The 288,358-nt window shown below is 41.4% G+C and overlaps 11 protein-coding genes across 14 annotated transcripts; 5 read left to right on the forward strand and 6 right to left on the reverse strand.

Annotated features, from left to right (window-relative positions):
• Window positions 1–346: 346 nt before the first annotated feature.
• Window positions 347–11,031, forward strand: klhl2 (kelch-like family member 2). Of its 2 annotated transcripts, XM_069665351.1 has the most exons (15): window positions 347–688; window positions 3,065–3,184; window positions 3,286–3,392; window positions 3,487–3,608; window positions 5,195–5,357; window positions 5,499–5,608; window positions 5,693–5,809; window positions 6,944–7,093; window positions 7,208–7,325; window positions 8,083–8,280; window positions 8,396–8,497; window positions 8,871–8,999; window positions 9,076–9,216; window positions 9,317–9,460; window positions 9,557–11,031. In XM_069665351.1, exons 1-15 carry the CDS (start codon window positions 621–623, stop codon window positions 9,583–9,585), a joined length of 1,818 nt encoding a protein of 605 aa, XP_069521452.1. In that variant the 5' UTR covers window positions 347–620; the 3' UTR covers window positions 9,586–11,031. The 2 variants fall into 2 exon arrangements, with proteins under 2 accessions (XP_069521452.1, XP_069521450.1); XM_069665349.1 differs by having other exon boundaries at window positions 5,195–5,608.
• An 842-nt stretch (window positions 11,032–11,873) lies between these two features.
• On the forward strand, window positions 11,874–17,558 carry msmo1 (methylsterol monooxygenase 1). The gene is made up of 6 exons (XM_069666295.1): window positions 11,874–11,886; window positions 13,073–13,367; window positions 13,476–13,624; window positions 15,110–15,236; window positions 15,382–15,536; window positions 16,777–17,558. Exons 2-6 carry the CDS (start codon window positions 13,113–13,115, stop codon window positions 16,964–16,966), a joined length of 876 nt encoding a protein of 291 aa, XP_069522396.1. The 5' UTR covers window positions 11,874–11,886; window positions 13,073–13,112; the 3' UTR covers window positions 16,967–17,558.
• A 1,279-nt stretch (window positions 17,559–18,837) lies between these two features.
• Window positions 18,838–38,260, forward strand: cpe (carboxypeptidase E). The gene is made up of 9 exons (XM_069666186.1): window positions 18,838–19,232; window positions 31,183–31,379; window positions 31,512–31,679; window positions 33,177–33,294; window positions 33,663–33,845; window positions 34,720–34,859; window positions 35,556–35,655; window positions 35,913–36,031; window positions 37,150–38,260. Exons 1-9 carry the CDS (start codon window positions 18,992–18,994, stop codon window positions 37,246–37,248), a joined length of 1,365 nt encoding a protein of 454 aa, XP_069522287.1. The 5' UTR covers window positions 18,838–18,991; the 3' UTR covers window positions 37,249–38,260.
• A 13,651-nt stretch (window positions 38,261–51,911) lies between these two features.
• Window positions 51,912–107,150, forward strand: tll1 (tolloid-like 1). 2 transcript variants are annotated; one of them, XM_069665516.1, is made up of 22 exons: window positions 51,912–52,092; window positions 73,168–73,290; window positions 73,479–73,559; window positions 74,892–75,065; window positions 75,152–75,269; window positions 77,593–77,771; window positions 78,130–78,235; window positions 79,672–79,796; window positions 82,173–82,288; window positions 82,499–82,601; window positions 84,079–84,195; window positions 84,289–84,434; window positions 85,732–85,927; window positions 86,023–86,148; window positions 87,218–87,378; window positions 87,492–87,672; window positions 88,979–89,095; window positions 93,622–93,747; window positions 98,283–98,410; window positions 103,395–103,608; window positions 103,852–104,102; window positions 105,283–107,150. In XM_069665516.1, the coding sequence occupies exons 1-22, from the start codon at window positions 51,912–51,914 to the stop codon at window positions 105,415–105,417; spliced, it is 3,204 nt and encodes a 1,067-aa protein (XP_069521617.1). In that variant the 3' UTR covers window positions 105,418–107,150. The 2 variants fall into 2 exon arrangements, with proteins under 2 accessions (XP_069521617.1, XP_069521618.1); XM_069665517.1 differs by lacking the exon at window positions 88,979–89,095.
• A 5,647-nt stretch (window positions 107,151–112,797) lies between these two features.
• stox2a (storkhead box 2a) lies at window positions 112,798–126,060 on the reverse strand. The gene is made up of 4 exons (XM_069666055.1): window positions 124,356–126,060; window positions 122,510–122,662; window positions 116,542–119,101; window positions 112,798–113,637 (listed from the first exon to the last, which is right to left on the reverse strand). The coding sequence occupies exons 1-4, from the start codon at window positions 124,531–124,533 to the stop codon at window positions 113,436–113,438; spliced, it is 3,093 nt and encodes a 1,030-aa protein (XP_069522156.1). The 5' UTR covers window positions 124,534–126,060; the 3' UTR covers window positions 112,798–113,435.
• Window positions 126,061–135,968: 9,908 nt separating this feature from the next.
• Window positions 135,969–143,509, reverse strand: casp3a (caspase 3, apoptosis-related cysteine peptidase a). The gene is made up of 6 exons (XM_069665502.1): window positions 143,387–143,509; window positions 142,878–143,017; window positions 139,132–139,260; window positions 138,813–138,988; window positions 138,598–138,706; window positions 135,969–137,464 (listed from the first exon to the last, which is right to left on the reverse strand). The coding sequence occupies exons 1-6, from the start codon at window positions 143,437–143,439 to the stop codon at window positions 137,235–137,237; spliced, it is 837 nt and encodes a 278-aa protein (XP_069521603.1). The 5' UTR covers window positions 143,440–143,509; the 3' UTR covers window positions 135,969–137,234.
• A 4,198-nt stretch (window positions 143,510–147,707) lies between these two features.
• osbp (oxysterol binding protein) lies at window positions 147,708–157,162 on the reverse strand. 2 transcript variants are annotated; one of them, XM_069665984.1, is made up of 16 exons: window positions 157,072–157,162; window positions 155,756–155,926; window positions 154,906–155,114; window positions 154,638–154,800; window positions 154,436–154,547; window positions 154,142–154,340; window positions 153,919–154,030; window positions 153,744–153,807; window positions 153,465–153,632; window positions 153,128–153,373; window positions 152,869–152,989; window positions 152,348–152,451; window positions 152,102–152,197; window positions 151,457–151,641; window positions 151,148–151,377; window positions 147,708–148,437 (listed from the first exon to the last, which is right to left on the reverse strand). In XM_069665984.1, exons 2-16 carry the CDS (start codon window positions 155,887–155,889, stop codon window positions 148,295–148,297), a joined length of 2,286 nt encoding a protein of 761 aa, XP_069522085.1. In that variant the 5' UTR covers window positions 155,890–155,926; window positions 157,072–157,162; the 3' UTR covers window positions 147,708–148,294. The 2 variants fall into 2 exon arrangements, with proteins under 2 accessions (XP_069522085.1, XP_069522084.1); XM_069665983.1 differs by having other exon boundaries at window positions 154,638–155,114.
• Window positions 157,163–158,213: 1,051 nt separating this feature from the next.
• On the reverse strand, window positions 158,214–161,049 carry sart1 (spliceosome associated factor 1, recruiter of U4/U6.U5 tri-snRNP). Its single transcript, XM_069666494.1, has one exon. The coding sequence runs from the start codon at window positions 160,738–160,740 to the stop codon at window positions 158,419–158,421; it is 2,322 nt and encodes a 773-aa protein (XP_069522595.1). The 5' UTR covers window positions 160,741–161,049; the 3' UTR covers window positions 158,214–158,418.
• Window positions 161,050–161,151: 102 nt separating this feature from the next.
• On the forward strand, window positions 161,152–180,301 carry pcm1 (pericentriolar material 1). Its single transcript, XM_069665368.1, has 40 exons — window positions 161,152–161,319; window positions 162,596–162,710; window positions 162,995–163,243; window positions 164,085–164,411; window positions 166,109–166,279; window positions 166,886–167,005; window positions 167,245–167,431; window positions 167,696–167,805; window positions 167,947–168,220; window positions 168,311–168,461; window positions 168,735–168,953; window positions 169,189–169,355; window positions 169,509–169,738; window positions 169,909–170,051; window positions 170,182–170,311; window positions 170,683–170,853; window positions 170,956–171,131; window positions 171,259–171,465; window positions 171,556–171,829; window positions 171,940–172,085; window positions 172,183–172,397; window positions 172,565–172,745; window positions 172,838–173,148; window positions 173,231–173,392; window positions 173,593–173,649; window positions 173,818–173,990; window positions 175,577–175,708; window positions 176,267–176,396; window positions 176,835–176,996; window positions 177,100–177,197; window positions 177,297–177,431; window positions 177,533–177,736; window positions 177,841–177,900; window positions 177,990–178,140; window positions 178,379–178,527; window positions 178,622–178,685; window positions 178,822–179,027; window positions 179,122–179,214; window positions 179,337–179,460; window positions 179,635–180,301. Exons 2-40 carry the CDS (start codon window positions 162,615–162,617, stop codon window positions 179,658–179,660), a joined length of 6,381 nt encoding a protein of 2,126 aa, XP_069521469.1. The 5' UTR covers window positions 161,152–161,319; window positions 162,596–162,614; the 3' UTR covers window positions 179,661–180,301.
• A 929-nt stretch (window positions 180,302–181,230) lies between these two features.
• On the reverse strand, window positions 181,231–186,492 carry asah1b (N-acylsphingosine amidohydrolase (acid ceramidase) 1b). The gene is made up of 14 exons (XM_069666622.1): window positions 186,393–186,492; window positions 186,221–186,267; window positions 185,104–185,194; window positions 184,940–185,026; window positions 184,758–184,836; window positions 184,589–184,663; window positions 184,459–184,504; window positions 184,235–184,379; window positions 184,047–184,101; window positions 183,868–183,949; window positions 182,702–182,833; window positions 182,222–182,345; window positions 181,989–182,045; window positions 181,231–181,914 (listed from the first exon to the last, which is right to left on the reverse strand). The coding sequence occupies exons 1-14, from the start codon at window positions 186,459–186,461 to the stop codon at window positions 181,825–181,827; spliced, it is 1,179 nt and encodes a 392-aa protein (XP_069522723.1). The 5' UTR covers window positions 186,462–186,492; the 3' UTR covers window positions 181,231–181,824.
• A 925-nt stretch (window positions 186,493–187,417) lies between these two features.
• Window positions 187,418–199,996, reverse strand: frg1 (FSHD region gene 1). Its single transcript, XM_069666623.1, has 9 exons — window positions 199,873–199,996; window positions 198,769–198,836; window positions 198,098–198,220; window positions 194,563–194,620; window positions 194,215–194,329; window positions 192,352–192,456; window positions 192,080–192,171; window positions 188,481–188,591; window positions 187,418–187,592 (listed from the first exon to the last, which is right to left on the reverse strand). Exons 1-9 carry the CDS (start codon window positions 199,929–199,931, stop codon window positions 187,556–187,558), a joined length of 768 nt encoding a protein of 255 aa, XP_069522724.1. The 5' UTR covers window positions 199,932–199,996; the 3' UTR covers window positions 187,418–187,555.
• Window positions 199,997–288,358: the final 88,362 nt, after the last annotated feature.

Here is a 288,358-nt window from a genome sequence, read left to right on the forward strand (position 1 = left end):
TATAGCCTAATATAGAAATATAGGCCACGTGGCACAATAAATGCCATGTGATTCAAAAAGGTTTGTCTATTCAAAAGAGGTTACACCATTTTATCCAGACATACTGTGGGTTTGTAAAGCTACACGTTAAATGGACAAAATATACCATGAGTATTTGTATTATGCCCATGTCTGACTGGCGGTCAGTCTTCCACAGCTAGAGGGAGTCAGTGCTTTCTTTCGGGCCTCCTTGGCTGCTCGGAGGACCGTCTTTGCCGACACGTCCTTGTTTGTGCGTTTTAATCAGCGATTGGAAAATAACAGGTAGCCTTATCCGTCCGCCTCTCGCACCCAGATACACCCTGGAGGGACGAGGAGAGAAAGAAAATCACAATAAACCCCATTTGACGCTGCGTTTTGCTCTTTTCCTGCACGTTGTTTTTGGGAGGAAGAAGCCGTGCGCAGGGTAAAAACAGCCGGGTTGAATCGCAACGTGTTTGTTAAGTGTCACCGCAGTCTGCCTGTGTTTTTATATGAAGCAGCCTGATTTAATGGGGCTGCCGTCAGCCCGTCTCCCCGCCTCTGGACAGACGATCCTCGCTTAAATTTAGACCCATTAAAGACACCTTTGTGGATATGGAATGGTGCATGCCGCTGGGCCAAGTTTTCAGCCTCTGAAAAACACCGGAATCATGGACAGTCATCCGCTGTAAGTGTGTGTTACTGTGTGTGTATGTGTGTTGACGTTTCCCTGTGGCTGCTTGACTGATGGTGCCGCATTGACAGAGACAGCGGCCAGCCGGCGTGGCTGCTCACTGACCGAGGATCGGGCACTGATACCCGGGGACTGTCACCGAGCCTGCCCGCTGCTGCAGGCGGCTGCTGGGGGTGGTGGGGGGATCTGTGGTTGTGTTATTATGTTGTGTTTGTTGGGATAACGGGGGTGTTGTGTTGACGGCAGAGGGGATATAGCTGCTGTATGTGTTAACTGCTATATTAGCCATGTGTGTGTGGGTGTGTTTGTGACAGAAAACAAGGGCCACGTGATGTTACCATGAGCAGCATTTATATGGAAGTGTTTAATTTTGGTAGGGAGAGGCCGTTTGTGTGTACCCTACAATTTTAAAGTTATCAATGTAATTATTGTAATTATTAATGTAAACATTCTTCTGTTTTAAACGTTTATATTCAATACATGTAATTTATATCTAGAGTTCTCAGTTTAGAATTGGGATTTTACATACACCCTAAATAGACATACACAATCAGTAGCATCTAACTCCTAAAACTATCCTGTTTCACACAATTCTGCTAATAATAAGTCCAAAAACTAAATACACAGTCCTTTTTTTATTTCCTCCAATATTCATCATTGCATGACCCCTCATATTTATATTGTGACCCTTTGTCAGGGTGTGACCCCTAGGTTAGGAATCACGAGACTAAAATACATTTTGTAATGATTTCCATTCAGTACCGCTGAGTATTAGTTAATGATAGTTGTGTATTTGTAGTGTCAAACACATGCAGCATCTGCAAATCCAAATAAGGTCAGAGGGATTTATGATTATGGCTTAAAACATAATCATGATTATCTTGGTCAATACTGAGTTCAAGATTATTACAAAATATCTTTCCTTCGTGAACATGCCACAGCCTGGCTGAGAGGCGAAAGCACACTAAAGGAAAGGGGTGTGCTGGATTTATAACATCTTTACAAAACAGAATGTGGCACAACAACATTGTTATCTCAATTATCGTCTTTTCTTAATGGTTGTTAAGTAAAAATAAATATAAGTAATTGCCAAGTCATCACTTTGTTAAGTAAAGCCTGGTTTATCATGGGGGGCCCCAGGTTCACTGTGATGTAAATTTGATCATTGGTAGTTTGGGAGCTTAAGCAAAACAACCATGACAAACCTCGAATTATAAGCTGGTGTTGTGGCTGTGTCATGTAGAGGGTCCCTCTGTCATTTCAGCACCTTAATTATTAGTTTATTTTGAGCTCACGTTAAAAATATTCTTAAATAAAGTGTTGTTTGAAATAGGGCTGAACAAGTCATAGAAAATGTATCGAAATCGCAATATGACCTACTGCAATTTAAAATAGCAGGAGGTGAAATATTTGGTAAATGTAAAATACGTGTCAAAATACCATCAGCTACAAATTATTAAATTGTTTATTATTATTATTTATTATTAAATTATTTGACCATTATAAAAAAAAACCCAATTGGTACAGATCCTGACAAACAACACACCATAATCACACCATTAATATGCTTTTCAATGAAAATGAGAATAAAGGTGTAAAAATGATCGTTCCCTTTAATATCGCGAATCATATCGAAAACGCAACATGAGTCAAAATAATCACAATTAGATATTTTTTCTAAATCGTTCAGCCCTAAAAAACAGGCATTAAAGCTACTACCAGGTTGTATTATTCCTGTATACCTTAGGAGTCCTGCTGCTCTGAGTCTTTAGATAATGGTAACTAGGACGCTGGTGGTGTTTGGGTGTCAGTTCATTAGGTACAATTAGCTAAAACTAATTCACCCTAAAACAACTGTCCTGCAATAAGTCCTACCATCACCAAGGTTATATCTTTCAGTTTTTGTTGAGCTTATTTGAGAGAGTTTTTTATTCAACTCTGGTTACTAAGTGCTTGTACTTTGTGTCGGTGTTAATATGTGTTATATTCTGCACCTCAACTCAAAGAAGGTGAATGGGATTTAATTCGTGGTGCTCTCACAGCTTTGAAAAGGGACATTTAAAAACATACAACAGCAACACCTCTCTCAACAATCAAATGGCTCAACTACTCTGAATGGTTCACATAACACTGTCGAGGGTTTTTACAGGGACTTTGTCTGTTGTAAAAGTATTGAATTATTGTTGAAGAGAGCTTCGTTTCAGAATAATAATAAGCCACAACCTCATGATTAGAGACTTGAAAAGGTTGATGAAAAAACATTTAGGCTTAAGTTATAATGTACAGCACCTTACTTATTTTGTGTTCATTAGTTTTAATAAATGTTTGTGTGTTGGCTTCATTCTTCTGTGTCCTCACTGTCGCTTCCAGGTGCACCAGGCTTTGTCCACACACTCTGGACAAAGAAGATGGAGTTGAGAGACAAGGTCCTGTCACTCTCAACCCTCGGCACATGAGGAAGGCCTTCAAAGTTATGAACGAGCTGCGCAGGTGACGCACACATCGGTTCTCATCATCACCACGTCTTCTGTACTGTACTAAACCATAACTTAAATTGTAATTTATTTTAAATCTCTTCAATGCCCGTACAGCCAGAGCTTGTTGTGTGATGTGACCATAGTGGCGGAGGACGTAGAGATCTCTGCTCACAGGGTGGTGCTGGCTGCTGGGAGCCCCTACTTCCACGCTATGTTCACAGGTAAGGACCCTCTCCTATGTTTCACTTCCTTACATGCTGTACAATCACGTCCTGTTCAGTCATAGACGTCTAATACATGTCTGTCTACCCACAGGTGAGATGGCAGAGAGCAGGGCGAAGCGAGTGAGGATAAAGGAGATGGACGGCTGGACTCTGGGCCTGTTGGTTGACTACATCTACACAGCAGAGATACAGGTCACAGAGGAAAACGTGCAGGTAAACACACACACACACACATGCCCACATATACATGCATGATGTGAATGCCTTCTCCAGTAATCCCACCCTGCATTTAACACTGTTTTACTTTAATACTGGAACATTTTAATGTCTCATTTCTGAATGCTAAATGGCTCTTGTGTGCAGCATGTGTTATATAGTTGGTTTCACTGGTGTTAATCTGGCTACATAAAGGCTTTTTTAAATCTATTATTATTATGCACACTCACAGAAAAACATATTATTTTGAGTTAGGGGGTTAAGGGATTAAAGTGGATAATAGATTAATCTGTGTTGCAGATTAATGCGTTTAAATCCAGCTTCATGTCAGCCCCCTTTTAAAGCAATTCTTTAGCAAATAACAAAGTGAGAGGTGTTTAATACCTCTAATGATGTTTCATTTTAAAGCCAATAAATATATATTACCACGTATTACTTGGTGGTTCTCTCACACTTGAAATACAACTGAAAAAGTGGAATCGTTTTATAATCAGGGTCGTCTTATATTCGGACCAATACAGTACATACATTTTGTTGATATATTCATATACATTCTCTTTACATTTTAACAGCAATCAATGACTCAAATGCGCCGACAAAATAAGAAAAAAATCAGCTGTTTTTCCTGCAGACAGCCTGTAATCAGCCTGTCTAATTATGTCACTCAGCTGAAATGAAATAATTGTAAGGTTTACCTGCCTGTCTACCCCCCTATCTGTGCTCAATATGCCCGTGCAATCACTGTGTCACTGAGTCACCTGCAGGCTTAAAGTAGCTACTTGCACGAGAATCACAGGAAAGGTAGTTAAATACGGTTTGAGGTATTCATACCATCTCTATCTTCATGCCATTGAGTGGAATAATGAAAACCCAAAGAAAGAGCAGCAAAGGAGGACTCTCTCTCCCAGCACAGACAGACGTGTAATATATACAGTTGGTACAGAATAGACCAACAAAGAATCACAGTGTGTATGCCAATTATAAAGCACTAATTACAGATGCATGCAGATTGTAAAATATAATTAAAATACATGGATATAATTGAACTGTAGATTATATGTATTTAAATCCCTTGATAAATGTTGGTCACACGTTCAGCAATTGTGCATGTCTGCGGGGAAGACTAAACTAAACTAAAAGGAACTATGACATTCTTACTACTGGTATTTATAGTGAAGTTGAAACACAGACCTTGTACTGTAATCCACACAAATGCCCTTTTTATCAGATAAGCCTTTCTAGCAGCCTTGAGTTGAGCAGTTTAGTCTCTCAGTTTTGGAAACTGTTGAAGTGAAAAACAGGTAATTTTTAATTGTATAGGTTTTTAAAAAAGATTATTGTTTTGGCATCTGAAGAGAGACAGGAGATGTTGGGAGGAGAGAGTGGTCATCACCGAATGATTGGCAGACCAGGAGTCGAGCCTGCGATCAGTGCGTCGAGGACTGTAGCCTCTGTACATGGGGCGCCTGCCTTACCAACTGAGCTAAACCAGCGCCCCACTTTATTTTAATTCATCTGCATTATGAAGAACCAAAACCACCACTTCATGCAGCGTATTCTCTGTGTGTGTGTGTGTTTGACAGGCATTGCTGCCCGCAGCAGGCCTGCTCCAGCTAAACGAGGTGAAAAAAGCTTGTTGTGAGTTCCTGAGCTCTCAGCTTCATCCGTCCAACTGTCTGGGAATCCGAGCCTTCGCTGACCTGCACGCCTGCTCTCAGCTGCTCACGCAGGCCAACAGCTACGCAGGTTTGTGTTTGTGTTCCTCTACTACAATGGGTTTGTGTGTGTGTGCGAGAGTCCTGGAGGGTATTGGCTGGTGTGTGGGACAGAATAAGCACAGGAAAAAAGCTGTTTATCTTCAGTCACATCATAGTTTTTACATGACAGAGCAACATTTCACGGAGGTGGTTGGGAGTGAAGAGTTCCTCAATCTGGGCATGGAGCAGGTGTCCAGTCTGATTGCCAGCGACAAGCTCACCATCCCCACTGAGGAGAAGGTAAACACACACACACTCAGGTAGGACAGCACGGCAACATGATTGTACCTGATCTGCTTAAAGTGTGAACTTTTGATTATGTAGGTTTTTGAGGCAGTGATAGCTTGGGTCAACCACGACAAAGACGTCCGACAGGAACACTTGGCTCACCTGATGGAACATGTCCGCCTGCCGCTTCTGTCAAGAGAATACCTGGTGCAGGTATGAGGGTCTGCGTGTCTGATTGTTTTTGTCCGAGCAAATTTGTGCTCTTAAACTGAGTCTGTAACAAAGCATCCAATTAGCTCAGCAGCGGATTACAATTGGTCCAGCTCAACTTTAGCTTTGAGGTATTTAAAATGCAGCTGCAGGCTAAACTGGAACTTGTTCATATTTGCAGAGCCTTGAATAAGCATTCACCCCACCCCCTGACTTTTCACATCTTACAGTGTTACAACCTGGAACACAAATAGACTTATTGAGGCTATTATTATTGCTATTTGATAAACAAACAGAAAAGCAGTCTGTTGAAGGGAATAGGGGGCACCTGTTCTGACGAAGTGGTCTTTCAGCAAAGCACTTACAGCTTAGCTTAGTTTCATTCATAAATCATTTTAAATAGTGTGTAATATCCCTCCATCCTACTTTAAATTTATGGACTATATTGTGTTGGTCGATTACAATAAAATCCATCTTAATATGCAGTTGTAACATGAGAACATACGTAGAAGTTCAAGGGGCTTTTATTTTTTGTGATTGAGAAAAAAACAAAAACTACAACTTCTAAAATTCAATCAGTGTCAAATTAAAATTCAATTGGATGAACAATGCCCATTGTTAAATGCAATTTGAATGCGGGAGCTCTTTTTAAGTTTATTACAAGTTTAATGAGCAGCTCATGTTACTGGTGTTTGATCATTTCTGAGTCAGAATCAGGGTTATTGCCCTGAAGTAATAACTTCATCTGATGGTGCAAACCATAAATAAAAAAACAGAAATTACACCACAGAACATTGAAAGATATAAAAAGAAAAATGATAGAAGATTATAGAATATATATGTTTTAGAAGTGAAGAAGCTGTCTAGTTAATATATAATAATATAATAATATATATATATATAATATATAAAAATATTGAAAAGAGAGTGAAAAGGATAAAGGTTCAACGTATAGAAACATGTTCACTGTACAGAGATCACATCAGTCTTAATAGTGGACAAATCAGGCATGGTAGTATTTAATCATATTAATGAAAAAGACTGAATACTAGTCAATAGATTTGTCAGAAGGATCAGTACATTTCGATACAGTTCAGGCTGCTGATTGGTTCCTCTCTCACTGTTGTGTTGTGTTAGCGGGTGGAGGAGGAGTCTCTGATTAAGAACAGCAGTGCGTGTAAAGACTACCTGATCGAGGCCATGAAGTACCACCTGCTGCCCGCCGACCAGAGAGCTCTGATGAAAACCGCACGCACACGCATGAGGACGCCAGCCTGCTGTCCTAAGGTATTTATGCCGCCTCTGCTGAATTATACGGACTTGCTCTTTATTTATAACATAAAAATGTTAATCAGTGTAGAATTATTCATGTAACGACTGTGCTGTTGGTGTTCTGCGTAGGTGATGGTTGTAGTCGGAGGCCAGGCTCCAAAGGCCATCCGCAGTGTCGAGTGTTACGACTTCGAGGAGCAGAGATGGTACCAGGTGGCTGAACTCCCGACCAGGAGGTGCAGAGCAGGTAGGAAACAATAAAGGGGGCAGGACTCTGGAGACCTCAAGGGCCAGACTGAACCTTCACCTTATCACCAAAGCTCATGATGCGCTCAGGTTGTCCTCATTAACTGTAAAGATTTGAGTTTATCACCAGGACCTCGCCCTCAGACAGCTGATAAAGTGTAAACACCACAGGAAAACGGGACAGGTTTTATGATACATTAGTGTTAAACAGAACACAAAGTTATTGTTTAATATGCTGTGTCCACATCACTTCTGGGATAGATCACAAATCTCATTTACTGGTGAGAATTACGCTGGTGTCCAGGCCTTCTAGTGGGATGTTTAGTTGGTCTGATCAAGTGATTTCCAGTGACTAATGATTAGAAATACACACAAACATCTGATATGAGGTGATATTTTCAGATTTAATGAGTTGATAAGGTTCACAAAAACACATTTTACAAAATTCAGCAGCACACATTTTAATTGAGGACACTGAGGTGACATCCTCCGCATTCGGTTAAAAGGAAGAGTCATTTCTCAGCAGTGGATGTAAACAGAATCAAACCTTGTCAGCCTATTTTAATGTGTTTAATTTAAAGGGACAGAGGCATCAGACTGTCTGTTAGATCGCAATTCAAATGTTGGCATTGAGATCACGTCCGTTTGTGATCAAAATCATCTTCTGAGCTATTCTTGTGTTGATTTCAGCTTTTTGTGTTTGGCTTTTGGTATGTATATTTGTTTACCCTTGTATTTCCTGTATTGTTGTCTTTTAGGTGTGGTGTACGTGGGTGGGTGTGTGTACGCGGTTGGCGGTTTCAACGGTTCTCTACGTGTGCGGACGGTCGATTGCTACGACCCAATGATGGACCGCTGGACGAGCGTGAGCAGCATGCAAGACCGCAGATCGACGCTCGGGGCCGCTGTTCTCAACGGGCTCCTGTACGCTGTGGGGGGCTTCGACGGCAGCACAGGTGCAGTTGTGTTCGTTAAAATGTTGTTTTTTTTTTGTTATTGTGACACTGAATCCCTTCAGGCTTTTATTTTGAAACCAGGAAATTATCTGACATGTGATTTGTGTGTTTGCAGGTCTGTCTACAGTCGAAGCATACAATGCAAAAACAGACGAGTGGTTCCATGTGTTACCCATGAGCACCAGACGGAGCAGTGTCGGCGTGGGTGTTGTCAATGGTGATTACAATTTCAAGTTTCTATTTTTACAGTCAGCATTTAGAAATGGATGAGAGGGTAGACAAAAGAATAGAACATACACTTATAAAACACACCAGTCCTGCGGGGAATACAATTTTACCGGCTTGAAACTGGAGCAATGTTGTGTTATTTATATTCTTTAGCGCTGTGATGACCATAAAATGCAGGAAAAAAAGCATGCGTAGTGTTTATATAGGAGCTCAATAGGAAGAATAAAAGGGTAATAGAGAGATGGAAGAAATACTATATAAAACACAAACACAAATTTGTTTATAGTCCAAAAACTATAGTTTTGGCCCACTGCTGTGTTTCCCTTTTTAAGAGCTTTGTGCATTTGTCCTGTGTATTTCAGGGATCCTGTACGCAGTAGGAGGTTATGATGGTGCGACCAGGCAATGTCTGAGCACAGTAGAAGCTTACAACCCTAAAAGCAACACATGGAGCTACATCGCAGAGATGGGCACGAGACGAAGCGGAGCAGGTAAGTGTGTTTCTCCTGTAAGACATAGTTATGCCAGTCCGTTGATAAAAACAGTAAAAGTCAATGTCCTCCTCAGGTGTTGGTGTGTTAAAGGGCTTACTGTATGCTGTTGGGGGTCACGACGGACCGTTGGTGAGGAAGAGTTGTGAAGTTTATGATCCGGCCTCGAACAGCTGGCGACAGGTAGCAGACATGAACATGTGTCGACGCAACGCAGGTAATGAAGACCGTCTGTCCGCCAGTCCTCCTCATGTGTGAGGTGTTAGACGTCCATTTATCTTCACTTTCCGTATATGTGTGTGTGTGTGTGTGTGCAGGTGTGTGTGCTGTAAATAACGTACTCTACGTAGTGGGAGGAGACGATGGCAGCTGTAATTTGGCCTCTGTGGAGTTCTACAATCCAAACTCGGACAAGTGGACGCTACTGCCGACCTGCATGAGCACAGGACGCAGTTATGCAGGTGTGTAGGCAAACTGGTGAAAGGTGAAAACTGGGTTTACTGCGTATCATGAAAACTGTGCGATAGCGATATCTTTGTCTTTTTTTCTTACCACAGGTGTGACAATGATCGACAAGCCCTTATGACTGCTCTTGACACCTGCCACTGATTCTGAGCAGAGCGTGTTCTCCTGCTGAATACTGATCTTGGATCTGTCTATGACGCCAATGCTTCGATGTTGGGCAGCATTAGCACAGGCACTGACGAAGATGAAGAAAAATGACAAGATTGTTGCTGTTGAGGACGTCGATGAAGATTTTTGCACTTAACCTGCACGAAAGGGGGGAGCTGTGACAAACAAAGGGGGGGACAGAACCCTTGTTTTACTGCCCTCCTGGCAGGACTGCCGCAGCGACTGTACCACTACGGTGTCATTGAACCGCTACTGATATGAAGCTACTATAACTGCAAAGTTAATTTAACATTAGTAATGTTAACATGAACCAGCTCAGAGAGGAAAGGGAGGCAGAGACGGACCACTGGGGACTGAAATCTTTGTTTCTCCTTCGTTTTTATCCTCCTGAAAAGTGTTTAAGTCTGAGTGTGTGTGTTTGTGTGTGTGTGTGTGTGTGTGTGTGCGCGCTTGCATTTAAAGGTGCTCCTTTGCTTGCACATGTGAGCATGTGTGTTTGTGTGCATCTGAGTCTCTGTGTGGTGGTCTGATGCCGCATGAATGCACTCCGTCTGACCTCTGACCTTTTACAGTGTTGCAGTGTGCCTGAATGTTAAATTACACCCCTGCCTTCCCTCTTCTTCTCCTGTGTAACTCGTCGAGTACTGTTACAGGACAAGTTACAGCTGGACTCGGCAGCTGTTCTAGGATAAAAAATAAACTATTTAAGGACTGACTTTAGATCGGTGAAGGTGGGTCGGAATTAGTTCAGAACATCTACGTGAGAAGCAGTTGCAGAAAATGTACATTTCTTCTAAAAAAAAAAACAACCTCTCACTGGAAAACATCTCTTCTGGTAAAGGAGAGGAATCATTCACGTTGCCAAAAACAGTGACGGAGGGAGAAGCTGTTTGGGATAAAAACAGTGGATGTATCAGTGCTTTACTGTCACCTGGCAGCCATCTTTGCTGGGGTTGTGACCACTAACGACAGCCTGAACTCTGCATGGTCCCCGATACCCTCCTCTCCTTTTGGTGTAGCAACCCTATTAACTACTGCACACCCTGACGTACTATGAATGTGCCAATTTTAATATGTCTCTTTATTTCTGTCTCTCTTCTTTACTACTTTACTAATCTGTTCTCTCTCTTTCTGGAAAGTGACCAAACCTGCTCTTGTATTTCTTTTTCTTCAGTCTCTTTCTCTTCCCTCTGCTCCTATATTGAAAAAAACAAACCCTGCTATAATAGTAACTGGTATCGCTGTTTCTTGTCAGTGTATTGAGGAATGTCATGTAGGCTAATGACTTTGCAAATGTTTCATTACTTGTTTTATATTATCATTAATAAATATGCTTCTTGTATTTAAAGCTGTGAAATGATATAATCTGTTTTTAAAACTTTGCCAAATCAGTAAAATATTGAAATGGAAAAACATTTTGTGTGAGAGTTTAATAATTGTTTAGTGAGTCATTTATTGCAATTCCATATGTCACCATTGGTGTTGGGTATTCATATTTATACTTTTTATGTCAGAGCTGCTGTTGTTGTTTTTCTTACTTTCAATTAATTTACACACTAATAGTTAGGTAAAGAATATCAAACTCTTAAAATTCAATAAAAACTATTAATAAAAGAACTAAAGATTTAAAACAATAATACAATAAATTATGTACACCAAGGCGTAAACCTGTGTAAACAATATGTTATAAACACAGCATATACACAGGAAAAAGTATAATTAATATCAAGTGTAAAGTGACATTTGTGAATGAATAAAATGCAAACAAAGATGTACGCCATAAGATTAAGTTTGATACAGAAAGTATGAACAGGAAATATTATTTTTATTTCTAAAACAGGTTGGTAAATAAACAAAGCAATTATTTTTCACCACTTTACATTAATTTATTTTTCTAAAACCATTTACAACATCTCCCCAATGTTGAAATTGGAGTTGCACTTTGTTGTTAAGAACATTAAAGACGGAAAAACACACCTATGACTCAAAGTTCTCCTGACCACCCCATCTCTTCCCTCATACGGCCCATTCAACACTGCGGACGTTATGAAAGCCAAGCTCGCCTCTGATTGGCCGTTGCTGTAGAAACCTCCAGTCTCACTATCATCACTCCATCACGCGGACCAATCAGCGAGTCCGCTCTGCCCCTCGACGTCAGTCTCCTTTCCTCTCGGCCAATCAGATTACTCGATATTACTGTACTTCACCCGGCCCGACCGCCTCTCGCTCAGGTAGACGGGACAAACCGCGAAAGGTGAGAGTCAACCAACCGTTGTTTGCTGCAATTGTTTTATTTAGCTGAATTCTTTGCAACGTTTGCTAAAATATAGCTGTTGTTCGTGTAATTTGAGCGAAGACGGGAGGCACAAATTGGGCTGCGATTTGTGAAATGTTAAAAGGTCTGTTTAGTAAACGAAAACACGCAGCTGTTGTTAAGTAATAATCATGTAATAGTGGAAGTGTTCAAGCGTTAGCTAGTGATACTCAAAACCGTTAAATAGGAGAGATGCTGGGGGAAACACAGAGAGGTAGTGGGGTGTATCAGCTGTTAAAGTTTATTCTTTTTAAATGTAGCGAATTGTTTGACAACTGCTGTTGCGCCAAAAGTCTGTATGCAGTGTGATGCTGCATGTTCTGTATATTATGATCATATTATATTAGCAACAATGTTATATTATTGTGTATCAACGTTATAGTGGGCAACTTTATAGAAAAATAAAAATAATCGATCGTAATGTGATGGTATTTCAAGTTGAAAGCAATTAATGCTTGATTAAGTGCGTGCCGGCTGGGTATAATGGCTTTAAGTTCAGCAGTGGTGAAATGTTACGTGTCAAACATAATGCTATGGTACTATGGTACTATTTCCATATCATGCCAGTTTTTATTCTTATTTACCATTACATTTTAGAGGTGATGATGTACACCTTACTACATTTCTTTTACGACTAAATTTACAAATTGAGATTTTACTCCAGAAACATAGAATCCATAAATTTGATGCATAATTATAGATTTAATCACGTGTTTAAAACCTTATTTATATATTGTAAACTAAATGATAAGTAGACATTAAGGTAAAAGGTGCTAAAAACTACAATAACTCAGTAAAGCTCAACTGATGAACTTTTGATGAATAAATATTAAGAACTAATTGTGAATTATGTGTAAAAGTGTGTGTAAACGTTCTTTGTTGTGCTTTTGAATTGTGTCATCTAATGGACATTTTGTTCCCCTGTAGACTTTGATTATTTGTTGTTTTCCTTTCTTGAACTCTGCTATATCAATTAGAATGGATTATTTCCCTCTAGTTTCTCTTCTATTTTTAAATTAAAAAGACAAACTTGTAGAGGGGTAACACACCTGAGAATATCATCAGCCCACCTGTAGCTGTAATCACTTCAGAGTTAAGCATGTAACACTGTTTATGTTTTTCCCAGTCTTCTCCAGACCTGCAGTCTCCTCACATCATTGTCCATCATGGCGGTGAACGGCACGGCAGACATCCTGAGCTCTGCCTACCTGGCGGTGGAGTATGTAGATGCAGCGCTGCCAGAAAACCCCTTCCAGCCCTCCCTTAAACATGCCTGGGGCTACATGCTGGACAACTACACCAAGTTCCAGATTGCCACCTGGGGGTCGCTCATCGTCCACGAGTTCATCTACTTCCTGTTCTGCCTGCCTGGTTTCCTCTTCCAGTTCATGCCCTTTATGCAGAAATACAAGATCCAACAGGTTTGTGAAGGTTTATGGTTGTGTTGATTTTCTCCTAATATATACAGTATGATGACGCTCTTGCTAATCGACTTGCTCTCTGTCTATGGCTGTGTGTGTAACGCTCAGGACAAACCAGAGACCTGGGAGAAACAGTGGAGATGTTTCAAGATGCTGCTGTTCAACCACTTCTGCATCCAGCTACCTCTGATCTGTGGGACTTACTACTTCACTGAGTTCTTCAACATCCCTTATGACTGGGACTCCATGCCTCGCTGGTCAGTGGAGGTTAAATAACAACTGAACACATCTTTTGCAAAGTACATGAGATTTACGACAGAGAAGTTATTCAACATCTACTCATATATTTTTTCTTTTCTTAGCATGCTAGCAAGTTAAATTTTATCCATGACTGTGCTAAATATGAGAACCGTAGAAACGTTTTCACGTTTCACATCACGTTTAAAATGATGTGTCTTTGCATAGTCATACAAATATTAACATGGAGCTCTTGTACAGCAATAAATTCTAAATAGATCCTAAAAAGGCTGTTACCTTGCACATGTTCCTTGTGATGCCTTTATCAATTTGCTTTGCACCAGACAAAAAACATGCATGTGATGCATGTAAATCTACTATACATGTACAAGAAACAAAAGACATGTTGTCCTCAGGATAAATCAGAAATGACATATCAAAAAGGTGCCAGTTTTTAAATTTTAACTTAAATTATATAGATGATAGATATAACTAAACTTGTTTCTTTAAATGATTATGCAGAGCTTGGAAATAAACTGGATATTAAATTTTGATAGGATATGTTTTGACAACTACACAGATTGCAGTAGAAAGAAAACCACATACAAAATGATCAAACTGAGTTCCATGTAATTTAAACTGGGGCTGAATCGAATCAGATTTCTTTGAGTCGAATTCAATACAAGGACTCGCAGCGCTGAGACATGGAGAGCACAGAGGGTGGGAGGGAGGAAGCGGGTGATCGCGGACTGAAGTGATGAAGCCTGATGCTCCTCTACAGCTCTGTGTGAAATATATGAAGTACAAAGCAGATTGGAGTCCCGTTAACAGTGACAGACACACAGAAAGATCCGTGTGATGAACACAGATCCACGTTATTAAACACCTGTGACCTCTCCGCGCTGCGTTATTGTAGACTATGATGAACTGATCGCAGGTTACAGCTCCTGCTCGTGTCATTCACAGCATGTGGAGACGTAGGTTATTCTTTATAGTAACTGTGAGTGGAAATACGGACAGATCGCAATCTGAAGTTAACCAACAGCGCATGTCACGGAGAAAAAAAAACGACAGCTCGACTTGAGAATTTCAAGTCGACTGAGGGTTCACAGACAAATAATTCGACTCATCGACTTTCAGGAGGCAGCCCTAATTTAAACTGATATGTGTTTAAAAGTTTAACAACTACTTTTGCTAGTTTTTGATTACAATTTTCTTGTTATTACTTAAAAAATAAAATACACAACATAACATAAAATAATTGCATACAAACACATTTATAAATGCAGCATCTTTCATTAATAAAATGCAGCTTAAAAAGCGATGGGTGGCAGGGGGTGGTGCAATTAACTTAACATTCACCTCGTCGATTGAATGTGTATGAATGATTGTGCATGTTTTTGTGTCGTCTCTTCTTGCTAACTCACCTTTGTGTTGGAGGAACTTCAGTGGAATCCAGTGTGCTTTTTTCCTAATGATCACTTTCCCCTCTCTGCCTTCTCCAGGCCTTATGTCCTGGCTCAGTGCTTTGGCTGTGCTGTCGTTGAAGATACCTGGCACTACTTCCTGCATCGCCTGCTGCATCATCGCAGAATCTACAAATACATCCACAAAGTCCACCACGAGTTCACAGTGAGTAAAACACACAAGTGAGGTGATAAGTAAACACAAACACTACATTCTCTTGCTCCTCTACAGTATATCATTCCCTCACTCCCACATCAAGTGACTACACACATGCATTTGTCTTCATATCAGCCTCTCTGCTGTCCCTCAGGCTCCTTTCGGCATGCAGGCAGAGTACGCTCATCCCGCTGAGACTCTCATCCTTGGAGCTGGTTTCTTCATCGGCATCATGCTCTTCTGTAACCACGTGTTCTTCCTGTGGGCCTGGGTGTCCTTCCGCCTGCTGGAGACCATCGACGTCCACAGGTGGGACTCAAAATCAAACACAGAGTTATGTTAGAGGGTGTATTTTTATTTAGACTTTAAAGAGAGCTAAAAATAGAGAAACAGAGCAGAAATGTCGCTTATTTAGCTGACAGACTGCTCATTGTTGTCATGTTAATTGTGACAGTAACTTGCGAGGTCAAACACTAGAGGGCCACAGAGAACACCAGATGTTATGTCATGTTAGGCGGTCAATTTATTAGGCAACAAAACTCAGCTCACTGAAGCACTGTCAGTTTATTATTTTGGTATATTTTTGGTGATATTTATGGTTTGCTCTTTCTTTTTTTTGGATTACATACATAGTTTATGCTTTATGCATCACAGACTGTGGTGGGAGAAAGAGTACCACAATTTCTATATAAATCATACAAGCCTGCAAATGTCTTTCAAAACAAATTATTTTGTACTTGTATTTTCTTTTATATTTATATATTTTTTATTTTATTTGCATACATTTTAAATGGATAGAAAGTTTGTACTTGAGTAGGTAATTTCTCTTGTGTTCTTAGTTATGGTAGCAAACTTTGTATGTTGCTTTTAAAAAAAATATTTCACTTATTTTTTCATGACAAACTACTTTACTCCAGCTCATATCAAAGGTGCCTGATGATATGTGCCACCTCTAAAATGTAATAATTTCAACATGTTTCCAGCCATAATTTGCACCATTTTCTGCTGTAATAATTTCGATATTTATTTTTTTCCATAAGGCCCTCTAACAACATACAGACAATGCTTCTTTTTTTACATCAAAAATGAATTTTGAAATAGTGAAACAATAGTTTAGTCACTGAGTTTTATTTACTACTGCAACACACTCTTGATACACAACAGCAGCAACATGAGGACAGAACCGAAACAACTGCAGCCTATATAGTACCACCATTACAGATATGATCACCTTTTTTATCAGTACTTATTCCATCGGTCTTTTCGGTTAAAAATATTGACTCTTGGGGAGCTGGCTTAGCTCACTTGGTAGAGCGGGCTCCCCATGCACAGCGGCTGCAGTCCTCGTAGCACTGATCGCAGGCTCGACTCCCGGTCTGCTGATCATTTGGTGCATGTCATCCCCCACTCTCTCCTCCCAACATTTCCTGTCTCTCTTCAGCTGTCCAATCTAAATGTAAAAACAGGAAGAAGAAAAACAAAATGTGTGATTGCCTTGTATGATTAGCTGACAGACTTTAATGCCTCCTATTTTCTCGCTCCCTCTCAGCGGTTACGACATCCCTCTGAACCCTCTCCACCTGATCCCGTTCTACGCCGGCACCCGCTTCCACGACTTCCACCACATGAACTTCGTCGGCAACTACGCCTCCACCTTCACCTGGTGGGACAAGCTGCTGAAGACGGACAACCAGTACAACAAGTACATGCTGAAACAGGGCGACAAGAAGGAGCAGTAAACCCCTCAATACTTGTGGGCATACACACACACACACACCTGGACTGTCAGGAGGAGGGAGGAGGCAGCTGTATAGACACACACAGAGCTGCTTTCCTTCTCTGTACACTCAATCAACCACACACACTATAGATGTACTTTAGTGAATGATGATTTTATTCTGAATCGGACTGCAGGTTGACTTCAGTCTGTGCCTTTCTGCAAAAGAAGTATTTTTGTCTTCCTTTGTCAACCGCTGCCTGCTGAATAAAAACCATCAACATCCTCATTTTGATTTGTTGTTTGCTTGGTCATTGAATGACAAAAAAGTTGTACCAATACGACTCTCTTGTGAATTGCTTCCGTTTACCTCTGAATGTCTGAGCACTTTAACACTTCCTCTAAGGTTTAACCGAGTCAGAATGACTTTGTGTTGTTATCTGCAGTTCTGTGGAAACTGCTGAAACTCAGCACTGACTTCTGAAACAAGTCAGGCATATTTGATGCAAATGCGTGTACATTTTTGATGAAAAAGGATCGGCTCATGTGTCACTATTTTGTCTAAGACTGTAAAAATACATAAATAAATGCTGTTTTGATTTTACAAAAAGAAACCTGGAAAATGTTTTGTTTTTCACATATTAGAATAAATATATATGAAAACTGCTTCCTGTTTTTATTACAGATGGTCTATTACTGACATATAGACACATGTCTACAGAGAACGAGATCTGTGAGCGTTCAGGCTTTCATATTTACATTACATACAAGAATCACAGATCTGAATCTTCTTCGTGAGCAGATTTGTTATTTTTCTGTAGACACATAAGTGTGTATTGGTGGGGAAGTGGGTGATTTAGTGAGTGTATTCTGTAGGTTCCCTCCATCTCCTTTCTGCTGCACTGTGGACACACCCCTACTGCCTCCTCCAGCACACAGAGCTGCGTCAAGTCAGCCAGCAGCAGCAGCGGGCACAAACAGGAAGTAAGGGAGTCTAAGATTAAGGGCAATAATTGAGACAGTAAACATGAATAAATAAATACATAATATAGTGAAAGACATTCAAAAATTAATTCTTAAATTAAAGTGGAAACATTTATCATTTAATTCTATGTTGTTGCCACTCTTTTTTTTTTTTTTTACTAGTCGAGCCATCTTAGGTTTGGTTTCCACCAGATGAGTCCAGTACGCTGAAGAGCAATTCATTTTTCTGAAGCTGTGTTTATTTGTTGCTCTGTAATATTTAAACACTTGAAGTACTATAAAATTCCCAGGGCTCAGGCTGATCATTTCATCACGCTAACTTGATGGAACAAAATCACTCAAAGGCATTCAATTTAAAGTAAAACAAAACAGGAAGAGAAGTCAACATGAAATGTTACTGGTCAAGCTGGAGCCATAAATGTTTGGTATTTATCTTGATAAATGCCCAATCAATGTATTTCTGCTGCTTGACCCATAACTTAATTGTTGCAGCCAATTGTACACAAGTGATGACAAAGAGAATAAAGATGCAACTTTCAAAATAAAAGGAAATTCTTTGCCGCTTTCTTTCTGAGGAAAAGCTTTCCGTATGTTCCTATAAGATATAAAATCTAAGCACATACTAACAATAAAACATTATGAAATTAATGGTCAAATGTGTATAACAACTATAACATTATGAAAACATAAGGTTGCATAACAAGAACAGTCTTATTTCTAAGGCCAGTAGCAGAGTCTATTGCAAGTCAGTTTTAGTTGTGTTTTATTGATGTTGGATTTAATTTAAACTGACTTAACTCTGTTATTGTAATAGGAAAACGAATTACAACTTTATTGTGAAAGTAGTAACCGGATATAATAGTCCTGCGCTGGACTTTACACCAGAGGGACTCTGCGCTCAGGTACAGCAGCGCATCACACTCGCATAGAGGGAGAGAGAGCTCGGCACGGAGAGAGATATTTATAGCCTGAAGCGAGGCTGCAGCACAGAGATAAGGCTTGAGACCAAGCCGCAGGCAGGAACACAGACAGACACGGCTTAGGGAAAGGAGGACACGACAAAATGAAACAGTTTCTCTCGGTAGTTTTATTCGGGGCCGTGGCGGTCGCCCTGGTCAGCGCAGCCGGTGCCGAGGGTGAGATCTCCTTCGAGTACCACCGCTATGAGGAGCTGCGGAAGGCGCTGGTGTCGGTGTGGCTTCAATGCCCGAGCATCACCCGCATCTACACCATCGGGGAGAGCTTCGAGGGCCGCGAGCTGCTGGTGCTGGAGATGTCCGACAACCCCGGGACGCACGAGCCTGGTCAGTTTTACGCACACGTAAAGTCTGCTTCATAATGCGGTGAATGTTGCACCCCATCCTGCTGCCTTTGTCCCCACTTTCCTCTCCATTGTAGGGACCCATCGCCGCACGCTGTAATAACACAAACACATCACGCACTATTGCGCATAGAAGCCTGCTGTTAATTATCTGTTGTGTGAGGGGTGTTATGGGCCAAAATAAATGACCCGTGTGGCTCATGTTGGTGAAATGAGCGGAGAACAGTAGAGGAGGAGCGCAGGTGCGTGAAACGGTGAGCGCAGGGCCCTGCTGCTGCATCACTTCAAAGGGAATCTAGATGATAGATTGTGCGATCAGCTACGCAAAGCCGCCATTTTGCTGGTTGATAAGGATCTCTGCGTGTTTATCCTGAGTCGTGATTATGTCTTAAACATCTCAAAACAGGTGGATCATGCCTCATTTCAATGTTAATTTCTCTAGAATTATCATAATTTCCAATGAAAAGCAGATATCTTAAAAAAGGGCTTAAAAGAGAAAGCCTTTGACTGAATATTAAATGAAGCTGTCATCCTGAACAGTTATAATGTTCATGACTCCTCATCATCCTCATCACACTCCTTCATGCTGTCAGAACTGGACTGCAGACAGACTTGATTGAAGAGTAGAAGAAGTGATGTGAGCATATGTGAGACTTCTAGGTTTGAGGGGCAGTTTAAACGCCAGACACAGGAACTGCAAACATGGACAACCGCCACTGCTGCCCTAAGATGCAATGCACCTTCCTCTTTCTTATAGAGGCACGCCTGAATAGAGGAAAACACATTACACAATATGATATTACATCAATTCATTGGAAAAGAATATGAAATGTAGTGTATCCCAAAGTCTGCCACCACATACTTTAAATCGATTAAATGCAGGGGCCTACGATATATGCAATATGAAACAATATCATTGGCCCATTTAATACAATCACTTATATTTGTGTACTCACTAAAAACAACTAACACGATTTCCTATTTTTCTATATAATATTCTTTAACTAGATGAATAAATCTTCTTACTTTACATTGGCGTTATTGTTTCCCTCATTGAATCAATATATTGATCCATATCAGTGTATCGATTCTCACTTTCTATGTGTCATCATTTAAAGCTCAGCGTAGAAGTGCAGCATCATGTTGAGATTCATCAGACTTTTTTACAGTATTAGCCATTAAACAGCAGGAAAAGAACAGACAATGTGTAACACTTCCTTTTTCACATTCTTTAAAGGATGATGTTTGGAATTAAAGCACTTTTTGGAGATGGAGGATGGGCCGTTATTATCTCAAGATAATTATGTGATGGAGACATACAAAGATATATTTTATTTTAGAACAGAGTTGGACCACAGTACATGTATGATCAAATTTTAGCTTTATGGCTATATCTGTTGCTTAAAGTTATAATCTGGAAGATTCAGTCACTATCTATCGCAGAATGAGGTAACACAATGGTGATTGAGCCTATGGCCCACTGATGAAAGCCTTTGCATTTGCAGTATTACAGACTGGCTGTCTGTGGCGACTTTTGCGGAAAAAATCACAAGCGGTGCCCAGTTAGAGGTGCGTTTTCCTTCACCTAGCAGTGGTTGGTCTGCCAGAGAGGGTAGGCGGAGCCAAGCGGCCGCTTTTCCGCTCTCTGCAAGTGTTGCGAGTAAACAGTAATCTACTATGGCTGAACAAACAAAGAAAAGATCGATGACTACAGATACAACTTCAGAAATAAGTGAAAATCCAAAGCAATAGAAACAAACTCGACGCTCAGATGAAGGCAAACAGTCTAAAAAGGAAAGCGACCGTCAGCGAGGAAAATCAAGAGTTACAACCGGAGCCAACAGTGGACGTCACACATGCAACACTGTCTGGATATCTGGGAAGTGTACTCCCGCAATCACCGTTTATCGCCATAAGTGCTGCCAAAGAGAACAAAACTAAGATCTTCGAGATTACAACTTTAATGTTAGAAATTGAACACCTGTCTCCATTTTGATAGAGGATGTTGGACTTAAAAAAACAGGGACAAATGCTGGAAATTAGATATGCTGCAATAACCCAAAACACATTTACTCCACTTGTAGGTGTTAAAAAATGTACTCCTAATAGTGACAGCAATTAGGCAGTTAAGAGATTAGCATTCAGTACAATGTCTTGAAACGGGTCAGTGAGGCCTGTCCACATGTCTGAGCTCCGACAGCAGGAAGTGATTAATTTCAAGGAAGATCCTGAGACGCAGCCCTCAAAATAATTTAAAAAACGTTGCCTGTAATTACTGTTAAACTGGTTTACAGCTCAGTTTATGGTGTTTCAACTATATATATATATACTATATGTCTTGTGTAGCATTTTTGTCGTAAAGGTGTATTTTCCTCTCTGGGTGTATTTGTGTGGTCTTAACGGTGCACCACAGGTTTCAGCTCTTATGGTCACGGAGTCTAATGACCGTGTGTACGCACTAAATAAGCCTGTAATAGTCTGGTGGGCGTGCGCAGGCATGAGTCACAGTAGCGTTGTGGAGTCCTTATTACTACCAGATGAGTTTCCAAGCCGCTGCTGCTTCACCAACAGGGGTAGCACCTCCCCCCTCCTCCTCCTCCTCTCCCCTCCTATGCTCTCCTCTTTTATCCCTCCATCTCTGCTGAGCAAAAACATCCAAAGCAAGAAGGAGGGGGATGAAACAGAGAAGCAAACAGGGAGGACAGCTCCAGAGAATAGCAGGGAAAATGAGAATAGAGGAAGGAAACGATGCTTGGTTTAAATAAATGTGTGCGTGAGTCAGGGAGAATGTAATCAGACAAGACAGGAAACATTTCTAAGGTACAGGACCAATATTTTATCTGACCCGGCGATGTGTTGAAACTCTAAGGTGGAGCCGAAATAGCAGTTGTCAGGGGAACAGATCGGCTTAGTGCACTGAGCTGGCTGACTGGCAGCTCGTGGTTGGCTGGCTGGCTCGGCAGGACGACGGTCCTGAGCTCCCGCATCTGTCAGTAAGACGCCATCTGTCATACACTGCAGCACAGGAAGTACCTACAGCCAAGAGTGTAAGCACAATGGGTACATATTACAGTGCATGCAGTGTAAGTAACTGAGAACATTTACAAAAAAAGCTGTTATATGAACGGCCCATATCATTATTTATTCAGTATCAATGGATTACATGAGTACTTGTACGTCATAAGGTTTTGCTAGTAGAGAAAAAACCCTGCAGTTGCCCTCAGCTCAATGGTGCTTTAGCATCAACTCATTACCTACTTTTTATGTACACTTTTACTGCTTTATCAATGTAATTTGTTGACAAAGCACGCAGCTGTTTGGAGTGAACAATTGTTATCTAAAAAGGTAGCGCTACCTGCCCAGGATATAAAAAAAAAAGCAGATGAAGTTAGCGGCTAGCTCATGAAGAAGCAACTAGCACCAAAAGTAGCATTTAGCATGCATCTAGTAGCATCTATTCTTGCTAGATGCTAGAGATTAAAACAGAGGTAAAAGAGACTCAATACTGAACTTACAGTCAGCACGTGGCCAGAGACATGACTCCAAATGAATGCTAATGTTGCTTAGTTTTTAACAAATTCACTATATAAACTTGTTTTCAAGTTCCACTAGAGAATTGAAAGACATACCACCATACTGCCACAGTTTTACACATAAACATACAGGAGATCCTCAGCCGAGGTTTTAGACATACGCATGCGTAAATTTAAGCGAAAGTCGCAAACAGGTGTTAGCTAGCTCCCCTCGATACATTATGTCAACCTCTCCTCTCTAACACCTTAAGAAAAAGCTATAGGCCTAACGAGGGATAGCTGGCTAGCTTTAACACAAGTTCATATCATATACCATTAGTTATGATGGCAGTGAAGATTTCATTCACTGTTGCTATTTACTGTTACTTCTGGATGAAATGCTGATAATGTTTCACCTACAACTGAATGTCACAATTTAGTATTTTGATATTTTTAATACTAAGTTTGTCTAACATTAAGGCTACGAAACCAACTCATCTCTCTAAGCATTAACCTACAACGTGCTAGCTTAGCTTAGCTTAGCACAGACATGACAGGAAATGGGTGGAAACACCTACTCTAGCTTTCTTCAACATTAACAAAATGTGTCCATCAGAGCTTACAATTCTCACTATTAACAAACCTGAAGTTAAAAAAAACACAATTTGGCACGTTACACTGCGTTATGTGGAGGATTTTCTTTGCCAGGAACAGTAAGGGTCTCAGCTGTGTAGTGAATAACCTAGCGAATAGTGAATTGCCCTTTTTACTCTTTTGTTTTTGTAAGGATAAAACAAACAGAAGACATGACGTGTCAATAAAGAGCTTGACACTGGTAGGCGTTTTTTTTGTCAACTTTGAACAGCTAGCTGTTTCCGGTTTCCTGTCTTTTTGAGCTAAGCTTAGCTAACAGTATGCTAGCTTCCAAGTTAGCATAAGGATCTTTTATGTAACTCTTCACCAGAAAGTTAACAGGCAAAATGGAAAAACGGATACTAAACGCATGTTCCTTTAAGAAGGGTATACTTTTGTCTTGCTTTTTTTTAGTTGGCTATTATCACTAAACTACATTGCTAAAGGTGATTACATTTACCTTATACTTTAAGTACATTTTTATGGTAGTAATTATACATATTTACTAAAGTGAACTTTTGAATGTAGGACTTTTTCTTAGAAAGCAGTTGTTTTTCAAGTGTTATTGCCACTTTTACTTAAGGATCTGAATACTTCTTCCACCACTAAACACATGGTGACATGTTTCATTCAAAGGAGGTGTTTACTTCTTGCAGCTGGCTCATGAGCTGAAAAGAGGGGCTCCTCTTCACTGAAGCGGGCTCTGGTTAAACTCTTTTGACTCATGTCTGGAACTATTTACAAGGCCTCTAGTGTGAGGAGAAACCCTATCTTGTAATGGGTTTGGCTTTGTCTGAAGGTGAAAAAAAAAGATCATGTCAGTTTGAGGCACTGCTTCGTCCAATATGCTGTAGACCATCTCAGGGGGGGATGGAGACGCTGGACTGTTTTATCAGACGACAGAGGAAGTATGTAATCCCCCGTGAGCACGCACACAGATGCCCAGTTAAAGCGAATAGCAGCCAGACTCACTGCTGGATATGGTCGTATCAAGTAACATATGGTATATTGCATATGAAGTGAAACACAGGAAGACGTGGATTTAATAGTACACATTACAATAGAGGGAAAACAGAGCAAAATGGAGTGTAAACCCAGTGATTCTCAAGTAGAGATAGGAAACAGCTTTGAGGAAAGAGGAGTTGATGGCAAACAAAAAAGAAAGGAATGATGATTGAGAAAACGGCAAATGTAACAGGAGAGAAAGGGTAACGAGGGAGTAAAGGAGGGCTTGGCCGGTGAACATAGAGGGAATAAGGGAGAGACAGAGACTGAAGGAGGATGAGCGAGAGGCCAAGGCATCAGCCAGAGGTCATTTATTATACATCAGACACCAGCATGCACCCTCCTCCTCCTCCTCTCTGCCTTCTCTCAGCTCTGACTACCTCCTCTTCTTATTGTTTTGCAAAACATTATGCTTTCACCTTTGTCAATTTTTTTCCCCTTTCCTCTGTTCCCTTTATTCTCTCATTATATATCCCTAAATGTTGTGTTACATGTCTTCTTGTATGGTTTGTATGCTTCGGACTCTGCACCTCAACATGGTACATGACGTCACCTCATGTAACACTGTGTATAGGTCACATATTCAGTATGAAGCCAAAGTCCCACCTCCTTTTATAGCCTGCGATCCAGTCACTTCAATGTGTTTTCATTCAGGGTTTCGGATTTTAGTCCCCCCTGAAATAACATTTAAGGACAGGGGTTTTCCATTTTCTAAGCTTTTTCTGACAATTTGTCATTTCACCAGACATACAAAAGCAATTATGTTGTAAGCAACCAGCTATTCCAATGTACAGGCTCAATGCGAACCTGCAAACTTACAAAATCAATTATTTGAAACCAAATATTGATTTGAAAATGATTTTAATTTAAAAATGATTATATTTCCACTTTCCGTTTAAAAAATAGTCACCATGAGAGCCGCATCCATAGCAACAGTTAACTCTGTAGCCTTCTTAAAATGAGCTAACCGAGCTGTTTTTACTCACATTACATGTAAAGATTTCCACTGATGGTGAAGTGAGACACAGTGAACGAATCACTGCAGCACCGTTGTCTCCCGTACTGTATTCAGTTTAATGCACTAATGCGCCGTCTTCAGTTTTGTAGATCTCTCTGTCGTGGCCTCCAGTTTTTGCGTCTTTTAACCTTTATTGCTTTCTCGCCGCTGTTTTCGTCTCTTTCCTTTTTTTCTCTCTGTAAACAGACCGACAACAAATAAACCGGACCTCTTTCGGCGGATTGATATGATTAGAGACGAATCCCAAGCAACGGCCCGTTCTTCATAGCAACAGTCTGTTATAGAGAAATAGCAGACCTCGGAATGTGGCCATTAACCAATCAGAATCAAGTACAAGCCGTGTAACACCTAATATAAGATCCAACATTGTAGCATCTTGATTTTCAATATAACCTGTTTTAATGTTCTCACTCTCTCTTCTGTGTCTCTGTGTAACATCAGATCACGTACCCGTCAGCATTCAGAGCTAACAAACTGCTACATGAGTGATAGAGTGTGTGTACACGAGACAGGCAGACAAACGGAGTGAGAGTGTGTTTACTCATCCTCAGACTTCATTTGTCCCCCTAAGCACCTGCCCGTGTCAGGGTTGCCACGACGACTAATGTGGTGCTTCCCTAATGACGTTGCAGCAGCAGTCATTATTCGGGATCGCCAAGGAGACCGTATTGATGACCTGCCAGACAGGTTTCATAATTCCTGACAAAGCATAGGATGATGCAGGGGTTTTTGTTAGCCTAAAAAGTGTTTTATTGACCTGTGGAGAGCAGAAGAGTCGAAGGGAGGAGCTGTGTCAGAGTTTTACATACATTAATTAGACCTCTGGGGATAAAGGATATGAAAGATCTCTTACCAAAGGGCACATACGATTTATGTCTTCACATGTGACATGAATAAAAATCAGTCTCTAGTTCAAGCTTCTGCAATGTCAAGATTAGCTTTTCTCTCATTTGTATCATTGTTTATGTGTATAAATAGCTATGTGTGTTTTCTATACATGTAGTGATATTAACCCAGAAACAGACACCAGAACGGAAGACTCCTCCTCCTCGCTCTACTTCAGACGCCTGACCTGAATGTCTGCCAGGAGTTCATGCGTAAAAGGGGAATATGTTAAATTAGTTGTTTAATTACAAACAAAAAAATGTTTATTTGTGTTTTGGACTATTGGTCAGACCAAACAAGACACCTCAAAACATCACCTTCGGCTCTATGAACCTCATGTGAGCTTTAATTTTGATGGACCAAACAATGAACTGATAATAGGGGTAGACGGTAGCTTTGGGGACGACAGTAGCTCAGTTTGTAGGGACTTGGGAACCAGAGGGTTGCCGGTTCAAGTTCCGCTACAGATCAACCATGGCATTGGGGCTGGTAGCTTGAGAGGTGCCAGTTCCTGCTCGGGACGCATGTCCATGTGCAGCCCCCTCACTCTGACATCTCTCCATTAATATATGTCCATAGGGTTCTGTTTGTGCATGTGTGTATTTTGGGCATATGTGCGTGTAGCACATGAGTGAAAAATAACGTATACCTTCTTCTTATAAATTATTCACAAAAAATGACAGATCCACATACAATTTGGAAATCAAACTTCACGTCTAACACTCTTTATATTTGTTCACACATTTCCAAAAGAGGACCTTGAAGGTCAAAACGTGTGGGGGCTTTTAATAATAAGTGTGCAGCCTACCCTTATCTTCTTTTGCATGCTGCAGTTGTCCTGCACCTGTAACCAGTCAAGTCGGACGTGCATCCTCTTTACCTTTATTAATTACAACACTTGCACCTTTGTGCATTTACCACATATGAATGTTGTTTAACATATAATGAACTGATCTGTAAACTTTGTCCCAGGGTCTGAGACACAAAATGAAACAAATTTATCAAGTGTCAAACGCCCACATGTGCCCATATGTGACGTGTGTGCACAAGAGAATAAATGCCCAGCAGTTTGACACTGAAGAGTAATAAAGTGAGAGTAAAGGAGAGATGACACTGCCGGCCTCTGGAGGGAAAAGGACATTTTGATTTGTTCCACCTACGCAGTGATGCATCACGCTCGCATCTGTAAAAATGCATCCTCTAGTCGATAATGTGTGTTTGTGTGTGTAAAATCAGTAATCAGAGCTGTTGCATGAGCATGAGTTGGCAATAATGATAATCATTGATATTAACACAAATTACAGTGAGTTATCATGCTTCTGCTGGTTACCCGAATCTTACTCAAATGCATCTTAAATTCCTCCATAGCTACATGTGTGGCAGAAAGCCAAGTCTCCAGATACTCAGCATCTGCGTAATAGCTTAAATCATACCAACTCATTTAGGCAGCGCGCCACTTCAAAGTGCGTGTTCTTGTGTGTAAGTGCATGTGTTTGACAGCTCTGCCGGGCCTCTGAAGCCTGTAAAAACCATTCACCAACGTCAGGACAGAAAGAGTTAATTGTAGTCCTGGAATCATTAGTAGCAACTCGGAGAGAAACCAGATTTGAGCGTTTAAAAATAACCTGACTACCAGATGTGCGCTGGGCAGTGTGTGTGTGTGTGTGTGTGTGTGTGTGTTTTACTCACTCATGTAGCCACTAGGATTACTTCACAGATACATCAAATTCTCAAAGAAATCCACAGAAATAGATTAAAAAGACAAATACAGACGCAGAAATGTTATTTGAGACAGAACATCAGCAAATTTTGACAATATAAAAAGGTGCAAAAGGGAGAAAAAGAGCCCCTGTAAATGGTGAGATTAATCAGTAGAAACAAAAACAAAAAGCCCCCCAATAAAAAAAGGACCCCTGCTGTAGTTTGGCTTCAAACCCACACACAAACAGGCGCACACAGCCCTCGCCATCTGCCGGGCTTGAGCTACAATTCACAACTAAAAACTGAACAAAAGACGCTTTTTTTTATTCCTCAGCGCTCTTTATTTCTCGTACAGCCGCAGAAAGCCACTGATCTCTGGTTTGCAGTTAATCAAAAGAGGATGCTGTAGCTCATAATTCTTCGTTCTTTGCTCCTATCTGTCATTCTCTCAAAGAGCTTCTTCTTAGCTCTCTTTATTGTGCGTGTTGGTTTATGCTGTATATCTGTGTACATGAAGAGATTTGAAGAAGAGAAGGAACGGCTAATTGGAGTATGAAACAGATGGGTAGGTCATTAACACACAGCGTTTACTGGGAGTACAGATATAAATAGCTCTCAGATATAAAAGTGATAAAGCAAGTAAACAAAGAGCAGTCGAGTCATGTTTTTGTGCTGGTAAAATGAGAGAGAAAAAAAGCATGTAAAAATGTAGTTTAAAGAGCAGCTCCAGTCATGTTTTAAGACTTAAAATGCTTGAAATAATAAATTGTGTCTGATATGTTTTTTCTGCAAAATACGTTTAATTATCTTGTAAAAATCCTCCCAAGGCGTCTCATCCTTCTTCCTCATTAAACATTCCCCAATCTGCATAGGCCCCGCCCACTATGCAAATTTACAACCGCCCCTCCGTCACAAAAACAAAACACGTCTCTGCCATCGTTGCAACTTGTTGAAACTTAGCGAGCTTGAAATTTAGTAATTAGTAGCAGTAACGTTAACGTTAGTAGCCAGAAGTTAGTTTGCAAACATCACGATGACGGTTACAGCTGGCTTGCACATCGCCTAAGTGGTTGCCATAGGTTGCACATAATGAGATACATAGCGTCGCCCCGTCCATTAATGGGATTGGCTCCTTAGGTTTGTGACGTCTCAAACCTGCCAATCTGAAAACGTGTTGTTCAGCCTGTCCTTGGTACACTGCAGTTTAAAAGCAGACAGGCCCAGCCGTGGAGATGACTGCTCATGTTGTCCCTGATATGTCTTGTAGCACATGAAGAACACCACATGGAGATGTTAAACAAGGTTAAACACTGGATTTTCACTGGAGGGGGTCTTTAATGTCGTTTTTCAGGGGTGAAACAGATGTTTACTGACGTGAAATTCACAGCATGAATGGTGACTCACAGATTACAGGATTAAAAACAGCATGAGGTTTACAAATGCTGCAAAAATACCTTATTTTGTAGCCTGAACTCCTGTAGTCAGACTCTGTATGTATCCTAATCTGATCCCAGACCTGCCACTCCAGCAGGGGGACTCGCGCAGAACAATCTGTGACAGTTACCCACTAATGCAGTCTCTCGGCTAGAATTGAGTTCTGGGCTGCGATGTTCAATTCAGTTTAACCTTTCAGCTGATGAGTCAGTGTGTTTGTCACTGCTGGAGTGTGTACATTGAGTGTCATTGTTTTAGTGTGTGTGTAAAGGGTAACCTCCCTAACGAATAGGAATGCTTCATCAGTGACCTTCTCTTGATCTGTGACTAAAATAGATTCTTATTACAAAGATTGTGACGTTATTAGAATATTTCTACTTATGATTAAGTGGCCAGTTGTATGTTTGAATACATAATATAGAGTTACAGCTCAGTCTGTGACGCAGTGACTCAGTGATTTCCAAACTGTGGCAGGTGTACTACGGCTGGTACTTTTCAGAAAGGCCGTTATTGTAATGAAGTTAAAGTGCTAATCTTTAAGATTTTCATGTAAATAAATGTGTGTTAAGTCACTATTCTAGTCACAAAGAAAAGATCGACGACTACAGAAATAAGTGAAAATCCAAAGAAAAAGAAACAAATTGGACGCTCAGATGAAGCAAACAGTCTAAAAAAGAAGGTGACCGTCAGTGAGGAAAATCAAGAGTTACAACCGGAGCCAACTGTGGACGTCACACATGCAACAATGTCTGGACATCTGGGAAGTGTGCTCCCGCAATTACCGTTTATCACCGCCAAAGAGAACAAAATCTTCGCGATTACAACTTTTAAAGTAGTTGTTAATTCTTTTTAACTTTTTCAGATAGAAAATTAGCTTGTGCTTGGCGCCGGTTAAGCTCAGCGGTTAAATCAGCAGCCCACATACACAGGCTATGGTCCTTGATCAACGGCCCCGGGTTCCACTCCCACCCTCGGCCCTTTGATGCGTGTCATTCCCTCTTCTCTATTCCCTGTTTCCAACACTATCCACTGTCCTCTCTCTGAATAAAGGCACAAAAAGGCAATAAAAAATGATCTAAGATTTTTTTAATTTGCCTGTGCTTAGCAACGTTTGGGAAAGCGATGTTGGCGCAAGTTTAACACAATTAGATTTGAACTCTTCAGTTAATGATTATAGCAGAATGAGTTGAAATTTTAAATGTCTAAAAGGTCTTCCTTGACTTCTTATTCATGTTCGATACCCATTCCAACACCTGGATTTTGGTTTTGCCCAATACAGAGTACCCCTCCATTACAACTCTGATGACATAATATTTGAGGAAAAACTCTGCTTGCTGATAATTAAATAGCTTTTACTAACACTACACTCTCTCCTAGCACTGCTTTGTTGTTATTTATTATCGTCACATGATAATTTACTTGAAATAGTTGAGAATAATTTGTGGGTTAATACATTTTGGTATTGGAACCGGTGCATTGACAGGCACACTCTCCAAAACCCGATACAGTATTTTAGGCAGTATTGGAGAATATAGTGATGCAGGTATTGGTACAGGAACAACTCCAATTGTTACTGTTGTTATTATTATCATTATTATTATAGGAGGGGTGGATCTTTGCTTGTTACATTCTTCATATATGCAGTGGGAAGTTGTATCGAGTTGTTTTGCTACATTTTGCTACATGGTCTGAAAAGTCGTGTAACCTCTGCAATAACTCATCAACCTTCTTCCTCATCCCTGCAGGTGAGCCTGAGTTTAAGTACATCGCCAACATGCACGGCAACGAGGCGGTGGGCAGAGAGCTGCTCATCTACCTGGCTCAGTACCTCTGCAACCAGTACCAGCAGGGCAACGAGACCATCATCGACCTCGTCCACAACACCCGCATCCACCTCATGCCTTCCATGAACCCAGACGGCTTCGAGAAGGCCGCCTCACAGGTGACACAGCACGACAAAAATACACACAAACCTGATCAAAGGATTTACCACGAGACAGATTAAGTTTACAAGACAACAAACACGGAGTTAGTTCCCACTACATGCAAACATCGCCTCCTGTTTTCTTCTCAGCCTGGAGAGATCAAGGACTGGTTTGTGGGCCGCAGTAACGCGCAGGAGGTGGATCTGAACCGCAACTTCCCCGATCTGGACCGCATCATCTACATCAATGAGAGGGAGGGCGGAGCCAACAACCACCTGCTGCAGAACATGAAGAAGGCTGTGGATGAAAACACTAAGGTATGTGCACAGACACGTATCATGTCCGGTTTTCAACAACCCCATAAAAATTTACCCTCTAATTTACCTTGTCTATGGCACCAAAATAATTTTATTTACTGAAGACGACAAATATAGAAAAAATTATTCTTTTTTTTACTAAGACATCTGGCCACTTCAGATTGAGCAAAATTTCCACTTAAACAGGAGATATTTGTGAATTTTTTTGTTACATGTTGTATGTCCCATTGACTTAAAGTTACTATAATCTAATGTTTAATTGACAGTTGTTTAATAATAATATATTATGTGACAATGTGAAAGGGGACTTATCACGGCGTTGAGGATGAGAAACCAGCAGATGTTTTCAGCCTTAGAAACCGCCAAAGCACCAAACAATAGTCGGACAAAGTTAGCGATTAGCTTGTCAACATAGTGGTGCAGTAAGCTGTTAAAGTGTCAGACCTATATTGGGTGTGCTGGTTTAGGTCAGCTGGCAAAGCAGGAGCCCCATGTACAGAGGCTAGAGTCCTCGACGCACTGATAGCAGGTTCGACTCTGACGATCATTTGGTGCATGTCATCTCCCACTCTGTCCTCCCCACACTTCCTGTCCCTCTTCATCTGTCCTGTATAATAAAGACAAAAGCCACCCGAAAAACAAACAAGTAAGATATTTTACTCAAAAATTGTCTGAGCCATCAGGTAGGCAAACATGATGTTGCTCCTTAACTCCTTGATCTGTAAATGAGCAACAGTTTGTGAACACTTCAGCCAATCAGCTTAAAAGCTGATGATTTTTAAGTGTTGTCTTGTTTTCTGCTACCCCCAAGAGGCCAAAAATGTTATGATTGAAATAAACTACAGAGCTTACGTCTGCCTTGTTTCCCTCCCATTCAGAAAGATTTCCAGGCAGCCTGATTAAGGTCAGGCCAATGGAAACTGTTTATATTAGATGGGGCGGGTTTAAGCACAGTTGAAGCATTTTTGTAGACAACCAAGATGGCTGCCACTCACGTAGAAAGTTCTGAATCAAATCAGTATTAAACTGGATGATGGTTGACGTAACTCGTAAATTGTTACTCTTGGCAACTTAACCAAGCCATACTACCACACATTATGTTGAGATAGAAACCTTATAATGGATGGAACTAGCTACCTTACCTAGCAGCCGACAGCTCACGTCACAGGTTTCAATGCCCTGATTGGTTGTACCGTTCAGAGGTACTTTGGTCTGCGCCAGGAAAACAAAAGTTCCGGCCATCTTTGTCTTGCAATGCCAGGCTACATCGTAATGAAGGAACATGTCACCCAGTGAAACAGTTTCATGTGTTTTTGGCAACAATAGAGCTCTACAGCTCAGAGAAATATATCACCAGGCTCAACCCTTTATAGCTTTATAAGACATAAGGTGTGTGTAGGTTAGAAGTTACAACATTTAAGTTACAGAAATGCCTCTTTGACTTGATTTTAGCTACAGTATGTATTTTTAAATATAAGTATTTTTTTGCCTTTGCAGCTGGCTCCAGAGACCAAGGCAGTGATCCACTGGATCATGGATATCCCCTTCGTCCTCTCAGCTAACCTGCATGGAGGAGACGTGGTGGCCAACTACCCATATGATGAAACCCGCACTGGTACTTAAACACATACGTGGACGCACTTAAACCCGCTCCGTTGTTCCTGTTTGTGTCGTTAAACTGTACATAAACTGCTTCCTTGCTCCATACGTGAGTGTTTGCACGGATTTAATGAGACGATTTTTGGACTGTAACTGAAACAACAAACATTTTATTAGTTCTACAGAATGTCGTAGCTTTAATTTAAATCAGATGGAAAATGTTTCCGTCTCTGGCTTCCTGTATATTATTACTCAGAATAAACAAAATGTGTTTCGCCCGCACACATATAATATGATGCAGATGCAGGTGTTCTTACTTTATCACAGACGCTGTCTAAACAATGTGCGCTTGTTTGTTCCCTTCCCCCTGATTCCTCCTCTTAGGCTCCACCCACGAGTACAGTGCCAGTCCAGATGATGTGATGTTCAAGTCTCTGGCTAAGGCCTACTCCATCTACAACCCAGTCATGTCCGACCCTCGACGACCCCCGTGCCGCAAGAACGACGATGACTCCAGCTTCAAAGATGGCATCACTAACGGAGGGGCCTGGTACAGCGTGCCAGGAGGTAAGAGACAGCAAGCTCCATATATATTTGTGGTTAGTAGTAGGGGCGGGACAAAACATCTATACAGCAATATATCGTCGTCCTGACTTGTGCAATACAATTATCGCTAGGCTGCCGCCAAATATCCATATTTTAAATTACAAATATCCGGCGCTCTAAACAGATTTCCCTGCGATTTTGACTCACCGTGTCACGTATTGCTTATTGTATCGTATCGTGAGTTACCCTGCAGTTCCCACCAATAGTAAGAACTGGACTAGATTAATAGAGGCTGATACTGGTGTTGATATTTTACAGGTAATTTGTATTATATAAAAATGTTGGACAGTAACAGATGCTTTGGAGGTTGAAGAGGTTAAAGACCCTGACCATGCAATCGCCACATCCTCTGCTTGAATCTTTGCAGGGTCCCGTGTTGCATGTTATGCAGGCACAAAAAATAATGCAATATTCCCCTTAGTTTTGAGGTAATTGATGAACTGTCATCAAGATGTGCACTGAAGGGAATATTTTACAGTGGAGAAATAAAGCTGTCAGGGCTTTCTGTCGTACAAGTTAAGCAATAGCAACACCTTACACATTTTTATTTTGCAGCATTTATCTGTGTGTAATCTAAAATCAGAGACTAACTTTGGCCATGCTGGAGTATTCGACAAGCCTGGGCCCTATTTAAAATGTTTTTGAAACAAAGGCTTTATTTAACAGTAACACGTCTTAAAAACCCTTTTGATCTAAATCTATGCCATCATAACCCTAGAAGCCAAACCAGTCTGAAAACCACCAAACCCAGACTAACTGGGCTCTCACTCCATCCAAAAGCTCTACTCCCTGCCTCTTTCTCTCATTAATGTCAGTATCTGTACCCCGATTGCAGGAATGCAGGACTTCAACTACCTCAGCAGCAACTGCTTTGAGATCACTCTGGAGCTCAGCTGTGACAAGTTCCCAGAGGAGGACACACTGAAGAACTACTGGGAGCAGAACCGCAACTCACTGGTCAACTACATTGAGCAGGTAAGCAGTACGCCAGGACTATAAACGTGCTCCAAGGTCGGATGTAGTTTAATTGGTTAATGGGATGTAGTTTTTGTTTTATAAATCTTCATGAGGAAACAAGGAAACTAGATTACTAGAAAAAAAGATGCATAACACATTAATGGTTTTTACAACATGGGGTCAATTCAAATCTATGATGATGTGTGAACAAGAAGTCCACATACCTGAATTATTACACAATTTATTTATCATAATATAACTTCCAAAAAGGATTAATGTTTTTCATTAAATGATTGGACACCTTTGCAGAGATGGTATATTAAAGTTCAGCTCTGTAAGACAGCTTGGTTAAGTTTGGGGAAAGATCGCCTTTATTTACAATTGCTTCACAAAATTAAAGTCAAAACAATCAGTCTAATGTTGGAGGTTTGGTCGTGATACGACATATAAAACTGCTTCCACCTTTAGAGTCGAGTGTTGATGTTGGGGCGATCACAAAAGCACCATTGACAACAAAACTTTTCAATGTCACTGTTAACTTTTCAGTGAGGACAGTTTGTGCATTCTTAATCCAACAGTCCCTGATCTTTAACTATCAAGTTATGGATCCGGAAATGTCTTGAGACTAATTTTAACGTTTTTCCCCTCCAAAGAACACATTATGTCCTCTTTTCTTCAACCAATCCTTGATTTAACCTCTCTGTGTGTGTGTAGGTTCACCGTGGCGTCAAGGGCTTCGTGCGCGACCTGCAGGGCAACCCCATCTCCAATGCCACCATCTCTGTGGAGGGAATTGACCATGATATGACCACAGGTAAATTCACACAGCCCTGACACTTCTGTACAACACTGGCATGATGTTGAGATTTGAAATGTTGAGAGATGGGAGAAATGCAATATTAAGATGTTGTAGTGCCATCTTGTGGACAAACTTGGTAGTGCACTGCTTTCTCAGCAGCTTATTTTTATGTGCACCTGCTCATCATATTGTAGTGACAGTAGAAGTATTCAAACACTTAATGGGATTGTTTCCAGCTTCCTGTATTAATGAGACAAATTGTATTTTTGTAGCCAAAGATGGAGACTATTGGCGCCTTCTGGCTCCAGGAAACTACAAAGTGGCAGCCTCTGCCCCAGGATACCTGACTGTCATCAAGAAGGTGGCTGTTCCCTACACCCCCGCAACCAGGGTAAGACTTACAGAGAAATCTGACTCATATTCACTGTGTGGTCCCTTTATATTGTAATTTTGCCTCAGGGGAAGCGTGCAGAGGTAGTTTTCTTAGAGACATTGTAGCACTATCCTTTGATTAACTCATCAATATAACCATGGTGCCAGTCAAACAATCATTCTAGGGCGACTGAAATTGTATTTGTACATATTCTGATATTAGATCACATGAACTATACATAAAATGTATTTAGGAAGATTTTGAAAAGATTTCAATCTTGATAGGAAACTGCAACTAAATCACTCTAAGCAGGCAGCTCTAGGAGCAAATCGAACCGTCTAAATGGTTACAACACATGCAGAAAAATAGCTTATGAAGGCTTCTGCTAGGTATCCGGTGTCTCATTTACACCTGATTCTTCATAGAGAATTTAAAACACTTTATATTCACATAAAAGGACAGCTGTTCATACACCAAGAACACCAGAGTAAAATCTGACCCTTTCAGGAAGTACTTTTTTGTGCTTGTTTTTACCATTTAAAACAAAGTAATGCATTTTTAAATAGGCTTTATTTTATAGTCAACAAAACCCATGAAAAGACCAAACCAACAATGCCTGTATTCTATTTATAATTACTGCATGAGTAGCCAAAGAGTTCTGTGGCGTATTCCTGGACCTGATTGTTGTCCAAAACCATTAAAAGCACATTAGTGAGTCACACGATGTCCTCGTTTCACCGAGAACTTCAAAAAGTTTGGGTTTTCCTTTCTTCCTGCTTCCAGAAATACTCACTAAAAGAACAAAATGTATTATTCTATGGCTGGAAATAGTTTCCAGGAAATGCACTGTTTACTCCTGTTTGAGTAGAAGTTACTGAGCCTGTAGAAGAAGCTATATTTGTGACCCGCTTTCAAGGATTTATTAGTTAGGAAGGATTGAGTTTGGGGTTAGAGTAAAAAAGCACTGAGACACAAATTGGTGGCGCTCGCCTTTCATAGAATTAGGTAATAGGGAAAATACAGTATATCCTTGGTAGGACGTCTCTTAACTGGAATCTGTAAAATAAGAGGAAATCTCTTGCATCTTTTACTTCTTTTGTCTAATATGTCTCCACGTGTTTCTCTCTGTGTCCCAGGTTGACTTTGAGCTGGAGTCTCTGATGGAGAGGAAGGAAGAGGAGCGGGAGGAGCTGATGGACTGGTGGAAGATGATGTCAGAGACACTGAACTTCTAAATAAGCGTTTGTCTGGCTAATGATCGGGTCCGTCCGCACATCTATGTAATATATTCAACATTCATTGTGCCCGTCCGCTCTAAAAAGAAGAATATATTGTCTACTTATTTGTTTTGTTCTCTTTCACTCATTATTTTAACTGATTATATTGTTTATTAATGTAATGGTTTGCCTCATACTCCTGTAGATCGTTCAAATATCCACAGACGTATGCTGACGGACACGGGAGGAATTTGCTGGTAGTTCTGTGGTATTGTGTTCTTTATTGTACACGTGATTGGTAAACATGGCACCCACCTATATAACCAACGAGTGACTGAGTAATAATGTATGTAAAGGAGCTTTTTCACATGGCTCTGTCCATAAAAAAACGTCTTTTTCCCTGTTTTAAATGTCTCTGTTTCTCCAGGCTTTAGTACAAATACAAACACACAACCAAATAGTTTACACAACAAACACTCACACTTTCAATTCCCAATAACTTGTACACACACACACTCTATAGTTTTGAGATAATCAGGGACATTAAAAACACTGTAAAAAATCACTGTAAACAATATATTGTAAACAATCTATACAGACAAGCTCATTTTCCTGTATGTTATCGATGTTGAGATTTTTTTTAAACTGACTGCAGCACAGCTTTGAGTTTAGCACACGATGAATGGTTATAATATATACTGTATTTATGAAATAAGTAAAGCAAGAAATGTGTGGTTTTTGTACCTTAAAAAAATCTAAGAAAAACAATGCCATGACATCTATAAATCTGTCCACCTCAGTCTACCCAAAGCCATTCCTTTGTATGTGCACTACACAGGGAATACTAAGGTATGTAAGGAACTGTGGAACATGTAGAAGCTGTTTTACAAAGATAAATTAACACTAATCTTCAGAGTGGACTGTGAGGATGATGACCACGGAAAGAATTTATTGAATGTATAGCTATAGAAACAGTTACAAATGTAAAGAATAAACTGATCAATAAAACTTCCCTCTTTATGTTGTCAAACTGCAGTCTTGTCCCCTTTGTTTTAGCTCAATTAATTGAAAGAAGCTGGGGGCATCTTACATGTGCTGGCTGGTGTATTGTATATATATATTAAGGCTGATTTGTGCACAATACTGAGGATTAAGTTTTGGTTAGTGCCTTTCAGTCCCTAACAACTCTAAAACACCCCTCTTTCCTCACTTGTATGTAAATTTAGGAAAACATTTGGTGCTTGCAAAGAAATGTACAGTGATTTGGCGCCCCCAATAGTTACTATTATTTTCTATTTACACGAAATATTCATAAACCTTCTTTCAGATAGGTTTATTGCAATCGCGGGTTGGAGTATAATAAAGTTGAGTCTTTTAAAAAAGGTATCTACCACAACCACCGATTGAAAAAATATTAACTTAAATGAGGAAAGCTTTATATGGTGTTGGGTCAAGTATTAAGGGTATAATCCAAAATTATTGGCGGAAATAGAATATAATTTTAAAAGCACAATGTAATTTGTGTATACACACTTGAAAATAAAAACCTCTATATTTTCCCTTACCTTTAAAGAGTTCTTTAAAATATATCTTTAGGGTTAAGGGGTCTCTTCCATAGATGAATCATGAAAAACTTTTGTCCACAGAGTCCGCCATGTTGCTCCGCCATGTTTCTACAGGAGCCCAGAACGGACAAATTAAGGGCTTGCAAGGCCTCAAGCCCCGTGAAAAACCCTCTCAACCCCATTTTCCTCCGAGTAATTTTTGTGATTAAAAATATTTATGGAGTAAAAACGGTCATATATAAGTATAGACACATCGATCTTGCTTAATATTTAAAAACAACCAACATTAATAATATATTTAATTTACTAATGACTTCCGGTAACACTGGTGACAGTTGAACTTTGCTGCTTGTGATTTGATTGGTCGGTTCGTATCAGTTTGATTCCATTTGTGGAGACAACAAATAAACATACGTTACTCTAGTAGTCTTAATGCTAGCACTTACTACTAAAGTCTCATCGATTAGGCAAAATACAAAAAGTCAGTAAGTTCTAGTCTTGTGAAGCAAATAAGATGACCATGGCCCGCTTTACTTTTATTATTGCTTTGAAACGAGGAAAAATGGACATGGGTGGCGACGGTCATAAACTGCTAATTCCAGCAATAAGGATGCTAACGTGTTGGAGAAAGTGTGTTAGACTAATGAGGATGAAGAAGAGGACTGTCTGGATGCGCTGCATTGATACTGTAAGTTAGACTTAAGCTGAAAGTAAGCTACTTGTGTCATGTGCTCTGAGCCTCGGGCTGAAGCTAGCTACAGCTAACAGGCAGCTGCTAGCGAGCCAAAGTAGTGTATAGCTGTTTCAATAATAGTATAAGATAATGTTGTTGTATACTTTTTGTATGCATTTATGATGTTCAATTGTGTTGCACAGAATTAACTATACCTGCGTTGTATATTTAGTAACGTGCCTTTTAATTATACATCAGGGAAAGTTTTATGTCAATGTTTATGTTTTACATGAAGTTCTACTTAAGGATATTTTGTATCCTGTATTGTTATGTTTGTTGATGATAATGGTTGAGTCTGTTTTGTACTGTCTCTTGTGCATTTGTCGTTGATTTTATGTATATTAAAGGCTTATCTAGGGATGGGCATTGCAAATTAGCCAAGGCTATAAATGCTGTAGTGCGTAGCATTGGTTCACTTGCTTCATACTTGTCCCTACAAATAAACATTAAAATATCTATATAGTCTCTCTCATGATGTCACAAAACCAGCGGCTGAACTGCTTTACGGCATTTTTTACATTTTGACAACAATTTCCTTTCTAATCCTTGCACGTGGGTGTTAAACCCGGAGCGAACCATAGAGGGAGGCGCTGTTTATAAACATGGACATTAAAGTGCAGAGAAGGACTCAGGCTCAGCCCAAGTGAAGACGGAAGCTATTTTTGTCAAGTATTGAATTCATATAGGATAATCCAGAAATAGGCTTTACCGCATGGTTATTTCATATGGACTAATTATTTGTTAAATTACCAGAAAACATGCCATATCGTGATATAGGATTTCGGCCATATCGCCCAGCCCTAGTCCTGAATATTTCAAGAAATGTATTTTATGCTGGTTATAATTAAGTTTATCCACACAGCTGCAGTTTTTAAATATTAAATTAAGTTTATATTAATCCAGGTTACAATTTATGAATACATGTGCGTGGTGTACTCCAGCAGTGGCTGATGATGGCTGATTTCTAAAACCTGAAACGCAGTGCTTTTTACAAATCAATCACAGTCCGCAGAAAGGTATTTTTTAAGGCTACAATTTTGTTTGTGAAGAGTGAATACAATTCTAGTCTTGTTGTGGGCTAATATTTGGCCTCTAGCTTAACAGACAGATCGATTTGAAGTCAAGAAATGCAATATTGCAACGTCAAGGAGTGCAAACACTGTCCCTTTGTCTCTGCATAATCTGTGTTTTTTTTGTATCCCTCAGCCTGAAGTAGAATGCATTGTTAAAGGAGTATAATTTTAAGTATTCACCTCTTGGCGCACACAAACACCCCCCCACACAGACACACACAAACACACACTCAGAGCAAGGGTGGCACTTTTAGTCTAACTATGCAGTTGAGTCAGCTGTTTTAGCATTAGATGCTAACTGTGCAGATCAATGGCCCCCTCGGTCTATTAGTCATACCGGCCTTATTAGCATCTGCTATTAGCATCTCCTCATCAATACCATTGATCAAGCTGCTTTGGCCTGAGGACAGAGTGGGACAGAGAGAGGGAGAGAGGGAGTAGGATATTAATCTGTTTAGACATTCAGATTTGACGTTAGACAACAATAGATGCTGTTTTCCAGCATGGCACAAAACCGGTTTGCATCGTGTAACTTTGTCCTACAAGATGAATTACGACTTTATTTAGATTGGAACCATAAGTAGATGAAATGATTAATTGTCAACATAATCAGTTCATCATTTGAGTAATTTTCCCAAATAAAATGTCAAACTTTCAACAGTTCAATTTTCAAATGACAGGATCTGCTGCTTTTTATGTTTTTTATTTTACTGGAAGCTGAATATTGGAATATCTGGAAGCTGACTGTTCTCAAAAGAAATTTTTACTATTTTATCGTTAACTTACTGTGTGTCTTGGTCATTAATGTTATTTTAGGTTAACTCTCTAGTCAGCTCTCTATTTTCTCTTGTCATTACTCCTTTAATCCTGCAGATGACAGTAGCGTGCTGATGACCTGTCAACTCCCTCGACTTAATAGCAGTATGGTCTCAGCAATAATCAAACTCTGCATCCCCTCTGTAAGTTCCATTGCCTGTTTACAGTTCATAATTAGTATGTGAATTTGAGCTCTTGCATCACAGGAAGCGGCTGTGGTTAGCTGTGGTGAATGTTCCTCATTAGCGAGTGGTTTCCCCCTTAAAGCCTGAATGACTCCCAGAAGTTCAAGTGGCTGCAGGCTGTCTTTTCAACAACCTAAATTCACTGGAAAACTGTTCTTATTTGTGCAAAAACATGCACGTAATCCTTTTCATCTGATGTGTATAAAAAGGTGGTATTAAGTGTCTTGAGAACATTAACAACCGTGAAGAACACCAAACAGGACCTTACATCCTCTCCTCTCATCTGTGCCGTGTTTGTGTGCCTCTGGATGTGTGTTTGGTTATTTTACTTTCACTTCAGTCAGGCCGAGGACCAGTGGAACAGCCCGCCAACGAAACAGCGAGACATTGCATCACTGAAAGCAAAAGCAAAAGGTAAAAAGTTTGAAGCAAGAGACATGTTTATAGCTGTGTTCTATTAGTATACAGTTGGTAGATCCATAATAGTTTTGGTTTTCCTTTGCCTACACTTGTTTTTTTTCAAAAAGGTTATATTATGTATTTTCTTTAGGTAATCAGGATGAAAATGTGTAACATCAGTATTTCTCTTTAACCTCAGTGAGAAACTGTGATTAGCATGGTAGCTAACTTTAGCATAAATTTTATTCAGATAAGATAAGATAATCCTTTATTCATTCCACAACAGGGATATTTACAGTGTTACAGCAGCAAAGTGGATAGTGCAACATTACAGTAAAGGGCATTTAAAAATAAGTAATAAGTGTACCCTAAAAAAATATGTGCAGAACTAATAAGATAAGTAAAGAAGTATTGAAGTGATATTGCACATTAATACATTAAAAAAAGTATTGCACATGTAGATTATGAAGAGTTGCAGCACTCAGTGTTGATCATAGAGTCTGACCACAACAGGAAGAAAAGACCTGCGGTATCTCTCTGTGCTGAACACTAAACGAGTGACAGTTAAAACTAACAACTGTTCTGTCATTCTTGTTGGACTACAGATATATGATGGAGATCTGTTTTTATTCATGCATTGTGGAGGAATCGCAGCCTGTATAACCCTGCACGCTCGATTGGATGGCTGCTACAGATCTCACTGTATGTCCATGCCTGTGATTTTCACAGATGAAACAAGTGGTTAACTGCCTGTATACCTCCCTGATTTTAATCACAGTAGCTTGAATATGTTCTTTCTACTTGAGGTATCATATTTTTTTTTATTGTACCCAAGGTGAATGTGTCAGACTATTGTGATACTGATTTTACATAACATCGCCCAACCCTACAATTTACTGTAACTTATAGGTTCAGGGGTGCGAACACAAAAACAATGCATGGAAATGAACTACTGTACTCTGCAACATATAGCCTCTTGAGAGCTTAAATCTCATTGAGGAAATTATGTAACGTAAAGCTCCTGGCTGTGTTTCCCGTTAAGACATAAATATATATCAGGTACTATCTGCAGTGTAAATGAGGTAGAATGTAGTAAGATTACAAGTCAAGTACTAGTATCGGTTTTAAGCCAGTAGATTTGAGCAGAGCCAGTAATGTCCTGTGAGCAAAGGCAGCTTTTGTGTCTGTATAAACGCACTGCACAAGGGTCCATACTTACTGATGACACCTTCTGTTCCTATAGGTGCTGCAGGAAACAGGTGTAGAGCAGCTCCCCGCCATGAAGAATCTGCTAAACATGAGTGAGTTTGTGAGAAAGACATCAATTTTGACAGGGTGCCAAAGTTGCTTGTTGGAGCTGATGTCTTTCCACACACACGCACGCACGCACGCACGCTCACGGAGTCTAAGGTCTTTGCTGCTTATTTCTTCAGCCTCTCTGAAAGGAAGCATATCTGCAGGGAGCAGAGGCCAAGGCACACACATACAATTACACACACACACTCACAATCCCAAGTTCCTGAAGGAGTGCTGTGTCAGCAAGGGACTACTGTTTACATTTACGCACACACACATTCAGCATCTTCAGCTTTCAGAGCAGCAAGAAGGTGTGAACAGGGGGGTTTATAGACTGTTTTGTACGCATTGTTCCCCCCGTGCACTCGTTCTCTCTCTGTCGCTTTAATTCACCAAGATCTAACTCAGCATTATTTGCCTTTTATCCAATTGTCAACCTTCTTTCACAGCTATGAAGGAAAATCAAACATCAACGACAGTAGTGTGTGAAAGCTTTCCTTTCCACTTTTTTCTGAGGGTGGTTATCCGAGCTTAACATAAAGAGTTAAAGCAACAAAACACCATCAACTTTAAAGTTCACTAATTAACAGTAAAGCAAAAACAAGTTGTAGTTCTAGGAGGAGTTACTTGGTGTAACTGTTTCTTGGCAAACATCAGCTAAACACAGTGACTGTGCAGCTTCCTTGAGTCTTGTTTTGACTGAAAGGTTGCCAGGTTTTGTGCCGTCTTCCCAATAACTGTGCTGTACTAAAACCAGTGCTCGCTGACCATATCTGGCAACCTGCCTTATAGTCAGCAAGGCACAAAAGTGAAGGGCCCTTTGAAATTCTTCTTCCAGATAGGGTTCCACATAATTGCCGCAAAAATGATGGAGTGTTATTTCTTCATTTCTTTCCATGTATGTATAATCTCGAAGGTTTCAGTTTTGTCCTCTTTGGCGGCACCTATAGCGATAAACGATAATTGCGGGAGCGCACTTCCCAGATATCCAAACAGTGTTGGCTCCGGTTGTAACTCTCGATTTTCCTGGCTGACGGTCGCTTACCTTTTTAGACTGTTTGCTTCATCTGAGCGTCAAATTTGTTTCTTTTTCTTTGGATTTTCACTTATTTTTGAATTTGTCAGTGAAGTCAACGATCTTTTCTTTGTTTGTTCAGCCATAGTAGATTACTGTTTACTCGCAACACTTGCAGAGACCAGAAGAGCAACCACTTAGCTCCGCCTACCCTCTCTGGCAGACCAACCACTGCTGGGTGATGGATAACGCGTCACTAACTGGGCGCTGCTTGTGATTTTTTTCTGCGAAAGTCGTCAATCAAAATCATGCTGATAAGTAATGTTAGGTTTAATGTTGGTAGATTTTATAGAGGCAGGTGAGCTGTTTCCCTTTGTGGTTATGCTAAAGACTTAGCTAGGCTCATTATCTCCCCTCACTAGCTAAGGCAGACATAAGAGTGGTATCAATCTTCTCATCTAACTCTAAAATAAAGAAACAAAAAAACCCAGCAAAAATGTAATTTTCCAAAAGACCTATTCTTTTAAACAAATTGTAAAATATGCTTTATCTAACGTTGAAAGTGGGGAAAATGTAAGGAAAATATGTGGAACATAAGGGGGCTACACGTCAAAGGTCTTGTACAACTGCTCCTCTAAGTTTATTAGGAAGATATTCTGCTATATAACTGAAACTGTTGTTCATTACATCTTCTCTGTCTTTTTTCCCTTCCTTTCATTTCTCCTGTTCCCCATCTTTTCCCCCTAACAGCTGCAGACAGTTCCTTTCTTACTCCAGCATGCATCCTTCTTCTTCTCCCCTGTTGGTAAGTTGTGATGGCACAGAGACAAAAGTGCTCCGTGTCATCTTTCCGAACGCACGACCAGGATCATGAATGTGTGCCACTAGCTGGCACGTGCACACCAACACAGTCACGCCCACATACACGCACACACAAGACGTGGTTGTGTAGGAGAGATGAAGGTGGGGAACGTGAGCCCTGAGAGGTGCAGAAAGAGGAAATAAGAGCAGGAGAGGGAGAATGGCACGCACAGCTTGGCATTTTAGCAGAGGATTTCCTCACTGTACCTCGTCTTCCCTCCGCTCCTTATCTGTTTACACAAGGAGAAACTACTACACATAACTCGTATGAGAGTCCAGGAGTGTGTATGTATGTGTGTTTGATCTCTCCACTAACACAGGACATCATTTATAGTAACAAAAATGTTTTACTCTCTATTCTTGTTTAAAAGAATCTTAATATGCCCCTTAAACTTTCACTTAAGTCACATAAGAGTTCATGTTTTTGGTTCCAAACTAATTTGAGGTATAAAGTGTTAAAGAAAGCTGAGAGGTATTTGTATCTACTAGACAATATCTAAGCATTATTGTCCTCTGGTGTACTCAGCAGACTGTCTTCCTGTGGCATCTTAGCCAAAAGGTGATGGATGTCTCTGGCCCCCCTCTTTGCTCCCTCTGGGGGAGTTTCATAAAACACTCAAGACCATCAGAGTCAGCAGGCCTGAGGGAAAGATAATATTTTCCTTTTTTTCTTTCCTATGGTATTCTTATCATTTCTGCCCGTCTTCTGTCTCCGCCTCTGCTGTCTCCTTATCAGCTGGGTGCTGTTTCAGACAGGACTCATTGTAGAAAAGGTTTGTTTGTGACTTTATTCCCCCTGGTGACTTGTCTTTGGCTTCGTAACATAGCATTAAAAACAACACAAGACAAGTAATGAGAATTGACATTAAGAAAATAGCACTAACACAAAACATGGTTGGAAGATATAGTTAAAAATATGGTTTTAAAGCTACTTTGTTTTGTGTTAGATTGTGTGCCCCCTGTGGACAAAGCCTTACCTCTTATCTCTTTGCTTTCTTTAACAGTCATATGTATCTCCCACTTTAAATTTTAGCCCTGGAAAGTGTAAACAAAGGCAGCACCAGCAGTTTCAGGCCTTAAAAATATCTACATAAAAAGAATCAATCTTGTCGCTGATGGTCTGGTTTGCTTTTGTAGGTCATATAGAGTCATCAGAATTAAATTCAGTCCATTTCATAAACCACAAAAACTCCTCACAGGAGCTTTAAGAAACTGTAGTTACCTGAAGAAATCTTTCCCTAACTAGTCCTTGAATTGTCCTGTATCTTTGTGTTTCAGTTCCGTTTGCCAGATGGAGTTACAATGTGTTTATGGATGGATTACTGAATGGACCTACCGGGCACAGGCCCAGGGGAGCAAGGGGTCAGGGTGCCCTGTTTGAAGTCGCTGTTTCTTAAGAGACATTTCTTAAGAGTGGGGAAGTCAGTCCAATGATCAAAGAGAGACATAAAAAACAACTAAAACAACCTTATAGACACAAAATGACCATTGACAGACACATAACAACCAAAGGGAGACCAAAAACAGCAAAAATAGAAAGTTAAACAATAATAGAGGGACTCAACACAACCAACAAAAAACACAAAATGACGGCAAAAAGACCAAACAAGATGAGTGACCTTCTATATGTCTGTGCCACGTTGCCTCACTATCGATCCATGGGGTGATTACGCTAGCCCTTTTTACACTGCATTTCCGCCTCAGCGCCGTAACGAAGCTCCGCCGTCATGCAGCCGTTGCCATTTTACATTTGACCAAGCAACGCCAGCGTTAAGCCGCTCCACTGTGTGTTTTCGCAAAGTGTTCCGGCACTGTGGAAGCAAAACGTGCGTGAGGTGTAACCTGCCCTGCCGGCTCTGCTGTTTACACAGATGCCATTTCAGACGCCTCTGTTACATCTCTGTTACTACCTCTGATGCTGGCTCAGAGGCGGAACGACTTCGCCCCACCATTACGCCTCCATGCGTAATAATGAGGCATAATAATCCCGCCTTGAACCGGCAGTGGAAGCGAACTATCTGTGGGTGTGTCACTCCTTGGAAGCCATCTGAATTGATATTTAACCCACCTGCGTAAATAATAGTGAGGTTTAAAGTTGAGGGCGTGGCCTCTTTGAGTGACAGGTGGGATGCTAGCTGTTGCTTTGCTAATTTGAGTCACTGAACTCTTGTTCTGGCTCCGTTTTGGTCTCCAACACCTCATGAGACAAATATCTGACTCCCTTGAACCTGTTCATCGCTAAGTTTGCCATTTAGTGCCGGGTTGGGAGTGTACGGTGGTTGTTTTTAGAGCTATTTGCCTGCCTGCAGCTGCGCACAAGTTTCATGAAAGCTTTGAAAGTGAAAATGAAAACAAAACAGTGAGCTGAAAGACACTGAAACTCTTTGTTGAGCTGAGGGGAAGTTTCTAGTGATACTTCTGTGAGTTTGACATATTTTGGGCAAATTATGTTGCTCTAAAGTTTACCAAGAACAGAGCAGTCCTTGTGGAGTTCAGCCACTGCATATAGAATTGATCGGAAAGTGTGTTTGAGGAAAACAAAGCTAATAATAGTGCTCCAATACCTGCAGACCACAGCACTTGGGGAGTCTCGAGAGGCTGCTGCTCAGTTTGAGGGTTCCTCCTGATTGTGTGTGTGTGTGTGTGTGTGTGTGTGTGTGTACTTTCAGGTGGCGGTGGTGGTCACTGTGCTGGGTAAGAATGCTGGCGAGGTACTTTCTCAGAGTTTCAGAGACGCACTGATCGATAAATGCTTTAAATAGGGACACAAATACCTGAACACAGCATTAATCTCAATAGCTGGATCCTATTTAAAAAGGAAGCGTTCTGCTGAATAGATCGGCTGGATGGACCCGCACAGAGGTGTACAGTAAGTGGTTGGAGAGGCCTGAACGCCACTCAATGCTTTCCCCAGTGTTAATTAGCATTGCTAAGGAGGGCAGTCCAGACCACTTACACACACAGCCACACAAAGAAGCACACACATGGTGTTGTATAGTGGGTTTCTTTCTCCTACATAATGCCCCAGGTGTTGATTTAATTTGTTTTAGGTAACTTTATTCATCTCTAGAGGGTAAACTAGTTTGGTTCACAGGTTTCTTTAGAAATGTAGCCACGACACTAACACTTATTCATAGAGGATGTTAGTGTTTTAAGGCATTTTTAATGTAGATCAGGTAATAAATAAAAGCCGACCATAAGTGATGCACATGAAAGCTGGACCAATAAAACCGTCAATAAATATGAAACCTTCATATGTAAAAAGCAAGATGTTACTCTTCATAAGACACGCATTGGAATTAACATCTTCGTGGTAACAATAACGCAATTTTTTGCAGTCATGCTAGTGGCACTGTATGTATGTCGGTCGGTTCACCTCTTTAGGACTGACTCATTTTTAATTTCCAAGGGGTGTTATCAAGAGACGCAGACTAAGATGCTTTCGGACACTAAAACCAATTACATCATTGAAACGTGTGACGTAGCAGCAGCTGTTAAAGTTGTAATCTTGAAGATCTCAGTTTCGTTCTTTGGCAGCAACTATGGCGATCAATGGTAATTACGGGAGCACACTTCCCAGATATCCAGACAGTGTTGCATGTGTGACATCCACGGTTGGCTCCGGTTGTAACTCTTGATTTTCCTCGCTGACGGTCACTTTCCTTTTTAGACTGTTTGCTTCATCTGAGCGTCGAATTTGTTTCTTTTTCTTTGGATTTTCACTTCTTTTTGAAGTTGTATCTGTAGTCATCCATCTTTTCTTTGTTTGTTCAGCCGTAAACATGATGATGAAGCTAATCTTACAGTCACAAAGTACTTTGTTAAAACCCAATCATTATCTTTCCATAAACCAAACCTCAACCTTATTAGTGTTAATGCGTAATCAAATAGATTTATTTTTTCATCTGGGATTTTAACTGTTTTACTCTTAAGTGCGACTATCAGGTCAAATTTTTTATCTTGTCCAATAAATACCTGCAAAACTAATGGCAGTCCAATTGTTATTTGGGCTAATTAGCAAATGTTAGCATGCTATATTTGAGCATGGTAAACATTATAGGCTACCTGCTATGGCTGAACAATTAATCAAAATTTTATTGAAATCGCAATATGGCAATATTTGTTAAAGGTTAAATGTGTCAAAAAAACCCATTTTAATTGAAATATTGTGCTCCAGAGATGTTGGCGCCTACATGTCATACACAGATATAAGTATCAAATGTCTCAAAAATTAGACCATAATCAGTTTACTGTTTTTCAGTGAAAATGAGAATAACAATGTAAAATATATCACTCCCTTTAATATCGCAAATCATATTGAAATTGCAATATAAGTAAAAATAATCGCAATTAGATATTTATTCCGAATCGCTCAGCCCTACTTCCTGCTGATCGTCAGCCTGTTGTTTTCATCATGAGCATGTTAGCATTTAGCACGAAGTCCTAATAAGCCGTTAGCTAAGTTGTAGACTATCCTGCAAATTTTCTGATCAAATCAATTTCATATCAGTAAAAAAAAACACATTTGTGTGAAGAAACAGTTCCGTTATGAGAACTGATGATTCTCAGTAACCAGCTCCTTCTTCTTGTAACATATGGGTTCAAGTGGTCACCTATTTTGGGACAACAATCAGGAGTCTGTTGACCTACACTAAATAAACTCCTGTGTGTGTGTGTGTGTGTGTGTGTGTGTGTGTTGTCTCCAGGGGATTTGTTTCCATGCCCCAGGCGTGTATAGTGGACAGCTTGCGGCTGGATTGATAGAGTGACGTCAGCGCGCCGCTACCTCTCCCAGAGGGCAGGATTAGTCGGGAGCAGCAGAGACAGCGCTCCGGTAATCTCCCGGTAATCAATGGGGGGAGACGGGCACGTTCGGAACCGGCGGTACCGAGTGATACCGGAGGCCTCCTGAGACTCCTGAAGTTAGCTGCCTGCATTTGGAGCATGATGGGTCGCTTCGTGACGCCGCAGCAAACCGACGCGCCCCGGGCAGGTACACGCAGCAGGTAAGCTGTGGAGGCGCAGGGTGAACTCGTCTCAGGAGGATTTACCTTGACAAGGTGTTCGCAGGCTGCACCGCTTGTCTGTCAACAACTGCTGCTGTTTTATTTTTACTGCTTGTGTCTGCCGTGTGTGCGCGAAGGTTGCACCTGAGAGATTATGGTTGTTGACAAGTTTGCAGTCCGTGAAAATGTAAGGAAAAGAAACCAATTTTAACCTGCGCTTAATGTTGTTTACTCGATTTTGAAAGCCTCTTTGATTTCACACACGTAAACAGGAAGAGTAAAGGTTAGTTCAGTTTACTTATGGGTACCAGTGATGCAGTGGAGGACTGGGAACCCACATGAACTCACTCATCTGCTGTTGACCGACCTACTGCAGGGCAAGGTTAGTGTTAATGACAGATTATAGAAGATATCATAGCTGAATGAAAGGCACTCCTACTCCATGATTTTACAACGTTAAACGAATTTAAAAACAGAACCAAACAAAAGAAACGATTAGAAATGATACTCTAAACTGTCAATAAGTGCTGGTTTAAAGTATCTGTTTAAATATTTATCCATGATTGCAGCACGTACCCAAAACACTCGGGCCAATGTAATCACTGTTTTGCCTCTCCTCTTTTTACGCACAAGGCCTAACTAAGCCTAATTGTACTCAGTTGCAAATAATCTTCCCTTGGATCTTTTGATTCCGCTTCTCTTTCTCCAGGAAAGAAAACTAGGACACGAGGGGAAGTATAAGAACAGACATGATCATAAAGGCGACCTACAGCCCACTAGCTCTGAGCATTTATGGTTTGGCTGTCACCTACTTGGCACCTGCTTCTAAATAGCCAGATAACACCCATTACGCTCCGGTTATAGTGGCTGATGGATACTAAAACCCACAGGCTAATTTGTATCCGCTGTGTTACTTTTACCACTGCCGGTTTTCACTCTTGAGTTGAAGTCCAATAACCTGTAAAGATCAGCGCGCGTTTCCTCCATTGAGCTGCGCTGAGATGAGGGTGTAAATGAAAAGAGTCTCTCATAATTGTGCGTGTTAGAAAGAGTTAGTGCACATAAAAACGGCAGCAAATGCTCAGTGAGTAGAGACAAAAGAGGCCAAAGAAAGTTTTGGTTCTGCACCACTTGGGTAGAACAGTGCAGGTATTTGGCTGTGTGTGTGTGAGAGTGTAGGCGGTGCACTGACTCGGGTTTAGAGAGACAGTAACACTACCGGACACGGGAGAGAGAGCGGGCGAGCGAGCGAGAGAGAGAGAGAGAAGGGGGGAGAGAGAGTGCACTACGAGAGAGAGACAACAGTGCTCGTTGGAGATACGCGAGGCGGATGTTTCTTGTGTGAGCAGCAGACAGACTCGCCGCTGTGCGTCTTTGCGCTCGGAGATCATCCACCCCTGATCCCCCCTCACGCATTCTCCTTCTCTGCTTCTTTCTTTTCCACACAGCAGCCTCACCTGCGAAGCCACAGAGGAGGACAGCGGAGCTCCACTTTGCTGACCGGCGAACTGAGAGACACCTCAGTGTACTTTTACCATGGAGGAGAGCCGGGCAGAGTAACTCACAGCAGCCTTTACAGTACCCACAACCTGACTGTCAGAGAGGGGAGCGAGCTTCACAATGAGCCGTTAGATTCCTGCCGTCGATGCTTTCTTTGGAGAGTGGACTGACCATCTCCTAACAGCAGAGGAGACGAGCAGAGAGGCCTTTATTCGTGTGTTTGAGTCCTCAGATGGACCGAGTGCCCTCGGCACTGGCCGCTAAGATGCGCTGGATCACGCTGGTGCTTGCCGGCTTGACTTTCTGGGGCAAAGTGACTATTTGTAACTGTTTCGACTACGAGGAGCCAGACTATGATTATTATGAAGAGGACAGAGCGGAGACCATTGACTACAAAGACCCGTGCAAAGCTGGTGAGTCTTGTTTTTATCAGTTTAAGTTTTTAAATCATAGAAAAAACGTTGAAAATAAGCATTTTTTCAGCGTGTGATTCAACCCTCGAGCGCACTGGCTCTGAGTTGGCACGTGTATGTGTGTATCAGAGATGACAGCGACTGTGTGTGTGTGCATGTGTGCACATTCGTCCAGATGCCCCTGTTTCCCCACCCATCACAACCGATAAGTCAGTGCCGGTTGTGATCCCGCGGGTGGATGCCACGTGCAGCCCGGTGACGGTCCCGCTAAGCCCGTGCCCTCCTGCGACGCACGCACGCACATTCCGCGCGTGCATCACCTGTGGGCAGAGTTTCGGTTCTTATTACGGCCGAAATGCATATACGGACTGTCTGTGCGTGTGCGCGTATAAGTATGTCTGTTTGCGCGTGCGTCCAGATGTTAAATCAACCATCAGCGTAGATGAGAAACAGCTGGACTCAAGTGCACCAAAACAAGCGCTAGTGCACGCTCCCTCTCTTTCCAACACACACACACCAACACACACAGTGATAAAAATTTAATTGGACATTTAATGACAGGCTGTGGGCTGCTGTGGAACAACTGTGTAACCCTGCACGGTCTCATAAGACAAACAGATGTGTAGAATGAAAGAAGGAACATTTACACAATTGATTCATAAAATAAGTGTCAGCTCTTACAGATTGAAACTGGGGTTTACATCTTAAAAAAATCTTACTCAGTATATTATAGGTCTTTTATAGGTGTGTGTGTCATGTGTGCTCCACCCAAATGAACTCATGTTTTAAGCCTGGAGATCCACTTAACATTTTAACAGTCCCTACTACACTTTCTACAAACTCCACCTTCTATCTTTCCCGCTTTATTTTATGTCCTATATGTAGAGTGTTTGTTTGTCCTGCCCATCTCCTTATTGTCCAAGTGGTCAAATTGGGTAGAATTTTATTACTGGTTCCAACAAGTTACTCGAGTAATCATACCGACACAATGTCAGTACGTTTTGTGCAAAAATCAGCGCTTAAGTTGGAAAAATATAGAAATTTAATCTTATAACTTTGCCTAAAAATAAAGTCTAATATAATAATTAAGCATCATGATTTCCAGATTATGGGAATAAATGATCAAAGAATAAGAAAATGAGGCTCAGAACCACAACAAACATACAATACCTTCAATGATTAAGGCTATTTATACAGCTTGTTCTTTAATCGCCTGTCTTGTGTCTGCTGATCAATGATTCGCAACGGTAACGGTAACGGTTTTAGAATGTTCCAGAGAAAATCGACGATGACGATAACAGAAATCCAGCTAGTTAATTCATGTGACCTACGCCTAACATTGTAGTATTAATGCAGATGTAAACGGCCCAGTTTTTGAACGTTTACGATCAGATGTCTCGGGATTATTTTAGCAGTTGCATCCAGTCTCGCCGCGAATCATTGATCTGAACTGGCCTTAAGTTGTTCGACCGTAATGCCTCAGAGGCTCCACAAGCTTTACGTTATGTTCGGCCGGCTACAAACGGTGACGTCTGCCTGCGTGACACTGTTTTGTTGTCATCAGTCGTGACTTGTAGTTAGATACAGTTGAGCTAAGATAGTGAGATGCAGGTTAACCAAAAATGGTTGGAAGAAGAGATGTTTCGCAGGTGGTTGGCACTAGCAAGAAACGACGACGCAAGGTGCAATTTATGCCCGACATTCTCGTTAGGGACCATGGGGGTGAAAGCTGCTGAATCCCATCTCAAAAGCACCAGCGGTACGCAGCAGCAGCTAGTGGTAGTCGGGCTATGCCTTAGATTGTATTTGTTGAGGTCTTAAAAAGCACTAAATTTGATTTGATGCTCTTTGTATAATCACCTCTCTCTGTGCAGACTGCAATGCTTATTGACCAGTAAGGGGTATTGCTGCTCCCACAGTACAGCATCATTCCTGCAGAGCAGGTGGAGCCTCTCCTCTTCTGTTTGTGCAAGAGAGATGTTGCGGTGCTGTGTGACCTTTAAGCATCTTCTCAGTGAAGGTTCTTGTTTTGATTTCGCCCCCTAACTGTGGCTGTAGCTGCACATGTATTTGTATATGTTTAAAAGGCACTTTGCAGCCATAATGTTGTGTGTGATGACATGTTGGACCGATAAGCGCTCCACCCAGAATGCCGAGCGTCCACACGCTGACCGACACACATTCCTCACATACCAAATACACAAACCTGACAACCCTGCCTGGACGCTGGCCAGAGTGTGTGTGTGAGTGTGTGTTTTCATGTGCATGTTACACTGATCTCTGTGTGGGTGATTTTGTGTTGATACAGCAATCCCATGACTCTGTGGTTTTTTAGTTATGCTGGGACCTGACCATGCATGTGTGTGTATGTGTGTTTGGAAGCCTGGCAGGTTATAGAGAGACACTCAGTCTACACATGTTTGAGTAACTGAGCGACTCTTGTAGGTTAAAATAACCGAGTGGGAAAACACAGGCAATGTTTTTATTTGCTTAATATCAGTGAACATAAAGGACGTATTCATGCTTGCACGCTTAGATCTCTCGCAGCGAATCCACACGTGAGAATCACGTTTTCAGAGCTTTTTCTGTTCCTTCCTCTTAAAGATAATCATATGCACATGTTTTATCTGATCGTTTAATTTTAATGTGATATTTTTGGTTTTATTAGACAGTTGACAGTAGAGAGCAACCAGGCGGAGGGGGCACACATGCGGCAAATGTCTCCGTCTCTGGACTTGAACCGGCACATTAACATATTGTGCATGTTGTGTTCAGATTAAATGCAAATCAAATGTCGGCCTCGCTTTATTCATGCCAGTTTGACTGCTGGAGTGCAAGTCCTTGTTTCCATAAACAACCAAGGGACGTTTTCTGTAGAAACCGAACAGCATGAACATGTGAGGGAGACAAATTTCAAAGCCTGTAGTGTAGCGCACTCCATTTTGCTTTTGTTGCTGTACATTAATGAAGTCATGCACCTCAGGATGACCTTAAATGTTTAGATGAAGTTCTTACATTTTTAAATCAAGCTGATAAATGTTCCTCACAGTCAAACCTACTGTCTCTTTGCATTGCTACGTTAAAGGGATTGTTGTTGGCCTGCGCGATATGAGAAAAATCTGCCACGTGTGATTTCATTGTTCGATATTACGATGACGATACTGTCATAAATTCACAAGAATTGAGAGTACATATTAACTATAACTCACAGTTTCTATGTCTATCTGCTCTACTGGTTGACTGTTGACACCACTTAGTCTGAGGGTAGCCGACAGCTTGCTTGGTCTTCATATGATTGCATCCAAATAATGTGAAAGCACGGCCGTTATACCCAGGGCTCCATCAATTCAGATTTTTGCCACGTGTTCGTTACAATAACCATGAAATAGCAATTTATTGTGCGCCTCATCTCTATCTGTTAGAGTTACATTGATAGTGTGAACCAGTAGAACTTCAGGCCATTCAGCTGGGATTTTTCTAGTATTCCCCGTTGCTTGTGTGGCAAACAGAGGCAAAAAAATCATCCTGAATATGAGGGCACGGGAAATGTATGGATGAGGATACATTTTACAGTGTTTTGGCTGATTAGGATGTTCAGCCGTATCCGTTTGTTGTACGGCTGAGAAAAAGCAGCCGAGCGAGGACGATTCTGCTGTAATGCATCCACAGCGCAGCAACACGGATCCAAGAGCAGGAGAACTCGACTTTCTTTGTCAGTATAGGATGCTCTATGGGAATTTATTGCTGCAGAAGACATTTACTTTTACATAAATTTAATATGACCCTTTAACTTATGCATTAATGCCATCTCTGATTTTCCTCTTTAGTTCAGTCTGAATGTACGGGCAGACACGGGCACTTTCAGGTTTATTCTGATATTACGGTCTTCTTTAATCACCTTATTTACTCTCATCTGGTATCATTCAGAAGTTGACAAAGTAGTCTCACCTTAAGGTCCAGTAAGTCAACATCAAAGTTAGAATTATAGTATGCAATGGTTAAATTATAATGCTTAAAATGGACCATAAATAATTTTAAGTTTTAGTGTATTTTATTTGTTAGCGTTGGTCTGCAGTGAAAACAAAGGAAACAAAATCATAGGTCAGAAAGTGAGGAAGGGATGCTAACTGTTGATGTTAGCTTAAGGTTACTCATGGTTATTTCATTGGAATAAAATGACATGACACAAGTATATGACTTAACATAATATGAATTAAACTTAAATCCAGTTACTCCTTCTTGACCATGATTTTCGCTCTTCAGATAGATAGTGGTTGTTTAACAGGATAGACAACAATTCCCATAATCCCCAGCTAAATGACAACATAATCAGACTATGGCTTTTAGTATTGTTTTCATTGAGACACCAATAGCAGCAAAAAATAAGGTACTAAGAGTTTAATTGTAACCTTGGAAACAGAAAATGAATCAACAGCAATTTTGAAAAAACATTCATTTCTGTGAGTGAGTATAACAAGCATAAACGTCAAAATTTGGAATTCTTTATAAAGACATAAAGAACAAGAGGAGGAAAAACGAAAAACACCTTGTGGGAGCACCTCAAATTGGGAAAAATCCTAATATATCATGTCAGAAGTCCATTATTGTCCAAAGAAAGTCACAAGAAGAAAGCGTCCTCCTCATGTGCAGCAAAAGCAGTCCACTTCTCCCACTTCTTAGAAAAGATGGCTACCTTAAGTCTCGGAGAGAAAGCCATCCTCTATTTTCATCCAGTCGCTGCAGTTTGGAGGTTCAGCTTTTTACCATTTCCTTGTTATCACTAAGCAGTAAACAGTATTTTACACAGATAACATTCCTGTTTTATAATGACATCCTCCCTCATTAAACCAAGGTACAGGGTCTCGTGTGTCCGCCTTGTCTGCAGCGTTGTTGTTGTGCATGTTAGGATTGTCGTGTTTTTGTGAGATATATAAACTGTTGTTGGGGCAAAACAAGTTATTTTACAAGTTACTTTCAAAACTTTTAATGGGCATTTAACTTCTTTGAATTCTCTTGATTAATATATAGATGATGACTCCTTTAGATATTGACTATTATATAATTTCAGTGTCCTTATCGATCACCTTTTCCCTTCGATTTAACTAAATGTATCTCCAAAAATGTCCTCACACAGAGCAAAAGCACCATAAACATTAACATAACCTCTCTAAATACATACACACATATACACGCACAAATGTATCATTGTCAGTCTTTACATTTACATGCATGTACATAGTTTCACAAGTTTACCGCGTCTAGAGACATAAAAATAAATGCATCATCTGCACAATAATCTATCAATTAACCAAACCAATCAATAGATACATGGATAAGGAGCACACCTAGTTTGGACTAGTTTTGTTGTGAGTGTGTGCAGAGCTGGTGGCTGTGTGTCTCTCAGTGTGTGCAGCTTGTAAGAAGTGGAAGCGCGGCTCATTCCAGGCCTGACCCTGTGGCATCGGTCTGAGTGGTTGGTATTCCGCCTCCTGTTTTTGCTGGGAAAACACAAGGGGAATATTTGGCTGTCTGCTTATCTCCTCCGAGTCCCGCGCTGGTAGACAGGAGAACACACACTTCCAGGCCTTTGTGAAGTGATTTCCCCACGCGAACACACACATGCACACAGGCTCACACACTCGATACACACACACACGCAGAGCTCCCTCCATTCACCCGCGCTTATCTCTTCCTGGTTGTCTGCATCCTGCTACTCAGCTGGAGATGACACACACGCGCGCACGCACGCACACACTCGCAGAGACGTGCACGAGCTCTTACGCTCACTCAAGAGTCATTCATGCTTCCTTCCAAATCACTGTTCTCATAAAATGCCCACACAAACGGAGTGAAAGCTAAACAAACCTCGACGTCCGAGTGAAGCTGAGGGTCGTTCCTTCAGGAGTGACCCTGGAGATCAACCGCCTGTTCCCTTCTGCAAATACAATAGTGGCGTATCACAGGAGTGTGTAGCAGTACAAATACAATAGTGGCGTATCACAGGAGTGTGTAGTATAGTACAATACAGAACGTACTTTTTGTCATAGGTGTACTATCTGATGCTACAGTACAAGATTTACCACAGTAGTAGAGTTGTACTGTAAATGCTGCAACAAGGGTGAAAATAATGACATAAAAAATTAGCATAAACAAAAATTGAATGTGGAGTTTTCAGGAATTTTATGACATATATATATAATGTTACAATGTTGGATGTCCAGACTAAACTTGGGTGAAGTTTCAGATCTGTAGGTAAAAGTATGTTGGAGTAATCCCCAGGCTTCTCAGCTCAGTCTGCAGGCTGCTGTGAACGCCAGGTTTCACACTGTTTTTTCTACACGCTGCACTTTGTGACGTTACAGCCTCAGCAGGCTTCGGAGAGCTGGCCAATCAGAAGGAAGCAGGCTTGTAGGGAGCAGGGTTCCTTAAAGGGACAGAGCTGACTGAGTCGTTTCAGGCAGAGGCTGTATGAGGGCGTGCACAGAGCACCAGTGTGAGAAAAATCATGAGTTTTTGTTAACTGTAAATTATGCTAAGCTACTCCACAGGTATCATAGAGTGAAATATGAAGCTTGAAATTAGCATAATACCCCCCTTTAACATTGTGTTGAACTCTGTTACTTGAGGAGACTCTTTTTGAGCTACCGTTAGCAAGGGTGACAGACTGTTCCCGCTGTAGGGGAGCTGAAGAGGACAAGACACTCAGGGACGCGCATAAACATCACATCCTTTGATAGAGAAACTAGTCCACAGGCTGTCTTGGGCCCCTTAGAAATAACATTACAGTCCAATCAGACATAGGCAACACAAAGCAATTACTACATGTAAATTGCTTTACATACTACCTTTTTAAAAAAGGAGAAGAGGGGATAGTTTCTCTTCATCATGCACTATCTTAGCAGGTCTATTTGGAAGCAACAGCAATGATACAGCTTGAGCAGCACGTTTTCCTCAGCGTAGTATTCTTCTTCTCCGTCTCCTCACAGAGTCAGGTAAAAGTGTTGACAGTGATTTAGTGTCGTAAAAGTTCAGAAGACACTTAAGTAACATGAATACTTGCATCACAGTTTCCATGTTGGGCTTGAACCAGGACTTTCTACTTGAGGGACAGTCTCCACCCTTCTGTCTACATGAAGATTTGCGTTGGCTGAAGCTCATTCTAATGTTCAGATAAACCTCTGTGGAGTGTGTAGAGCTCCAGGATCCAGTGCTGATGTTATGTATTATATCAGTGTCTATTTATTTTACAGGTTTAAGGAGGAAAAACGCATGTTTTCAGTTTAGTTGTTTCCATTAAATCACAAAGCTGGATTTAAATTGTTACCAAACATGAACAAACATTTTACTCCTTTGCTTTCATTGCAGTTGCTTAAACCCTTTCCTAAGGTTTTTGTGGCACTCCAATCCAAGCACTTACAAAGCCACTGACTTTACAGGCATTAGCTGTAGCCGTTAGCTCTCCAGCAGCATATGCAATGACTCTGAGTGTGGGACTTGTAAGAGGTCTTTCTAATACATAACAGGCCTGTAAAAAAACGTACCCAAAGTTTTGTGCAGGGGCAGATAGTACTTGCATTCGATGCAACATGGGACCAGAGAATTCCACTTAGACAGTTGTTAGACATACAGTACTGAAGCACAGACCCGGACCAGAGAGGAACTCATGGTCCTCAGATTCTTCTTGTAGCGACCCAGTAGACCCCATGAAATCCACCAGTTCATGTATGCGTCCCTGAACTTACCAGGAACACCAGATCTTTCTGTTTCTGTTCTCCAGAAAAAGTCTGACAGACTCCGGAAAAGACTAAGTGCAAATTGTACATTGTGTATAGGCTTGCAGTGCCTTGAACTAAGGCCTTATAAATTGTGTAATCACAGCTTAATGAGTCCAAGTAGGATATAAAAAGTGTATTTATACATGATGGTACATAGTGTGCAATAGCTGGCTTTTTTGTGCAATATCCTGGACAAAATCAATGAATATTTTTTGGGACTTTTTGCCTTTATTTAATAGGAAAGTATGAGGAAGAGTGAGTGGGGACGACATGCATGAAATGGCTGCGAGTCGGAGTCGAACCCACGGCCGATGGGACGAGGACTTTGCCTCTTTGCATGGGGCGTTTGCTTTACCAACTGAGCTAAACCAGCGCCCCATCAATGAGCATTTCAAGTTAAACATTTGCACTCTTGTATAAAGCTATATGATATGTCTCATGCATATTTATGCAACTAACGGAGACGCAATTTTAACTTGGATTTAGGAGGCAAACTGTTTCGAACAACTTTTTAATACCTACAACCTTGCATTCTATCAGTGCAATAAGTGTATCCTATTAATCTGAATTTGTCTGTGACCTTGCCCATGGACACTTTAATTGTGCTTTTGAGTTTTCCCGTCAAAAAGTGAAGCCCACCATGTCGTGACAGCGAGCTGCAGCTACTGTTCACCCCTTCCCCCATTCCTCAGTAGGAAGGAAACTAGAGCAATGTGTGTGTGTGTGTTTGACACTGTGGCTGCGTTTGGTGTGTGTGTGTGTGTGTGTGTGTGTGAGTAAGCGGACGAGCGGTCTCACTCATATTATATTAAACAGGATTTTCCCGAGCAGAGTGCTCCTGCCACCGAGCTTCCGAAGTCTTCTTCAGGATTCCCGCCTCAGCACAAACTGTGCGTCCGCGCTGAGAGCCGACTGTTTGGTTTGGAGCGTCATTGTTCCGGAGCTGCAGAAGCCATGAGTCAGCACGGCCGTCACTCCGCCCACCTGCCACGCATTGCTCAATTATTAAATGTTTGCCTGCTTTTATGTCACCTAGCTTTTCCTGCTGGTATTTATAGCAGCAGAAGTCATTCCCATACAAAGGCACCTTCTTACAGGCAAAGTCCTGTTCTTTTTTCCAGCTGTCCCAAGTATTGTTGGAACCCCGCTGGGGTTACAGATGCAGGCTCCAGCACCATATGATGCGGAGCTTCAAACTTTTGTCTAGGTCCACTCGTTTAGTATTTTAGTTGTACAGTGTTAGTGCGAAGTTGAGGGTAACTGGACTTGCTTTAGGCTGTTAAAGATGTTTTTCCTCCCAACCAAAATGTTTCTTTAATTCTCCCTGACTGGTAGGGAGTGTGAGGCATTAAACCTCTAGGACTGTGTACACCTTGCCAGTCACTTAGATAAGATCCAAAGTTGGTTGGAGTTAAACTTTTTATCGTCTTGAAGCTCAGATAAAATCCATCCATCCACCAATCATCTATACCGCTTATCCTGTTCAGGGTTGCGGGGGGCTGGAGCCTATCCCAGCTGTCATTGGGTGAGAGGCGGGGTACACCCTGGACTGATCGCCAGTCAATCACAGGGCTGACACACAGAGACAGACAACCTTTCACGCTCACACCTACGGGCAATTTTAGAGTCACCGATGAACCTAACGAGCATGTCTTTTGACTCTTGGAGGAAGCCGGGGTACCCGGAGATAACTCACGCATGCACGGGGAGAACATGCAAACTCCACACAGAAAGGGCCAGTTTGTCGGGAACCTTCTCGCTGTGAGGCCACTGTGCAGCCCTCAGATAAAATCATGCATTACAAATAATATTTTAGTCTTTTAGTCTTGGCTCCTATGAATTCTCTCCAACAAATGCATGAGGTCTCACCAGCACCAAACAGGAAGCAGAAAACCATAGATAGGAAACATTAAGGGGACTTTGGAAAGTCGTAAAAGGCTAAACACGCAAGGGCCGGTGTCACCGCCTCCTAACTGAAAGCGATGCGGAAATTGAAAGTTTTGGTGAACCGCTCAAAGTTTTTCGTAACAAGGAGGAAGAAAATGTCTCACTAGCAACCTGCTAGCTTGTAATGCTAACCCTGCTAACATTAGGCTTTAATCTGAGCAAACGACAGCATACACAAGAACAGCTGTGGACATAAGCAACTGCTGCTTCTACTCCATTGTTGGTTTTTCTTCTGCAGAATGGGAATAAATCTCAACAGTAGTTCTTGTTGTCGTCTTGTTAATAGTGACATTTTAAGATTACCCAGTCTTCTGTGAAAGAGTATTAGATTTTAGTGTTTTAAAACTCTTTTCAAAGTCAAAGTGTATCATGGGCATAACTCGATTTGATTTATCTGATTCAATCTGTCTAATAAGCTCTTTACTCCTGGTACAATGAAGCCAATGATGTCCTCCAATGAATGAAGTCTCACACAAACTGCAAACCTGGAAGACTTTCAAACCCCGACTGTACACTCCTTAATTTGATTATTGTTCATGTAAGAGCAGCACACACCCAACACCGTGATGGTTATATTGAGCCCCGATTGTTTCCTGTCACGGTGTCTGGCCAAACCCATGACCTGCTGGAGAGGGATCTCTCTGTCACAGTAATGTGATTAGCCAGCCCCGTGTGTCCGTGCGTGCATGTGTGCGTGTCATATGATGAAGTTATGAAGTTATTTTTGTGTCATACCGGATATTTCTTTGCCTGTTATCCTCTTCAGTTCATGTGCTGGAGCGCTCTTTAAATGTGTTCTCTTGGTATCAGATTGATGCTGATCATAGGGATTGTACAGCAGCACACACAGTTGGATTCTTGGTGGTTTATGTGGTGAAAATAAAAGATAAATACTCCTCCTTGGGAACTGAAGGCAGCCTGACAGTTTGTCTCTGGTAATTGGATAAGTTTATGATCAGTCTGGACTTTATTTCTGGGTCATTTCAGACGTCCAGTTGTCCGCCTCACTGCTCTGCCATCTGTTTTTAGTCATGTTCATGCATGAGGAAACTTTAAATATCCTTATCTGTAGACAAACATTCACACACACACACACACACACACACACACACACACACACTGTGCTGGAAGTAAACACAGTAATGTGTCAGTGTAGAGGTGTGTAGTTAGATTTTTGTCAGTGTCTTTCGACTGTGTTTAAGCCATCAGAAACATGATTAGTTACTGCGTGTTGAACTGTGACATCACAGATACATTATCCTTGACCCTGCAGATGCACATGAAACATCTGTGTAAGAAACATTGTCACAGCTCAACTCGTCTGTGTAACTGGCAGATTGAAAACTTTGAAATGATCACGCTTTCAATGTAATTTTCTTCTTCCGTCACACACACACACACACACGTAAACACTGAGCTCTTTTATTCATGATTATTTCATCTCATGTGGCAGAGGAAGAGATTATCCTCTCCTTTCTCTCTCTCTTGCGCACATACTAACAGGAGGGTGGGGGTGTGAACTTTCTGAACTTGGACTAAGCTTCTACATTTCTCTTAAAAGCACATATTTGACCGATGACATTACTGACTCCAGCATCTCTTCACATTGCAACACCTTACACAGCCATGTGGCACATGTTCTTCTATTCTAAATACTCACAGCCTCAGTTTAAAGTGCTGCCTAAAGTGATGCCCTGTATTTTTCTCCACAAAGGACCGTGGAGTCTGTGGTTAGCTCGGTTTCAAAGTTGTGATGGATTCCATCAAATGCATAGCATCAAAACCTCCAGAAAAACTTCTAAAAAAAAATCCAGCCCACATTCTGTATAGTAGGAATACCACATGTCCACATTGGATGTTAAGGTACCTTACAGCTTACACCCACAGCTATCATTTAATGCAGATGTAGGAGGAAGTGGGCCTTCTATTTAGCAAGTAGAACAGTCAGGGTAAGATGGCTAGCAGTTGTGGATCTTAATGAAGGAATCTGGAGTTTGTGCTCTGTCACAGACCTGTAACCAACATTTACCTTTTTATTAACCCTAACCAAAATCTCTTCCTAACCTTATCACGGTTTGTTTGCAGTAACCATGACGACTCTTACCATACCATACTGTGATGCTTCGTTCGCAAGGCCACATTGGCATTATAAGTAATAATCTCAAAGACTTTCGGTGAATTAATGTTTGTTAAATCACAATGTATTGCAGAATGAAGTAACACAGTGGTGAAAAACTAACTGGTTATCATGTCTTCTCTCTCGCACAAAATCTCAAGCAAGCACACAGTTGGGGCCCGTGTCCACTATAGTGCCAAGTTTTCTGCGCTCTGCGTCCTTAGCACAAAAACGCCCCCAGCGTCAGCTGTTTTTTGTCGCTGCACTCTCAGTTGAAAATAGTTGGACTTTTGAAACACCACCGTGCTTGTCAATGTCACTTCTCCCTTACAGACCAATCAAAATCAAGAAGGGGCGGGACTTCAGCTATCAACTTTGTCAATAACAATGGTGGAGGAGAAGCGTATCGTTTGGTTTTTTTCGAGGGTACAATTTCCAGGTCTAGAGCTGCTGCTAATGTCAGGACACGATGCCTTTCCATTGTTTCTATGTTTTGTTGTAAAAATGTACTTAATAAAGGTGATCATTTAGCATACAGAGCAATTTAAAACAGACTAAACAGTTACTACCAAGGGAAGTGCCGCCAGACAACTTTTCGTAACCTAGCAAAAGTAACCGCCCGTGAAAAGCGCTCTGAAATTGAGGTCATGGGCGCTGCCAGGGCAAAAAACGCTGTTAGTGGTCACAGGCCCTTAGAGGACACAGGCCCTTAGTGGACACAGGCCTTTAGTGGACACAGGCCCTTAGTGGTCACAGGCCCTTAGTGACGTTTTTTATCAACCAGCAGTGGTTGATCGTCTCAAGAGAGTAAAAACTCATGCAACAGACTCACTCTTAAAACACCTTGTGTATGAAGTAATGTATTCTTTTCCTGGTCTCTGCTAGCATTGCGAGTGTCCTTATACATAGAGAAAGAACACTAGTCTAATATTATTTAGGGTTTTGCAGAATTATGTCATAAATCAAGAAAACGTGTCAACATACAGAGCTTTCATTTTTTGTGTGTGATATACAGGTGAGCATTCACACAGTAGTGTTATTAATTTGTCACCATGGGAATCCATTCGACTACATCATTTTATCAGCCAGCTTTCCTTCTAACATTGGTGGACTGAATTTTTGGTGGAGTAACATCAGTTAAATGGCTCACTCAGCTGGATAGTATTGTATTTATTGTGCTGTAAAGATTTTGGGCTTGCATTTTTCTTACCTTGCCTCATCATTATAGCACTGTTGGAACTGTGAGCTTGAACTGCAGCACCTGTTGTCGCTCACAAAGGGTTAATTTGGACCGAGCAGCTCGCACAACGATTACTTTTGGGGAAAATCCTCAAACGGGGCCGAGATAATCTCTTTTTAATATTGCAGCACGTCCACAGTCACAGCTACGTACAGTATAATAATATCACAAAGGAGGAAGGGCTCATACGTGCACATGTTCACACACATGCACACACACGCGCATCTTAAACCACCTACAGTGTGACCTTATATTTGCTTAATGAGGAGCTTAGTGAGGTGTGTGTGTGTGAGTGTGTGTGTGTTTGTGTTAGATACACCCCAGTGAGTACAGCATGAGTGCATAACTCAGCAGTGTATAATTCTCTGCTGAATTGTTCTGTAGTATCTGTAAAATGTCAAAGGCACAGTTGAATCCTTTATTGCAAAGCATATTATTATTAATTATTATTAAGGGGTCGTAAAGGGATACTTATTTAGTATATCTGTATATAATATACTTTTAATGTGAATTAATATGGATGCATATAGTATAAATATGTACCTACAAAGTAATTTATCCTTCTCCGTCTCTCTTCTTTCTTCACATGGGCACAGTGATGCTTGAACAACAAAGGGCCTTTACCAAAATGTGGCCACTGAGTTTAAAGCCCCTGTCATATTGCAAAGACTCTTCATCTGAACGACCATCGTCATTCGTATGATAAGCTTGACAGAAGACAGTATGCATCCTTGTTAGTAGCTTTCTTCTGTCATACACTAAACCCAGATTTGGCATCAGACTGTGAGAACATGGTGAAGAGTCCAGTTTGCAGCGGTACAGCCAATGCTCATTATAGCGCACTGTGATTTGAGCGGGCATGTAGCATCTGGGCTCTGGAAACTCATGAAGCTCCTGATAAAAGGCTGTTAGTGTGGGATGCAGCTGATGATAGATGTTTTTTTTCTGCACACGATTCATTATGTGAGTCTGGGTTGTCTACCACTGGGTTGCTAAGCTGTTGTTGCCCCTATTTGATTCTACTTTAAAATTAAAGCATGTATAATTGACCAGGACAGATCTAGTCAGGCAGAAATGTCATAAACTGACCTGTGGTGAAGGTGCTACATATACATCCTCTGAGCTCTTTAAGGGGGCTTTCACCTAAAGTCCGTTTGTTTGATCCGAATCAAAGAACAAATTGTGCACAGTGTTGCATTTTGCCTCCAGTTTGGTTTGTGTTCACACTGCAGCTTTTACCAGCTGACCCAAAGATTTAATCCGATAGGTAAACTGCTCTCTGATTGGTCAGAATTTCCACGTGGGAAAACTCCCCGAAGTAAACAAAAGAGGGAGAACAAGAAGAGAGAGAATCGCAGAGTTTTTTTTATTTTTAACCGACATTGTTCCAGAGTTTGATCAATTCTATTCTTTAGTTTGAACAGTTTGAATACCTCTGTGTTCTTGTGCGTTTCGACAAGCATGTGTGAAACTGTTTGGTCAGCCCATATTTCTATTAGAGCCCTCACCTCGTCGCTCCCCCACGTTTGTCATCTACTCATCTTACTGCCTTGGCATCCGTTAACAGCCCACAGTGCAGTTTTTTGGTTTGCATCCTACATTAGGTCCTACTGTAAGTCCGACTTTGTTCTCACCTGAATCGAACCGGACTTTGGTTCATTTGGAAATGGACCGAGTCCCGTCTTTTCTGGCGAACCATGGTCCGGTCGTTTGGTACGCACAGTTCGAATGCGTGTTCTCACCTGTCCAAACAAACCGGACATCCAAAGTTAAGTCCCAAAGTCCGGAGCAAAGCTGTCAGGTGTGAATGCACAAACACATTTGAAATGTTTGCCTTGCTAGATTTCATGCCTATGTTTTAAGATTTTGTGCTAAAAATGGGTGTGGCCTAAATACCTAAACTCAATTATTAGTCGGGGTGTCCACTGACGTTTGGTCATACAGTAGTGTAGATGTTGTGAGTCTGACTCAATGTTGTCACAGACAGAGACAAACTTTTCCGATTAGTTTTTTAGCCATTTATTTCCTAACATGCAAGCAACAGCAATTATAGTAATTAAGAAACAAAACATTCACAGGGTTTCTCTTGCGTACATATCAACCAAACCTTCAAAATAAAAGTCTCCATCAATCCTTATAAAACTCTGCAAAAAAACATTACACTAAGCAATAAGTAAAGTGTGTATTTTACTTTGTTTAGGTGAAAATTTTCATATTTCACCTCTCACTGAAGAGCCACGTCGTTGTTTCTGTTTGACATTTGTTACCAGGCTGCAGAGTAAACTTTTCAGAAAGCCGACATTAGTCCCGAGAAGTTGATCAATACAACATAAAGCCGGTCTGCTCGCTCTCAGACAGCCAACACGGTGGGAGCTGCTGGATGCTTTTGAGGGAAATCTGTCTCTCCGTTTGTGTTTGGTGCATTATCCCTGTGTGTGTGTCCGTGTGTTGGTGTGTGTGTGTGTGTTTGCTGCAGTGCCCCTGCTGAAGGGCGAACAGTAAGGCCCTGGTCAGCATGATGTAGGTCTCCTGGGGCATCCTGGGGTTTTTGGATCAATACTTTTCCTCCTGCATCTCCCTGCCTCGCTGTCCTCACCCCTTCTCACCCAGTGGCTTGACTTTGGTCTATTTATGGGATCTCTATGGATTAACAAGACCCCAACAATCAATGGACCTAACTTACTATAACTGTCCTCTCGCTTTGAATCTCTGCTTGTGTCAGCTCCTTTTCTCTGGGAAACTTTTAGTCTTTGTAGCTTCTCTTGTTGTCCTGAAATATCTGAAATCACTAGCTGTGTAATGTCACCAACACACTGCGCCACAAATAGAAGCAAAAGCCAGGGGAATTTCATATCGAATGCAGGTGCAATATGATACGGCGTGCCTCTATATGAGGATTCACACAGATAAATTACCTTCTGCTGGGGAAGTTTAGGTTTATCTTAGATGAAAGGGGATATTTTTGCACTCATTTGGCAGAGTTTGCAGTAGACGGGAGTGTCAGTGGAAAGTGTGTCAGCCACAGTGCAATTTGGTGTTAAAAGAACATTTGTACCAGCGGTTGTTCAGACCACATCTAAGTGCAAGTGCGGGTGTAATGGTGTTATTTCTGTCACTTTATATGGCAAAGCCACACTGAAATAAACCTCTTCAGAAGCAGTTAAACCTCTTTTATAGATGTCCAATTTGACTTTGTTACTTTAAAACCAGTGACTCACTTTTTTATAAACTCTTTTAATACTTGAAATTGTTCTCCAGCTGTAATAATGTATTACATCAGTTGTCGGGACATTTTATAGATCCAGATATAAAAGCCAAGAAGTGATGACATTGGTCGTTTAAAATCAATAGACAAAATGAAATTTTTTTTAGACGTGAGTAATTGGTTTGAGAAGAAAAGGAAAAAAGAAAGGGAAAGGTTTTATTGGATGTCAAATAAGTCATTTGTGCTTTCATGTTTTTGTGTTTGTTAAACACAAGATACTTGTGCCCTAATGATACGGATAAGCGCTCAGTGAAGAAACCCCTCATTGTACCTATGGATGCACGGTATTATCGGCACGTTATCGGTATCTGCAGATAATGGCTTGAAAATGACATATCAGCCGTTATATTTTCTGCCGATAAAACAAAGCTTTCATTCTGCCTAAATGTGCGATGATTCCCTTAGAAGCTTGACGTAATGCTACGACATTAACTCGGCATTAGTGTGCGTGCGCACTGCCTGGGCAAAGTTATCAACAATATACAAATAAAGACTAAAAAGTCACAGAAACTTGAGCCAGTGAACAGAAGTTAAACAACTTTCACAACTTGTAACTAGCAGTTAACAGTTAGCTCACATTCTCCCGGCCAAAGCCAACGCTAATAGAGTGTAACATAAACATCAGTGCACACACAATAAAAAGAGTCAGTCGGCGATCACTGATGTGTCCGTAGTAGGTGCAGTAAACATGTCTCCCTGTTTCAGGGGATGCTGCATTCAGGTGCGCTCAGAAACGTGAGTAATCAGACACGTGACCTTTTGCGCAATGCCTCTTCCGTCAAGTGTGAAGAAGGGTGCAAGATGTCTGCAGTATGGCAGTTATTGGCCACTACAATAAGAGTAGACGTGATATCAATTCCACTACAGGGGAGACTTGATGTTCTCTGCAATTAGGTGGGAAAAAACATGTGCCTTATATATTACTGCGAAATCGGCAATTGGCAAAAAGGGTATTGGAAAATATCGGATACTGGCAAAAAATCCAATATCGTTCATCCCTAATTGTACCCTCATCACAATCCCAACCCAACCAGCACTGCCACCTTCAATAGACCCAGGCTCTCTTTATGTAAGCTCCAGGTATTGACAACGCAGATACTACCTGTTCTACCACATGGCTCCTTATGGCTCCAACAACTTAAACTTGTAGTTAGATGGGAAGCAAGAGGGTTCACCGGGTAGGCACCTCCCTTCACCAGTGGTTCGTCAAGTTAGGCCCACGACACCTCGGGGAGGCTCAACAGTTAGCTCCATCGTACCGGAAATCCATATCCCAATCACTCTTACCCCCCTTTTTTCCCCAATGTATCAGTGGGAATTCCCTACTCATAAAAATACTTAATCCCTGGAGTTAAACAAGAAGGTGCTGGAAGTTTAGATATCGTAAAGAAACTGCAAAAATGAATAAATAAATAGATAATAAGAGGGGTACAGAAAATAGTATTAATGACATATTGTTCTGTTGAGACATCAGCACAATAAACAAATAATGTATAATGTATTCATATAATACAGGTAATAAAAGATACATTAAAGTAGCTCTACGCTGTAAATCAAACATTATCACAGTGCTCTCTAACCACAGATCATACACGACCATACACCAGCGCACACTCCCCGTCTCTATCTGATATCATGATTTGTAAACCATCTGTGGTCATTGTGGTTTTCTCCTCGCTCTAACAATAGCTCAGAGTGGAGCACAATGGCACCCTGACCCCCCGTTTCCTTTAGTGGCAATCCTGATTAGCTAAGTGACAAGCTTCTCCCATGCCATTGTTAATGTATTAGTGTCTTAAAGCCCCTTGGAGGGCAGTAACTCCGCTCAGCTAATCATTTAGCGATGGTTATCATTCAGATGCTCATTGTTAGAGGCTGGGAGATATACTGTAGATATGGAAGGAGAGGGAGGGGAAAGGGGGCTGTAAGTGGGTGAGTAAGGGACGAGATGTGCTTTTTGTGATGATGAGGGGTCTGTGATAAAACCACAGCCACGTACATATCACAAGTTTTAGTCTTGTAGCTCATGATAGTTTAATAAAAGGGCGGGAAGAGGAAACTGGAGACATTGGGATGGAATTTTTTTGAGTAAGACAATAAAGAGAGACGAGGCCGGCTGTGGGAAGATTATAAGATTAAGAAGAAGTCTTTGTTATGCTATATGCACGTTAGCAAACTACCACAAACATATGGATTAGCGTCAATGCAGCTTGCCCACATATCTGCCATTTAACGCTTAATATATGAAACAGAATTTTGTAGAACCAAAACTTTTTTCAGGGAAATTAAATCACTTCTAAAAGAAACACTGAGTCTCTTAAGACTTCCTGTTATTCTGTGCTTTAAGGGAAGCCTTGAGGAGCCACAGTTGTAATCACTTTTCCTTTGAGCAGCGTGCATTGGCACAGATCGTGATGTTGCTTTATCTGCTTCACAAAAGTTGGAAATCAGAGTTCTAACTTAGGAAATATATAAAACCATCATCAATTTGTGTAATTGTGGTTAAACTACTGTAAAAGGGTCATTATTTTAAACATATACATTGCCTGCTTTCAAAATAAAGTGACTCTAGGCTGCTGATTCAAACAATGCTGAAAGATTACGGGGGGCTTAACAGGCTTTTGCTTGCTGTTTATTTGTCCACAGCACAAACTACAGCATGAAAACACATCAATAAGAACACAGTGAAGGAAAAGCAAGTGCTTCTTATACTTACCATTAAGTAAGTAGTTGCAAAACATAGTTCGGCTGTCCTAGTTTATTTTTCTCCTTTCCAAATCTTTTTTGGTCTTTGTCTGACAGTAAATATGGGGAAGAGAAAGTGGGGATGACATGCATTCAAAGGGGCACGGTCAGAGTCGAGCCAGAGGCCGATGCGAGGAGGACTCTGCCTTTCTGACGCCTGCTCTCTACACTGAGCTAAACCAGCGCCCCCAGCTAGTCTGAATTGGTTGAATTAAGGGGATATCTCCAAAAGCTACACATGTTTTCTGTACTAAATGTATGAAACTGTGCCTTGCTGAGCTGCCGTGGAAAGAAAAAAGTGCCCTCCTGATTTAACTAAGACTGCTGATGCTGCATGTTAGCTTTGCTTTATCTTAATAAATCAATGTCTTCACACATTACTGTGACCAGTAACAATGGACATTTGGACAATCCAATATCAGTTGGACTACAGTTCAACTGATATTGGATTTTTGAGACCAGTACTGATTTTTCTCACTGACTGACCAATATATTGGTTGAACTTTAATTTGAATACATTTTTTGCATTTTTATCTCAGACAAGAATGATGTTACGTGAACTTTAATGTTTGAGGACAGTGTGCGTGCTGAAATATTTAACCAGATGATGGGAGAATGTTGACGGAAAGGAGGATGTGAGGATGAGGGGGAGAGGGGATGGAGTGGTCCAAGTTGGCAAGAAGGAGGGGGGAACAAGTAGTGGAGGGGACAGCCGTGGGAGTCTCACTCGCTACACATGGCCTGATATCAGACCACTGTAAGGCCACTGGGGGCGGGTTACTTTGTGTGTGTGTGTGTGTGTGTGTGTGTGTGTGCGTGTGTGTGTGTGTGTGTGTGTGTGTGTGTTTGAGACAGAGACAGAGTAGGAAACAGAGGGAGGGAGACCCAGCCGCACTAAGCTCTCTTGGCTGTCACTCTGGCTGATATCAAATGAAAAGTTTCTGGTTATCTGAGTGTAGTATTTGGTGTGTAACTGGAGTGAATGAACTACAATGACCTTGTTCTGTGGTATGACAGTGCTGCGATAACTCACAGAATCAATAACCAGAGGATTCATTTAATGTGAAGATGAGTTCACCTCTATAGATAGACTTGTAAGGACAGTATCCCTTTCATTCTGTTACCACTTACACTGCTACACTCACATCCAGATAGCATAGTACAACCATGGTCTCATTTCTTGGAGCATAAGTGGCTCAAAGGTCCTGCTCAAGTGCAACATAGCCATGGTACTAAAGTTAGAATCTCTAAGATCTCAGTTTCTGTCTCTTTGGCGGCACCTATGGCGATAAACGGTAACTGCGGGAGCACACTTCCCAGATATTCAGTCAGTGCTGCATGTGTGACGTCCACGGTTGGCTCCGGTTGTAACTGTTGATTTTCCTGGCTGACGGTCGCTTTCCTTTGTAGACTGTTTAACTTTCTTACCACAACAAACAAGACTACCTCCAATTCCCGATGATATTAAATTATCAAGTGGAATATCAGATGAAGTAACAACCTCCTGGGCTGCAAATGGAAGCCTCTCTGAACCCAACATGATGGTGCAAAAAACTCCCCAGATGAATATCCCTATCTTTACTGCTGAAGCATAAGCATGATTCAGCCTGGTACAAATTGGTTTTGTTCTCTTAAAGTTAATTTACTCACATGCGACATAACTAGTGGCATCCCCCCTGACCTGATAGGCTGTCTGCTCGGTGTGACCTCGGCTAATTCCTGTCACTGAACTTGACCTCTTGGGAATCCACCCTCTCGTCCAAATATGGTCTCTTCTGATTGCAAACAAACAAGGTGACGGCAGCCAAATTGCCAAACTTGAAACTTTAAAACGTCTAAGAATAGTCTCCATCAGACTTTTCTTTCTTCCTCTTGGATCCTTTAGAAACACTGATTCGAGACAGGGATTTCCAGGTGTGTACATGATGATGTCACCGCTTCACCTGCTGAGTGTGATAATAACAGATGTTTCTCTCCTTACTTACAGCTGCATTCTGGGGCGACATCGCTTTAGACGAGGAGGACCTGCGCATGTTCCAGATCGACAGGACGATAGACCTCACGCAGCACACACACATGCGCACACACTCCCGGCAGGGGCACACATCTGGTGAGTGGACTCGACATCTCACTCTCACTCAGCAGTCATCATGTTACGCTCTCTCGCTCACGTTTCCCCTGAAAGTCTCTCATAAGCAGCTTGAAGAGGAAGGAAGTCGACAGAGGCCACATGAGGATATCAGCATTTATTGTGCATTGTTTGTGTTTTGATTCTTGGCTCTCGTGTGTGTGTGTCAGGTGGCCTGGAGGAACATGAAGTAGCTAAGAAGAGAGGGTCGTTATATCTGCTGCTGGAGAGAATACGGAGGTTTGGCACTGGTAGGTCGTCAAACTTCACCACACACTTAATGATGGGTTTTTTATGTTTTGGACAATAAACCACAGATACTAAATGCTTTAACTTTCTGTAACAGATGTATATTAAAGACATCCTTGGAGGGAAGGAAGCAACTGATTCCAATATTGTTCCATTTAATAATCAGCTTTTACCTGAAGCTTTGATTGGGCACTACCATGGTCGCTGTTTATCACTGTAACCATGCAAACCTCAACAAATAGGTCAGGAAATGTTCAACGTCACTGATGAGAAACTCAAGCGAGTCTCAGTCAAGTTGATTTTAATGTCATAGTGAAACTGTGCACGCACACTGATGTATGGAGTATCCTACATGGACCAGTGCTGCCCAAAAAGTGCTGCTTTTCAGCTCGTATTAATGATGGAATAGAGATTGATAGATACAGCTCAGGAAAAAATATAGAGACCACTGCAAAAATATGTTTTCTCTGGTTCTACTATTTCAAGTCGAGCTGAAACGGCATTTCAAGAGTATCTAGCTTCCGTATCGTGACGTATTTCCGAGTGAAACAGGACGTGCAGGCGGGACATATCATTAGAGGGATTTGATTTGATCGTTGAGAAGTGGGCGTAGACAGACGTTCTCCACAGCGCAGTAGCTAGCTAACTGACCGAGCGTTCTCGGTGCTCTGCGGCTAAATGTTGCAGATTGATTGGTTGAAATTGTTCGGTGCTAACTTACGTAAGCACGCGTGAAATTTAGTTTTACCGGAAGAAAAAATTATCGGATTTTGATATAAGAATACGAACGAATGGATTTTCTGTATTTTCTTTGGCCTATATTGTCAAATAGATGCACAATATTACCGAGGATGTGATCTAAAAGGATTAAAATGACATTTTTATTTCACATCGACTTCAAAGATTTGTGTTTGTGTTCAGTGAACTTTTGTTATTGTTTTACATCATTTCTCAAAACTTCCAAATCAAATATTCTTATTTAAGTCTTTTATTGGCAGAAAATGACGTTTTTCAGACCTCAAATAATGCAAAGAAAACAAGTTCATGTTCATTTTTAAACAGCAGAACATTAAAGTTTAACTTAGGAGGAGTTGGTGGAATAACCATTAACCTTTAGAATAAGTCAATTCACTCAGTTTGCATGACCTACTTCTTTAAATTAGATGTGTCATAAAACAGTACATATGAGTTTTATCACCCTCTGATCTGAGAATAATCTCAGAGCACGTTTATGAAGTGGTGTTTATAATAATAGACCAGTATTTATTCAGTTTCAGCACACATATCCTGAACAACAAAGCTGGATTTGAGTATTTCTCTCTCCTATCTCTTAGAATATCTCCCTAAGAACTCCAGCAAGGGATCTTCCAGTCCCAAGAGCCAAACTGGGAAAGGTGGCAAGACTGCTAATGTCGTGAAGAGCCGTATTCCCCGAGCGGCCACATCCCGAGCCGAGAGGATATGGCCTGGAGGAGTCATTCCCTACGTCATAGGAGGAAACTTCACTGGTAAGCCGCTCTACTTGACACTGCTGTAAAATAAAACCCAGTGACGTGTGAGTGTGTAAAAGTAGGATGTGAACTGTGTGTTTCAGGTAGTCAGAGGGCCATGTTTAAACAGGCCATGCGTCACTGGGAGAAACAGACGTGCGTTACTTTCATTGAGAAGACAGATGAGGAAAGCTACATCGTGTTCACCTACAGACCCTGCGGGTGAGTTTGGGGAGTCTCTTAGCGTATGTGTGTGAGTGTGTGTGTGTGTGTGTACCTAGAGTGCAGTAGTGACCTTGTCACAGCGAGAGACGATACGGTCACTCAACAATGGCTCCACTTTCCTTCCTGTCCTGCTCCTGTTTCCCCGTCCCACCAATCACAGGCAGAGTCTAACTTTTTGTATGTTTGTGCAGTTTTTTTGTTCGCACTCTGCAGAAGTGCATTGTTCTGCGGAGTGGCAGCACGGCAGGGTCATAGTGTGTTTGTACAGTGGTGGCACTTCACTGACTGGTTGTAAGTTGTAGGGCTGTAGAGTGGGCGTAATCAGGACGCTGAGGTTTAACTTTTGTCGTTAAGATAGTTGGAAGAGTAGGATATGTAGGATATTTGAGAAACTGCAGATGATAAATGAATTGGTGGATCTTTAGAAAAATAAACCAAACCTCATTTTTATTATTCGGGAGGTTACTTTAAAGGCAGAACACTGACTGACTGACTGACTGACTGACTGACTGACTGAGTGAGTGAGTGAGTGAGTGACAGTACTTTCAGAGCCGTAGAGAGAGAGAGTCGCAACATCGCAATGGCGGATCATGGAGCATATTGGAGCTCCACTGACGCAACTCTCTGTCTATACAGCTCTGGATACTTTGTTCGGTGTGTAGGCGGGGCTGCTCGTCAGCTGTCCTCACCTACGTCTGCAGCGTGCACCTGCTTTCAAACACGTTGTCATCGGCCTCATAAGGACAGTCCTTGTAACACATTGCCCACAATAGCACACACTGACCTGATGCGGTCAGCCGCATACTAGGTTTTGACCTTGTCTTGTTTAATTCAATTATAATAATATAATATGATAATACTTTATTTGTATAGCACTTTTCAAGACGGGAGCACAAAGTGTTTTCCAGAAACAAGTTAAAAGAGACAAACACAAATGCAGATAAAAAACCCTAAAAATGCAACATTTTTAGTTTTACAACTGATTAATGTTAAATAAAACAAGCAAAAGGTAGTAAAATACAATAACGTTAAAGTATGCACACCAGAGGTCTAAAATCAGAAACAATGTCCGTGGATCGAATGATGTGAGAGATACGCTCTGTCTTAGTGAGGAGTCTGGCTGCAGAGTTCTGCACAATCTGAAGTTGGGCTACAGCTCGGGCACTGAGGCACGTACACAGGGCGTTGCAATTGTCTGTGAAGAAACAAAATGCAATGTTCCCGAGTTGATGAAAACATGATTGTAGCAATTTCTTGGTGTTTTGATTGAAGCTTAGCTCACTGTCGAGTATACAGTGAAGGTAATGCAAAGAGTAGTCTGCAAAAATATGCAAGCTAATAGATTCCTTATGAAGAGCCATGATTAGTGAAATGTTACGGTGATTAATAATGTCTGTCTGGCCATAAAAAGCTGCAGATTTTACTATAAATTATTTTCCCTGTTTGGTCCCGCACTTACTGAATTCTTTCCTTGGATTTGCTTTACTCTTTATTTTAACTGAACAATGATAGTTCCCACAACTGTAGGAGTCTGAAGAAATCCATTCAGAACATATTTGTTTCCCAAATGTAGACGAGTGAGAGAGCTGCGTGTGAGCTGATGATAGCAGTTGTCTCGTGTCCTGTCATAGGCTGGCTGCATCAGAGATTAGACACTTTAATCTGATGTATAAATACCCTGCAGCTTGGATGTGCAGCCTGCAGGCCAGAGAGAGACAGAGACAGATAAATACAGAGAAATATATGTAATGCTGTAGAGTAGATCTACAGTTTATGTGTGGCATCCAGTGCGGGTAGAGTAGTGGTGACTAAACTGGAGCTGCAAATACTAGAAGGAAAAAATTCTATCTACTCCAGTGACTCCTGATCCTAACCCTGCAATGAGCTCGCTGGATAACTTTAATCAGATTTGTTAGCCTGGCACGGATGTCTCGGCTAAACAGAAAAGAGGCTGAGTGTGTGTTCTCTGTGTGTGTGTGTGTGTGTGTGTGTGTGTGTGTGTGAACGCCGATATGTGAATTCTCACAGCTTACCCACATTTGGTTATGAAACTGCAGCGTTATCGGAGAGTTGTATGTAAATAAATCCTGCTGCTTTTCCTCTGGTGGACGTAGTACGGGGCAGGAAATCCTGAAAAGACTGTGTGTTTTGTGTGTGTGTGTGTGTGTGTGTGTGTTTTGTGTGTGTGTGTGTGTGTGTGTGTGTGTGTGTGTGTGTGTGTTAATACAGCTCTACTGATGCTTTTTCCACTGCCAAATGTGTAGCAAAAAAAATCATCCGCCTATCTCCCTGCTATCAACTTCCTACTAATCCTTATTAGGTGTTGTTCCTATGTGGGTCGACGTGGCAACGGGCCCCAGGCTATCTCCATAGGCAAGAACTGTGACAAGTTTGGCATCGTGGTGCACGAACTGGGTCACGTCATTGGCTTCTGGCACGAGCACACGCGGCCTGACCGTGATGATCATGTGACCATCATCCGGGATAACATCCAGCCAGGTGAGACTTAGTACCCATAATGCATCAGGGTCTCTGTTGCAATTTTTTTATGGTTGTTTTCTGACTGGAGACAAGTAAGGACAATTTGTGTGTGCGCGTGTTTTCAAATTCACACTCGCTGCAGGGTCTGTGTGAGTGTGAATGAGGCTTTTAATGAGTGTGAAGTCACCTAGACCCCCAGACTGTCTCTTTTCCTCCCACACACTCATCTGACAGGTGTTAAATTAAGTTACAAAGCAGTTTAACTCAAATGACCCCAGTCTAAAATACACTGCTCTATCGCACTACAAGTATTTTGATAACTGCTGCTGTCCTTGCCTATGCGTGTATCTTTTATGTGCACATGTGTGGTTCCCAGGCCAGGAGTATAACTTTCTCAAGATGGAGCCGGGGGAGGTCAACTCTCTGGGGGAGCCGTATGATTTTGACAGCATCATGCACTACGCCAGGAACACCTTCTCACGGTAACCAGCGGCACAGTCTCCTCCCTCGACTTAAATTTACAAAACAGGATCGGTCACACGATCTGCCAAAACAGATTTTTCTCATTTCAAAAGTCTGCTCTGTGATGTTGAGAAACAGCGACCCTGATGGTTATATGAATGCATATTGTTATTTAGTGTTTGTGAGGTCGGGTGGAGCCGGTAGTTGGAGCCTTCCCCGACACGTCAACAGCCAGGCCAAGTGAAGGCTCGGTGCTGTAAAGACTGCAACTGTAACTTTTACTGAGCACATTACAAAAAACAGCTGGAGCCTGTCCCAGCTGTTTTTGGGCGAGAGGCGGGGTACACCCCGGACTGATCACCTGTCAGTCACAGGGCTGACACATAGAGACAGACCGACTTTTAACGCTCACACCCATACCTACGGGCAATTAAGTGTACCCGGAGGGAACCCAAGCATGCACGGGGAGAACATGCAAACTCCACACAGAAAGTCACACTCACATTTCATCTGAACCAGGATTTGATTTAGGAACCTTCTAGCTGTAAGGCGAAAACATCAATATTAATTGATGTTATAACAACATTTAATCATAATGCTACATGCCATGTGTGTTATGATTTAAAAAAAAAGGAAAATTGTGTACGTAGTGTGACTAGTTTTCTAATTATTTTGTTACTGGTTTATTTATATATATAATTTATTTTTCATCTTTTTATTGCCACGTGCACTTTTTCTATTACTTGAGTACTTTATTTAATTTGCTTGTTTTGTGAGCTGCTGTAACGAGTAAATGTCCCCTGTGGGGGATCAATAAAGCTTATCTTATCGTATCTTGAAATGCCAACCACTGTTAAAAGGTTAAATTTACCAATGAAGGAACTAACACAATGAGAAGTAAAAACATGCTGTTACTGCCTTCTGATCCTTCCTTTGATCTCATGAAAAACTGACTTCTGCAACCGCTTTTAGCGGGTCATGACCCTCAGGTTATAAAGCAGTGAGTTGATGTCTCTCATTTCTGTCAGACTTTTCTTTTGCTGACATTTACTTCCAAACGATTACAGTTGGAGGAACTGGAAACAATAACCCACATAGCAGTAAAACTAAACTTTTTCTAATGATAAAATTCCATTGCATGCTTAAGACTCTCTGACCTCACCTAGTTATTTGGCAGTGGGAGTGATCAGCTTTTATTTGACACGCTTTCCATGTGGGGATGATTTTGTATATCTCTGCCATACTTACATTCATAATCCCTCCTATTCCCCATTCAGCTGCAGCTCAAGCTTTAGAAGAAAAACAAAAAACACAAATATTGGTGGGGCAATCAGGTCAAACTGCTCTCGGGACATAACTTATTTTCAGGATAAACGTATGTATGTTGAAATCCTTTATTGAAATTCCTGGAGATCAGAGCGTGATGTGCGTTTAATCTCTCCTCTCCTCCCTGCAGGGGGATGTTCCTCGACACCATCCTCCCATCCAGAGATGAAAACGGGGTCCGGCCTGCTATCGGCCAGCGGACCAGGCTCAGTAAAGGAGACATTGCACAGGCAAGGAAGCTGTATAGATGTCCAGGTACTGATATATTTACTATGAAACCACAGTGTGTATTTGTGTGTGTGTGTGTGTGTGTGTGTGTGTGTTTATCAACTGTAAAAATTAGTCCACCCCTCCGTTCTCTCTAAGGCATTAAGTGAAGTTGAGTAATATGTTTTTCTATGTGACGCTTCCCTCTTTGTTTTGTCTCACACACTCTTTATATCAGCTCTTGCGCACACCCCTGCTGCTCTGGTTGTCCCTCGGGTCCCTGATGTACGGTTCTGACGTGATCTGGATCTTGCAGCGATGTTGCAAAGGTTTACGATCGCACATGCTGCCACCCCTTTTTGGTACACTTGCACGTAATAACAACCCCCGAGACGAGTTCACACTTCAGGTCATCGTGTAACCACAATGTTCTGTATCTGTGACAAACAGATTAGACAATGTTTGTCTGCTTAACATCACCAAAGTCTTTGTTTCATCATGTTGTGGGCGTGCATTTAAAGGCTCCTTCCAGAAGGGCGATTTAGAAAAAAGATCCAATTGCGATTATTTTGACACATATTGCGATTTCGATATGATTTGTGATTTTAAAGGGAATTATAATTTTTACAACATTATTCTAATTTTCATGAAAAACATATTTATGGTGTGATTATGGTGTGTTTTTGTGTGCATCTGTACCAAACAAAGATATTTGATTCCTTTGTCTGTGTACGATGTGTAGGCCAGAACATCTCTGCAGCATGATATTTAAATTAAAATTGTATTTTAACACATATTTTAACTAATAAATATATTTTAACTTTAACAAATATTGCGCCTCCTGTGATTTGAAAACTGCAGCAGGTCATATTGGGATTTCGATAAAATTTCGATTAATTGTTCAGCCCTACCCTCCAGTGTAAATCCACTGTTTAACCTTATAAACATCTCCATGTGGTGTTCTTCATGCGCTACAAGACATATCAGGGACAACATGAGCAGTCATCTCCACGGTTGGCCTGTCTGCTTTTAAACTGCAGTGTACCAAGGACAGGCTGAACAACACGTTTTCAGATTGGCAGGTTTGAGACGTCAAAAAAACCTAAGGAGCCAATCCCGTTAATGGACATCATTATGTGTAACCTAGGGCAACCACTTCCATGATGCGCGAGCCAGCTGTAACCGCCATCGTAATCTTTGCAAACTCGCTACTGACTACTAATGTTAACGTTACTACTACTAATTAATACATTTCAAGCTCGCTAAGTTTCAACAAGTTGCCATAAACGATGGCAGAGGCGTGTTTTGTTTTCGCGACGGAGGGGCTGGTTGGCAATTTGGATAGTGGGCGGGGCCTATGCAGATTCAGGAACATTTAATAAGGGAGAAGGAGGAGACGCCTCGGGAGGTAGTTAAACATATTTTGCAGAAAAAAACGTATCAGACACAATTTATTATTTCAAGCAGAGCATTTTATACGTCTTAAAACATGACTGGAGCTGCTCTTTAGTGGTTTTGACTAATCCTCTCCTGTTAAAAAGCATTAATCTGAGAATAAGGCATTCTCCATACAGTTTACAGTGTGTAACTGTTATTCTACTAAATTCAATTTAACACAGCAGAGAGAACAAGACTGTGTTTGCGTGTCCCAGCTGGAAACAGATACAACTTCAACCTTATAAGGTCACATTTGAGTGATACCATATTCACTGACAGATGAACCAAGCCCCAGGGCATTGTGGGGGGAAAACAGCATGCATGATGGGATAGGAGGGGCACATTTGGCTAACCTCCTTTTGCGAGGGAGCGGCGGCGTAAAATTCAGGAGAATAAAGCGATTATTGTCTGATCTTTTTTCCACAAACTCCCATCCAGCTGTAACCGTTTATTTGTCCGTTTCCTAATTGTGATAAATGGAAGTGTGTCACTCTAACAGTAAATGCTTCCACGGCAGGGGAAATCCTGCATTCTGCTAAATGGTGACGAGGCTTAACGACTGCGGTCGGACCTCACATGTGTATTGACAGACACAGGAAAACAAACATGCACGCTGCAGCCTCCAATATGCACAATTGAAAGAAGCCAAAGGCAACGTGAAATACGAGTGTGTTTGTAATTCTTTTACTGTTTCCCGAATCATAAATACACGTCTTACAGTTTCCACATGGACAGATCCGATATTATACACAAACTCTGGCAGGGTGTGTATGAAGCTGTTGTTTTGACAAAATATGAAGTGTGTTTATTTTGGTTAATTGGCAGTAAAGGATCGGGAATAACAATAGATATGAAAGCCATGTGTTCTTTGGTAATGTACCGATCAGAAGTGAGGGGATTAGGCACAATAGCAGGACTCCACATGAAAATGTAACTCCCTCTGTGTGTGTGTGTGTGCGTGTGTGTGCGTGTGTGTGTCTGTTGCAGCATGCGGAGAAACGCTCCAAGAGTCAACGGGCAACTTCTCGTCTCCTGGTTACCCCAACGGATACCCTTCATACACACACTGCGTCTGGAGGATATCTGTTACACCTGGAGAAAAGGTACACACACACATACACACACACACAGTATCACCCTGCAGTGCAGTGACTGTGCATGCAATAAAAATACGAGACTGCTGACAGAATGTGTGCATATTGATTATCTCCCAACACTACAGGTACCCTCCTCTTCCTCTGCTCTGCCTAACCTCATCTGCTCTCAGAAGGAAAGTCTTTAAATATATTAAATATTTACTTTCCTCCCTTCAGATTGTCCTTAACTTCACCACCATGGATCTTTATAAAAGCAGCCTGTGTTGGTACGACTACATCGAGGTCCGGGATGGATACTGGAGGAAAGCTCCGCTGCTCGGTAAGCGGAAGGACTGGAATCACCTTAAATGATAAAAGGGCTGTCCACATTAAGAACAAGAACATCAATATAACAATGAATTTATGGTTTTAAAAATCTCGGCCCAAGCATAACTAACAGCCAGTCAAAATCAGAGTTAATAGAGGGCATATAGGAGACACTTTTTAGATCGTTTACACAAATCACTCAGTATTGGTTAAAATGTATGCTTATATAACAATATGCAGCTCTGGAAAAAATGAAGAGACCACTCCAAATGTTCCTCAAATCAGCATCTCTCTCTACATGTCATGGCCAGCCCAATCCAGATCTGAACCCCATTGAAAACCTCCTGAATGTGATCAAGAGGAGGATGGATGGTAACATGCCATCGAACAAAGAGTGGCCTAACGTCACCCAGCAATGTGACAGACTGGTGGAGAACATGCTGAGATGCATGAGTGCTGTGATTAAAAACCAGGTTATTCCACCAGATATTGATTTGTGAACTCTTCCTGAGTTAACACATTAATATTCTGTTGTTTAAACATGAACATGAACTCGTTTTCTTTTATTATTATTCGAGGTCTGAAAAAACATATTTTTTGTATAGAATATTGGATTTGCAAATTAGGGAAAAAAGTTGAATACAAATTTTACTGAAACACAAACCTATAAATAGACGTGTATAAATTAGTGTACATATTTTTGCAGTGGACTCCAGAGCTGTATTTTGTTCAAAATTACACAAAACCCCTTGATATTTAACCCGACTCTGCTGTCAATCTTTGGCACTGATGGGGTCTCTGAAGTTCGTTTTTGTCCCATCTGTTTCATTTTTTGAAGATGGCAAGAATAGCATCAAATTGTCCTGAATCTCCTGAATCCTCTTGTCTTTAAAGTATTTATAATACCACATCCTGCTGGTTTGTCAGATTGCCTGGGCAGCATTCATAGCTCCAGTGTGACGCTCATGCTCTGCACAACTGTTTGGAGGTCGTTATGGTTCATCAGTGTGGACGCCTGCTACCTCATACTGCACAAAGCACCTTATATACACCCCTTCAATATTCACCATTAAGAACCTATTGCTGTCCTTTAATGTAGCTCTATTGTATCTGTTTTTAATTGTGCTTTTTAAACTGTATGTGTTGGGTTTTAAGCGTTTTTAGTGTTTTACATGGCATATTTTTGCAAGTCAAAGACAAATTTCTGCCTTTTGCATGCAAGACGTAGTCAAAGTATGCTCTACTATCTATGCTCAAATTGTATTTTAAATAATTATTGTTTTGTGGATGACCCTTAAGACTCCAGTGACTGTAAGGCCACATTCAGGCTGACAGTAGCATCATCAGGGACTGTTTTTAACAGAGGAGGCTATGGAGGCTCTTAATAGGAAGACAGAGGTTTTCTCAGATAACTGGCCTCAAAATAACAATCATTGGAAGACACAAGTTGTGAGTCTAACAGGTTTTTTTTGTGTGTGTGTTTTGAACAGGCAGGTTTTGTGGAGATAAGGTTCCTGACGTCTTGATCTCCACCGACAGCAGGATGTGGATCGAGTTCCGCAGCAGCAGCAACTGGGTGGGGAAAGGCTTCGCAGCAATTTATGAAGGTAACTCCTCTGCCTTAAAAACGAAACAAATATTCAAACCAATAAAATGGAAATTAATACACAGATTGTACACCTGTCTGTCTGTCCGTGCAGCCATCTGCGGAGGGGAAATCACCAAAGACTCAGGACAGATTCAGTCTCCCAACTACCCCGATGACTACAGACCGTCTAAAGAGTGTGTGTGGAGGATCACAGTATCCGAGGGATACAACGTCGGGCTCAGCTTCCAGGCTTTCGAGGTGACTCACTGCGTACGGTGTGTGTGTGTTTGTGTGTACGCTCATGTTTGTGTGTTTCTCTCTTTCACCCCCTCTGTCCCTGTGTGTGCTCAGGAATGTCTGGGTCAAATTTCACGCTCTTATAGCTTCTAGGAAGTTAATAAAACGGTTGTGTGTGTGTGTGTGTGTGTGTGTGTGTGTGTGTGTTGAGGATTAGTTTTGCAGTTTAAACGCTGTAAAAATGTCGGCGTGCTAAACGAGTCAATCTGTCCGAAACCAACTTCACACAAGAGAGGTGAAAGCTCAGCTTCACACAGGAGCTACCATCAACCTCATTTATAATCCCATAAATCTCATACTCTTCTATATTTATTTTATATGTTATGTCTTTTGCACATTCTCTAAAAAACATTTGGGGGAAAGGACTTTATTTTTCCTGGGTAAAGAGCTTTGATCGCACCAACTCCATCGAGTTGATTGATGAGTCTTGCATTGTAACTTAAATCAGCGATTTCTCTTGTAAAAAGCAATCGATCCAATCGCATCGTAGGGGTTTAACAATTAGCCAATCAGCACTAGGGGCGGGACTAAAGATGTTGTCCAACATTCGAATCAGAACCAAGAAGGTCACTATCAACACTTCTTACACAGATGGTCCGTCTTCTCAATATTGCCCTCGCAATTGTAGTTTCTTTTACTTTGCTATGCTCCTGGGAAAACCATTATGTTGCCATGGCTACGCATCAGCGTCAACCAAAAATGACTATTAGATGTAAGCGGTTAACTTTGTCTCCCTCTCATAGAAATCAGTTAGAGGCGAGGCAACATCAGACTGAAGACACAAACTGATTGTAACAAGTTCTGACTAATATCAGGCAACATACATTTTTCTGATGCGACACAAACTAAAGAGTTGTTCATAAAATACTTCCTAGAAATTAAAATAATCTGTAGCAGTTCTTCTCCGAGTTCAGCTGCTGCAGGTCCACTTACATTTTTAACAGACAAAGGGAAAAGGTCATCCGATCAACATGAGCAGTCAAACTATCAAAGAAAGGGAAGAAATGTTTTACGACATAAAACTGCTGCAGAGAGATTTGATGGTGACACATCAGTCTCTCACTGTGTGTGTGGTGTTGGATTTAGCTCAGTTGGTAGAGGAAGCGTCCCATGTACAGAGTTTACAGTCCTCGACGCATCGGCCGCAACATAGACTTTGACCTTGGCCCTTTTGTGCCCGCTCTCTTCTCCCCCAAAAACGAATCCAAAGATGTTTCTCACCGTGTGCTTCTGTGTACCTATTTGAATATTTTTGCAGATCGAGAGGCACGACAGCTGTGCGTACGACTACCTGGAGGTCAGAGACGGCCCTCTGGAGACGAGCCCTCTGATCGGCCGATTCTGTGGCTACGACAAACCTGAGGACGTGCGCTCCACCTCACACACACTGTGGATGAAGTTTGTCTCGGACGGGACGGTTAACAAGGCCGGCTTTGCTGCTAACTTTTTCAAAGGTATGTGTGTGTGTCGGTTGATTTCTCAGCGTTTTCTTTTACTAAAGCATTTTGTTATGCGTGTACAAATGTGCTCTGACGTGTGTGTTTTCCAGAGGAGGACGAGTGTGCCAAGCCAGACAATGGTGGATGTGAACAGAGGTGTGTAAACACTCTCGGCAGCTTCAAGTGTGCCTGTGACCCGGGGTACGAGCTGGCTCCTGACAAGAAGAGCTGTGAAGGTAACCGTGTGTGCGTGTGTGTGTGTGTGTGTGTGTGTGTGTGTTTAATCCTGAGTTTATGTTTATATGTGCATTCCTTTGTGCCGCGCTGTGTGTCTCTGTAGGATATGACTCTTACTCATCAGAAAAAAAACATCCGAACAGCCTCCATCAACAGGAAAAAAAACATCCCGCTGAAACACACATGCCTCTCTGTTCCAATCCCACAAACGCTGTGAAGGTCCTTTAATCCCACGAAATAAATTAACTACCCGTAATGACCCACATACTGAAACAACCGAACAAGCCGCCTCTGAGGCTTCGAGAGAGAGACGGCTCTTCTTGTGAAACATCCAGATTGTGGTTTTGCTGTAGTCTTTGAAGATCACTAGTTTATTTTCTGGCAATTCCAGTGAATGCATGCGTGGGAAAATGATGTAGAAAGGGAGATTTTTAAATTACAGAATCATTCGTGACTCATTTTTAGGAGGCAATTAGTGGAAAAACTCTCAGTTGAACAAGGTCAAGTCAACAAAATAAAAACCTCTTGTGAAACGTACATATTTTTGGTTCCTGTGTGACGTTACCAGTCTGAAATCAACAAACAGGTAGTGACGACTTCCTGCACACGTTTCACTTTTCCTTTGAGCTCTGTCTGGTTCCTCTCTGACAAATACTCCCAGCGGCATCATCAGCAAAAACAGAATTTGCAGCTGATGACCGACCTGTTTGTTCTCCGCATTCCATCCGTACCTACGTCAGATCAGAAATACAAGCCTGACTAAAAATAAGTGCAGTGTACAGCTGTGTTTATCTAATATGTGGCAGTTATCGCTCCATATTGCACAAAAACATCCACTGTAACATGTTTGGAAAGGACTGACAGAGCATTGAACTGATTTACCACCTCCTAGATAAGATACAGTGCATTTTAGGAGTGTTATGGGAATCTCTCTGACCGAGATGTCAAATAAAATGTTTTACCTTTTTCTTCACAATCCTGTTCTTGTAGTCATAAAACATACAAACATCATGTACCGTTTCCTAGGTATGTGTTTGGCATGTGTCTGAATATTTTGTGTGTTTGCAGCTGCATGTGGCGGCCTCCTCTCGAAGCTGAACGGGACCATCAGCACTCCCGGATGGCCCAAAGAGTATCCACCCAACAAGAACTGCGTATGGCAGGTGGTCGCTCCCACTCAGTACCGCATCTCCATGCAGTTTGAGGCCTTCGAGCTGGAGGGAAACGAGGTGAGTGCGTCTGTATGTTTGTGTGGTTTCTGTTAATAACAGAGGGAGGAAGATGCTAATAGACGTAGCCAACATATGTGTATGTATTATATGAGCCTTATTTGTGTGTTAAGGTGTGTAAATACGACTATGTGGAGGTGCGGAGCGGCCTCTCATCAGACTCTAAGCTGCATGGGAAATACTGTGGCACTGAGGTCCCTGAGGTCATCACCTCTCAGTACAACAACATGAGGATTGAGTTCAAGTCCGACAACACCGTCTCCAAGAAAGGCTTCAAGGCTCACTTCTTCTCAGGTAAGACAGATGTTGAATCTGTGTGTATGTGAGTGTGTGTTCATGTTTGTGTGTCGGGGGAAAGTCATAGAAGTGAGTCACGTTTGGAGTAAGCTGAGTTTGGAGAGGGACAAATAAGACGTTAGTAATGCTGCAGGAGCTCTTTGAGTAGTTTCTAGTTCTTCATTTTCAGCATGCAAAATGGCCAACTAATTTAATTTACTAATTTACTTGAAGAAAAGGGACAATGTACATTAATCAACATTCAAACAACATGATAATGCACCTGAGTTAGCTAAAAGGCTGGTTTTCATCGGTAGTCCGTTTTGCCAGAATTTACTGGCATCCTTAAACAACTAAAACAATTCAAGAGGCACACTAGTTAAAAACATACTAGTTTGTGATAAAAGCATACAATACAGACAACGTTAAAGTGGTAATGTCGAAGATTTCAGTTTCATACTCTTTGATTTTCCTTGCTGACGGTCGCTTTCCTTTTTAGACTGTTTGCCTTCATCTGAGCGTCGAATTTGTTCCTTTTTTCACTTATTTTTGAAGTTTTATCTGTAGTCATCGATCTTTTCTTTGGACTGGAAAAGCAGCCGCTTAGCTCCGCCTACACCTCTCTGGCAGACAAACTACTGCTGGGTGATCAAAAACGCGTCACTAACTGGGCACCGCTTCTGATTTTTTTCGCCAACGACACCCGGCCGTAATAATACTCTATACTGCAAATGCAAAGGCTTTCATCAGTGGGCCATAGGCTCAATCACCATTGAGCCAGAACTGACACAACCCTGCTTCACTGCTGTCTAGGATTTGCCAACATAAGTCTCCGTTAGGTGTGTTACAAATGAACTGTTTGCAGGGCTTAAGTTTTTCGCCTGCTTACTATTTCCATCCCTATAACAACATTGTTATTGGATTAACATGCAAAACCTCCTAAATAGTTTTAAATGTGATTTCACCTTTGGTATCCATCCGTAAGGACTACTAAACAGTTTAAATGGTGAAGTTTAGACATCTAAAACACTTAGTTAAAGTCAGGAAAAGATCATTTAGGTGGTTAAATAACAAACAGAGTTAAATCATACAATCCAGCTTCTCCTCTCCTGATTTGAGTCTTTGCCGGACCCCACTGTTTGTCAATCTGTGTGTATATGTCTGTTTGCATGGTTAAGTAATTGTGAAAATATCCATACATGCGTGCATACTGTTTGTTTTCTCTGCCAGTGTACATGTGCTGTGTCTGTCTGTCTGTCTGTCATGCTGTGTCTCCCGAGCCTCCTCCTGCACCCATCCCTGCGCTCTGCCCTCTCTCCCTCAGACAGGCTGGCTCTGTGTCGTATGATTGTGTTTGAGTCATGCCAGGACATAAAACGCGGCCGCTCCCCCACTCGTGGCCATGTCAACAACAAGCCGGCAACCTCAGCAAAGGTCAGAGGTAACATGGCCTCACAGTCGGCGTCTCTGATTGGCTCTGGTCTACCATGTGACGAGGGAATGGATAGATCCTGGTTTAAAGACGTGGATCTTTGTTTAATCCATTCTCCTGCAGAGGAAACATGTGCTTTGTCCCAGCTCCATCATACATACCAATACTACTGAGTTACAAGGAGGGATTTTAGCAGAATAATATAGCATTAATAGACATTTCTGTGGCCTAAAATGTTTTTGTTTCAATCCAATCTTTATTTAAAAACAACTAAAATAGTTTAAATATTTGAAGAGTTTAGTCTCCTGTTATGGAAGCCTAGTTATTTCACGTTTTCTACGTGATTTTGCATCCATCATTCAAACTGTGATGTAATTTACTATCTGATAAAGTTCCTCTTATTTGCAGTAGGCACACGAGAAATTAGCGTACTGTTCTGTTCTTTAGGAAAAGCTAATAAATAGTGATATGCACCAGGGCTGCACGATATTGGAAAAACTGACATTGCGCTAACTTTTTGTTCTGCGATATTTACTCGATATTTATAAAGAAAAATACAGGGAATTACACCAGATAAACGCAGTGTGTTTTTATTTACATATACAATTAACTTTTTTCACTCTCAGTTCAGCGACTCGGACTTGGTTCAGTGACACTCGCATGAAAAAGTAGAGAGAGTTCAGGTGGAGCGACACCTTTCTTTATCAATTAAATAATAATCTCGTGGGCTGCAGTTCCGTTACTTTTATAGTACGTTTTCTACCATTTCTAACAGTATGCAAATGTATGTTAAATCAGCGTGATCAGCCCGCTGCTGGTAACTTTTTGAAACCAAAGCTCACGTCTCTTACTTCCTGTCGGTACACACACAACCTCACGCCGTGTGTGCCCTGCTGATGTAGCCGCTAAAAGCAAACACTATGCGCCACGTCGACTCCGTTTATGTAGCCACAGCGTTAAAGAGCACCGGGACATGGTCTGCCTCGATCGTCCCAGCAGCAGCGTCGCATGCATGTTTACAGATTACAGGCAGGTGACACACAGACTCTGCAGCACAGCGATGAGTTCACTCTGTGCTCCGGTGAAGAGCTGCACTAATGTGAAATCAGATGAGAAACTGGTTTTCGTTTTTAACTGAGCAACAATAAAGCAGCAGCTTGACGTGTTTCACTTAATTTGCTTCACTATCGCACGTCCTGCGATGTTACTACTGCACATGCGCACATCGCAATTGTTAAACGATATATCGTGCAGCCCTAATATGCACCAATGGGCATCAATCAACTTTTTAGGTTGTCCCAGGAATGTCACATCTACCCACTGTTTATTTAACTTGAACGACATCATGTTATTAACTGAGATAAGTATGTAGGATGGAATTGGGACACAGCTATGAAATCCACACAACAAATATCCCCCACTCGTCTCCTTCAGGGATCAATTTGTTGGATTTTACCGTCGGATATTAACAATTTTAGGAAGTTGTCCTTAAGAGAGGGTCCACGTTTCTCTTTTATGACTGTAACATTTACAGTGACTAAAAGGGAAATGAAGAAACTGATCCAAAAGGCAACTTCAGTATAACATTTTCAGCTCTTCCTTCTCCTTCAGAGGAATAAAGCTGTCAACTGGATGCGCTCGTCAAACTGCGACTACCTGCAGAACACCTGGAACAGGGACATTACTTACTTGGATGTATGTGTGCGTGTGTGTGTTGAAAGTGGCTCTGGTATTGTCAGAAGCTTCCACGGATAGCTTTTGGATGGCACAAATCCAGCAGCTTTGGGGAGGTCCCTCCGGCCTCCCACACACTACTAATCCACCCGAGTGTGTGCATGCGCGCGTGTGTGTGCATGTGGACATTGTGTTGCTTGACCTGACCGAAGCTACAATGAACACTGTGTAGCATCGACTGCAAAGCTTCTTAGCCTGTGATAGGACGAGACTGAGCCCACAATAGCATCGTAATACCACCTCAGACACAGACTCGCACACAGACACAAAGCGAGAGAGACACAGAGGAGGATTTAGTGGTTTCATTAAAAGCAGATCTAGTTTGATTCAGCTCTCTCGAGTTGTGAGATTAGACACAGACGCCCGGTCTCACCACATCTCTGTATAGAAATCTGTCTCATACTCAAACCCCTCACTCTTCTCTGTCTCCTAAACTCTTCCTGTACATGTTCTGTCTTCCTGTGCGGTCATCTCTAAATCCTCCACCTCTCTGTTCCTGTTTCTGACACTATCACACAGAGTCTTCCCTGCTCCCTCAGCTCCACCCTGTTAACCGCTCTGTTCCTCCACTGTTCAGCTTCACTTAAGGGCCTTTGTCAAAACCCCGCCACACTGAGGAGAAGCCATGTGTTTAGAAGCAGCCTCAAATTAAAGGATGAGGGAGGAAAATGAGCGAGAAGTACAGTTTTGGTTCAGTATTTTTACGTAAACCTCGTAACGAGCGGCTGCCTGCCACTGGGTCAGTCTTTATGAACTCATGCTTTGCAGCCAAATATTGTTCAAGTTTATTTTAAGTATTTTTGTTGGAGACCCTTAAATTTCCAAAGATACCAAAAAATGTCAGGCTTTATTTAAAAAAATGTGTAAAACTTTTCAAACATCTGAAAATGGTGAAGCCACTTAAAAATTAAGTTCGGGTTTAAATGTTTCACTCACTGAAAACAGCTGAAATAAAGACATGAGAAACTGATTAAGGGCCTGTGTCCACTAACAGCGTTTCTTTTCACTGGCAGCGACCACAACCTCAATTTCAGAGCGCTTCTCGCCAGCGCTTACTGTTGCTAGGTTACGAAAGTTGTCTGCCGGCCCTTCCGCTTCCCTCAGTAGTAGTAGTAAAAACTAAGGACAGGAATCGTGTCCTGCATCAGCAGCAGCTCTACACCTGGAAATTGAATCCTCGAAAAAAACTAAAGGATTAGCTTCTCCTCCGCCATTGTTGTTGACAAAGTTAATATCAGAAGTCCCGCCCCTTCTTGATTTTGATTGGTCGGTGAGTGAGAAGTGACATTGACGAGCGCTGCGGTGTTCCAGAAGTTGAACTATTTTCAACTGAGAGCAACAAAAAACAGCTGACGCTGAGGGTGTTTTTGCACTGAGCGCTGAACTGCGTTGGTTTTTTATAGAAAGTAGACGCTGCCAGCGCTAAAAAACGCTGATAGTGGGCACAGGCCCTTAGACTGTGTGTGAAACAGTCAGGCAAACTTTGTAGGAGAAATAGTTAAGCATTTTAGGGAAAGGAAATATTTACCTTCTTGCAAAGAGTTAGATGAGAAGCTCAACACCAGTCTCCAATCTTAATGGTTAATATAAAAATTCCAGCTAATAGTCAGTAAGCTGAAGAAAAACCACGAGCGTGGTTCTTTTAAAGTGTAAGCTGAGCTGGTGTATTAGATTACATTAGATTTTTCAGGTGTCCCTAACGAAGTGAGTGTATGTGCCAGTCTATTTCTCAGCCAACCACAGTAACTTTTTCTTGTCTGCTGTCTCTGAAAGAAGCAGTTTCTGCACTCTGGTTGGTAGTTTTTGTTATCGTTTGACAGCCAAGTTTATGCTAAGCTAAGCTAACCAGCTGTGGATTGTACATTTGTTTGTAACATACAACAATTATCTCACTTTTTGAGAGAAAGCTAATTATGTATCCCTCCCATTAAATTGAATTAATTAATTTTTCCATATTAAGCTCCATTTAATTGTACTTGTAAAAAGCCAGTTACCGTCTATAAACATACCTGAATCACAATCTTAAAAAAAAATAGGAACTGTTACGTTAATTCCGTCATTATTTAACCCAGGAGAAGTATTAATAAACAAAAAATCATAAACCCAACCACTTTATATACAACCTAAAGGGTTGTTTACTATTTAAGGAAGAATAGTGCTTTGGTAGTGGTAGATAAATTAGGTCTCCAGTTACAAATGTTATGACACAAAGCTCGCAAGATCCAAACGCGATGACAGAAGCCCTCATCACATTTGCAGTTTCTCCTCAGTTGGCGTGGTGAACACATGAGACAGATTTAGCTGTGGTGGTCTGGCCCCGAGGAGAGCTCAGCTGATCTGTAAGCAGATGTTATGGTCAGAGAAGTTTCAGAGCCAAGGCCCGAGTCTGACCGCGGAGAGACCGTGACCATGACCCCAAAGAGCAACACAGAACCACACACAGACACAAACAGACTCACTAACTTAACCCTTTGTAGATCACTGTTGCCGTCTTAATGCTAACTTTTATTCTACCTTCCTTCCCTGAATGGACCAATAATGAACAGTGTCTTGCGGTCTTACAGATGCTGTGGGTTTCCATGTTTGCTGGATATGTATGTTCATGTTTGTCTTTGTTCACCAGTCTCACCTTGTCGTGTACTGTGCCTTTTTTCTGTCACTTCCTGTCCTGGTTTGATTTGATTTCCGCCTGTCCCTCTCCTTATACCACTGTATCCCCACCCCCGCCTTGCTTCCCCCCCCCACTCCGTCTCTTTTGCTGTTTCCACATGAGTGACGTGTTGCATGTGTATCTCTCACAGACAAAGATGAGTGCAGCAAGGACAACGGAGGCTGCCAGCACGAGTGCATCAACACAGTGGGCTCTTACGTTTGTCAGTGTCGCCATGGCTTTGTACTGCATGAGAACAAACATGACTGTAAGGAAGGTGGGTTCCACTCACATTCACATCCGCACACACACTGGCACAAAACCTTTGGAGTGCACATGCACGTGCTGCCACATTCACACAAGCATGCGCTCATTCACAAGAACAGCCATCGTCCAGCATACAGCCCATACTATGTTCATCCACATCAGAGTCCACATGACAACAGACTGGTCCTCTCCATTTGAGGAGGGGGTTTATTTTACATGCAAAAAAATCCTCACACGGAGTCTGCAAGCAGAGCTGTCGACTTGAGGCTTTAGAGGGTGACATATTACGTTAGAAAATTGAAGACCAGAGATTTATAAAAGGGCTGTGAGAGGACTTGAAACTTGAGTTAGTCTCAAGCTTATGATGACTTGTTCTGAAAGACTTGAGACTTGGCTTTAAATTATCCTTAAGGACTTAAAACTTTACACTGGTATAGAGGTTGCCCAAAGATTTTTGACTGAAAGAGTATAGACTTAAAGGACTTCCGATTTGACTTTTGACTGAAGCTTGACTGAGCCTTAAAGACTTGAGAGACTTCAGACTTGGCTTGGACTTACAGGAATTGAGATTTGCTTTGAAAGTCACTTGACCCGAGCTTGATACAAGACTCAAATTGGTCTGTCAATCACCTTGAGTTTACTGAGACTTGACTTTGACTTGTCTCAAACATATTAAATACTTAAGATAGACTCAAGACATACCGTAAATCCAGAATGTAAATCACAGTCTGTTTTGGGGGGTATCACTAAGTGGAAAAAAGGTTTTCTATCGCTATTTATTAATAAAAATGTGTTATGTTAAAAAGTAATTTCAACACTATTTCAATTTATTTTCATTTGAAACACACACAAAATAAAGCCTACCATCTGTTTTCACCATGTCGAGTTTGCAATCCTGCTAGCTCCCGGTGCGTTAGTTGAGCTCAGCCCGCGTAATGTAGCGAGGATGGTGGCTGCACTGGCGATCATGGCGGCGCGTGTCCGTGACAAAGTGACATTATACATCTCTCTACTTTTTATACTGGTATATTGGTCGCACCGGTATATGAGGACGCAGCCCACTTTTTAGATTAAAAAAAAAAAAGTATTAAAAGTACGTCTTATATTTTTACTGTACTCTTTAAGACTAGAGACTTGCCCCAAAGGTGTTGTGATTTACTTTGATTTAAAAGAGATTATTTATTAGAGTTAACGTAAAGGATTAAGGTTTACTTAGAAAGACTTGAGATTTATTCTGAAAGACTTGACTTGACCCTTACCCTATAGGACTTAAAACTTACTGAGAAAGACACAAGACTTACACTGAACCTGGACTGAACCCGAGAGAACTTGGGATTCACTTTGAATGCTTTCTTGAATCACGCTTGGCCTCAAGGATTCGAGACAAACCCAAGAAGACCCCGAGATTTGACTCAGACTGGTCTCAAAAAGACAGCTCCTGTTGCTGGTTTAGGACTTGGACTTGCATAAAAGCAAACAGCACAAACAGACCACCCCAGGTTCAAGGTAATTATGACAGAAACATATATCAGTATATAGGTAATTAATGATAAATAATGATTTAATATGTTATTGTAACAGGACTGGGGCTGTCTTGAGACTTAAACAGCTCTGCCTGCAAACCTGTGTTCACTGTGATGTGAGTTTGTGTGTGTGTGTGTGTGTGTGAGAGAGAGAGAGAGACAGACAAAGTTTGACAGAAGACATCATTTATTACAAGTATTAGCACATTCCCATGTCCTCACACACACACACACACACACACACACACACACACTGCTGAATTGACATATTATACTCTTTGAAGTTGAACTTTTGAACGTGTACACACACACAACATACATACCCACCTCACTAAAGGGTTCCCTGTGCTGCTCGTAAAAACGCTCATGTTTCAAACATCTGGGAGCTTGAAAGCTTTGCATGTAGCGCTGTCTTCCTGTGTGTGTGTGTGTGTGTGTGTGTGTGTGTGTGTGTGTGTGTGTGTATGAGTGTGTGTGTTTATGAGTGCATAAGACCAGCATGACCCACTAACCTTGCAGAGTCATGTAAATCCATATTCCCATCGCACGGCTTGCGTCCGTGTTTGGTTATCTACAAACAAACTTTTTAACATGTAAAGACATTTGGGTCGTGTGACATGTTAACATGTTGAATTAAAGGACCAGTGTGTAAGATTTAAAGGGACCTGTGGAATAAAATACTCACAGTAATTTTTTTATTAGTGTATAATCACCTAGATTTTTTTGTGTTGTGTCTTAGAACGAGCCCTTTAAACCCACAGAGGGAGCGGCTCCTCTTCAGTGGAGCCCACCATGTTGCACCACCATGTTTCTACAGTAGCCCAGAACGGACAAACCAAACGCAGGCTCTAGAGCGAGCCTTACGTGTTTTTGCAAGTTTGATTTGCAACCTCACCCCTTGATGGCAGTATATCCTGCACACTGGTCCTTTAATAAAAACATCACCTGTCAGTGTAGTTAGTCACCTGTCAGGAGTGTGTGACACTGATAGGCTGGCAGTAGAAAAGACAAGAAAGCAAGGACTTGTTCTTTATGCTCTCAGGGATCTAGTTTAATCTTTTTATATGAAAGAAAATCTGTTGTCCTTATTTATTTAAAGTCTGGTAATATTGTGATGCTGTGATCCATTTTTACGTGTCTTTCTTACTTGATGATGTGAGAAGATCTTTTGCTGCTATGTCAGACGTCACAATTGTTATAATGTGAGTAGCTAGCTGTGAGGGTCTTCTGTAACAGTAGTCTCTGTGGAATATGAAACGTGTATTTGATACCTTGTCTGTTAGAAACATCTCCTTCACATGTAAACTCATCCATCTCACTGTGTAAATGGGTTCAGTTGTGTCTGACTCTGAATAAAAGCTGTCAGTGTGGAATCCATCTTGTTGTCTTGTGCATGCCTCCTGCCTCCCGTCACCTTCATTAATCCATGATGTTCATGTCACCCACACCGCACACACTAACACATACACACAATTGCCATGTGTGGTTGCGAGGGCTGCTGGTGATAAACACGTGTTTTGGTTTGTAACTGATACAAACTCGACAGAAGGAAGGCAAGTGTCCAGCTTCAACCAGAAACAGTTGCTACACAGATGTTAGCATGCTACAATGTTAGCCCACAGCTGTGTGATGTCATGTAGCACATTATGACCAGTATCAAAGTTATATTTAGTCAGTCACTGCATTTAAAAGTGGAACAATTTTTTAAAGTTGTAATCTCGAAGATCTCAGTTTCGTTCTCTTTGGCGGCACCTGTGGCGATACACGGTAATTGCAGGAGCACACTTCCCAGATATCCAGACAGTGTTGCATGTGTGACGTCCACAGTTGGTTCCGGTGGTAACTCTTGATTTTCCTTTTTAGACTGTTTGCCTTCATCTGAGCGTCGAATTTGTTTCTTTTTCTTTGGCTTTTCACTTATTGTTGAAGTTGTATCTGTAGTCATCGATCTTTTCTTTGTTTGTTCAGCCATAGTAGATTACTGTTTACTCACAACACTTGCAGAGAGCGGAAAAGCAGCCGCTTAGCTCCGCCTACCCTCTCTGGCAGACCAACCACTGCTGGCTGATGGAAAACGCCGCTTGTGACATTCTGTAATACTGCAAATGCAAAGGCTTTCATCAGTGGGCCATAGGCTCAATCACCATTGTGTTACCTCATGCGGCGATAGTTGGAGACTTAGCAGACATTTATTTAAACGACAATCTTCGAGATTATAACTTTAAGTCTTATTTTGCTTATGCTCGGCAGAGTAGGCTCTGGAAATAACTGTGCACTGACTTTGTTAAATATATTTTATAAATGAAATAAATTGACAAATGGGTTACTGTGTCTTTAACATAACTGAGTATGAATGTGGGTAAAGCTGCAGGTCCCAGTGGTGTTATGACATATTTTGTTTCTTTGGAGAAGCCAAAGTGCAGATTTTTAGCGTCAATTGAGTTGGTAATAAAGGCTGTAGCATCGCATTATTTTCACACTTATTCACTGACCACTAGTGAATCTTGAGTTATTTGTTACGTGACTTTTGTTGCTGAGCTCATCCAGAATGGACCCTGAAGCCTGGAAAAATAGCCACTTAAGTTTAATTAATATCAGATGGCAGTGTTTGAAAAGACTTCAAAAAATAAACACTTTTTGTTTTTCTCTGCATGGGGGCGATATTATGAATTTTTGCTTTTGTATCCATACAAAGGTTAAAATAACTTCTACAATAAAAATGAATGGTAATGGATGGCCTGCATACTACTACGAGTTGTGTGATACGCTCCAATAATGCAAAGTACAGCTGTCGCAGAGTGCTTGTTTGAAGCATGCGTGCATGCCTTCATGTGAAATTCATTCTGAACTTGTCATCAGGATGTGTTTCTTTGAAATCTTTTCCCTCTCTTTTAGTTCTCCCGTTTCTCTCCTTCCTGTTCCCTTTCCATTTCCTCTGACCTTTTCCTGTGCAGCCATGATTTTAACTTCCTCTCGATGTGTGTGCTTGCTTTCGTGTGTGTGTGTGTGTGTGTGTGTCCAGCTGAGTGTGAGCACAAGATCCACAGCCCCAGTGGGACCCTGAGCAGCCCCAACTGGCCGGACAAGTATCCCAGCCGTAAAGAGTGCACCTGGGACATCACGGCCACGCCGGGACACCGAGTCAAGATAGTAAGTGTGCAAAAATCCAGCAGATTTCTGGGCTTGTGGAGGATTCTTCTCTCCCTCTTTGAACCCTTTAGCATTACTGGCCCTCTTCTGTTCTGTCTGTGGGGTCAAATCGTATGTAAAAGCCTCAGGCTGCCCTCCCCCCCTTCTTCCTAGATGATCTCTCTTTTCCATGTTCCATTTATGAAACCCAAATGTGAACGGGGGAGATCGTGCTCGTTTGTATATTCGGGCTAACTGCGAGCGTGTGCTCATGCGTTTGAAAGAGGCCTTGGGCGGCAGCCATCTGTGTCCTCGTGTCTTTCAGTGTGTATATATATGTGTGCGTTTAGCCTGCATTTGCTAACACACAAACGCATTTGTGCATGTAAGCATTTATGTGTCACCACAGACAGTCAGTCAGTCCTCTCCACATTTTAACATTTACGGCACATGTGTAAATACAAATGATATTTAGGAACGACATGTTGTGCTCGGCTGAATTTGGATTAAAAATAGTGAAAGCTGAAGACTTCCAGGTCTGACTTGCAGAGGAGATAATCTCAACCTCTGTGACAGTGTGTTGGCTCAGACAGATGGTGTTTGGCTAGCAGTGTGGCAGTTTCGCCTCACTCAGGTGCATTCATAGAAGATAATTAGTGCTGCATGCAAGCTTTAAAAGCAGAAGTGACACACACACACACACATTTGCACTTCTATACGTGTAAGGACCTTATTGGCACACTGAATAAGTGAGGACCAAACATAATGTCCTCACTCTCTAGTTCTAAACTCTACAGTAGCACGCATATAGACAACCAGCTGTGATGCACAACAAGCTGCAATATTGGGATACCTACTTGCATACTACTACCTGCAGGATATAAAGCACATTGTCAAAGGGGGGCCGGAGGTTATATTTAATGAACTGACTTTCACTTTCTCTTCCAACCCTGCCACCAACATGTCTTCCATTTGTCTCAACTGCTGACCTTACCTCACAGTCTTCCACAGGTGCTGCTCTCACTGCTCATCTGCACATTGCATATTGCCGACATGTAACATAAGCTTCTGAGGATGCATGCATTCAGCACACCACAGCCGCACCAGATATGTGCAGTTAAAATAGCGATCGATTGAATTCCCATTTGGTGTATAGATGTCGGAATATAGGGAATAATGCTAACTACAAATCCTGTCGACTAATCCGGTGACCAATTTTCATGTGTGCGGTCATCCTGTGGAGCCGCCATTACATGTCTGCTGCTGCCTGCCGACTAAGACGGCAGCATAGTTAGTTGGATTAAAGATGTTAGACAGCTGTCTCTCGTTATTAATGAAGGTACCTTAATCAGGCGACCTTAACATTATTTTGATTTTACATATTAGACATTGTTACAACAACAGCCTGGTTACATAACCGAGAAAAAAATCAACCATCCAAGTGTAATATAACGTTATTCTGCTAGCTAGTTAGCTTAATCAACTAACAGCTGCATTTAAACATCACAGACTAGTTGCATTGGCAAATACATTTTTTATAGATTTTCATTCAGCTGCTCTGTAATGATTCCATGCAGGTCTTACTTGATTATGCTAACTAGCTAGTAGAGGAACGTTATCATTATCACGATTTAAGTAATGTCCTGGTGATGAAGAAGAGAATGCATCTACAGGTCAGTCAGAGAGGGCCAAGATTACTGTGATAATAATAATTATAATATTCTCAATTAATGCTCGTGTATTGTGCACTTTTTACCCAAAGTTAAAGCCTGTCACGACTGTTTGAGCAGCTGAGAACTTCACAGGTTTTTCCTGATGTCCTTTACATCGTTGTCGAAAATTAAGTTACACAGAAAGTAGCGGTAAATGTAGAAAATTGTTCCCTTCTGAGGACAGCTTGCATTCAAGCGCACAGATGTTGTAAGGAAACGCCACTGCAGTAATGGCGGCTTGTCAACTTCTGGTAATTCCCCGGATTAGAGTACAGCTCTAGGTGACGCCTTCAAACTCCGACAAAGAGTCCAAAACTTAATCACATAAGACAAAGAAAATCAGCAAGCTGGAACCAGGTGCTGTTAGCATTTATGCTTGTAAAGTCACAGGAATTATTTGCCTCTTCATTTTCTGGCTGAGGAAACCAAAATGTCATTAAACACATACCTAGATCCTAATACTGAAATTGTGGTGCGTTCCATTTGTACTTGGAAGTCGGAATTTCCGAGTTCCCAGTCTGAACTCAACTGAACTCAACTGGAACGCCCCCTGAAGTCGGATTTCTGACTCGGAAAGTCGGAGGAACCTCACCAACTTCTGTCTTATTTGTGTCTCAATTAAATCAGCCGTACTCACATGTCCAACTTCTATCTGTGCACATGTTGTTATGGTGTTTTTAATGCGCAAAATACTGCACAATGTGTTGTTATCAACCAGTATTGCTAACAATGGCTAAAGCTAGAGCGCAACTCGGGTGTGACGTCATTCCCAGTTCCGACTTCCGAGGTAAATGGAACGCACCATTGGGCCTCACAAAGAGACCAGCACAGGAGCAGACATGCTTAATATCACACAGATCATCCTCCTTGTGTTCCCATTCAAATAGTGGCACACACACAAACACACACAGTGCAAATCTTTACAGTGTGCACACATATAGACACATACTAGTCCTGCAAACTCTTTGGATTTGGCTCTTCACCTCTGTTGGACTCTGCGGCCTCATCCTGAGCTCACTGCATGTTTTCAAAAGTGTCATCAACTGTCATTAGTTTTGATAATCTTTAATCACAGTTTACATAACTGAAACACACATTACATCATCAGCCGCGATGATGGGAAACACATTTACCACTTTGGCACCTGTTTTTAAATGTGTGACTACATGTGAGCTACACACAAATCGAGTGATGTGTTCGTGTGTGTGTGTTGAGATTAGCAGGAGTGATCTCTATATCCACAGTAGTGACATCACAGCGGGATAAATTTAATACCAGAAATCTGAGCAGAGACGTGAAGGTCATTCTGTTATTGCTTCTTCAGTCGAACCCTAACCCCCACACACATTCACACACTCCATTCTCACTGGAGTAGTAAACAACTCCACAAACCAGTGTCTCACCCGAGCTACAGTAAGAAACATCTGGAAGCATTCACGAGCCCACAATCAAACGCTTCCCCTCTGAGTAACGACATCCTCGCACCGCTCTACCTTCGCTCTCCTTTCTCCTTTGGCCTGGTCGGTAGACATCAGAGGCGGTGCGGTGTTTGTGGTGGCGTGAGAGAGAGGTGTGTGACTGTGCGTGGGAGAGAGGCCTGCAAGGTGTTATGACTCAGCTCACGGTGACTTGATTAGATTATGAATCGTGACAGAGCGGACATGCTTGTTAGTGTGTAAGAAGATGTCTAGGCACACTGAGGGAGGCAGGGGACTCTGTCCTCTGGTATCAAAAAATAGATATACATTTATTTAGCTTTGAAAGAGTTTAAAGATAATTTATAACAGCCTCAGCACCACTACCAATTGTTCAGCAATCCTTTAAGTCATTGATGACTTTAATTTTGATTAAGGTGGGGTGTACCTTTCTTGCAACTTTAAAGTGATTATCTCGAAGATTTTCATGTAAATAAATGTCTGTTAAGTCACTATCTATCACTGAATGAGGGAACACAATGGTGATTGAGCCTGTGGCCCACTGATGAAAGCCTTTGCATTTGCAGTATTACAGACTGGGTGTCTGTGTCGACTTTCACAGAAAAAATCACAAGCAGCGCCCAGTTAGTGACGCGTTTTCCATCAGCCAGCAGTGGTTGGTCTGCCAGAGAGGGTAGGCGGAGCTAAGCGGCTGCTTTTCCGGTCTCTGCAAGTGTTGCGAGTAAACAGTAATCTACTATGGCTGAACAAACAAAGAAAAGATGGATGACTACAGATACAACTTCAAAAATAAGTGAAAATCCAAAGAAAAAGAAACAAATTGGACACTCAGATGAACCAAACAGTCTAAAAAGGAAAGCGACCGTCAGCGAGGAAAATTAAGAGTTTCAACCGGAGCCAACCGTGGACGTCTGGTTATCTGGGACGTATGAGCCCGCAACTGCCTTTTATCACCATAAGGTGTCGCCAAATAGAACGAAATTGAAATCTTCGAGATTTCGAGCTTGTTACTTCACTCTCACTGCTTTCTTTGCATCGTTTCCGGGAGCTATTTCCAGGTAAAAAGCTCTAAAAACACACTGTCCTCTACTGTTTTTGCCTGAAATGGACAACAGACAAACTAACTGACTGTCTGGTGACCATAGTGAAACATTTAGTAAGTTTAACTGAAGGTGCCTGGTGCTTACTTTTTCACAGTGACTCGTGCCTGCCTTTCGTTGTAGCTCCTCTCTGACTTTGCACCCTTGTTATGTCTCATACATTTGTGTTATTATTGTCCTGTAGACAAACATTTCAACAAGTCCGACAATCTCGCAATTCTGCTTCACTGCTTTACCTGCAAAACAACATCTGCTTTTCCGCACAAAATGGGGAGCAGGCCAAAGATCATTAGTCGGAGAACTTTACCCGCTTCCATGCTGCTTGGAGAAGGGTAAAAGTCTGAGTCTGCTGCAGAGGCAAGACAGGAGAACAAGTGAAAAACAATCTAAATGGAAATGTGACTAAATCAATGTTTGGCTTCCTTTCTTCTCCCTCTTAATATGAACAAAGCTCCTCCTCCATCATGTTTAACATTTTATCACTTACAAATAATTGCGACAGCTTTAAAGTGACATAAAATATGAGGGTCCTGGCTTTATCCTTGTACAACATTCATTCAGTTTGATTTGAGGTGCTCATAGAAATCAAAATAACATTCATTCTGTGTTATCCAGGGTCCTCAGCTTTAAAGGATTTCTCTGGAGCTACTTTCTGACCCTATAAAATTTATGGACATCAGGGTCAAAGGTTAATCTTTCAACACCCACTCATATCTCACTCAGCGACCTCTAACCCTTCCTGCCTCCACCTTTCCAGGCCTTCAACGAGTTTGAGATCGAGCAGCATCAGGAATGTGCGTACGACCATCTGGAGGCCTTCGACGGGGACAGTGACACGGCGGCCATCTTGGGTCGACTGTGCGGCAGTAAGATCCCGGAGCAGCTGGTCTCCACCGGCAACAAGATGTATCTCCGCTTCATCTCTGACGCCTCAGTACAGAGGAAGGGCTTCCAAGCTACGCACTCCACAGGTGTGTGTGTATGTGGGAGCATATGTGTGTTTGTGCAACAATGTGTGAGTTTATTGTGTCCAAAAAGCATCACTCAGAGTCTCAAGCTTCTCAAGTTTGAGTGTTTTTTATAAAAGTAACAACTCCCTCTAGTGGTTCACAAACACACATACAAGATGGAAATCATTCTTAAAGCCTGAGCCTGAGTTTATTGACTATTTAGGTCAAAATAAATCACACTTTTCTTTTCCTGTTCCTTTGCAGAGTGCGGAGGTCGTCTGAAAGCAGAGGCTCGTCAGAAGAACCTCTACTCTCACGCCCAGTTTGGAGACAACAATTACCCGGGTCACACCGACTGCGAGTGGCTGCTGACGGCTGAGCAGGGCTACGGCATCGAGCTGAGCTTCATCACTTTTGAGGTGGAAGAAGAAGCCGACTGTGGTTATGACTACATCGAGCTGTACAACGGGTACGACGCAAACTCACATCGACTCGGACGCTTCTGCGGTTCAGGGGTAAGACTTTGTCTTCTTATCAGAGGCTCATTTTACATCTTGGATGCGACCGGTAAAAGAGTGAAGCAATGTTTGAACCTTAACTACAATATCAATTATGTTCTATGTTTTAGCTGACTGTATTTTTATGGTCAACAAATCCAATGAAATCTCCAGGCAGCTTTTAGTCCATTTATTCAATTACTTTCCATTTGGTCTGACAGTTTCTTATTGCAGATTGTTGCTTTGCCTGAGTTTGTTATTTGTGAACTTCATTTGCTGTATTTCCGAATTTATTCATTAATTTTGTCATCAATTTTTTTTTTCATTTTGTGAGATTTTTTAGAAAAATATAAGGGCCTGTTTCCTCTAACGATGAATTTTGCGCTGGCAGCGGCCATGACCTCAAATTCAGAGCACTTCTCACCGGCGCTTACTGTTGCTAGGTTATGAAAGTTGTCTGGCGGCACATCTGTTTCCCTTTGTAGGGTCTTTTTTAAATTGCTCTGTTTGCTGAATATTTGCTTTACAAAGAAAACATAAAAACAATGACAAAGGATCGTGTCCCGGCATTAGCAGCAGCTCTTCACCTGTAAATTGAGCCCTTGAAAAAATGAAAGGATTAACTTCTCCTTCTCCGCCATTGTTGTTGACAAAGTTGATATCATAAATCCCGCCTCTTCTTTTGGTCAGTGAGGGAGGAGTGACATTGACGAGCAGTGTTCCAAAAGTTGAACTATTTTCACTGAGAGCTCAGCGACAGCTGACGCAGAAGCGCTGAAAACACTGAACTGTTATGTGTAGAAAATAGGTGCTGCTGTTAGTGGACACAGGCCCTTCCTTATGTACTACTCCTCACAAACGATGGTATTCTGGTCAGTACTGGAATTCAGGAATTGTGTTGACACCAGTATCAAAGATTATCCAGACAGTTTAAATGCAGTTTAAGTTCAGATTAGTAAAAAATTGTATGTGCACCCCCTCCTAACAACATAACTTATTCTCTATGAAGGATAACTAGTGCTTGAAGAAGTATTTAGCTTTGCTTTACTTTGCTTTAAGTAGCACGTTTTGTTTGACTTAAAAAAACACCTATGTATTTATTTATTTGATTTATTTTAAATGGACGAATTTATGCCCAAAGCTGTCATATGAACCTCTACATATCTGAAAACCTGCTTCTCATGTCTCCCTCCTTCAGCCAAGGGAGGGGATCTACTCACCCGGAGGTGCTATGCTGATCCGTTTCCATAGTGACGACACAATCAGCAAGAAGGGCTTCCACATCCGCTACACGAGCACCAAGTTCCAGGAGAGCCTTCACACCAGGAAATGACCTCAGATGACCCATGACCTCTGACCTCAGACCTGCAGCCCCCTTCCACCGATACCCTGACCTTCACCACGGCATCGAGAAAAGTACAGCCTGTCCTCCTCTTTGTCGGGGGACGTGGACGCTCGCCAAGCCGCAGGGAGGAAGACGACACTTAAGGCGTGAACATTTGTCTCCCTCTGTGGCCCCTCACAGGTCATCGCACTCTGAGATGAGACAGGAAACACAACGAGATATCAAAATAAGAGCTCGGACAAATGTGGGGAGGTACGCTGAGGATTGAGTGGAAGAAATGTATTAATGGACATCAAGCTGCCCTCGTTGTGAAAAGAGGGTTACTGAGGATATACTGAGCTACTCAAGGCTGCACAAAGAGAACAAATAGTCGAATAAACACGAGATTAATATTCCAAAATATAAACTATGGTTTCATGAGGAACTAAGGCTTCTAAATAAAATGAAAACGCCTCCAACATGGAGTCTTTTCTGACTCCTTGATCTTTGAACTGTGCGACTTACTGTGATCAGACGGCTGCTCAAACCCACAGAAACTGAGAGACTCTACTTTGACATTTTTATTGCCTTTGACGCCTGGGAACTGGTCTCTTCAACCCAGCTCAGAACGGCTGCAGATGATTTTATTTCCTGTCTTATTGTAAGAAAAAAAAAACAAGCATTGTGTTTACTGTATGTGTGTCTGTGTGTACAGAGAAGAGAACTAAAGGCCGTCACGTTGCCCTTTGTGCTTAAAGCTTCTGCAGACGACCATCTTTGAATGGAAAAAAAAAAAAAAAAAGGAGAATTTCCAAATGATCTGTGATGCTAATGTAAAGCCTTGCATTATGTTGTGTGTGTCCATGCTGTTTTTGAGTTCGACAACCACCTTGTAACAAACCGAGAAACTTTTTATGGATGTTTCCACCTCCTCATCCTCAGTTTTTTTTTTTTTCCAAGTGGATATTGGAAGGGAATATTTTCACAGCTGTCTCTCGGAGTGACACGATACTGATTGAAGGAGAGATTCCCATGGTGCTAAAAATAAAACTACACTGACTGACAGATGACTGCCGATGGAAGCGAATCGGAGACACAGTCAGCGTGCAAACGGCACACTGCATCAACAGCACTAGTCCTGTGGAACTACAACATTGCCTTAGAACCAAAATGTATGCTAACGGAGGTTTTCGAGGTTTTCCGGCAGCGTGTTTCAATTTATTTGGATTCTTGAATGGTCTTAGCGTGAAAAAAAAAAAACATGGGAAATGTAGTCTGTGTGTGAGATAGAGTGTCAATGGTGCATGCGTGTTTGTGTGTCATATTTTGTAGCTGCTCTCAGAGATACATACACACACAAATGCTAACACATCCACAGAACTCATTTGTGTGCTTTTTTTGTTTTGTACCAGAACACACACTCCTGTCTCATTTGTGTGTGGACCGAGGGAACGGTGCTGTAAAAGGTGAAGGATTAACATGGTGCACACCGGGCATCATTTCTGTGTTACAATGCAAATGTGTAAGTGTGTGTTATAGGAGATAATAGAGAAACAATGTGTGTGTGACTGTAAACTGTATGTTTTTAAGTTGACTCTTTCATTGCTGTACGTGCCAATCTCCAGGTGACCCTGACCCACTGTAGTTTTTGTTTTATCATTCAACCTCGGTGTCTGTAGCTCAAGAGACACTGACATGACGTCCTCTGCATCAGTCATTAAAATACACACAGGTTAAAACTATGTGCATTTGTGTTTCATGGATTATTTTCATGCTTTCGAGTTTCGAGTTAACTATAGTTCTTAGGCCGAGCCAAATATTAATCCATAAATCAAATCCTGCCATTTTACCAAGGTCATATTAAACATAATTTATATATTTTACATGAGTTTATTCCCAAAGCACATTTGATGGCAGACAAAGGCTCAGATTATTTGCATACAAGGTCTTCTTGAGTAATTTATATCTCTTAGTTAGTCTTAGTTATAGTGGCAAAGGTGTAGAAAAATAAGCCACTCTTGAAAAACTTTAAAGGGGGCATTAAAGGGGTTTGTTGTTCACAGTGAAAAAGTGAAAACTGCATAAGTCCGTGTTTTTCCAGAATGACATTTTTAAAAAGGTCGCCTCTGAAATGGGCTGTTCAGAACAGCTGCAGGTTTCTACGTGGAACCATGCTTTCGCTGAAATCGACCAATCGTCATTCACCGCCGTTCACTTCAGGCTGCCTTCTTGCACGAGCTTGTAGTCAAGTCGTAAGATTTCAGCTTACCATTCTGATACCTCCTGGTGATTCTGGCTCGTACGTAAGGCCGAATTACCGATCCTAGAGCAGCCATGTTTTCTACAACTTTGGAGTGACAGTGCACATGGGATCGCACAAGTGGGGGAGGAGCTACACGGTCACTCCAAATACTCAATCGTGGCTGAGGTCTGACCTTTAAATGGCAATTCGGCTTGTTAGTTTCAGGAGGAAGGAGAGGCTTCGAAAAACAATAAAATTAAAATATTTATAAAATGTTTTAAACGAAACAAACTTTATCAACATGATTCAAAAATTACATTACAATAACAGAAAACTGATTGCATAGCTAAATAGGTCACCTTTAAAATTTTAACGTGCCATAAAATTAAATCTAGACTTTTTCCAAACTTTAAATTAGAACCGATTTTTATAAACTGATTGTAGGAAATAAACATATTTGCTCTTTTGCCAAGAGTTAGATGAGAATATTGAGAATAAGATGAAAATGAAGCTGTAACGGGTAGCTTGTTAGCTTAGCATAAAGAAAGCCAAAAGCTTAGCATCTGCCTATCAGCAACTTTAAACCTCACTACGTTTTGACACTTTCGTTTTTTAGGGATAAATTATACAAAATATAATGTCTTTTAAGTGAATGATTCAGTTAAATTTAAAGAGCTTTGACCCTGAACGCACCTCCTGCCGACACAAAACAATCTCAGCCTGATCATCTGTTGCTTCTATGATCCTTTTTTTGCTTTTGCCTTTTTAAAGTGTATAGTGTCATAGGTTACGTACAAATAACATGAGATCTTGATTTATAATTGTGATTTACGACTTAAGTGATTTTTTAAAAATGCATCAAAGCTTTAATTGTTTCAGGCTGCTTATAACAATAATGTTGCTCTACATAAATCAATTTGACCTTTGATCTATTTTAGACACAACAGCTTGGTGATATCTTGAGAATAAGCCACTTACCGTTACAGGATCAGTTTGATGAGCTTCAGCTGCCACACAACACACCTCCAGCTGTTTGCTGACACTGTTATACCATCAGGTGACCACCAGAGGGCGCGCTGTTCGAGCTTTTTGAGGTCAGTGCGTTGAAACGGATGAAAGTAAAGTGTTTTTACTGATTTAAAAAAAAAAAAATAGTTACAGGCATTGTCTGAAATTAAGTTTTGATCTTACTTGCCACTGTGGAAGGTTACTGGACGTTTCTTCTTGACACTTTATTGTTTTGTTGGCCTGTTCAGGAACTTGTGTAACATAACAGTATAAATATGGACTAATCCATGGTCCTTGATAATTCTAAAGTTTCTTGATATAAATGTTTTTAACAGTATTACTGCTGATGTAAAATCTGCAATGGAGTGAGGGGTGGGGCAGCCAGGGGGGTATAGTATAGTAATAGTAACTGTTAAATAGAAAACGTATAAATAACGTAAAATACAAAACTGCAATGGTACCCTGAAGACTTCACCTGTCATAGCCAACATTTACCCTGCATTCGGAAAGTGGCAGGTGCTAATTTCATTCCTTGGTTGTAGGATTTTTATTACAGTGAGATGACCACAGAATACTGATTAAACACATGTAAAACTCTAAAACAGCCTACCTTTTATGATGACAGCTGGGCCGTGTGAGGTTAGGGTAATTCGGTCAACATGTAGTTTCTGTTCATCAGCCTGCAGAGGATTCATAAATCTGCTCTAGTTATTTAACTTTGGCTCCATCTACTGTTCACCCACAGAGCTGCAGTCAGACTCTGCTGGTATTGTCTACTCGGACTTCTACCACCGACTGTCACCAAAATGACGTTTAATACGGTTTGACATGACATGAACAAAAATCCCACTTCCGGTAAGCATGCATGTCGGAGCAGGGACAATATGGAATTTATAACCAATATTATGATGAAGCCCAACAAAAAGAAAAACAAACTCAGGATCAATTGATAAGTACAATAAAGGCTTCTAATTATTTTCATGATTAATCTGCTTGTTGTTTGGTTAGAACCTATTCAGCAATTTTTTTCATAAGCTATTGGAGACACAAGGTTACATATTTGGATTCTTTTCTTTGATAGAAAGGCTTTCAGACAAAATGTATATTTAACATGTAAGACAAAGAAGCTGGGATCAGGAAATGGCATTTTTCTTGTTGAAAAATGATCTGATTATCAAAATAGTTAGCTGTTGACCGACTAATCATTTTAGTTTATGATTGATTGATTGAAGATTGATTGACTAACAACTAAATAAACACTGGAATACATTTTTGGAATTGAGTCTTTATAAGATCCTAGAAGTTGGAAATGAAAGCTTGATCAACTGACTTTAAAAAAATAAACAAAAATCAAAAGTCTACTGTAGTTGGAGAAGCTGCATTGTTTCGGTCGACCCATCCGTTCCCACAATGCACCACGTCTACAACTGTTTCAAGGAAAAGTGAGTGAAGCAGCTCAGAATTCCCAACAGTAACCCAACATTTTATATTAATAGCCTACCAGACTTGAAACTATGAACCTGTAAAAGACAAAATAATCTCACTTCAGAATCTCAAATGCAATGACTTGGCGTTCTCCATCTGTTGAGGAAGAGCATGTGAAATGATCAAAACCTCAGCAACAGCTAAAAATGGTTGTCTGGTAAAACTGTTGCCTTTTCTCGAAGCTAGTTTTAATCTCAACTTCTAGGCGAACATTAGCACAAAAGAACTAGTAAGTAGAATAAAACTTCTATAATACTTGAATTCCACCCACAGTAGAAACCATGTGATATGATCGGTATCACATGGACACTTACAAATGGACCTCGTAGTAAAAGTGTTTTGTTAACTTCTGCCAGGAATACACTTTCAATCCCATCTTTTAACCGTGACCCAAAAAGTCCTAAAAATGTGTTTGAAAACTAGAAATTTTTAACATCAAAAGTCTTGGTGACCTTAAACTACTAAAAAGATCATGTGATGTTATTGAAAGCTCTGGAACAGCTACAAATGGACCTTGTTGTATAAAAATGTATTGTCAAAGTTTCTTTCCAAGGCCAAAACTGAACTTTTGCTCTCAGCTTTTTATCATTAAGAAAAAAATCTTTAGAAAAACGACAGTTAAAAATTGACCTTACTCTAAGAATGTCACATTTTGCCAAAAACACCTTTTCAGTTGCAAGTTTTGAGCTAACGTGAGCCAAAAAGGTCCAAAAAGAGTGCTAAAAACCAGAAACTTGAACAACAATAATTTTTTGTGAACCCTCCCTACTGAAGAAAATCATGAAATGTGATTTAAAGCTTCAGAAGTAGACTCTTGTTTTGTAGGCTCCTGTTGGCCTGGCAACAATACATTTTGAATATCAACTTTTAAGCTAACGTGAACACAAAAAGTCCTAGTCCTGTTTAGAAGACTGGAAATTTTAGCATCTAAAATACTTGTTATACTCACTCTACTAAAGATCATGTGATATGATTGAAAGCACAAGAACAGCTACAAATGTACCTGGTGGTATAACTGTTTAGTCAACCATGTTACAATGCTAATAATGAATTTGATCTCGACTTCTAAGCTAACAAGTCTGGCAGAATGAAACATGTACATCTCCACCTATTGAAGAATATCATGTCACATAATTGAAAGCTCCAGACCAGCACTTATTGAACTCGTGGTAAGATTGTTTTCAATTTTTTTTTCTGTAGCCATGAATTTTTTATCTCAACTTTTAAGCTAACGTGAGTTTAAGCTAACACAAAGAGTCCTTTCAGAAAAGGTTCAGAAAACTGGAAATTGTCACATCTATAAATCTTGGCAAACTTAATCTACTGAAGATCATGTGATATGATTTAAAGCTCCAAAACAGCTACAATGTACCTTGTAGTAAAATAGGTTTGTCAATTTCAGCAAAGAATACATTTTCTATCCCAACTTTTAAGCTAACATGAACCCAAAAGGTCCTTAAAACATTTTCAGAACATTTTTCAGAACATTTTCTATAAAATCTAAAATTCTTGGTGACCTCAATCTTCTGAATATCCTTTCATATGATTAAAAGCTCAGCTACAAATGGACCTTTTTTTAGAAGTTGACTAAAATTGTTAAGTCAACTTCTACCAAGAATACATTTGTAAGCTAATTTTTAAGCTAACATGAACATAAAAAGTCTCGTTAAAGTGTTCAGAAAGCTGAAAATGTGAACGTCAAAAATTCTTGGCGAACTCCAACACCGAAGAAGATCATGTGATAGTTGAAATCTCCTGAACAAATACAAATGGGCGTTGTGGTAAGATTAGTATGCCTGTTGCTGATTGCAAGGTCAAGAAAACACTTTAAATCTCAATTTTTAAGCTAACGTGAACAAAAAACTCCTGGAAATTTGACTCCATCTACTGTAGAAGATCATGTGTTATGATTCAAAGCAACTAATGGACCTTGTGTTTGGATTATTTTGTCAACTTCAGCCAAGAATTCATCTTCAATCTCCACTTTTAAGCTAACGTGAACCCAGAAAGTCCTCAGAAAGTGCTTAGAATGCTGGAAATGTTCTAATTTATCTAAAATTATTGGCAACCTCAATCTACTGAAGATTATGTGATATAACTGAAAGCTTCAAAACAGCTACAAAAGGATGTTGTGGTAAAATTGTTCTGGTGACTTTTTTAAGCTACATTTTTCAGCTAACATGAACACAGTAAGTCCTATGAAAGTGTTCAGAAAGCTAGAAAATTGAAATGTGGCGAACTCAATCTACTGAAGATTATGTGACAGTTTAAAGCTCCAGAATAACTACAAATGGATGTTGTGGTTAGATTGTTATAGCAATAGCTGATTGCAAGTTCAAGAATACACTTTAAATCTTAACTTTTAAGCTAACGCTAACATAAAAAGTCCTTTACAAAATGGACATTTGAACATCCATCCACTGTAGAAGATCATGTGTTATGATTAAACGCTACTAATGGATCTTGTGGTAGGATTATTTTGTCAACCTTTTCCAATAATACATTTTCAATCTCCACTTTTAAGCTGACGTGAACCGAAAAGGTCCTCAGAAAGTGCTTAGAAAACTGGCTCCAGATCTGATATAAAAAAAACCTTGTGATGTTCTGTGGTGTACATGTGAGAGTGAGGTGCAGCTTATTTGGTCCAAACATGATTTTTGGTCACATAGCATCTTTAATACCACCATTATAATAATTAGGATATCAAAAGTATCGAGTATACATACATCATTTGCATTGCGGTACACAAATCTGAGCTGATTTATGTTTTTATATCTTTCATTCGTTGTTCTCAGGATCAACTTTTATTGTCTCGACATTGTGCTGATACATTGAATCGTCCTGAAGAACTTGACGCTATTTCAGGAAGGAGAACATTTAATTGGACATGTATTGTTAAGTAATATAAAAAGTTTTCGATATTTCCAAATGTAACTTGAATCCTATAGTCTACTACTTTCCAATACCAATAGTCAAGAATCTTGATATAAGCCAAACTAGAGTCCATGTCACCAAAATCAAAGTACTTCAGGTAGGTTCCTTCACCTACAGTGGTCTTGATATTCTGTAGTTTTCTTCTCTTTTTTGCAGTAAAGTTCTTGAAGCTGTGGGAACAGTCTCTTGAAGCCATGCCTGTTTCTGTAACAGTCCCAGTAAATGGATTCTCAGGAGTCTGACGATATGTGTGTGTGTTCATGTGAATGTGTGTGAGTATGTTTGAGGGAAGTGAGGGTCTAAAATGGTGAGACCCCTCACTTCCTCTCTCCTCCACCACCGCCAGGGTCTCAGTCTGTCAGACGCTGGTGATGGAGGCCAGGCAGTTCGATGATTTCTGGAGTTTCTCAGGCTGCGTGGCGGGGGGTTCTGGGATGGCGCGAAAGCTGAATGGCAGTCCGATACCACTGGTGCCGATGTGGCCGGGGCTCAGCGCTGGATTCTGCCGTCTATTGCTTTCCACTATGCTGGATGTGTTGGATGCAAGGCTTTCACGCGTCCTGCGTAAGAGACATCAAACACCAAGTCAGTGATTGGAACAAATAAGACCCAAGAAAATATCTTTGCAAGATGAATAGCATCAGCTGTATAAAAGAAGTGGATGTAGCCTCCAACTCTAAAAGGTAAAACCAATGCCAGCAGGGGCCAACAGAGCACCTCCATTGGTTGTAAGAAGAATTATTATTACTATTGTATATAGTCTATGAGAAAATAAACCTACTTTTCACTTGATTTAGTACCTCAATAAACATTTGTCTAATGATTGTATGGTCCAAATCCCTATTTCCAACCCTTCTTTATTGCAGCATGATGTTCATCTGTTCAGTCATGGTCCCATTTAGAGTAAAATACAAGATAAAGCAGGATGTTGAAACATTTTCAATCAATCAATCAATCAATCAACATTAATTTATATAGTGCCGTAATATATATTAATATTAATAGAGCAGGCAGAAACCTCGAGTAGAACCAGACTCATTGGTGAACAGCCATCTTCCACGACCGGCTGGGACGAGATTTTTAATTGACAAGCCGTTACCGCAGCAACCTCTCAATCAGGATAGAGGTGAAGCTATGTCTATTCTTCCAAACTCCACCTTGGCTCCAAGAAACAAAATGACGACATCCAAAATGTCAATCTAGAGGCTTCAAAACGGTAGTCCAGAAGCCAGTGGGTGACATCATGGTGGCTACATCTACTTCTTTAATAAAGTCTAAAACAAAATACCAATAAAATAGTGACTAAACTATTTTGAAGCATATTTTGCAGATAGAAAAAAAGCATTTAATTTGTAATTGGTGACAATAAAAGAGAGCTTGTTCTTTCCTTCCTTCTTGGAAGGAAAGGTTTCCTTCAATAAAAAAAGAAGTTGTACAAATAAGTATAAATTTCAATTTTACACGAGGATCAGCTTATAAAACAGTTTAATGTCTAGTGTAGTTCAGTATAGGAAGCATTAAAAAAAACAAAAAAAAATCCTGTATGATGCCAGTAGAGTTATTTTCCCTTATCTTAAAATGAGACTTGAAATCATCTCAGGGTACAGAGTGTGAAAAATAAAGGTTTCTAACAGTTAGGTATAATGCAACTTCTGAGTTGCATTATAGGAAATGTATGTTGCAGTGAGTGTAATCAACACTTGGCAATATCTAAAGATATCTGGGCTAAATTGGTTGTAACTGCCTGGTAAATCATGCTTGATTCACTAATGTTAAACTGTCGCACTATGTTTACGTCTCATTCAAGAAGCAGAAATAACTTGGCTCGCTGCTACAGTTATTTGTCTGATAAACGCATGTTTGCATTGTTCATGTAGAGTTGAATTTATATAAGTCATATAATTGCTTTTGACCATTTTATTGATTTTGTTCGTTTTTTTTCTACATGTGCATATCAGGTACTTTAAATTGTGTTGCTTTTTCCTTTTACTACTTCCTGTTTCATATTAAGTTGAAAACAAAAATAATCTTTAATTCAAACCTGATCGTTATAATCTGTTACTGTTACTCACTTTCAAAGGTTTGTGAGCTTTTTGTTAAAGAACGATAAAAAACAACAAATTGCCAAGTTGTTTAATACCATTCTAGTTAATCATACTCCAACTAACAGACCTAATGTAGTTATTATAAATCATTGAACACTGGAAGGGGTTTCTGTTTACTAGATTTGATAAGCTAACCCAACAGCGAGGTCCAGGGCTGAAATGTATGAAGTGTGAGCCCAATATCACTGGACCTCTGCTCTTGGTTAAATTCCACTCTTAGAAATGTAACTTTTGTTAAAAAGGTTTAACAGCTACTTTTTTTTAATGGTACAATTGGAAAACTTGTAGGTTAAAGTAGTTGGATTGACAGTTGAGAAAAGGCTGTCTGACATGGAGGTGAAGAGATAATAATATTGAAATACATTGCACACACTGATTTTAACTTTTTTGGGTGGGCCTTTTTTAAGGTTTCACTGGAGACTCACTTCTGCATAGCTTGGATTACGAGTCATAACTTCGGTGTGCTTCTCAAAACCGGCGCTATGCTGACCGCTATCTACTGTAGGTAGTAAACTTTCTAATAATTACTAGATCATAGAAACCCAATTTAAAAAATCCAAACTTTTTTAACATGGGTGCCTCTTTATCATCATTTAACAAGATTAATAGGTAACCCTTCATTGTGTGACTGGATTCCTTGCTTAGGTAAGGTGATAACAATTGTCCACTCAGTCCACTGAGGGAAGCTGAGAGCTCCAACCCGCTCCCCCTAGGATCTCTTGTCCACCTATTTTGTGGAGATACTTTTTTTCTTAAACAGATTATTCTTTTGGCTTTTAATGCCATTTTTTTTGAGAGAGGACGGTCGATAGTGTCGGAAACAGGGAAGGAGAGAATGGGGACCACACGCGGCAAAGGGCCAGGGGTGGGAGTTGAACTGTGCCGTCGCATCAAGGGTACATCTTCAGTACATGGGTTGTGTGATTTAACCACTGAGCTAAACCGACACCGAATTTGGTGATACTTTAAGCTCAATATATAATATAAAGGTCTTACACAGATCCATATCTTGTTTGACAGCAGTCATTTGGGAGATATCTTGGGTCTTCTACATGAGTTTACCCCCCACCACTTCTAATAATTGTAGTTTGAAATGAACATCCACAGAAGATGCAGATCGTTGTCTACCAATGAGTCTGGTTCTGCTCGAGGTTTCTGCCTGTTAAAAGCTGTTTTTTTAAGTTCTTGCTCATGTTGGGTCTCTGTAAGTTAAACATTAAGAGGTAGACCTGCTCTTTGTAAAGTTATGATCTGACTTTTGTTGTGATTTGGCGCTACAGAAATAATGATTGCTTGATTGATTTTAAGCACAAACAATTTGTATAGTGTCAAAGGATAATACACTTCATTTTTTCATACCTGGGGGAGTTGAATCCACTGTCCACTGTGACACTGCTGCTGTCCATGCTGTCCAAGCGGGCAGAGTGGGCCGACTTCTGGCTGCTGCTGTTCTCCGTCTCCTTGGGGCTGAGTAAGGTCAGATTGGTCTCCAGTTTCCGCTGCAGATCGTGGTCCTTCTCCCGCTCCAGTAGCCACTGCATGGTTCCCTCCCCACCACCACCGCTGCCTCCACCGTTACCACCCCCTTCCCCATGGTCTTTGTTGTCCTCTGCCTTCGCCAACTCTTTGTGCGAGTCCTCCTCGGCCTCCTCCTCTTCCTCATCATCTGATACATTATAATAGTCAAAGGAGGCGGAGGGGACTGTTGGCTCTAAGCAGCCCTGTAAAACTGCAGGTGACGCTGAGGAAGTGGCTGAATTGGAAGGCTGCTGGGGCTCAGGATTGTCAAGGGCCTCTGTTGATTTGGCTTGTGAGGCTTTCCGCAATGTGCCGGACTTGGTGTAGCTGCTGTCCACGTAGCCTGTGGACAAGGCATTGTGTGGAGGTTTGAACAAAGTGTCCTTGCTGAAGATCTCTTTCCTCTTCATTGACATGCTGCCTCCTCCCCCTCCTGGATCTACATTGTGTTGGTGCGGCGTCAAACGGGCATTTTGCGCCGGCTCCGGCGTTTGGCTTGGCGTTAATCGCACAGAGCCATTCTGTCCCTTTGCTGCCGACAAGTCCTCTTTGTACTCCATCGTGTGAGGAGAGGTGAGGTGAGGCGTTTGGCGGTCAGCCGGAGAGCCCTTTCGGAGTCCCCCTGATGAGGTTAATGTGTCATATTCTGATTTTGCCTGAGGCGAAGGGGCAGTTAGGATTGTTTCATTTGACGTATTGCACTGGAAGTACTCATCTGTTGAGGGCTTAGGAGAAAGTCCCATTAGCTCATTGTACGTTGGCAAGCTGTCTCTGCTTTTGTTCCTCTCCATCGTACTCCGGATCCTCGACTCGTCCAAACTCCCTTTCCCCAAATCAGGCACATTAAAATCAGAGTGGAACTTAGCAGCGGAGAACATGATCCTTGAGTAGTGGGAGGACTTCTGCGTGGCGCGCAAGGTGCCGTCATCAGTGTAGTAATGACTACGCTCCTCAAGACTGGGTTCAAAGTCTTCTGGTGCCCCCAGTGACGGGCCCTTGAGGGAGTTGTCCATGGAACGAGAGCGCTCCTTAGCTTGATCTGACCTGTCGTGGCGCGACTTCCTGTCCTGATTGTGACTGTGACTTCTTTGCACTCTGGACTGGCACGTTCCACGCGATGGCTCTGGGAAGGGCATCTCTGTCCGCCTCTTGGCTAGCTCCCCAGAAACGTCCCACTCAGGGGTAACAGGGCAGTACGATTCAGTAATGTTGGGGTTGCTATGGACCAGGTATGTTGCGCCTCCACTTCGCCTGCGCTCCAACGTGTACATGGCCTCCCGAGGCGAACGAACCAACGAGTGGCTAAAGAAGCGGTAATCCCTTTCCATGAACAAAAGGTCCCAGTTTGAACCCTCAGACGGGTCTCCCCTGGAGGTTCGGGGCTTGCTATGTGAGCGAGACTTACCATGTGGGGCCCTCCTGTGGCCCCGCCCCCTCCTGCTGCGTGCACTGTGCTGGGCTGAAGACCCGGCCTTGTTCTTCTGCGTACGCTCTTCCTCCAACCTCTTCATTACAGCCGTGTGCCTCGCCACATTCTCCACTGTAAGGTCGGGGTTGATTCGGCGGATTATCTCCATCTCCACCTCCCGGGGAATGGGCGTTGTCGGCACCTCTTCGTCACGAAGAGGCCACTCCTCTGGGGGGAACTGGGCTGAAAAGGTTGCCAGTTGCCTCATTTTATCCTTCTTGAAACTCAGCCTAAAGAGCCTGAGTCCGAACCTTTTGGATTGCTTCTCGCCATTACCGCCGCCACCACTTCCTTCTTTCTTTTTGGTCAGAGTGTCAGTTTTATAAGGGAAAGAAGTGATGCTTTTGCTCTTGTCAGCAGATTCTTGAGGCGGCGATTTTTCTTGGACAGGAGGGGGAGTGGGAAGAGGGGGATGAGGGTATGAAGGCGGTTCTCCTCGGTGCTCCTTGGCTGACGTGCTTGGTGGAGGTTCCCCAGTTTTGTGTTCCTTGGTTGGCTTACTTTGATACGAATCTTCCCTGTGCTCCTTTGGTGACTTACTTTGGAGCGCAGAGCTGTGAAGTCTGGACGAGTCTTCGCGGTACGAGTTGTATGAGTCACTGTGATTCTTGCGAGGAGGCCTTTCTCTCAGGCAGCCAGGTGTGGATGGTGTGACGTTGCCAGACTGAGGCGAAGTGCATTGCTGAGGTTGCTGCTGCTGCTGCTGTTGTTGCTGCTGCTGCTGCTGCTGCTGTTGTGACTGTTGCGGTTGGCGCTCTGTCAGCCGATCATCCAGGTGATACCACTTGTTGTTGGTTCTGATGAGGGAGGGAGTGATAAAGTAGGTCTGGGGGGTGACGATGAAGTAGCCCTCTGGAGTTGGGTAGATCTTCCTCTCTCGCACCAGCATGTTCAGGGTATGTCGCAGAACCTCCGAGCTGGGTGTAGGCACGCCTGCAGGAAATACAAAACATCAACACAAAGTTAAACCACAGTTGAAGAATTTTTGGTAAATGTGTTTTTTTTTAATCACAACTGTTAAAACTCTGAACAATATGTGCATTTTGTTGAAGCATGGGGTTAATTTAGAGCTGGTCGAACTACTACAGTGTACAGATTCAAGATGAAATACGTGAGATTTCTTTCTTTCTTTAACTGTCTGACACAATGTGAGTGCTGCTATTACAAAATTATGGTGAGGTAAAAACATATTGTTACTTAATACATAAAGTCATCTGGCATGGTCAAGTGGGACCTCGCTCATAATTCTTTTTATGTTTTCCTGTGCTTCCTAGGCGAGTGTACCCTTTGTTCTGGGAGAGTTGGGTTGTGTGTTTGTTGCATATTAAAACAAAATCAAAGCAAACAGAAATATAAAGTTTAAGCTAATTTTCTTTGGATTTCTGACAATATTTCCCCCCCCCCCAAAAAAATAAAGGGAAAAAAATACAAACACAGCTTTTGGAGAAGATATAAGAAAGCAAACTGGAAAAATGAATTTACGGTGAAAGAATATTCGTACTTGCATCATGTTTCAGTCATTTAATGCAAGTTTACACATAAAAAAAAATGGAAATCAAAAACAAATATGACATCATCATTAAACGGGTAAAAATTAGGAGTAAAATATAGGACTGGCTGGTTTCTTTATTTTTCAGAGCATGTTTTTTTCCCCGACAAAAGTAAAAATCCCAATAACTAACTATGGAAGATATTTAAGATGGAGTCCCATTGACAATTAAACTGAGGTATTCCCCTTTATGTATTGTCCAATGTTTTATTTAACTCCTTTTAAATCTTATTTGATATGCATTGTTTTTGGAAACATTATGATGTCACTAGAATTTAAACTACACTTAAGTTGGTTTGAATTTTTTCTTGGCAGCATAAAATATAACCCACAAGTTGGTATGTCAGAGTTTTAACATCACAACATTTATTTAAATGATTAATTCTTTTATCTTTTTTAAATTTCAGAAAAATGTAACGGATATTTTTTTTAATCATCTACAAACTACAAAAAGTTTTTTAGTGTATCTTTTTAAAGTCTTAGGCGAGTATAACATTATACTAAACTTTTTTTTGTTAACCTTACTGCAGCTCACACAAATCTAAATGCATTTTCATAAATCACAATGACTCATATCTTCTATAAAACTGGTACTACAACACAAATTAAAATTAGACGTGTATGTAAAGAAAACTGTATTTAATAAGCTTATCACTCCCAATTCCCAAAGGACTCCTGAGGATATTTAATCAGGATGCAAAACACCATCAGTCACCTCATTAGCTTAGCTTCTATAAATACCAATTCAACGTTAAGAGTAGTCCATTTTTAACAACACCATTCATAACCTTTGTCTGGCAACGCCTTGTGTTGCCTGACATTACATCACCCCTGTGTTATTTTCTCACATAGAAATGATGCAACCTATAAGTTCAACTCGTTTCCAGTCTGTGATGTATAGAATGAAGAGGAATTTAAAGCACATGCTGTCATTATTCGAGATAGTTTTAAAACTTGTGGTGTGAATACAGGATTTTAAGACCTTTTAAGCCCCCCTTGTTAACGGTATTTATCAATCTTGATAAAGAATTGTATTTCATTTTGTTTTTTTTAAGATTAGTTTTTTGGCTTTTTTCCTTTTTAACATAGGACAGCTGAAGAGAGACAGGAAATGATGGGAGTAGAGAGTGGGGGATGACATGCACCAAATGATCGGCAGACCAAGAGTCGAACCTAGGGTCAGTGCGCCGAGGACTCTGTACACGGGGCGCCTGCTCTACCAACAGAGCTAAATGAGCATCCCTTGATAAGGAATTTTTAATAAGTCTACATCTACGCCATTGTTTTCAGGAGCTTGAATTACGATAACATCATAATTTGTAACAACGTATTAGTATACTGTTTGCATGATGTCACTGGATTCAATTTTAACCTTGGACAGTGGTCTAGTATGTTTTTCTAGAATCTGTTAGGGATCTTAAAATTGCTTTAGGACAGATTACCCACCTTACAGAGGCATTAATTATCAGTTCATAGACAGTGCCACACACATCATTCTGTATTATGTAGCTTGTAAGTATATGTATATGAAAAGGGGATGGAGCTGGGAGCTGACGATTGGGTGTACATACACTTCACCAACATTGTTTCAGTAATATTGTGGATTTAATAGTTTGGTGTCAGAAAATAGAGAAATGTGTGAGCCACATTTTTCCCAGCCCAACATGACATCAGAGGTATTCTGTTTACTACCATATTTATGACACCAAAAAGCTGGTCAGAAATTTATACTTGAAAAAATGACTATGAAAACAATAAAACGATTTCTAAAATAGCTTAGAATACTTGTTGGTTAATTTTCTGTCTACAGCCTAATCAGTCGATTGTATCAGATCTAATGCTGTTGAACATTAGGAGGTATTTTGCTTAAAGGCGACATATTTTAGCTATGCAATCAATTTTCTATTATTCAATTGTGTTTTTGAATCACGTTGGTAAAGTTTGTTTCGTTTTAAAAATGTTACTTTTATTTTACGGGGCCACTCCTTCCTCCTGAAACGTACAAGCCACTTTGCCATTCAAGGGTCAGACCTTAGCCATTTGGAGTGACCGCGTAGCCCCTCCCCCATGTACGCGATCCCACGTCACTCCAAAGTTGTAAAAAACATGGCCGCTCTAGGATCGGTTATTCGGCCTCATATCTACGAGCCAGAATCGCCAGGAGGTGTCGGAATGGTAAGTTCCGACACCTCTTGACACTTAAAATCTTGACAACGACACGACTACAAGCTCGTGCAAGAAGGCAGCCAGAGGTGAATGACGGTGAATGACGATTGGCCGTTTTCAGTGAAAGCAAGGTTCCATGTAGAAACCTGCAGCTGTTCTGAACGGCCCATTTCAGAGGCTAAAAAATGTAATTAAGCAGTTTTCGCTTTTTCACTGTGAACAATAAACACCTAAAAATGTTAATCCCAAAAATATGAGAATATCCATTTAAAAGATATGGCCCCTTTAAGGTTTTAACAGGATGGAAGGTCTCAATTTTCCTATCAGTCATTTGGATTTGTCAGTGATGAGATCCATAGATGTTCAAAGCCTGCATAGGTCATTAAATTGAACTCGGTTATAACGTGAGATGTATATAAATGAAACAAAAACATAAAAGTCTGTAAAAGCGTTCAAATTATTTGAATAGGCAACAAATTCGAACGTAAGAAACAGAAGTATTACACATGCACAGACGTACATAATCATTTCTACCCTTGCGTTTGCCGTCAAATGCCACATAATGAATAACAGATTGTGAATACTTTGTGCAGTCCCATTTTAATTAGGGGGTGAGAGCTCTGTACCTGGGAAGCTGGCAGTGAGGTGCTCCACCAGAGCCTCCTGGTTGACCGGCTTGTGGGCAGAGTTCATAGCAGAGATGGCCAGGCACAAGATCTCCCCCAGCGGGATGAACTGTGACTGGCTGATAGGTGACATACTGATCGGAGACACGTCACCTGCAAGAAGAGGGGGAGGGGAGGCACAAGCACAACAGTGAGATCATGAATGAACAGCAGGCGCAGCGTGTGAAGCTATGATGTAATGGTCAAACAGCAGCAGTTTGCATGCTGCCTGGAACAGCTCCACCTCTCCTCTCTTCCTCCTCCTCCTCCTCTGTGCTTCCTTTAGCCTCTCGCTCCTCCTGTTTCTCGTAGGTTAGCATAACGAAGCATCTGCTGCAGCAAGCGTAACTGTAGATCACCTGAGTCTTTGCCACCTCGTGATTCAATTCACACACAGAAAAGGGAAGCTTACACAACCCCTTCAGGATGTCATATTTGAAATTTAACAAAATATAACCGACTTTAGCGCCACATTGAGGGCTTACACACGGAAATTCTGTGTTGCTTTTGTTGAATTAAGCTGGCTTTGCTGTCAGCAGTAATGAGTGGTGAGATCATCCTACAAGCAGACGGCCCCGGCTTCAAGCCTCTCTGAGAGCAAACATCTGCCCAGCTGAAAGGTAGGAAAGCATCGCTGGAGCCAACGCGGCAGCATCTGACCCTGTCCTCTGACCTGAATCTGTCTGTCAATCGAGAATCACGCAGAATAAGGTAGAAATGACATCATCAAACCTGCCGTATTTCATTTAGAATCTAAAATTGTGTCCTGACGAACCGGCAGGATTAAACGTCGGCTTATCGATCTCTGTTTTTAAAGTTTTGCTAATCGTTTCCTGTCCACATTTCTGCCACCTGAGCAGAGCTGTGTGCAGGGCCCGGCCTCCTCACCGCTCTCTGCTGAATGGTCAGTTAAGCAACACGATGACGTTATCTCTGCTTAGTATCACAGCCCCTTAAGCTCTGTGTGGCTTTGCCAGGCTTTACTCGTTTTTTTAGTAAACACGAGGAAAGCTGGATCTGCGAGTGAATTGGTCGAAAAAATAAAGCAACAAAAAAAAAACAACACCCTTCTGGCCTGTAGTGTTCTAGTGTTTCGCATGTTTTTTTGGAGCAGTTTACACAGAGCAAATCTCACACGGCTGTGGGAATGAGGTTGTAGTATTTACTCTAACATTTTGAAGCGAGAAAGACGGCAGAGAAAAATGCAGATAATTGTAATAAAAGTTGCAGGAAGGATCAGATTTACTCGGTAATGACATCAGCTTGTGATATTTCATAGTTGAAAACCAAACAAATGAAAAATGTGGCCCAAAGGTGATGCAACTGAAGTATCATACATTAACTGAACTATTGAGTATTCACGAAACATTGTACATATTTTAAAACAATTAGTTAAAATGGTACAAAATTAATATTTGTACATTTTTCAGTGCTTTTCCCTTAGTTTGGTTTAAATAAGGGTCATTTTCTATGAAGCAGGTGCAGGAAGTAAGAGAGTTACAAAGACTGAGAATCAGTTTAACCAACTATAACACAAGTGTCCAAAAGGGTTTGTAATAATAGCAACATTTAGATGAAATAATTGAAAGTATTTCTCCTTTTTCTGTATCCCTCTTTGACCTCGTTCGGTCCATTAACCCTGCAACTGGAAGAGGAATTTCCCAGCACTTCCTGCATGAAAGCATAAAAACATCCTCCACTTTGAACTTTGCCCTTTGCCCCCCAAATCAAACTGCTCGGCTCTGCGTAGAGAGAGAGAGAGAGAGAGAGAGGGTGGAGCTTCTGTTGGTGGGAGTGTCAGACTCACCTGGCGCACGATAACTTGGCGGGGATGGAGAGAAATGAGGAGGAGGAGGGGGAGGAAGATGCTGCTTCTGCACACGGATGTCTTTCTCACTACGGGAGAGATTGTGCTCCAGCGGGCGCTCGCTGAGCTCAGAGCTGGGCCAGGCCCGCCGCAGATTGCTGCTGCGGTTCTTCTTCATCGTGACCCCTTTACCAGGTGGCCTTCACACCCAGGGGGGCTTCTGGGATAAGGTGGAGAAGGGGAGGGGGGGGTTGGTATAAAGGGGAGGATGGGGGAGGTGGGGAAAGGGGGGGAATGTGCAGGGGGAGGTCGACCAACCTCAGGCTCAGTGCCTCCCCCGCATCAGTAAGAACGTCCCGCTAGAGCGATCACACACCAGACATGGCAGGAACCAGTGTGCACCTTCACACACACACACACGTCTCATTTACATCCACGAGCAAGCTACAAACGACCGTGTTCGCACTGTGGGTGGTTGTCATCGGCTGCTGGGCTCTCCCGGCCTGATCTGGAGCGATGGCAGCGGCGGCGGAGGTGCAGGTGATTGCGCGAGGCATCACCCTTTCATCGGCATCAGTCCCAGCCACCATTTGTAGCATCCCCATTTGCATGCGTAGGGAGGCACATTACGTAGCCGCTCTGATGTGGGAGGAGGGAGCGGGAGAGAGGTGGGGGGGCAGGGGTAGAGATGAGGGAAATGGGGCATTGGAAGCAAGGAGGACGGTGAGGAGAGATTTCAGTGGAGGTTTTTAGGATCCGCTTGTTCCTTTTGAGGGGAAGGTAACAGGGGAAGGAGGGAAAGGAAGGGAGGGGATGGATGGATGGATAGGCAAAGATTCAAAGCTTAAGAGGCCCAGTCTTCGACAATAGCTCAATTCACCACAGGAGTGCTCGGCCGATCCCCGGAAAACAAAAGAGCCCACTTAAAAAAAAACAGAAATAAAAGCTCCATTCACCCTAACGGGCTGTGAAACCTCAGTAGTATGCCAAGCACCAGAGACGCCACGTTCACCTCCATCTTTATCCGATCAAGCACAAGACCCCATCGTCCTTTCGACAACAGCACACCAGGAGAGGGTGGGGAGAAAAAAATGGAGAGCATAGAAATAAATAAATAAATTTCAAGAATAGATATCCAGCGTTTCCCGCAATCCAACGGAAGAAGAAGCTCCCGAGCCTACCGCCGTAGCATCCATTCATTAACAGGAGGGGGGATGCAAACTCCAGTCAACGGCAAATCTCTTTCAACGCTAATGCTGCAGCTGCTCCCAGCACCTCCAGGAAGGGTGTGTGAGTATGTGTGTGTGTGTGTGTACGTGTATGTGTGTGTGTGTGTGTGTGAGTGTGTGTGTGAGAGAGAGAGGGAGAAAGTGTGTATGCGCGCATCCGCCTGCTGCGCGCGATTCTGCGTGAGCATGCATGCGTCTGTGTCTGGGTGATTGAGGCTGAGGGGAGGGGAGGAGAGGATGCAAGAGAGAGGGAGAGATAGAGATAGAGAGAGAGAGAGGGAGAGATCGAGGACATACATAAGGCAGAGAGGAGAGCAAATATCAACAGCTCCAAACACACACACACGCAAGGAAAAAAAAAAAAATATTCAGGCTTCAGATGATGTCCAGGGAATTGCTCAGGCTCTGAATCTTTGGCTAAATTTCCATCCTCACCCTCCTCTCCTTCCACTCTTGTTTCCTCTACTCTTGAAGGATTTGGGGGCCCTTAAACCAGCATCCTTCCTCCTTTGGAGTCTAACCTGGCTATAAGACAAATAACTAAAGACTTGAGATGGATTTAAACCAAAAGAAAAGCATATTAAAGGTGCTGATTTGTGTCTTTCCACCGGTTGATTCATCGGTGCTGTCAGTGAAAAAGAAAACACCAAAGCGTCACCTTAATCGTGTCCAAAGTGGCAGCTCCTGCTTATCTGCAGACTCCTGCTGACTCACATGTGTGGAGTGTGAATGGACGGTTGGAGGGACAGAATAAGGAGCAAAAGTGAGAGGGCAGGACAGGCCACAGGACCGGTAGAGAAGGAGGAGGAGGAGGATGGGGGGGGAGGACAGTGTCACAACCAATCTGCTCCAGTTCACTGATACCAAAGAGAAAGAAGAGGAGAGGAGAGGGAAGGGAAGGAGGGGTGAGGAAGGAAAGGATGAGGAGGAGGAGGGAGAGAGAGCGAGAGAGAGAGAGCGACACCACGCCAGCCATTTTATTTCTCAGTAGTGCTGCAACAGCCTTTGTTGCCATGACGACGCAAGCCGATGATCTCATAGCTGTTACCTTTGAGTGCTGTTCCCCTTAAAGAGACAGTGACCTCGAGAGAGAGAGAGAGAGAGAGAGAGAGAGAGAGAGAGAGAGGCAGACGGACGAGCACTGACCGTCTGTTACACGGACAGAAAACACATCCTGCGTCTCTGCTGAGGAACTGACATCCTTTCATACCGTGGACCTTGTTCACTATGAGGCACAATTACACTAAGTGGGAGGGAGAAAAAGCAGGATGTGCTGATAGTAGAGAGATATTTTCTGAAAAACATCCACAGAGACCAGCGTTATTACATTTTTGCTAGATATCCCTTGGACAATCTTGCTGAGACCAAATGTGAGAGTAGGAACAATTATTGAATTATTGATAAGACAGTAGAAAATTACCGGATATCATTTTTCAAACAGAAAAACTACATAATTCACGGGTTCTATCTACTCTATAAAAAAGGATTTAACACTTTTGAGGGGACACAAACAACAGTTAAGTGAATATATTTGTTTTTTGGAATGTTAATCAGATAAAACGAGAAAGTACATTTAAATTTAAATATCCCATCTTGCCTGGGAACGCCTTGGAATCGGCCAGGGGGAGCTGGAAAACATGGCTGAGAAGAGGGACGTCTGGGTCAACTCTCTTATCCTGCTGCCACTGCGACCCGACCCCGGATAAGCGGGAGAAAATGAGGCAACATTGATAATGATTATGAAGTCAGGTAGATGTTAATCTTACACAGACGGCCATGCTAGCAGCTCCGTCAACCTGTACCTTGGCGCAGAAAGGCAGTGCTTTGATCTAGTTGCTAATGCTAACATGCTGCCACCGCCGCCTGCCTCGACCTGACGCCAGATGAGCGGAAGAAAATGGAAAGATGGCTGGATGGACTATAACAATAACTTTTCACTATTTTCATACATCTTGTAGACAAAAATATCAATCAATAAATTGAATGAATAATAAGAATAAGAATCAATCATGGAAAAAAAGGCTACGGCTAGTTGCAGCCCTAAAGGGGATTTGTTGAAGCAGGCATACATGAGTTTACTAAGCGCTATGATCTTAAAGCCTCTGAAAAGTAGTCAAGACTGATACATTTTGAAATCATGTTTCAGATGTTAATCTTACAAAAGGGTGTTTTTCTACACAGACGTTCATGCTAGCAGCTCCTACCTATAGGTGCAGGAAGAGCTAATTGCTAATGCCAGCACGCTAACATGTTCACAATGACGATGCTAACATGTTACTGTTGAGCGGCTGTAAATGTTCACCACGTTCACTATCATAGCTAGTGTGGTCATGTATATATTTGCTAATTAGCATTTAACCCCAAGTGCAATTGAGTTAGCTATAAAGTTGAAGCAAATGTGTTTTATAGGGGTGGGACAAAATATCGATACGGCAATATATCGTCGTCCTGACTCGTGAAATACAATTGATAGACTGGTGTCAAATATGGATTTTTTTCATGTACAAATATATAAAAAGATTTCCCTGCAATTTTGACTCGGCGTGTCCCTACTTCATGACTCTTCGCAGTGGCGTTTAGGACATGAATGAGGGTAAGGCGAATAGAAATTAATTGCCCAAAGAAGAAGTTAATTAGATGTCGTGATGTATATGATTGTCTTGCAATATATCAATTATCGCTGCATCGCTGTATCGCGATATTATCGTTAACGTGAGCCATGTAACGTATCGTATTGTGAGTTACCCTGCGATTCCCAACGCTCGACTTTGACAACCAAAATTTTGACCTAATTGGATCACTAGTTACAATTTCTCCTGATGGTAACATGAACATCTGTGCCAAACTGTAAACCATCCACCAACTAGTAATGAGGACATTTCTCTCTGAACAGTTAAACCTCACAGTGGTGCTAAAGAAAACTAATGTAGAGATCATCAAAGTTATTAGATTTCATTTTCACGGGACAATGAACCTCTATGCAAACTGTTTAACCAATAATGGGGATATTTAAGTCTTGCCATCCAAAAGTTTTGAAGTTTTATTGTGTTGAACCTGCATAAAATATGATATTTCTTTGATACAAATGTCTGCTAGATGCAGCAAGACAACAATAATATAATGCAGAAAGGGTGTGACTAACAGCTTCTGTTACACATTACAAGTCTTGCTCTGTTATTAACAAAGTGCTGCACACAGCACAGTACAGTAGACAGTACATGAATTGCGGCCTGTTATAACTTCATCCCTGCAAACACCATTTGTGCCGATGCTCTGCCCTCCAGTGGAGCATTTATTACAACACATCTCTTCTCAAAGTCGGCTCTCTAGGCCAGACGCTCAATACAAAGACAAAAGATTTTTTTTTACCACAACAGCCCACTTAACACATCCTGCTCTGACATTAAGATATACGGCAACATATTCCGTCTGCTGCGTTAAACATTTCCCCCGATTCTCTGCCGGGACCCTCCCTTTCCTTCCAAAGGAGACCTGGGCCGCAGCGTGGAGCGCAGTGCAACAGTGTTTTCCTGAACAAATGCTCCACTTTTCCTTCCTCCTGAGCACACACTCCTCCCAGTCTATTGTGTACAGCCTGCTAACGGATACAAAGTCCCTCAGTTAATCAGATTGAATAGTCAGATATTCAAAAACAGTTTTCACACAGCTGAAAATCCACAACTTTAGTTTAAATGTATCAGCTAATCCGTGCTACTTTTTGGCTCTCAGGTCCTGGTCACGCATTCTCAGGGAGTTTGGGGGATAATACGGAGCGTTGACTTCAAAATGCATTTCACAGCAACACGACTTCAGCCTTCTAAGATTTGAAACTATTAATCTAGTGGGATGGAGATTTTAATCCAATCCTGAAGCCTTTGATAATAAACAGTAAACATATATCATATATACGTATATATCATTTGTACAAAAGCTTTTTAATAAGACATAATATTGTTTTAACACTTTGCATATGTGCATGATACTAAATTATGTCCTCCTACATACACGGTAAATGAGCAACCTGTGGTGAAAAAGTGTTCAAAAAGTGCTGTTAGGAAAACTTTGACACCTCAGCTAAGAGTATGAGTCCAAACTGCACTGGTTCTCACCTGTATACCTGTAACACTCACTATAAAAGATTTTGGGAACTTTTGGGGAGATAATCCACCAAACAATCTGACTTGGTTTTCCTGCAATGCCTTTAAAGGTGATCTCAGGGGGTAAACTGGTTAAAGTTCAACTCCTGGTTGGATTCGCACCAGCTCACTATTAAACTACAGAGTATGCTGCTTGATAATGTGGTGGCCACACAGGTGAGCATAAAAAGCTCAAATTCCAGCACACTGTTGTTCGACTTGTCGCTGTTGGTCCTGTTCTGAGTTGATGGATTTAGTGAAGAAAAACATCACACAACAGTACATTGGTACCTTATCTGCGTCCGGACCATATAGGCCTGCTCAGTTGGTTTTGGTATTATAGAGTCTGGTGAGTTATTAGCCATAAGACAAACATTCCACAGCTTATCAGTGTTTGCTTCAGAAAGCTGCGAGTGCAGCCAGAGAGAGAAAAAAAACTGTGCCACAAAATCACAATCTATTTTAAGATTTACTTTAGGACTATAACAAACCCTGAGGCGCTGAGGCTTTGTGATTCAATACAATCAATGTTAAGCAGCTCAGAGTACAAATCTGATAACATGAAAGGAGCTGTGGAAGCGTTTCAACATTCAGTACACACTAATATTTACACATCAATCTGATTCATTAAGAGGCTGGTTCGGGCGCTGCCTTAGTAGGAGTAGCGACAGGTTGAATAGAGAGTAAGCATATTTGACCTCAAACTTTCAATTCAAGGTGTATGTGTAAAAGTATTTGCAGAAAATGTTGTCAAACAAATGCCTGGACATGCAGGGAAGCTGCTGGAAGTGATGCTGATGCAAACAAGTGTGAACAAAATCACTGATATTGTGAGGCCAAAACAATGAGCTTAAAGAGGCTAAACAGATTGATAGAGTTGGTACTTGTATTAATTCTCTTTTTGTGCATCAAAACCAAAAACATCTTTCACTTTACAGATAGTAACTTAATAGTGTTTTTTGCGGAATTTGTAGCTGAGATGACCAGGAGTCACAGAAGTTACCGATGGGGCATAGCATCGTGCCGGAAAGGGGGCGGAGATTAGCGCGTCGACACAGGTTTTGTGTTCCCTTCAATACGATGCGATAACTACCTGGGTCCACTTCCGAGTCATTTGTCCATGGTCTGAATGCTGATCGTATCTTTTCCCATTTAGCGAAAAAGTTAGCGGGTTTTTTGACCAGTGGGGAACAGCTTTACTCTCAAGATCGACACTCTAATTTCTCTTGGACAAATAATGGCGATGACCTCAAACCACTTCACCCCAGCGTGTAATTGTTTTCACTGTATCGTGTTTTTGGTTGTTTAAATTGTGTCATTTTCTGTATCTCGACATCATTACAAATAAAGGAAACCTCAATGATTTCCAAGACTTAAATAAAGGTTTTTGAAACAAAAAAAAATGCTAATTGTTCCAGAGAGTTCTTTCTATGAAAGTTTATTAATTCGTTTTTATGGTAGCAGTGGTGGTCCTCATTTCAAGTGAGACGGCCCAAACGGCGCAAACAATGCAAACATTTTAGGCCTACATATTATCACTTTATAAGTTGATATGGCAAATTGTTGCCTGTTTACATATTCAACACTGTCAGAGCATCATAAATGTTTCATTTAACATCAAACAAAATTTGATGAATGTAATTCCAATATTATGCACTTTTTAGCTCTGTTTTTGGTCTCGAACCAGCACCTGACGGACTATCAGTCTATTCAGCTTCTTAATGCTCCACTATGTTCTCATACTGTTTGACCTCAGTAAAAGCTGCCTTGTTTGGCTGAAAACTGGTTGATGTGTTCGGTGAAAGTGAAAAAAAAATATAGAAAGATTATTTTTGGGGTTCTTTTGTGGGTGATGGCCTGTGGATTGACTATACATATTATTAAAATAAAATATTGATAAATGCATTTTTGCTGTGTGATATGGCAATGCAACTTTTTCATCATGTCTTCCTCCTGCTCCTGAACTTTTTCTGTTTTCTCTGCCACAGTTTAACGCCGCTCACAAGTGGAATTGAGGATACAAACTAAAGCTCTTTTGCAAAAAGACATAAATAAGGGGATCTATGACATGCTGCATGCCTTTCTTATTTGCACACAAACACACACACACAAACTCAGATAAAGCTTGTGAGGGCAGTATCATGGGTGCAGCGGTTAGGCTCGCTGACAATACCTCAAGTCATCCAAACCTGTCCCAACACATACATGAGTTATAGTCCTGTCAGAAGACGACGAGTGTGAGTGTGAGTGTGGGAATGTTGAACCTGAGTAGAACTGGGCCGAAGGCCCACCACTCTTCTATCTGTATGAGTAAGTCTGTATGATATGAAGCTGCTGGGGTTATAAGGTGAGATGTTGCCTAACCTCCTCTAATCAGACGAGCTTCGACTTGTTTCATGGCACCTGCTTGCTGAACTATTGGGGGTAGACAATATTAGATACAATCTTAAGGGAAGGTAATGAACAAAAAGGAGGATGAATGGCAACCAGCCGGGTTAGCAGTGTTTGAAAATCTACATGCATCAACCAGCAGAGCTCTGAAGAACCACAAAGTGCAGGATGAGATATCAGGAGGATCAAAGGAAACAGTCTCATGAAAATATTCGCCAAACAAAGAGAAACTACAGGGACAAAGAGGAACACTGGTAACAAGCTGAAACTGTCCAGCAGAGGAGAGATGGACAGAAAGGTCATAGGTCAACCAAGTACAAATATCCAGGAAATCCAGATTTTAAGTCTTGTCAAACCAAATTTCACTCTCGTTTTGAACAGTTACAGGCTGTGTCTTTAAATTAGGGATGCACGTTATCGCTATCTGCCAATAATGGCTTGAAAATGACATATCGGCATCGGCATATCTGCTGATATTTTCCGTCGATAAAACAACGCTTTAATTATGCCTTAATGTCGATGATTCCTTAAAGAAGCTTGATCTAATGCTACGACATTAACTCTGCCTGCACCACGCCTCTTCCGTCAAGCTTGAAGAAGGGTGCAAGATGTCTGCGGTATTTCTAAAGTTTCCGAAACGGACAGCAAGGTTGATTTCATTTTATGTATTTTTTCTGTACAACAGGTACAATTTGCCCTGGTTGTGGCTATTGTCAGCATTGTCTCAGGGAGAGCATCATCCAAGCCTGTCTAAGTTTGAATATTACAGATTTATTTGAAAGAAAATGTTACATACAAATAAATATGGTATTTTGTGCATAACCTAAGTTTAAGTAATTTTCTTATCTTGCCCAGTGAAAGTGTACATTTTAAAAAGCACTGTATTATGTTAATTCTGCATCTGCCAGTGGGCCACTACAAAAAGAGTAGGCATGATATCAATTCCACTACAGGGGAGACTTGATGTTCTCTGCAATTAGGTGAGAAAAAAACACGTGCCTAAAATATTAGAATCGGAATTGAAATCGGCAATCGGCAGAAAGGGTTGGAAAATATCGGCATATATAATGGCAAAAAATCCAGTATCGTGCATCCCTACTTTCAGTCACATACAAACCCTGCACCGCAACACATTTGTGAAATATAGAAGAATCTTTCGGATAAAATTGCCCATCATTTGAACATTTACTTCAAATATGCAGGGAGTTAGTTTGCCTTTTTATTGCAGGAAGTTTCAACAAAATAAAGGTTTGTCTTGCAAGAGGGGCCTAAGAACAAAAGACAATCCAATCACACCTCTGACTCGTGGTAAAATGCAGCTGTGCAAGTCCTACCTGTTGCAGCTTTATTATTTTGTTTCATTCACGTTATCTAGTCGACTGATTCTGTCACACTGTGGTTAGATTTGCCAGATTTAATTACATGTTATTGCAACTGCAGCTCATACTTAACTCTCTTGTCAATACTTGTGTTTAGTGCTATTGCATCATTCTTTTGCCAAATGATATTGCATTGTTACTGGTGGATGAGTGTGCTTTGTTGTGACTGTTTCTGTCCATGCTGCAAGTTTAAATTCCCATGCAGGGGCAGGAGAATACATTGTTTAAGAATAACAGTGGCAGAAATCACTCGTCTGTGAATTTTACATGTTTATGCTTATTTCTGAATTTTAACTGTTTCTACCTTTTGACATTTACCCACCTATGCACTTGATGTCAAAGCCCTGTGGTGGTTTCAGGGTCCGTCTGGTCCACCCGTTTCTGAGGACTTGAAGGTGGACTTCTTTGCCCTGGATCAGCAGCACATGTTCATCTATCCATCCGAGGAAGAAGATCTCCGACAGAGCGACTGTAAGTGCTTTGTTCCAGAAGTGCTGCATGTTAACGGCTTTAAAATTGGCGAAAACCTCGTAGCCGACGTGATGCTGCAACTTTACCGAGTGCACGCGCAGTGGAGATGATGATGATGATGTTGAGGAGTCTTCTTTATCCGACAGCACCACAGCCAGAGAGTGTGGGGCTACCTGAAGCCACTTCTCCATCCCTGCTTCAGATGAAGTTAACGGAGGTGCACAAAAGGACAGTTTTCTTAGCTGTAGGACATTCTTGTTAAGTCCACGCACATGTCTTTCTGTCCACAAACTGCCTTAATCCTCGCTAGTTTAGGCATGTCAGAGAAATGGACCACCGGGTTGAAGAAACAAGGCAGAGCTGCTCCAGAGTCAGCAGCACGATGTTACAGATGTGAAACGCAGGTGCTCCGTGTAAAATCATGGAAATAAGCAACCTGACACGGCGCGCGCTGCTGCCAACTAGCCACAACTGTCAGAGAGTATCGGGGCCTGTTTACAGCAGTGACAAAAGAGGCGAGGACTTGTGCTGCGTTCAAGTGCTGCTCGTAAACTCTTACTTTTACTTTGGAAGAAGTTTCCTTTTAGATAAGTCTCAGCTAATGCTGATGTTATTGTTACCAATAACAACAGTTAACAATCTAATATAAAACTCAAAGAATTGGCTCAACAAAACAAAGCTGTCAAAGCTGTCAATACATTGTCTCCAAAGAAGTTTGTCTTGCTGCAAGATAACATGGAATATAAAGAGACTTACAAAGTATAATCAAAATTAATAATAATAAAATACATTACAGAAGAAAGTTTTAAAAAAGTATGCGAACCCCCATACAACCTTGCATAAAACATTATGTCATTATATAAAAATATACCACCATCTTCATCTCTCTAGCTCTCTCTAACATCTACTATAGTTTTTGTTTTGTTGATGATACATTGCTTTTATATAAAGGTGTTGACATCATAATTTGTCTATCACATTTACATACATGGAGGTGCACACACAAGTGACTTTCTTACCATATTATGCCACCCATTACAGCACCACAAAATACACAGAATACCATGGAGTTAAATCAACACCATTGTTATTTATTGGTGGAAATGAAGGGACATGAAGCTGTATGAACATAGATAACTCTGCTCATTAGCACCTCCAACTGGAACGATTCACATATAATCTGAAGTTTATAACTTTACTCCATCAATACTTGTTTGTAGAGATCCAAAGATGTATTCATTTATTGATTAGTTGATTAACAGAAAACTTATTGTTTTTATTATTGTTTTTCAAAGCATCAGTATTTTTCAACTATTCATCAAAAATGACAGAGGACTATTTTATATTTGTAGGCAGCTCAACTGGAGAGATGTCTGCTTTTCCTGGTCCTTCATTAAATTATAGTTAATTCAATATTTTGGGATTTAAGGCTCAAACAAAACAAGAAATCTGGTCAAGTCAGCTTTGGCATTAAGATTTTGTGATGCACATTTTTAGAATGATTCTATTAAGAAAATATTTTACAGATTAACTCTCAGATTTACTTAAATCATAAATTGCTGATGTGATTGCAGAGCTGATACTTCTGATTATGTTTGTTGAGAGTTATCTATTATATTCTTAGCATTAACAGGACTAAAGAACTGGATGCATTTCATCTTTGTATACCAGAAGCCTTTAAGCCCATGTATTCATCCCACAGGTAGTAAGTGGCCTGTTGTTTTTTAGAAGGTAAAGTGAGTCTGCATTGCTAGTAAAGGAATCTGAGGCCTAGTTTTATTTGGCACAAGGCTTCAGGATGTGGTTGCCCAGTTCTCCTCACCTCCTGGCAGCCAAATCTGGACTAATCCTCCCAGTTTACACCCATAACAAAGTACACAAGCAGACCCTGACTGTGTTTGTGGAGGTTAACTCTTATACAAGATCTTGGTAGTGTTTCCATGCATAACCTTTGTTATAACTTTAGTAATATATTCACTACTGTTGCAGTGTTTTAGGACACAGTACAATGATGAATGGTCTTTATTATAAGGAAAAAAACATAACATCAACCACACAGTACAGCTGCTTGCAAAACAGTGGTGTCACAAAAAAGCTCATAGCAAAACGTTGTGTAATGATGTATCTGGATTGTTGTACAACAGTGACATATTCTAACAGCATGTGATGTCAGCTAGTTTTCTCTACATTATTTAGACATTTACGTACAAATAACCAGGAACTGGATCAACAAACAGTTAGATCGTGCTTTGTCTTGTATAAATCGGTCAGTACTGATAGTTACATATAAAAGTTCCACAGTTCCACAGTAGTCCATTGAAATAACAGAGAGGATAAAGACTGTTTAGCTAAGTGAGAAGGCATCCGATCGACCATGCTGTCTTTAAAAACACTACTGCTGGATATGAAATGCAAAGTTGTGTTCAAGTATGATGATTGCCTTAAATAACAGCAGCGTGCAAGTGGGCTGGTTTTACTCATGCATGCTATTTCCAAAGCAAAACACATTTAGAAAATAAAGACTGTGATGTAAATAATAAAAAAAAGAATTCTGAGCTTTAAAACCAACAAAACAAAAAGAAAGATTCATGGATGCTGCTGAATTTGCTACATAACAAAATCCTTTATTTGCCTACCGAGTCCGAATGCATTCGTTTAGGCTTCACACAACTCATATGTAATAATTCAGTTAATTATTTTTTTCATGTCAGATGTACCTGTTCTTGCGAAATAGTGAAAAAAATGAGAACTATAATATAAAAAACAAAAAGAAAACGGGTACAGAAGTTACACACATGATCCCTTCATAACACACTGTAGACACTTGAGTTAAAACAAACTGCTCGTCGTAAAAATCCCAATGCTGGTGTGCATGATTAACATGATCAAACTTCCTATTAAACTGGCTCCCAATATTTGTCCCTGAAATGTGTAAAGTGTAAACATCCGTAAGAGGCATTTACTGGTGGAAAATTGTGATTGCTGTAAGACAAAGTCAACAACATTTCCTCCTTGATTCATGATTTTTTTTTTTGCTTAAAAGAGATTACAAAACAGTTTTCCTGAAGGGAAATACGTTTTAATGCCTTATATTGTATCTTATAATGCCGATCTTGGCAAATGTTTCAGCAACTAGCATCACATGCTACTCTCCCAGAAATATGTAAGCTAAGGTTTCAAGAGATTTTCAGTCAGAGTGTGTAAAATAAAAGTTACAATTCACAAACACAAATTTTCAGACTCTGTCCTGCTTATGAAGAAGTAGAGATGACATCAAGGAGTGAAATACATCTCTTTGGTCAGCATTGACACAATGCATGGGATCTGTTTCTTTGCATCAAAGCCTGGAGAATTGGAGACAGACACAAACTCTACCGCCACCTTGTGGTTCACTCGAGTCATGATGTGCTGGAGCTCCAGCTCTTTTCCGTATTTGCTGATCATCTCACACAGTGACTGCATGAACCAGGAGCCGGTCATGGTGTTCCTCCATGAGTAGTAACCTGGACACAGAAAAAGAAGAAAGGGTGTGTTCATATAATTAACAAAAAGGGAAAAATAACTACACAACGCCACCTTCAGCTCAACCTTTCAAAGACTGAACTCCATCCCAGCCAGTCCCTCTATGCAACCACATATTAACATCCAGCTTGGACAAACTGAACTCATACCCACTAAGTCTGCCCGGAACCTGGGCATCATGATTGACAACCAGCTAACCTTTAAGATTCTCATGACCTCGATTGCTCGGTCATGTTGATTTGCCCTGTACAACATCAGGAAGAGCAGACCCTAACTGTCAGAGCATGCAACACAAGTGCTGGTACAGGCTCTCGTGATATAACAACTCCCTACTGGCAGGCCTTCCTGCATGCACATTCAAACCTCTGCAGATGATCCAGAACGCAGCAGCGCGACTGGTCTTCAATCAACCCAATACGGCACACGTCACTCCACTGCTCATATCCCTCAACTGGCTCCCAGTTGCCGCTTGCATCAAATTCTAAACCCTGTTGCTCGCTTATAAAACAGCAACAAAAACAGCTCCTGCCGACCTGAACGCCCTCATCCAGGTCTACACTCGCCCACTACGCCCTGCCAATGAAAGGCGCCTGGTACTCCCATCACAACAGGGCCCTAAGTCTCTAACTGGACTCTTCTCCTCAGTAGTCCCCAGGTGGTGGAACGACTTACCAAACTCCATTCGGTCTGCAGAGTCCCTTTCACCTTTAAGTAGAAGCTAAAGACCCAGCTCTTTATGAACACCTCTGACATTAATGATATTGATGCTGTTGATGATGATTACATTGAGGATGTAGTTTATGCTGACTAGGATTTTCATGATGACAATGACTATACTCATCTTAGTGATGTTGCTGATGATGATTGTTATAAAAACAAACAAACAAACAAAAAAACGTCCTGTGCACTGCCTGTCGTCGCCAGTGTCCGATCACACCTGAAGCTGTTTGTTGGCTCTTACTGACTTTGTTCCCTCCCATCCCGATCCATGCTAGTGTTGTATTAACTCTCAGATGTACGTCGCTTTGGACAAAAGCGTCGGCTAAATACAATTGTAACATTGTAATTGTAGTATTGTATACAGAAAGAGTGTTTGGGTGAAATGAGTATTAACCTGGGGCTGTGGAGAAGGCATAGAGGAAGTCAGCTTCCACAGGGATCTTGGTGGTTCCTTCTCCACTGTCTGCTTCAATCCCTCCGTCCAGTTCAGTACCTCTGCATGCCTGCACAAAAGCAAAACAAAACCTGGTTATAGGTAAGAATATTAAGTAAAGCCCAGTGTGAATTAGCACAGAAGAAAGGAAAACTAAAGATAAACTCTAACAATACCTGGATGAAGAAGAGTTTGGGCTTTCCCACCAGCGACTGGCAGCGATCCCCTCGGAAAAGTGACGTCAGGTATTTAAGCTCCACTGAGCCGTCCGTACCAAAGAACACGCCCTCATCTCCATGACTCAACAGAACGCAGACGAATGAAGCATAGCAGCTGTGATCTTCCTTTGACACTAGAAAAAAAGTGCATTTTATATATATTTTTCCAAATCACATAAAGAAAGCAGCAAACATGTGCATCAGTTAGAGTTTCATACATCACTAGTAATATGATTGTGTGTAGGCGACCTTCGGAGGAATTTTGCACCAAACTTACCAGAAATTAAAACCTGTTTCATTTTCTCGACTGACAGGTCATTGTAAACCTTCGCTTTATAACCAAGCTTCGAAAACACTTTCATCGCGTTGGCTGCATCGATGTCTGTCCCATTTCGTACATTCATGCCTTTGAAAACAAAGCAAAGAGAAACTTTGTTGTGACACAAAGAACACAATGAAAACAACAGCAAAAGAAGAGTTTGTGAGGAACAGACATCCCCTCCTTCCTGAGAAGTAAATTAAAAAACGGGCCTACATTGAAGGCAGTTTAAAAAGACACTGTTTTATGAGACACACAGTTTAATGGAGTGCAGGTTTCACATAAGGCAGCAGGTATGACAATGAATCTCTAACAGCTGGTGCTATAAGTGGTTCCTTAGATTGTTTTTGTGTGTGGTTTAGAGTCGTTTTTTTTAATCACTTTTTTTAGTGTTACTGATACTAATTTGCATCTTGCTTGTTGTGGTGTTGTTAGGTATTATCTAGCTCTCTATCTCATTCTATGTATAGTACTTCTGTGTGGTTCTATATTAGTAAGGTTAGTTTCGTTATTAGCCTTGTATTTGTTTGTCGCTGTTATTTCTCAGGGCTTTATTGAGTAACGGTTTGTCCTTGTCATATCCTCTGACTTTTTATGTCACAACCTCTGTACTGTGTTCATGCACTGAGCACTTTCGGGTAAAAACAAAACTGTTGTCTTTTCACAGCTTGTAAGTTTTAGCAAAGATAAAACTCAATCTTTTCCAATTTGGAAAAGATTGAGTTTTAAAAGACATTATACTGGGGGGGGCGGCTGTGGCTTAGTGGTAGAGTCAGTCGTCTCTCAATCTGCTACAGTCACATGTCGAAGAGTGGGCAAGATACTGAACCACAAATTGCTTCCGGTGGCATAGCCATGTGGTTGGAGATTTGCACGTAGGCCTTTGTCATCAGTGTGTGAACGTGTGAATGTGACATGTAGTGTAAAAGCAGCTTTGAGTGGTCGGAAGACGAGAGAGGCGTTATATCAGTACGGTTCGTTTACACCAAAAGAAACATGTTTTACCGGCTCTGTATTGTTTATGAGGCTGCTGGTTGACGATTGCCGATTTGTTTGAATTAAAAATTCTAATTAGTTTATGACGTCTAATTTCTTGACAATAGCTCCACATATCTTGAAATCAATCATTTAGAAAAGTGAACACCTACACAGGTGTTAATAATAAAATACATGATGGCTGAGTGAGTTCCATTTGTTTGCCTCGCCGGTTTTGTGCGTCAACAACTTTAAATCTAAGTTGGTTGGGCACAACTTCTTTGTGCAATACAATCTAGTTACCCAACACAGCCTGCAGCCCTCGGATTGTCCAGGATTGAACACATCTGTAGTTTATCAGCCACAGAAACTGTGGCTGATGGTATCTGTAAGAAAGAGGGAGCCTGTGGACAACATACAACATATTATTGACTCTTGTCCTAAACACTGCAATTTTCCAGAGGGATTACTAAGTTGCGTGTGTACAATCTTCCATAACAAGAATGTACTTTTGGTTGATCAGCTGAACACAATGAACTTGGCAGTACAGGCTTAACCACTGCTAGTGTTCACCCCGCTCTTATGATGCACACGCTCGAGGAACATTACGCTGTTTGCAGACGGAGCAGTCATGTGTACTCAGTTAGTCCTGCTAGACGAGTTTGTCAAACACAAGTCTGAGAGCAGAATGAGACCCTCACACAGTAACGCTGATGCTCAGGAGAAGCAGACCAAAGCTGCAATAGCCTGCACTGATGTCCAAGGTCTTCAGCCAGATAATAGAGGCTCTTTCAATAACAGCAGACACTGCTCTTTGACATGTAAAGCTTACATTGCACATTGTCCCTTAACTCAAGGTTTCTAACTGCTTCTCCAGCTATTGTAGACATCAGGCCTTTATATCCTCAGAGAGGCTAATGCTGGATAAACATTCCCCTATAGGTCCTTAAAGGGCAGACATAGTCATGCTTCGTAAAAAGATTATGAACACCCAAAGGACACACACAACAATAGCAGTAATGGCTGTCCTTCTGAGTCCTGAAACAAGGCTACAGGAATATCCAAGTGACTCGGCCTTTAAAGAAACGACCAGAAAGAACATTCTCATACACAGAATTATCCGCAGTCTAAAAATTAAAGTCAGAAGAGGAACCATATCAAACCCTGGGGCCCATGTGATAAATGTCAAATCATACTGCAAGTCATGAGAGTACCTGGACTTCCTGAAGAGCCACTGACAGTGTGCCGTAGCGGAGAACAGTCCTATTTTTATCAAATTCAAGAAAGCACACACAAGGATCAAAACAACTGCTCTCTTGTACTAAATTTTCTCTGCAGCCAGCATGAGGAATGCCACAGAGCAGACTTGAACATCTAATTAACTCAGACTAAGATATCTGCCTCCTCATAAAGACATTTCATCAGTGTTGCTACCTGCCTAGGGACTACACATGTAAATTAGCATTCTTGCTAACTCTGGCATGTTTGCATCTTGTATTGTTGTACCATTTAAAGGACAGACAAATCAGTCCTGCTTTATACAACTTGTTGTAGCACACAATTAGGTTGTAGAAGGACTGACAAACACTGCAAGACAATAACAGGTCAACCATGTCACTAGACAGCAGAAACATGAATCTTGCTGCCAAGAGCCACTTGCCCAAATGTGGCTTCACCTCACAACTACAGACAGTTTCTCAAGCAATATGCCAGGAAGGAATCCCCTCCTGCAGCTTATGGACAGGTATGTTCCCACACCAAATTCATCTACTACAACTCAGGTACAAACTAGAGAAGCTTGTGTAAACCAACTGAAAACGCTACTACAGGGACACGACATGCACCTTTACAGCAAGCTAATCCCTAACTACTTGTAAAAGTTTCAACAGTGTAGTTTGAGCCAACTGACCCATAAACCCTGGGGCTAACTTCTAGGTTTAGTATTACTAAGCATTTCAGAATGGTTCACTTTAAAGTCCAAGTGTAAACTATTTTGGGCTGTTGGAAAATAACCCTTAAACCCAACATTTAGAACAAATTAACATATTAAAGAGGGACGTTTGCTATTACTAATTATAGTCATAATCTTGTAACTATTACTAAAAATGCCTTTTTGAAAGTTTGAGCATAAAATATAGGCAGATGGCAGATGACAAGTGCCTATTATGAGAAACTGACAGTTGTTTTGTCTGACGAAAGAACAAAACCCCAAGGGTATTTGTTATTTAAATTGAAATATAAGGAGTGTGCAAGAAAATATTCAAATTTGAGTCGATTTTACATTAAGATGTTTGTTGTTGTCTTAACATTATTTTTAAGTTTTACTTTTCTGTTATTTGGTTTAGAATTGCTTTTATATTTGATACAAAGTTTTCAAGCTCCTGTGAGGAATTTTTCGCTAGTTATGAAACAGTTATTTTTAATGCCTGAAACTTCTAGGTAGGTGTTAGATAAAGCGATTAACAGCAAGCTACCTTTGTTTACATTTCCCGGGGTAAAAATTTTAAGTGACTGTTAAAGAAAGCAGGAGATTTTTTGTTAAAAACCACCACTGAAGCATGAGCAGGACAAAAACAGGTACGGCTTTGTCCACAGGGGGTGCCAAAATCAACACAACCCGAAAGTCCCTCACGACACAGCAGTTACATATTACACAGCAGTTTCGTTTTCAGTATGTTTCGTCTAAAAATAAGCTGACTAAGCCCTGACCGAGAGACCAGAATAAACACCTGTTCTCCTGTCAAAGTTCTTGTTGTTGATGATGATGCACTGGCCGATGCTGGGATAATTCAGGCTGTATCTGAAGCTGTGGGAGCCGGGCTTAGCATCCACGTCCATGGTGCCAGCAGCGGAGGAAGACGGCTCCGACCTGAGGGAAAAGACAAACACATAACATGGTACATAATTAAATGAAAGACAAGTCATACAAGTTATGCACAAAAAAAGACTACTGTACCTTTAAATTGTTGGTTACAGGCCTCAATTATTGCTGTTATAAGTTAGATATATGTCATGAGTAACACAAAGCTAAAGGAAAATGAAATGAATGAATGAATGTAAATTAAATTTAAAAAAACACACACATAATGTGTAATTGCTAGCGGTTGAAGTAATACGTTAGAAACAGGGCAGACCGTGTGGGAAATTAACGGTGGCGGACAGTTTCCTCATCAGTGTCTGGACAACAATGTGTTTGATAAAGATAAAATTAAACCAGCTAAAATCAAAACTGACTCACTCTTGTCCATCGCCTCTTCTTGCGTCTGTGGAGTCCTCTCCGAATGCCGACATGTTTTTAATTAAACAAAAGAACCGCTCAGCACACAGTGGTATTACTCTCCCGTCGGCAGCACACCCAGCAGACAACTAATGCTAACAGCTAACAGGCTTGTAGCTGGCTGCACTGCTGCTGTAAACAAAGATGCTGACGTCATGCGGAGATGCACTCGTTTTGCACTCCCACGCCTTCCGTATGAGGAGCGAGTGACCAACAAAAAGTGTCCTGTGATAGGTGCTGTTGGTTTTTTTTAATTATTATTCAGATTCAGAGACAACAAACATTTGAAGAAAAAAAGATTTTTTCTATACCCCTCACGTTTAGATTTAAGGTAAGGTAAAAAAAAACATTTAAGATTTAAAAAGCCTTCCAAACTGCTTTGAATGCAATTCTTGCACTGAAATAAAATAACTAATTATATTTGTTGACCTACTGATAGTCAAATTTTAATATAATTAATACTTGATACTGGAAATACCTCTAAAACGTTAACGTTTCAATTTCAATCTTTTTAATTCCCCAGGGGTCTCTAAATTCCCCCCGATTCCCAGAAAAAAAATAACCCAGATTCTGATATATCTGTAGTGTATTTTCTTTAAAAAGATTTTAATTGATAGAAATATTTTTTTCTTTACAAGTGGAGATTTGAAATTCAATTGTTGTTTTCTCTTCAAAATGCTCTCTACATATCCCACTCTAAAGTCACATAGGTAAACCGCACATCAGCACAGATGCATGAAACAGAAGTTGTTTCACAAAGCTGTTATTATACTGTCATAAATGTACAGAGGATTATAATGTTTCTCACTCTTACAAAACTAAGCCCTCAATAATCTGAAGTGTAAATAGTTAAACAGACTATCTCACAAGTGAGAGCCGTGTTTCATTTGGAACCACAAATGATACAGTGTAACTGAGTGCTCATGTAAAATTGTACAGAAACTTTATGTATTTCCATTTGGTGCTACTTTATACTTCACATTTTAATTTTTGAATACAACTGTAAAGGAAATATTTGTCTCCTTAACATTTGAATATGTTTTCCTAATGTGGTTGTATAGCTTCTCATACCTTTGTAAAGGATCTGAATTATTCTTCCACAACTGATAATGACAATTTATGTGACAATTGACAGTGATTGGAGACATAAGGAAGTCCATTACTGTGATTCAATTATGGGTATTTTTTGCAGGACACTTGGATACGTCATGGTAGTAAAATTGATGTGGCACGTCGATAAGTGTCATAAATTTTTTCAGTTAATCTGCAACTGTATTTAATGTGATTAACACCATTTATACTCTAGTGTAAGCAGGTTGAAGACACCAACCAGTGTGCCACACTTTCTGATGCTTTGTTAAAAAGAAAAACTCAAAGATGCACCTTCATTCAAACTTTAATTACGTTAGCCCCTAACACAATCCTGCTATAAAACTGCATTGAAGGATAGAAACAGTGGAAAGTATGCTCAGAACAGTGACTCAATACATATGCCCATTTTAACTAGTGGACATATGTTTCCAATTACTGCACATGGTTTAGGAAGTGTTTTCAAAACAAACTCACAAAATGACAAATTTACAGCAGCCAACAGCAAAAGTGGACTGTTTATCAGTCACATCATGATCAATAACGGATGTACTGTATGCAAGTGCAAGAACACATTCAGTCAATTTCAGTGAAATCTGTGTAGTGACAACACCCACACTTTAGGAAACAATACAAGGAATGAAAAAGGTTAAGAAAAACAGATAAAACAGGAGTGGGTGATGAATTATTAGAAAAAGAGCTAATAGGAACAGAGATTATATATGTATTTTAAAAAAAGAGGACAGACGGAAAGCTGTAAACGCTACGATGTAATGTGCATCGAGGTGTACATTCCTCTTACAGACACTCTTTAAATGCTGTATGAAGCAACATTAATCACAAAAAGGAACGGTTCAAACCAAAACAATTTAACGTCATTTAAAGCTATTCTAGCTGGTAGAGGGTGAATGGTCGAAGCATGGTTCACTCAGCTCGAACAATGAAAATGCATCGAGTACAGAGCGAACGGAAAACAAATCAAAAGTGCATCACTGACATTAGATTCTCTATCAATATAACAAGTTAATATCACAATTACTTTACTATTTTGTATATTTACAAAGAAATATTTGCAACATTATGTTTTCTGATCTTCATTTTCAGTGTTCTCCTTTTAAGTACACTTGAATATAAAATGAAATGTACATTTTCATCAAGCACACAGTCCTTCCACTCACATAAGACAAACAACAAAAACATATACAACAACAGAATCCAATTTTTTGCAGTATTAGCAATCTCATATCACACTGTCCTCATAATTCACTTGTGCCACATGTGTACGCATTGAGGCACTCTTATTGCTGTATAAGAAAAACCTACATCAAGATTAAAGCTGTGATCGAGAAGTTTGAAGGAAACCAGGAAGACAAAAACGCTTGCCTGCCTCACATTTCCCTTCACTTCACTGTCATCAAGCCTGTAGAAATCAGCACACAGCTCAGTGACACCTTCAATTACTTTGAGCTGTTGAAATGGGGAACAACATTCAGTCTGTAAGCAGAATTGAAATGGTTGATCCTCGTGTTGTGAGAGCACAAACTTTAGGCATTAAAATACAAGCCTGAATGTGTGTAGAGGATAGAGAATGAAAAAGACGTTTCATTATCAACAAACTGATCTGAGTTGATCTCATACACAAGATGATTTCATCATATCTGGCTCTCAATGACAAACACGTACACTACAAGTTTTTTTAAGCTGGAGCAAAGCATGCCCCTTTCAAGTACTTTAAAAATGCCTTTGCTGCCACTCCTTATGTCCATATGCCACATAATGGTGCCTCATAGTTGAGGGGGCTGGTGTCCCACAAAACATGAGCAATTTAACTACAGGTTAGTATACTTGTGATTTACTCTTTAAAATGAATTTATGAACAAATATATAACACAAAAACAAGACATACTTCTGAAAGATTTCCCCCGCATTGCTGGCAATAGTGCCACTGGTATCTTTCTACTTGGAGTGGTACTTTCACACATTTGTTGTTTCATATAGTATTCAAGATAGTATCATATTTAATTAAGTGAAAGAATTATCACTCGTTCTCAGTAAAAAATAAGTAGACAAAAAGGTTAAATGTAAAAAGTGAAAAAGAAAAAACCTGCAAACATCTGAAACAAAAGCATGTATCAATTTAAGACCCACAATTAAGATGTCCAAGCTAGACTTACTTACTTACTTAGAATACACCAGGAATGACAATCATTATAAACTTCTGTCACATTGATTCAACTTTTTTTTTACATGGGGATCTGAGACATATCAGGGGACAAAAAAAAAGAAATCAGAAACTAATTTGGAAATATTCAGTGCAAAAGTGGGAAATGGCTAATGTGTCGATGTAGCAGAACTTCAGAGTTATTGTTTTACTTAAGGGGCTAAAGTAGTACTGCAAGTTGTAGCGAATAATTCCTAGTTTGGATACACTGTTGCCGAGACAGCCGAGTTCTCCTGCTTGCAGACTCTGTGCTGGCAGTGCCTACCTGTTCCATGATTTATTGCCCATGAGCAGCTGCACCCTCAGCCTTCTTTGAATACCCTGACATGAACCATTACAGCTGAACACCAGAGTTAGCCAAACACTGTAAAACGTTTCCTCGTCAATAACGTCCACTTATCTCATTTTTTTGGATGCCATTGTTGCTGTTGGCAGATGCACCCAAGAGACAAAGCAGAAATCAGTTAACAACATACTCGTTTAGCCGGGCGTTTGAGTTAGTGACTGTTTGTTTTTATTGTATCTGGTTACTGTGGCTTCAATTTTGGGTGCTTTTATGCATGTGGCTCATGTGGCCACCTTATCTTTTATGCTTCTATTTCTCTATGTCATGTTCACGTAAAGCACTTTGTGACTTATGTCCGTAAAAAGCGCTATATAAATACACTCACTGTGCTTACTTAGACAGAGATAAGTATGTAAATTGGAATGTTTCCCCTTTTAGAAACGGTTTACACTGCAGTTCCACCACAGCGGCAAATCGAAGCATGCAGCCTTTGCCATTTTCAATGGACCAGGTAACGCCAGCATTAAGCTGCCAGTGTGTTGTTATAGCATTCCAGTGTTGCGGAAGCAAAACGTGCGCGAGGAGTAAACAAACAGCGCCTGCTTTACATTCACACGCCCTGTTGGCTCCACAGTTTCCACAGACGCAGTTTCGCCGATGTTAGGCCTCTGTTAGGCCTCTGTAATAATCGCGCCTCGAAGTGGCAGTTTGTAAGGGGCTTTTATTTATCTCTCTTTTGTCTGAACCATTGAAGCCTGACTGCATCTGTGCATTTGATGTGGTCTGAAGTTGGAATAGTGAACAGTGTAAACTATTAAAAATGTTATTTGTGATTTAACTTTGACTTACAGCAGTGCTGTGCTGAGGGAGCTGGAATTTATTCAGGGCTAAATAATCGGGATCAGAAATGCACAACAAAAACCTGCATAATGAAGTTACCAGAATGTTCTATTTCCACACACAACTCAAAAGCAGAGGATGACTGGTGGCCCAACAGAGATAAACATCAGAGTTTGAGCGGCAGTGAGGGGGAATTTTGAACAGTAATCAGCTGCAATGTTAAACAATGCATTGTAGCTACATTAAGGGTGAAGTCCAAATGCCTTTAATCCTGAGCAACTCACTGCTGGAAATGGGAGCGGAGCGGGTAGATTGGTTGAAACTGTGGACACTGAGGAAAGGTTGATATCAGGCTTGATTTCCCACTTAGGTAAAGTAAGTCACCTCTTTCCATCTTCTCAGTGGTACACCACACACACTGACTCCGCTGGGATTAGAAGATGTCCTGGCACATTTCCCAGCTACCTTGGTCCTTCGCCTCCCAGTAGCCACCCTTGTAGACGTGCATGGTCTCTCCGGATACAGGGTCGTCAAACTTCTCAAACCACAGTGCTTGGTAGTTGTCTTGATGGGCGCCTAGAGGAAGGGAAAGAACATCTTCAGAGGTAGATGACGCTTAGAGGCACCTAATGGGAGGGTTTAGAAGCCACTAAGCTCTGAAAACACATCTTGCTTAGATGAAGCGGATATGCTCTCAGATAGTTCCCTAAGAGATGTTTCCGATCGCTTGTTCTTCAGATGCATCTTAAACACGCAAAACCCAAAACAGGAGATTGATTTCAATCAATCAGGCTCACATAAATAATGCCCAGGACCACAGTATACTGATCAATGACAGACAAAATGCTACTCCAAAATACTCAAGTGCTAGGTTTGTGCCAATTCTACAGTTAGGCCCTGTGTCCACCTAGCGCCTTTTGTCAATTGTTCCCAATGAGGACAGAGCGTATGTGGCTGCACTTTTTTCCAGGCAACCAATCAGACGGGGCGCCACTCGTCACCCCGGTTACCACCAAACATGGACGAGCAACCTGTTTCTGTCTACCCGGAGCTGTAGCCTATGATATGACAAACTAACAGTATCACAGTAGAGACCAAAAGGCCCGTTTGTGGGAGCAGATTGGCCCGACACTAAATGTTGCTGGTAAGTGTTGTGCTTTTATTGCCCTAAGTGTTGTAAGCTAGTTGTTAGCTGTGTGGTAAGTTAAACTAAATGTTGCCATAGAAACAAAACCAGAGTGCAGCGTTTTTCCTCTCACAGTATAAGCGCTTCATCCCCGTGCTTTTCTGCCAGAAGAAGGCGCTCTGTGGACACGGGGCCTTAGTTACAGTGCTCTATAGGGCTCCCTATAGACTACAAACACAGATCTAAAGAATAAACAAAACAGGGGATAATGGAGAGGGACACTTATGTTACTTGCTTTTGACTTGAGCTCCATAAGGCCCTTCCTTGCCTTCCGCTAAGAAAACAAAGCGCAAAAGGATATAAAGGAGGAAACGATGGAAAATTTAAAGAACTGCTCTAAATCTAGAAGTAATTCATACACCAGAATTTGTTTTAAATATTTGCACTGGATGCTGCGCCACGTGATCAGAATACTTGCTTGCATAAGGGGAGAAAGATGGTCCATAAGGTACTGAAAATAGAATAATGAAGGATGAATCTTTCAGAGTTAGAACGTAAAAAGATTGGGAATGATCTTAAGATGAAGGCACAGGGGAGAACACAGAATGAAATGTAAGGGGCTACTTGCATGCAACAGGTGTGTGAGGGGGAGAATCCTCTGTGTCAGCTTAACATCATGAAAAAGAAAGATGTGAATCCACAACTCAAACAGAATCTAAAACACAAACTTCTTGTTTATGCTCCTTTTAGAAGTGCTGTGTGTAGCATTTTAAGCGAAGCAAGCTAAATACAAAAGGAACAGCTAAACATACTTCACAGAGAGCAAGTTGGGACAGTTTCTGATCTCTATCTCATGCAGCACTTCCTGTTACAAAAAGGATCAGCATTTTTTGTTTGCTTTTCTTCTGTTAAGCAACACAAGCTAACAGACGCTGTGGGGGCTAATACGAGCTACAAATCTTCAATGTTCTGGACTCTGTTATTTAAGTTTATTAAATCTAACAACAAGAAAATAGTGCTGTTAAATTTGTAAGTAATGTATGACCTCTGTCAAAATTGTTCCAAACAACATGTGAGAAAATGCAAGCTATTTCTCCTTACATGTCAGAACTTATCTGAGTAACTGTAAGGTCTTTAAGAACATGCTTAAACCCCTTTTACCACGACAAATTAGTGTGTTGACGCTGGGTTTTCAGACCCGCTAATAGATGCTGATTGTCTCTTTTCCCATTGCCAGTGGAGTATACTCCTATCGGTCTCATTTCTGCAAACGCATCGGAGACAGGGTTAGTAAACAGTGAAGATGTCACGGTGGTTAGGTCTTTATTTGATCCATTACTCATTCAGTCTGTTTATCAAACTTGGCGCTGACAAATTTGGAACGATGTTCGAGCGCTGGACGGAGACGGTTCGCTGAGGTGACGAGGAGTCGCAGAAGTTCCCGGCGGAGCATAGCATCTCGCTGGAAAGGGGGTGGAGATTAACGCATCGACACAGATTTTGTGTTCCCATCAATGCCGTTTGGAGCCGAGGCGATAATTACGAGTCATTTGACCCCGGTCTGAATGTCGGTTGAAACCTTTCCCACTAAGCAAAAAAGCCGGTGTTAGCGGGTTTTTTGACCAGTGGGAAAGTGGCTTAATAACATTTGTTGTGCATTGCTGATTCTGATTATTCTGCCCTGAATTTATTCCAGAAATAGGGCAAATTCTCACTCACTGCTCTGTTAAAATGCTGCACAAAGCACCTTAAAAGTGCATGCTACGTAAAGCTTTAAAGTGATACTTGCTTTCTTCAGAAACCTCATTAGCTTCTGTGGCAGTCTCCACTGCATCAGCTAAACGGAACAGAAATGGACGAGGGGATGTTAACAGGTTGATGAAGGGTTTACAAGATGGTGTAGAAGACAGCGATTTGCACCTACAGTATAGTTTAGTGTAGTATAATGTAGAGCAAAGATCAGAAAGGACTAGGAGATGAGTACTTGCTTTTCAAGGGTGAATCATTGATTGAATCCTCATTGACAGCTTAGGGTTGAGACAGAGACAAGCAGACAGTGTTTTCCAAGACAGACAAAGTGGGTAAAAGATGAATGAACAGACAGACGTTGAGATAAATAATAAATAAACACCAAAACAAAGCTAATAACTGTATGTTTACCTTCCTCTGGTGTGCTTGCTGCTTTAACAGCCTCCCTCTCCCTCTCTCGACGGGTTATGCGCTGTTTCTCCTCCAGTCTCTGTTTCTCTGCGTTGGCTTCGTCCCAACGGCCGTCCTCCATTAACCGCTGGTCAGGGCGTTTTCGACTGTCAGTTGGTGCCACTCCCTCTTCAGCTTCATTGAGCGTCAAGGCCAGTGAGGAGAAGAAGTACATGTTCTCTGCTCCCTCTCTGTGAAGTCATCAGCATAAGCGTCAAAGGCACAAAGCTACAGGATCATTTGTTTAAAGAATGTTCTCAACAAACTCACGGTAGAGGATTCTTTGTCCAGATCTCTTTGGCTTTGAGCGTCTGGTAGACGGTCCTCTGTTTGCCCTCGGTGCCGTTCTCGCCCTTACTGCTCTGCATTACCCGGGAAAACTCCATCTTCTCATCCCACGTTCCTGATAGCACGTAATGGGCCTTTCCATCCTTGTCTGTTACAACTCCTGTTACCTGAAAGACAAACACAGCAGTTCAGGGATTTCATTCAACTTTCACTCAGTGGCTTCCTTATGAGGTACAGCTTTACAAAGTAATACAGTGACACACAACAGCTCTGCCATGAACTAAACTTCCACTCTATTATGTTTAGTTTTTAATGACATTGTTGGAAATGTGTTGATTCAATTATATACTTAGCATTTTTGTCCTTTCATTTACATACGTTAGGGGAGCAGAACATTAGAAACACCTGTAAATACAATGCAATCACACACCATAACTCACTATGCAACAGTGCTACATCATATCAAATAAACTTTAAAGGCATTGATGATGACGACTTCATGGCAGGATGATGTATAGGATTGTTGAATTGTATTGATAAAGAAGTACAATAGCTCTTCTTTACTGCAGCTTTACATTTAGGAAGTGCTGTATATTTGATAGAGAAAGAAAAGGACTGTGAACTGACCTTTCTTGGAACATCTCTGGAGAAGTAACTGTAGGGAGTGAACTTGAGGTGGCAGCGATCTCCTGTCTTGTGGTTCACCACATCTATCTCCCCTGACTGGACGAGCACAAAGAAAAGAGACTAAATGCTTTGCTGTCTTAAAGATCAAATCTAGTAGAAGAATAAGCAAGACGTTTGATAAAGACATCTCTGCCAGTTATTTATTCCTAGGTAGTTGTGTTAAAGTTTTGTCAGCTTTCAATTTACCTGGTCAATCCATAATTTGCCAACAATAATGTTGTGAATTGTTGTAGTCACTTTCTTCCAGGAGTAGTGATTGTCACTCTTCTCGAATATACACTGGATAGAACCTGGGAATAGAGAGAGAAAAAGCATAGGTCGTTTTTTACTTTCACACCCAAAATATAAATATAATTTTCCAGAGATATGGTACGTACCAGTGAGTTAAAACATGCTGTCATAAAAGCTCAGGTTACCAGAGCTTGCCTTGCCATCTACTTTAGGATGTGTATTCTTTTTACAAGTAACAAATAAAACCCCTCATGCTTATATGTATCCTTAAGCCATACTATCTCCTCTGTTAGCAGCTAAATCTAGATTCTCAGAAATGCAATCCATCATAAAAAATATATATGATCAGGTCTGGCTTGTTTCCTTTGAATGTCCAGGTTACAGCATTTTACCCTACTGAATTCAAACTAGCATACTTTTCCACACTGATACAAGTTGTACTCTGAGGGCTAGCTTCTCAGTCTGCACGAACTCACCCAAAGGCATGATGGACAGATATTTTCCTCTAAACTTGCTGGCCAGAGTAATTTCCTGTCTGAGGCTCCAGCCCTTTTCAGAGATGGCATGGTGAGCAGCAGCAGGTGGGTGGTGACTCACCTGAGAAGAGAAGTGATGTGTAAGAATCTTGTCAAACATAAATGTGATCCTCTAGTTTCTATCTTAAAAGTCATGTGTTACTTGTGTGATGCTGCCTTTTCACATTTGGTTTAATTTCCAGTGTTGTTTTCAATCTACCTGTTCACAGAGGGAGCGGTAGCCGCACTCTGTAAGCCGATCAAGCTCAAATGTTTCTCCAAGCAGAGGATTGAAGGGTTTTCCTGTGCGGTGCACAGTAGTGGAGTAGGAGGAGACTGTGAATGCAGCGACATAACACATCTGCTCCAGAGAGCTCTGACATTTGGCAGCTTTATCCAGCAGCTCGTAGTACTCCAGGTCTTCAGATAGACGTTGCAGCATTGACAGTGGCTCATTGAAATTCACCTAATAGTTAAAGAGAGAAGAAGTGTGATTACTCCTGGCTGTTATCCCAAGCAAAGCAGCTTAGATACCAGTAGGAGAACATGTTTCTTACAGGCATTGGTATCTTTGAGAGCTCCTTTCCAATACAGTTCTTCATGATGCTCCACAGATTGAGGTAATAGTTGGGCTTGTCGGGGATACGAGTCCTTCTTTGTCTAACTGGCTCTAGCTCGAGGGGCTGTGGAGACTCTGGATTGGATGCCAAAGACAGCTCATCAAACTGGAAGAGAAGAAGAAAAACAGCCTTAAGGGTCAGGTGGCTGTTGCACGGGGGAGAAGAGACAAGTCAGTGCAAATCAGAACATGCTTGCAAAAAATGAAGTGAACACACGTTTGTCGACTGATCATCCATTCCAGTCTCACTGCTGAGCCCACTGACGTTGCTGCCAGATCTCCTGATGGACATATAGACAAGAACACAAGAAGAAATATAAATTAAAAAAAACAGTTGAGGCTGAAAAAAAAAAAGAATATTTTCATGTAAAAAAGACAAACGGAAAAATTACCTGTGATACTTGGGATCAGCAGGGACGGTGATAAACTCTGCTGGGTCTTCCATAGCATCAAAGAATTCATTATCATCATCCTCGTCACTGGCGTCACCTTTTCCTGAACCACCTAAAGTGCAGACAGATAGTTTGAAAGGTCTTTTTGGCACTGTTAAGCGGCAAGCTCCTAGTAAAATCAACAGTCCATACACAGAAGTTTAGTTAGGGATGAGAGCCTCACCTTTGTTACCTAAGGCAGAATTGCTGAATGACGAGGGGAGAACTGTAGCTCCTCTGAAAGCTCTTTCCAAATGGTTGTGCTGTTTGGCCAGCTGCTCCAAAGTCTCCTCCAGCCGTATTCTCTGGTCTCTTTCCACCTGTAGAGCCTTCTGCCAGCGCTTACTGTGGCTCTGGGCCAGGGACAGGAAGTCTCTACACGCCTTAAGTGGCATGCAAAAACAGAGAGCAGCATGTCAGCGAGAGAGTTGAAAACAAGGATGTGCTTTTCTCTGCAATTGAAGCTTCAGTGTCTTACATTGATCATTGCATTAGAGGTGATTCTGAACAGCGTGGCTCTCTCCGTCACTTGTCTGATCTTCTCCCCCATTTCCCCTCCGACTCGAATCGCCTCCAGTTCTGACAAAGACCTGTGTTGAATAAAGGAATAAAAAAGTGCTTCTTTGTATTGTATTGTTTTTTCTAAGAGTAATCAAACTGCTTAGTGCGATAGCTAATACCTTTGGAGGGCAGACCCATGCTTGACAATGAGATCATTGCAGGTGGTGAGGTCCTCCACCTTGCTGTTGAGTGTGCGAAGTGTGGACTGGACTTCTGAGTTACGGCAGCCTCCACCCTGTCCTGAGGTGGGGGGCACTGCAGGGCAATCATCACCTGAGTCATCTGAGGGAGACAACAGAGAAGATGATATAACAAAAAAAATAAGACAGACAATAAGACAGTGTTTTACACATAGGGAAGAACAGTCTTTTGCATTTTCCGTCTTACCAGATTCGGCCTGCATGTGGACGGCCTTTGCCTTGGCTAGCTCCAGCGCCGTGATCCATCGCTGACGCTCAATTTCTGAGCTGGCCTTCAGGTGGTAGGTCTGCGCCCCTCCATTGGAAATGACAAAATTGCATGAGTCCTCTACAGCAATATTGGCTGTGGCCAAGTTGATGGTGCCTCGGCATGTGTGACCCATCTCCGCCTGGGTCCTGGAGTGAAGGGAATGAAGGACAGTCATATTCAAATTCCCTGTTTGATGTATTCAGAAAGCTATATATTTGGACATAAATTGATTATATATACATTCATCTATATATATTTATAGATATATATATCTGGACATAAATTGATTATATATACACATTCATCTATATAGATATAGATATAGATATATCTATATATAGATATAGATATATCTATATATAAATATATATATAACAAAATGTAATATACATACATACATGCTCAAGGTTTCTGCCTGTTAAAGGGAAGTTTTTCTTTGCCACTGTGCCAAATGTTGCTAAGTACTGGTCATGGTGGATTCATGTTGGGTCTCACTCTAAATAATATATATTTTTAAAAAGAGTACCTAAAGTCTAGACCTGCGTGTCTTGAGATAACTTATACCTATACAAATAAAAATTGATTGACTGATTGAATAAATTTGATCAAATTTGACATATAGTGCTATTTTAAGTGCACTGCTTATTCAAAGGGTCTTTAAAAGCAAAAGGTTAGCAACAACCTGCGAGAGCAATAGCCTCTCCAATAGGTACCCCACTGGCTTCCTGTTTAGCAGGAGAAAACTCTGTAAATTCATTGCATATTCAGTCATATGCCTGTAACTCACCTGTAGTAAGAGAGCAGCCCATTGCTCAGAACAAACCAGCGTCTCTGGTAACCTTTAATGTAATTTGTCCATTTGAAGAGCCAACCCTTGTAGTTGTCTCCAGGGGTTGGAGTAGGGGGCTTAGGCTCCGACATCACAACAGCCTGTGGTTTCACCGGGTGAAGTTAGAGCCTGTGATGAAAAAATCAATTGAAATTTGAATTGAATTTTAATTTGTGGACATGCTATTGTTTAGTCTGCTTAATGTGCATTTGATGTCTTGGTCACACTTTCTAACACTTAAAAAGGTTAGCATCAACAAATAGAGATCAATGCTTAGCTGCTTGGGTTTTTAGGGATCAATTTCAATTTAAACTTAAAGCACCTGTGAGGAGTTTTTCGCTGGTTTGGCTGATTACTCTATATAACCTACAAAAGGAAACCAGACCATCAGTGACAAGACAGATTTTTTCTATATAGTTGTTTTTAATGCCTGAAACTGCTGGCGGGGGTTAGGTGCCAGACGAAGTGAATAACTGCACGCTACCGTTGTTTACATTTTCCAGGGCAAAATTCTAAAGTGAGTGATACATATTAAAGCACCAAGAGATTTCTTGTTAAAAACCACCACTGAAGCATGTACAGGACAAAATCAGCAAACTGTTAAGGGGTACGGCTTTGTTCACAGGGGGCGCTAAAATCAACACAAAAAGTTCCTCACAGTGGCTTTAAAACATTAAATCGACGAATAAATACTTACTACCAAATGCTGGAGAACAGTAGCCAAATTTAGATTATACACATATGAACGAATGCTGGATGTCCATTTTTGGCATTACCTTTAACAGGTAAGGATGTTAGCTAACATTAGCTACAGCAGTGAAACCCCCTAAAACTGAATCGGGATTAGCAAGGTGATGTTTGTTTCTATTTGGCGTTAATATTGAATCTGCAATTACAACATAACAATACATTTTGGAGAGCTGACATGAATCCTATAGCAATGTACTGTTTCGTTAATGTTAAACGATACTGTAAAAGCAACTCTCAAAGGGTTGATATAACACAGCTCACTACCGATAACATTCAATTTAAACCACCAGTTTTTTCCGGAATGACATGCAAGTGTTAAACAAATACAGCCTGCATACTACGAGGTACTTCCAGGAACAAGAACATTAAAGCTACTTAAAAGTGTCCGTCACTAAGCTTACTGCTAGCTAAACAACAGGAAGCTGTCAAACCAGCTGATACGTCGTTGACGAGGCTACAACCGTGCTATCTAGCTCAAACATTTTAATAACACTAACACTTTATCATATGTTCGTTACGCTTACCTACACCGCGTAAGACTTCAGTTGTTAATGCTGTGCATTCCGCGTCGGAGGAGGCGTTGTAAGCTAGCTAGTGATAGCTTAGCTAACTACTTTCAAGGGGATGTATTGAGGAGAGCGACTACTTTTCTACAGGTTGTGCAACAAAAATTGCTTCCGCACGGCCCCTCAACTGTCAACGTTAGTTCCACCCAGGAAAGGAAATGAACTGAAATATATTTCATGATTTCATAATACAATGTACTGAAACAAAACTGGAACTTAAACACATTTGCATGTAAGGAAAAATAACTAGTTTATAAATATTTTAATACTTTGAGTGTTAAAGGTATTTTGTTCATCAAGAGCAAAGACCGTATATATAGATCTATATATATATATATATATGTCATTGATCAAGATTGGCAGTAAATCTAACGAAAAGTTATTGTTTAATTCACTTGCTCAGAACATATGTACACTATTAATTTGAAAGGGTAAATAATAAAATTAATTGTATTATTATTAAAATTATTTTAATTATTTATTTTAATTTAATCAGTTTGAAGAATTCCAGATTACATTAAGGGACACCCTTTGACTAACCACCTGCCTCTGTCATGTGCCATTTAATAACCGTCTAATGCAAACATTTGTGAGATTTATGATCATTATGTCAGGTCATATTTCCAGTAATTATGTATTAAACATCTATCAGAGGCAACTTTTTGGTGACTTAGCTTAAAGATTTGTTAATATAGAATTTTAACAGTAAGGAAAAAACCATAGAAGAGTAATTTTCAAATTCAAATCCTGTTTTCCATTCCACAGTGATTTCACTGTTTTTATACCATAGTTTTGTTTATTGTAAACTACATTTAACTTTAAAAATCCAAAGGAAAATTGCCATTTGCTTTTGCTACCTATAATAAGAACCTAAACGCATTTTTCTATGAATACTTCTTCCCCCTCTTCTTCCCTACCGTACCTGTTCCTGGCCTCATGCCATAAAATATGCAATAGCTGTCAGGAAATGAAATGATTGACACTTCACATTATATTAGCAGGTACAAGTTTCATTAAAACAATATTCTCATCTTGACAGTTACCTCCTGAATTACTCTTCACCTGTTAAAATTCGCAACAAAGAAAACAAAAATTAAACATTTCTTTCATCTGTAGTAATTTATTGGACATTTCTTCACTACAACAATGAAGCTTGTATTAGGCATGAAATCAAAGCAGTTACATTACTTAAAACATCCTGTGTGTGTGTGTGTGTGTATTTCCGTGCATGTGTCAGTAAGTGTGCATATCAGTGAATGTGTCAGTGTATATTTGCTTTACAGATAATTCACTCCTCCCCCTAACTTATTTGGTGATGGTGTTTGCATTCATACTTTTCCCACTCCCGCTAAGCACAATATATGGTGTTTTCTGAGATTTCTGCTTCTCCTGAAGCAAAGCCACCGTCCCTAGGGGAGTGTCACTGCTGCTCATCTTCTTCAGCAGAGCCTCTTCCTCGAGCTTTTTCATCCTCCTCTCCGTCTTCATCTTTCCAGACCCTTTTCCATGGAACCGATGCGACAGCTGCCTAAAAGCTTCTTTCGGAGTGAGTCTCCGCCCAGATTCATCCACATATTCAATCTTAACGTCGGGCTTATAGCTCTCCTTCTCCTTGAAGTCTTGAGTGAAGCCTCTGTATTCTTCTCGGCGACTGTACTTGTCGTCAAAGCCCATCTTGTCCTCAATGCAGTAGTTGTCGTTGGGCAAGGCGCCTTTAGGTGCTCTGACACGAGCTACTTTCTGCATTTGAGTGTCCAACAGACCTTTGTTTTTGCACAACAGCAAGGCAGCTGCAAGGCCGGAGTTGACGATGGGCTCTTCATCCAAAATGGTGGCAGAGGCTGTGGAGAAATCTGGTTGTTTCTGCTCTTCATCCAAATTAACTGTGCTCCAGCCAACATTCTCATCCATCTCTGAATCTGAACCTCCAGCATCATCTTTCTCTTCTTCCTGTTCAAAGTCCATCATATCTTCTTGGTCCTCTCTGTTGCCGGACAGTCCATAAGTTGGAATATCCCCCAGAGCTCTGCAAAACTCTGAGGTGGCGTTGAAAACAATGTTGTTCCTCTTGTCGGGGTCATTTTCACTTTCCCCTTTAACAAGCACTTTAATCTGCTCTGCCACCTTCTCCCCAGAGTCTTTGAGAAGCTGCTTTTGCTTCAGCTTCCTCTGCTTCTCCAGTTGTTTCTGGAGCTCCTGCTCTGCTTCATCCTCCTCAAAAACAGTAGGCTCAGGGGGTGTGAAGTCTTCGTCGTCGCTCATTTCCATTTCTGCGGTTCTGATATCATCAGACAATAAGGGGATACTGTGTGACGTTGTGCTCTCCTCCTCCTTTACTTCCTCACCTTCTTCATCCACCGGTTTGAGGCCTCGACCACGTGTCCTGGAGCCAAAATCAGTGCTGCGGGTGTCATCAATGACAAGCTCATCTGCTGCTGTCTGTTTCTCCTTCTTCCTGATCTTCTTCACACGGCGTTTTGTCTTTTTAAAGCCCACCATTTCCTGCGGTGTGTAATACTCTGAGGCGATAGTGAGAGCAGGCATATCCAGAGATTGGGCCTGATTTCTTAGAGCCTCTCTCATGGCCTGTAGCTCCCGCTCTCGCTCCCCATCAGCAAAGCCCCCTGTATTTAACCGGAAACTCTTTTTCTTCTCCCCCTCAATTTCCTCATCATACTTTGATAGTACAGAGCGGGACTTGATTGTAACCATATCATCCACGCTCTCCTCTTCTTCATAGGGCTTGTAATCTGGCTTTTTCTTTTTTAACTCCACATTCTTTTCTGCTTTTTCCTTGTCAACCAGTCCCACATTTACAAGCACATCTTCCTCCTCTTCAAGAACACCTTTGTCCTGTAGGGTCAGGATGACAGTCTGGCCCTCATTGAAGGAATCCACTTTGTGCTGCACTTTGAGTCCCTTAAGATCTCCAGATGTGTAGGCCTCCTTCTTGCTTTGTGCAAACTCCTCCTCCACCAGACTGCTGACACCAAACTCCTCATCCATCTCTTCCAGAAGTTTAGCTCTTTTCTCTGCCATTTCTTTTTCCTTTGCCATCGTTCTGCTTCTCTCAACCCAAGCAGCAGTGTCGTCCAGCCAGTCATCCTCTGCTAAGGTCTTGACTTTTCCCAGTTTCTGATTCTGGATGCGTTTTTCTTTCATAGCTGCAAGCTTCTCCCTCATCTCTTTCTGCTTGTTAATGAGAACAGGGTTGATAGTCTCAGCCACCAGCGGTTCCTCTTTGGTCCCGAGCTCCTTCTTGTTGTCACTCATTTCCAGAGGCTTAAGACCCAGCTTGGCTCTCAGTTTGTTTGTGTCATCAATGCTGAGAGATGCATCACCGCTTGCAGACTGAGGGGCCACTTCTGCATTACTTTCTTCATATCCAAGATCAACTTTCTCCTTCTTAACTCGTGGCTCCCCGCTGCCCCTTTCACCTTTGCTGCGGCTCTCCCGTCCGCTTCTTTCCCTGGACCTGGAGCGTTTTCTTTTCTCTTTATCCCGAGTCCCATCCCGGTCTGTAGTTTCTCTCTCCCGGTCCTTATGGCGATGTTTCTTATGCTCGCGACGGCGCTCTTCTGTGTCCTTGTCGCGGCTCTTTTCCTTGTGTTTCTTTGATGATCCCATTATTTCAGCTGCAGGTTACAACAGTTGTAAATAAAAACTACTGCTGTCGAAGTAGGTATTATTGTAAAAACAGAAGTGTCCTTTCGCTAAGTAGCTCACGTTAGCTTTGAAGGCTAAGCGGCTATCCGACGACACAACTCACTCAGTGCGGTCACAGAAATGAAACCTTGTATTTGAAATGCGAAGGTAATCGGAAACAAGTGAGGATGTGGGAATAAATCCTTAGCTGTATGGTTTCTTCACACCAGTTTAACCATCAAAAGTCCACGTTACGGTACACAACTTCGCACTTCATCAAACGAACAGTGAACGACAATAATACTGTTTCCTGCAACGTAACGCCACTTCCTGTGGTTAGAGATTAGTAAGTAGTTGATGTATGCTGCCACCTGCTGTATGGGAGTGTTTATATCAGGCCAGGTTCACATCCCTGGATTCATGAGTTGCTGCATTCTGGGACCTATACGACGTTATTATTTATCAAATGGATTTTACCAGACTCCGGGATATCTTGTAAAACCTTAACTGCAATATATGAAGTACAAGGCAACGACTTTTCCTTCATTTCCACTCTGAATGGTAATATCAACGATCGCTATCTTAAATTGTAAGCTAACTTAGCAAGTGCAGTCTTAAAGAACATTACTAAAAGGCAGTGTTTTAACCTGCTGCGTGTGTCGATAGCTAATGTGAATGGTAGGTTGTCCTGTCAGTTTGCAATACCCGCTTAGTGCGATAACTAACCTACATTTCAGCTTGAAGTTAAGCCTTGTTTATCGTTGACTCGAGATGCTTGTTTGCCTAAACTTTTATCAAAACATCTAAAGTTAGCTCCGTGGTGAGCAGCTGTTAGCAAGCTAGGTAGCATCACCGAGCTATCCCATCAAGCTTGTCAACTTTCTCGTCTCGAGTTACGCTTTAGGATTACTTAATCGATGCTAATATTGTGGGGGTGATTCATCGATGGAGAACCTAAGTAATGTTGCGTTAGCTCGTGCAGATCTGGGATCGTGCGTGTTGCCATGGCGATTGTGCAACTAGGTCACAAACGTTAGGCTGGTAAAGTTCACCAAGAAACTAGCTACGTAACCTCACATATTTTACGTTTGTTTACGCTAACATTGGGTGCTTTTGAAGTTATTACTGCACTTCCTGCCTATTAAGCTAACATTAACCGCTGTCCCCTCGGCGAACTGCCACATAAAGCTCGCGCTAACTTGCTGCGTGGTGGAGGGAATGTCTCATTGTTTCTCCCCGGGAATCCGAGCGGGCCACAAACACAAAACCCAACGGCAGCTGACGTTAACGTCAACAGACAGGTCACAAAAAATTGCCAGTATATCAACGGTCAACGTTCTGATGTTTTGGTCAACGGTCAACGTTCTGATGTCTTGGTCGGTCAGCGTACTGGAATGACGCATTTGATGCGTTAATCCAACGGTTTCCAATAACAGTTACATTAAGGCAGTTAAAGCCTGATTTATTAACATTAGCGTCAACTGTAATATCAATACGTCGTTATTAATAGCTAACTAATGTCGCTGTCGTTTTCAAGGTTGAGCTTGAACAGGTATGAACATTAGTTAACCTTATTTTAAACGCTTTCCTATCGGTCTGTTTTTATTTGTTGTTTGTTCTTTTATTGTATTCTTGTATAATGTGTTCATTTTTCTGTGGTCCTGTACGGGGACTGGAAGCTCTTTAGTTGTGCATCCCAGCAAACTGTTAGCAAGCAGTTTCCTGAACTGTGAAATATACATTTTCATCTGTAATATTATGAATGCAGACTTTTATAAGTTGTGTTTTGTTCAGTTTTTTCTGTAGTGACCAGTATGCATTTTGTTGTTACTTCCAGCAAGCTGTTAGTGGATGACATGGCAACTGGAGGCACTCCTTTTGATGACAGTGCAGAAGAGCTGCACAACTGGACTGTAACCAATGGCAGTCTTGATGACAGACTCAACAACATGGTAATGGCTGGTCAGAACCCTCTATTTTATAAATGACTGTTTCATAGTCAAATAATGTAACATGTAGGGGAGTGCTTAACACTTCCTGCTTTTATCATACAGGCAATTCACCATAATTTTGTTATTCAAACTGTAAACTACTGTAAAAGCTACTCTGTAAAATCTTACCACCTTGTACTGTGATTGCTTTTTGATGTCATGATATATCTGATATCAAAATATCTGTCCTTACAATAGTAAACGTACATAATAACTAATGGAGCAAATGCTTTTTACTTGATCAGGATTGGGGTGTGCAGCAGAAGAAAGCTAACCGATCCTCAGAGAAGAACAAGAAGAAGCTGTCCGCTGCAGTCGTGGAGAGTCGACTGACTAATGATATTTCGCCGGAGTCCACCCCTGGGGCCGGTCGCAGAAGAGCACGCACTCCTCATTCCTTTCCCCACATCAAATACACCACCCAGATGTCCGTCCCAGACCAGGCTGAGCTGGACAAGCTGCGTCAGAGAATCAATTTCACTGACTTGGATGAGGTGAGGTTGTTAAACACACACAATTCAATTATGTGTGACAATCTAAAGTACTGCAAGTATGAGATACATGGCATCACATTGAATGCAATATTTGACTTGATAGGTACCACATTTATTTCCTGTGTAAAGCAACATTTTTATGAGCCGGTCAAAATACATATTGTATGTCTTTGACTAGCATGAGTGCTAGTGTGCAGTTCATGCATGGTAGAAGCACACAAGTGCCTTAATACTCATTTTCTGCTGGTTGTAGGTTGCTGTTCCTGTAAAGTCGTATCGTTTACCAGTGCATTGTGAGGAATCCCAGGGACATGGAATACAAGTCTTAAAGAATACCACACTGTTAAACAAAAAAACAAGTTGTTGGTCTTGATAAAATGCCAATGTGTTGCCTTGATCCACCAGCAGGCAGTAGAGGAAGTGATAGCAAAATATTTTTCATAGTTTGGCATAGAGTTGTCAGGCTGACCTTGTTGGAGAAAACCAACCAACAGAGTGAAAACATGTTAAAGACATGTTGGATAAAGGTGAAAACACAGGATTTTGTTTTGATGCAACAGGGAAGTATATAGTCTAAACAGAATTGGTTATATTGGGTTTAAAATTGTGCTGTTATGGTGCAGTTATCCATAACAGTGGCTTTGGTTGTTTACAGTGTGTTTTGGGCAGAAATAAAAGGAATTTTCTTAATTAAGTTCTGACTTAAAAACCTGTGCAATTCTTTGTACAAACCATGGCAATCTGGCTCAGAAAAAATGATTCTAACAAAGTTTTAAATGAAGCTTATGATGAAAATGCCAAGCTCTTGAGTGGCTGACTTTTATTTTCTATCTTTCCTCAGAGGAGCATAGGCAGCGACTCCCAGGGTCGTGTCACAGCTGCCAACAACCAGCGCCAGTTAGCTGGAGAGAACAAAAAGCCCTACAACTTCCTACCTCTGCATGTAAACACTAACAAAAGCAAGGAGCTGCTCCCTCCCTCCTCCTCTGCCCCAACCACACCGGCCATCACCAAGGAAACCAAGAAGCAGAGCCCGGGACTCAGGGACACTTTAACCCCTCTGGTTCCTACCAAGGACACTCCAAGGCCCAGCCGTGTTGGCACCGAGAGAGGGCCATTATTTCACAGAGAATATGTGAGAGGAGAGCCGAGAATAGACAGCAGCCAGGTAACATTTTGTTTTGTTCTTACACAGGTGCTTACACTTAAGTTATAGTCTCAAAAACAAACAAATCTAGATGCTGATTTTTCTACTCAATTTGTGAATATCTGACCTGCTAGTTATGCCAGAGGAACAGTCAGAGGTTCGTCATTGTCATTATAATTTCAAGAATTTAAACGTGTGGCATAAATCGTAAAGTCTGAGGAATGCCAAACTTATTATGATTCATTCTCTGCGTTCCATGAATGTTTTAGCAAAATGTATGACAGCAAATGGAGTGTTTGTATGAGATATGAAGAAAATAGCATCCATAACTTGAAATTAGGTCTTTAAATAGAAGGAGCAGACCTGGAAAATGTTTTATTGTTAAACAGATATGTTACATTGTATCCAAGTTACAGAGACAGACCCCTATGTCATATCAATTTCATACAGTTTTATTTTAAATTTGCAATGAGTTATCTAAAGCCCTTTTCCCTCGGGTCCAAAAGCCCGCTAACACTTGCCTTTTTTGCTTAGTGGGAAAGGCTACAATCAGCATTCAGACCCGCGCAATTATTGCCTCAGCTCCAATTGGCATTAATGGGAACACAAAACCTGTGTCGACACGCTAATCTCCGCCCCTTTTCCGGTGTGATGCTATGCTCCGTCGGTAACTTCTGCCACTCCTTGTCATCTCAGCTACAAATTCCACCCATCTCCGTCCCAGCAGTGCTCGAACATCGTTCCAAATTTGTTGGTGCGGAGTTTGATACACAGACTGAATGAGTACTAGATACACTAAAGACCTAACCACCGTAACATCTTCACTGTTTACTAACCCTGTCTTCAGCAAGTTTGTGACGTCAGACGGTGACGCAGCAGAAAAGAGACCGAAAGGAGTATACTCCACTGGCAATGGGAACAGAGAGAATTGGCACCTATAAGCAGGTCTTCCCGGGTCTGAAAAACCCACGTCAATGCGCTAATTTAAGTGGGAAAGAGGTTTAAGGCTCTGTTAAAATATCTTTTGGGAGGTTAGTGATGCTACGGCAACACAGGAACATGTCTTTAGCCGAAAACAAAAAAGAAACTTTTAGGAGCATTTCCAAGAACACTCTTCTCTGCCAAGTATAAACTGACAAGCAGCAAGCAACACAACATACAAGAGAATTATTGGAGAGTAAATTAAACTGTGAAGAACACAGTGTAAGGGTTGTTAAGCGTTAGGAAAATTAGCTTATGAGGCTAAGGCTAGTATGTTCTTCATATCAACTTAATAGATGATGACATGTCACTGTCGTGTTCATAGCTCGTTTCCACCCCACCGCACCCACCTCTTGCAGCTTTAAATATACTAATCCTGTTTAAAAATACTTACATTTTTTATGTCATTTAAACGAGTCCCTTTTTATATGCACACTTGACACTGTCTGTATTACTGCACTCCAGACCACTCTGTGAATCCAGAACTAGGATGAAAGTGAGGGAGTGCTAGTGCAGCGGAAACTAGGCTGTATTTAGGGCAATTTATAAATATGCCACCCTTGGTGCCCGGTGAGTTTTGTGCCCAACCCCCTTTCTGCCCTTATTTCACCCAATCTGAGTCGTCGCTACAGATGCTCGCTCACCTTACCTTACATCTTTCTCTGTCTTCTTTTATATTTAATGCTCCGATATCCACACCCATACACCGTCACCTTCCTCTCTTTCTCCGGTCTCAGGTGGTGAGCAAACTGGTACAGATCCGAGAGTACATCAGTAAGGCCAGCTCCATGCGGGATGACCTGGTGGAGAAGAACGATGTGCCGGCAAACGTGGAGCGTCTCTCCCATCTCATCGAACACCTCAAGGAGCAGGAGAAGTCCTACCTACGTTTTCTGCAGAAAATGCTGGTTCGTGTGTTATCAGTTTCTTATAGATATTTGTCAGAGTAAATGTAGTTCTTAGCTTTTCTGAATCTCTCAGAAAAAGGTGTATAATTTCTGCGAAGTGTGGACATCTTGTTTCTTAGCTAATCTGTGGTTAAACCGGTTTGTGTTTTTATCTTGGCAGCTCGCCACATGTGTATGTTTAATGCTGTCCTTCTCTGTGGTGTGAAACACTTCCACAGTCCAGTCACATTTTATGTGATGATAAAAATAGGACATTCTGTAGCATGCTACATTTTATTGCTGCAGGATGTTCCCTTTTTGTGTGGTGTGTTTGGTATCATTTTACCTTGACTGGAGCATATTTGTTGGAAACATTACTCTTTTATTGGGTAGAATAATTTTTACTGCAGGTTTTCTGCTTCCTATATTCCTAGAAATGTTAACAGCTGGTTCATGAAGGCCCATATACAGAGCAATATAGGACACACATTTCGGTTTGAATCATTTATAGTTACTAAGTGACTCCTGCAACAATGCCAAGCAATTGTTGCTGTTGCATAACAGTTTACTGCATACATTCATTTTCAGACATATTTAAGTTAATTGTTTTTTCCATTACCTCTACAGACAAGGGAGAATGAGGAGGATGATGTGGGGACCCTAGACTCTGCGGTGGGTTCAGGTTCACTTGCAGAGAGCACTTCTCTGAACGTTGAAGTCCACTCTTCAGATGCCTCAAATGCAACGGTGTGTAGCTTTGTCGGGGTTCTGTGTGATATTACTCAAAGCTAATATTTGTACAAGGTAATTGTATCTTGTCTTTATATTTAGACATGAGGAAACATAAACAGAGCAATTTGTTCTTACTTTGCTTTTATTCGCTGTGTCAGTACCTGACAAGCCTCTTCTGCTGAGTTGTTTGCAGTACGATTGCTGTTTTGTGGATTCAGTGTTTGAAAAAAACCATGTGGGTGTGAATTTTGTAGGGCGGTAGGCAAGAAACTGTGAGAGCTGACCAGAAGGAAGAGTTGGAAAATCTGCGTAAGCAGCACGAGCTGCTGAAGAAGATGCTGGAGCAGCAGGAGCAGCTGAGGGCCCTGCAGGGTCGACAGGAAGCACTAATGGCCATGCAGGACAGCGCAGAGCAGGCACTGGCTGTGATTGAAGACACCGGTGAGATGTACACTGATAGACACGGGCCAATTCACAAACAAGTGCAGAGCAGTAGTTGTTTGTGGTGTAACTGCTATTTATTCCTAAAGAAAAAGTAGTACACAGAAAGCATAGTTTAGTTTACTTGCAGACAGAGGTGCATCAATGTTAACTCTGTTTTTAATTGCAAACTGATCACAATATGGAAGGCACATTCATCAGTATTTTCTGACCAGTTTCCCAATCTTTTCCCTGACTGTTTTGACATTTGTTTTTTTTCATTAGTTGTCACAGAAACCACAGGCAGTGTTTCAGGCCTGAGCATCACATCAGAACTGAATGATGAGTTGAATGACTTGATCCAGCGGTTTCACAACCAGCTACATGACTCTCAGGTATCGTAGACTCAAATCTGTGCCGCAGTAATCTTTTCTTTCTTTAAATATTAAGTTTCTACAGCTACTAAATCCATCTCTTGTCTGCTTATCATTAGACAAGCCATTGAGTTGAGTTCAATGTTTTTTTATGCATTCTAGACTAAAGCAGTGCCAGACAACCGTCGTCAGGCACAGAGCCTTTCCCTCTCCGGAGAGGTGTGCTGGTCCAGGACTCCTCAGGCTGTTGGTCCGCCTCAACGCAGGCCTCTCCTCCACTCTGCCTCTGGTCCCCACACTGGCCTGGACACGGGGGCAACAGCCGCCAGTGCCAAACTCACTAAGCTCCAAGAACTCCAAGACAAAAAACAAACCATGGACAAGATCCTGCAGGAGCTGCATTCACTCAGAGACCAGACACTCAATAATAACTCATGTAAGAGTATTTCTGAAGCCCCTTTTTAGCAGTAGTCCTGTTTCTTGTTACCTCTGTCAAGTTATGATGAACATATGTGGTTCTCTTCAGGTCGGGGTTTGTCAACACAGTGCAGCCTAAGCATGGGAGGATCTTCAGATTGTCCATCTGCTCTCTGCTCTAATGGGGCGTCAGCTTCCACTGCCTTTCATCCTTCCATCACGCCACGCCAGGACAGCTCCAATTCAACAGATAAGCTCAGGTACCCACAAATACATTCAAAGCTTCAGGCCACTGAATAGGCAGATCAGATATCAGCAGCAGGGTGTTGAATAGAGTGCTGCTGGTGTAATGAAACCTTGCAGAACTCAAACCCAACTAAGTGTCCCGTTGATGAGTTTCAGTTTCCCTTTGTTGTGTTGCTTTTCTGTGGGAGACTCTTGAACTTGAAATTGTCCTAGAGTGTCACGTAACCTTTTAAATTATGTAAACATGTTAAACATGCACACATTGCATTCTTTTCTACTCCCTACAGGAAGCTAAAGGAGGTCCACAAGCGTTTGAACGAGCTGCGGGAACTGGTTCAGTACTACGAGCAGACCTCTGACATGATGGTGGATGCGGTCAATGAGAACGTGAAGGAGGAGGATGACGATGAGGAAGAGGAGGAAGAAGACGAGACAGAGGACGGCTCTATGTTCGAGGCCATGTTTGACTCTGAGCAGGAGAACCGCCGGCCTATAACTAACATCAGGTGTGTTTGTCTGAAAAAATAGATGCTGCTTCTCTTGTTTGATTGGCTAAAAAAAGAAATGAAGATTTTACACAAATTCAGCTTGTGTTTAAATTGTCCTGGAGCCCTGCCAATGGGAGGGGAAGTTTTGTTGTTAAGCTGAAGTTGCACTGTGGGTGTTTAAGTCCTGGTGTATGTAAATCTACTTCTAGCGCTGTGATGTATGCACAACAGTCACTGCATGTTATCCCTGCAGAAACCCACAGCGCAGTGGGAACTGGACAGACCTGAACAGCCTGACAAACGGGCGCAGCGTCAGGAGCAGTGCCACTAACAACAGAGATGGCAGACTGAACACAGAGTGTGAGATCAACAACCGGTCGGCAGTAAACCTCCGCAGCCTCAACATCCCCTCCGCCATAGGTACACTCATGCAAAACAACACAGAGGTGCTTTCAGGGGCTTGTGAGCTAATGCAGACTGTAAAGAGGACAATGGACCCACTTTAAAGTGACCTAATTCATCAGACTGACTCTGCTTTACTCAATCAATTTCTCTAACTTTGCTCTCATTTAGAGTGCCAGTATAACAGAGATACCCCCTATAATCAAGTGAAGCATGACGATGAGGAAGAAGACGGCCTCGATAATGATGAAGGGGCGCAGGCTGTGGCTCCAGACAGCGAGGCGTCAGGGTCGAGCCGAAGAAGCAGCCTGGGTAATGATGGAGGATTTTCCCAGAAGGTTCATCGACAGACAGCGAAGCAGAAACTGCGGCAGCTTCAGGAGCTGGTGGCCATGGTTCAGGTGAGGAAGAAGACAGAATTCAGATAGAGTTGTTACTTTATGCATAAGTTATTATTCTTAAACCACATTATTAATAACAGCTGATGGGTGTCTTTGTCCTTTGCATGTTACAGAAACTCTGACCCCATCATAAGCTTAACACTAAAGTATGTGTTTTTGTTTGTATCCAGAGTGATGATACAGATGTCACAACAGCTAATGAGGATGAGGTTTTACACCAACAGCCAAATAATACCAGAGCTGCTGCAGCGGGTTCGCTGGGAGCCGGGTCTAAACAGAATCCAAGGGAACTCTCTCTCTCCAGCAAGGCCAGGTAGAGTTTAAAAACAAGTCTGAAGTCAGATTGTCTCACAGTCTGTCCCAAAATATTACTTTGACTGTAGCGTAGTGTTTACTTCTTGCCCTTATGTTTTTGCATTGAATCATAACTCTTCTTGACGCAGAGAGAAGCTGTATGAGGAAAAGCTGCGCCAGCAGAAGCAGGAGCTGAAGCAGCTACACGAAGAGCGCCAGAGGCTCGTCGAAATCCAAGGCAAGATCCAGGACCTGCAGTGGGCCTGCCCCGACCTCCAGGTATTTCACACTCAGACACACAGGTTCCCTGTCGTACTCAGATAATTTAAGTAAATTTTATGGAAAGCAAAATAAGTGTGGAGAATTGAAATCCGAATCGGAAAAACACAGATTAATGGGAATACCTCCTACTAAAGAACAAAATAAACTACAGCTTACAAAATGACAGCAGTTGAATAAACACCTAATAAACAGAATCGATTAAAACCGGAACATTTTAACCTTTACAAAGGTATGCTTTATTACATGGCTGCTCTATTAGACTATATGGGTTTTAGCTAGGTGTAACTAATAAACTGGCAACACATTGCAGGTTTTCTGTTTTGTTTTTTTAAGGAAACTCTTTTAACTGTTTGTGTTCTCCTTTCTAGTCGTCCGTGTCCAGCACAGTGAGTCAGCAGGGCTTGCTGAGGAAGGTTCCAGTTGCAGTTTCAACTCCGGCTCCTGTCCAGGCTTCTTCAGCCTCTGGACCCAAAACCAACTCATCTATGCTCAAACCCACCGCTCCAGAAGCAGCTACTTCTTCAGTCACTGACAACGAGGTAACCGACTTCACCTTGTGTACTGCAAGTCAAAATAAAATCTGTACTTACAGAACATTCAAGATTACAGTTAACCGCTCCCCTCTGTTCTTGCGTTGTCAGCAGCTTTGGTCGGAGATGCGTCGGCACCAGATTTTGCGGGAAGAACTGCGGCAGCGCAGGAAGCACCTTGAGTCTTTGATGGCTGAACACCAGAGGAGAAGCGGTCTTAATGACTCATCTCGGCCGTTTGAGGACCAAGAAGGCCTTGCTACACCCTCGCTTAGTAGGGATGAAAGGTAGGTCCCTGATAGAAGTCAGCTAACTTTTCTCTTTGTACAAGAGTTTTAAGAACATATTGAGAGAGCAGTTTTTATTTGATTTTTTTCCAGCAAAGTTTAATATCACTTTGTTTTTCTTCATTAGGACAATGGCCACCTGGGGTTCCACTCCCTGCCACCTTGACGATGATGATGATGAGGACGAGGAGGAGGTTGAATATCACTCCGAGATGGGGGCAGAAGAGGAAGAGGAGCAAGAAGAATCTGTGGAGAGCAGCTCTGATGACGACATCCACATTTACTCATCCAGCAGGAACCAGTGCTCCTACAGTAACCGGAAGAATCAAGGAAGGTCAGAAGAAGCGGTGGCAGAAGCAGTCGTGTCGCACTGATATCTATAATCTGTTCTTCAAAATAATATGCTCTCTTTTGGTGTCTTTAGCAACCTGAAGCCTCCTCCAGCGTTCTCAGGGGAAGCGAGTGGAAACCCATCCTTCCATAACAAGACTAATGCAAAGCAGCAGCAGCAGCAGTGCAGAGGTCTGAACCAGTCTGTGAGCCAGCATGGTACGACACGGCGACAAGAGAACCTGCGCTGGGCGTCTGAGCTCTCCTTCGCAGAGGGCTCGAGTCACTGGCAGGAGCAGGTCGGCCAGCTGCAGAGACAGCTTGACTTCAGCTCCAGCATGTGTCAGACACTCCTGCAGGACCAGCAGGTTTGTGCACTGAACAAATACATGAACAGACACTGACTGCAGTCATTTACACAAGCTTAACATGATGAAACATTTATTAACAAACATACTTCTCTCTTATCCTTTCACAGAACCTCTCTTATATGTTACAAACCTTACTGACCGGGCAGTACAGTGTGTTACCCAACAACCTGTCATCGCCACAGGTCCACCTGGTCATGCACCAGCTCAACCAGTGTTACACCCAGCTCACTTGGCAGCAAAACAATGTACAAAGGTATAAACAAGAGTGTAGAACACAAACAATACACAATAATTCTGCTACATACCTCATCTTTCTAAATGGTCTATATTCTGTCTTACTTTTCTTTCAGGCTAAAGCAGGTCTTGAACGATCTCCTTCGGCAGCAGCAGCAGCAGCAACAGACCTCCTCTTCGACAGCAGGTTGGCAGACACAGAAGCACAGCTCAACCCAGGAATCCAACTCTGCTCCCTCAGCCTCTCCTGGCGTCTTTCTCCCCTTCTCCTCTAACCTGCAACCTTCAACGAACAACATGTCAACTGCTGCCTTATCTCCATTCCCTCCCAGTGAGACATGCATATTTATTCGCTTTTGAGCTCCATCAAAACACGTCTAGAATGTTATGCATTTAGAAGACACAGAAAGCAAAGACTAAACTAAAGAAGGCTAGTGAAGGTGAAAAAAGGCCTCATTTTTTACGGCTTACAACTTTTTTCTTTCTTTCACTATGCAGGCTTTAACTTATATCCACTCTTCCCTGCTCCTATGGGTGACTTCCCTCAAGGAGCGACAGGTCAGGCAAGCCCTGACCATCAGAAGCAGCAGCTGGACCCAAACACCTCAATCAAAACCGAGTACATGAGTTTCCCTCCTCCACTGCAGCGCTCTCCTCTTAACACCACTACAGAGAGAAGGTGCGCCCATCAGTTTGCATGAAAAGACACTTCTATCAACTTATGTTTACATTATTGTTAATTTATTTATTTTTCCTCTTGAACTCCTTTAGGCTGTCCGGCTTGTTTAAAACCTCCCACGTGAACAACAACGTCCAGCATCGCCAATGTAAAACGGATCCACAAGAGTCTCCCTCCTCCTCTCCCACTTTCACGAACCGCCACTGTCGACCTCAAGAGTTTGACAGGGTGTCACAGGAAAGCTTCAGCAGCATGCCTGATCCTGTTGACCCCACCACCATTACAAAGACCTTTAAGACTGGGCGCAAAGCGTCTGCACAAGCAAACCTGGCCTCCCGGAGCAAAACGCCCAATTCTAAGAGTCGTCGCAGGAGGAGCAAAGGGCACAACAAGAACAGTGAAGGTAGGGAAATAGAGTTCCTCCTGTATTATTTGCTGAAAACAGACTTGATGATGATAAATACATTTGTTTGTGTTTTCCACAGGCCACGAGAGTGACAGTGTTAGCAGTACTGCAGACTTTGCCCAGGAGAGGGCATCCACGTCCCGTCAGAAGGAGCAGAATAAGAGTCTGCTGGACAAGCTGACTCGAGAGAAACTTGACAGCAAAACTAAGCTAGGGAGCAAACGGAATGACCTTTCTTCCGGTACGGGTCAGGCCACTCTTAGTGACAGTTATACACCCCCCTCACCCCTCTTGTGTTTGTGTTTTTTTGTACAGTATGTGTTATGCTTCTTGTACGTCTCTTCCTTTTGATATATTCTTTGCACATTTGTCATGACCATGTGTTCATTTTAATTTTTGTTTAATTTCCTTTGTTGTCACTTTAATTTATTCTACTCACAGCCTATGCTTGGAGAACACCCTTCCTCTCTAACAGAATTGCATGCACAGAAGCACCAGGTAAACTCACAGTGCAAATCCAAACATCATATGTCTCCTAAACATCCCAAGCATGCTCTTCTTTTGGCTTAACCTGAACCAGAGATTCTGAGTCTGAGCACAAACTTTTCTTTTCATCTCATGTATGATTCTCTGTAAGTCTCATGTGGTCAAATCTTGAACCTGTAGATGCAAGCAGCGACTTCTCATTGTTCGAGGCCCTGAGGGAGACCATCTACTCTGAGGTGGCGACTTTGATTTCCCAGAATGAGTCCCGTCCCCATTTTCTCATCGAACTCTTCCATGAGCTGCAGCTGCTCAATACAGACTACTTACGGCAGAGGGCACTGTACTCCCTGCAGGTGAGTTAGACACACTGAACTGCTTACACCTTCTTGATGGAATATGAATGTTTGAATGAATTGTACTGTTAAAAGGTGTGGGGGAGCAGTTGATTCTCATTATTTTGGAAGGCAATATTGAATAGATACTTAGGCACCAACTATCAGTCTTTTGTTTTTTTTTTTTGTTTTTTTTTAGATTATTTTTTGGCCTTTTTGGCTTTATTTTTATAGGACAGCTGAAGATAGACAGGAAATGTTGGGAGTAGAGAGTGGGGGATGACATGCACAAATGATCGGCAGACCGGGAGTCGAGCCTGCGATCAGTGCGACGAGGACTGTAGCCTCTGTACATGGGGCGCCTGCTCTACCGACTGAGCTAAACAGCGCCCCACTATCAGTCTTTTCTAATGGAAATTGGAGCTGCACGATAAATCGTTTCACTGTTGCGATGTGCGCAGGTGCAATAGCGACATCGCAGGCTGTGCGATTGTGAGGCAACACGTCAAGCTGCTACTTTAATGTTTGGTGCAAAAGGAGTCCTCGCCATTTTCTCGTTTCCCATCACAAATCTAAAACAAAAGTCCGTCTGTAACCACATTAGTGCAGCCCTTCATGAGAGCACAGAGTGAACTGACGCTGAGTCTGCGTGTCGCCTGCCTGTAAACTGTAAACATGCACACGTTTAGTCATGCGAGGCGGCTTTTCAGTGAGTGTACTCCCGTTATCAGCAGCACCTTGTCCCAGTGCTTGATAACATTGTGGCTACATATAATGGCTGATAATGGAGCCGACGTGACATGTTCTGTTTATTTTAGCGGTTTATTTTAGCACACACACTGTGAGGTTGTGTGTGCCGACATAGGATACGGTGAGCTTTTCTTTCCTAAAGTTACCATCAGTGGGCTGGTCACACTGATTAAACATACATTTGAACATCATTAGAAATGGTTGAACGCATACTGTATAAATAACACAACTGCAGCCCACAAGTCTATTTGTATTTATTTTATATAGAAATATTTCCCCCACCTGAACTCTGTCTACTTTTTTATGTGAGTGTCAGAGCCGAACCAAATGTGAAGGAGGGTTTTTGTTTTGTTAGAGGAAAATAGACCTAAAAGTCCCAAATAATAACAAGCATTACTGTTAGTTATATATATATGTAGATAAAAACACACACTAATTTATCTGGTATTATCATACCAAATAATAAAATAGTGATAATAATAATAATCCTGCATTTTATATCCATTGTCACTTGTTCTAATATTGTGCAGCCCTAATGGAAATTGCCTAATGTCCTTAGATGACATTATTTTTACCTTTTTAAAAAGATAAAAAATAATAATAAATAAAATCAGAATATATGTAATTGTATTGTAATTTTAAAAAAAAATCTATTTTGTTTTTCTTGTTAAATCTAATATTGACAACATATAATTTAGCTTAGGTAATTATGTAGCATTAACATTGATGTGGGTGAGACAGAAAACCAGCCAGAATTTTTCAAACTCCTGTAGTCTGAGCCAAGTCTTACATCCAAAGACAATTTCCCCTTGAGAACTTTGCTTCATCACAACAGTCCCTCCCTGTGTTTCTGGCAGGACATAGTGACCAGGCACCTGACAGAGAAGAGCGCAGCCGAAGACCGGTTGCCCCCCCTCGGTCCTGTGACGTGGGCTGCGGGCTCTCAGTCTGAGCTCACACCCAGCGAGAGCCTGGCAACCAGCGATGCAGTAAGAGAAAGGACATTATTGCTTCTCAGCGTGGCTTTTTAACACGCCTCCACCAGTGCTGAACTCTTCCTCTCAAGCCTCACAGACATCCTCCCTCTCCTCTTTCTCTTGCTTCCTCCTCTACATTTCAATACATCTTTCATTAGTTTCTCTCTCAGCCTTGTCGCTTTCATCCTTCTCTGCCTTGTCCCTTTTCATCCTTCCATGTCTCTCTTTATTCTCTGATTTTAATTTCCCCTCCCCCTATTTTCATTGTCTTTGAATTAAACTTGACAGCGAGACATCAGAGGCCCGTCTATTAAAGAAAAAATGACCCTCATCCCTGCACGACTCTTTTGCCAGATCAGACATGTGTTCTTTGTTCTGGGCCAAAGTCCCCCGAGTTATGCTAATTAGCAGCCAGGCCTTTTGTCTGTCTAAATAAGGCCTTTGTTGAGGAGTGATGGATGAAATGTCCAATTTTCCCCGTTAGGAGAAGTCACCATTGCTGTTTTTTATCTAAGATGCTGGAAAGTTCTCTTTCTTTGCTGTAGGTAACAAACCTTTCACCTTTTTCAGGAGGTGGTGGAGAAAAACCTGAGGCTCACACAGGATGTGGTGAAGAAGAGGGATGATGCAGAGTCTGTGGACAATGACAGCACCATGTCAACCTCCTCCAACCTGGAGCCGTTTGCTAACGACGACCTCGGTATAGTTGCGCATGTAGAAACTATTTGATTTTTGGAAAACAAAGGGGCTGAAGCTTGTAAAACTGAAAGTCTATCTGAAACCTTTTTCCACTTCCTGGTATCCAGTTGAAATGCTTTGCTTTGGTCCACTTTTTCCAGCAGGACAATTCAGGGCTGGTTTTGGTAAACAAACCAGTTTACACCTCAGGATCAATACTACATGGCCAAAATAATAACTACCTTTCAGAGAGGACAGTTCCTCGATTTGGGGAACTTCAGTGACAGATTGGGAGAGATGCTGTCATGCTTAGTTTGATCCTGTAGTGTAAACTTGCTTACAGATGCATTAATATCCATTACAGACTTCCCTCTTGCTTCATTGATTTTGAACTTTTTGGATCCTATTTCTGTCTCTTTTTTTCATTCCCCTGCTCTCCTTTCTTTTGCTGCTCTGATAGGCAACACGGTGATTCATTTAGACAAGGCTCTGGCCAGGATTAGGGAGTATGAGCGCATGAAGCTTAAGGCTGAGTTTAACCCCTGCAATGCCAGCGCTGCAGGTGGCTCTGAAGTCTCAATTGCTGAACACCCTTCTGCTAACCCCGCTGACCATGTGGAAGGTACCCAATCATATGAGCCAGCCTGAGTACACAATGTGCAAACACCTGCTTTGCAGAATTTTTAAATGGGCTGATTATGTTGTTTGTGTCTGACTGCGAGCAGGTGGCGCAGCTGGTGATGTGCGCTGCCCTCAGATCGACACCCAGCAGTTGGATCGTCAGATTAAAGCCATCATGACAGAAGTCATTCCTTTCCTGAAGGTAGAAAAACCAACATCTGCAAGATATATTAGCTTTAGCTTTATCCTGTGAGTGCGAACAGTTATATCACTCTGTGATGCTTGTGTTTCCTTTTTTCAGGAGAACATGGATGAGGTGTGTTCCCTCCAGCTGTTGACATCTGTGCGGCGCATGGTTCTCACCCTTACCCAACAGAATGATGAAAGCAAAGAGTTTGTCCGTTTCTTCCACAGACAGCTGGGAGGCATTCTGCAGGTATGACCGGTGCCAGCGGTGCGGCTCGTTCTCGCCAAGTTTAAGCAGATCAAATGAATAAACAGCCTTTCTGACATCCTCTCCCTCTCATCTTGCTCCAGGACTCTCTCAGTAAATTTGTTGGACGTACTCTGATGGACTGTGGGGAGGACCTTCTGGTGGAGATCTCGGAGATCCTCTTCAATGAACTCGCATTCTTCAGGCTCATGCAGGATTTGGATAACAGCAGCAGCATGGCCTTGGCAGCCAAACACAAGAATAAGAGGAGGGCTGAGCAGCCAAGTAAAGCAAATCAAAGTCTCAAGGTTAGTTTTCTAAAATAGTGAAAGTATGTGGAGGACTGCTGCTCAGAAGTTTGTTTAGAATAAGAGTAAATTCACTGTCAGTGTTAATGTATTCCTCTAATTAGGAAAACACAGAAGCGGCTGGAGATAAATCAGTTTCCCCAGCCTACACTGATGAAGACAAGGTCAGTCATTGAAGTACTGATAATGAAATTGTCAATACCAATTAGCACAGCAGTTATCTGTGTTACAATGATGTCTCTCTTTATTCCAGGACCAAGAGGAGGCTGAGCAGGAAGGTGATTCTACGTTGAAGGAGCTTTACCTGCAGACAGAGAGGAAGGACAGCAGGGGTAGTGAAGCTTCTGACGTTGAAGAGGAAGATGAAGAAGAGGGGGACGGACAGGGAAGGCCTCTGTCGATCAGTGAGTGAAAGAACTTTTATTTACTCAAGAAAACCAACGTCCACAATAACATGAGATTTTTCACATTTATTCAGGCACTTTAATCCTGCATATTTCAGAATAACAAATTATTAAAAAATAAAATCAGTTGCGCAGCCAAACAGTTCTATCAGAAATAGGGAAAATATAATCAAAATATGTCTTATTTCCTACTTGTAATGCATTTAATCTATGTTCTTGTGTGACGCTTTTCTTTCAGGTCTTTCCAAAGCAGAGACTCAGGCTCTGACGAACTACGGCAGTGGAGAGGACGAGAACGAGGAGGAGGAAATGGAGGAGTTTCAGGCTGGACCAATTGACGTCCAAACATCCATGCAGGCTTCTGCTGATGGACAGATGGAGCAAGAGGTCAGTGTTACCGTCGTTCACTGAGATACATTTTTTCTTGCATTATTCAACACATTTTTCTCAGTCTGACTTGGGTATTTGTGTCATGCTTTAGGGGAGAACGCCCAGTGAAACCCAGGAGACTAAAACTGACCAGACGAGTCAGGAGAATGATGATGGTGAGGTTCCTTTTCCTTTAAGTGCAAAGATGTCAAACTGGCTTTTTGTCTGATACAAATCATGTACTTTTCAGGGTTTTGTCCAGAGCCCTTTTTGTCACCTTTTAACACGTCAACTATTTTCTTTGTTTTGTAGAAATCAGCAAGTCAGGTGGGACGATGGATTTCACAGCAGAGGACCATGACATGGCGGAGTGCCAGAGTCCTGAGGAGCAGAGTAAAGTCGGGGCAGCTGCCTCCTCAGAAGGAGGATCTGCAGTCTCCCATGGACAGGATGTCCCTAAGGAGCCCAACACGACGAGCAGCACCGACACGGACTCGCCCGTCATGATCAATGTAGATGTAAGTTCGAGGCTGAAGATGTTTACCCAAAAACTTGTGTTACTGTCTCTGGAACGAAAGCACCATGACTCACTGCTTGTTATTGTTACTGCAGGAGGTGGGCTCAGGTAACACTAGCCAGAAATCTGATGAGGAAGACTTTGTGAAGGTGGACGACTTGCCAATGCAGCTTACAGTCATGTGTGAGGTGTGTAACGGCTCACTTGTTAAACACTCATAAGATGTATAAATTAAAAGTATGTCAAGCTGTAAAAACATCTTCTGATAAATAACATACTGTGTGTGTTAATGTTAATGCTGTTACATCAGGAGGAGCTGCAGAAGAGGATAGTGGAGGAGCAGCAGAATAACAACCTGTCTGTAGAGATCCTGAATGGGAACACTGAGTCGCTGACTGGGCTGGTGGGGAGCGCACAGGCCCTGAAGGAACCGGGTATGCATTAAAATCCTTGTCAGTTAGTATTACAGTTTTGTTTGTGTAGTTGTCAAATACTCCAGAGAAGCCGAGACACAGTCTCCTGTTGCTGTGCTTACGTCCATGCAGGAGTGACTCACTGCTGTTTTGTAAAAGTAAAAGTCCAACACGCTTTTCCTTTTCCTTTTTCAGATACGGTTGGTGCCCAGAGCGTGTAAAGAATCTTACTGATATCTCAAAGTCTACTGTTTTTAGCAACACTATGCTCACACCCTTAATCTGTTCTGTATGTATGATTGTTGATTCTTTATCTGCTACTTTAAAGGAGCAAAGGCTCAAAATATCAGTCACAATTTAGCTGTGACTCCTATACACAACAGATAAAACACCTACACATAATCAACACTTAGTTCCTTTTATTCCTGAATGTTTAATGTGATTTATGGGTAATCTGGGGAGGGGTTATCTCTATGCTGCTGAATACAGTTAACAGTTAAGCCTCTGTTTGAATCTCTATAGTACTGAAACTCCTCTTCAGATCCGCCTTAGCCTTGTTCTTGGTTCTGGGATCAGTCCGACATGAGTTCTGTTTTTTTTTTAAATGTTTTATTTGTCTTGGCCTTGCCTTATTGCTGTACAGCTCGTCTCTTCTGCACTTAATTTCTAATTATTAACAGATTACAGTAGGACTTCATCTTAATTGTTTCTCCACTTATTCCTTTATCTCCGAGCTCAAAGCTCAGGCTTACATTTTATCCTTTCAGACACATCTTTATATACTGTTTTGTTCTGTTCATCTCCATTGATTATTCTGTAATTAAAATGTTGAATACAGTTACAAGTTTTAAATAATAAAATGCTGGACCTTTCAAACATGGTGTGGACAAATCAGTGTTTTCATGGAGTTAACTGTGTGGGCCTGGCAAACGCTGTAGTGTTTCACCATTTAAAATCTACATTATTGTTCATTGTATGTCACCATTACTTATTGTGGTTTGCACTATACTGGGGAGGATAGTTTGAACTCAGCACAATGCTTGGAAGTACAGCTCACTAGACAGTCCAGTAACTGACAAATATTCTGCAGATATTTCAGTAATAGATTAATCATTTGACTCATTTAAAAATGCACTTAAAATGTGAGGACTGCTTTTCTTTCTCCTATACAGGGCTCAACACTAACTTTTAAAAGTGGGTACCAGGCTACGATCAGGCATGAGCTTTTGTTTTCTGGAATAATATAGTAGCCATTTTGGCTCACCATATATTATGAGTACTTAATATAATATGCAGTTATCTGTAGCCATTAGGTCATGTGTAAAAGCTGTATCAGTGTAACCAAACTAAATTCTTTGTCCAACCTCCAACCCTCATAAATGAATCAATGTTCATCTCTTGTTCATCCATATTTACCAAATCATTACCAGTAATTTTTATTTTAGACGAAACCAGACATTTGAAGACCCCACCTCATCCTTTTCTGACATTTCATCCATCCAGCCATTGTCTATGCCGCTTATCCTGTTCAGGGTTGCAGGGCGGTATAGATAATGGCAGATTAGACAGAAGGGCCCCCTGAGTCCGAATTGGGATACGAACCAGGAACCTTCTAGCAGTGAGGCGACAGTGCTAACCACTGCACTACCATGCAGCCCCCTTTTCTGATATTTTGTAGACAAAATTATTTCGTGTGTGTGTGTGTGGGGGGGGATAATAGTTGAAGAAATCCAAAATATGGCTTTCATGGTAAAAAAACAAAACAAAAACATCAGATCAACAAGCAGAAACTTAAATTTGGGAATACTTTTATTAACATCCATTAACCAATAAAAAAAGAGGTCAGCTAAGAGGTGCACTGCTCAGCATCAGTGTGTGAAATGGTCAGTCATGTGGTGAGACAGTGCTAACAGCTAAGTTAAAAAACAAAAACACCAACACTAAAGCAGGGTCACACAGTGTGGAGGCACAGGGTGGTGAGTGTGGCCTGGATTTACAGAATTTGACATAAAAAAAAAAGGAAAATATTTTACATTAATAGAATTATACAAAAAAAATAAGTAAACTCATCCTGCCGATAACATTAATAATTACAGTGAACAAAACAGAGCGAGAACATTTACAAGTTTAATTCACTTTTGTACAAAATTCCCTTAGAACAGAAAAAACAATAGGATTTAGTATTTTTATCAAAGCTTTAAGTCCTGAATTGTCAGAAAAACAAACACAAATGACATCACTGTGGAGACACGCTTTGGTTTAGGTTGATTGGCTGCTGTGCAAACACTGCAAGTTACGCTCCAACATCTGCTGAGCTGCTCTCCATCACAGCTTCTCCGTGGAGGTAAGCATTTACAAACTGATCCGGGTTCAGCGGTTCAGGCGTTACCAGGGCATGCAGGGGTTCGGACAGTCGCGGATATACGACTCCAGATGTCCGTCGGACACTTGCATCAGAGTTGTGTATGTAGTCAACTGTTGAACAGTGAAGAAATGTTATTACACTGACTTAACTTTAAGTGAACAAACATGATCATTAAAAGACTCACCTTGTTTAGCACTGGTTTGGTTGAGAGCACGTCATACATGGTCTTAAGTGAGATGTTCTAAAAAAGAGAGATCAAAGTTGTTGAACCGCTCTGATAAAACAGGAACATAAAGTGTCAGACTTGATCTTCAGACCTGAAATCACATGACCAACTTTTTAACACATTCACATCCTCTTATCACAGACAGAAGTGTATCCCATCATGTAAAGGAACTGTGTGTCATCAGCACTCACTGTCTGTGTCGTCTTGTTCATGCACGCCATGCCGGGAGTTCTGCGATCGTCCAGGAACAGAGGCTCCTTCCAGGGGTCATAGTTCGTCTCCAGGACGTACCACCGGCCCAGCTTCAGGTCGATCCTGAAATAAAGTAATCAAATAAAAAACCTTGACATGTGATATGCAGCTACGTTACCCAAACTGGTTTGTGAAATAGAGTTGAGTCAGGTGATCTGAAACCAATGCTGTAATCAGTTCCTTGTTTAGGGAGTGGTTTTTCCAAAAGAAAAACGCCACAAAAGGCTGCGTCATGATGACTTTGCGATAACTGGACAACAGCCCACACAAAAAAAGTCAAAGATTAATCTTTTTTTTCATATTTCATTGTAATGCAGCGATTTTTCAGTGATCAAGCATTGAAAACAGCAGCCACAGACATCTCTGTGTCCACGAATACAAACACTGTTTTGTTGTGCAGAACAGGCTCCAGCACTTACTCCAAGACATCAAGACTGAGCAGCCTGGACCGGGTGATGATGCAGCCCTGGCCTGTGCTGTTTCCTCCAAGAATAAAGTATGCTGGAGCCAGCAGCTTGGTCTGAGCCAGGCGGGTTTTGGCTTCCTCGTAGCTGGGGACAACAAGACAGGACTCATTGTTTGGACACAAACATTGTTGCTTAACAGAGAGGGAAGCTGTCGGCTTTCATGCGCCACAAGTCTGAAACAAAACTCCCACTCTTTTGAATTATAACTAAAACTTTTCGAATTGCCACAGCTGTCTAGCATTTTAAATTAGATTGTTGTATTCCAACTTAGCAGATTTCTTCTCTCTTTTATTTTGAATCCTTTTTGTATGTGCTTTTATTTTTACTTTTTCTCAATACGATTTTAAGTCTCATGATCAGCATTTATTTCCCTTGCTTTTCGACTGCACATTACACATAAACTTGCCTTAAAAAATGATGACTGCATTTTATTTTCCTGTAAAGCTTTCATTGCAATACTTCAGTTTCACTTTGTGCGTATGCCGACCACACGTGCAACCCGTTACAGTTGCTTCTGTTTCTGTACTTAATCTGACATACAAATTTAAATCACCATAGAGCCCATTTCTCAGCATTTTTATATTTAAATTTGATCTTTATTTGTTATTATTGTACATACTTGACGTACTTCCTATTTATATTTCTTCATGCTTCTCTCTGTGTCAGAGCAACTGTAACGCCGGAATTTCCCCCCAGGGATAAATAAAGTACTTCTGATTCTGATGGTTGTCATTAAATTGCATTGCCTTAATCCTGAAGACTTTACAAATATGCATTTTTAAAGATTATTTTTTGGGGCTTGTGCCTTTATTGTACAGGATAGCTGAAGAGAGACAGGAAATGTGGAGAGTAGGGAGTGGGGGATGACTTGCAGCTTTTTTTATCTTACAAAACCTGCCTTCTGTACGACAGCTTAAAGCCTTTGTCTACATCTTCAGCTATACTGTCACTACACCAGCAGACATAGCGGAGCAACAAAAACATGCATTACATTATCACCATTCTTGTGTTGCTTTTGTGTAACCCATATGGATGCTGCTAACAGAAACATTACTCTAGAGCAACACCAGTGGAACACAAGTCAAAGCACCTTTACTTTAAGTATCAAAGAAGAATACCTTTGTGCATTTTCTAGGACCGAGCGAGTGAGAAAGCTCATCCACATCCCGTCTCTGTTTCCAAAGATCCACTCCAGGATTCCTGCATGTGAACAGATTTAGGTGACATGAATTAGTCACAAATAAAAAGGGAGCTTACTGTATCTCTGTAGTATTGAATAAAACAGTTAATTACTCACCAATGTATCCTCCATCGAGGCTGAAGCGTTCGTTCATGGTCAGAGTGAATATGTGCTGAGAGAGAAACAAGAAAAACATTTTTTATCTCTTTTAAATGCAAGATGTCTTCACAGCTCAGCAGCTGTCACTGGCGTTAAATAATGTTCTATGCCGACTGAACCTTGAGTCATCACACTAAATGACTTACAGGCTTGATGCCAGTCAGCATGCCAACATATCCAGCAAAGTTTGTCGACTTGAAGACCGTCTGGTTGTTCCTCTTGAAGTCGAGGTTGACCACCAGAGGCTTCAGCATCTCGCTAATGATCCATGACTTGTTTTTCATATCCCAGCTGTGAGGAGCGGGTGAGATGTTATTTCACAGGATCTGAGACAAGCTTAAAAACTGTGTTTTTTAGGGGTGATTCTTACCCCATAAATAATCCAAAATCCAGATTTCTACCATGAATGAGGTTACCTGTCAGAAAAGCAAAAACATTTCAGAGTCAGTACAGAATTATTTTAAGTTAATTAAATAATTGGATTCTGGATGATCACCCACCCTTAGTGTCTTCTGCAACAACTGATGTGCACACAGTGAACACCTCATAGAAGATGTTGAACAAGACAACTTCACCTATATTTTAAAAAACAAAGAAAAGAATAATTAAAGGAGGACAGCAGTCAATGGGACATTTTTTTAATCAGTTACTAATTTTGAGTTTTCTTACCAAGAGGAATCCCTGAAGCAACTGCAATCCCTTTGATTTCATCACCGAAAGGACTCGGGAGTGTGCTCGCCATCAACGGCTGCAGAGTATTACACAACAAACTTCAATCGTAAAGCCTCTCGTCGCAATAAATATATGTCATATAGGAAAACATGGTACAGAGAGAGAGAAATGACGCTCACCAGCGTGATGTCAACCAGCTCGATCAGCCTCCCGCTGGGCACAAACGCATCAGCCAAGTCTTTGATGGCCTGAATCATGGTGACGAGCTAAAGAGAGAGATTCCGAGTTAAAGAAAGTGGATATTTCTATGAGGCTAGTTTAAAACACTTTGCAGCGTTCTTACTTCTGTTTTTTTGTCAGTGATCAGAGCTGTCCATCTCTTGATGGGCGGCAAGTCGAGGTCCACTGTGTACCAACCGACACCTCCTCTGGACCTGATTAGAAATGAAAAGCTGTAAACCTCCTAAAGCACAACTATTTAAACACAAAGGTCCAATTAGCAACTGAACTGTACAGACATGATTTGTATTTCACTGTTTAAATACATTTAAAATCTAATGAGCAGAAATTTCTGGTTTAATCTAGTGTGAAAACTAACAAAAAGTACATTTGTTTGCCCTATTAATCTCTTCGAGGAATTTGACCAATTTAGTAATCAAGGTAATTCTGCTGTATGTTCAGCAATTTGAAGAAATCTCGAACTACTCATTGAAAATAGACTGAACAGTTAATTGATAAATCAAAAGTATTGTATAAGTAATATTTAAAGTAACTGTTACAGCCCTAGTTTGATTTCTAAAAAACCGGCATCATGAGACCATGTGCCTGAAAAGGTATGCTGCCTTCAAGCGCTGTTGGAAACATCAGGTTGAGGTTTATGCAAAGGGAAATCGAATACTGATGTAAACAAGTGATTTATTTAATGAAATAAAATACAGAGAGAAAAGGGGATATTGTTACATAACAGAATATGAGTCTCAAATGATGTTATCGGATTAGTTATTTGAGGCCTGATTAAAAAAATGGGGCCAGTTTCATCAATATACAATGGTCAAAACATTTGCTGCAGAGGCCATGACAATCTGGCTTTTATCACCTACTGTGGGTCAAACTCCAACAGCTAGTTTTCTTTTTATTCAGGCCTTATGTTAGTGATCCGTTATCTTGAAACCCAGTAAGGCAACAGCTCTCAACTTTTATCATTTTTTTAATCATCCAATTATAATTTAGTATGTGCAACCGAAAATGCTGAAAAATGCCCATTGTTAGTTCCCTGTGACTAAAGACATTTTCAAATTGCTTCTTTGGTACGGGTTGTGACTTTAGGTTTTAAAGTTTACGAGGAGCACGTGAAGGTAGCACAGTTCAGTAATTAATTCAGACGTTACAAAACATGTCAATGACTCAGATAGCTAGGGAACACAACAAAGACACAACGGTTACAGAATAATGTCACTTACGTTGGACCTTTTGGTGGATACATTCCTGTCCGACATTCTTCTGTATACTGCAAAAAAAAGAAAGAAAGAAAGAAATATAAAGCAGAGTTCAAAGTTTCTGTGAGTCCAAACGTAAATACAGCTTAAAATAATGTGACACACAGCACAATGTTGACGCAGAAATGCCGCTTACCGGTGGTACAAACTGTGACGATGCTACGGAAAATAACACCGCTAAACTGAGTAAAGCACAGTGACCCATTTTTGGAAGATTTCACTCAAACCGTATTTCGTCGAGCGGAGCTTTTGAACATTAAGTTTACTGCGGAAGCTGCCTCTGTTTATCTCGTGACAGTGATCTCACTTTCATCAAGGGAGGGGAAACCGGAAGTTCTCAAAGAGCTATGTGCATATAAACAACTAATAATTCACGTGTTTTCGATTAAGTTGAATCAACTAATTTGTTTTTATTTGCCATAAAAGTGTATGAAACACTCGCTCACACACGGAGCATGGAAGCATTTGAATCAATGAGGTTCAAAACACCCCTTCTACAGACGGCCCAGTGGTTCTTTCCACACGGAAGTGAAAATAAATAACATGACCACTCGTGGTTAATTGCATTTATATCCTTCTCTGGCACCTGCATGCCTATTTTAAGGAAGTAATTAAATATATATACTTCCCTTTTTTGTATTATTGAATAATTTTACATTTGGATGAGTAATTTGTAGACACTCCTGTCTGACATCTTGTAAGCTTATTGAACATTATGTACAGAAAAATATTTAGCCCTATTTCAGATGTCTATGAGTTGTGTAATTCAACTCAGTTTCAATTCTAATAATCATACACCTTTGAAGCTTCTCAGATTGTACAAATGACTGTTTTAGGCTTAAATGGGTTAATTTATACTATATCTGTCTTATCTAAGAAAATTTGGCCCTTTGTGTATCACTAACTTAGTGAGAGTTTCTATAACATTTAATGACCACTTGATCACTGTATACCACTACAAAATGTGGTATACTCAAACAACAACATTGGAAATTCTTTAACCCAAAGTTTAACCCAACAGCAGCTCCAGGGCAAAGTGAAGTGATGTTTAATTATTCACCGTACAAAGAGTAGGCCATTGGGTCACCTGAGTTCTACACACGTAATCTAAAGAGAAATCCAACTGGCTGCAAAAACACACATAGACCAACAAAATTGATTTGACCATTTAATTTTATTCAAAATCTGTAAAACAAAAAACAAAAACAAAAAACAGTTCACTAAATGTCAGATAAAACGGCCAAATCTTTAAAATCAAGACATTTACAAAACATGGCAGGAATCTACAAAGTTGAGTCGTCACTTGCAGTATCTGTCTGCTTTCATTTTGCTTCTCCTGCAATGAAAATAAAGATGACATGTTACATTCATGTTACAATAAGTCTAAGCAATCAATATATCATGTTATTTTACGATTCGTAATATAATGTCTTTACCTAAAATCTAGTTTGTTTATTATCTTTTACTGTATTGGTTTGAATAACTCATCACTCTGTTTCAAACATCTTGTGGACATGCAGATTTGTTTGGAGCTTCAGTCGACTCACTCATGTCATTTATGTTGGCAGGTGTGAGTTATAAAGCATGAGTCAATTCTCACATAGCCTACTTGTTACTAAAGCTGCTTTGGGCAGCATGAAAATACCTGAAACACCTGCCTATGAGCTTTCACTGGTTCAAATAACAAATCTATTGCAAGGTAAATTCTTAAAAGACTATGGCCCTATTGCAATGTTCCTATGTAATCTAGATATAAATAAATCTTTCTTATACATCAATGTAGGAAAACAAGACATTTCTTTTTAAGCTAAATACTCCAGATATTAAAAATAAAATGTGAAATTTTCTAAATCATTAATTTCTTTCATGAACTCACAAATAAGAAAACCAGAATTTAAATATTGCAAAGTCCACCTCTTACTTTCACATGTTTCAGAATGAGGTTAACAGTTTGGTTGTATTAAATACTCTAAATTTTACTAAATTGTATTGACCAGATATCTCACAGTATGTCAATACATTGATAAACTTTGATGTGTGTTAAATTCAGCATGAATTTGAGGGAATTCTCTAAGTGAAAACATGGAGTTTACAGTTGGACTTGATTCTTCCGGTATACATTTCCTTTTTAACGTGAGGCAACACAACAGGAAGAGTGATGACAGGAAAAAATGTGTGTGAGAATAAATATATAAACAAATATATTATAGGCTTATTTTCACACCTGTCCAGCAAAGTTTCGTGGAACTTCCCGTCTGTTCTGGCTCTCTTTAGCGTGGAGGAGTCTTCCTCGTTCACCCTGAGCCGCCGATCCTGAAAACTCTGAAACTTCTTCCTGTAACACACAGCAACAAAAATACGACTATTACAAAAGGCAGTCTAAAACAAAAACATAGCCCTTTGAGAACTGCCGCTGAGGCTAAATCTTAAAGGTGCGGTATTAGGCAAATTTCAAGCTTCATATTTCACTCTGTGGTACCTGTGGAGTAGCTTAGCATAATTTACTGTTCTCACACTGGTGCTCTGTGCAGGCCCTCATACAGCCTCTGCCTGAAACGACTCAGTCAGCTCTGTCCCTTTAAGAAACCCCGCCCCGACAAGCCCACTTTCTTCTGATTGGCCAGCTCTCTGAAACCTGCTGAGGCTGCAGTGTGTAGAAAAAACTGTGTGAAACCTGGCGTTCACAGCAGCCTGCAGACTGAGCTGAGAAGCCTGGGGATTACTCCAACATACTTTTACCTACAGATCTGAAACTTCAGCCACGCTAACTATAGACATCCAACATTGTAACATTATATATATGTCTTAAAATGTGAAACAGCATAATACTCCCTCTTTAAAAGAATTCTAAAAAAGGAGCCTAAGAATGAACTGAAGGAGGGTATTTAAATGTTGACAGTAGCAGCTTAATACTACAGGCTGAATGGCTACACTGACTAGCTGCTACAAATCAACACTTACAGCACTATAATCTAAATATTCAGCCGAGGCTGGAAATATTATTGATAACAGTGACATTTGTTAATTAGGGTAGAATATGATCTTAATTCATCAGGATTCCTGCTTGAATTTATATTTAAGTAAGCTCTGCCAGAAATCTAGCAAGGTACAACTGCAGTGTGAGAGGCTGTGAGGACTTGATCCTTCTCCTGTGAACCTTCACGGACATCGTGCATGAGAGAGCTTAAAATAATCTGTAAGAAATCATAACAATGTATTCCAATATTCACAACAAAAGCAATTTGAACAACCACGGCATCTTGTCAGGAAACTTGCTTGATATTTCCCTTCTCTTCCCTCAGCTGGTGCTTTATGATTCCCAGGCTGCACTCCATCCTAAAAGGCGTTTAGACACTTAACACTACATCAAGACACGGGCTCAAGGGCAGCCATTATCAACATGTCAACATGATGAGTCCATTTCCCAGGCGTTCATCTAACACAAATAATAGAGTGTGGGAACACAAGCCACAGCGTGCCAAGCAAACAACAGCTTCAGACGTATTGCCTGTAAGTTAATAGGCCACAGACGGGCCGTGTATAAAACTCTCGGAGCATCCGAAGCTGAAATGTGCCGTTGCTGCTTTCTCACCCCCCCCCTTTAATGGCGGACCATCAATTGCATCTTTAAAGTTGGGGCCTGATGAGGCGGTAACTTAAAGGCGTGATCTTGCATCCAGGGTGTGATTTTGTTGTCAGAATTTTGTCGGTGCAGACGAACACAATGGGAAGATAATGGGAAGGAAATCGCATCGTTTTCCCCCTCAGTCAGAATAAAGTGCTTTAGCGCTCATCTCAGGGGAGGCTGACAGGTATACTGCTTTAACTGCGCAATGTCAAGCTGTTGTGGAAAACTAGTATAATTACAGACGCAATGTGATGGCAGTTTAAAGACAAATGGCGCTTAAAAGTCAGGTCCAATGTCTAAAACGGGAGGAAATAAAGAGAGCAAAAGACAGTATATGCTATACTAGAAGTGAAGTCTCGTTATATTTTATTACATAGGACCTACGAATTCATTTCATGGTGTAATATGCAGGGCAACACAACATTTTAAACAACATCTATATGGCTAGATGGAGTTTTATTGTACACCAATATAGTTGTATAAACTAGAAACCTGTTATCACGTTACTTTAATGGATGATCACAACTAAAGCATCTCAATGGCAAATAAGCAACTCATCTGCTTAGGTACGACTAATATCTATTTACAGATTCTACACTGCGGTGAATGTAGGAAAAACAGTCTGTAAGGAGAGCAAAAGCAGTCGGAACGTAATCGACCGCAATGACATCCCGGCTCCCATCAGCGGCTATCTGACGATGACTTACCTTCTTTTTAATCTCTATAAACAGACATCTGCATGCTAACAGCTAACAATCCGTTCTCGATTGAAAATTCAGCTTGAGACAAATTTACATGACGCGGTGTCACGAAAGCCGTTCAACATTTAGATTTCCCAACTTCCTCAAATGCATCAGAAATGATCGATCCGACCTCCGTTCAACAAACGAGCATTTTAAAGGTAGTTTTCTTCTCCTCTTGAGGACAGACCTGACAAAGCTTCATTCTTACCGTTTACTAATCTGCATCATGATGTTATTTCTGCAAACCTAAGACCCGTTAATTTGGGTTCATACCGCAGTAGCCAGAGTGCAGCCTCTGTCTAACTTACTATTTACAGTGAAACTGAGACTCACCAGAAACAGATGAAAGGGCGCATCTCCGGGGGATTTAATGAGCCATGAAATTACGCCATTTATTTTGCTCACATATCTGGGGGTGGCCAAATTGGCTTCACTTTTGATCTGAACACACGGTTGCTTCTCAAGTTGCTAACTGGACTGTAAACAATGCAGCGCACAGAAAATGAAGTCTTGACTGGAAGTCCTTAACATACCCTAAACTGGACACACCCCGACATGTTCACCACCGTCCCTAGGGGCTATATGGTCGTCAGACTATAGCTGATGGGTTCTGAGACTAAAGATGTGTGTGAAAGCCTCTGAAAAAAGTAGGTGTATCTTGTTATTAATTTTCAGAAAAAATGGTCATATTAATCAATTAACAGAATCTACTATATACAGTTTTTTAATGTTGTTAGCATGTCTGCTTGTTTTTACTATCTGTATCTGTATGCATGCGACCATGTGTGACAGCTTAAGTGTATACCGTGTTGACATGTTGACTGGAAAGCAGCCAGTATGGCCTCTTAAACTAAAGTCTAGGTAACTGTGTTTGTAAAACTTTTAATTGTTATTGGCACTATGTCAGAGAGGAGCTGATTACACTCTGGTAATTTGTGGGGCCTTGGAGTGTGTGGTGGTGCATTTTGCTGTGAAGCAATGGTTGTCAACCTTTATTAGGGCTTGTGAGCTCTTAAAAATGTGTACCGGTTGTGACCAGTGCAACCAAAGAGTGACTTTTTCCCCCCCAAGCTCCTTTTTTAAGACGTCGGAACAGAAAATTGATCCCGTTATTTGAAAGAAAAGTTAAGATTGGAGGAAATCTGAAAAAAGAAACACGTGTAAAAATATATTTTCATATCACAGCCTCTCAGATCTGCATCGATGCCCTTGTGATCTCATTTCAGGTACACATATGCCAGAGTTAAAAAATATGTAAATGATAGCTACTTCCTCCTACTTAAAAAGGTGTTTTTTTGTGTTAGGCACTTACACTGCACATTCATTGCAGGATAAAAATGTCTACCGACGTAACAGAGAATATTAATCTGTCAGTTAGATGCAGAGAAACGTCAACATGTCAGCATGTTTCCTTAGTCAGCACTAAAGTTATATAGAGAGGATGTTACGTACACATAATTGAGCTCGCAGGACTTCACATTGCCCCTGTCTTCTTCTGCGATGTCATCTTTACGCTTGACCTCCCGTTCTGCACTCGACCTGATCTGCTCATAATTCAGGACAAAAAACACAGAAAGTTTTGCATTAAATATCAATAAGCTGAACCCCCTGAAGTGAGGTCACACATTTTTTCCCCTCCCATCTCAGGTCCCCACAGAGACTGCACGCTCAAAAATAAAAGGATTAACATGCAACCTTGCGGAAGAACACAATTTACACATCACCTTCACCATCTCGCCGTCCCCTGCTGTCTTGCTCTTGGCCTCGATGTCCCCACTGTCACTGTAGGAGATGAAACAGCTATTTGCTGCCATGAGAGCCATTTTGCCCTGAGGCGGAACAGAGAGAGACACAGAGGAGGAGGCAGTAGATTAGATAGAATTGCAGTGGGATTGGTTGTTGTGACAGGCATGAAAGGTTGCCCGATATTTGATGTTAAAGAGTCTCAAGGTTGTGCCGAACAGGTTGTTTAAAGGTTCAGCAAAGCATCAAGGCGAGCGGTGCACTACGGTGATAAGGTAGATGCATTCTGCATAATGAATTAGGTGTTCCGGACTAAAGCGAAGCGTTATCTCTCGTCGGCTAAACTCCAATCAGCCATGAGGCCAGCTGTGAGAGGCAGCTGACGCGGGGTAAATATGAGTCCTTATTTTACATCATGTGACACCAGTGCAAACAAAAAGTGTTTTGATTTTAATACTGTTTATGGGGCTATTCATGGAATGAAAACACATGTTATACTAATTAGAAGTAAAGTATTTTTTATATTACTCAGACAATATTTATTCCAGGATTCTGCACTGTCACACAGTCCGTCAATACTTGTACCAGTGTACCAGTATTAGCCTTAAACTAATGAGTATTAAAACATTGAGAACTCTGCAATTATCTTCTTGATTAGTTTGTAAATAAAGCAACAGAAGCAAGTAAAAATGCCCATCCTATTTTTGCAAAACCCAAGTCTCACATTCATATGTTGTTGTTATCCAACCAACAGTCCGAACCCCAAAAAGGTTTCAGTTAAAAGCTGCAATAATTACCGTAAAATCCAGAATATAAGTTGCACCAGAATATAAGACGCAGTCTGTTTTTGGGGGTATCCCAGAGGGAAAAAGGATTTTCTATAGCTATTTATTAATACAAACTGTGCGTAAGTTATTTCAACACTACTTAAATGCATTTTCATTTGAAACACATTCAAAACACAAATTACAGCCATCTGTTTTCACCATGTCGAGTTTGCGATCCTGCTAGCTACCAGTGCATTAGTTATGGTATGGTGACCTTGATTGTTATGAGGGTGGCGGCTGCACTGGCGATTGTGACGGCACATGTCCTTGATGAAGCTTTAGCTAGATTATAGCGCCATCGTCTTGGCGCAGCTGTTCATAGGACGCAGACCACTTTTTAGATGGGGAAAAAAAAAGGATTAAAAGTGCTTCTTATACCAAATTTTACGGTAATTGTTAAATCCATTGGATGTCAATTATTAAAATCAACCATAAACAATTTTGATGATTAATAAATCAGTTTGATTCCAGCTTCTTAAATGTGAATATTTTCTGGTTTCTTTTACGCGTCTATGACAGTAAAACTTCATATCTTTTAGTTGTGGACAAAACAAAACATCTACAGATACCATCTTGGGCTTATATAAATCGTGATTGACATTTTCCCACATTTTCTGACATTTTAACTACCAAAAAAGCAATTGTCTAGTTGAGAAGATAATCCGCAGATTAATTAACATTGGAAATAATAGGAAGTTGCAGCCCTAGGGCATAAATTAAAAGCATTAAATAGTCAGATTTCAGAAGCTAGAAGCTGGGATATTCTGGTCATTTCTTTCCTTGAAGAGTAACAGCAGTACTTAACAGTCGCAGCTTACATTTCTGTTGATTAACATATTGATGAATCACCTAACTGTTTCAGTTATACATGTATAGTAGAGATGGTAAAGATGTATCTCCTGTGTCGTCCTCTGTTTGAGACCTTTCTTGTTTTTTATCCTTATTTACCAGCTGGGTCAACATGGTTAAATCTGCATGTGGACCAGGAGCAGGAGAAACTTTAGAGGATCCACTCACATCCTGGAAGACTGCTTCCCATTGTTCCCTGGCGCCAATAGCATCAGAGCGTCCCACTACCAACCCCTCAGAGTTGATACCCAGGTACTTTCCATATCCGGATTTCAACGCTATCCTGCGAGGGCATAAATGACTCTATTAATATCTACAGTGACACAGCTTTGTAAACAGAACATAAAAAGACGTGTTATTTCTGAGGCTTTCTAGAATATTATGTCATCATAAATCAGCACAGAGTTAGACACTAGACACGATAAAAAGTCCCTGCAGAAGCCAGATATTAAATCTGTTGGTGAAGGATTATCTGTTGATGCAAACAGTCTGTGCAGTTTGTCTTTGTGTACTCACCTTGTGTCAGAGAGCTTGATGGCGGTAAACTGTTCAGGAGGGTCGGGTCCTTCATCATCTGAAACAAAAGATTTTACACTTGTCAGTATTTCCTCTAATGTAGTTTTTTTTCTGATATATTTACAAATTAGTCCGCATAAGACAGTTCTGATCTTTTAAGCCCAGTTCAGATCAATGATTCGCAACGCAACAAAACAGTTCTAGAATGTTGCAGAGAAAATTGCAGCGGTGTGTGAACTGGTTAGTTGCAGAGCGTCTGAAGCAGTTGCGTGGAGTTGCAGAAGATTTGACTCCAAATGCAGTTTTAGGACTGAATGATGTAGCTATTTCACTTCAGCCAATCAGGAAACAGCATAAGTTGGCGTTGGAAAGACGGCTCCAGATCCTCTCTTTCCAAACTCTCTGTCTCCGATGTTTATTAATCAATGTTATAGCTAACATTGCGAGCGGGTCACCGTCACCCATTTCTTTTTAGAACGCTAACAGAAATCCAGCTAGTTAATTCATGTAACATAGGCCTAATTCTAACGTTATATAGTATTAATTAACGTTATAGTACTAACGCAGAAGTAGTGGGGTGTGTCAGTGCGTCGTTGCTATGGAGACGGTCAGCTGCGTTGCTTTGATGTGAACGGCCCCGTTTTAGAACGTTTACGATCAGCTGTCACGGGATTCCGTTGGCAGCAGCATTCGGTCTCGTTGCAAATCATTGATCTGAACTGGCCTTTAGCCTTTAACAGAAAAATCTTTTGCCACACAGAAACAGCCATGTAGTATTTAATTAATGACAGTGTTTAAATCATGTGCCATTATTAAAATGTGCATAATTTCATCCTTCAGACCTCCTTCATGTTTTACTTATGCACTCTTGTAATTAATAATGCAGACCCTGTGGCTACATAGCGCTGTGCTGATCCGGGTCCACTTCATCAGCACTGAGACATTTGGAATAATTGGAATAGGATATGAAGGAACTGTTGTGTTGCATTTAAAATCCACAGATTTCCTCCTGGTGTCATTAAACTGATCTGCCTGCTATTAGGTCACTTTCTGACCTTTAACATACATCAAAATTTTGCACAATTTGTAGTGCGTCACACGGAGTTCAGGTCAAGGGAGAGCGGAGCCTGTGAGACGCTGCGGAGGGATCATTAATAAAGTACAGGCAATATGTGTCACAAGCTGCTTTTTCAAAAGGCTAGTTATCTCTGGGATATGTCAGCTGATGACTTCAGTATGTTTCCTCTGCCCTGAAGGTGAATGTGAACATCTATTGCAGTTTTCCAAAACGCTGTATCATCCACTGAGCGGGTGCCTGTGCAGAAAATCCAGTAAAGAGAGGAAAATCTCTAATCTCTACTTCTAAACTGCTCGCTCGCGCCTTCTTTCATCTCCCAGAAATGAGCTTATGTGCATGCAGAGGATGAAATCCCACAAAGGGAATTGGGACGTTTCAATCTCGGAGTCGTATCCACTGGTTCTCACAAAACGTGTGCTGAATTAACTGTTGGCAGTGTCTCCTCCCGGGCAGGCTGTTTCAATGAGGAGCACTCCCTCAGAAGTGCCTGAAGGCAGAAGTGAGTGGGAACTCGGAGTTAGCTCTGTCCTTACCCTCAACTCAACCCCTGCTCAGCCCTTTCAGTCTGGTGTCTGGATTTACTACTTAAAATACTTACTGCTCTGTGGACTGAAGGCAAACACACCCCCGTCAACCCCACAATGCTGGAGCCTACAGTAAACCTAACCTGAAATTGAGTTTAAAGTTCTTCAAGTTTGCTCAACTGTGGGATAAGTGAATAGATGAAGAATTAGCATCTTCATTTAAAATGCAGACATAATGAAAAGCAGGAGAGCGTACATCCTACATGGTGCTTCTTATGCATTAATATCCTGCCCCACTTTTTTCTTCTGTGCTATATACATCTAAAATCTTGGGTTAGGCTGGGAGACAAAGATCAACACAGAACTTTTTTTAACTTTAAAATATCAGCAGGTATCATTATACCACAGTTCTATGCAAAACATATATATAAATAATGCAATGAATAATCAAATTGATGTTCAGTGCAATGAAACGTGTTCCACTCTAACGTATTACTTCAGATAGATCTCTTCAAAATCCAGCTGCAACTACATATAGTTTTCATTATTAATAATTGATATGTAGATTTTTTTTTCATAGTAAATTTTGTCTTAAATTAAAAAAAAAAGTCATAATACAACTTCTGCAAGCAGGGGCCCCAGTTTAGCTCAGCGGTTAAATTGCACGCCCCATATACAGAGGCTACAGTCCTCAGTGTGGCGGCCCCAGGCTCGACTCCCATCCTCTGCCTTCCGCCGTGTGTCATCCTCACTCTCTCTTCCTCTGTTTCCGACACTCTCCCTCCGACCTCTCCCTCTCTCATTAAGGGCATAAACGGCCCAAAAATACCTTAATAAATAAATAGAATAAAAAATTAATAATAATTTCCTACAGGCTAAGATCACATGTTTAAATAGGCCAACTATAGCCTAGAAATTAAATATATGCAATTATAAATTACATACAAAAGCATCAAATTTTAGGACATTTTAGGACTATTAAAACAGTCGCTGATTATTTGGTGAGAAACATAAATGAATGAACTAATTACTGAAGCTCTTCTTCAAAGATATAAGACAAAGCCCTGAATAAAACAACTTTGTTGTATGTCCTTGATTGGATAAAAGTGTTCTGCAAACCACTAACACGACATGAAAAAAACATAATAATATTATTCAACTCGAAATAGATTTATATTGAATTTTAGCCCAAATCCAGTACAAAACATTACCTAAAACATGATTATTTTTTGGGCTTTTGCCTTTATTAAATAGCAGCTGAAGAGAGACAGGAAACGTGGGGAGAAGAGAGTTGGTGGTGACATGCACCAGATGATCGGCAGACCGGGAGCCGAGCCTGCGATCAGTGCGTCGAGGACTGTAGCCTGTACATGTGGTGCCCGCTCCTCCGACCTAGCCAAACCAGCACCCCACCTAAAACATGTTTAAGAGTTTCTTTCTCTGGCTGAGAAATGTACCAGGGCTACTGGCAAAACTGCACATTAACATTCAATAAATGTTTATGGAATTAACAACAACAGCTTAAAAATCGTTCTAAAAACCTGAATAGGTCACAACGGTTCCTGGACTGCTGTTCATGGGTCAATGGGAATTATTTCAATCACAAGGAGAGAAATATAATCGTAGGAAGTACAAATTTTGTTGTAACATTTCAAGCACTGGTAGAAAAAGCCAATTATAAAAACAACAACCTCAGAAAACGTTGAAATCTTGGGCAGAAACGAGCACAAACTCTTCTTTAAAGCACAAATAAAATGGCTTTCTAGTTAAAACGTACTCTAGGGTATGTTAGGTATCCCCACCGCAATAAAGAAATATTTTCTTTGCTGAGAAAAATTGATCAAATTAAGTGAAAGTCACAGGAGTTCTAAGAATGACCTGACTTCTCTGAAATTACTTGGTCAAATGAAATAACTCATATGTGTCTCCTCACCTTTGTGTGGTGCTCCGACCGTGAAGAGGCCACTGTCCAGAGCATGGATGTACGAGTTGTTCTGCATCTCTATGGCAACTGTTCCGCTGATGTCCCCAAAGTTGCTGACGGACCACCAACCAGCTGGTGAGCAAAAAGACCCCATGTCAAAAGGTGTAATAACAGACGACACCGCTGTGGGCTTGAAAGCTACAGCAACATTAAAGTGCAGTTTCCACTCAAAGGACAATTTCTGAAGAAGCAGACATTTTATTTCTAGTGTGTTCTTCTAAACGCTGTCATTTTTTGTTTGCTGCAAATTCACCATAGTGTTGGCACTGTACATTAATGAGTGGGATTGTACAGGTGGTTCTTATCCGTTAAACATTAGTTTTCAAAATCTCTTTCAAAGCTTTAACCTATTATACAAATATAAAACACACTACTGAACCAAATCACAAGACAAAAGTAGAACCTGCTCTCTTTCAATTGTATTTTATATAAAATACAAGTCTTGAAAACATTAAGTTTCAATTAAATGAAATCACTACATATGCCTTGCCCATGCAAATACCCAATAAGATATAATTTTACACTAATTTAAGCAAACTTATCAAGCTCATTTTCCCCATATTACAACATAATGCATAAAAAAGAACTTCACAATTAATAAATGCAGTACATATACATACCAACAACATCTGGTTTTTCTTCTTCATTTGAGGCTTTTCTGTTCTTGTCTTTGTGCTTCCTCTTTTTCCTGTTAAAAAAAACATGATGGTTAATTTCACTTGTTCAATTTCAAGTGTTTATTTTTGGTAAGCTTGACAAACAGTTTGGCCTTGAAAGCATGTTCCCTAAATTTACTTTTTTTAAGGTTTGTAAGTGAATTCATTTTCCTTTATTGTATAAATATATATATAGTTTATATTTCAATATGAATTATGGTTCTATTACATGAGCTGCAGGACATTCAGAAAGGATAAAACTTTTTAAATTTGAAGAGAAACTTCAAAAAGCAGATTAAAAGTTTAAGTCTGTTTCACCTGAGAAATTAGCTCTGTTGCAACAGTAATCATAGATATTAAACTATTCTACATCACCTCAGTGAGGTCACAGGGTCCTGTAGGACACATCCACTGCAGCAGGGGGGAGTTTAACCACTAGAGGTCATTAAGAGGTGTTAAGTTACTCTTAAGTTTATTTTGATGTGAATTCAAGACATTTATTTTTTGTTGACAGTAAATTCAAAACTCATAACCAACCAAGCGAATTATATTAATTTATATTATTGATTTAATTGCAAATCATTACCTGTCGTTTGAAACATAGAGATGCCTCAAATTCAAATCATAACTTTACAAGCCTTCAGGTGTTGCCCTAGAAACGGAGTTTTCTTTTTGGACCATACCTAGTTACCTAGCAACTTACGCAGAGCCATACGTAAACAAACACGTTCGTTTTCTACGCCTAGCTAGCTACACGTAAAATCAACAAATGATGTTGTGTTTAGCCAACAGATCCTCAAAGAATAGGTTAACGAGTTAGTTGGTTCAAAATAAATGAATACGATTAAAGATCTACGACATTTGTTACCATGCTGATTGTAAAAAGAAAGAAAAGAAAATTGCTTAATCAAAAATTATATCATACGCTAGAGCATAACTCGCGTAACGTTAACAATAACGTTTTAGTATCAGCTAGCTTTAGCATAGCTTATATAAACCCAGTTCGTTGGCAGTGAATCATTCTGCAGATTGTAAATATTTGTCGTACAGAGAAAAAGGAATACTTGCCCTTTGTTAAGACCCTTTAAAACCAGTTTTGTCGATTTAACGCGAGAATATTCAGCCATTGTTTTGCCTAGTAGTTAGCAGTGTACTCTAAATGTGTGCGAGCTCTGTTTCCTGTTCCAGCCACAACAAGTACGGCAGCCGCGAATGAACACAAAGGGTCCAAAATCCTTACGACCTACTTCAACAAATTAAATATGAGGGTAAGTGAATATATTTTTAAAACATTACCTTGAGAGAAATATTTAAAGAAACAATAGTATAATTTAACAGAATACAACAGTTAATATAACTAAATTATTCTGTTATATTCCTGAGTTCCTGTTAGTACTTTGTCAAAGCACTTTGTAAACATCTGTTTTTAAAGGTGCTATATAAATAAAGTCATTATTATAACATTTTTGTTAATATAGCTGTCCCATTAAAAAGTATGAAGTAACTATTTAATTCAGAATTGTGAATTAAATTTTCCTCCCCTTTAAGAGGAAACTTCTTACGTGAAGAAATAGTCAAGAAATATCAAATTTACACAAGACGAAGTCATGTACTGCACATCCCCAGTACGCATTATATGATTTTTAGATCATATAGATGGATGTAAATTGCTTGTTTGCTGTGGTGAGCAGTGAAAGTTATACTCAAAAACTTAAACAACTTCCTCCTGCAGGTTTAGCAATATGTTTTCTCCTTATCTACACCTTTTAGATATTAGCCTATCAGGGTCAAGTTAACAAAAAGAATAATAATTGCTGTCGTTGAACACTCTGAGCATTACATTGACTACATTTGTCTTTCATGAATCAGATTTAATCTTAGCAGATCATAAATCATAAGAGACATTTTATTATACCCACACAGACACACACACACAAACACACACCAGAAATGTTAAATGTTCTCAGAGAGAAACCCCGGAGACCCTTCCTTCAAACACTAATCACCTGGTAAGGTAGGCAGGAGTGTGACCTCAAGCACGGTGTCCTCATATAACTGTATGCTAATGATGACTCATTTAACCGGAATGGCCCAATCAGGAGGCTGTGACAGCAGGTAATAAATCATTTTAGGACAGTGTCAAGAAGTAAAATAAATGAGACGCTGGGTGGTGTTATCTGCTCAGTGCAGTAAAACTCAGCTAGTAAGAACTCAATCATCCAACCAAAAAAAAAGCGGCCTTTTGAGGGCTGCCCCAAACCACCAAAAACTCCTGTATTACCTCAGTGAGATTCCCGGTGTTGCTGTGCTTGAAGAAAAGTTGGTTCAGAGTACGGAGGATTAATCTGGTCAGAAAAGTCTCATAGCCTTAAGAAAGTGAGCTGGCGGGGTTTTCAGAAGTCATGAATCAACATTTTCTCTGCCTGAGCTGAATCCCTCTTGTAGGCTCCCTCTGTCATTTGTCAAATTCATTGATACTTTGACAGCAATCCCTGTTGTTGATGGGATTAAACAGTCATAACTTGCACTGAAAGAGCTGAGTGGTTAAGCCCATAAGTACTTAAAAAGAGCTGAAGGAAGACTTTAAGTGTCAGGCAAAATGGTAACACACAGTAACGGATGCCGTCACACCTGAAACTGCAGAGTATTTATAGAAAGAGGTACCACTCTCTAACACCTTTTACATAAGGGTTTACAGGTTGTTTCTAATTCCTTAATACATTTTTAGTGAATATTTCATTACATATCAAATGTAAGCTCTTAATATGGAAAAGGTAGGGGTTGCAAGATTGTGATAAGTTAAATTTGATGGTGTTTATTCTTTATATTTGGTAAAGCTGTCATATATGTTAATCCAAGACATTTCAATGAAATCAAAGCCAGAATGTTTTAGATATATTTGGTTGGATTTTTTTTCAAATCTCATTCAAGGTATTTACATTGTATATTGTAAGGGCATAGCAGTGCATGCGTGTAACCCACTCTTTAATTTTCCGAGATGTGGACTTGGGACTTGGTGACTTGGACTCGAGTCAACTCGAGTCACTGTTTTGATGACTTGCGACTTGACTTGACAAAAAAGAAATGACTTGAGACTCGACTTGGACTTGCAAGTTAATGACTTGAGACTTGACTTGAGGCATGATGACTCGGATGACTTGCGTGTGTTCATAAGTTTGACTGTTAGCTGTTAAATATAAAATGATATAATTCACTGATGTCAAGTTTCTGTCTAACTATCAGGTATGTATGCAACGCAAACTGGGAATCATGATTGGACGACTCAAAAAGCTCCCCGGTATGTGATTGTCATGATTTGAATGGCTGTCAGTCAAACTCCTCGCTATGGCAACACGAATCAAAGCCCCCAGCTACCTGGTGTTTTTTCCCCAAAGAGAAGCCTCATCAGTCGTACTCGTTACTACTCAATACGGTCTCAGAGTAGACCATCATCATGGCTGCGTCTGTGCCAAGATAATACAGATACATTCACTGTCATACTTTCTGAACAGGTTATATAAATTGGCCAATAGTATTATTATTAGACAAGCTACTAATACCTTGTCTTTTCTCTTTATGAAGACCAGATACTACAGGTGAGAGTGCTGTGTCTTGGGTGGAAAAAAAGGGACCTGACTTGACTTGCCCAAGAAAAAATGACTCGAGACTTGTTTGAAACTTGAACCAAATGACTTGAGACTTACTTGGGACTTGATCAAAGATGACTTGGTCACAACACTGTTAATTTTACTCTGTTCACACTCGTGCCTAACACTGCTTCACAACTGTTTTCAATTACTACTAATACAAACTGAACATTTTGTATTTTGATAGTAAATCACATTAAGAACATTTAACTGTTGACACACAGAATACTGTATGAAACATCTATAGGACATGTATTTGTTCCCGATAAGGTTCTCATGGACTGTTTGCCGTAGTATTAAAGCAAACCCAGTAAACATGGTGTCCTCAAATCAACCAGAACTGAAATCATACCTATTAACTAAAAAGCCATGTAACTGTTGCTTAAAAAATAACAAACATGGTTAATATTAAATGTTCTGAAAGAGTCTTTAAGAAAGTGAGCTGATGCAATAATCTCAGTTATACAGCAGACTCAATCTAAAGTTTGCTAACTTTAGCCACCATAAGCTAATGGCCATACCAGACAAAGTATGGCTGTAGCTGCAGAAGTATAAATGAAGCTCTAGTTCATTCAGTAAGACTATATTGTGCATGCTGGTTCTGTTGTTCATATCTCACACCATTCTGCTGACACTCCCCTCATGCATGCTTACTCTTATTTTCCTGCACTCATCAGCTGTTCTCATCACCTGGTCACATCTGTGCAATAGCCCTGCAACACACCCTCATTGTTAACCAATCATATTGTCGCTGTCTTTTTAAATAAAGCTTTTCTCTGCCTCCAGTTCATTCATGCCGTCCTTACATGACACTGTCCACCTCCACATCACCGCCCAGCCTTCATCATCTCACTTGCCTCAGATGACATCATCAGCCAACACCTCCACCACCAGAGTCTGGACTCCATGGGGGGATGTGTCTTGTCTCTATGGCTCTGTGTCTATCTCAGAGAAACCAATATTCCGAACAAAAAAACGTTTATTTTTCACCTACTTTCATGTGTATTTATTGTTTCACAGATTCATTCAAACATGACAACATGACAGCTTGACGGAATGATGTATGAAAATAACAACAGCAGCCTCTCACATGTTAGATCTGTCGTCTGGTGAAGGATGAGTTAATACAGGAACACTCTGATGTCCTTTGTGTCTCTCATGTCCTTGTTAAAGCTCCTTTTGTCTAACAAGTCTGCCTGCTCCATTAGCTGCCTTTCAACTGTGAGAAAGCACATTTATCATCCTTTATATACACTGTAAAAAAAAAACACAACAGAGCTGACAGGGAATTAACTCCTTCTTGTTGAGGTGAAATCTTCTTTGTGTTTGTTTTTGTTCATAAAATGACACCTTGAATGATTTCAATCAACCACCCACTTGGATCCAGAATGAAATATCTTCACATATATTGGATGGATTGCTGTTCATTTATGTACAGACTTTCATGTTCTTCAGATTTTTAGTAATACTCCTAATTCAATGACAAATATAAACCCAGAAATAGTCAAAATTGTTATTTCTTTACACAGACACAAAACATAAAGAGGCTCTTATGCATCCTTTACATTTGTAGTACTAAGATGTGTTTTACATCTTTACTTACTGGGATATTTTACAGCTTTAAAATTAACTTATCAGAGCCATTGATTGTATAAAAAGATGGACGACATGACAGCTCCCTAAAAGTGAAGCCAAACCCTCTCTATCGTCCCCTGCTGACTGGCTGCAGTATAGGTCATAAAGCCCTCCTCCTCCATGTTAACAGATGGGACATGAGTCAAACTATAAAATCAAAATACACGACAAACAATCTTTTCTCAAACATAGTTTCTGTCATTGTAGTTAGTTCTTATCATGCCAATTTATGTCCAAGTGTTTGTTTTTCTGACAAGTTTATTTTTAATTAGTTATTTGATGCTGTAAAAAGGATGATTGACAGCTCTGCTGACCAATACGGCTCCTGCAGCCGATCTGTTCCGGATTAGCAGAGCAGAGGAGGAACGGCGAGAGGAGACGTAACTAAAACAATCACTACAGTCATTGACGTTTCCATATCTGTGAAAGTCTGCTTCAGACCAACACAAGAAGCTGTTCTGCTGTTAAACATGCCAATGTGCGGGATCCTCGCTGTTATATTTCACTAATTTACGTGTGTGTTTTGGTTAGCAGAAGTGGCTACGGCGGCTCCACCCGCTGCTCTCTACTGCGCAGCACTGGTTCCAAATGACATCACCAGGGCAAGATGGCAGCACCTATCATGGCGGCTATTTTGGCTTCAGTTTTGTACAATGAGAGCAGATGGAGATGTGTCGTCCATCTTTATATACAGTCACTGGTTTCAGGAGTAGAAGAGGAACGGTGAAAGGAAATGTAGCTAAAACAGTAATGGTTGTGGGTTATGAATTAGCTCAAACATCATTGGTATTTCTTATCTGTCAACAGATATCTTGATATCAATATATTAGCAATTAGCATCTATTAGGGGATATATCAACCAGGCCTTTTTGATACTTTCAGTATTTGACCAGATAATGCATGCCCATACAACAACAGCAACAACAAGAACAACAAGCATCCAACAGGAAGTCAAACATGTCCCATCAGGGTTGTCCCTTATCATTTCAGGATCATTTTTATAATTAAGACTGGTGTGTCAGATTTGGGCTTTTCACTCTTTGCAGATGATGTGATTCTGTTCCTTTCAGCAGACCCTTGTACTAAGCATGTACTGGGAGGGTTTGCAGCTGAATGTCAAGCATCTAACTCTAATTCATCTGCTGGAAAATGGTGTATTGCTCCCTCTGATTGGCAGTATAGCTGCTCCCCCAAACGACGGACTTGGAGAAAGTCTGGGTCTTGTTCCAGTGAGGGTAAAAGGGAGCGTAAGATGGACAGGTGACCTCTTGCAGCATCAGCAGTAACGTGGGCGTTGTGCTGGACCATTGTTGCAAAGAGGGAGCCGAGCCTGAACGCAAAGCTTTTAATTTACCCGTCGATATACGTTCCCTACGGATGGATGGATGGACTTGAAATGGCTCCTCTGTGCTGTTACATCAGACAAGCTAATGAAGTCTCTCAGTCTAACACTCGACCTGTTTGTTGAACCTCTTTCTTCTTCTTGTGCGTCTTGTTTTTCTATTTTCATCCCTCTCCAAAAAAAAACCTACTCATGAAGTCGCTCCTGTCACCTCACCCCGTCACCCCCGCCCCCCCTGACCCCCTCCTGTCCTACATCTGTCACATGTAATCCTCCGCTGGGGATTTAGGTGATGGAAGGTTAAGTTGCTGACAGCGTGGAGCAGGTGTTTTTGTAAGTGGCAGCGTGCTGTTACACCGCACCATGGCCGCCCTCTCACTTTGTCAATGTCACCGCTCCTTCACGATGTGTTTCCTCGGCTTTCACGCCGTCTGTTTGTTTTGCGCAGGCTGCCGGAGTTTGTGATGAGGACGTCGTCATCTGAGAGAGGGAGACAGATGACGATGGATCAAGTAGCTGAGCGCCCCTGGTGCTGCTTAGTTAAAAATGGTGTAATGATGTAATTTCCTGCGAGAGACACTGGAGATGTCGGAGAGGTGGAGAATTTAAATGTATGGCCTATTTAGGCCTCTCAGAGTATGTAATATGTGGGTATTTTCACTCTAAATTTAGGTGTTATGAAATAAATCACAGCACATAGTGAGAGCTTAATTAATGACGGTTATTAAAACATATTTATCATCCCTTAATGGCACTTTTTTAATAATCCCATGAAGGTTTCTGCGATGTATTCAGGCTTCACTCGACTAAAATTACCTGTCAAAAGGTAATTATGTGACTGAATATTGCACCTCAGGTTGTTATTGAACAAAGAGTGAAAAGGAAAGTGCCTTACACGCATAATAATTCTTGTACTATTAAATGAAGAGCGCAAACAACTTTGATTAACAAAAGACACACATTAAAAGATTAACTTAGAAGTGCAGAGGAGAGCTATTTGTCCTCGGATGAACAGAGCGCTTGTCTTAATTCTTTTCATGCTGGACTGGACTACAGTATTACTCGCCTTCATGGAGCTCTGGGTCTGGAAATTGACTACAGTCTACAGTCATTTAGAGGTCCTATTGCAATTTTGCTGGCAGTTATGGAAGAGAGGAGTTCAGCGAATGGATAAACACCTGTGACTTCTCCTTTCAGCTCCATGTTCACGGTTTGCACTCTCCCTTTTTCTCACTTAGGTTTCGAACATTTTCATTTTAGATGATTTGCTCTCCGGGAAAATCTGTCTGTACTGGACATAATTCACATTAAACACTAAACACTGCCTTTTTCTTTTGACATTGCCTAATTTAAATTTAATTCGAAGATCTCAGTTCCTCTTTGGCGGCACCTATGGTGATAAACGGTAATTGTGGGAGCACACTTCCCAGATATCCAGGCAGTGTTGCATGTGTGACGGCCTCCGGTTGTAACTCTTGATTTTCCTGGCTGACGGTCGCTTTCCTTTTTAGACTGTTTGTCTTCATCTGAGCGTTGAGTTTGTTTCTTTTTCTTTGGATTTTCACTTATTTTTGAAGTTGTATCTGTAGTCATTGATCTTTTCTTTTTTTGTTCAGCCATAGTAGATTATTGTTTACTCGCAACACTTGCAGAGACCAGAAAAGCAGCTGCTTAACTCCGCCTACCCTCTCTGGCAGACCAACCACTGCTGGCTGATGGAGAACGCGTCACTAACTGGACGCCGCTTGAGATTTTTTCTGCAAATGTCGCCACAGACACCCAGTCCGTAATACTGCTAAAGCAAAGGCTTTCATCAGTGGGCCACAGGCTTAATCACCATTGTGCTACCTCATTCAGTGATAGATAGTGACTTTAACTGACATTGCAATCAATCAATCATCCATCCATTATCTATACCGCTTATCCTGTTCAGGGTCACGCGGGGGGCTGGAGCCTATCACAGCTGTCATTGGCATGAGACGGAGAGACGGACAAGCATTCATGCTCACGTTCACACCTACAGGCGATCTTTTTGGCCATGCAGACACTTGGGAATTAGAACCAGGAACCTTCTGGCTTTGAGGTTCATTAAGTTTTTATAAATGTTAAGTGGACTGTACTTTTAAAGCACCTCTCTAGTCTTCCGACCACTCAAAGCGCTTTTACACTACATGTCACATTCACCCTTTCACACTCACATTCACACACTGTTGGCAGAGGCCTAAGTGCCACTCTCCAATCTGGACCTATGCTCATTGTGAGGGTCGTCATGCTTAAGCAGGTCCTGCTTTGTTTCTGGTTCTTTCTTTTGCGTTGCAGGTTCCTGGTAGGTGCGGCTTCCGTGCTCCTGGGAGTACCTGGCCAGTCTCCCTATAGGTGCATTTAAGACCTGGCCTCACCCGTGAGTGGTTCTCTCTCTTTCATTGTCGCTCTCCACGCTTCTTCGGGCACCATGCTTTGGCCATCTTTGTAGTTTTGTTTCACTTTACACACGTCACTCACGCACCCATCAGCAGACACCCTGACAGCACTGACTAACACACCCCATAGCCTTTGTATTTAACTTACCATCCTATTTTTGTCATTAACATATACATCGCTTAGCTGAAACAACCGTGTATATCCTCCTTTTGTCGTGGCTCATGAGCTGGGTCATGACAACATTCATACCTGATGGCTTTGCCCTCAGGAGCAATTTGGGGTTCAGTCTTGCCCAAGTACACTTCGACATGTGACAGTCAGGGATCAAACCTCCAACCTTCCAATTGAGAGACGACCGACTCCACTGAGTAACAGCTGCCCACATACACAGTAGTTCTAAATCACAACAAAAGTTATCTCATGACACGTGAGATGAAGCAGCTGTAAATCGTACTGTTTGATAAAGAGAGCCATCATTAATCCACCATGAGCACGTACTTGGAAACAGTGGGAACGAAAAACATGGCCCCTGGAAAAAGCCACTGTCAGTCAAAGCTGGTGTTCGCTGTAAGCATTGTGCCCCTCCCTCTGAAAGGAACATCCCAGCGAGAGACGCTGGAGTGAAATACTACCGCTTTCTCTGCAGGTAATGGCTCAGAGCGGTACAGAATCTGAAATACGACGAGAATATACTGGCGGATTGTCTAAAAAATCTTCAGGTGTGCAGTCTACATTTCAAACCTGACAAACTACAGCAACTACAGCTTAATGTCCTGTGGTCCTCATCCTGGCCTGTTCCTGCTCTATTTGACGCCTAACAGGCTCATCATTATAAGCCTGTGGTCTGTTGTATGGATTCAGATCCATATTTATTAATGTTAAACCATCATTAATCGGCGGGACTCCCTTCTGTTACGTCACATCCGTTTTTGATGCGGAAACGTACAAAAATGAAAATATTATTTCTAGATCATTTTCCTACACATTAATTCACTGGGTCTCCAACCTGCACGTTGCTCTTTAAGGTGAAGTTGAGCTTTAAAGTCCATAAAGCATAACGCGCCCTGCTATCAGTGACCTCTTTCAAACATATGTTACTCATCAAGGTTATTGAGGAAATAAAAGATGGTGAAACTTTTACAGCCTTTTACTGCCTGCTCGCCCTTGGGGAATATTCTCAGTGCCAGGTTTTATATAAAAAGTCCTCTGGCTTCTGTCTAATTATAAAGCCTCTGAAACCAGTAATCATGTGAGCCACTGAAAATAAACTTCTTCTGGAAGGATTTTAGAAATAACGCTGCGGGATTGTAGCAGGAGCGTGTTTTTCCAACTTCAAAATGACGACCTGCATGCGTCTCTGTCTCTCTGTCCCACTGACATGTGTTGTGGTTCTTCCTCTGAGTGGTTAGCTTTGCTTGTTCCTGCTTCAGAGCACCCCAAATCCCTGCTTCACTCCTTCTGTCACTCCCCCCCCTTCCTCCCTCCTCTGCTCACCGTCTACACAGTCCTTTCAACCCTATCTTCACAGACCTTGAGATTGCCTTCCATCAGTTGTGAATGTTAAAAGAGACTAATTTATTACCCAGCCCGGGTCCCTCTGCAGCGGGGGCCGAGGAAGGCACTCAGGCTGCAGAGAATGACTCATCCGGGGCTTGTAGTTCCGCACTCATCCACTGGGTGGCAGTGTACACGCACGGCTCTGTGTGGCACGAGCCACCTAAAGCCCAGCATGACAAGCTCCCCGTTGAGCGCAATTTGCCACTGTAAATTTTCGGCAGCGTCCTATAATGAATCAAGATGAGGTATTTTTGAATCATGCATATGAATGACTCATGCACACAGGAGATTTTATTTTTCTTTAAGCTCCGGCTCTTTTTCAGTAAAAGTCAACAAGAAGTGGATTTAATCCAAAAAGATTCACGTAAAATTGTGTTATTGCATTTTAAGATTGTATAAAGGAGAATATCCTTGAGAATTATCTTTATAATCAGACTCTAAAAGGCACTTTTAACTTGTTGTTGACAGAATACACCAGAGTGAGTTTAGCTGCCTGGAGGCAAATGAATTGACTTATTTACTCTCTCCCTAATTAGTCCACCACCCTAAATAAACTATTATATTTAACTGAAGGTTTTGCAGGCTGTGCGGTGGTGCAGTGGTTAGCCCTGTTGCCTCCCACCTATAAGGTTACTGGTTCGAATCCCGGCTTGGATGAAGCGGGCCTTTCTGTGTGGAGGTTGAATGTGCTCCCTGTGCATGCGTGGGTTCTCTCCGGGAACTCCGGCTTCCTCCCACAGTCCAAAGACATGCTCGTTAGGTTAGCTCTAAAAGTGCCAGTAGGTGTGAGCGTGAGTGTGAATGGGTGTCTGTTTCTGTAGCCACTTTCCCACTGGTCAAAAAACCCCACTTACACTGCTTTTTTGCTTAATGGGAATGGTTACAATCAGCATTCAGCAAATGACTCTGCACGCTAAACTCCGCCCCCTTTCTGGCCTATGCTCTGTCGGTAACTTCTGCGACTCCCTGTCATCTCAGCTACAATTTTTCACAGCTAACATTTTTACTTCTAACAGGAGGAAAAGCACAGGTGTTAATAATAACTTTAACAACGGTTCTGTTGTATTCCAGTGTCTGAGAAAGCTATGACAGGCAGTCAGCATGCACACAACCAGGACCATGAAATTGAAGCAGCTAAATGGAATACAGCCATCATTAATGCTACTATGAACACCTGTGCTTTTGCTCCTGTTGTAAAAATGTCCGCTGTTAAAAAGGCCAATGGGAAAAGAGACAATCGGCATCTATAAGCGGGTCTTATAGATGCGCGTTGACGTATAAACCTACGTCTGTCTGTGGGAAAGGGGTATGAGTGTCAGCCCTGTGATTGACTGCCGATCAATCCAGGGTGTACCCCGCCTCTCGCCCAATGACACGTGGGATAGGCTCCACCCCCCTGTGACCCTGAACAGGATAAGTGCTATAGATAACGGATGTATGAAAGTTTTGCAGCAAGTGAACGCAGCATAAATGCTGTTTCACACCGAACATGTGACCTCCAATACGTAATGGCAGACAGCCATCTCCTGTGCCCGGATGCACTTTGCTAATTTGGTGTGAATCCTTTGTCGCTCAAAAAAAGGGTCAAAATGTTTTGCAGAATACTAAATAATGCAATGTGATGTAGTGTTCTCTATGTGAAGGTGAAAGTGAGCTTTAAAGTCCATAAAGCATAACGCGCCCTGCTATCATTGACCCCTTTCAAACATATGCAACTCATCAAGGTTATAGAGGAAATAAAAGATGTTGTCACTCACGCTCTCCTCGCTTATTCGCCACATTAGCACTGTGTCTGTGCAGCATCCAGTCAAGCAGCCCTCTCGGAGTGTGTGAGGAGGGAGTGGCTGAATAATTCACAGTCTTGTGTATTTTTAAACTCATCCTTACATTTATAATGCAGGCAAATTTGAATCATACGACACTGACACGCTGTTAATCTTTCAGAGGCTGCACGTCTCTGTCGGCTTTTATCTGTGAATCACTGCTGCTTAGCCGATACATGTAATGCGCTCGCACACATTAAAACGCACACATAGGCTGCATCTGTGCAAAGCGAGATTCGCAGGCCTGTTTTCATTCCCCTCTAAAGCTCCGCGAGCGCAGATGGCCTCCTATTTTACTTTTCAAACAGAAAGGAGTTACTCGATTTGACATCACCTGCTACAACCTGGCAGGAGTCCATGGGCGGGATTTGAGTCCGCTCCAAAAATGACCAGCGGAGAGGAAAGATTTTCTTCATCATCATTCATCCTAAACTATCTGGAAGCCGTACAGGCCGTCGGCGTCCCTTTAATGACAGGCCGCTCTGTTTATTATGCAGCGTACTGTATACAGAGCACAGTGGATTGAGAGGAGATGGAATGAGATGGGACATGAATCACCAGCTGGATCTGAACCAGGTTTGAACCCACAGTCTCACAAGCATATGGTAATCATGCAATAATGAACTGTTGTCTGCTGTGCTCTCTGCAAGGTGTTCTTCACAACATATTGCAACGGGTCTGTTCGTACCGTGGCGGCATTTGCACTCCGAAACACACACACACACACATACACGCACAGCTTCCCTACATCCTATACAGCTCTCTGGGCAGTAAACGATTGTTTCAACTAACCACAGAGAATCACACAGACAGATTTAAACGCACATAAAAAACTGCAGAGTGTTAGCTTACATGTCTCTTATGTATTAAAAAGGATAAGTGGGATTGCACGTCAGATTTCAAAGCACACCAACATGTTATTTTTTACTTGGCTAAATGATTCGGAGGGAAATAAATGCCTTCATTCATCAACACATCGCACTGCAAAAAGTTTGCAGACACACTCATGCTTTTTTCTAAGTCCTATTTTCTCATTCGATGTAATCAATGGCTATAAGTAGGGCCGCTTCCTGCACACATGCACGAAGTTACCTTCCCGGGTGCTGATGTAAACTCATATATCAAAATCAAAAGTGAATCTTGTCCCGCTGCGAGGCTGCGTGGTTGCATTTTTCATAACTTAATGTTTATTCAGTCTCATGTGCAGCTGTGTGAACAACTGCTATCACAACAGGCGGCGTTCGTGGTCGTGTTCAGGCAAGTGAAACCGTTTGTTTGAGGTGTGGTTAAGATTGTGGTTAAATATTCAAAGTGACTTGAGGTAGTAGACAGGAAGTGAATCCCAGGCACCACGTTAAGCAATCCGTCACTCCACCAGACGTCAGTTTTCTCTGCAGGACATGAATGCGACTCCACTTCCTGCATTGGCACTATATGTTGTGAATGTAGGAGAGGGGGAGGATGGTTGGCATGAGAGGAATTCAAGCTAACATAAAATGGGATTGAAGAGCGTGAGTTGCTACATGTGTTTGGGGTTTTGTGGGTTTCTGGGGTTTTATCATAGACTATATAAAAGAAGTGAACGTAGCCACTGTGACATTGTGAATCCCTGCCTGAAGCCTGAGTTCATTGCCGTTTTTTTTTATTGAAACCACAAGCAGAGCCTTTGCAGGGGGGTTACAAGGCCCTGTGTGAACTTGACGTGCAAGGCCCTGCTCATTGACGTGCATGCCCGCTAGCTTCACACACCTGCTCAGCCACCTCATCTCTGCAAGTGTTGACAAATTTATCCAGCAATCCTCGCAGTGACGTATTAAATTCTTCCTTTTTAAATATCCTGTTCCTTTTTTCAGCACCCGACTCGTGTTTACGAAATCTGTCGCGCTCTCGTGCAGCCGACATTGTTTCCCCTCCTCCTTTGTCCTTGCAGTGAGCAGCGAGATGGAGCCAAACCACGTAACGATGCAATATCGAAAATAAAAAAACGGAATAATTTGTTAGGTTAGATTTTTGATTTCCCGTTTTGGGCTTCTTTTGAAGTGTTGCTGCGGACCTTGTGCGAGGCCCTCTAGAGGCATAAGGCCCTGTGCGGTTGCACATTTCGCACAGCCCATGCCACGGCTCTGACCATAAGTGACACTTGGCTTTTTGGACAACAGGGTGGATACGAATGTTACATCTCTATCCTGGTTGACAGCCCGCCATAGAACTGACTTGTGGCTGACTTTGGGCGGCTGTGGCTCAGTGGAAGAGCCGGTCCTCTTTCAATTGGAAGGTCGGTGGTTCGATCCCCAGCTTCCTTTACATGTGTCCTTGGGCAAGACACTGAACTCCAAACTGCTCCCATCGGTGTGTGAATGTGATGACTGATTGACAGTTGGGCAGCCTCTGCCATCAGTGTGTGAATGTGACATGTAGTGTAAAAGCAGCTTTGAGTGGTCACAAGACTACAAAGGGCAATATAAGTACAGTCCATTTACCATTAGCTTGTCAATCACAGGTAGCCGTGCCCTGATTTCATATAGTCAGACTTCTTGCTTATCGCCCCCTGCTGGCCATTAGAGATAACGCAGGTTTAAAGCTTCTCTTTTGAAAGAGGCTGTGTCCACTTCTTCTACATAGTCTGTAGGTTACCTCACTGAAATGTCAAAACAAGGGGAACCAGGTAAGTGCACAATGTTTATGTTCATGTTTAAGTTCATTTTACTGTTATTATGTACTGTCAAAATACTGAATATTTTGATGCTTTGGCAACATTGTTCTTATAATTATAATATAATAATAAAGTATATTTATAGCGTTATAAAGTTCTTTAAAGCTCCTGTGAGGAGCTTTTGGTTTGTGTTGATTTTGGCGCCCCCTGTGGACGAAGCCGTACCTCTTATCTCTTTGCTGATTTTGTCCTGTACATGTTGATAAAAATAGATGATTTAAAAGAAGATACTAATTAAACTTTCATGCTAATTACTTTGAAGTTAATTAAATTGACATGTAAGGCACCTTGTATACATTATGAAATGAATAAACTTGGCCTTGCCGTACCCTACAGAAATACATGTTACTTGCTGAACTCCAGACGAGTGCGCGCTTGTTAAAGTACAGAAGTATTGATGCGAGCGGGTAATGCCTTGTTGTTCTGTTCATTCAGACACACTGCTGTTAGAGGAATAATCAACACCACTGTCACAGTTCAAGTGGAAAATCAATGCAAAATTCCTGGCAGAACTTATCGACCGCAATTTTCTGTGACAGTTGTTGAGAGACAAATAATTGCGAAAATACAAAATCAGGTTCATTTTAAGAGTTTTTTCCTCCTTAATACCTGCTTGGCACACGTGAACAGCATTGAAATCATGGGTTTTCTCATCTCATACTTTAAGCTTATATCGCCACCACGCACACTTAAAATCTGCCACAGTGCGTTTAAATACAGAGCTGACTTACTGACACTGTGTTGGCAACCAGTCCCTTTCTTCTTGCCCCGTCCTAATCCCACAGAAATTGTGTTGGGATTATGCACAAAAGGCACTTTTTAGACACAGCTTTGCATGTTTGGATTAGTAAAGCCCTGTAATGGAGGCTTGCAGAACGCTAGCATCTTTTTTTTTTCTTTCTGGTGCACGGTTGCTTTCCCCTTTTAACTAGCAGACATTACTCATGAGTCTGTCTGCCAGCTCAGATAATTTCTCGCTGGGAGAAAATTTGTTCTGTTGCTTCCAAATGTAGGAAGCAGAGGGAAGAGGCCCCGCTCTTTTTTTAATTATCAACCTCAGTAGCCAATCTCCCTGCCTCTACACTGTCTACTGAACAACACCCACTAGATCAAATGCGCTCATTTGCATTTGAGGCGTCCAGAAAATTGAGTGAGTGAAGCATGGTGTGGCCCTTACTGACACCCAACCCATTTATAATACATCTGAAACACAATTTACATCAACATATGGTGGAAAATACAAATTATGATGATAATTTAAACTTTTGTGTTAAAATGAGCTCTGAGAGATGATGTTTTTTGACATACTTGCGAGAGGAAAGGCAAGGTATCCTCGGGGATGTCATGTTACATTTAAACACGTTTTGTTCACCCGCTGGAAGGTTCAGCTGTGAGCGTGTGAAAGTCACAGGTTTCAGTGACACTGAATGAAAACGCACGTAGGGTAGTCTCTCTGTTTTTCTTCTTTTGTCTCTCAATTTGACTTCCTGTAAGCAGGGGCTGCACAGTGGTTAACGTCGTCGCCTCACAGCTAGAGGGTTCCTGGTTCAAATCCCGGTTTATACAAGAGTGGAGTTTGCATGTTTTCCCCGTGCATGCATCGGTTCCGTCCGGGTACTCCGGCTTCATCCCACAGTCAAAAGACGTGCTCGTTAGGTTCATTGGCGGCTTTAAAATTGCCCGTAGGTGTGAGTGTGTGCGTGAAAGGTTGTCTGTCTCGATGTGTCAGCCCTGGGATTGACTGGCAATCAGTCCAGGGTGTTCCCTGCCTCTCGCCCAATGACAGCTGGGATAGGCTTCAGACCCCTGGGACCCTGAACAGGGTAAGCAGTGTAGATAATGGATGGACGCTAATAAGCACACCTCTTGCCTGAAACCAAACTCTTGTGTTATAAAATGTGTCTACACTACATAAAACAAGGAGGTAATTAATGTGTGAAAATAGCGATGCTTTTATTCATTACAAATAAAGTGAATATTAAATGATTCTGTTTTTAACATTTTCCTGTTTTACTAAATATTATCATTCAGATTTGTGTTAAAACACCTCTAATTTGCTTACCACAAACTTCTCCTCTTCACTTCCTGTCGTGTCAATCCTTCACTCCACATGACACATACTTGGTGTAAATTAGGTTGACATCTGATGCAACTTTAGGTAATATGGAGTGGAGATACTGAAAAATGTATTACTGCGATGTGAAACAATTGTAGCAATTGTAGTAAGGTGAAGTCGTCACAAATGTAGTTAAAACAAAAAAGGAGGGGACCCAGATGCAGACTGAGAAATCAAAAGTTTAATTAACAAAAGGCAAAATCCAAAATGGCAGAATGAGTCTTAAACAAAAGGACAAAAAGACAAAATGCTTACTGAGAAATCCAGGGAATCAATTGTCCAACATAAAGTCCAACAAAAAAAGGTACAAGCAAAAATCCAACTGAAATGGGAAACACAGGGAGCCACAAGAACATCCACACTGGAAATGAGGAACAAAGCTTCAGGAGGAAGGACGACAATGAACTAGCAAACTAACAGGGGAGGACAGGGGCTGTGTTCGAAATGCCATACTACATACTACATACTACATGCTATATACTGCACACTGCGTTCGGCAGTAGTATGTAGTATGGAGGAGCTTTTCAAATTCATTTTGCAGTATGCTACGCCAGGCGGAAGTAAACAATAACCACTGCTTCTTTAGCTATAGCGCCCCCTTCTGCAGGAAAGCTGCTGCAGTCCGTCATTTCAACTGCCGCTGTGACGTTCCAGCGCTTTGCATTGTGGGATACAGTAGGTGAGGTAGACTGGTCCGATGCACACTGGAGATTTTTTCAGAATCAGTACGACATCCAGGTATTTTTGGTATTTTGCTTTTGTTTGCATACTGCATACTACATTTTGGCCAAATCAGTGCGTACTGCTAGTGTAGTATGGCATTTCAAACACAGCAATTGATTATATACACAGGGGGTGAACAGGGTCAGGTGAAACTAATTAACACAGGTGGCAGGTAATTAGGGCGGTGCACGCAATCAGAAAGGAGGGAAAACCCACAAAGGCAGGAAGTTAAACAAGACATGACACACATGGGGCCAGAACTACAAAATAAAACAGGAAATACTAAAAACTCAGGACTGTGACAGAAGAACTCCAGGAAATGAGCTCTAAACAATGAAACACAAATTAATTACATAACTAAACAAGACTAAAGCGAGACAAGAACATAATACATTGAATACAAATCTAAACAATAGAACTCATGACAGAAAAAAAATTAGGTTTTGACTTTAATTATTTTTTCTTTTTAGCCATTTGTCTGCTTTGGAAAGGTTAGAAGAATACAACATGGGCAATAAATGTAAGAGCCAAAAGTGTGTCTTATACAAGCATTTAAAAGTAATTATTTGTATCTACCTTGGTGTCGCTGGGCTACCGCAACTCAGGTATAGAGTGTAGGGAGTTTAGGGTCTATTTTTTTTTCCCCTGGTAATTTAAGTGTGTGTTTTGGTTAGCGGAAGTGGCGGGACATCGTTGCCACTGCTCCATCTGCTGATCTCTAGCGCGCAGGCTCCAAATGACATCACCAGCGCAAGATGGCAGCGCCCACCTCAGGGGGTATTTTGACTTCAAATATGTACAATGAGAGTAGATTGAGAGGCGTTGTCCATCTTCATATACAGTCACTGCTATAAACATGTAACATTTTGCTGTTAAGTTGTATGATTTAATGGAGTCTGATGGGGATTGACTCGCCTTTGGAGCCAGCCTCAAGTGGCCACTTTAGGAACTGCATTTTTTGGCGCCTCTGCTTGGTCAAGACAAAACAAGTGTTACTGCAGATAACCCTTTTAAAATGACAAACATTAATTGTAACTATTGCTGATTTAAAGCTGAGTAAGTCTTCAGATTTATTCTGATTAGTACATGACTAGTTCTTCTAGCTCGCCTCCAGCCAGAGAAAGCTGTAGTACTGAGAGGATCCCGAGATGATATTCTGAGCTGAGAGAGACTTACAAATTGAAATGTAGTTTGGATGTGCAATTTGTACTGCTGTTCGCCGCATCTCCGTGGGTATCAGACACAGTGCATTTGTATTCATCTCAGTACAACAGATGCAGTAATAGTTGTGGGAATTTCACAACAGCGGTGCTGCATTTAACTTCGGAAAATCTGAATAATGTGGCCGGCTATTATGTTTATTAGAAGAGAGATAAATAACTGGCATCTTTAGAATATAATCATGACCCACATCCAACGTGAAACATTAATGAGCACTTTGATAAATATTATAAATACACACTGATGTATCTGAACACATTTATGGACGTTCACCCACACTCAGACACACACTTATTTCCAGCTATTAGCAAACACCCAAATACCCAGATTACACTTGACTAAACCAATAAACAGACACATATTAAAACGCAAACAGAGTGAATGAAATGAGCTTGGAGTATTTTCCTCCCAACGATTAACCTTCCCATCACACAGGTGCTGTGATATTACCACACGAGCTTTTAATTTTGGCACCATTTAGAACAATGGCAAAACACGGGCTTATGAGATGAGTGGGGGTGGATTCACATGGGTATTGACAAGCTGTCAGAGAGGGGAGGTGTGCACAACCATATGGCTCTGTTTACACAAATTACTTCAGCAGCGTGAGGCTCTATACCAGCAGTATGATAATGCTTTGAAGGTTATCTTGGCTGAAACTGAAACGCAACAAGAGTTACAGCTTTAGCAGGTTAAACAAATAGACGTCCCTTTATCACGACTGAATTAAGGACACACGTACAAAACACACACTAGTTCAATCAAACAATTTATTTTCTTATGTAGTGTCAAATCACATCAAGAGCTTTCTATAATGACTGTATATAAAGATGGACGACGCGTCTCCATCTGCTCTCATTGTACAAAAGGGAAGCCAAAATAAACCCTGTGACAGACGCTGGCTGACGTCTTGCACTGGTGACGTTTTTTGGAGCAAGAGACTGCCACCGCACTGATATCCCGCCCCTTCCGCGAATCAAAAAACACATTTAACTGCCAAAAAATGCGGTTCCTAAAGTGGCCACTTGAGGCTGGCTCCAAAAGCGAGTCAATCCCCATCAGACCACATGTTAAAATACACAACTTTACAGCAAAGTGTTTATGTTTATAGCTGTATATGAAGATGGGCGACGCACCTCTATCTACTCTCATTGTACACTGAAGCCAAAATACCCCTGAGGTGGGTGCTTCCATCTTGGGCTGGTGATGTCATTTGGAGCCAGAGACTGCGCATTGAAGTTCAGCCACTTCCACTAACCAAAAAACACATTTAACTTGCTGAAAAAACAGCAAAGATCCGGCACGTTGGCGTGTTTAACAGCAGAACAGCTTCTTGTGTTTTGTCTGAAGCAGACGCTCACAGATATAGAAACTTCAATGACTTTAGTGACTGTTTAAGTTACATCTCCTCTCGCCGTGCCTCCTCTACTCTGCTAATCCAGAATTGATCGTCTGCAGGAGCCGTATTTGTCAACAGAACTGTCAATCATCCTTTTTACAGCATCAAATAACTAAATAAAACTAAACTTGTCAGACAAATGAACACATGCACATAAATCAGCATGATAAGAACGAACTATAATGACAGAAACCATGTTTGAGGAAAATGGATTTGATGTGTATTTTGAATTTATAGTTTGACTTATGTCCCATCTGTTAACATGGAGGAGGTGGGCTTTATGATCTATACTGCAGCCAGTCAGCAGGGGGCGATAGAGAGGGTTTGGCTTAACTTTTAGGGAGCTGTCATGTATATGGTCTATGCTCTTTACACAAAGAGCATATCTAGACTGAACTCCTTGTTCTATAATTTAGAGAAACCAAACAATAATCCACCATCAGCAAGCACTTGGATACAGTTGCAAAGAAAAACATTTAATAGTTTTAGCAGGCAGAAACATCAAACACAACCAGGCTCATTGGTGGACAGCCGTCTGCCACAGCTGGTTAGGGAGAGAAATTAGGATAGCGTGAGAGGCAGAAAGAGAGAGATGGATAGAGACAAACAGAGAAAATGACAAAAAAAAGTCAGACAGACATCCGGACAGACTGCAACAAAAATTATGACAGATAATAGAGACTTATTGCTCTTCCATTCCCAATAGACAGATATCTCCCCTTCATCCTGGCTTCCAGCCCGGGCAGCAGGGTTATTCTAGACAAATCAATGTAAGCCTCCTAGCTTTCAAACATACTCGCTCATGAATATTCTCATCAGGTCCGCCCCAGTGGCCGGTCAGGACCTTGCTCAGAGGACACCCAGGGGGCCACAGAGGAGCCAATCAAGTCTCAGCACAAGGGTCAGCGGTGATTATGATGCAGGGCATATTTTTCATTACCATCCGCTGAGGAGAGACAGCATGACACGGGCCACAGGTTGGTTACTCATTCCTCACAGCTTCTCGCTCTTTACAACTTCCAGTCTGCTGCATTTGCACGGGGAGATTTCAATATGCAGGGGAGTGTAGGAAGGCTTACATTAACATGAAACAGCTCACGCTGGACATCTGTGAGGTTTTTGCAGCATAAGTGTTTTTGAAGCACATCTTTTGACTCCATCCGGCCTGAAGTGCAGCAAAGATCACAGCTGAAATTAGGTTTTTATTTTTCAGGTACGAGAGGAGAATTACATCATGTCTGTCAGTGTGATTTATGAAAAGGCTTAAAATATAACCAGCAGGCATAATTATGTTCTTTTTGAGATTTAGATGAGAAGATTGGTACCCCTCTCTTTGTCTCTCGAGTGCAAGGCTTCATCAAGCAGCAGCTTAGCTTAATTTAGTCTGGAAGCAAAGGGCAAGCAGCTAGCCTGGCACTTAACCAAAGATTTTTAATTCACATTTTGTACAAATTAAACAAACAAGCAATGATAAATAAGTGAGCTTTAAGCTGCAGATATACTTGCTTTTAACTACATGTTGGTATGCGCATGATGGCTGCCACGCGACCCCTGCGTCTGTTTGGAGCATCAGCCTCAAAAATTAATGTTACACGTACGTGAGATGCAGTATGCACAAATGTGAACAATTATGTTCATGGCGCAAACACAAGGTTAAAAAGTAAGTATATCTCCAGCCTTAGGAGTGCTGTTATAGGCAAATTTTGTGACCTTCAGACAAAGGCTAACTTGGTTTCCCCTTGGTTTAGCTAAGCTAACACTCTCCTGGCTTTTGCTTCATTTTTATTTAACAGACATAGGAGTATTATCAATCTCTGCATCCAACTCCAACAAGCAAATATGAGTTTCCAAATATGTCGAATGGTCGCTTTCAGCAAAGAGCTGGTGCTAGGAGGCAATTAGCCTAGCTTGGCTACAACAAGCAAAGGGAAGTAGCTAGCTGAGGGCCCGATCAGACAGAGCGCGCTTTAGCAGCTGGGGGCGACTTTTTTGTAGTTGTTTTCAATGAGAGGGACACTTTTTGCGCGCTGCTTTTGCATTGCTGAGCGGCTTGCGTTTTTACGCTCTGTGCGCCTCGCGTTTTTGAGGAAACGCTACGAGCGCCTCGAGTTAAAAAAACTTCAACTCAAAGCAGAAAAGTGCCCAACGCCGTTTTTTCTTATTGTCCAGTCAGATGAATGGAGAGGCGGGCCTTCTGTCAGTTAACAATATAACGGTTAGATTAATGACAGCCAATGATTCATTGGTTGCCTTAACAACAGGGGGGGAAAAAAGCACTGCGAGCTGCTCTTTGTTTAAACTGTAGGGTTCAACAAAAAAGGCAGAGCAGAGCTACCTTCCAGCATGTTTTAGGTCTCTCCGTTGTCTAACACACCTGCTTTTAATGATCTGCTTGTTATCAACCAACTGAAGCTACTCAGGGGATTGATAATGCGCAAAAGATTGGAATCAGGTGTGTTAGAGTACGGAGAAACCCAAAACATGCAGGAAGGTAGCTCTCCAGGAGCAGGGTTGGCCACCCCTGGTGTTATATTTTAAAGGAAGGACTGTGGCTAAATGCAGGGCCGCTCAGGCTCGTGAGGTAGAGCGGGGTTGCCAATTATTTACAGAGATTGCTGTTCGATCTTCAGCCCCTCGTGTCCATTTTATAAAGTGTCTTTAAGCAACACATTGACCCCAAATTGCTCCCAATGGTGGCTCGCATGGTAGCTCGCTGCTATTGGTGCGTGTCCGTGAATTTGGGAATGAGAGGGAGAAATGTAAAGTGCTCTGGATAAAAGCACTTTATTAAAGCAGTCCATTAACCGAGTGCATTTCCCAAATGTTGAATTTTTCCTTGGAAACCATCCTCCCTTAGTTAGTGATTTTGAATCACTCTGCTTCACCACAATCACTTAGTGATTTCTTAAACTCAATCTTGGGATCACATGTCTTTGAGTGCACAGAAAGATTTCCACCATCTCTTAAAATGTGGTTTAGTAAATCCATTTATTGTTTGTCTCCACCTCTGTCGCCCATTAGCAAGCACAGAATGGCTCGTTCATCATCTGTGAATGAATTAGCAACAAGGCTCCAGATGTCCTCTGCCTCCTTGTGTCTTCTGCGTCTCCACGGATCAGTCTCCCTCCCCGTCTGTCTTGAACCCTCTCAGTATGCTGATGGTGCTGCTCTGATTGGCAAGGCATTAGACGGACACAGATGAGAGATGCGAGCGGGAAGAGAGAAGACGAGGGAACGGTGGCGATGAGAGTAAGTAAAGAGGACAGAGATAAAGTATAAATGCGTTTGTAGTAAAGCATGAGAGAGGGGTAGTTAAGGACAGAAAAGGGCCGAGAGGCGTAGAGTCAGAGAGAGGAAGAGAAGAAAGAAAAGTTTTGCATAAGTAAATGAAAGAGTAAGTGCATGTGTACTCATGGGTGCATGAAATATTTCCCCTGCCCTCTCCATTGCTCGGTATTATCCCTCAGAGGACTCCAGCAAGTGTTTTATCAACACAAGGCAGTACTGCAACTCCGTTTGAAGATGTGATGAATGTGCAGGTGCAAAGCAAAACAGCCCCACTCTAAGTTAAAGATAACGGCCTCTGTGTCCACTTTTTATTCTCAACAGGAAGCTCTTATTTCAAAGCAGTGTTTGTACAGTTTCATAGAATGCATCTGAGCCTGTGAAGCCCTGTTTTATTGAAAATAATCCAGGAAACATTTGCAATCAGATCGCTGTTTTACTTTCATTTCTTCATTAATACTTCACACATACAGTTGTGTATCAAGGCTACAGTTTGCCCACTAGGGTGGCGAATAAACGACAAAACAAGCTAACAGACATTTTTTTTTAACCATCCATTTTTGGGGGCTTTAGAAAGAAGAAAGAAGATGAGGGAACGGTGACGATGCAAGCAGCAGGTTAAGCAAGGTAGCCCAGATCTCCTATTCCCAGTCACGTCCTCCAGCTCTTCCTCAGGGATCTAAAGGTGTTTCCAGGTCAGATGGGATATGTAATCCCTGCAGCATGTTCTGCGTCTGCCCCTGGGTCTTCTCCCAAATGGATATGCCCGGAAAACCCATCCAGGAGATGTCCTAATCACATGCTCCAACCACCTCGAAGCGCTCCTTTTAACTCAAGGGAGATCCAGCTCTTAGATTTCTAAGCTCCTTACGCGTTTCCCAAAAACACAAGTGCAGCCAAATCTCCAACGTATAGAAATGTTAAAGCCAGTTTCCACTTTAACATACATCAGACATAGAGCAACAATTGGAGCCTTGGCTTCCTAATGAATGTAAGTGCAATATTCACTCCATTTTAGCTCTGCTCTCCAGTGACTATGGCAACTTTGGTGTTGTTCACCCTAAAATCTTGCTTGGAAGTCATTTCAATATTTTCATTTGGACTTTGTTGGACTGAACTATATAAGTGAACTTTAGATGCCTTCAGCATGTTTCAGTCGCCATCTGAAGAGGCTTTCTTCCCGGTCGTTCTGAGGTTGACATTTAGTCACAAAGTTCATCATGTCTTTGCTGTCACTTCTGTTTAGTGACTTCTGGCAAAAGTAAGCAAAGTCCCAATTTTTCAACTTCATCCAGAGTGTTTTCTTTTTTCTTCGTAAATTTTCAGTAAGAATTCCAAAAAACTATCGTCGCCAATTCTTCCTGCCCGTTTGTTTACTCTAAAGTCACGTTTGACCGTGAGAGATTTAGTGAGATTTCCAGGTTTATGAGTTGGGTTGTTGAATGTAATCATGTGTGGGGTCTCTCACATTTTCAACATCTGTTAAGATTTTAAAAATCTTTAAGTGTGGGCCATGCCTTTGACTATGAATGAACCTGCCTCTGAAGATCAGGGCAGCTGAGACATTTTCACAATTCGAAAACTTCGAAAACATTTCTTTAATTAATCAATATTCTCATGAATCTTCATTAAATGGATTCTTTTATTATTGTACTATCTTTGCTTGTAGACAGATTTTAAGGAAGATTTAACTAAATTATTTTAAAAAGTTTTAATCAGAGCGATTCCAATGCCATTCAGTGGTAAACAGTATTATGACCCTTGGGATGTCCTGTTTGGTGTGTGCATCTGTTCACTTATGTTTGGTTATGTTCGAGGGTGAGAGTGAAGGCCAGGGTCCTCAGAGCAGATACAGAACACCTGAGACCGCCTGGCTCACCTGTATCTTAGAAGGCTGCAGACCATGTGAAACCCAGAGGACGCTCAAGCCCTCCATTTTACACAAAGACTCACCACCCCAACACTCGTAACACAACTATGCCTTTCTTGATGTTCATGTTAGTTTGTAGTACAGCAAAAGAAACCCTCTGAAAGTAAAGTTTATGTGAGCTTCCTCATCAGTAAGAAGAACTTTATCACTGACCAAAATATTCCAATATTCCATTACTGCATTGAAAATGTACAGGTCGCAAAAACCAAAACTAAACAGGGCTGAAAAGCTCTGTAGAACAGAGGACGCAGCTAGCATAACACTTTGATTTTTCTATTTCATATTTTATTCAAATGAAACAAAGAAGAAATAACATAAATGAGAGAAATTTAGGGGTGCTGGTTGATGAATTTTGTTACCTTCAGCCAAAGATAGGCTACCGCTAACCCCTTGTTTTCAGCCTTTACACCAAGCTAAGTCTCCTTGCTGTAGCTTCTTACAATTGTTAGAGTGATAAAAGTATTATTTTCATCTAAGTTTAATGTGTGTGTTCCAGTTTTTTTAACAGTACCTTTCAGATAGGAGCTAGCGCTGGAAGGCAATTAGCCTAGCTAGCTAATAGACTTGAAGAAGGGAAATGGCTAGCCTGACTCTTTCAGTATGCTAAGTTGTGTTTTAAGTGGAGTCACATGGTGCTAATTAGTCACCTTTGTGTGATCTTTTTAAGAAAGATATGGTATGAGATATGTGAAGATGTGTATGTGTCATATAAATGCAAAAAAAACCACACTGAAAGAAGTGAAAAATGCACAAGACATCCAAGTGGTTGAAGCTTATGTCTGAATTAAGTCGGAATATAAAAGTGAACCATTTAACTACACAAATTTGTATCTTTGAACTACTTTGTAGCTCCTCTATCCTTCAGTAAACCACTGAGGTTGTGTCAAATTACCTCCTCCCACACGCAGACTCGCACTTGAACACAATCCACAGTCAGAGAGGGAAAACTATGTGTTGCAGGTAGAGCCATTAGGGAACAACTATAACTGAACAAGCACTTCATTCTGAGTGTTCCCAGGAGAGTCAGTACGCCTCTGGTGTTGTTGAGAGATGCAACATAATTGATGATTGCTAACCGTTAGCTACGCTGCTCTGTATCAAACTGTTACGACAGACGACTCCCTGCAGACGGAGGCCAATCACTATTATTCTGTGAACAAAACAAAACTCTGCTTTGGTATTTTCCTCCCTGATGACTGAAAATAAGAAGACAATATTCACTTTCTGCTCCAGACAGAAAAACAAAGTGCCAAAAGGTGAATATTGATCCGGCTAACGGACGATGACAGTGCTGCTTTAGTGAGGTGTGAGTGACATTAGAGAGGAGGCGAGTGCGTAGGTGGAAAACTCACTCACGACGCTGTGAATGTGGTATGCAGAACGATCCTACAGACAGAGTGAATAATTCTAACTCTTTGATCAGGCCAAAGCATCTCAGGACTCTTGCTCCGCCGGGTGTGAAGAGACGCTAAAGAGAGCCGGACCTGAAGGAGAAAATCGAGGAGTCATTTCTGAGTGTGGGAGAGGGAAGAGCGAAGAGGTGACAAAGGCTAACACAGCCTGTAGTGGGTTGTATGTGAATGTCTGTCTTTGTATCTTTCTACAGCATGATATATTAATACAGGCTAACAGGCCCGGCACAGTCAGGGAATCAGACAGCATTTTAGAGCCGTGCATAAAGTCTGCAAATGTCTGGATGACACATTAAAAAAAAACGTCCATCATTGCTTATTATTTGATCACTCAGTCCATCTGCTCATGCTCTGTGGACAGGCTGTGTGATCAAATAATAATCAGCCCATTTACAGAGAATGAATGATGGATGAGGACTATAGTTACAGAGACAAATTGGATAATTTTCTAAATTTCAGGACAAAACAGACCTTGTTTTCAGTGTTTCTGTCCATTTATATATTTTACTTTTTTTTCCGAATTAAAAACAAACAGAACCTCTGCCTTCCTGGCTTGTTGCCTGCAGGGAGAAATTGGCATTTAGCAGGGATTCAGAATGAAAAACAGCCCTGTATTAAAACAGGGCAGGGGGCTGCATCAGTGGAGGCGTAGTGTTTAAGATACTGGCAAACAACGAAGTGTGTTCCAGAAATACCAGTAACAGATTCATGAGTTTGAACAGACATACAGGATAACAACTCTGGAAAGATGAATGCAATGGAAACAGCAGAAGTATGGCGTTCATATTAGAAAGTGATCCACTAGGAAAATGCACACAATGCAGCGCCTTTCTGGGTCATGTTGCATTGGTTCAATTTTTGTGCCAGGCAACCCTGCATTGTCTTCGCAGAGACCCCTGCATTGGTACCCCCACTGCTTGGACAGACTGGCTTCATTCAAATGAATGAAAAGGCTACACTTCCTTTGGAGAGCTACTGAATGTTGCCAATGTTGTTGTTGCTCTGCAGGATGCCAGGAAAAATGGGTTTCCACCAAATATTATTTGGGCTTTGCCGCGATTAATAATGTACCCATCCTTTTCAAACTATGGACATTGCTATTTGTCAGGCTAACAGGACAACATCTGGGCCTGTCTGCAATTATATTAATTGCATCATGGGAAATTTAGAATCAAATGTTTTTTGGGCTTTGGGGGCATTAACAATTATGAGTCTGTGCTTCTATTTACACTACCAGTCAAAAGTTTGGACACACTTTCCCATTCACTTGTATGAGAAAATGTGTCCAAACTTTTGACTGGTAGTGTATATATTTCTTTGTTTAATCTGTGTCCAGCAAACTTTATAGTAATGCCTTACAAAAACCACTGGAGTATCCCTTTGACACTTTAAATCATACCAAACAAAAGTTGTATGTGGAAACACTGTCACATGAGATATGAACAGAGATTGATGGCAGAACCAGGGTCAGTATTTAGTAGCACATGAACAACACAGTTAATGTCCAATGAGAATTTTCACTATTGTGGTAAAAAAGACCCTCTAACCCTTCTTACATTGCTGTTTCGCCATAGTGCGGTTACAAAGCTCCGCCATTATGCTGCCTGGGCCATGTTAAATGAAAAAAAGGTCGCCCCAGTGTGTGTTTGTTCATTGTGCTATGGTGTTCATACCAGAGATGTGGACTGCACTTTTATGATAACTTGCGACTTGAATTGACAAAAAATAAATTACTTGAGACTTGACTTGAGCATGATGACTCGGATGACTTGAGTGTGTTCATAAGTTTGAATGTTAGATGTTAAATGATATAATTCAATGTTGTCAAGTGTCTGTCTAACTATCAAGTATGTATGCAGCGCAAACTGGAATCATGATTGGACGACTCAAAAAGCTCCCCGGTATGTGATTGTCCTGATTGGATGACTGGCTGTCAGTCAAACTCCTTGCTATGGCAACATGTAACATCAAAACCTCCAGCTACCTGATAATTTTTCCCCAAAGAGAAGCCTCATCAGTCGTACTCGTTACTACTCAATACGGTCTCAGAGCAGACCATCATCATGGCTGCATCTGTGCCGAGATAATACAGATACAATTCATTGTCATACTTTTTGAACAGGTTATATAATTGGCCAATAATATTATTATTAGACGAGCTACTCACACCTTGTCTTTTCTCTTTATAAAGACAGGATACTACAGGTGAGAGTGCTGTAACTTGGGTGGAAAAAAAGTGACTTGACTCGGGACTTGACTTGGGACTTGACATAACCTGTGACTTGATTTGACTTGCCCAAGTCTCGGGCAAATGACTCGAGACTTGCTTGAGACTTGGACCAAATGACTTGAGACTGACTTGGGACTTGAACAAAGATGACTAATGGCTCTGCTGTTTACACTGACACCTTTTCGCCTGCGTTCCTACCTCTGATGCCGGCTCAAGGGCGGAACCACTCCGCCCCACCATTCTACCATTCTGTGTGTTTTACACAGAGGATGAGGTGCAACAGGCGTAATTATTCTGCTTTGAACTGGCAGTTTTAAAGGGTCTTATGACATGTGGAAGTGATAACTTGAAATGCATTAATGGGTTTTAGAATTATTGACTACATTGCACTGAAACGCTAAACTATCCCTGACCTGACAAAACTGCACAAGAACAAGTGTCATCAGAAGGCCTCTTTCTTTTCATCTGGACAGGTTGTTTGAGGAGTTACTCGTTTGTCAGTTGATCAGTGTTTCGTTTTTGAAATGTTCATTAACACTGAAAAAGAAAAATCATACAAACTGCTATCCATTCATCAGGTGTTTATTATAGTATTCATAGTAATACTCTTGGGAAGACACAATGAGATTAGCTTTGGTTTAATTGAACGGCAAAGAAGTGCAATTTATTTAATATGCACAAGTGGCTGTTAGCCACGTCTCGTGTTGAAAAATGAACAAACATCTCAATGCGGCTCATAAATTAGAGTCGGATATGTCTAAGTGCAGGAAGACGAGGACAGTGACAATATGATCAAAACAACTGGACCAAAACAGCGTGTAATGACTTCCAGTGTGGAGTGAGATTGATGGGAGAGGTTAGAGAAGTGAAGCGACTAATCTCCACACACAGCAGTATTTCTCTTAATTAAAGTAGGTGTTCATAAAAACGCTCGGTGTTACGTATAAGAGTGTTAATTAATGGCGTACGGGGTGGTGTGGAGCAGGGAACACATGCCACCCTGATGTATCACTTGAATCTGTTTCTGCTCTGATAGATGACATGTCTCAGGTTTATTAATAAAGCTTCTTGTTTAGATGCCTACCAATGCAATTTTTATTTTGAGTGCAAATAAAGTTGAGCAAAGAACCAATTATCACCCATCCAGGGTTTTGACTCTTTAGCATTTAGTTTGAGATTATTTTGATGGATTTTCTGTTTGACTTGAACGAGTCATATTGTCATTATAGAGCGGTCTTTGTTGTGTTGTAGCTGTTGTAAGACCAGACAAAGACAAACTTTGTTTTTATTGTTATTCATCCATCCATTATCTACACGGCTTACTCTGTTCAAGGGGCTGAGAGGCGGGGTACACCATGGACTGATAGCCAGTCAATCACAGGGCTGACACATAGAGACAGACAACCTTTCACGCTCACATTCACACCTACAGGCAATTTTAGAGTCACCATTTAAGCTAAGGAGCATGTCTTCGGACCCGTAGGGAACCCACACATGCACGGAGAGAACATGCAAACTCCACACAGAAAGCCCTCGCCGTACGAACCAGGAGTCGAACCAGAAACCTTCTAGCTGTGAGGTGAAAGCGTGAACCACTGCACCCTTTTTTTGTTGTTATATGGAATTTTATTCTCTCAGTTATAATGTTAACTCTTTTATTACATTCTCTGTACATTTTAGCGCAAATTAAGTGTTGGAAGTTGGTAGTCCTGGGTATCAACATCTCAATACATTTTCTAAATTAAATTAGGTAAGGATCCTAACAATGACTGTTTTAACAAAAAACACTTACTATCTAATATTGGTGTCCAGAACAGTTTGTTTAAATATTATATTAATATTCTTAAAACAAAGATACTGCGTATTCTCTACTTATACTTGTCTTACTACTGGTCTTAAAGTGGGGACATTTAAAGCTGCATGAATTGATTTCTGGCCACTAGGGGGCAGTACAATGTTCAGTATTATTTTATACTTATAGTTAATTATACACCAGCAGATACAAAATAGCATTCACGTTGATCTGGAGTTGGCTTTGTGTCATTGTGATGGATTTAAAGCCCCTGTGAGGAGCTTTGCACTGGTTATGAAATAAATAAATTCTGATTCCTCTTTATGACCTACAAAAGGAAACCAGACCATCACCAACAAGACTGATTATTAGATTGATTATTTCTTTATAGTTATTTTAAATGCCTGAAACTGCTGGACGGGGGGGGGGTATCAGATGAAGCGATGAACTTTATGCAAATTTTATGCGAGTGATACATATGACTGTTAAAGAAAGCCAACCACTTTGGCATGTACAGGACAAAATCAGCAAAGAGATAAGAGGTACAGCTTTGTCCACAGGGGGCGCTAAAATCAACACAAACCAAAAGTTCCTCACAGGAGCTTTAAATACACAACGTGCTTTTAGTGTAGCTATGTTTTGGTTTCCAACAACTCCTGAGGAAATGATCTGACCTTTTGGATACTTAATGCTCCTATGTTTGCCAGCTAGTTGCTAAATGTATCTGTTAGCTATTGGTTGCTAGGCAGATCACATGTTTGTTTTCTATCAGCATTTTTTCCCCCTCAAATTTTCTGCCTGGAAATAACACAGATGGAGGCAAGGACGGTGAACTCAAACTGTGGAGATGCAGCTCGAGAAGCCAGGATGAGGTAAAAGGACTTCAAATTCAGATTCAAGGACTCTTAATATTACACACATAAACACTTTACATTTCTTATTGATGTAATAATGTGCAGTATAGTAACTTTTAAGTATATCAAACATGAAGGATTCTGTATATAAATCTCCACATACCTCAGTGGTGACTGCGTACTTGGCTGGATGTCATCCATACACATTTCAGTCACATGCTCTACGTCTTAGCCACCTTCACCACCATGATGCTGTAATACCTTACAACAAAGCCGTCTTGTGTTTATTGCAGACATATTTTGCATGATGTTTATATGTGAGTTTTATTGGCCTATAATTCTAATTTATTTGCACATACATCTATAAAACACCACCTACATATGGCTTTAACTGCACTGTATATTCCCACAGCCCTCCCCCACACGAGTCTACGTCGTGATTGTAAAGTCTGACGGATGACACGATTTGGTCGCAGCTCCTCGTCTTTGTTTGAGTGTGTAGGTTGTGCGGCAGGACCCCTGATGGTTTAGAAGGATGAGGAGGTCAGGTGTTACTTCACAAACCCGTCTTATATCCCTGTAGATCGCTATTGCAGACTGCTGCGGTGGAAAATGTCACCTGGAATGTCTAATAGGATGTTACTCATTTGCACCCTCGTTGAGTTAGTAAATGAAACCACTGAAATACATCTAAGTGACAGGCTAATGGAGCTAATAGCTTATGCAGAGGACAACAGTGTTCAGAAGGTGACAGGAACATATACACAGGTATTATTATAGAAAATGACTATGCCTCAAGATAAGGGCGCGTATACGCAGCCTCGTATCAAAATAACAAAAGCACAAATAAATGCTGACTGTAATGGGCATCCAAACTAATATGGCTGCCCCCACAGATGTGCATCCAAGTGCTTTTACCTATCCATTTTCCATTTTCTCATTCACACCTTATTTAACATCCCGCCAATCTCATTTGCATTGTAATGATTAGACTGTATGCATGCAAAATAGCTTTTTAAAAGTGGTTTAATGGTCCTAAATATATTCATGAGATTCCCGGGAGAGACGTGCAGACCTGTCAGAGTGGGAACGCACAGCCAGCACGAATAAAAATGACAAAAAAATAAAAAATCCTCTGTTCTTCTTCCAGTGTAACCGGTGAACACAATGTTCAGCCAAATGCTTCAATTTTGGATTATGTGGAGGTAGGATTTCAACAATTTTATTATGGACAGCCAAATATTTGTTAAAGGCAACATCGATCTATGCTGCATGTTGTGCTTGTGGATTTATTCAAAGGTGGAAAATCAGTAGTCAAGTCTTTTATTCAACTCTATATTGATTTTCTTTTTATACACTTCATTTACTTTTTATTCTTTATTGATTTAAATGGTTAAAAAATCATTATGGGATTAAAGAAGGTTAACACTGCAACAAGTTTTCTACGCCTGGTGATATAAGACCTACAAACAAATTGTTGTCTGTAATATAGACAAGATCCCTCTTGGTTATACAACCTTGAGCAGCTGTTTAGCTTTTATATACCTGTCTAATCATTAACGTTAAACAGGAAGAGATGAGCTGGAACCTGGGGGCTGCTTACGATGAAATAAAGCTTTGATAATGTCATTGTTGCCCATTATGAAGGCTGTAAAGCTTTCAGAGCTGAGTAACAGGGTACTAACTAGATACCAAGGTCAGACAGAGGGCCCGTGCTCGCCTTTCCTATACCTCCGTCATGTCTTTTATAAAAAGTAAAATGCTCTGTCCATCCGAGACGCTTCCATCGCTTTCTTCTTTGTATGGTAAGACTTTTCTCCCCAGATTCATGTAGCTAGCGTTACATATAAAGCTGAGGATACAAAGCTCATGTTACTCGTATTTTCCCTGGAAAATTTGGTGGTAGAGTTGAACATTTTTTTTTACATTTGATGACACTTGTGACAGCCTGTTTCCTCTACTTTTAGACTCAATATTTTTAAGCCATTATAGCGGACACCACTTTGGTCCAGACTGAAATATCTCATAAACTATTGGATGGATTTGCCTGACGTTTTCAACATACATTCATGACCCAAGTGAATGAAGCTTAAGCACTTTGGTGCCCCCCTAACTTTATATTGGAACATCTGCTAAATGGATTGGCACAATTTTTTCCCCATACATTCCTGGTTCCCAGACCATTAATCCTACTGTATTGGTGATCCACATACTTTTCCTCTAGAGACAAGAGCAGATTGACTTTTGTGTTAAAGATTAAAATGCCTCTACAACTATTGGATCACGCTATCCCCTGGTTGACCTACGACTTTGATGATACTCTTTGACCAGCAAAAAATATTTGTTTTCGATTTGTTCACTAAGTACAGTTTATGACCAAAATCCTGCATTACTAATGAGAACCAATCATCCTGTACTTTGTATCTGTTAACTACAAGCTAAACCAAGTTGTTGAACATGATGGTACTTGCTAAACATCAGCATTTTACCATTGTCATTGTGAGCTTGCTAGCATCCTGACGTTAGCATTTAATCAGCTTCCTTTGGTAGCTGGTAGTCTTTTTTTTTTGTACCTTTGACTTTCTTTTAGGCTAACCAAAGAAGTTGTCTATCAGAGCCCATCTAGAGCCCCATTGTGAACCCAGAAATGTTGAGTACCCCAAAGTTTTATGTTAGAAATGTAAAGTAAGGGCATTTAGAAACAGATGCTAAATGGCCAATATTGGCCAATTAGCATAATTAGCATTAATTAGCCTAATCACAACCTAATTGAAAACTTTGGGGAGCTCAACATTTCTGGGTTCACATTGTTGGCAAGTAGAAAAAATCAAAAGAATAATGAAAACTCCCTAATAGTAAGGTTTAACGTGGGTTAGCCAAATATTTAAGTTGTGGAATTAGCATGGTTATATTTGTGTTTGAGTGCTTTCACCGCGTTCAGTTTGGTGACTAGCTAACGTTGCTAGGTGCCGTCCACAAAGTCAGAACACACTTTTAACTTTACTTAGGACAACATCAACAGTATTGAATCCTTAATGATTACTCACATTACTTCTCAGATGGTGTCATGATTATACCTTTAGCATGGGTTGCTAGTTTTAGCTAGCAAAGAGAACAATATAAGCTTAGTTTACCAACAGAGAAGGGCAGCTAATGGGTCAAATGGGAGTAAGCCCCTTTCTGTTGTACGTATAAACTAAGAATGCTTAATTCAACTGACAAATATCCAATGTTGAAAATTTTCCCATGTGGAAATGAAGGTTTGAATTTTGGATAAAAGTAACAGTCCTGAAGGAGTCAGCTTTTCCCTCCCTGTTATCACAACCAATCTATTTTTGGTCAATTGTCAAACTTTTCTTAGGGGTGGGTTTGTTGGTGGCTGACAAGTATTAATAACTCCCTAATGGAAAAGCATGTTTGGCTGGATTTTGGACCTCGTAACGGGGTCGGTTGCTGAACGTTTTTTGCTGTTGGCAAAACTTTGGCATGGTGTTCAGCTTAAGCTTAGCTGGTAGTTAAGGCATGTGAGAGCATCTTCAAAAACATGGCTGAAGAGGTATGAATTAAAGGAGATGGGCAGAGGAGGAAAGCGTGGTATTTAATTCACTGAACACTTCTTAATTGGATTTTGCTTTGATGTCCAGCACCATGTCACCATGGGACGGAAAAGTTAAACGCTTTTCTTTCTTTATTTTATAGCTGGTTAAATGTTCCACATTTACTAATTAACTGGAGACTAGAATTGCAATTCACACAATAATGACATTTGTTGTTTTTTTTTGGAGGTGCTGCATGTCCGTCCAAATTACTGAGTTGGAAATAGTAAGTGACGCTGCAGAAAGAACATTGTCATTGGAAAGCTCTCACTATAAACTACGTCATGTCTGCCCTCAAAAATGATTTATTTGACTGAAATTCTCAAAATCCCAGACACCTCCAAGCTACTTTCAGAAATGTTTGGCAGGATTCGACACTGAGTGAGAAATGAAAAAGGTATTCTTAACCAGAGTTATTTTAACACTTAGCTCCTCGTCAGTTTCCACTGCGTCCTTGTGGATATAAAGACCCTTAAAAAGGAGTCAAGTTATTGAATAAAGGCTCTAATTTTGCACAGTTTCATGTGGTAGTGCTTACAGAGTTGTCAGTGTTAATTTGAGAGCTTTAATTGATCCCTTTATTAAAACACTGATATCGCAGAGCAAGGATTTGGAGTTTTTCCGTCTTACTTTTGTGTGAGATTTGACTTCAACAGTTATAAATTACTATGGCCTTGTGGGGTTTTTTGTGCAAATCAAAGCACAAAGCACACTTAGTGCTGCATGATGCAGGTACACATGAGTGCAAATCAGTGTTTGGTTTTCATTGCCAGACATATCCACATGACGGATTAGGAGAAACACAGTACATTAGTGCGAAATGGGCCTCCTTGTTTTGAACCAACATCCAATTTTGAGTGCAATTGAACTAACAGCAAGGTGGAAAAAAACGGTTTGTCATTGCCAATCTCATCAGTGCTTTTCCTTCCCTTAAAATCCATTTCAATCTTACCGGCACATTTTTTTTGTGATAAAAAAAAAGAAAAAAAAGTCTGGTTCCTGCCACAGAAAATGTCTCCAGAGTGAAATCTGATGTCCTTGCATGGGAAGTACAGAACTGCCAAGAGGGAATATGTGGTGCTTCAAATTAAATCAGCTTTGGGAGAGATAACACATTTGGTGACTGTCACGTACAAAACAGGGAAACAGGAACACAGGAGGCAGGACCCAAAGGCGGGTTGTGACAGCTGAGCTAGTGCAGCTCAAATACTTTATCATGGAGAGAAAAAGGCAATAACACAAGGCTTGGGGGATATGAGGGAAGGCAAGGGTTGGAACCAGGAAAGCAGTCCAATTCAGGTAAACTAATCCGAAGGGGAAGGCAGAAGGTTAAAAGTCCAGAAACAGGCAAAGTCCAGGAGACTAAAGCACAAAACGCTGGGGCAAAACATCAGGAAAGGCTGCAGCGTTTGGCACAAGGTACAAAGATGAGCTGGCACAAGGTGGCAGAAACACACAGAGCAGATACACTGGGAAAATGAGGCTAATAAGGCAAGGGTGAGACCAACCAGGGTGTGTACAATCAAACAGGTGGGAAACACACAAGGGCAGAGAGTGAGGTTTTTATCTTCCTCTTATTTCTCAGCGTTCCTCGCCTCCTTTCCTCCCGTCTTAGACCGTGAAATGAGACATCTGTGCTCCCAAACTATCATTTCAAACTGGCATCACTTACATGTGGCACAGCTGCTTCATCTGTTTATTGTTTCATTACAGCCTGCATCCCTGTATTTTATGATCTCAACAGTGCTCAAGACGTATCGTAGGAATTGAGAAGGCTTTCAAAATGGCGTGCTGAGATCAATTTCCAGGTCAGAGGCAGGGGGAGAAGAGGAGGCACGAAATAGTAATATGTGAAAGACCTTTGAATGAAGGAAGAGGAGAGAAAAACAAATCAAAAATGAAATGTAACACAGGACGAGAAATGAAAGTTACCCAATTCCTCAAGTTCAAGCCATTGACAGTGTATAACCATGGACGTCTCAACCTCCTCTTGTTGTAAAAAATAAATGCAGCCAAAATCTCCTTGGAGCCAGACTTGGCTGGTGGAGCCGCAGTATTAAGTCCCGCCCCTTCCGCTACCCAAAACTCACATTTAACAAAACGTCAAAGATCGGCACATTCAACAGCAGAGCAGCTTCTTGTGTCTGAAGCAGACGTTCACAGATATGGAAACTTCAATAACTGTAGTGATTGTTTGATCCTCCTCTACTCTGCTAATCCAAAACAGATCGGCTGCAGGAGCCGTATTTGTCAACAGAGCTGTCAATCATCCTTTTTACAGCATCAAATAACTAATTAAAAATAAACTTCTCACTTGGAAGTAAATCAGCATAGGAACTAACTATAATGACAAAAAAAACATTTTAAAAAATGTTTTATTTGACGTGTATTTTGATTTTATAGTTTGACTCATGTCCCATCTGTTAACATGGAGGAGGCGGGCTTTATGACCTATACTGCCAGTCAGCAGGGGGCGATAGAGATTTTTTGGCTTCAATTTTAGGGAGCTGTCGTGTCCATACAGTGTATGGTTCAAGCTGAATTTTATGCTAACGTAGCATACATAAGCCAGATAAGAAGGTAAACTGTGGCTACTGAACACGGACATTCACCAGTCGGACTCTGATATCTCTGAATGACACAGCCAGAGCTAACTCTACTCCATGTGGCCAATGGAAATAAACAGATGGTAAAGGGAAAATATTTTGTTTTCTTTGGCTACTGTGATGGGATTTCCATTAAAGAAAACGTAGCCAAAAAAAATCTTCCTAAAACAGATTTTTAAAGGTTTTTGAGTAGGATAATTGAATGCCCCTTTAACTGATGGTCCTGAAATAAAGAAAAGAACACAATTGAGCATTCAGCTCCTGTGACCTCATCTGAGCAGGTGGTGGCAGAAGCTCAAACAATGGTAATCCCTGAGATCAAAAGTGCTGCTTATTGTTGACACACCACTGCGCGTCTCCTCCGACTTCGAAGCAATAAAGGTCAATGTGAGTCACCAAATACCAACATGCACGGACACACTGTCAAAGTGTTCGCAAAACAGGCAGGAAACCAAAATGCTTCCACCAAAGTAAAACTCCAGGTGCTCCAAGTTGTCTGTATCAGAGACTACAGTGGTGTTATCACGCTCTCCCACAGTGTTTTGGGCCCCCGTACCAGAGCTTCTGTCATTTCAGTTATATCTTTTAAAGTGAAGAAAAGTTAGTGCAATCGATGCACTGATCTCTAAAATATATGCATGCTATCATACTGCCCTCGCTGAGGAAGAAATAGAGTGAAAGCTTAAAGCAAGGATAAGCTGCCAGACGGACAGGACTCTGTGTGAATATATTAGAGGCACAGCTTACACATTTCTGCCTGGGTCTGCCTCAGCGTTAAACTACATTTTGAGGCCATTTCCATCCACAGCTCATTGTTATTAGTTTCTTTAAATACGTTCAATGCCTGCAGTCTTAACGGGTTGTGGAGGAATCCAAATGCAACACACTGAGATAGCCTTAATATTAAACTTTGGTAGGCAACAAGAGCAAACGGGAAAGAAACATCAAGCTACAGGCTAGAGCAGTTAGAGTGGGTTGGGTGCTCAGGGTGCCGAACCCGGAGACAGTTAAGTGCGATAAGGTATTGGTACTCACACTCTTACGAAACAGTTCATAGGAGAGCAATGGTAGAAGAAGAAGCAGCGGGCAGGAGACGTCGTCCAGGAAGCAGCGGGTCCAGAGCCAGGTAAGCACTCAGTAGGGAGCAGGCGGAAGGTAAGTCAGGGCCAGGCGGGGGTTCGAGGAGCAGGTAAGTATTCACAGGAGGCACACAGTGACGAGTGTGGCGACACGGTGAGAGTCTCCGAGCCACAGGAAACCACAGGTAAGTTGAAAGGATTGCTCACACTGTAGCGTCGTCGCAGGGAAACGGCAGACAGGAACCAGGAACGCTGAGGCAGAACTCGTGGTCGGGGAAAGACGGCTGAGGTGATGTCCGGGGTTACGACAACGCAGGCTGGTCAGAAGCAGGCAGGGTCGGCAACGGGGAATCAGTCTGACAATGAGTGCTGGAGAGTTTGCATTAGCTGGTGAAGAACAATCTGGCAATGAGCGAGGCCATGTCCACACGTACATGGGTATTTTTCAAAACACAGCTCTTTCTCTGCGTTTTGGCCTTTCGTCCACACAAACGCTGATCTGTCTGAAAACAGATCTTGTGTAAAACTCCGGCCAGGGTGAATACTTTTAGAAACTCTGTTTCCACGGAGACGTGTAGAAGTTGTAAACGGCATTTTTGGCTCATGACGTCAGGCTGTGTGCCGTTATCTCCTTTGTGAGGAGTCACAAATGAGGCAACATTCCTTGCAAAATGACGGACGTGACAAAAAACAGTGATGCTTCTAACCTTGCTAACAGGACTTTTTACATGTTTACACTTGTCCACTATAGTGATATCGCCCCCCTTCCCTAATGCGCCATTACAGCCTGCCAGGTAGTCTTCAGGCTATAGATTTTTTCAGACTTTTGATTGGCCGCAATTTTCTTTTTCTTCTTTGCATGGCCGGGTTATATCGCCGCCTATTGGTGTGGCATTCACATGACAGCGTTTCTTTTGTGTTTTTTTATATGTGTTTGAGTGGACGAGTTTTTTTTTGGAAATGAAGGAGGGGAAACTCTGTTTTGAAAAATATCCGTGTATGTGTAGAGATGGCCTGAGTGAGCAGGAGCGTACAGGCTTGATTGGAGCTGGAAAGCAGCTGTGCACACAGGTGTGCAAGGGTTAGCTGACGAGGTGGGCGTGGCCGACAGGCAGAGGTGGGGTAAGAGGAAAATTACTGGGAGAGAGCAGGTGAGCAGTGAGGCTCAAGGCTTATATGATTACTTATACGCCTTTGATTTTACCATAAATTCATTGGGATTTATCACAATAAAATAATATCAATTTATCTGAAATTTCCATTACAGGTTATTTGATGTGTGTTCATTTTGACTAAACAAGTAAAGTCAGTTTTATTTATATAGTCCAAAATCACACATTTCCCTTTAAGGCCTTTATAAATGTTACAGAATATGACATCCTGTATCTTTGGACCGTTGACTGACATAAAGACAAACTCTTTCAGACGACTCTGCTGTCATATCAGAGTGTATTTACGGATACATTTCACCTCTGAGGGAAGAAACTATCGGTTATATAAAATAAAGAAATGTTCTTGTGTCACTTGTTTTATTGTACAGTGTGTCTCAGCAAAAGTTTGCTCTATTTATTTGTATTATTTTTATGTATTCAAAGCAAAAAGCATTGATTTGACGCGAACCTCTGTTACTTCTAACTGGGAACACAATGCTTCACACCACCTGCTCGCACTGAATAAAGGATTAAAGGACTGAGAAATAACAATAGTGTGAATACAATTATGAACAACAGCCTCTGGGTGTACACTTTTACAAGGCAATGAACTCATTACTGGCTAAATTAGTTTGTAATTTTTGTCTATTTCCTATTACGTCTAAAAAAAACCTCGTCTCTTAAGTACAGTACCACTTTGCCGTTTTTACAGTCTGAGCCGTGAAGTGATCAGCTCCGCTCTGGAGGAAATAAGCCTGACATTTTGTGAAGTAAGCCTCCTGATAGAGCGCTCACGGAGCCCCTGCCACGGGATTTAAGAAGTTTTAGACTAATACCCTGTCATATATTTCCCACGTCCAACCAAGTTCCCGTAGGACATCCTTATATAACTCTCCACTCTCACACTCATCGTTTTATAACATTTACTTTTGTTTCCTAAGAGGTTGCCTTAAACCTGCTTTTTACCATGTTGACTCTGCAGGTCATCTTGACCTCCTTCTTGTGCTCTGAACGTTAGAAAAGCTGCAGACCTCCAGTGTAGACGGCTGAAGTTTGTGTGTTGCCTGGAGACATTTATATGAATGTTTGTAAGACCTGTCCTGTCTAATGGTCAAATCTGACTGGGCCTGCACAGTGTGTGCAGCAGAAATGTAAATATCCAGTTCATAGGTTTAAAAAAATCCCTATCAGATGTAAAAAAGGCATAGTCAGTCAAGGCATAAATAAATGCAGAGACTTGTAGGTGGACATAACTTAAGCAATCATCCTCATGTTCTGCCCTTTGTGCTGAGGAGTTGACCTGAAGATGGAAGGCAGGACTTTGCAAATAACCTTCAATGCATGAATTAAATGATTGCATGCCTTTGCAGTCATCTGATCTGTACCAGTCTAAGCATCTATGGGAGAGTTTGAGAAAAATCCATGTCAACAATCACTGAAGCTGTTCTGGTGAAAAGCAAAGGGATGGATCATAAGACATATTAGAGAAATGACCCCAAAATATGCAAAATATATCCATCAATCCATTATCTATCCTGCTTATCCTATTGGGGGGGCTGGAGCCTATCCCAGCTGTCAGTGGGCGAGAAGCGGGGTACGCTTGCGATCACAGGGCTGAAGAGAAAATATAGCTTCAGAAAATGTACCATGGGACTATTTTCAAAAAACTATATCTATGGTTAGTAAGGCTACTGAAAAGGAGCACAGTGCAGAGAAAATCACATCATATGCACACCCGCAATTCGTCCCTGGAAAAAGCTGCTGTTAGTCAAAGCTGGTGTTCTCAGTAATCTGTAGAAGCAATTATATTTGAAATCGGCGCCATAGCTGTTGAGAAAGTTGTACAAGCAGCTTGTGGTTTCGCCCATTCTACATTCCTGCAACACCCAGCGTGCATTGTGAAATAAACAGCCCAGCGAGAGACGCTGGAGTGAAATACTACTATTTTCCAGTCAAGGACATTGATCGCTGCAGGCAATGGCTCAGAGCGGTGCAGAATCCGAAATACAACTAGAATATACCGGTGGATCGTCATCTTCAGGTCTGCAGTCTACATTTCAAACCTGACGATTCTGAATGGTTATATATGTGAAATGTCTGGGAGGGAAAACAGGAGAGCAGACAGCGTTTCAAGGCACCTGACGGAAACATTTTAAACATGTTCCGGGGCGCACAGGCTTAACCCGGAAATGACTGACTTGTGACCTAGTAAGTGGCTCTGGTGGCCACTTAGAGTGGTAACTTAACACAGCAGACATCGTAGGCAGGCGTCCTAGTTTGAGGAAGTGTAGTTTAGCAAGCTACCTGGCCTCCGCCAGATGACGCGTTTTACGTAGTCTGGTGGAGGTTTTCCAGGGCCCATTGGAGAAGCGGATAGCGTCCTCCAAAGGCACAGAGCCAACCTGTGTTGGCTCCATACCATAATAGCTCCCCATAATAGCATGATAGGACTGAGGTTGAAAATAGGCGAACTGGTCCTTTAATGCCGGCAACCTAAATGCTAAATGGACTGCACTTATATAGTGTCATATTCACCCTCTTATACACACATCCATACACTGATGGCAGAGGGTGCTATGCAAAGTGGATCTAACTAACCATTTACACACTGATGGCTTTGGGTGTGACGTTTTACCCAAGAACACTTCGACATGAAGCCTGCAGGAGCCGAGAATCGAACCGCCAACCTTCCGATTGAGAGACGGCCCACTTTAGCTCTGAGCCACAGCTTCAAAATATTTATCTAGGTGTAAACTACTGAAAAATGCTCTTCAGTTATGACAAAAACATGGGCATACCTGATCAGTCATCCAGGATACTCAATAATGCTTTTAATTAATTCAATCATTCACATGTTTAAAGTTTATTCTGGTGTTGAACCTGCAGTGAGAAAGGAAAAATTAGTAAAAACACAGTTCGAGTTCAGAACGACTGCAACATTATTTTTTTCTTCTGCTCATTAGAAACATTTTTAATGTTTTCTTTGTAATTATGAGCTGAAGAGTTTGGGCGAGCTAAAGGCAGTAATGAAATGCAGCTGAGAGCGCCGTCACTTTAACACAAAGAATAATTTGACTTTTAACCATCTGCCCTCTCATTTTCAGGAAATAAATGAATGGCACAAACAAACAGAGACTTGAAACACTCTGTGATCACAACTCTTTTCATCACACTTGAATCGTTCATTAAATAAGTGATAATAATAGTAATCAACTATTGTCTGCATCCTCTTTAGTGTTTGGCGACTCATGAATAACCCTTTATTAAGTGCTCTTCACACCATGATATTAAAACGCTTTTCTTTTGTTTCCTGGAGCGAAATTCACCCTCATTCACCCAATCCATTACACTAAATTGTTCTGTTGTTTACACGAGTTTCCACTGATATGGTCAGACTCCAACTTCCTATCAAAGACTGTGAATAGCAGATCTGCCACAAGTCTTGACCCTGAGGCCTTGTGTTTGATTCTGCCTCCCACGCTTCTTTTTTTTTGCTACAAAGAAAATACACCCTTGGCAGTTTGTTTCAGCGCTCTCCCCGCCACTTTACACAGCCTGCAGCCAATTTTCAGGAATAAATAGTAATGGAAGTGAAGCGCTCTGGAGTAGTATCAGCGGAGACTGGAGTGGCTTGATGTGAGTTTCCACACAACATGGCTACTTATTAGCTGTGTCATAATTCTTTGTCATGACAGGACTGCCTCTGTGTTTATTGATCTCAGAATGCACACCTCAACTGAGGATCAACACCTAATATGCTGCTTGTCTAAATTCACTGAAAGCCTAATCACACTGTGTCAACTTGTTGTTTATGTCTTATCTGGACTGTATTGAATTAACTCATCTAACTCCCAACTGCATATACTGTATATATATGTATAAATATATATATGAAGTAAAAAGCCCAAATAAGTCTATTTGAATTCAACATTGTAAAAACGTCCAAGGGGGTGTATAGTAATGAGAGGCACTACTTACATCAAACTAAGCTACAACGATGTTCTGTAACATGAGTGATGACGACCGTTGACCTCTGCTGCCTGTTGTGTGATTTCATTGGTTACTTTGAATCTGTCTGACTGCATGTGCAGGATAACATTAACATATGTTACTCTCACAGTTTGTTTCTAATCCAGCAGTCACCACAACTATCGATTCAGGGGAATACCAGTTTGTAGTGTCTTAGAGCTAATCAGCTTTGCTCCAGCAAAGAGGATGCTAAGTGCTAGCGTAGGAGAGACCTTTCTTAATAAAAAGGAGGACAATGAGGACATTGAAGAAGTGGACTGCCAGAACAAGATGCATTTTAACAACTTGAGCTGTAAGTAATCTACTTTTGTAATGTGCTGTGTGCCTCAAGCTAATGTTAGCTACAGCTGCCTGCCAGCTGCTAGCTAGCTGGAAATATGTATTGCTGTTTTCATAGTAATGTAAGTTCACCTTGTGTTACCATATCATACTCTAGCCAGTGCTCTCTGCTTGAGTATTTTGTACATCCACAGATGCTTTTCTGGTGAGTCTTATTTGGATTTTATTTGCTTGAGGCCTTGTTTCCCATTTTCTAGTAGGCCTATTAATGTTAGCACCCCTATCATGATTTGTTAAAGCCCTTTTCCCACTGGTCAACCACCTGCTAACACCCGGCTTTTTTGCTTAGTGGGAAAGGCTAAATAGACTGAATGAGTGATGGATACAATAAAGACCTAACCACAGTAACATCTTCACTGTTTACTCACCCTGTCTCTGGCGCATTTGTGATGTCAGACGGTGACGCAGCAGAAAAGAGACCGACAGGAGTATACTCCACTGGCAATTGAAAAAGAGACAATCGGCATCTATAAGCGGGTCTTTCCGGGTCTGAAAAACCCGCGTCAACGCGCTAATTTCTGTGGGAAAGGGGTATAACACTGCTGCTGCTAACTCCTGTGTCCTGATCCATGTGTGGTTGAAAGAGCTGCATGACGCAGGCTGCAGCTCATGCAGCAGCTTTGCTCTCTTGACAATGTTGACATCTGATGGATTGCTGCAGCCACGATGGATATATTGCAGTGATCATTCATCTCGCCAAATGTGACACACCAGTACAACAGGGCATAACTCAAGGTGCATCAACTGTTGACAAAGGACTTGACATTTCCCAAGGGCAAACAGGCAAACATCAGGTCTAAGAGCTTTGTAAGACAGCAATTAAGACATGATGGCTGAAAGCAACATGGAGACAGGAGTGTAGTTTAGTGTCTTCATTCTAGGTGGAGGTGCGACATTTCATGGTTGTTGCAAAACATCTTATTTATAGTCAATTTTTTCAATCTACTCTGAACTAACAAGATCATTTATTACAAGACTTTCTTGACGCGCAGAGTCATAGTTTACTTCTTTAATGACCGATCTGAATTTAATCTCTTGGAAAAGTTTAATGCATTGGTTCAAAAGTGTGTTAGGATGAAAAACAAATGAAGGTCCAAATGGAAGAAATGATTTGGGTTGATCATCAGCCGTCACATTTCAGTCAATGTAAGGCGTCTATGGAGGCTCTTCCAATCATTCGAAACATTGTGGATCTTTTTACTTATAATGTAGAGCGTCTCTTTAGAGTACAGTGTGATGATATGATGGCTTATTGAGCCAGTGGTTTTATATTCTTAAATTGTGATATTCTGTTTGACCTGTTATTATGTTTTTATTTGTTTTGTATTCACTTCCTGTTTTATTTTGTAAACCTGGTGCTTGTGTATAATGTCCAGTTTTACCTCTGTTTCACAAGACAGGTGCGTAGGAGAGGAAAAAATATTTTAAAATTGCAAGCAAACTCCCGCATATTGTCCAACTTGCAGAAAATACATTGATTGTTGTTAAGTTTCTTAACGTATTATCATTATTTATTTTCTACCCTTGTTTTTTTATGTTTTGTATAGGTATTTATGTATTTTCTGTTTTTTGTTAAATAATTCCTAAAAATGCAAAGAAAAAAAAAAAAGGAAATACATTGATTTGCTTGCAACGTTTCGAAGCTCGACCTTCATCAAGCATAAACAAAAGGTTTTGGACGTGTGCGGGAGTTCACTTGCTAGTTTTACTTCCTGCCATTGTTCAGTTTCCCGCCAGTTTTCCCCTACACCTGTGTCTCATTTGTAATTAGTCTGGTCTGGTGTGTTTCCAACTTCGCTTCACCTTTGTGTGTTTATACTCTCCAGCCTTTTTTCCCCCCCGTGTTTGCTTCTCTGTTTTTGAACTCTGTTTGAATTTTTGGATCTACGTTTTGTGGATTTGCCCAACGTATGACCTAAGAATGTTGAGTAAAGAACTTTCCTTACTTACTGGAATTTTGAGTTTCAGTCTTGGCTCCGAATTGTTACATAAATATACAATATCTTTACTGTATACTAATGAACAAGAAAATTACTCAGCGTTGGAAAAAAGACTTTTTGAGTCACATGTTTATCTAAACTTGTCTCCACTTGCCTGTCAGTCATATCGATGTTTTCATGGTAACAGTGACCTCATTGCTTTGTGTGTATATGTTGCCTTTCTCCACTTTTTGGGACTTCGGTACACTTGTTTAAAACATGCACAGAGCTGAATGTGACTCACATCTTGCTGTCTGATAGACCCTCATATCAGCTCCCAGCATGTCAACACAATCTTGTTGCAATTCCTTCCTTATCATGGATAACTTCTTTGGAAATGAGAGTAATTCAGGTTGTATCCAGACTTCTCTCTGAGCTCCGTGTGTGTGTTTGTTTGCTGTGATAACATTAGACTACTGGGAGTAAATCTGTGGGGGTGCACGGCTCTCTCTTTGTGTGCACGCCTGCAGAGCCCAGATTAAACTTGAATTATCGGTGTAGGGACTGCCTGCTGCTTCCTCCTCCTCAATCATAGGGGTTCATCTCTGGCTTGTTATTGCTGTTTTACTCTGTAGAAAAGGAGCTGCAGCAGCCCACCGTGTACCTCAGGACACCTATGAAACATGTCATTCACTATACAAACTTTGGACTATTGTACTCCTGTGCTTATTTATTCTATCACAGTATGCCCTCATGACTGTGTCAGTATCCACAGTAATCTGAGCTTCCACAGCACTGAATGAACAATTGTGATACTATATTGGATGGTAGGGGAAGAGATGAGCAGAGCTGCTCCACGCTATCTGCACATTTTCACTCAGGAAATGCAAGAATCCAAACTTCTGACAACAACAGCGGTTTGTAGTCAGAACCAAGAAAAGAAACATTCCTCCAACACATGAAGAAAAGTAAGCACTGTTGTGACACGCAGAGACGTTACTATTGTGTTTTTTTCAATTGTGCATGATTGGAAAACGATCATCCTTTTAAGGCTATGACAGCAGAGTCCGTCTGGTGTGTAATGAAATGCTCCTCTGATTGAGTGCAACGTTTTCTCTGCCTGTCTTTGTTCTTAGTTTCAAGTTTTAACGTTCATATGGATTTATTATATGTGTTAACGCCAGGGCTGGACAGTAACAAAGTACATTTTTTGAGCATCTGTACTTTACATGAGTTTTTTGGGGGGGGAAACTTGTAACTTTCACTCCACTACATTTGAAAGACAAATATCGTACTTTTGAGTCACTACATTTCTATGAATGTTCTCGCTACTCACTACTGCAAGAGCCGTATTTGTCAACAGAGCTGTCAATCATCCTTTTTACAGAATCAAATAACTAATTTAAAAATAAACTTGTCAGAAAAATGAACATTTGGACATAAATCAGCATGATAAGAACTAACTACAATGACAGAAACCATTTGGCGTGTATTTTGATTTTATAGTTTGACTCATGTCCCATCTGTTAACATGGAGGAGGCGGGCTTTATGACCTATACTGCAGCCGGTCAGCAGGGGGCGATAGAGATAGATAGTTTTGGCTTCACTTTTAGAAAGCTGTCATGTCGTCCATCTTTTTATACAGTCTATGGGTGTGTCCGAAACTGCATACTATCATACTAATCATACTAACTGTGACCTAAAATTGAGTATGCCATGCGTTCCCATCTCATAGTATGCAATTTTGTGTATGCGAGAAATGCCCGCATTTATACTAAAGCCCGGATGTTTGAGTATGAGACGGGAGCTCACTGGTTGTACTCAACTGCTCCCAAATGCTTTGCGGCTATTCAGCTTCTACTATGGCGGAGATGGACTGGAGATCAGACTGAACATAGTAAACGATTAAGTCACGTTATATGGAGAAGACGGCTTTCTCTAATAGTCAGGTTAGTAGGCAGTATGCAGTACATACTGTTTGAGTATGTAGTAGGCAGTACATTAGTATGCGGTTTTGGACACAACCTATGATTCAGACACAATTCAACAAATGTCATATTGAAATAATATTGAAGGTTATTGTGTGTGTTAACATTATTATTATGAGCGTTGGAGAAATTGTCAGTCATGAGGTTTTTGCTGTGCTCACTGGGACTTCAGACTGCAGCATCAGTGACCTGAACTCTACATCCTCAACCGCCTGGGTGAGTAACTCCTCGCTCTGTGTTTCAACATATACCACATAACTGGTTCCTGAGGTCTGACATCAGGGATCTACTTTCAGTGAAGTTATCTTAGTGTGTTAAGTCGATTTTTTTCAAACAATGCTAGCAAGAGTGCTGTATTTTATCCCAACGTAAAATCGAGCCTGCAGGTTTCGTTGTGTTTTTTGTGCTCTCAGGAGAGGCATGAAAATCCGTCCTTGCTTGACAGTCATGTGTTCCTCTTTGTAAGACTCAGCCTCTAAGTTCATGGTCACACACTATAGCTGGATGTCTTTGGAGTATCTGAAAGCAAGAAATCAATATAAGAAAATAAAAATCTGTTCATGGTTCCCTGGTCATACCTTGACTCATACATGACTGACACATGTATTTAGAGCAAGGTTGTTCCTCCACAGCTAAAAAGACCTTCCAGCCTTCAGTATGAACGAGGAGCTTGTGATTTACATGTTTTTGCCCTGCGGTTACCTGTGGGCGATCCATGGAAATCCCAACACGCTTTCATGTGCCATTAAAGATGCTCTCCGTGTAGTTGTTTCCAACAACACAAGCTTTGATTGATCGTACGTGAGACATGCTAGTTTCATTATGTATCAAACATGTTGTGAATATTTGATAAGTATTGAGTCGGTGCGGAGGTGATCCCTTAGCTGTTAAGACTCGCCCAGAGGACTGAGACCAGGATGCTAACAGCAGGCGGTCTGCGTCTGCACTGATGGAGTCAGACAGTCGCTGTGGCTGGATGTTAACGAGAGGAGGTAACACTGTGTTCTCTCCTGGACTCAAACAGGAAATGGTCGACGCTTTTAGAGGATCCAATATTGTGATAGTGATTAGTCTTAAGTGACTCACCGAGAGACTAACGGCAGAGGCAGGCCCTCCTTTGACAATTTCCCTGCTTGAATGCTATCTCCTAAATATATTCCCTATTATCCCATCATTTTCTTAGGCCTTTGTATCTCGGAATAAAGTGCTGTCACTGTCTGCAAAACATAATGTATGCTAAATTATTCAAAAAAAAAGTCAATGGGAAGCAACGTTTTGTTCCAAAGGTACTGTGTCAGATCAGATTCCCATTTGTAATATTGTACTGTAATGTCTCTCTGCTTCACGTGTTTGAGTGTACGTTTAAAGTGGAACAGAGTGTCTTAATGCACATGTGAGTTTTTCTTAATCTGCCTTCAAACACCTGCCTCTGAGAGGATACATCTTATATATTACTACTAACGTGTTTGACTCAACAGAGGCTAAGCTAGGCTTTAACCCAGTGAAGGATCGACAATAAACTGGACTGGGGAAAGAACGCTGAAGCCGTCTCCTCTACTTCCTGAGGAGGCTGAGGTCCTTCAACATCTGCAGGACGATGCTGAGGATGTTCTCTGAGTCTGTGGTGGCTGGTCTTATCCTGTTTGCTGCTTGGGCAGCAGGCTGACTGACACCACCAGATTAAACAAGCTGATTTGCAAGGCCAGTGACATTGTGGGGACGGAGATATACTCTTGACGGCGGTGTCAGAGAGGATGTTCTCCAAGGTACGCGTTATCTTGGTCAAAGTCCCACCCACTCCATGATGTGCTGGTAAAGCACAAGAGGACATTCAGTGAATTCCCCCGGGATGCACTAAAGAACGCCACAGGAAGTCATTCCTGACTGTGGCCATCAAACTTTTTACTCAGACACTTATTTTCTAATTCTGATTATGAAATAGAACAACAGAGCTAGTTAGGAATGGTTTCCCAGTAGCAATTAAACATACATAGAGTTGAAAACATTTGAAGTGAACTGCATGCCAAGTGCTGGCATGGTATACAGCAAGTTAGCTGTGATGTGTCTAGAGATCTGAGCCTCCTTAAGAAAAAGAGGCGGCTCTGCACTTTTTTGTAGAGTGCGTCTGTGTGAAGGGACTAGTCCAACTTGTTATCCAGGTGTACACCTGGATATTTATAGCTTGTCACCACCTCGATGTCCACCCCACAAGTGTTCACTGGCCGAAGAGGGGGCTTGGACCTGGGGAAATCTATTATAATTTCCTTTCTCTTTGAGGTGTTCAGTAGGAGGTAGTTGAATACAAACTCAAGCTGCAGCAGCAGGACTGTTCAAATATAAATGCGGTCTGCTCTTTGACCACCAGAAGGAGCAAAATGTAGTTCTTGATCATCTGTTTTTTACATTGCGTCATCATATTCTTGGTGATGATCAGTTTACAATAAGTTATATTTGTTGCCAGGACTGACAGTTGCACTTAGCCACTTTTTAAGTAAGTTTTTAATGTATTTTTTTTCTATAAAAAAGAAATGGATTTATGTCAGGCATGAAGTGTTTATAGCCCTTTGACCACAGACCAAAAGGTGAGGTCCATTGGGCCTTGACATTTAGCTGCCAGATGAGAGAAAGCCTAAACTTCATGAATACATTTAAACAGATATTTTATTTTCACATACTTGAAAAGAATAACATAAAATAAAGAACAGACAAAAACCCAAAGTTTTCTGCATCCAACCAAAGCAGGCGATGCTTGGGCTTAATGTCTCTCTGTTTCAAGGTCTAAATCTTTCTTCCAAACAGTCGATGGAGCCAAGAGGTCATCCTGTTCTTTTTGGTTTTCCCTCCGTCTGCTGCCTGCTGCTCCTGTAACCGCAGCTCCAGCTGGGTCAGCTCTTTCCCTGGTTCTGGCTCCTCTCGTCTGATGGGGGTATTCACACTGTATGGAGTCTCATCTCCCGACTTGGTGTCGGCTGCAAAGCTCACAGTAGGTCTGAGGTGTATGATGATCTCTGTGGCTATGATGTTGCAGGCCGACAAGGCGACCCGAGCGTCCTCAATCAGGTCCTTTCTGCTCAGGCGGGTGTTCGGCAGAGCCTCGCGCAGCCGGACTTTGATTGGCTGTCGAAGTTCCCGGCTCAGTTTGACTTCTTCCTTCGGGCCTTCAAGGAGTTTAAGTTTTTTCAGGAAGACTTGGTTTTTCTTATGCTTTGTAGCCTCCTTGTTCAGCAAACTGTAGATGTGCTCCACCATCTCTTCATCAAAGTCCTGGCTCTTCTGGCTCTGAGGAATGCAGAAGTTCGGAGCTTTAAAAAGCTTCACCAGGACACTTCTGATGGTGGATTGGAGGCTTTCAGCTTCAAATTCAGGATGTCCTGGCTCAGTGCTGGAGGCTTGTTCTTTGGCTTCACTCTGACAGGGAGGAGGTTCCTGCAGCATCAGGCTGATGTCAGCTTCAGGGATCACCTCCTCATCAGAATCAGCCATGAAGTCCTTTTTGTCGGCCAACTCAACATCCTGGTCGGACGGAAGAGGCTCGCTCAGATGGTCTTGGCTCTCCAGGATCTCCTCGTCGGATATGTGAGAGAAAGCCTTCTGGAAGACCTTAGTGTGTCTTATCCAAGATCCATGCTGCTCAAACAGCTCCTCCTTGATGTTTTCAGGAAGACACTGTGAGAACAGCGGGCTCTCCTCATCACTGGACATCTGGGGTGGGTCCATACACCTTCCGCCTCGTCCTTGTACACTTTAAGGACGGCTTCGATGACTTGTTGCGGAATGAAGGTCAGGAGTGCCGGGTCTCTGCTCACCAGCAGCTTCCTGACTTTGTACGCCATCCCAAACTTTTCCATGACGCTGCACTGGAGAAGCACAGCAGCTTCCCAGGCATCGCAGGAAGGAGAAGGGAGGTCTTTATCCACAGAGACACCAGGGACTTTCTTCAGGGTCTCTAGAGTTGCTGCACTCATGTGAACACAGAGTGTCAGCAGTTGTTGCTGTTCCAAATGAGGTCCTTTGAAGCTCCTCAGTGGGTTCAGCCTCAGCAGCAGCTGGACGAGCAGATCCTCAACCAGACCACTGCTGACAGCGACCACAGCAGGGAGATGAAGGCTGGAGACAGCTTCTTTCACAGAGGAAGTGAGCACTAAATAACAATAAAGGGAAATTCACTTGTCTGGCATCTCATCTACCATTTACTGAAGAATTAAAAAGTCTGATGGCTGTGGGTACAAAAGATCTTCTATATCTCTCCGTCCTGCAGCGAAGAGAGAGGAGACGTCCACCACCATTGTTTCTTTGGTCCATCAAGGTGTAATGAAGTGGATGATCCGTGTTGTTCAGGATGGCCTCAACCTTCCAACCTGAGTCCAACCTGACTCAAACCAGTCGCTTTGCATCCTTGTGTCTGATACTGCATTCCCAGCAGACTGCAGCATAAAACAGCACGCTTGCCACCACAGATTGATAAAACATCTGCAGCATCATACTGCATATCTATGCTATGTTGAGGCTTTGTGGATGATGGAGTTGGCTTCTTTACACACATCTATTGCAAGACTGTTGGTGCTGGATTCCTCCTCTGCTGCTCTTCTTGAAGTTCTTGAGACTCTTAACCATATTGATTTGTGATACTTGGCTACATACGTCAAAACCTCCTTGGCTTGGTCCAGGCTGAGGCAGGTAATGGTAATTCTAAAGAGACTTCTTCAGAACAACATCTACTTAAAATTTGTGGTTCAGATTAAAATTTGTTTGCTTTTGAAGCAATAGATATTAAATGGGATAGTGGATACATTCTGATTGTCTGACTTTAAATCTAGCGCCACCAGCAGGTCAAAGTGCGGGGGGGGGGGGGGGGGGGTTAAGATATTATCTCGTCACTCCTCAAATGTATGCATGTAAAATAAATGTGCGAGGAGTGATGATGTCGGAGCCAAGACGCCAAACACAAGCTCTTATCTGCTGCTGCAACAGACATCTATTTGTCACAACAAACTATTACTGCCAAATTTGGTTCCCATTTTTATGATCCCATGATGACAACTTTCATCTCCCAACCTTTCTTTTAGCGCACCATCATTTTATCACACTTTAAAGTCGTCCAATGCTTTGGTTTGTGGCTAATTTCCATCATGCACACTTTTGAACTAATATGGAGACTATGTTTAACATTATGCCTGCTATCAGCCTGCTAGCATTGTCATTGTAAGTATGTTAATCAGATGATGGAATTGTTAAGTTTGAGCCTTAGAACAGCCTTAGGGCCCGATCATACAGAACGCGCTTTGCAGGCTGTAAAACACGAGGCGCACTGCCATTTTTGTGGAAGTAAACACCCGATCAGACAGACCGCGTTTTAGCAGCTGGGGGCGGCTTTTTTTCCCTACTGTTGTTAAGGCAACCACCGAATCATTAGCTGTCATTAACCTAACCATTACATTGTAAACTGACAGAAGGCTCGCCTCTCCTTTCATCCGATTGGACAATGAGAAAAAACGCCCATGACGTCGGGCGCTTTTCTGCTTTGAGTTGAAGTTTTTTCAACTCGAGGCGCTCGAAGCGTTTCCTCAAAAACGCGAGGCGCACAGAACGGAAAAAAGCAAGGCGATCTGCAAAGCAAAAGCAGCGTGCAAAAAGCGTCACTCTCATTGAAAACAATGACAAAAAAGCAGCCCCCAGCTGCTAAAACGCGTCCTGTCTGATCGGGCCCTTACAGAGCCCCTATAGCTCGGCTGTAAACATGTTAATTAAAAGGACATAGATAGAGCAGCTCAAAAACACATCACACTGATAGCTGCAGCAATATGCTCTTTTCTCCCCCTTCATGCTCCCGCCTGGTTGCATCATCTGACAGCATGTCTCCCGCCTTCAAAGCGGTAATGATACCGATAAATGTGTCCTCACAACCCCTGTGAGCTCAGCCGTGTCCCTTCAAATGCTTCAAATCTATTTACTGAATACAAATTTCAAATGACCTTGTTTGACTCTTTCCAGCCGGTCGAGCTTTCAGATGTTCAGCTAATAATTTCTGCTCGTCACACTCGTCAAAAAGGATCCGATAACCTGTTAAAATGAGAGTTTGTGAACCTGTTGCAGAAGCGATTCAGCTAGTAAAACGGAGGTGTAACTAATAACTGGTGAGCCTTCGTTCACTGTGTTCACTTTATTAGTTCTGCCTGTACTTTTCCCACTGTGACTATTTTTCAAGTGTCTGCTGTGAGGCAGAAAGGCAACTAACAAAAGAAATTAGAATGAGTCGCTCTGATTTAAAACACTGTTTAAATGTTATTCTTGTAGTCGGGGAGATCTCATTGTGATTTTAATTTAAAAGGTGTTTGTCTTATTAGAATCAAACGCTGATGAGAGGCTCACCACGTGATTACAGAATAAGCCTGCAGACCTTCAGTACAGTAAGTGCAGGTTTCAGGGGAACTCGGCTCATATTAAAAGAGAAGGCGAGAAGCTGTTGTACCTGGTTGAGGTGGTTTTTGGAGTCTGGGGCGTATCCAGGAGGCATCCAGCTTTAAGAAAACCTCGGGGCAATCCCAGGAAGAAGCTAAAGGGAGAAAATATCCCAGCTAACATGGTGATGCCTCGGGATGCCCAAGAACATCGTTTTCCTCTGTCGTTGTAACATGATGCTACTTTAAAATGTTATCTTACCTTAGCTTCTCAAACTCCCAGGGTATTCGTAGTATTGATATGCTGACGTTTTTTTTGACACTTTTGTTCTTTGGTTAAAAGCTGCAGCATCAGCACACAAACGTGTCCTCAACTGATCTCTTTTAATGGCACCAATCAGCCTTTAATCACTGTAGTCAAAGTCACAGTGTCTTTGACTGCAGATTTTAAACACTGTATATGACCAGCAGCTGTGAAAGAACTTTCAGTGTGATTAAAAAAAACTTATGATGTGGGTATTATCAGCAAATGAATAAAAGTATCCGTTGCAAGCAGTGAATGAAGGATAGTGATGAGGGGTTTTTTTTGCAGGGAAAGGGAGATGGAGATGGGTGGATGTGCAGAAGGTTGCAGAGGGAAAGGTGGTACAGCAGACTGGGGGCAAAGCGAGGGTGTGAGCGTGGCTGGTGGAGCGGGGCAAAGTGAGGAGTTGAGGATCCAGCGGGCAGGAAGGCAGATACGGAGATTAGAAATCAGACTTGAAATATAATGAGCCAAAAAACTCCTTCAGTTACCAAAATCAATGAAAGCCCCGAGACACAGTCTACCTCAGTAGCTGAAACAACAATCTGGCGATGAGTGGATGGAGAGCCAGGGTAGATATACTGCTAGGTAGTTAATCTATAACAGACCATCATTTTTTATAAGATCCTCACGTTTTTATATAAAGTGTAATTAGAGTAAGAACTGTGCAGCTGTCAAGTAAATGTAGATTAAAATGTACAATAGTGGAGTAGAGGTAAGAGTTAAGAATAGAGATGAATCAAGACTCTGCAAGTCTGATCTCTGGCAGGTTGTTCCAAAGTCTGGGGGCTGTGACAGCAAAAGCCCTGTCCCCTTTTGTTTTCATCCTAGACCTCGGAATGGCCAGCAAAGCACTACCAGAGGATCCCAGACTGCGTCCTGGCTCACAGGGGGACAAAAGCTCAGACATACAGGGAGGGGCTAGCCCTTGATTAAAAGAATCTTAAAATCAATCCTAAAATTAACAGGCAGCCAGTGTAGGGAAGATATGTTAATTGCTGTCATTACTGAATTGCAGTGTGGGATTTTAGGCTGGCATAGTGCCCAGCATATTGAAATAGACCAATCAGCACGCTAAAAATCATGTTAAAATTCCAAAAGAACAAAACTGACACAAAAATCCAGACATGTTATGGATATTGTTCTCAAAGTTTAATTCTGAAAAGTAAGTGATTGTAAAACACTGAAATGTAAAGAATTGTCCATTTCTAATTTGATATCTTTACCTGGTGCAACTACAAGGTTAGAACAGCAGGACGTTTTCCTGTTCTCATCATAATGCCGACGCGGTGAGAAGGCAGAAAGAGCTGTAGGTGTAGTTCAGGGAACCTGGGAGTTTGGATAATTACCAACAAACACGCAGAGCTGGGTCAGCCTGCCCCTTTGAAAGGGCTTAAAATGCAGCAATGAGGTGACTCACGAGTGACTCACATTATCACCAGCACTAAGCAGCCTCTGCTGAAGGAAAACATCCCTCACTGCATCCTCACCGTGTGAGAGAAAGAAAGCTGAACATAACGTGAGACTTTATTACCAGCAGATATTTCCTGTTGAGTGTATCGTTTGTGTGCATGTGATTGTGTTGCCTGGACATTTATTTCAATACACAGGCAGTTTATGTGAAATGAAATTATTCATTATATATAACAAAATCCTATTTTCATTATTTTACTTATCTTTGCCTTTTATAAAGACTGAGATGATAACCGCCACAGAAAATCATCATACTGTCACTTGAGCCAATATTTTATTGTGAAAGTCATGAATTATTTATAGCCACTCATCTAGTTTTAAATAGAGAGATGAAATGTCTTTTCACCGACAGACAAACATGGATGGATACTCTTCTGAAACCACACAAATGCATTGTATTATCAGCCATTTATCTCCTAATTTGTGAGCTAGTTTCCTCCCATTTCCATATTCATAAATGCACAGGGCAGACTAGACACCTCTGAGTGGATTTTGTATTGATTTTTTAAATACATTCATTTTGTTTCAAATGAGTGGAACGTGAATTCTCTGCAGACGGGCGGGAGGTTATGAATTCTAATTCTGCCCTCTTCATATTTGCATGGAGTATCTCTGTCGGGCCTGGAGGCGCTCTTCTCTCCTAACAAGCTGTGAGATAGCCATTGAGAGGTAAAACTCAGACTGGAGTAATTTATCTGTCCTGAAGGCTGCGCTGAAAAGGAAACCACTTTTGACATCCGAAATGGCAGCGGGGATCCAATCCAGACAGGATGTTCAACTGGCAGGTTTAATCCTCTGATTTACGTCGATTTAGAAGGAAATTCAGCTCATCCTTTAAGGTCTATACCTAAAGTGTCTATCATTAAATCAGCATGGCTGGCAATATGTTTATCCATCCATCCATCCATCGTGAGGCGGGGTACACCCTGGACTGATCGCCAGTCAATCACAGGGCTGACACATAGAGACAGACAACCATTCATTCTCACACCCACACCTACAGGCATCTTAGATTATGTCTTTAGACTGTGGGAAGAAGCCAAAGTACCCGGAGGGGAGCCACACAGGCACGGGGGAGAACGTGCAAACGCCACACAGAAAGGTCCACTTCGTCCAAAGCGGGGTTGGAACTAGGAACCTTCTAACTGTGAGGCAATAAGCGCTAACCACTGCACCACCACGCAGCACCTCTACATGTTTATCCCTCCCTTTTCCATGTGTGCATTGTTTACAACCCGACTAGCAAGTTGAGAAGCGAGCATGGCGATGGAGTTGATATACGACCTCTATGAACAGATTGTAAGCTGCACAATATGCAAAAATGTCTGTTGTAGATATTAATAAAAAGCTAAATGGTCATCAGAGGATTGAGGATGGGATCCAGGATGGCATTACCGTGGATTCCTTTCGCTCTCCGTACAGACTGTTTTTCCTGCATGCAACCAAAGCCTGCTAATATGTGATTGGTCAATACTACTACTGGCCTACAACCACACTACAAACATAAACCAGCAGACTTCCAATACCAAAATCCAGTATTGGTGCCTATTATAGAGATTATGGCTACACAGACAAAACCCTTGTCAAGGTTGCGCCTGTTTAGCTCAGCGGTTAAAACACACGCCTCATGCACAGAGGCGCAGTCCTCAATGCAGCATCCCTGGGTTCAACTCTGATCCTCGGCCCTTTGCTGCATGTCCTCCCCACTTTCTCTTCCCTCATTCCCGACTCTATCCACTGTCCTATATCAGCCAAAAACCCATGTTAAATACATGCTGTCTTTTCCCATGTCTGATGTTTTGCAACGTTGAATGTATCTGCTTGTAGCTCTCCTGTACACCACACCGAGCAACGTTCACATATCAACATCAAAGCCAAACCATGGACGGGTGCAGCTGCTTCATCAATTCAATTTACTCTTTGATGACACACTAATTGAGAAAAAGGTCCAGTGAGCCGCTACCTGCTCCGATAAATCACATGCAACGGTGTCTGAGACTTTGTTGTGCTGAAGTTGGAGCATAAAAAAGCAGCCGAGTCGGAGTTTCTGAGCCTCATTTTGGGAACTGAAGCCTCACTTGTGGTGGTTCAGTGTTTTCCCATCTGTGGAATGAGGTGCAACATCAGCACTAAGCTACCTCGCTGCACACTCACAGATGATTTAACAGCCAGCTCTTAAGCGCAGCCACGGATTAATAGAGCTTGACACAAAGCCTTTTCACTGGCTTTATCTGTTTCTCCAAAGCTTGGGGGAATTGAGCACTGGTGCTTTTCTCAGCGTGGCACCAGTATCATTTGTGCTGTTTCACAGAATTTTTTTATTTCAAAACTTGAGGGTTTATGCTGTGCTGGCAAGCATCGCCACAGACTGTTGGCAATTTCCGTCCTCGGAGATTCACATCAAAGACGAATTGGCTCTTCTGCCCAAAGATTAGCCTCAATAAAGTCCCGATGCCACGCAAAGCCTCTGTGGGTCATTCTAAATTTGTAGACGACCCGCAGATACAAGAGTTTGTCGTGATGCTGCATTGGATTATGGGAGGTTATCAAGGCTGACTCATAATCCACTTGTTTACAGCTCCCTGCCTTTGTTGTAGCACCCCAGCAGGGCAAATTGAAGTTTTGAAATTTGAAACAGTTCAAAGAGCAAATTGGGAGGAGGTTTGGGGATTTGGGAGCTATTGAGGTCTGTATCTTTAATCCATGTGCACCTGATGCCCTGCATTTTCCATCAAGCACTCAGCAGTGGTGGACGAAGTACTCAGATCCTTAACTTAAGTACTGTAACAATACCAAGTGGGAGTCCTGCATAGAAATTCTTCTTGACTAAAGGTATGAAAGAGTTCATGACTCCTTTCACAGTGTTAAATTATAGAACTTCAAGAAGAAAAAGATTCTGTTTAAATTTAGCAAACAAGATTATATACTATACACAACGCTTATCATGTGCAACCAGTGACTGTATATGTAGATGGATGCTGCGTCTCCATCTGCTCTCATTGTACGAAATTGAAGCCAAAATAGCCCCTGTGACGTGCACTGCCTTCTTGCGCTGGTGATGTTGTTTGGAGCCAGAGTTGTGCAGTAGAGATCAGCGGGTGGAGCCGCTGTAGCCACATCCGCTAACCAAAACACACACTTAACTTACCAAAAAAAACAGCAAAGTTCCCACATGTCGGTGTGTTTAACAACAGAACAGCTTCTTGTGTTGGTCTGAAGCAGACGTTCACAGATATGGAATCCTCAATGACTGTAGTGATTGCTTTAGTTATGTTTCCTCTCCCTGTTCCTCCTCTGCTCTGCTAATCCGGAACAGATCAGCTGCAGGAGCCAGATTTGTCAACAGAGCTGTCAATCATCGTTTTTACAGCACCAAATTTATGAAAACTAAACTTGTCAGAAAAATGAACACTTTGACGTAAATCAGCATGATAAGAGCTAACTATAATGGCAGAAACCATGTTTGAGAAACATTTATTTGGCGTGTATTTTGATTTTATAGTTTGACTCATGTCCCATCTGTTAACATGGAGGAGGCGGGCTTTATGGCCTATACTGCAGCCAGTCAGCAGGGGGCGATAGAGAGGTTTTGGGGAGCTGTCATGTCAGCCATCTTTTTATACAGTCTGTCTGTGCAACAATTAAAATAGCTCTCCAGTTACATTTAAACTTTATCATTATCATAATTACACCTGTGACCTCATGACCCCAGCAGATCTCCTGTGAGGGAATGCGGGGCCTTTAATTTATTAACAGTGTTTGGTATTTAAAATGTTTTCAACATGTTTTTGAACTTCAAAGTAACTAAAGCTGTTAAATACTCGCAGTGGAAAGAAAGTTCTTCTTCTGAAATGTTGTGGAGCAGAAGTATAAATGGCACAAACTGGATAAGTACCACCATTTTTCTGCACAATTGCGTAGTACTAAAGTTCTACCTGGCCCTCACAAACTCAAGACAGACAACTATACCAACTGCAATACATTTTTAAAATACAATACATACAGTCACAAGCTGAACCGTTATATCGACAAACTTCTCCCTCGCAGTGCTTTTGTGTTTTAACTGTCAGCTTAAAAACGCCCTTATGCAAAAAAAACCCACAGGGATTGAGCTTGAGAATAAAGCAGTGTTATAATGAACGTTGGGGTAAGTGCGGTTTTCATTTCTAAACACTGTTGGTCTCAACCTGCAGGTGACCTTCCACAGCACAAAGTCAGTCAAAAACCCAGATCCATATTGAAGTTTTCACAAGAAAGGCAGCCAGCGATGGATCTGCGCCGCTCAGAATGTGAATTAAGCCGCGGCAGAGAAACTAGTGAAAAAATACTGCCAAGATTAAGAGGAGATTCTTCTCAGATGAAACGGAGGATTGTGCTTCTGCTAATTGTCTCCCTCAGGGAAAGAGTCGGCCTTTTTTTCCTCTGTAAAATTGTACAATTCTCGTGACTTTCTCTGTGTGTTTATACTGGAAAATGATATCTTGCTGTAAAACAAATAGGTATATTTAGCTGCTCAAGCTACCACTCGCACTACTCGAAATAAGTCTAACAACATATTTCATGCACTTTTCTATTGAATCCACATTTGTTCTAATCACAGCACTGTAAATATTTGAAGACATTCCCTTTAAGCCATGACCTCAGGCCCTGTTTGACCTCCTCCGACCAGGCGTCTGCCATCTGGTGACCTCGCTGTATAATCTTTATTGCGTGACACAGTTGGTCAGTGAAAAGCTGGTTTAATTGTTTGGGATGAGCTGGCCTTCTGCAGAGCTGCGGGAGAAAACACAACAGTGTTGTTTTTTTTGTGGTTTGACAGAAACCGCCAACAAATCCTCCTCTTAAATAATAAACATTCCGAAGCGTGTTCAGATCAAAGGCAGAAAATGGCAGCCATGTTTTATGTGCATGCTCGTCCACAGCTCTTTTTCTCCTGCTTGCCTTTTTTACCCATAATGTTTCTGTGTTTCAGCTTAAAAAAAAAAACTCTCCTTGGACCGTTTAAGGCTCACATTCACCAGAAAAAAAATCCTGCCAGCGCATGACTGACAGCGGAGGATTTTTGACCTCAACAGAATTCACCGCCAAACCCTCGATACGGAAGAGTAGTTTGGATCATAAACGCCTGCAGCTAACGGAGGAAACCTCGAGGATCATCGACAAGCTGTCACAAAAATACAATGGAATAGGAAGGATTTTACACCAATTACTTTAAGTACCTGCTATTACAGTGAACAGGATACATGGAGCAGGATCTTTGGGAATCAACACATCGCTTCTTGAGCCGAGCAACAGTCTAGTGTCCTCTTACTTGCAACATCAATGCTGCGATGTTCTGTCATGCATGAATTTGACTCATTTTTTCAGACCTTGATGTTCTGATCCATTTTATCTGGATTCATTAAATGGTCCTTAGCAATGGCAGGAGCATTTATAACGATAATCAGCAGAGTGATGGCGGTTTATCTCCCACAGCATATTTTATCTGGTCAATATTCCTCTTAAAAATGCAATGATTAGAGGAAGGCTGAAGACTGGAGTGGCAGAGTCCTCACAGGATTGCCAATTTAGAGTGCCGGCTGCTGACCACACGAATACAAACACACACACACACACACAAAACGATCCTAGACGAGAGAGATGAAAGAGGGAACGTGTGTGTGTGTGAGAGAGAGAAAGAAAGCGAGAGAACATCAATCTTGCCCAACATGATTTGCTGACTGGATGAAAGCACTCCATCTGTCTTATGCTGTTTATTGAGGGAAAATTGGTCGAATTTAGCACAGTTGCTCCACAAACAGAGAGAGAGAGGGGGCAAAATAAAAGATTAGGAGATGTCCTTGAGCACACCTGTGGTGGAGCAAGATATTACAGCAATTGTAGGAAATCAAGAGAAAAAACTGAAATATTACACGAGATCCATTATTACCACCTACAGTGCGGTCTGAAGTGTTTGGACAGCGGCACAGTCTCTATTTTCTTGGCTCTTCTGCTGCAGCACTTTGGGTTTGGAACAATAACAATGAGGTTTAAGTGCTGACTTTCAGCTTTGAGGGTGTTTGGGGGTTACAGCAAAACACTTTTTTATAGTCCACATTTTTTGAACAGCACAGCAGAGCAATGAGAAAGTTTAGACTTAGGAAATGTTCAAATATAGATGCGCAGGAAGTCGGTGCTGCCAACCTCACAACATCTTAGTCAGTTTGGATCCAATTTGCTGAGGTACAGACCCAAAAAACAACAAGTAACATCCAAATCCTGACATATTCAACTGTATAAAAAAATAATTAACCATTGTACTCAAAACACACAACAACCAAGCAATAATAACCACATAATTGCCTTCTCAGAGGGAAAGTTAAGTGCAAGTAAGGTCACGGTGTCCAAATCAGTCTTGCTGAACTTATTGCAGTTTGCTGTGTCAGCGCTCTCAGAAGAATTAACAAGACAAAAGGTTGTGCCCTGCCAAGGCCCTAATCTGTGCCCACTCGTTGCCCTCAGCGGTGCGTGTCAGTCCATGACTGCTAAACGGCCCGCTCAGAAGTATTTTCACCCTTGAAGAATTAAGGGGGGCTTTGTGAGATTTCTCTCAAAGAGAAACAGGGCAGATAAAGACATTGTAGCTGGACGCCTCAGTGCTTCAGTGCAGCGAGACATATGTACACACAAAGCGAATAAAAACTGTAAAGTATGCCCTTCACAATCTCCTACAGACCAAATATAGTGTTGATATTTAAAGGAAATGTTTGTTAAGGTAACCACTCTTATGTGTTAGCAAACATAAGTGTCCCAATTCAGGGGCTGCAGCCTTCAAAGGCCGTATTTGAAGGCCAATTGCGTCACAGAAGCGCGTCGAAGGCAGTCGCAATTCGAAGGCTCCTTCAGACACGGCTGGCAAATGCTTCCTCCGTTTCCCCGGCTGTGAAGGATGCATCCGATGTATTCTTCGCGGCCCACTGTACCCCGAGATGCATTGTGCTAGTTAGCTAGTTAGCCCGCTAACTTCCTGTTGCTAGGCGGCGGGAGCGGTGTTTGGTGACACAAGGGTAAACCAGACCATTTCATTTCAGTTCGGCTTTAATGGTCTACGCAGGCTATGAATGGAGCATTCTCCTTGGACCGCCTCCTACGAAGGCTGCAGCCCGTGGATTGGGACACAGCTATAGTGAGAAAGAATGTTTGTAGGTGAGCTTTGGTGATGCTAGAAAGCACTTTTACCGTAGAGCAGAGCCAGGCTAGCTGTATCCACTTGTTTCCAGTCTTCATGCTAAGCTAAGCTAACTGGCTGCTTGAGGTACCTTCATATGAACCTTCTGATAATAATTGCTTCCCCCAAATGGTAAATTATTCCTTTAATTGATTTTTAATAAATGAAGATAAGTTGCAGCTGGGTGTTTAGCATTTTCTTTTAAAAAATGACAATCACTTATTAAAATATTGACTAATTAAAGCAGTTATGAGGCGCCGTTTTAGCTCAGTGGTTAAATCACGTCCCACATACAGACGCTACAGACGTAACTGCCCCGGGTTTGAGTCCCACCCTTGTCATCCCCACTCTCTCTTTCCCTGTTTCCGACACTACTCACTGTCTGCCCTCTGTCAATTAAGGCATGAAAGACCAAAAAAATAATGCGTACATATTTGGTGGTCCTTAAACAAAAGCATTGGTGTCTTGATCCTAATTTTGCTAGGATTGTTCTCCTTTCTCCTTTTAATACTATTTTTCTGCTTTATCATCCCATCTGTTGGCAGGACGCATAGCAATGATGTTTTGCATCTATTTGTTGTCATGTAAGATTAATACTTGTACAATAAAAAGATTAAACTTTGTTTTAGTATCCTTTAAAAATCTAGTTAAGCCTCCACCGTAAACTGACTCTAGTCAGTTCTTTTTCTCTCTTCTTTGCTGACCCTGCTCTGTTCTTGCCTGCACAGTATTCTCTGAGAATCAATCTCCACCTGCTTCCAGGGAAGATGTAAACAAGGGCTCTTCCTGTCTGGTTCATGAATCTGCTTTGTTGAGTTCGCCCCGATGACAGCGGGGACACACATTAAGAATAACTATAGAAAGAGTCAACAGTCTCGCTGATTGTGTGCTTTACTTCTATATTAGTCATTTACAGGCCGTTCAATTTAGACAGTTAGGGTGGATTAATTAATCTAAGTGATTAATTATCTAATTATTATATCGCTAATCTTCATGTTGAATCCTGGATAAGAACCTTTACCATATATTCCCCGTCTTCCTCCTCTGCTGCTGCTGATAATAAAGGATGATGATGATGATGATGATGATGATGATGATGAAAGTGATAATATATTCTGACAAAGCCTTAAAGCTACCCCCGTACTCCTCTGCTGTCGGCCTGTAAGCCTGTGAACCTCTTGGCGTGCTAAGCCTCGCTAAGTTTAGCAGCATAATTACAGGTTAATAATGCTGCATTTTGCATTGCATGGCAGCTGTTGAGGAAAAAGGAGGACAGCGTTCAGCGAGGAGTAAGTCCAAGTGATCACAGACCCAGCAAATGTTTGGCAGGCGGCTCTGTCTTTCTGCTGCACTCTGTTGGGATTTCGCCCTGGCAAAGTTTCTCTGCTCAGTTTCTTTGTGTGGTTTCTGCTGCTTAGGCATGTTTACACTGCAGCAGACACGGTGATGACTGGCTGTGTTCGCCATGAGCACACACTTGGATTATAATTCCTCCTGGCGTAATTTAACGCTCGGCTTCAGACAGCAGGACCAGAACGACTAGCCGCACTGTCAGTCAGACTGAGTTGTATATTTTGTCCTGACTTTATAGTTTTGCTGAATATGTGACGGCAATCATTTTAGCTTGTTAGTTAAAATGAGGAAGGGGTGTCATAAAGCACAGACCAGATGGCAGCCAGCCAAACTCCCAGTTTGACACTGCTTTATGCCTCTCAGGGGGGAAGGAAAAAAGTTAACAAATGAGGCAGCATCGAAATTGTCATCTCTTTTGCTTCGAGTGTATTAAACCACATTCAACTCAAGGTTGTACCCCACCTCTCACCAAATGGCCCAATATATACACACAAATTAAACAAGCTTTCAGCAGCTGTCAGCCGACACAGACTGACTTCTCAACACTTAAAGGCACAGTGTTCATTTTTTGACCACTAGGGGTGCTATAGAAGCATGCCCTGATCTGTGGGTCCCCGCATTGTTTTTATCTGTTCTACCAGCTTGATACAAATTTTGAATCGAATTTTGCGATGTGTAGAAGTAGATGTACGGCTGTCTCGGATGACTTGAGTGTGTCCATAAGTTTGAATGTTAGCTGTTAAATATAAAATAATTACATTCAATGTTGTCAAGTTTCTGTCTAACTATCAAGTATGTATGCAGCGCAAACTGGGAATCATGATTGGACGATTCAAAAAGCTCCCCAGTGTGTGATTGTCATGATTGGATGACTGGCTGTCAGTCAAACTCCTTGCTATGGCAACACGAATCAAAGCCCCCAGCTACCTGATGTTTTTCCCCAAAGAGAAGCCTCATCAGTCGTACTCGTTACCACTCAATACGATGAGTACCAGACCATCATCATGGCTGCGTCTGTGCCAAGATAATACAGATACAATTCATTGTCATACTTTTTGAACAGGTTATATAAATTGGCCAATAATATCATTATTAGACGAGCTGCTAATACCTTGTCTTTTCTCTTTTTTGAAGACCGGATGCTACAGGTAAGAGTGCTGGGTCTTGGGTGAAAAAAAAGTGACTTGACTCGGGACTTGCCGTAACTAAGGACTCGACTTAACTTGACATAACCTGTGACTTGACTGGCCTTAAGTAATAATACAGTTCATACTGTTTGTAATCACTTATTCGGAATCCATATGAAAAGTGAGACCCTAGACCCAAAGCATAAGTGCTATTCAGCAGTCCACAATGACTCTGACCTCCATTACTTGTTACATCTTGTACTGGTTTTTATGTAGGCTGCATGAGGTCAAAAAGAAAGACCTCTCAAAAATACTTTCTAAATGTATCACCCACTTCTCTCTGCCATACACTATTAAGCCCAAAGGTACTTTCATACAGCTAGCAGTTGCCTCTTCAGCATCCACTGTTTCCACTGAGAGAGGGGGAACATGCGTAGTTATTTGCAATTCTTATGGTTGTTGCAGATACTTTTTCAACCTGCTGCCATGCCTGCCGTGTGACCTCCACAACAACAGAAACAGAAGTGGAGAAAAGGATAGAGCAGTTATTTCAACTATTTCTGAACATCCTTGATAATAAACCTTTAAACCAGCAGTGATGAAACAGACCTTGAAATACTTTTATAACCTACATTTAGGAGAGTATCCTGTCCCTTTTGTGTAAGGCGTATTATTCTTTCGGGGGCTGGTAACGTGTTGTGCTGCTCCATCCCCGAGACCAGGAGCTTAGAAACCTGTAGGTATCCTCAGAAGTTGCCAGTAGGCATGGCGGCAGCGTTGTACCCTGCTGCTGACCATTCACAACACACAGCACCAATAACACTGAGGAGCGGGTGAAGCAGAAAAAGCCCACTGTCTGAAGACCCCTTAAGGCCTTCACTCCTTACACTCTCAAACATGGCAGCATCCATGCTTGCTTTCAGTGTCGTTATGGGTGGTTGAATTTCCATGTGCTACAATTCCTCCAAACACAGAATTCATATGTTAACACATTCAGGTGTCCTTACTTTTACACACGGCAGCCCTCTTCCAATAGTTCAAACATCCAAGATGGTGTACATGAGGGTAAAACATTAAGTAGGCTTTAGAGGAGGTGATGCTCCGGACTAACATGGCTACATCTGTCCCTCCCGTCCAACAGGGAGAACACTCAGTCCACTAACATCAATCTGAGACCAACAACAAGGCAGAGACGATATTCTCACCCCTCGATCCCACAGCATCCGTCTCCGGTGCGTTCCGTCTGCGCCGCGGTTCTGGTCCATCAGATGGCGCGAGCCCTCGCCCACAGGAAGCGTGTCTGATCCGCAGAGGAGCGCTGGCCCAAGCAGCTGGATTCGCGAGATCACGTGATAACATCGACGTTAAACAGAGCAACACACAAACAGCAGTTCAGTATGCACCTTCGAGGTTGATTATCTGCTCATTTGGAGATCATTCAGTGATTTTTGTGCTTCTACCATGGATGAGTACACTACTTTATTAAAAGTGTTTCAGTGTGCTGATCTTAAAAAATATTTAAAAAATCAGAAAAAGACCGGATCTAGGCTGTTTTATGTGTGATTTCCTGTTTGGAACGATCTGCTCTGTTGAGCTTGAAGCATGCTTGAAGCGGCCTCCGTCAAGAATATACTCGGCGCATATCTTTAGCGGAGCAGAGCGGAGAGGCGCTTCTGGGACGCGTCAGAGACGGACCGCTGCATGTGCTGTCGAATCACGATCACTGACTTGAATAGGTGCGATCGACTCCGGAGGTCGCGGCCGGACGGAACGCGCCGGAGACGGCTCCTGTGGAGTTTGAGGGTCAGTCTTATGTTCTGTATTTCAACTTTTCAACTTTTACTTGTTGACTTTATTTTTTGTATTAATTCATCTAAAGTGAGATAATTTATCTCTGTCTCACACAGTCATGAATATCTGATATTCAGATTGGGGGCGACTTCCTGCCCAAAAGCTCTGGTCATAACTAGGAATACGTACAAACAAAAGAATATGAGCTCAATGTCACCACTCGGGCGGGCTAATGTTGCTGATGAAGGTGACTGACAACCTGAGGATATATGTCCTCCTGCTTGCCTCATTTGTCTGATACTGAAATTTAACAGTAAGGCACTCAGTTTAAGAAATTTCTGTAAAACAGTTTTGTTTTGTTTTCGGTTGAATTCATTATTAAAACTCAATGAGCTGTCAGAGGTGACTGTAAGAATGGTGGATGCACCTAAATCACTGCCTTTGCTCATGTCCGACCATATACCGGCATGCCGCAGCCCGCAGCTGAGGTTTCAGTAATATGGTTGGTTGAACATACAGACACGTTCCTGCACCGAGTGTGCGTCTGTGTTTGCACTAAACGGGTGTTTTGTTCTGGTTCCACGAGCGGCTCGGGGACTCCCCAGGGGGGAGAGTGGGGAGAAGTTGTTTGATGGATTCCCAGGCCTCGGAGGAATAACCGAGCCCTTTCCTCTCGTCATTATTGAGGCTGTTTCACGTTTATTCAGAGCTGAAAATAAAGACACACGTCAGATTTATGTACTCTGTTTCCATCCTTGATAACCTGTCCGCCTTGCTCTTCTGTTGCTGAGAAATTGATTGTTTGACCTGTCAGTTTGCAATTTTGTGCTGCACCAGCAGGAAGACGAACAAACAAACAGGCTTTTATTTCAGTAACATAGTCCACTTATCTGAACAACAAAGATAGCACAAAGAGTGTCAATAGGCGCACTGATTGCTCTTTCTTAATTACACAGCTCCATTAGGAGCCCGAATGATCCTCAACAAAGGTCTTCAAAGAGAAGAATGCAAATGAATGTAGAGGCTGAGGGAGAGGAAATGCTGTTATTATAGAGGAGAGCAATGAACGCTCAGATTATTACAGCTTTACTCGTCCAGGCCTCAAACTGTGTTTGTGAGAAAGGCTTCTCTGGCGACAAGACTCGCTGTGTAGCTCCATGTCCTTGCATTCATTTCCATAGCTATCTATAAAGCTTCGCAGAGAGGGGGGCGAGCTCTCCTCTTAGCCAAACACAGGGGCTTCATGCTCCTGCATAATTCACTGTCGTGAGCAGTAATCCACAGAGAAGCTGGAGTGAAGCCGCAGAGCTTTTAATGGTTAGAGGGGCCGGTAGCTAAAGGGTCATTGTGTCACTAATGACAGAGAGAGAGAGAGAACGAACGCTGAGCAGAAACCAACATTTCTCCTATATTGGCGAAAACCAACTCGATGATTTGAAGCCAAAACACAATTAATTCATAACCTGAAAAAACTGAAATGTATCCGTGAGAGAGGAGTGTATGGAAAAGTACGCCCACGTAGTCAACACTAAATGAAAGAGTCACTTTTTTCTCCTGCCAATGTGAGGTAATATATGCTGTAACTATTTTAGTTAATGCAAAAATCAGCTTATATCCCCACACAACTCTGCAATGCTTCTGCTTAAACTATGCAAATGCTACTTAGTGGGTAAATAAAACAAGAGTAAAGCTGGATTAATACTTGTGTGTTAAATCTCTGCTGTAGGCTACATTGAGAGACAAAATTGCTATCGCTGGGATTGGTCGGCGTGGGCTGCTTGTGTTTGCTCCTTGAAGTTTCTCATGACAGGAGAGATTGTTCAGACTGGATGCAACATGAAGATAAACTCACTTCTGCTCAGGAACCCACACGAACGCTTTCTGTTACTCAACAGTGAAATAAAACCTAAGCAACAGATACATTAATACTGCACTTTAATGTCAAGTGTAAATCAGCCTTACCAGTCACACTGTGAGGTGGATGTCATTGTCAGAACGCCCTCACAATAACAATGCAAACACTGTGTTAGAATGTAAAGCAGTGCATCTCAACTGGTCGTGCCTCAGGACCCACCACCACCTCCTTAATGACAAATCGCGACTCAAAGCTTTTAACCAGTCAAGTTTATTAAATTAAAATCTGAGCAGTTGGACCTGAGACGGAACGAAACATTACAATATGTTTATAAAAGTCAAGCAAAATGACCAGCAGGTGGCAGTGCATTGGAGAAAATATGCCCTCCACAATTTATTCAGTTAGCAGCCTTTTTTTACAGAAATAAACTAAAAAAAAGTGCAACATAAATGCAACTGTCGCTGCAGAATGTAAATGTAACTGTAGCTGGGATTACCCAATCAGTGGAGACATGGGGTGTGAATAAACTACACTGCTACTGCTTGCACGTCAAAGGATATGTTCTTCAAAATAAAAGCACAGCATCACGTCCCACTTTTGGTTCCTGACCCACCAGTTGGGAACCAGGGATGTAAAGGATAATGTACAGCAAGCAGGTCATTATAGCGGAAATAAACCCTGACGGCGGGGTACGCCTTCTATAACGACCTGTTTGTTGTACATTATCCTGCGTATTACACGGCTACTTATGAAAGAAGAAACAATAATTGTCATGAGTTTCTAGTTTAGTTCTGGTTTTGTCTTGTATTTCATTGTTTAGTTTTTATGGTTTTACATTGTCAATTTGTTCGATTTCGATTGTCATGAGTTCTCATCGTTTAGTTTTGTATTTAGTTTATTCTGTGTTCTTGTCAGTAGTTAGTCTTGTTTAGTTAAGTATTTCACTTGTGTCTCTTTGGTTAGATCATTTCCTGCCTTTGTGTTTCCCGCTTGTTTGATTGTGTGCCCTGCCCTGATTGTTTTCACCTGCCCCTTGATTGTCTCACCTGTGTCTGATTAGCCTCACCTCCTAAGTTTATTTAGTCTTTGTGCTCCCCTGTCTGGGTGCTGGTTCATTGTCTTTGTCGTGTTACCTGTGGACTTTTGTCATTCTTGTGGATTTTCCCTGTTCGCCTTGTGGCTCCCCGTTGTGTGTGTGTTTCCAGTTTTTCCTTTGGATTATTCTTACCTTACCTTCATACCTTGACTATGAGATGATGTTTTGTCTTTGGTTGGATTCTAGATTTTGTTTTTGCATTTTTGCCTTTTGTTAATTAAATCATATATCTAAGTCTGCACCTGGGTCCTTTACCATTTTATTTTTACCCAAACCGTGACAATAATTTGATTGTTTGAAGTATTGAGTTGAAAATTACTTTTTATAGATTTAAAAAATAATGTTATGTGGTGCTGGTTTGGCTCAGTTGGTAGAGCAGGCGGCCCATAAACAAAGGCTACAGTCCTCGATGCACTGATCGCAGGTTTATTTATTCATGTATTCGTTGATTGTCAGGGACAATGCACATTAATCCACATCACCATAAATGTGCCAGTGTTCTCAGCTGCTGTCCCTCAGCCTGATGTAAAGCTTGCAGATTAAAACAAGAATTAAAACACACAGCATATAACAGAGCAAAAGGCAAAAACTGAGCAGCTAAACTTCGACTCCCGGTCTGCTGATCATTTGGTGCATGTCATCGCCCACGCTCTACTTCCCATGTTTCCTGTCTCTCTTCAGCTGTCCTTTATAATAAAGGTCAAAAAATGTCTCCTAGACACTATAGTTTGATTGGCATCCAAAGCAACAGTAAAGTGTTATAATCCAAGTTAAAGTGAACACCATGATAACCATTAACGTGTTCTGTTTAGTGTTTACTTCATGTCTCTTTTCTTTTATCAATTTCCCTGTTGTCCAGCTCTTTGTGTCTTGAATCCCCTCCTGCTTATTCTTATGTTTTCTTATTTTTTATTTTATTTTTTGCCACAGCATCAACAGTCTTACAAGATATAGACATTTTTATCCTCTTAATGCCTTTAATGACAGAGAGAGAGGACAGTGGATAGTGTTGAAAACGGGTAGAGAGAGTGGGGATGACGCACGGTAAAGGGCAGAGGGTGGGAGTCGACCGAGGCCGCCGTATCGAACGACTGTAGCGCCTGTGAGCTAAATCGGCACCCCCGTCTGACAATACATTTATAAGCCTCCTCACTGTGGAACCAGTAATTGGACCTGGTCCTCAAGAGTCTCTGATAAGAACAGCATACATAGCCTGGCTCTGCTGTTCAAAAATAACAGACCTCATGATGCAGTAATTGACCAATCAGAAGGGAGTAATCAACATGTAGCGACTATAGTCATGATTTTTGTGAAGAATTTCTCATTAGCACTTCCAAAGACATGCTCGTTAGGTTCATTGATGACTCTAAAATTACCTGTAGGTGTGAATTTGAGTGTGAAAGGTTGTCTGTCACTATGTGTCAGCCCTGTGATTAATATACATTGAGATACACCATAAGGGGACTATAAATCTCTGTTCCAAACTCAGGACAAATAATGGATTGTTTGTCGAGATATTCCAATCCAACCAGGTCCAAACCACGCTCCTCTCAGAAACATTTGTTGCACTCCAATTGCTATGAGCACAAGAGACATGACACAAATTTTGTAGTTCGCCGTTTTGACTTGTCATCCTGCAGTTTGATACTATTGGTGCGGAGGAAAATCACGACGGCTCTTTTTGAAACATTTGTTGTGACAGCGAGTCAACTCTATATTTTTAACCTGTGCTTTCAGGTTATTTTTATGTTCCCAGTGGTTTAAAGAGCACAGAGAATTGTCAAAAAGAAGGAATGGATGAGGAAATGTAAGCCATGATTAGAATATCAAATGAGTGTATTTCTGTAGACACTTCTTGAGGCTTCTGGTCAAGACTTCCTTTTCCGTGTGCTGCATTGTTTACAGAAAAAGAAACCGTTTTTATTGCGTTGACTTTAATTAACGGGTCTCGCCTTTGCTGACATTTCAACATCATGATGCAGATTAGGAAAAAGTAAAAATGAAGCTTTGTCAGGTCTGTCCTGCTACTTTTTAAAACGCTCCTTTGTTGAACGGATGTCGGATCGATCATTTCTGATGCATTCGAGGAAGTCGGGAAATCTGAACGCTGAACGGCTTTCGTGACACAGCGTCAAGGGAATTTATCTCAAGTTGAATTTTTGATCTAGAACGGATTGTTAGCTGTTAGCATGATAAGCAGATGTCTGTTTATAGAGATTAATAAGAAGCTAAGTCATCGCAGCCTGCTGATAGGTGATTGGTCAATATTACTCGGACTACAAGGACGATCTTTGTCGGGTTAATTTCCGTAATGTTGTCGGACACCTGGAGTAACAACCCGAGCATGTCAGTGGCAAAAACAAGCACTTTTAGTGGACGTACTTTGAGTGGGCGCAATTGCCCCAGGAGATTATGTTACAACCAATGCCGCCGTATCACGGCTGCTGGCCATCTACTGGACCAATTCCAAAAAAGTTTTTGTTCCTATGAGTCATTTCGACACCCAAAGTATTGAAAATAGAAAATAATATAGAAATAAACAGAAACAGACAGAAACAGACATTGCAGATCTTGATCATTTAGAGGAGCAGGATGCACAAATAAAGTGTTTCTCTTCTGGTCTCTACTCTTATCAGCTCTCCTCTCTGCAGAGCTGAGTTGTCAAGCGAGAGTTTTCACTACGGTGTGTCAGAAGAGTTCTAACTCCAACATAATTTTCATTCCACAAAGTGTCTGCTTTTCTCACCTTCAAACCACCTTCAAAGCGCAGACAGCCGTGAGCAACATGTGATATCACAAGTTGGGAGACAGAGAAAATGTATCACATGAGACCCTTTGCTTATATAGTATGTGTTCTTTCATTAAAGGCAGAAAGAGCTGCTGTCTCTCCATATGTCTGAGAGCACGCATCATCAATAGAGGGGATCAGTAGCAGGATGACGGTTTGTCTGCTGGATATGCTATGTTGAAATTATGGACTGAACTCATGAAAGATACATTTGTGAGGCTTGCAATTTTGGAAAACATTGCAAACATTTGGAGCCTTTTTCATCGGCAACATTTGAATGTGCTCTTTTATAATGATGGGACACACTTAACCATAGGACACCATCGCAGTGCAATAACACATACTTTCATACACACATCTTTACATTTACATTTCTTAGCCCTCACCTTGAAGTAGCTATAATCAATATTTTAGAAGTGCAGAGGGCAGCTGGAGTGCAAAGAGAAACACACTGAAGCTGTGATGACGAAGCTCTAAACCACCTACATATAACCTGCAACCACCTATAGCAGACAAACGGGGATTGCTGCGGCCTAAAATGTCTGATTTCAGGGCAGATTTTTGAAAAAGTTGCAATGATTGTTTAGGCTTTATTTTTGTGTAACACATGACAAGCTACTAACACTCCAAAAAAAGACATCACTTCCATCAATTTCCATGTCAAGATGCCAAATAAAAGGCGAAAAATTAGAATGAAAATAAAGCAAATTGAAATGGTATAGAATAGTAATTTCGCACTGTGCATGCCTGTTTTAATGCTATCCATAAGCCCAAAGAAGAATCTATACATTATTTATTACATTTAAGCCTTTGGACTTGTTATTTCAGGTGCTATGCTTGTATAAAACCACTGATAAGAGACAGGGTATACAAACACTCTTTGAGATCAACACTGACTCACATTTGTAAAGCCCTTTTCCCACTGGTCAAAAAACCCACCAACACCCAGCTATTTTGCGTGGTGAGTAAGCAACAATTGGCGTTCAGACCCGGGTCAAATGACTCCGCAGTTGACCCGGGTAATTATCGCCTCGACACGCTAATCTTTGCCCCCTTTCCAGCACAATGCTATGCTCCGTCTGTAACTTCTGCGACTCCTTGTCATCTCAGCTACAAATTCCGCCCGTCTTCGTCCAAGCAGTGCTCGAACATCCTTCCAAATTTGTCAGTGCCGAGTTTGATACAAAGACTGAATGAGTAATAGAGACATCAAAGTTGTTTCTAGCGCGTTTGTGACGTCAGACGGTGACGCAGCAGAAAAGAGACGGACAGGAGTATACTCCACTGGCAATGGGAAAAGAAACATCTATAAGCGAGTCTTCCCAGGTCTGAAAACCCCACGACATGGCCTTCACTTCGGTGGGAAAGGGGTATAACAGAACCCTCTGGTTGGTGGAAAGTTAAAGACACCAGGAGGTGGCTAAGTGAATGGCTAACAATTTTCAACATGGATATGAAGAGAGACGATCGCACCGAAGTGTCCAGCATGCAGAGTAGACCGATGTTTGCAGACATATGAAGATCAATATTTGGTGATGTTCACTCCGAAGGCTATGGGGGAAAAGGTTGATAGGTCAAATTTGCAGAAATGTGAAATTTCAAGGTCGCAAAAAGGTTTGCTGATTCCAAACTTCCTGGAGCGAAGACGATACCTGACTCCCAAAATCATTTTCTTTTCCTATACAGACTCTGTTTGTAGATTATACAAGACCTTAGTGTTTACATTTTGCAAGCATCAATGTATTGCTAATTTATTAAAGCTGCCATTTATAACAGAATCAAAAATGTAAACTAATAATTTTGTTTCATATTTCTGTAAATATAAATCTGGAGCACTGCTGACTCAGCGTATGATTGGTGCTTTACAAAATAAAAGTAGTTGTTGTGAAGTCAAATGTCCCCTCTTTTCAAATGTGTCTTCGCTTCAAGGTCTAAAGCGTTAGTCCTCACAAAGATAGAAAAACCGGTGCGCACACACAGGGCTCGAGGAAGCCAAATATCTGGGCCTTGCTGTCAGAGAGGGAATCATTACTTTCTTCGGGTTTGAACTTTGTGTAGACTGTGTGACTCACACTCCCTTGCCTTCACTCCAATTTTTCCACTCTCTGTCTCTCACTTACACATGCACACACGGACACACGCACACATTGCGCTCACCACATTGCAACTCATGCCCATATGTGTGTGTGCCCAGGAAGACAGTGTAGACGCAAGTGTTTCAGAACGATACAAATAGGAGATTCCTGGTGTCTGGCTGTGTGGGTGACAAGAGTTCAGCTCAAACCAACTGCTCTCTCCTCCTCCTCTTAAAGTGCGTCCCTCTCTTTTCTTCGATGTGTTAGCCTGTCATTTCCTCCGCCTGGTTCCTGCAGGAGTCAGGCTGTCTGCTCCTTAAATAGGCTCGACCTCAGCACAGACGGAGGCTGCTTCAGTCTTTAACTCTGCACATGCTTCTCCGTTTACATTAGAGAGTGGTTTTATGGGGGTGGTGCAGGAGCTCTGCCTGTAGCATTACATACTGTAGGTACGAGCTGCATGGATTGTTGTGCTTCCTGAATGTTAAATTTCATATTTAAAGTCATTATTTCCCCCTGAGTGCTCATGTTGCATTCAGTCATGGCTTCAGAGACGACATATGTACACACTTAACAACTTCATAACATATCTCTCACTCACTGGGGAAAATTAAATAATGCATAACGGAAACAAAAGAGTAACAAAAACACAGCAATAATAATAAAAATGGTAATAGCATGAAAACAAAACGAATCTCTGTCAGGGAGCAGTCCTTGACTGCAAGTGCAGATTTTTCATTACAACCAGTAATGCCCCAAGGTACACTACACGGAGCTAGATCAGATGTACAGACGCACACAACCTGCACATCTATTAGAAATTATAGTGGCTGGGGTGTTAGGGACCGGCGTCTTTAAAGAACAATAGCAATCTTACCACCGAGCACAGCCTGTGTGATCCATGACACTGGAAATCTAAATCAATTGCTGCAATTCTTCTGCCAGGCATGCTGCGTAGCATGTTTTTCTGTTTAACCTTTATCAAAAATAATAAAATAGACTAATAGGGTATGGCATTCTAGCAGCTCAGTGAGGGCGTACTTATGTACAGCTATGCTTTGAGCTAAATGCTATTATCAGTATGCTTACATGCTCCAACAACAATGCTAACTTGCTGACATTAAGCAGGTGTGCAGTGCTCACCACGAGGCAGAAAGGAAGTCTGGGAGAATATGAATTATTGTCGATGATGCATGAAAGTTTTTTTGTTATTGTGGCAATTACTGGAGAGGAAGTGCCGGGGCTGTTAGGAGAGGCCTTCAGGCCCTCCCAGGGCTTAGGCTGAGGAGGCTAGCCTAATTAGAGGATGGTCTGAGGAGTGGGGAGTACGTTCTTTTTTTTCCCTTTTTTTTCTTCCTTTGTTAAAATTTAAGGTGGATAAGTGAACTGAGTCTGATTTTCAACTGACCAACAATCTCTAGAAGAAGAAGACGAAGAGTAGGAGGAGAAGATGAAGAAGAAGGAGGAGGAGAAGAAGGAGAAGAAGAAGAAAAAGAAAAAGAAGGAAAAGAAGAAGAAGAAGAAGAAGAAGGAGAAGGAGAAGGAGAAGGAGAAGGAGAAGGAGAAGAACAAGAACAAGTAGAAGGAAAGGAAGAAGAAGAAGGAAAAGAAGAAGGAGAAGAAAAATAACAAGAAGAAGAATTCATCTTAATCTGGAATGTAACATCTGTTAATAAGCAGGAAACACAAAGTACACCTGCGAACAGTTGGAATGTCTATAACTTTATCCGGCCACATACCAAAGTTAATAGACCTATGTCAGGAATGCTACACGCATGCATGCAGACAAGTCTTCTTTCAAATTCTTTGATTGAACTTGTACTGCTGTGCACAGCGGCATAAAGCACCTATGGCACAAATAGCCTGACCTACTGTATATTTATACGGTATACTATATTATATTACACTATACTATATTATTCTATAATTGCAATCATAACCGTTATTCTACTTACGCACTTTATACTGCACCTTATATTGTATTATATCATTAACCTTAGAGCTCATACTGTATTACCTCATCCTGCATACCACGTCACTTTATCCCACAACTGTCACTTTAACTTGTCACTTTACTTACCTTGTCACTTACTCCTAGTTGTATTACACTTGTATATACCTTGTATTTTTATATGTATCCCTTTTAATTAGATTTTTTTTATTTATCTACTGGTATTTTTTTAATACTATATTCACTGACATGCTACTTTGTTTTGGTACTGCTGTGACACCCAAATTTCCTCCCTGGGGATCAATAAGGATTCTCTTATCTTATCTTATTTCAACTCTTTCAACAATTTGAGGAGGTCCAATAATAACACAGCCTCTGTGCTGCATCTTTTATTCTTTAACTTATAATACATGGTATGCAGGGAAATGGACCATTACTGTCAACTTAGGTTGCTTTACTTGAACGTGCCATTTCAGTAGGCCCTATTTGGAGCAGTAAGGGCCTGTGTCCACTAACGGTGTTTTCTGCGCCGGCAGCGCCCATGAGCTCAATTTCAGAGCGCTTCTCACTGGCACTTACTGTTGCTAGGTTACGAAAGTTGTCTGGCACGACTTCCGCTTCCTTGGAAGTGATCGTTAAGTCTGTTTTAAATTGCTCTGTATGCTTAATATTTGCTTTTAAAAACGATGTAAAGGAATCGTGTCCCGGCGTTAGCAGCAGCTCTACACCTGGAAATTGTACCCTTGAAAAAACAAAAGGATTAGCTTCTCCTCTGCAAATGTTGACAAAGTTAATATCTGCCCCTTTTTGATTTTGAAGCCTGCACAGAATTGATCGCTCCCTTGCCCAGCACATTGAATGACGGTTAGTTGTCCGAAAACTCTGAAAACGAGGAGTGAGGCAGTCGCAGCTTTCAGGGCCAGGTGGTCACAGTTGCTCACCACCAACTGCGCAACTGCGTGCATGATAGGAAACGACTTGCTCTGGTTTGAGTGAAGCGCCTACTGGCTGAAAAAAGCCTTGACATCACACGTTTTAGTACGCAAGTACTGGCAGTCACAATTGAATGCTTTACAACTTCCTCATGAATGCTGTCTTAATGAACATATCTGCAGTGGCGTTTATATCGAAATAACTATCAATTATTTGAAGAAGGTCTTGGTATACAACCTCCTGTATCTAATTAAAATAATAACAACGACAACAAACGAAGACTTTATTTACATCAATTTACAGTGAGGTGTTAGTTTTATAGCTGCTTGACTTGGCGGGCAGCAAGCTGGTCAACAAAGAAGTGTGACTTTATGACTCCTCCCCCGACTGCAATCGGCTACTATCGCCTGTTGTCGAGGCGATAGTAGCCGACTGTTGCCGGCAGTCATCTCGAACGAGCCTATTGTCGAGCGTGGCGGTGTTCCAAAAGTTGAACTACTTTCAATTGAGAGCGCTGTGAGTGCAGCGACACTAAGGGGCGTTTTTGCGCCGAGGACACTGAGCGCTGAACGGCACTGGTTCTGTAGAGAAAATAGGCGCAGCCAGCGCTAAAAATGCTGTTAGTGGACACAGGCCCTAAAGCATTCCATTAAAATTAAAATGCACTGATCACTGCCACTCCAGTTGCTCTATATCATAGCTTTCAAAAGTGAACTCATGTAACTCAATACAGTACTTACAAGCAATCTATCAGCTTTCTATTAGTGCAAAACCAATTGATGGGTATAGTCATGAGCTCTGTGAAGTCCTGTTCTAAATTAGATCATACTTTAGGCCACGTTTTTGCCTGATAAATTGCTGCAGCTTATCTAAACATGGTTACATGAGACTGCAGAGCAAATGGACACCAAATGGTCCCTTGATGGTGTAATGAATGAAAAATTGCAGAAGCAGATATACGATAAAAGGAATTACCTTCAAATGCCTGAATCATTGTATCACTGTGACACAAATGCTCAAAGAATACCATTATAGTCTGTTCCCCTGAGTGCTTCCTAACAGCATGTTCTCCGCTCCTGCGTTGTGTTAAGGCCTGGCTCGCCCTGATCGCTTATTTTCTGATTTCATTTATCACTTAGACTAAAAACAAAGTCAGGAAAGAGCCTCCATCTAAAAGTCTCGTCATCCTCTCATACCTGCTGTGATGGGGTACGCAGAATGGAGCCATTACATCACAATGAGAATCTTTTATTTAGCTTTACTCTCAGCCTGCTGTAGTTTTCGTCTCACATCAGCGTTCAAGTGTCGTAGCCAACAACACGGAGCTCTCAGGGTTCCACCTGTTCAAAGATGTGGCAGTATTACAGTTAAACTCTGATCATTTGCAATGCAAACCGAGCGCCTCGGCTTCAGCTCAATCTCATGTGATGGAGTCTAAGTCAGTCTGGTAAAAATGTGTTTACTTCATGAATTGTAAATGCTGCAGAAATGACTGGACATAAGCTTTGCTAAGACATATCCTGTTAGGCATCCTCCAGTGAGGTGAATCAAAAAGTTAGCTCATGAGCTACATCTGCTCCCTAAGCCTATCACTGCTGGTGGGGATTGTCAAAGAATTATATGCAAGACACAATGTTTACTTCAGCTGCTTCTCATTGATAAGGCGGAGGGTGGAAGCAGTGGAGAGAAACTAAAAGCTCAGGAGAAAGTAATAGTTTGTGGAGCAGGAAAAAAGAAAAACAGGGCTGCAGTCTGGGACCGCCATTACAAATGGAAGAGTAAAGCTCTGGACCCAAACCCAGAGGCAGAAGAAGGAGCTGAGTGATCACACTGTATAATAATGAGTCAAAATAAAATATGTATGTGTCAAATAGTAAGGCTGTAATATAAAGCTAACCCAAGTTTCTGGGGATAATTGTGGAAGTTCAGACACTGTGTGTCCTGAATATCTGAGCAAACACCCTCCAAAGGAAACTGACTGCCTTAGATGTGTTTTAACTGATAACACCCGCGGTGGAGGAAGTATCGGGTAATTTATTTCAGGTAAAGTAGCTTCAAACTTTTAATGAAGTAACAAGGATATACATATTGTCTGCAAAGTAAAGTAACAACATACAGAATCATCCCCTTCACAGTTTTTAAACTATTAAATGGATTAAACTTTTCTGTTGTTGCTACTGATGCAACGATGTGTAAGCAGCATTAAACTGTAGAGTAAAAATCGAGCTGGGTAGTTTAATATATAAGAATTCTTCATATGATATAAATTGGTCAATTGATTTGTGTGTGAAATCTTCATGTGTGACGTAACCAGTGACTCATGATGAGGGGCGCTGGTTTAGCTCACCTGGAGCAGGCGTCCCGTATACAGAAGCTACAGTCCTCAACGTACTGATCGCAGGCTCGACTCCCGGTCTGCGATCATTTGGTGCATATCACCCCCCGCTCTCTCCTCGCTACATTTCCTGTCTCTCTTCAGCTGTCCTATAAATAAAGGCAGGAAATCCAAAAAATTATCTTTAAAAAAAATTATTAATTAATTAAATAGAGTAGACAGTAGAGTACAGTGTTTCTCGATGAAACAAATAAAATGAAATATACTTTGTTGCATTCAGCCACAGGATGTACGATCATGTTCTCATAAAATGTAAGTTGACTTAATGTAAATTAGCAACAGAGAGAATGTTTCCCAAAGAAACACACTGGCAGCGAGATGACATTATTACATGTAAAGGATATTTTTTGGGCATTGTCTGCCTTTAGGTGCTGCACGGAGGTGCAGTGGTTAGAGCACTGGTGTCACAGCCCGGCTCAAGGCTGGACAAAGAAGGGGAGACCACACATGAGTTAAAGACTGACTGAAAGAAAAACTCAACATCAGGGCAGACTAAAGACAACAAAACCAAACAGGATGGAAGCCCGGGGAGAGAGAGAGAAAGAGAGACTGGCTGAATCCTGCAGATTATATGGCTGAGGAGCAGCAGAAACAGGTGATGCTAATTAAGTGAGTGCACTTCCAGATTCTCTCCTGAAATGGGAAAGACAGCCCACACAGGACGTCAGGAGGGCTGTCACAAAGGTCTCTGGTTGGATTTAGCATGCGTTGGCTCCCTCCAGGTACTCCGGCTTCCTCCCACAGTCCAAAGACGTTAGGTTCATTGGTGACTCTAAAATTGCCCATAGCGTGAAAGGTTGTCTGTCTCTGTGTGTCAGCCCTGTGATTGACTGGCGATCAGTCCAGGGCGTACCCCCCGCCTCTCGCCCAATGACAGCTGGGATCGGCTCCAGCACCCAGTGACCCTGAACAGGATGAGCGGTATAGATAATGGACGGATGGACAGCGAAGACGGTGATTAGAAGGCAGGAAATGAGAGGAGCGAGAGTCACGTGTAACAAAGGTCTGGAGACATTGCAGTCTATACCCGACGCCTGGACTCCTCGGCTACAAGGCGCCTCAGGATTAGCTTTGTTATCAACACAATGACATTTTATCTGCATGGTATCTCTAAGTACTGCATGTATCTGTGAAACATTCACCCACAACATATCTCATTGTTCTCACCACAGAGTTTGCAACTGTCAACCAAATCATGATTCACGTTTATGGTTATCTTAAGGCCGCTCAAGCACTTGGATAAGGTTACAGAAAGATTGGTTTTCTTTGTCTAACATGAAAAAAGTCAAGGGTCAGTTGTTTTCGTAACCTCGTGCACAGGATGCAAGATGTGTCTCTGGTTTTATGTGGTACAAAAACAGCGTCAGTTTCCTCTTAATTAATTAAATACATACACGTAGAAAATAGTTTAAGAGCAGGATGACAGGTCATGCATGTCACTAACACTGTTACCTTCACATAATGGAAGATGCTGTGGATGATACTGTAGTGCAAATTAATCGCAACAACACATTCAGAGTTCACTTTTGCGGCACAGCTGACAGCAGAGCCCTCACAAGCAATTTCACATTCAGATTTGATGGTTAATTACATTTCCAAGGTGTTGCTCACTACCTGGGGAGACGTTTGTTCAGCGAGACCTGGAAGAGGAGGTGACTTTGCTTCCCCCGAGCACAGACGGCGCTCTGAAATGGAACATGGGTCCTGAAAGGTGGCATTAGCGATCCACTCAGATGAAATGGTGTCAGCCTTTGTCTTACCACATGAATGAATTTAATTTGTGTGATCTCCATGTCCTCAAACCAGTGGAGCCGTCAAAGGTACTGCTGATGAAGCTCAAGGGCATCCAAGAGGGTTCGTATGAACTGTGAGCGGTTCTACTGAGAGTGAAAAAGCCTCTTTGTTTTCAGAATAAATATTATATTAAAGGTTCAGTGAGTAGTTTTTCATATTTTAGATAACAACAGAAACTGGGACAGTAATTAGTTTCTAAGAAATATGAAAATTATAACTACACACAGTTAGTTAGCAATTGTTCTATCCATGAGCTGGACTGTATGAATTTGAAAGCTTCTCCAATACAGCAGCTTGGACAGCAGCCTAACTCCTAATGCCACTTTAGTTACCCCTCCTGCGTCAAATGTGGACCCTGTTGGCTGCCTCCCAATCCAGGGGCTGCATCCCTAGTAAGACGTATTTGAAGGCGGCGCGTCGAAGGCTGTCCCATTTCGAAGGCTCCTTCAGATGCGGCCGACAAATGCGTCCTCCTTTTCCCAGGCCGCGAAGGATTCATCGGATGCGCCTTTAAAAGCCCAATGTATCCCCAGATTCATTGTGCCCGGCCGAGGAATACACTGTACTTAAATGTAAAAGTCTTTGGTTTAGACTCAATCGAATAGCCAGAAATATAAATGTTAAAAAACAGGAAGGGGGCCTTGAAACAAATTACCTTCTATAGGTTAAGTTACATGACGTTAGTTATGATGGCTAGTTAGCCCGATAGCTACCTGTTACTAGGCGACAGGAGTAACGTTTGGTGACACAAGGGAAAGGGCGGGAACAGCTGGTGACGCAAACAGGAAATCCAGACCGTCTCATTACAGTTTGGCCTTAGAGGTCTACACGGGCTTTGAATGACTCATCCTCTGTAGACCGCGGCCTTCGAAGGATGCAGCCCCTGAATTGAGACAGAATTTAGAGGTCATGCTTAGAGCAGGGGTTGGGGGGCATTGGATTGTCAAACAAACTTTGATCTGGGAGTAGGGTTCCAGACCCCTATAAAATGAAACAGTTATGTAGCCTATGTTAGGTATGTACCTTAGTTCTGCACCTTAGTAATGAGAGTAGGTACGTCAGAAGTGCTGCTTGAAATTCAAAACATGGTTTCCCTTTATTCCCTTAATTTAACCTAGTAGTTTTGTTGGCTCAGTCTAACCAAACCACGACTATGTCAGGTCAACAACTTACAATGTTACCATTTCTTGTTAAATACAGTTGAATCTCCAGATACATAACAAACTCTGTATGGAAACAAAGAAGGAAATGGACAAATGCTTACAACCACTGGTGGTGCTTTTCTTTGCCGGTGAGCACTGAAAGCAGACACAGATGTTGCGTTAATGCTCTTTGGCATTTGTGAATATTTGGAGAAGGAAACATGAAAATCTCAATCATACAGGATAGTTGGAAAATTAGAGGCGATGCTTCACTGCTTTTCTTTTAAAAAACGTGCTCAGGTAGAAACTCTGCCAGCGTCACCAGGCAACTGCAACGTCAACTCCTGTCACTCATGCAGCTAGCATTACTGATAACTAATGTCTCCAATGGCTTTATATGCCAACTCAAGTCACAAGAAAGAACTCGCCAACACTATCACAACACTGGAATCCTGAAGATACAGTACTGATTTTATAGTGAATAAAACACACAGGCCTGTCTGTGTGGACAGCAGAATGGAAGACTGCTTTATGGTGATATTTCTCCTCTTTTAATTTAGCATTTTCATATTTGGTCACTCACATCACATCACTACCTTGCAAAAATAAAAGCCCAGGTTGATATGATACACATTTATCTTGTTGAATTTATCATAAAAGAATATAACGATGAGCCTGTTTTGATAAGAGAACCATAATCTAAATAATAGTTTGTGTTACTATTGCTTAGTAATGGCAGATGAAATAAAATGTCCATTCAGTATAGATTAATTATGGTCAGTGTTGAGGGTAATGCATTACAAAGAAATCCGTCAGAGAACCCTGATTACTTTTTTGTTGTAACGTATAACTTTACATGTTACTTCTGCAATTCAAGAAATCCGTTATATTGTTACATTTTCATAAAAAGTAATCCGTTAGTGGAAAATGAATAGCTGTATTTTTCTTTTTGTTGCCACAAAAAAAAACTCCCCGAAGCACTGTTTCTGTTTCTCTCCTTCTTCTTGGCAGGTAGCTGCGTACCACCGGAAGGTAAACACAGTTGTGTCAGTGCGCATGCGTAGCTAGCTTACTCAGCTAGTGAGATGTTGCTTTGCGGAAATATTCCCATTATTTTGAATTTTTGGTGAAAGGGACAGGAACAACATGACGGCTAAATGTAAGTTGTGCCTGTAGGATAAGTGCTTGTCAGCTGTGAAGAGCTCTACATCAAATTTAAAGAAGCATCTGCAGGTAACACAGCTCCACAACACTGGTGGGACTAAGAGCCTGTGTTGTTTTCATTGGAACAGCTAATACTGTATCCCTCTGCCCTGTTCACTGTCAGACTGTTAGCATAATAAAGAGATGTAAAGGTTATATTGCCTTTGTCATTCCTGTTATTAGGCTGTAGAGTTACAAATTATGGGCCGTAAACTAGGCTATGCTATATATGCTATAGGCTATATAACCGATGTGTAACAAGTCGCAATGGGGTTACAGGTTACTTTTAATGTAACAGTACCCAACACTGATTATGATACAGGAATAGGCAAGGAAGGAATCTTTACATTGGTGCAATATTTGAAACACAAAGGGCAAATTAAAGTGATTTCCTTATGCAAAGGAAAGCATAGTGACTTTCAAAACAATTAGCAATAAAAAGCGATTTATAAGATGATAAGATTTATTTAAAGCAATGAGATAATATGGCCTGAAATACATCAAATGGAATTAAATACAAATAGAACAAACCAGATATAGACAAGAATCTTCAACTACAACTACGTTAACAAAAGTGCAGCAAAGAAAGTAATTATTCGATGGCACAGAAGAAAAGCGGGTTTTTAGTTTAGATTTGAAAGTAAATTTGGGGTGAGTTCAAGATCATCAGGAACATCTGGTAATGCAAGCTGCTCTGGCATTAGTAAAGAGGCTCACAGATGTAGCACTGTTGGTAAAATTGATCTTCTTCTACACTACTCTTTTCATAGGCAGATCTAAGAAGTAGAGCAGTGAAGCAGGTAAATCTATGGATATAAAAACAACTGATTAGGGCCGTGTGTACATCCATTAACGGCTAACCCGGGGGATGAAAGTAAGGCTCGTGCATGCATTTGCACCCACCTCCACAATGATTGAGATTTATAAACCTGAACTACAGTATGTATGTGCAAGACTTTATTAATCGGATCGAAACCCTGTGCATGAGTTTTAGTCATGGATCTACACAGAGTGCCCCAAGCAGTTGGTTTAAAGTTATGGGAAATGTTGCTACCAAATCATTTCCTGTGTGATCAAAACATGTGATAACATAACTTTAGGTTTGATACGTTTAATATCATATAGGTTCATGTGTTTTTTCCCCATTTAATGTGTCTTTTTTTCCCATTCCAAGAAAATGAGAGCAGCTGCTGGCAACTGCAGGTTTATCACAGTATGTATATTGTTGGAGCTGTGAACACCACATGAAGACAGGAATATTTTGGTATTTAGGAAAGGTAATGTACCACCAACAGGCTATGTAAACAGATAAATGTGCATTCAGATGTGTTTTATTCATAATAAAAGTAAACAGAACCCAATGTCTCCAACAGAGCAAATATGAAACAACAAAACATCTTTCAAATTGGGTTTCTTTTCCTTGCTACCTTTTGTTGCATTTTCTCAGCTTCAAAAGCACTCATGTTTCCCTAACAGTAACAAACATATTGTTGTGTGAAGTACGGTGGCACAATGCAAGATGCTTTAGAATAAAGAAAGTCAGCTACTTATGAAAGAAGAGAGCAGAGTTATGTAAGAAGTTTCAAAAAGGCACACGGCACTTTAAATGCTGAGCCAGAGAGGGAACATTACATTTAAACTGAACAAATGTTGCCTTGGTTGGGATCCCACACAGCTGCTCCACTCTCTGTCAGCTCGGGTTCTGTGTTTCTGCCACTACAAATCCACAAACTTAATAAACTTTAACAGGTTACAATGGAAAAAGGAAGCGCTGGCTCAGAAGGCTAATCCCACAGCTGCTCTTTAGCGGGGAAGGTAAAAGTAAGGAAAGTAAATCCAGGAAGTCTAGCTTGATATTAAATGGTGCAGACAAGCACGGAGAAAAACAAGGCACTCTGACTGCAGTGCACTCTCTGGGTTATGTATCAGGCCTTATGTTTTTGGTAGATCGCAATCCTTGTCGTCAGACCCCGATGAAGACTTACTGTTGACACACCTTAAGCGGGGTACACACTACAAGATAATTCCCCCCTTCCGACAATCGTAAGCAAAGTCTCGATTTTTTTAAAGGTTCTAAAGATTATCTGTCCAGATGTTCCTGTGGTGTGAGGGATATTAAGAGTGGTTTTACTTCCCCTGATCTGCTTGGAAGGCCGCCGTGGCCGCACCGATTTCAAATTGTAAATATTAAACGTATTCAATATTTACGATCGGTTATCCTGTTGTGTGTGTGTGGGGAACCCCGAGGACAGCCGAGCATGCAGTCTGTGGATTGTCATGTGGAACGAAGCCAATGGGGAAGCAAGCTGACTGAAGATGGAAGCACCATACTCTTTGGCACAACAACAGCAGCAAAAAAACTAAAAGAACAACCGCAGCCATGGCGACGAAAGCAAACGGGACACATAAAGTAACATGTACAGCCCATGTTCACGCCGTCTCCACCACTTCATCCACAGTTTCTTCTTATTTCTTCCTTAATTTTCAGTAAAAAGTCCAAAAACTGTCATTGCCAATTCTTCCTGCCCGTCGTCTGCCATGTTTGTTTACTCTAAAGTCTCGTTTGACCGCGAGAAATTTAGTGAGATTTCCAGTAGGACTCTGGTTGCTCATGAATGGAATCTGTTCGTGTGTGATGTGCTGTTTTGGCGTAACCGTTGCTCTCCACACACTATAGGAGCAATACTGTTAGTACTGTACTGTACTGTTTTAGTGTGAGCCATTAGCTGTTTGATTGCCGATCTGCTTAAATAATGTCTAGAATTGTTTCATCTGCAGACAAAGAGCCTTAGTTTTGTCTGCATAACTTTAAGCCCAGCTAGACTTCCTGGATTTTGTTTTTGTATAAACTTTATTGTATTGTATGAACACTGTTAACATCCTGACCCCTTGAAGGTGCAGCTGAGGGCCCACAGCGGGTGGATTTGGGCCACAGAGGGACATCCGCCTAACATGTCCTTATAAGAGCTTATAATTAATCCTTACTCGCATAATCAGATTTTAGAGTTTACATAATATCCAAGATTATACTTAAACGTGTATAAAAGCCACCAAAGGAAGATTGAACTTAATTACACTTGATACTACTATAACAACAAGGAATTACTAATTAAAGAGTCTGAATAAAGTTCTGCACAGTTTATTAATTAGGAACTGTTGTTGTTTCTATGTTATCTATAGAGAGCAGGAGGAGACTTTGCTATCAAAAATCAAACCTGCTTTTGGTTTGGTACCTTTATAGAAATAAAGGCACAGTTTTGAAAAAAAGTTAATTAGAACTGTTTATGAATTATTTTTTGGATGCTTCATTAACTGACTCTGAAAGTACTGCATTGATGAGCATGTTGCAGGTTTGTTATCTATTATGTTGTTGTTGGGTATGATAGAATGGTCTGGGTTATTATAGTGTGACTGTGCTGATATGATAAAAAAAAAAAAACAGATGGAAATAAGGGGACTAAAAATGTTGCTTGCTTGCATAGACAGATAAACACAGCCTGAAAATAATTATTTGAATAATTTTGATATTGCTGCCTTCGTCTCGCAGAGTCGTGGCGGTTTTGTGGTCGTTGACGTTGAGTTAAGCAGGTTTGAGAAGCCTAAAATGCCTGAAAAATGGCAACAAGTGCCTATGAGAATGATGCAGCTGTACAGGTTCTAAGTCCAGTAACAGAAATAACAACTTTTAGTATAACTAGATTTGTAAATTTAGTTTAAGAATAATAAATGAACAGTTTAGCAGTTTGGGAAATGTGTTTTACTTTCTCTGCTCTGCCCAGAGCTAGATGAGAAGATCGTTATCACTCATATATCTGTCTATTACGTAAGAAGATACCGGTAGTAGCCAGCTAGCTTAGCTTA

Source organism: Semicossyphus pulcher, unplaced genomic scaffold, assembly GCF_022749685.1.
Source record: "Semicossyphus pulcher isolate SPU_LCO1_2020_fin unplaced genomic scaffold, fSemPul1.0.p SCAF_17, whole genome shotgun sequence".
NCBI lineage: Eukaryota > Metazoa > Chordata > Actinopteri > Labriformes > Labridae > Semicossyphus > Semicossyphus pulcher.

Excerpts from the sequence above, each read along its gene's own strand:
- pcm1 (XM_069665368.1), top strand. The coding sequence starts at position 162,615 with ATGGCAACTGGAGGCACTCCTTTTGATGACAGTGCAGAAGAGCTGCAC. Across the intron at positions 171,466-171,555 it reads AACCGGAAGAATCAAGGAAG|CAACCTGAAGCCTCCTCCAG; the intron begins GTCAGAAGAAGC and ends TGGTGTCTTTAG. Across the intron at positions 178,141-178,378 it reads GGGAAGGCCTCTGTCGATCA|GTCTTTCCAAAGCAGAGACT; the intron begins GTGAGTGAAAGA and ends CTTTTCTTTCAG.
- cpe (XM_069666186.1), top strand. The coding sequence starts at position 18,992 with ATGAAACAGTTTCTCTCGGTAGTTTTATTCGGGGCCGTGGCGGTCGCC. Across the intron at positions 31,380-31,511 it reads TCGAGAAGGCCGCCTCACAG|CCTGGAGAGATCAAGGACTG; the intron begins GTGACACAGCAC and ends TTTTCTTCTCAG. Across the intron at positions 33,846-34,719 it reads CTGGTACAGCGTGCCAGGAG|GAATGCAGGACTTCAACTAC; the intron begins GTAAGAGACAGC and ends CCCCGATTGCAG.
- osbp (XM_069665983.1), bottom strand. The coding sequence starts at position 155,889 with ATGTCGGAGCCTAAGCCCCCTACTCCAACCCCTGGAGACAACTACAAG. Across the intron at positions 155,115-155,755 it reads GGGCTGCTCTCTTACTACAG|GACCCAGGCGGAGATGGGTC; the intron begins GTGAGTTACAGG and ends CCTTCACTCCAG. Across the intron at positions 151,378-151,456 it reads TGGACAAAGAATCCTCTACC|AGAGGGAGCAGAGAACATGT; the intron begins GTGAGTTTGTTG and ends ATGACTTCACAG.
- klhl2 (XM_069665349.1), top strand. The coding sequence starts at position 621 with ATGGTGCATGCCGCTGGGCCAAGTTTTCAGCCTCTGAAAAACACCGGA. Across the intron at positions 689-3,064 it reads ATCATGGACAGTCATCCGCT|GTGCACCAGGCTTTGTCCAC; the intron begins GTAAGTGTGTGT and ends TGTCGCTTCCAG. Across the intron at positions 5,810-6,943 it reads CAAGAGAATACCTGGTGCAG|CGGGTGGAGGAGGAGTCTCT; the intron begins GTATGAGGGTCT and ends GTGTTGTGTTAG.
- tll1 (XM_069665516.1), top strand. The coding sequence starts at position 51,912 with ATGGACCGAGTGCCCTCGGCACTGGCCGCTAAGATGCGCTGGATCACG. Across the intron at positions 86,149-87,217 it reads TGACAAGAAGAGCTGTGAAG|CTGCATGTGGCGGCCTCCTC; the intron begins GTAACCGTGTGT and ends GTGTGTTTGCAG. Across the intron at positions 103,609-103,851 it reads CCAAGCTACGCACTCCACAG|AGTGCGGAGGTCGTCTGAAA; the intron begins GTGTGTGTGTAT and ends GTTCCTTTGCAG.
- msmo1 (XM_069666295.1), top strand. The coding sequence starts at position 13,113 with ATGGCGGTGAACGGCACGGCAGACATCCTGAGCTCTGCCTACCTGGCG. Across the intron at positions 13,625-15,109 it reads TGGGACTCCATGCCTCGCTG|GCCTTATGTCCTGGCTCAGT; the intron begins GTCAGTGGAGGT and ends TGCCTTCTCCAG. Across the intron at positions 15,537-16,776 it reads GAGACCATCGACGTCCACAG|CGGTTACGACATCCCTCTGA; the intron begins GTGGGACTCAAA and ends GCTCCCTCTCAG.
- asah1b (XM_069666622.1), bottom strand. The coding sequence starts at position 186,461 with ATGGGTCACTGTGCTTTACTCAGTTTAGCGGTGTTATTTTCCGTAGCA. Across the intron at positions 182,346-182,701 it reads CTCAGTCTTGATGTCTTGGA|GATCGACCTGAAGCTGGGCC; the intron begins GTAAGTGCTGGA and ends ACTTTATTTCAG. Across the intron at positions 181,915-181,988 it reads CCAAACCAGTGCTAAACAAG|TTGACTACATACACAACTCT; the intron begins GTGAGTCTTTTA and ends ACTGTTCAACAG.
- frg1 (XM_069666623.1), bottom strand. The coding sequence starts at position 199,931 with ATGGCTGAATATTCTCGCGTTAAATCGACAAAACTGGTTTTAAAGGGT. Across the intron at positions 194,621-198,097 it reads GGTCGGAGCACCACACAAAG|ATGATGAAGGACCCGACCCT; the intron begins GTGAGGAGACAC and ends CTTTTGTTTCAG. Across the intron at positions 187,593-188,480 it reads CACGAAACTTTGCTGGACAG|GAGAAGCAAAATGAAAGCAG; the intron begins GTGTGAAAATAA and ends TTTTCATTGCAG.
- sart1 (XM_069666494.1), bottom strand. The coding sequence starts at position 160,740 with ATGGGATCATCAAAGAAACACAAGGAAAAGAGCCGCGACAAGGACACA.
- stox2a (XM_069666055.1), bottom strand. The coding sequence starts at position 124,533 with ATGAAGAAGAACCGCAGCAGCAATCTGCGGCGGGCCTGGCCCAGCTCT. Across the intron at positions 122,663-124,355 it reads GCCAAGTTATCGTGCGCCAG|GTGACGTGTCTCCGATCAGT; the intron begins GTGAGTCTGACA and ends CTCTTCTTGCAG. Across the intron at positions 119,102-122,509 it reads CCTCACTGCCAGCTTCCCAG|GCGTGCCTACACCCAGCTCG; the intron begins GTACAGAGCTCT and ends TATTTCCTGCAG.
- casp3a (XM_069665502.1), bottom strand. The coding sequence starts at position 143,439 with ATGTCGGCATTCGGAGAGGACTCCACAGACGCAAGAAGAGGCGATGGA. Across the intron at positions 143,018-143,386 it reads AGAAGAGGCGATGGACAAGA|GTCGGAGCCGTCTTCCTCCG; the intron begins GTGAGTCAGTTT and ends CTTTTCCCTCAG. Across the intron at positions 137,465-138,597 it reads TGCCTTCTCCACAGCCCCAG|GTTACTACTCATGGAGGAAC; the intron begins GTTAATACTCAT and ends TTCTGTGTCCAG.